This window comes from Oncorhynchus masou, chromosome 18 (assembly GCF_036934945.1).
Source record: "Oncorhynchus masou masou isolate Uvic2021 chromosome 18, UVic_Omas_1.1, whole genome shotgun sequence".
NCBI lineage: Eukaryota > Metazoa > Chordata > Actinopteri > Salmoniformes > Salmonidae > Oncorhynchus > Oncorhynchus masou.
In genome coordinates this window covers 30,160,416-30,434,929 of record NC_088229.1, presented here as the reverse complement: position 1 = coordinate 30,434,929, position 274,514 = coordinate 30,160,416, and the positions used below count along the sequence as shown (strand labels likewise).

Here is a 274,514-nt window from a genome sequence, read left to right as displayed (position 1 = left end):
ATTCTGTGTAGTAATCTTTCTGTTCCAGATTTTTTCTGTATTGCAAATGACAGCTTGATCAAAATGTGTAACGCAACACCAAGCACAACAGACAGGGGACACCAGTATTCATTGTTTTTTTTTATTCTAGAAACAGAATGCAGTCTAAATACAACCTGTGTGGTTGTGAGTTCACTTCTGTAGGTCATTCGCAGTAGTTAATGGGGAAAATGCCTCTATGCTGCCCGTGTTTCCATTACCATGCTAGAGGTTACTGTGTTGAATTCTGATTCCCAACCGAGGAGACCTTAATCCTTCATTCTGTTTACCCCACGGTCCCAGAGAGCCAGCAGTAGTAGGCTGTTTTGTAGGTTCTGATCAGCTGGTAAATGCCATTGCTCTGTGTTGACTCCCTCCATGACAGACAGTAGAATCTCTGTATGTTTCAGTGGTGGTAGAGCGGCTTACTGTACACACCCCTATGTTCCCTCTCCATACTTCTCTACTAGGAGGGAATGCAGTCTGGTGGTCTTATACCTCAATATTATTTGAGTGCATTTACATGTGGTTCTGAGTTCGGCCCTATCCAATGATGAAGTATTTATTGTTTTGTCTTTATTTATTTCATATTTATTTACATTTTACACAAGAATGTGAACTCTTGTTTTGTACAGTTTTAGTGACTGTACACCTGAACACAGTTGGTGTGCTCTGTACTGTACTATAGGCCGAGTCTGCAACACTGCTGGAGGAGTCTTTTTGATGCCAATTCCCGCACAGGGCCGGGTTAATTTAGGATACATCATAGATTCAGTAAATAACAGAGTTCCTTCACATCCATAACTGAAAAGTAAATCTTTGGTCGCCACATCAAGTGTTTGGTGACAACAGTGAGGAATGCAGACTGACCAAAGGAGGCACAGAGAACAGTCAGATGATCACGCTCTTGTCTTTGGGTTGAATAATGCCGTAAGGCTTGACCCACATATTACAATATATGTTAACCATAGATTACACCACGTTTAACAATTCAGCTACAAACATACCTTTAAAATATTTTTAGTTTAATAGGATAAAGCCTCAAATTCCAATGTTCCCCATAACTAATGTTAGACAAATATGTATTTGTACTACTAAAGCCAGAGGTTTGTGGTAATCCTGGTTCCTGAATATAAATATTTCAGTATAACTAACAGTTATTTTATCCATTAATTCCTCGAAGATGAAATACAATTTATTGTTAATAAATGAAACCAATACTTTGGTCTATCAGTGTACAGGTGTTAGTCCTCTAGACGCTGGCTGTGTGTTGTTTTTCATAGGGACCTTTAACACGGTTATGCTCTGTTTAGATCTAACCGAAATGGATCTGAAACAAACTCATTACTGTAGACTAATTAGGCTTGCTTATCAGCCCAGGAACAAAAGAGCCATTATTATATATTTTCATAACCCTGCACACATTTCATTAAATCCACACCAAGTGAGAGAGAGAGAGAGACCCATTTTTCTACATGGAAGATGCACATTGTAGATAACCACCAAATCAATTTAGAATTTGGTCTTGGAACTCTGAGGGAAATACATTTTCAAATAAAACTGGAGCTCATTAGCATGTTAAGAGCTGCAGGAGGATAATTAAGGAGAATGGGTTTCAACATCCTGGTGTTATTTTGGGGCAGAGAAATTGGGTCAGTGTATCTGGATCTAGCTCTGGGGGGGATATCACCTTCCACCATATGTGAAAATGACTCAGTCAGAAATGACGGCCTGGTTGCCAGAGCTGCCCTGTCAGCATTGCAGGTGTATTACAGAAAGCTCTGCTTGAGCCACTTTACAAAATTAAAGTTTATCATAAATCTGGAAGAGAACGTCTTGAATTTTGACTTGGTACCTCTGGTTAACGCCATCTCATAGGGTTTGAATCTGGTTTCAATCTACCCACATAAGTAAACAATTCAAATAGTAACTGCAATAAGGTATCCATTTTTGGGGGTGAAATCTGTAATCATATCCAAATTAGTTTGGCTGCCTGCCATATGTAACCGGTGTGAAATGGCTCGCGAGTTAGCGGCGTGCGCGAGTAGCGTTTCAATCGGTGACGTCACTGGCTCTGAGACCTTGACGTGGCTCTTCTGGAGCGATAGGTAACAATATTTTTGGGAGGCAGTTGCCAATGTGTTAGGGACTGAAGCAACACTGTTACACATACATCATATGTAAACTAGTGAAGGGCCAGGTAAATGGGCTGTAGAACTCAGAGCCGCGGCCGTACGTCTGGTTTTGTGATGTTGTATAAACAGCAACATAAAAAAAAGCACCTGTAACATGTAAGGAAGAAAAGAGGGAGTGCAAACTTGTGATGTTTCTAAGTAGATACTGTAGAAGCTATGTCAGTTTTAGATCCATAATTACATTTCAGTCAGTGTTCTAGTAAAAAAGTTAAACTTTTGTCACAGATAAATTAATTATAATTTATTTGTTGATTTTGTCTGTTTATCCCAAATGTTTTAATCGATTTAACGTAACAAATTTCTTTACTGCTTCAAAGATATATGGAATTTATTAACTTTGTCTGGAGAGAAGGTAGCTTTGTGACTGACTGACGAATGGATGATTGCTCTGCCTAGTCCTTAATTCTATATAAATATATAAATATATTTTGTATAATTATTTGTTTAAAATGTTTCCTTTTAAATTATTGTTATTTCTTTTTATATTTTATTTTGTTAGTTTGAAGGAGTTGTAGTAATGAGTCCTTTAAACGCTGGCTGCAATGAAGTGTTTTGTATATATTTGCACTTTTTTTTACTCAGTCAGAGGTTTTTAAAAGATTGGATTCTAACTTAATGTTGAAATGACAAGCATGGTGTTTTTGTTTTGCTAATTAAAATATGTGGATGATGCTGTATGTTCTTGAATGTTTTATTCGTGTATGATCCTCAATGATTATTTTCTCTGAACAATGTTTGAATTCAAATAAAGGCAAGTGTTTTAGTAAAAATTCCACAAAGATTATCCAAAGTGGACCACGTATATGAAATTCAGTGTCCTTACTTTGCTCCTTCAGTACACAAAATACTGTTACAAAACTAACAGAGATCAATTCACAGTCTAAGAAGTATACACTTGAAATGACCAGTGGTGCTGTGAGCATGTTCATAATAAAAACAGAATATGTATCACATCTTTTTAAAAGATTGCAAATCTATCCCACCTTTCAGATATCATCTCTTTATCATGAAAGGGGGAGATTGTGCTTTCTTCTCTGCCTTCCTGGATTAAAAGCAGGGCAGAGGATTTGGTATACAGATCAGAGAGAAAAATGGGATTGCAGACCGTTTTATGTACAGGGATTTCCATATTCACATTTCATCAAAAACATGAATTAATCTGGGCCTGACACATGAAGATGGGCACTTGTGGTACAGGTATGCATGGAAACAGTATCTAGGTGTGGAATATTAAGAAAAAATAGTACCAGAATCCTCAACTTCATTAATTAGGACAGCAGATCAAAGATGTAGAACATCAAGCAGGATTGTAAACAAAGCTGAAAAACAGATCATTACAACCATATTCCCCCTAGAAGATGAATCAAAACAGTCAAGGTGGGATGTTATTCATATTAGTGGTTGTGAATTGATACACGTTTTCTATTTTTGTTATAACAACCTTTAACAGTCTTTATTAGGGATTTGTATACGGACGATGTTTGATGGCATTGACTATCTCGGATTGACGGACCAATCGTAGCATATTTCCTAGAACAATCTACAGTTTATACGGAAGTTTCATATTTTTTTCTCCAAATCGTGGCATGCACAGTCAGTTATATATATGCACATTCCTCTACAAATCAATGGTGACTCGCCCTTTCACTGGCTGATATTTTTGAGAAAGGAAGTAACACAGTCATGAATATTGATGTGTGTGAAGGTGCAACTTCTGAGGAGGGATAAATCGAGTGAGAGCGGAAGAGCTGCTCCTCCAGACAAAAGGGAAGGATTACAGAGAAAGAGGAAAACAGACGGCAAAAGGCAGGCTGCCTCTGGGGGTGTGGGGTTTATAAATAAGTAATGCATGCTGGGGGGTGCTCATTAGCAGAGCACTCTCAATACTAAGGGGAACAGAAATGTGTGGCTGCAAAAAAACACAAAATAACTGCACACACAAGCAGAGCTTCTACCACCGTCTCCACAACATTCACCTAAAGCGCTGCTGCTACCCCATCACAATCACACTCCTAGCTGGGTGACTCCAGCACACTCTTCACCTCTTCTATAGTCTTTCAAGCCACTGTGTAACTTATTCAGTTAAAAGGAGACCCCAGCAGAGTGAGGAGGATATTGTTGTCTTATGCCACAGGCCACAAGCCCCGCCGCACAGAAGGGTGATGTGTTTTAGCAGGTCTGTGTACACACTTTATAAATGTCAATTGTGTTTTCATCTTGAAATCAACCGAGAGGGAACATCGCCACATTCTTGACCTTTAGATATCATAATATGATCCAGATGTTGTATCCACAAAAATTACTTTTCTTAGGTATATTAAAGTCATTGTGAGACACTATTGTTAAATGGGGAGAGAGCTATCTCCAGGGGTCCACAGTAGGATGAGAAAAGACAAGGTACCACTCTCCCAGTAGGCAGTGTATGGACAGAAATATGCCTTGGATATCCAGGGATTACAAAATCCAAAACACACAGCCCCTCATAGGTACTATTAAAGGTAATTACTCTTACTATAGCAATAGATTCCCCTAGGACAGGCCCAAACCCTGCAGATACAGTCCTGACCAGGAAGAGCAGGCATGACAGTTTAGCCAAGCCCAGACAAAAGCTGTTTTCCAAAACACTGACTTATAAAGACAGTGGGAGAAAATAACGGAGGTGCAGTTTATAAAATAAAATAAAATCTGTGAATAAAGTAAATGTGGAAGAACATGAAAGGCACGAAATAACTGTGCTGAAAATGAAGTAGAATGGAAAAAAGAGGTATTGAAGTAGTCTTGTATGCAGAATTCAGACCTCACTTTCAGCCTCTTACTGTCAGACAGCAGTCACATTCAAAAATCATAAACCTGGGTGTTTTATGAATAATTCAGAGGAATGGCTCTGCACAATTACAGAGGCCAAATCATTTATATCTCCTGTATAATCTCTGGATAGGTAAGAATATTTTCTATCTATCCATCCAACTCAATTCATTCTCTGTGGAGAAGAGCTACTTTATCCATGCAACCCATGGGGTTCTCAGGGGTTAGTTTTCTGGGAGCACATTTTTCTAAATGGCCCTATGCTCTTGTGTCCGTTCCATTTATCCAGGAGCGAGTCTGAAGCCCCAGTTAGCTGTCAGGATGGATGGAGCCAGGGATTCTGGGTGCATCTTTCTGTCATTGCGGGCCTAATTTAATCCCAATCCACAGGCGTGAGACTGCTTTAGAACCACTCTGGAAAATTAAAAAGTTGCCTTCTGCCTCCAATTACATTGTTTGACAGTCAGCCCGCAACATACCCACATACACTCAGAATATGTTTCACTTTTTCCCTCTGCATTCCCCTCTATTGATTGTCTGATTAATGAGCATGGAGTCGTATGAGTGACATAAAAAACAAGGGAAAAGACTTAAAACGGCAATGAGACTGGGTGTCTTATTTACTTAAAGTAGAGAAGAGACGTGTAAACAGCTTTCCCGAATCATGTTGCTGTTATGAACAAGGTTGCATCCAATTAGGTAATGGCCTTTTAGAAGACACATTAGTATCTTCAATCAATTTGGATAAAGGATGAGAATTGAATCGAATACTTTTACAATTTCTTCGAAAGCAGGTCTTCCATTTTACTTTATGATACACCACTCTGCCATATATCACAAAATGGTGTTGGGTGTAGAAGTGCAATATCATGCCAGCTGACTACCTCTTCCATAATTTACTGATATAGGGGTATAAACACAGCAAAAGCAAGGCCCTGCCAGAATATGAACTCAGGAGTACAGGTGTAGGATCTTAATTTGATCAGCCTGTTGCAGGAGAGCTATCCTACAATGCAGGAAATGTTCAACTTGTAGTGTATTTGAGGTTTATTGGCTTATGAAGTTTGTAATTTCCACAAAAATGTATCAACCCCTACAACAATTGCCAATAATTATAATCCATATAATAATTGACATTTCCTGTATTTTCCTGCTGTATCAAACTGGCACACATGAAGATCATACACCTGTAAGATAGACAGAATGGCCCAACCTCAAAACATTGGCAGAGAGAGTCTCCATAGGGAGAGCTTTCTATGGTTGGACTGAGATGAAGGAACACTTTTTTCAGGCATGTGCTTTAAGGAATTCTGCTTCCTTTGGGAATCCTTATCATTCTCAAAGTTCTGGTTGGTGGAATCAATGAACAAGAGCTTGAAGGAGCAAATTGGCAAATTCATCACCGTAGGGCTTTTGAACTGAGTATCAATGCAAATACAGGTGCTGCTCAACTCAAGGTCCAGGAGAATCCCTACAGCTGGCTCTCAGCCACTAACTTAATGATTTCACTAACCAGAGAGTTTAGGAAATCTGGACCAATCCAGACTTGGGCCCATAGACCTACACTTTAATTGCTTTCACTCTCTAAGGACTGACAGAAGTTAGGAGATATGTGTGTTTGGAGATAAAAATAAATAAAAAAGTCAGTTAAGAACAAACTCTTATTTTCAATGACTGCCGAGGAACAGTGGGTTAACTGCCTGTTCAGGGGCAGAACGACAGATTTGCATCTTGTCAGCTCGGGGATTTGAACTTGCAACCTTTCGGTTACTAGTCCAACGCTCGAATGTGTGTGTGTTCACCGTGTGATGTGATCTGGTGCGACATCCAGGGATGAGCAGGAAGGATGGGTTGCAGAGGGATTATATGCCCATATTTTGTTATCACACAAAGCATTGATTTGACCCAGCCTGAAAGCCCATGTTATGTCTAGACTCAGAGAAGGTATACAAGGAGAATGGTACACAGGCCCCATTGTTGTGTCTGTATGAGGTGGGATAAAGAGGAGGTCATGACCAATCATCTGCTCAAGATCCTGATTGTGTCGTGATCATCAGCTCCAGATCACTACATTGTGTCAACACATGGGAGGTGAGAGGACACAATAAGTCATATAATCTCTTATAGATACAGAAGCTGGTGAAACGTCCTTCAAGGCTTTGCTGAAGAGGGTTTTAGAGCAGTTTCATGTGCTCATTTTTTTTATTTTTTTTTCACCTTTATTTAACCAGGTAGGCTAGTTGAGAACAAGTTCTCATTTACAACTGCGACCTGGCCAAGATAAAGCATAGCAGTGTGAAAAGACAACACAGAGTTACACATGGAGTAAACAATTAACAAGTCAATAACACAGTAGAAAAAAAGGGGAGTCTATATACAATGTGTGCAAAAGGCATGAGGAGGTAGGCGAATAATTACAATATTGCAGATTAACACTGGATTGATAAATGATCATGTACAGGGAGAGATATTGGTGTGCAAAAGAGCAGAAAAGTAAATAACTAAAAACTGTGGGGATGAGGTAGGTGAAAATGGGTGGGCTATTTACCAATAGATTATGTACAGCTGCAGCGATCGGTTAGCTGCTCAGATAGCTGATGTTTGAAGTTGGTGAGGGAGATAAAAGTCTCCAACTTCAGCGATTTTTGCAATTCGTTCCAGTCACAGGCAGCAGAGTTCTGGAACGAAAGGCGGCCGAATGAGGTGTTGGCTTTAGGGATGATCAGTGAGATACACCTGCTGGAGCGCGTGCTACGGATGGGTGTTGCCATCGTGACCAGTGAACTGAGATAAGGCGGAGCTTTACCTAGCATGGCCTTGTAGACGACCTGGAGCCAGTGGGTCTTGCAACGAATATGTAGCGAGGGCCAGCCGACTAGAGCATACAAGTCGCAGTGGTGGGTAGTATAAGGTGCTTTAGTGACAAAACGGATGGCACTGTGATAAACTGCATCCAGTTTGCTGAGAAGAGTGTTGGAAGCAATTTTGTAGATGACATCGCCGAAGTCGAGGATCGGTAGGATAGTCAGTTTTACTAGGGTAAGCTTGGCAGCGTGAGTGAAGGAGGCTTTGTTACGGAATAGAAAGCCGACTCTTGATTTGATTTTCGATTGGAGATGTTTGATATGGGTCTGGAAGGAGAGTTTGCAGTCTAGCCAGACACCTAGGTACTTATAGGTGTCCACATATTCAAGGTCGGAACCATCCAGTGTGGTGATGCTAGTCGGGCATGCGGGTGCAGGCAGCGATCGGTTGAAAAGCATGCATTTGGTTTTACTAGTGTTTAAGAGCATTTGGAGGCCACGGAAGGAGTGTTGTATGGCATTGAAGCTCGTTTGGAGGTTAGATAGCACAGTGTCCAATGACGGGCCGAAAGTATATAGAATGGTGTCGTCTGCGTAGAGGTGGATCAGGGAATCGCCCGCAGCAAGAGCAACATCATTGATATATACAGAGAAAAGAGTCGGCCCGAGAATTGAACCCTGTGGCACCCCCATAGATACTGCCAGAGGACCGGACAACATGCCCTCCGATTTGACACACTGAACTCTGTCTGCAAAGTAATTGGTGAACCAGGCAAGGCAGTCATCCGAAAAACCGAGGCTACTGAGTCTGCCGATAAGAATATGGTGATTGACAGAGTCGAAAGCCTTGGCAAGGTCGATGAAGACGGCTGCACAGTACTGTCTTTTATCGATGGCGGTTATGATGTCGTTTAGTACCTTACCTCATATTTACACAATGCCACTGTGGACCTGTGTGTGCACTGCCAAGGTTATTTCACTCCTCGGATAGCTACAACAATAAGGTGATATTTCACACAAGAGTGAACAAAAACACAGCAATCATGTATTACAGAATAATTCAACAATGACTACCAGGCAGCTATGTAATCATAACTGGTTTTACTCATTGTGGAAGTGATGATAAAATAAGTCTGAGTAAATTATATACATTTGATGAGCATTGATTACTGAGATTACTATATTGTTATCTTGTTAAAAAAAATGGACTGGCAACAAGTCATGACTCATATGCCATCACTCATATCATTTTCAAAAGGCACTCAAAGCTATATTTCTGGCCAATTATGTAGCCTACATATTCTACCATAAAAACTGCATGGCACCAGTGAAGAAAGTCTTTGAATCATTTATTGAAATGACTAGAAGTCACCAATTCTGCCCATATTTAATTCATAAATATATGACATCATATTTGTAAAAATGTGAAATGAGATACGAATAATGATTTGAAGGAAGCCATATTTGGTTTCCTCGTCAATATGCCAGACTAGCTGCCTTTTGTCCTCTACCTCCTTGTCTGACTGGACCAACCATTACAGCACATTACTCAAGGAAATGTCCACTTTCCTTATGTCCTTACTTTCACCCTTCACCAGATCCCACTCTGATAGATTCTATGCCAGAATAAACAACAAACCGAGCACATCCTCGGTCAAAGTACACTTATGCCCTTGATCCTCCAATACTTGTCAAACTGTAAACTCCAAGAAGCATTGTTCAAAATACAAGGAAATATGTGGCTCAATGATAAACTCTTTGGGATTTTAATGCTGAATGATAAATAACAGAGCCTTTTAATGCTCTGTTAACGTCTGCCTCAGAGCCACAGAATTGGTACTGAGATAACACTCATTCATCAATTAGGCTCTTTTCATAGAGCAGAGCAGAATAAATCATTAATCCCCTCCCCTGACTTCATATACATACCCACAAGGCCCATTATCTCACATTCTCCGCTATATTGACATGATTAGCAGCTCAATGCAGGTGACCTACAGCTAGTTCTAAAGCCTTTTATCAACAGGAGCAATAGAAAAATGCTGTCGATATTCCTCAACAACTTAACCAAATCCTCCAGAATGATGAACTAATCAGAGAACATGGGGATTGTGACACATCAACAGCCTCTCTCTCTCCTAGATTCCCCCACTGCGGTTTGTGCCAACTGCATTGCGTTGTTGAGTAAAATCCCAGCCAACCGTCCTCCATATGGAAGCTGCAGCAGAGCCAGACTACCTGACTTGGGGGAAGTGAGGGGAGAGGTGAGTCGGTGTTTGATGCTTGGTTTTACGGATACAAGTATCCTGTGTGTGTATCCTGTGTGTGTGTTTCTTTTCTCTCCTTCTCCCCTCACAGGTGAAAATCATCACTCCCCAATCAGTCAACAATCAATCATCAATCAGAAGACACACCTCCTCCTGTTTCCTACCCAATCACAGTTCCTTTCCCTTGGTTTAAAAACCCTGTAAGTTGTTTGCTCTAGAGCTCAATCTCTCTGTAAATGCCATGTCTGTAGGTCTCTGTGTTTCACGCTCTATTTGTGTATCAACCTCGCTTTTTTGAGCACCTCCATAGCACTTTGTCATCACCTGTGAGTATTGTTTTTGGTTATGGTATCTGTTTGTTTGCTGGTGGGAAAAGGGGGAACCAAGACAAGTCGCCCATGCGCATACACTACCCGTAGGTAAACTTAGTTAAATACACGAGTTAGAACCCACTGTATTTTTGGTTAGTTAATTAGCTGTAGTTAAAGTAGGCTAGTCTAGCTTAGGGGTGTTTTTGAATACTTATTGTTTCTTTCCTTGGGTCCAGCTCAGCCCCTTTTCCTGCTCCCCCCCCCCATTACCGTGTGTTTATTAATAAACCCGTAGATTTCAGTTGTAGTTATTTCGTTCTCACTTTTACTTTGTCACTATTAGAATTTGTATGAGTTATGTTACGGGTCTCATTACCACCCCCCCCCCTAGACTGTTGGGCCAAAAGGGATTTGTAACATAAGTGGGGGCTCGTCCGAGATCCGAGTCTTTACTGACACCCATGCCGCTCATGCAGATTGTTTTAGTGGTATAGTTCAGGGTTGAACGTTATAGCTGAGGTAGCAGTAGTGTTTGCTATTTTCGTTGGCTCTTGTGAGGTAGGTTAAGATGGCTACTTTTGAGTTGAAGTCCTTTTTGGATAACCCTTCGTGGGAGGTTTTTGATAAATGTCGTAGAGTTGATTTAATGACCTTGGCTGATCATTATTCAATATCGATTCCGCAGAGTTTAGCTAAGGCGGAGGGTAAACAGCTAGTGTTAAATGTATTGTTGGAAGAGCAGGTGCTTGTGTTACCGATGCCTGAGCCTACTATTCCTGTAGGGGATGTTGCTGCTCCTGTAAGCCCATTGGTGTCTGATAATGAGGGTGAGGCTAAAACACCAGCCACATTGTCCCGTTTTGATCCACTCTCCCCACTGTCAAACGGTGATGCCAGGAGGGATGTCCGTTTAGCACACTTCCAACTGGAGGCGGAAGAGAGCCCAAATTAGGCGAGAGACTCTCCAGTTGGAGATGTGTAAAATTGAGGCAGAAAGAGAACAACGGCAGTTAGATTTGGAGATGTGTAAAATTGAGGCAGATAAAGAACAGCGGCAGATGACGTTTAAAATGCGCCAGATGGAACTGGAGACAGCGAGGCTAGCCTCCGGTCCTGCTGTCACTGTTAGTGAGTCGTCCTCACCTGCTGTGTCCTCAAACACGTTTGACATTAGTAGGCAGATTGCCTTAGTACCTTTGTTCAGAAAGTCGGAGGTTGACTCCAATTTTTGTGTATTTGAGCGTATAGCTGTTGCATTGAAATGGCCTGAAGGCATATGGTGCCTATTGCTTCAGTGTAAATTAACTGGTAAAGCCCAAGAGGTTTTGTCAGCACTACCTCTGGAGAACAGTTTGAATTATGAAGTGGTCAAAGCTACTGTTCTTCGTGCCTGAGCTTGTGCCTGAGGCATACCGACAGAGATTTAGGTCTCATAGAAAGTCTTCTAGTAAGACTTATGTAGAATTTGCTAGAGACAAGGGAAATCTGTTTGATAAATGGCATACTGCTAGTAAGGTAACTGATTTCAACTCTCTCCGGGAGTTAATATTGTTGGAAGAGTTTACCTAAACGCATTGTAGTTTACCTAAATGAACAGAAAGTATCCTCCCTGGCAGAAGCGTCTGTGTTGGCAGACGAGTTTGTGTTGACGCACGAGTGTATTTTCGGCTCATACTGAGAGTAGAGCCACTGAGTTTCCTACCTTTAGCCCTAGTCGGCCAGCAGTAGTATATCAAGCACGCCAGAAAAATGAGCGTCCCTGTTTCTATTGTCATAAAGTGGGACATATGATTAATGATTGCTTCATGCTTAAACGCAAACAAGGGATGCCTCTTCGTGCCAAGCCGCCAACAGGTGTTGGTCTAATTCGTACGGTTGTAAGGTCTGCAACAAAACAGGTGCCTCAGGGTAACTGTAGTTTGAAAGTCTCAGTCCCCGACCTCAGTTATGAACCATTTATTTTCGAGGGGTTTGTGTCCCTAACGAATGACGAAGCGTCTCAGCGTCCGGTTAAAATCCTTAGAGATACTGGTGTGGCGCAGTCATTTATATTGTCTGATGTGTTGCCCTTATCTGATGATACATACTGTGGTTCCAGTGTGTTGGTGCAGGGTATTGAAATGGGTTTTGTCCCAGTGCCATTGCACTTTGTGAAAGTACACTCTGAGTTAATCAGTGGAATATGCAGAGTGGGGGTATGTCCTATGTTGCCAGTGAAAGTTGTGACCTTAATAATGGGTAACGATATTGCCGGAGGAAAGGTAGTTCCCGTATTGGAAGTATTGGATAAAAGTGACCACCCACTCTCGAATGAGCTGGCACAGAGTTATCCACATGTGTTCCCCGCTTGTGCTGTCACTCGTGCTCAGGCACAACAAGAGGGTGACGTGATAGATTTGTTGAACACTGTTCTGTTCAAAGAGGTTGATCAAGAGGATGGATTGTGTGATACCTCGAAGTTGATCACCTCTGACAAACAGCCCAGGAAAGAATCAAAGAACGTTGAACTTATTGCTGATGCAATACAGTTACCAGTCACTCGTGAGCAGCTGATTGCTAACCAAAAGGTTGACAACAAGCTTGCTAAATGTTTTTCTAGTGTTGTCTCATTGGAAGGTGTAAAGAAGAAGAACGTGGCTTACTTCATTGATGGTAATCTCCTCATGTGTAAATGGAAATCCCATGTTGACGCGTGTGGAGATCGGAATGCTGTTTACCAAATAGTGATTCCTACAGCCTTTCGACAAAATGTATTATCCCTTGCTCATGATCACCAGTGGTCTGGTCATTTAGGAATCACAAAGACTTATGATCGGATCCTTCAACATTTCTTTTGGCCGGGTTTAAAACAAGATGTGGCTCAGTTCTGTCGGACATGCCACACATGTCAGATAACAGGGAAACCAAATCAGGTTATTCCTCCCGCTCCTCTTTGTCCCATACCTGTCATAGGTGAACCATTCGAGCATGTGGTGGTTGATCGTGTCGAACCGTTACCGAAGACAAAATCGGGTAACCAGTTTTTGTTAACGATTATGTGTATGGCTACAAGATACCCCAAGGCCATTCCTCTGCGAAGGATTACAGCCCCGGTAGTGAGTAAAGCCTTAATAAAATTCTTCACGACATTCGGGTTACCTAAGGTGGTACAAAGCGATCAAGGTACCAATTTCCTATCCAAGCTCTTCAAGCAAGTGTTAAAATCCTTGTCAATTACGCACCGTGTGTCAAGCGCCTATCACCCAGAGTCTCAGGGTGCGCTTGAAAGATGGCATCAGACACTGAAGTCTATGCTACGTAAATATTGTTTGGAATCTGAAAAAGATTGGGATGAGGGAGTTCCTCTAGTTTTGTTTGCTGCTCGTGAAACTGTGCAGGAGTCCCTAGGTTTCAGCCCGGCTGAACTAGTGTTTGGTCACACAGTGAGAGGACCAATGAAAGTCCTTAAAGAACAGTTCTTGTCCCAAGAGTTGTGTACAGTAGACGAGAATGTGTTGGACTACGTTAGTCGCTTTCGTGAGCGCCTACACCAAGCTTGTGCTCTCGCAAAGGAAGTTCTGTCTTCCTCACAGAGGAGCATGAAAAGACATTATGACAAAGAGGCTGTTTCTCGTCCACTACAGCCAGGTGACCAAGTACTGGTATTATTACCTGTTCCAGGATCTTCACTGTCAGCTCGTTTCTCTGGTCCTTATTTAATTGAAAAGAAAATGACTATGTGCTTCAAACTCCTGATAGACAACGCCAGTCTCGTGTGTGTCACATTAACATGTTGAAAGCTTACCACACCCGACCCATCACACAGTTAGATAGTTCAAAAACAGAGGAAGGTACTGCTGTCCCCTCTGCTGCTACTACTACGATCATAGTGGACTGTCATATTGATGATGTTGATGGATTGTAGTTGCGCAATACTCAACAGCAGTGTGTTAGATTGCCCAACTCAGAAATGCTGCTGTCTATCCAGTCAGGTCTGGTTCATTTAACGGACGGACAGGCCGATGATATTGTGAGGCTACTACAGTTTTCTATGTCTCTTTAATGACGTTCCTATTCGCACAAATGTGTTGGAACATGACATTAATGTTGGAAATGCTACACCTATCAAGCAACACCCATATCGTATCAACACTTCCAAGAGGAAGATAATGAGGGATGAGGTGAAATATTTGTTGGTGAATGACCTGGCTACGCCAAGTTCAAGCCCTTGGAGTTCTCCTTGCATTCTGGTTCCTAAACCTGATGGTACGTCCAGGTTATGTACGGATTATCGAAAGGTAAATTCTGTCACAATGCCAGATTCGTTCCCGTTACTCAGACTGGACGACTGTATCGATACTATTGGTGCTGCTAAGTATGTAACTAAGTTGGACCTCTTAAAAGGTTACTGGCAGGTTCCGTTAACTTCACGTGCTTCTGAGATTTCTGCCTTTGTGACCCCAGACAATTTCCTACAGTACTCAGTCATGGCTTTTGGGATGCGAAATGCACCAGCCACTTTCCAACGACTGGTTAACTCCGTATTAGCTGGCGTTCCTAATTGTAGTGCATACCTTGATGACCTAGTGATTTATTCATCTGAGTAGTCAGATCATGTTGACTCTCTAAGGGTAGTATGTGAACGGTTGGCAGCTGCTTCTCTAACCCTGAACTTGGCAAAGTGCGAGTTTGGGAAGGCTACTGTTCCCTATCTCGGTAAAGAGGTTGGCCATGGACAGGTGTGCCCTATTGATGCCAAGGTCTCGGCTATAACTGCATTCCCTGCACCTACCACCAGACGAGAGCTACGCTGCTTTTTAGGGATGGTTGGCTACTACCGTAGCTTCTGTAAAAAAAATGATGCGGTAGTTGCTCCATTGACCGATTTGCTCAGTCTGGCTAGATCATTTGTGTGGTCCCCTGATTGTAAGAGAGCTTTTGAATCTGCAAAAGCACTCTTATGTAGTATCCCTGTACTTGCTGCTCCGGATTTTGAACAACCATTCAAACTTGAGGTAGATGCTAGTGCCAGCGGTGCTGGTGCTGTTCTACTGCAGCAGGACAAGAGTGGAGTGGATCATCCCGTTTGTTATTTTTCCCGTAAATTTAATAAATGCCAAACAAACTATGCGACAATAGAACAAGAAGCTCTTGCTTTGTTGTTGGCTCTGCAATACTTTGAAGTATATATTGGTTCCAGTGCCCTACCAGTGATTGTATATACTGACCATAACCCCTTAGTTTTTCTCCACCGGATGTACAACCAGAACCAGCGCCTTATGCATTGGGCGCTGATTGTACAAAATTATAATTTGGAGATCTGCCACAAAAAGGGTTCTGATAATGTATTGGCAGATGCTTTGTCTCGTGTGTAATGATTGTTGTATGTTTTGTAAGGTTGACTTTGTTGTTGTTCTTGTGAGTATTCATTGTAATACTGTGGTCGCAATCCCTAGGGTTGCTCTTTTAAGGGTGGGAGTGTTACAGATACAAGTATCCTGTGTGTGTGTTTTCTCTCCTTCTCCCCTCACAGGTGAAAATCATCACTCCCCAATCAGTCAACAATGAATCATTAATCAGAAGACACACCTCCCCCTGTTTCCTACCCAATCACAGTTCCTTTCCCTTGGTTTAAAAACCCTGTCAGTTGTTTGCTCTAGAGCTCAATCTCTCTGTAAATGCCATGTCTGTAGGTCTCTCTGTTTCACTCTTTCTTTGTGTATTAACCTCTTTTGTTTGAGCACCTCCATAGCACTTTGTCATCACTTGTGAGTATTGTTTTTGGTTATAGTGTTTGTTTGCTGGTGGGAAAAGGGGGAACCAAGACGAGTCGCCCATGGGCATACACTACCCGAAGGTAAACTTAGTTAAATACACGAGTTAGAACTGGGTGGACCACCCACTGTATTTTTGGTTAGTTAATTAGCTGTGGGTAAGGTAGGCTAGTCTAGCTTAGGGGTGTTTTTGAATACTTATTGTTTCTTTCCTTGGGTCCAGCTCAGCCCCTTTTCCTGCTCCCCTCCATTGCCGTGTGTTTATTAATAAACCCTGAGTTTGACGGTAGATTTCAGTTGTCGTAGTTATTTCGTTCTCACTTTTACTTTGTCACTATTAGAATTTGTATGAGTTATGTTACGGGTCTCATTACCATCCCCCCCTAGACTGTCAGGCCAAAAGGGATTCGTAACACTTGGCCTCTGACTTCCCTTCCTAGAGGACAGGACTAAAGTTATCCAGGCTAATTAACCAACAGGCTCAGCCCTCACATGCCCAGATTGGGATTCAAGAGCCAACAAGATGTATGGTGTCACCTTTAAGATTAGCCTGCGCCTGCCTCAGAGTTAGCAGTGAGTTAATCGCCTGCACTCTTTGATGTCCCTCCCCTTTTCCTTCACAAACTTTCAGTAATAATTGAATCCATCAAAGGCTTCCCCTCATCTAATCCCTGGCTATGGCAAATCCCCTGTTCACTCCTCTGCCTCTTTTTTAAACTGCACAGAAAAATGAAGGGGTCTTAAATGAATGTGCTTAGCATTTCCATCAAGACATGACAGATCTTTGCAAATTATCCATTTGAATAGGTCATGGTTTCACATTTCTTCCAAGCAGGCTGCACGTTGCAGTTAGTAGCGCCCTCTTTCTCTCTTCTAATATTTTATGTGGTTAATTTGTCATCTACACACTGATTTGAAAATGCAATTCATTCTGGTTCTCTTGAAAGACCTAATACTCACTTAATTTGCCTGAATAGGGAAAATGTAAGTACAGTATGCATGACTATAGATTCTTGATGTGTGTTGTTGCTCAGGCAGGATAAACTGGTTCTGTGAAGGGAGTAGTACACAGCGTTGTATGAGATCTTCAGTTTCCTGGCATTTTCTCGCATGGAATAGCCTTAATTTCTTAAAACAAGAATAGACGCACGAGTTTCAGAAGAAAGTTCTTTGTCTCTGGCCATTTTGAGCCTGTAATTGAACCCTCAAATACTGATGCTCCAGATACTTAACTAGTCTAAAGAAGGACAGTTGTATTGCTTCTTGAATCAGAACAACAGTTTTCAGCTTTGCTAACATAATTACAAAAGGATGATAAAATGATAAACTTGGATTAGCTAACACAACATTCCATTGGAACACAGGAGTGATAGTTGCTGATAATGGGCCTCTGTACGCCTATGTAGATATTCCATTAAAAAAATCAGCCATTATCAGCTACAATTGTCACGGTTTTCTGTAGGTGAAAGAGAGTCGGACCAAAATGCGGCGTGTCTATTACGATCCATGTTTAATAAAACTGAAGTAAACACAAATCAATATGAAAAAAACAATAAACAATACACGAAAACCAAAACAGCCTAATACTGGTGCAAACTAGCACACGACAGACCTAAGGACCCACAAACCCACAAAACCCAACACCAAACAGGCGACCTAAATATGGTTCAAAATCAGAGTCAATGACTAACACCTGCCTCTGAGAACCATATCAGGCCAAACACAGAAACAGACAAACTAGACACAAAACATAGAATGCCCACTCAGATCACACCCTGACCATACAAAGCAAACTATGGTCAGGGTGTGACTGGCGAATCTGGAAGAGACTGGCGGATCTGGAAGAGTCTGGCTGACTGGCGGATCCTGGCAGACTGACGGCTCTGGCTGCTCCATGCTGACTGGCGGCTCTGGCTGCCCCATGCTGACTGGCGGCTCTGGCTGCCCCATGCTGACTGGCGGCTCTGGCTGCTCCATGCTGACTGGCGGCTCTGGCTGCTCCATGCTGACTGGCGGCTCTGGCTGCTCCATGCTGACTGGCGGCTCTGGCTGCTCCATGCTGACTGGCGGCTCTGGCTGCTCCATGCTGACTGGCGGCTCTGGCTGCTCCATGCTGACTGGCAGCTCTGGCGGCTTCTTGCAGACTGGCAGCTCTGGCGGCTTCTTGAGGACTGGCAGCTCTGGCGGCTTCTTGCAGACCGGCAGCTCCTTGCAGACTGGCAGCTCTGGCTGCTCCTTGCAGACTGGCAGCTCTGGCTGCTCCATGCAGACTGGCAGCTCTGGCTGCTCCATGCAGACTGGCAGCTCTGGCTGCTCCATGCAGACTGGCAGCTCTGGCTGCGCTGAACAGGCAGGAGACTCCAGCAGCGCAGGAGAGGAGAGGCGCACTGTAGGCCTGATGCGTGGTGCTGGCACTGGTGGTACTGGGCCGAGGACATGCACAGGAAGCCTGGTGCGGGGAGCTGCCACCGGAGGGCTGGTGCGTGGAGGTGGTACTGGGTAGACCGGACCGTGCAGGCGCACTGGAGCTCTTGAGCACCGAGCCTGCCCAACCTTACCTGGTTGAATACTCACGGTCGCTCTGCCAGTGCGGCGAGGTGGAATAGCCCGCACTGGGCTATGCAGGCGAACCGGGGACACCGTACGCAAGGCTGGTGCCATGTAAGCCGGCTCAAGGAGACGCACTGGAGACCAGATTTGTAGAGCCGGCTTCATGGCATTTGGCTCGACGCTCACTCTAGCCCAGCCGATACGCGGAGCTGGAATGTACCGCACCGGGCTATGCACCTGCACTGGGGACACCGTGCGCACCACAGCATAACACGGTGCCTGCCCGGTCTCTCTAGCCCCCCGGTAACCACAGGAAGTTGGCGTAGGTCTCTTACCTAGCGTCGCCCTACTCCCTGTGAGCCACCCCCAAGAAAGTTTTGGGGCTGACTCTTGGGCTTCCATCCGCGTTGCCGTGCTGCCTCCTCATACCAGCGCCTCTCCGCTTTTCTCCGCCTCCAGCTCTTCCTTGGGGCGGCGATATTCTCCTGGCTGTGCCCAGGGTCCTTTCCCGTCCAGTTCGTCCTCCCATGTCCAATCCTCTTTGAGCTGCACCTTGGGGCGGCTACACTCCCCTGGTTTAGCCCAGGGTCCTCTCCTGTCGAGGATTTCTTCCCAAGTACACAAGTCCTTATTACGCTGCTCCTGCTGCTGCCCGTTACCACGCCGCTTGGTCCTGTTGTGGTGGATGATTCTGTCACGGTTTTCTGTAGGTGAAAGAGAGTCGGACCAAAATGCGGAGTGTCTATTACGATCCATGTTTAATAAACCTGAAGTAAACACGAATCAATATGAAAAAACAATAAAGAAGACACGAAAACCAAAACAGCCTAATACTGGTGCAAACTAGCACACGACAGACCTAAGGACAATCACCCACAAAACCCAACACCAAACAGGCGACCGAAATATGGTTCAAAATCAGAGACAATGACTAACACCTGCCTCTGATTGAGAACCATATCAGGCCAAACACAGAAACAGACAAACTAGACACACAACATAGAATGCCCACTCAAATCACACCCTGACCATACAAAACATATAAACATACAAAGCAAACTATGGTCAGGGTGTGACAACAATAGTAATTTTCAACACGAACAATGTCTACACTATATTTCTAAACAGTTTTATATTTTAATGGCCCAAAAAATTGCTTTTCTTTCAAGAATAAGGACATTTTTAAGTGACCCCAAACTTTTGAACGATAGCGTATGTGATCACAAATAGCTACTGTTCTATGAACTCTTGTAATGGTGACCTTGGGGAACACACAAAGAGCACACAGACAGTAATATCTGTAGTGTGGGGAACAAAACATCATTCAAAGTGCAAATTTAGGCAAACTGTTACACCTTGGTCAACTTATACATTATAGCTCAACGATGTCTAACATGGTCATAGAACTACATTTTAAATCCAAATAAAAACCCAAAATAGCACATCACATAATATGTCCCTATGAATAACTTGAAAAATGACCCAATGCAACCATGCCTTAACAGAGAGAACTATCCACCAAGTTTAAATCTACAAACGTATAAACCGATCAGAAATAGCCATGCTTAAATCTGTAAAACAGTTTATGAGATGTATTGCATTTCGCATAGCCCATGATGGAAGCTTTAAACATATGGCATAACTACAATTATGAAATATAAGTGGCATTACTGGCATAGCTTTGACATAATAATGGCATCAGTTGTTAAAACTGCTTATAAGTGCTTATAACCTCACTTTAAATCCTTATTACACTTATGAGAGTGAAATAAACGCCCCGAACAGTACCTTAGGGTAATGTCTCTATAATAAGTCCAGAGGGCATTCATACAGCACACCACCCACCAGAGTCCTATTTATCTCCTCACTACACCAGTGTCATGCCCAGACACACTGGCTTGCTCTCTGAAATTACATTCCTAATCTCTCCCACTGCCATGCCATGGCCCAAAACCCTGACTAATTGGGATAAAATTGAATTCATCATCACCCTTGCCTGTCCGAAATCTGAGTCTGAAATATTAGATAATGATGTAGATTGCTCATGAATACCGGTTTAGCTAAATCAAACTTAATTCTAATACACTTTATCAATAATGGTCGTCGTTCCTGAGACAATGATTAACCACCTGTCTTTATCAGAGGCTTATTCTGTCTAATGTCCGGGGACTTGAGGGAACCTGGCCAAAATGTTGGCCAAAATGTTATGTACCCTGGTTCATCAAGAACAATCTTTTTGCTGATGAACGTGAAATCCAGACAAGGTGACAGATCAATATCAATACTGGCAGACTGTCTGTCTACAAAAAGACTTGTATCATTATGGAACAGCCCAGCGTTTCCAATAAAATACTCCACACTCCCCAGCCCCTTCCTTCTCTCTTGACTCAATGTCAACTGCCTTCCCTGGTCCCTGAAAGCTGATTTTTACACCACGGCAGGATTTCCATAATCGCTTTATCCATGTGATGTGATCGGCCTCTCACACAAAGAGGAAGACATTAGCCCCAATTTGAACTGCCACGGATTTGCCAAACAGAGGGTTCTGTTTGCCACTGATAAGGGAGGAAAGGTTTGGCAGGACTCTGACTGAAGGGTAGGGAAGAGTGGTGAAATGCCAAGCAAGACAACCAACTTGCGTTTTCTATTGGCAATCAATAGTTCTTCTGAAGGATCAGTCTGTTTTGATAAATTCTTTTGAGAGTTTGGATATTTCCTCATGGAAAAATCTGTCTATGAAATTCAGTAATTGGATCTAGCATTCCAACAGGATCCAATAGGTTGTGTGTGCAATAAACACACACAGACAAGTTTAGACGACCTAATGAGATACATGTGTGAGTGCAAGCAGACATATTGGATGTGAAATCAAACACATGTTCTAAAACACTGAGCTTCTGTAAATAACCAATTTGTCCTTCCAGTAGACTGAGAAAGAAACAGATCCTGTCGACTCACTGTTACTGTACCAGAACTCATAGGAGACCACCTGGACGAGAGATTTGTAGAAAAACGACATGGTGTCAGTCTAGATTTTTTGTGGGACAATTACACACATACAGAGTACTGTTTTCACATGGTAAAAAGCAATAATGGATGCTTCTGCTGTCTCTGTAACGTCCCAAACATCTGGCCACAGAAGTGGGCAGTGAAGCGCTGGAGAGAATGAGGAGGGGCTGCATGTCTGAAAAGGCTGCCTGGCTGTCGGCTACAGCAGTGTGGAGAGGAGAGGAGGCTGGGAAGTGGAACCAGCCCGGGAGACGGATGTCTGACAGGTGTTTGGGCTCTTACCTGACCCAAGCCGCATTGGGCATTGTCATCAAACGTCAAGAACAAACAAAAACGTGGATATTTTAATGATTAGGCCTCTGCATTTTGGGGGAGGGAATTACCCGTCTTAATTAAAATGAGTTATACCAGATGGGAGGCAGATTGCATTATGGAAATGAGCCACATTAGCTGTAAACACAGTTCTAGTAACAGTGTGGAACTTACAATAACTAACATGTATCCATGTGTGTGTGCCAGAGAGGACATCTCCATCCCGAGGTATCTGTGACACCATTAGGGTCATTTGCATATTTTAAAATGATTACACAGTAGGCTTTTGAACACTATGCTCTCTATTAAAAAACACAAATGGGTGTTAGTATGTTAGTAGGAACATAGACTTGTGTTGGGTCTCAAATAGAGCAGCCTACACGCACGCACGCACACACACACACAGGCATGACCTCACACCTATTCCATGCAGGCTGGATAATGTGTTAAGGTGCTACCCGTCTGGCTTCTCCCTTGTTAGCAGCACTATCCAGGTCACCCTGTGTTCCCAAGGACCTGCCATCCCAGATCTCCATCATTCCAATGTCAGTTGATTAAAAACCTCCTCCATGAGTTATTTATTCACTGCATTAGCCATGGCTCTCATACAGAAGTGTGTGCACATTTAAAATAATCTTTCCGACAGTTACTCTGTTATTGGTCAGCGAGACATCAGCGGTACCCAATCAGGGTTCTACCTCAATTTCTCTGCCTTGGAACATCTTGACAACACAGTAAAGTGCCCTTTACAGCCCATTTAAAATGGTTTAATATATAATTGCTTTGGTGCACACTAAATAGCTTCCACATGAGTGCTCCTAACCAGGATTTCATAGGGTGATGGAAAGGCAAGAGCTGCTTTATTGCTTTATGCCCATTGATGTTTTATATGGGCAACACCAGACAGACCAGAGAGGAGTGAGCGTTACACAGCCTTATATTTGTCCCTTTAAAGTGGAATTTCACCCTGGGGGAATCTGGGCTTGTTGTCATCATATCTGAGGCATTTCTAGGACAGTGAGCTGTGTTTCACACATAATTGCCCAGGAGGAAGGCAGGTCAGGGCTTCGTGTGCTGAATGATACACCCTATGACGTCTTCCGGTGTATTGATGGGGGTTGGGGGAAGGGGGTATTGATATATCCCTGCTTTGTGGCATTTTGCGAAGGCTCAATGTTATACTGATCACTCTATACGCTTTTGTGGGTGTAGATGTTTGTCCTTGTTTGATAGAGCCATTAGGCGTTCTTTTGAAAAGGAGGCAGACACTAACAATCCTTTGGGCAAAACTGAAAGAACTGACCAGATACAATGGCTTCAAGTGATTTCTCTCATCAGCACAAATTCAACGATGGAGCATCTATTAGCTACATGGAGACATTCAACCATACATATTTCAACCGGAATAGAGAGAAGAGAATTCGAACAAAGAGTTGGATTCAGCTAACATTAGAAGCTCAGCTACAGCCGATGCCAGCATCAAGAGGGCAGATGACAAATACGGTGCCTAGCTGACTTATTTTTCCTGGATGCTACCAGGCTAGTTAGCTAACTTAAATTATCTACTGAAACCCATATTGTGTATTGCTGGCTAACATACACTATATGACCATAAGTATTTAGACACCTGCTCATCACATCTCATTCCAAAATCATTACATTTACATTTACCATTTAAGTCATTTAGCAGACGCTCTTATCCAGAGCGACTTACAAATTGGTGAATTCACCTTCTGACATCCAGTGGAACAGCCACTTTACAATAGTGCATCTAAATCATTAAGGGGGGGTGAGAAGGATTACTTATCCTATCCTAGGTATTCCTTGAAGAGGTGGGGTTTCAGGTGTCTCCGGAAGGTGGTGATTGACTCCGCTGTCCTGGCGTCGTGAGGGAGTTTGTTCCACCATTGGGGGGCCAGAGCAGCAAACAGTTTTGACTGGGCTGAGCGGGAACTGTACTTCCTCAGTGGTAGGGAGGCGAGCAGGCCAGAGGTGGATGAACGCAGTGCCCTTGTTTGGGTGTAGGGCCTGATCAGAGCCTGGAGGTACTGCGGTGCCGTTCCCCTCACAGCTCCGTAGGCAAGCACCATGGTCTTGTAGCGGATGCGAGCTTCAACTGGAAGCCAGTGGAGAGAGCGGAGGAGCGGGGTGACGTGAGAGAACTTGGGAAGGTTGAACACCAGACGGGCTGCGGCGTTCTGGATGAGTTGTAGGGGTTTAATGGCACAGGCAGGGAGCCCAGCCAACAGCGAGTTGCAGTAATCCAGACGGGAGATGACAAGTGCCTGGATTAGGACCTGCGCCGCTTCCTGTGTGAGGCAGGGTCGTACTCTGCGGATGTTGTAGAGCATGAACCTACAGGAACGGGCCACCGCCAATCAATCATGGGCATTAATATGGATTTGGTCCTCTTTTGCTGCTATAACAGCCTCCACTCTTCTGTGAAGGCTTTACACTAGATGTTGGAACATTGCTGCGGGGACTTGCTTCCATTCAGCCACGAGCATTAGTAAGGTCGGCACTGGATGTTGGGTGATTAGGCCTGGCTCGCAGTTGGCGTTCCAATTCATCTCAAATGTGTTCGATGGGGTTGAGGTCAGGGCTCTGTGCAGGCCAGTCAAGTTCTTTTACACAGATCTCGACAAACCACTTTTGTATAGACCTCGCTTTGTGCACTGGGGCATTGTCATGTTGTAACAAGAAAGGGCCTTCCCCAAACTGTTGAGACAAAGTTGGAAGCACAGAATCATCTAGAAGGTTCATTGCATACTGTAGCGTTAAGATTTCCCTTCACTGGAACTAAGGGGCCAAGCCTGAACCATGAAAAACAGCCCCAGACCAATATTCCTCCTCCACCAAACTTTACAGTTGACACTATGCAATTGCGCAGGTAGCATTCTCCTGGCATCCGCCAAACTCGGGTTAATCCGTTGGACTGCCAGATGGTGAAGCATGATTCATCACTCCAGAGAACGCGTTTCCACTGCTCCAGAGTCCAATGGCGGCGAGTTTTACACCACTCCAGCCAACTCTTGGCATTGCGCATGTTGATCTTAGGCTTGTTTGTGGCTGCTCGGCCATGGTAACCATTGATGAAGCTCCCAACAAACAGTTATTGTGCTGATGCTTTGTGTTGCAACTGATTTTTGCACGATACACGCTTCACCACTTGGCGCTCCTGTTCTGTGAGCTTCTGTGTCCTACCACGTTGTGGCTGAGCCGTTCTTCCTCATAGATGTTTCCACTTCACAATAACAGCACTTACAGTTGACCGGGGCAGCTCTAACAGGGCAGAAATGTGATGAACTGACTTGTTGGAAAGGTGGCATCCTATGACGGTGCCACGTGAAAGTCTCTGAGCTCTTTAGTAAGGCCATTCTACTGTCAATGTTTGTCTATGGAGATTGCATGGCTGTGTGCTCAATTTTATACACCTGTCAACAACAGGTGTGGCAGAAATATTTGAAGGGGTGTCCACATTGTTTTGTATATAGTGTAATACTGTGTTACAGTGGGACGGAAATAAAATAAAATGTTTGCTAATTTAGCTAGCAATGTAGCTAGCTAGGTAGATAAACAACAACCGGTAGCCATATCTATGACAAAAAAATAGAAGAGGTTTTACAATCTGAGATCTTTTGTATCTCGATTGTAAAATATGTCGATATGGCTAACTACTTAACAGCGAGCTACAACGCTACAACCAGCCACCTAGTATTACCAGCAAACGATAGCACATGACTGGAGCTGACTAGCCTGGAGCTGGTTAGCTAGTTCGCCTGGCGCCTAATAACTTGTTATGTGCCACGCCTCGCATTTGTAAGCTGTTAACAAACATCAGCAACTGTAAATAATAAGCTTGCTATGTAACATCATTGGCAAGGGTTGACATTGGTTATGATTATGACATTGGATTCATTTCGTTCTCACAAAAGTATAGGCATGATGCAAGATAGGATTCCCAACAGAATACAAGTATTACATATTCAGCAAGCTAATTAGCTACATTTACTAGCAGAAAGTGAGGAGAAACAATAATATTTACTGTTGTAAATCTCTAAAACTGAAGCTGGTTTTATTATAAAAAGATATTGTCTGCCTACCTACCTAGGCTCATTTGTACGGTTTGGTGACTGTGCAAAGGTTGAGGGTTACACAATATTTCTTTCTATTAGGCTAGATATTGTTGTAAATCCAATATCTGTGCCTGTGCACATGTATGCATGTTCAACTAGTCTACCCTAACGTTGATGTCTTGCTGGCACGGTTCAACTGTTGTACAAACTGTACAATAGAGTATTATTTTATTTGTTTTTAGTCTTACATACAATATCGTGTGGCGCCTGGTCGTCTTCCTGGAGTGGATTCTAGACACAGGAACAGAATTCCTTTGCCTGCGCGTATCAAATCAAACTTTATTTGTCACATGCGCCGAATACAACAAGTGTAGACCTTACCGTGAAATGCTTACTTACAAGCTCTTAGCCAACAGTGCAGTTCAAGAAAATTGTGTTAAGAAAATATTTACCAAATAAACTAAAGTTTTTTTTTTTAAAGTAACACAATAAAATAACAATATACAGGGGGTGCTGGTACAGAGTCAGTGTGCGGGGGTACAGGTTAGTTGAGGTAATTTGTACATATAGGTAGGGGTGAAGTGACTATGCATAGATAATAAACAGCGAGTAGCAGCAGTATACAAAACAAATGGGGGGGACAACAACACTCCTCCCGCAGCTTTACAAGTATTCCCTGAACATACTGTATGTTTCTTTGTGAATAGCAATTTCATCATGAAGATCTCTCCCATCACCTGCTGATCACCAGGTCTCTTAGCTACAGATTGTTACACCAGATAATGTGATTTAACCAAAGATTTTTGATATACATTACTGGGCATTACAAGATAGGTACTGCTTGGTGAAGCACAAAGAATATTGGACCAACAACATGATGTCAGCGGTGCTGTCTTCGTCCTTGATTTGGGGAAACAGGAGTCTCATAAAATGTCTGTTACCAGTTGCAGGGGGTCAGTTTGAATTTAGAAAATGCTCCGTTATTAAAATAAATACTTTTTTTGCTCCATAAAGTAATCCAACAATATGTGCACCGCCATCGTTTCAAGTCTTCTCACTCATTGATCGAGACAGGTCTCTGTCATCATGACATGCAGCACTTTGGGGTGGACACCCACCTGTCTCAATCAGTGAGAGAAGATTTGAAATAGACAAGATGACGGCAAAAATCTTTGGGCAAATCACATTATCTGGTGTAACAATCTGCAACTACAGTTCTCTGCACTTGTTTGTCTCTACACCTGAGACACACTTGGACATACTGAACTGCACTACACTGTTTTTGGTATGTTACTTTTACCATATAGCATTGTTGAATACCCAGTTTTCTTGAGTTAGCATTAAACAGTGTACACTCTCCTTTATTTCAGATTTTGATAAATAAACAAACCTTCTTTGGATATCTGAATGTCTAGCGTCTGTTTGATGCTACAGAGCCCTGTACAGCTTAAATAAATATCTTCTGTGAATCCATAAGATCAGACAAATTTCAAAGATTGATAGAAAATATCCATATTTATTTTATGATGGTTCTCCATCAGGGCTCTCCAACCCTGTTCCCGGAGAACTGCCTTCCTGTAGGTTTTCACTCCAACCCGAATCTAGCACACCTGATTCTAATAATTAGCTGGTTGATAAACAGAACCAGGTTAGTTACAACTGGGGCTGAAGTGAAAACTTACAGGAGGGTAGAACTCCAGGAACTATGTTTGGAGACCCCTGTTCTACATGGTCTTATGCTGAGCCACACTGGCTGTGTTTACAGCCCAATTCTGATATGTTTTTTCCATGAATTGGTCTTAAACACATCAAATCTTTTTCAGAACTGATCTGATTGGCCAAAAGACCAATTAGTGAAAAACATATCAGAATTGCGCTGCCTGTGTAAACGCAGTCATAAACCGGCTTCGGTACGCTGGCAATGGTGGGCTGGGGAAGCTGAGACTCTTTGTGCTTATGGCGATGCGCTTGTCCTGTCTTCAGTGAAGGGCCAGCTGGATAAGACTGCCCGAAAGTGCCGTAGGGCTTCTTAACCACCAACTGTTCGGTCCTCTTGCAGAAAATTTACTGGTACTGCACATCTCGACCAGCCAAAACCTCCCCTAACTCTGACGACGCTGGGCCAATTGTGCGTTGCCTCATGGGTCTCCCGTTCATGGCCGGCATGGGTCTCGAACCAGCATCTGTAGAAACGCAGTTTACACTGCGACTCAGTGTCTTAGACCGCTGTGCCACTTAGACCGCTGTGCCACTTGGGAAGCTCCAGCCACAAGTTTTTAATGCTTATCAATTGGCTTGCACAAAGTATCACAATACTAAAATACTACACAGGACTCCTAAAGAATTTCATATAAATGTTAATTATATTTTTTGATCACAGAAACAATGAGAAAATATGGAAAAATAAATAATGAAATGTTAATTATATAAAGCGTGTAATCATCTGCCAGAGAGTACCCCGAACCCAAAGAAATACATTTGGGCCAGATAACTCTCACCAGAATCGTCCCGAGCCCAAAGTAATATATACATTTGGGCCAGATAACTCTTGCCGGAATCGGCCCGAGCTCAATCCCCGCATCCTAGCAATAAGTAATACTGCCAAAGGTGGCCCAGACTCGGGCCACATGATGTCGGCCGAGTCTAACTCTCAGCCGAGTGCCCCGACTCTCGAGCCGGAATAGGCCTAGATCCACTGTGCTAGCTGGGGAAGGTTAGTCAATACGGAACATTTCAAGAACTTTGGAAGTTTCTTCAAGTGCACTTGCAAAAACCATCAAGCGCCATGAGGAAACTGGCTCTCATGAGGACTGCCACAGGAATGGAAGACCCAGAGTTACCTCTGCTGCCGAGGATAAGTTCATTAGAGTTACCAGCCTCAGAAATTGCAGCCCAAATAAATGCTTCACAGAGTTCAAGTCACAGACACAACTGAACATCAACTGTTCAGAGGAGACTGTGTGAATCAGGACTTCATGGTCGGAATTGCTGAAAAGAAACCACTACTAAAGGACACCAATAATAAGAAGAGACTTTCATGGGCCAAGGAACACGAGCAATGGCCATTAGACAGGTGGAAATCTGTCCTTTGGTCTGGAGTCCAAATTGGAGATTTTTGGTACCAATTTTGATATTTAATGTGGGGCCGACAGACAATATGCTTACTTTCTCCTCCTTCCTCTTGCCTCTTCCATTTTTGCAATATTGCTGCAATTAGTTGGTTGTAATTTTGGGTAGAGCAAACATTTCCATATATTTTTGTTAGCTGCATGTGTGGCAATTCCACCAGTCCTATTCATGATATCATTTACAAGGATTATACCTTTTTTTTTTATATAATGTTTTTTATTGTTTTTTTAATCAATTAGTATATTTGAGTTTAACCACAATTTTTGTTGTTGAAATATTTGTTCTGTCTTTTCTGGTGGAATTAACTGAAGTTGCAACCAACTTTCTATGGTTTGTTTTAAAAATAGCAATATTTTGGAGATTATTTCATTTTCAAAGAACCAAAAGTGAGAGGTAATCTGGACAAAGGGAAAAAGTCCATTCTTGAACATGGTGTGAGAAATTCTTACTAATCTGCGAGAGAACCAGTTCGGATTTAAGTACAACTTTTGTATGACTGATGCCTTTAGTGAGAGGTCTAATGCTTTAATTTTTCATTTCTGCCCTCCGAATTCAAATTCATTAATTTTGTCTGGCTTGCCTGAATAAAATGGAATATGTTTTGCTCATATAATGTTTTAAAACCGGTCTCTTGGTGTAGGCAAGACCATAAGCAAATAGGTAATCTGGGATATGACTAAAGTTAACGTCTTTGTATTGAGAATCTGAAGAGAGAATAACGAAGGGTGTTGTGTCATTACTGTTGTAGTCTTGATTTTAGACCATTCAGTGTCTCTTGCTGGTTTCTGTCCCACAATCTTGTTGTACTCCATAACTGAAAGGTGTGTCCGCTCCCTCATGCTTGTGTATCCAAAATACCCCCGCTTTGGGGTATTTTTCAGCAGGGCACTGTGGAATGACTCCAGATAACCTGAGTTTAACAAAAATAAAAGATAAAAAGGGAAGAGGGATAGTCTAAATTGATTACATGGTCTGGAAGGTACTCTGTGGTCCTCAGGCTACCTCTAACCACCTGTAACCCTATAACGCAAACACAAACCAAACAAACACTACCCAATTTATGTTTATACCATGCTTCCTTTCAATTGAGCTATCTTAGCTTGTAATATTTTGTCCAACTTACCTTCACCTTGTGCAGAGCGAGGGGTGGCAAGAGCATGTTGGTGGAATCAGATTCTGTATAAAGAAATACACAATTTAACCACCCAACTCATTTTTATTGATCTCTAGTAGACTGGCTAGCTAAGCATACCTTACATGGACATTTCAACATTGTCAGCTTGCTGTAAGCTAACTAGCATCACGAAATTGGCAGCAAGATTGCTAGCTGGCTGAGAACCAACTAACCAACCATAGACGACTTATACACATTCACAAACAGAGGGTTAGTTAGCTATATCGACAATTCTATTTTTACTAAGGGAGTGTTTTCTAGACAAGGGTGGAGTAGATGGCCACCAAATTGAGATACTCTTTATTTGGTAACATGTTCTATCTTTGACTGACGTTAGCTAACAAACTTGTTTACTCTGCTGAAGGTAGCTACCAGTCTAGCAGTGACTGCCATGGCATAGGCGAAACTGATTGACAGTGTGTATCCCAAACGATAGATACATGATTTAGCTGTACAGGGCTGTAATGTTAGCTAGCTAACTTACCCAACTAGGCTAGCAAGTTAACCTCTACAGGATCGGTGTCCCCCATCCCCCTCTACCACGGGATGGTGAATCTAACGTAAGCTAATGTGATTAGCATGAGGTTGTGAGTAACATGAACAATTCCCAGGACATAGACATATCTGATATGGGCAGAAAGATTAAATTCTTGTTAATCTAACTGTACTATCCAATTAACAGTAGCTATTACAGTGAAAGAATACCCTGCTATTGTTGGAGGAGAATACACAATCATATATTAATAAACCAATTATGCACTTTTGGGCAGTCTTGACACAACATTTTGAAAATATATGCAATGGTTCATTGGATCAGTCAAAGAGGCTAGCTAACGTTAGGTTACCTCTAATTGAGAAGCTTCTGTTTTGTTGTGAAGGGTAAAAAATAGATGGTATCACATCACTTCTCATCTGTCATCGAAATGGATTCCCAATTAGTTCAGCCTGAAATTCCCTCAGATTATCTTTGGTCACCGCATCATTCTTGAAAGTCGCAAGCCACTGACAGAATCGGGGGGAATCTCTGGTAGGTAAAATGGTGAAAGATTTTCACACTTATTTGTAATTAGCACAGCCAGGCACAGAGCACAACATGAGCATGATGACAAACACTGAAAAACAAATGTTTTCATAACAATCTTGCCTAGAAAAGTTCTGAGATTTCTGTGTGCTGGTTGTTCGAAGTAAACAACGTCATTATTCAAGTTTGTGGGCATGGCCCCTCTACCTAGCGAGCAGTTTCAGCATTCGCTTTGAATGCCAGACTTTGTGGTTCACTATGAGCAGATGAATACACAGGTATTTGCAACTTCACCATTCTAGCAGTGAAATGAAAATGTGCTAGTTTTAGCTTGTGGTTTGGATAATTGTGACGTTTATGATAAAAACATAATGTTAGTATAGTAATGACTATATTCTGTGGCAGAGCCAGGGTGAAATTCCCCTTTAAAACTTTTTCCAGGCATTGTTCTAATGAAAAGAGAACTGCTCCATGTTCAAGAGCACTCTGATGCATTGACCCAAATGTAAGATATTATGGGTTCTTAGGTCACTGGGACAAATATGGCTGCCTCTCTCTCACACACATACAGCGGAGTGCTTTCTATGAGCTGTCTCATTAGTTTTGGGTAAGCATGGTTTGTTTCTCCTGTCAAAGGCAATATGTATTCTGCCTCTATCCCACATTGTTGCTTTAAAGGCCCAGTGCAGTCAAAAAAACATTTTATATACAATTCCACACTATGAGGTTAGAATAATACTGTGAATTTGTGAAAAGTATGATAATTCCCTTTTAGTGTAAGAGCTGTTTGAAAAGACCCCCTGAAATTTCAGTGGGATGGAGTTTTGGCCTGCCTGGTGATATCACCAGGTGGTAAATTTGTTAATAGACCAATAAGAGCTAGAATTCCAAACTTCTCTGCCATAGCTAGTTTTCAGTTTTCCCCTCCCCACTTAGACCACTCCCAGACATTCCTAGCAAAATTCCTGCTTGAGAAATTGTTCTTTGCTAAGACTTAATTGGTAATCGGAAATTATTTGCTATTGAGATAAAAAAAAACAGCTGCATTGAACCTTTAATTTGGAGTTCGTCATTTTCAATGCTGCAGATTTAGTCAATTTCATTTGGTCTTATTCTTCCCAAGACAATCAAGAATGCTAATGACTGTGTCAAACTCAAGAGGATGATCATAGATCAAACTAGGAGTAAAAAATACAGTATTTTCTAACATTTTTATTGTTGAAGAATACAAGGGTCTATAGAGACTTAATAACGTTCAAGAAAACATTTTACATCCATGCATGGTCAACAGATACTAAGCCTATATGGATTTATCAACAAAATGACACTTGATGAGTCAAATGAGTCTTATTGCTGAAGTGTATGGGGCCCAACCAGAGTCTGAGCAATGTTTAGATGACAGACAACAAAAAATAGAACTTAAGCTTGATTAAGAGTGCTCTCTGCTGGCAGAAAGAAAGTTTCACACTGTATTTGCTTTTTATCACATATAGAGACGCTTGAGAGCCGAAATGACCACTCTGACTGGTCTGTCACAGGATTCTTCTGGGCAAATTCTCTTCTACCCATGGACTAAAGGTCACAACCTAAACCAAGAGAAAAGAAACACAGGTTACTGTAGCTACTGTGACCATTGTCTGTTAGCTGCTGGATTGTGATACTGAGCCATTTATGCCAATCAAATTAGTCACATGTGCCGAATACAACAGGTGCAAACCTTACAGTGAAATGCTTACTGATAAGCCCTTAACCAACAATGCAGTTGAAATAAGTAATTAAACAAGTAATTAAAGAGCAGCAGTAAAATAACAATAGTGAGACTACAGTATATACAGGAGGGTACAGGTACAGAGTCAATATGCGAGGGCAATTGTTAATTGAGGTAATATGCACATGTGGGTAGAGTTATTAAAGTGACTATGCATAGATGATAACAACAGAAAGTAACAACAGTGTAAAAGAGGGGGAGGGGGGCAATCAAATAGTCTGGGTAGCCATTTGATTAGGTGTTCAGGAGTCTTATGGCTTGGGGGTAGAAGCTGTTTAGAAGCCTCCTGGACCTAGACTTGGCACTCCGGTACCGCTTGGCGTGCAGTAGCAGAGAGAACAGTCTATGACTAGGGTGTCTGGAGTCTTTGACAATTTTTAGGGTCTTCCTCTGACACCGCCTGGTATAGAGGTCCTGGATGGCAGGGAGCTTGGCCCCAGTGATGTACTTGACCGTTCGCACTACCCTCTGTAGTGCCTTGCGGTCGGAGGCCGAGCAGTTGTCATACCAGGCAGCGATGCAACCAGTCAGGATGCTCGCGATGGTGCAGCTGTAGAACCTTTTGAGGATCTGAAGACCCATGCCAAATCTGTTCAGTCTCCTGAGGGGGAATAGGTTTTGTCGTGCCCTCTTCACAACTGTCTTGGTGTGCTTGGACCATGTTAGTTTGATGGTGATGTGGACACCAAGGAACTTGAAACTCTCAACCTGCTCCACTGCAGCCTCGTCGATGAGAATGGAGGCGGCTCAGTCCACTTTTTCCTGTAGTCCACAATAATCTCCTTTGTCTTGATCACGTTGAGGGAGAGGTTGTTGTCCTGGCACCACACGGAAAGGTCTCTGACCTCCTCCCTATAGACTTCCTCATCATTGTTGGTGATCAGGCCTACTGTACCACTGTTGTGTCATCGGCAAATTTAATGATGGTGTTGGAGTCATGCCTGGCTGTGCAGTCATGAGTGAACATGGAGTACAGGAAGGGGCCGAGCACACACCCCTGAGGGGCCCCAGTGTTGAGTATCAGCGTGGCAGATGTGTTGTTACCTACCCTTACCACCTGGGGGCGGCCCATCAGGAAGTCCAGCATCCAGTTGCAGAGGGAGGTGTTTAGTCCCAGGGTCCTTAGTTTATTGATGAGCTTTGAGGGCACTTTGGTGTTGAACGCTGAGCTGTAGTCAATGAATAGCATTCTCACATAGGTGTTCCTTTTGTTCAGTTGGGAAAGGGCAGTGTGGAGTGCAATAGAGATTGCATCATCTGTGGATCTGTTGGGGCTGTATGCAAATTGGAGTGGGTCTAGGGTTTCTGGAATGGTGTTGATGTGAGCCATGACCAGCCTTTCAATGCACTTCATGGCTACAAACTAGTGTGCTGTGGGTTAGTCATTTAGGCAGATTTCCTTAGTGTTCTTGGGCACAGACACTATGGTGGTCTGCTTAAAACATGTTGGCATTACAGACTCGGACAGGGAGAGGTTGAAAATATCAGTGAAGACACTTGCCAGTTGGTCAGCGCATGCTCTCAGTACACGTCCTGGTAATCCATCTGGCCCTGTGGCCTTGTGAATGTTGACCTGTTTAAGCTCCGGAAAGCGTGATTACACAGTCTTCCGGGAACAGCTGGTGCTCTCATGCATGTTTTAGTGCCATTTGCCTCGAAGCGAGCATAGAAGTATTTTAGCTCGTCTGGTAGGCTCGTGTCACTGGGCAGCTCTCGGCTGTGCTTCCCTTTGTAGTCTGTAATGGTTTGCAAGCCCTGCCACATCCAACGAGCATCAGAGCCTGTGTAGTACGACTTAATCTTAGTCCTGTATTGACGCTTTACCTGTTTGATGGTTCGTCAGAGGGCATAGCGGGAGTTCTTATAAGCTTCCGGGTTAGAGTCTCGCTCCTTGAAAGCGGCAGCTCTAGCCTTTAGCTCAGTGCAGATGTTGCCTGTAATCCATGGCTTCTGGTTGGGGTATGTACGTACAGTCACTGTGGGGACGACGTCATCAATGCGCTTATTGATTAAGCCAATGATTGATGTGGTGTACTCCTCAATGCCATCGGAGGAATCCCTGAACATATTCCAGTCTGTGCTAGCAAAACAGTCCTGTAGCAGCATCTGCTTTATCTGACCACATTTGCATTGATCTAGTTACTGGTGCGTCCTGCTTTAATGTTTGCTTGTAAACAGGAATCAGGAGGATAGAATTATGGTCAGATTTGCCAAATGAAGGGCGAGGGAGAGCTTTGTATGTGTCTCTGTGTGTGGAGTAAAGGTGGTCCAGAGTTTTTTTTCCTCTGGTTGCACATTTAACATGCTGATAGAAATTTGGTAAAACGGATTTAAGTTTCCCTGCATTAAAGTCCCCGGCTACTAGGAGCGCTGCCTCTGGGTGAGCGTTTTCTTGATTGCTTATGGCGGGAAACAGCTCATTCAATGTTGTCTTAGTGCCAGACTCTGACTGTGGTGGTATGTAAACAGCTATGAAAAATACTGATGAAAACTGTCTAGGTAGATAGTGTGGTCTACAGCTTATCATGAGATACTCTACCTCAAGCGAGCAAAAGCTCGAGACTTCCTTAGATATCGTGAACCAACTGTCATACAAAAATACATAGTCCGCCGCCCCTTATCTTACCAGACACTGCTGTTCTGTCCTGCCGGTACATCGTATAACCAGCCAGCTGCGTGTTGATAGTGTCGTTGTTCAGCCACGACTCCGTGAAGCATAAGATATTACAGTTTTTAATGTCCCGTTGGTAGTTTAATCTTGCGCGTAGGTTATCTATTTTATTCTCCAAAGATTGCACGTTTTGCTAGCAAAATGGAAGGAAGTGGAGGTTTATTAAATAGCCTACGAATTATCAGAAGGCATCTCGACCTCTGGCCCCTTTTTCTCCACCTCCTCTTCATGCAAATCACAGGGATCTGGGCCTGTTCCCGAGGAAGCAATATATCGTTCTCATCAGGCACATCAGACTTTAAAGGAAAAAAAGGATTCTGCCAGTCCGTGGTGAGTAATCGCAGTCCTGTTTACCAGAAGTTATTTTCGGTCATAAGAGGCGGTAGCAGCAACATTATGTACAAAATAAGTAAAAACACAAGTTACAAAAAATGCAAATAAACCAACCAAAAAACACAATCGGTTGGGGACATGTAAAACGTTGGCCTTCTTCTCCGGTGCCATTACTTTTCATCCCTCACCTTACAGTGTAGCCTTGGTCTCTGCCTTATCCTTAGACTCCTCCTCTACTACTAGATTCTTCTTACTGAGGTGCCGCACCACCATTGTGGCATTGAACGCCCTCTGAAAACATATAGTCCACAGGTACAAAAGTGTGCTTTTAGAAAAGGTACATTTTGCCATTATACCGCAGTGTACCACAGTGACATAGTCATATGTTCCTAGTGATTGACAAAAACGTACCTCTACCATAGACTATTAAACTGGTACAACACTTCCACACAAAAAGAACTAACTGAAAGAACAGGCAGAGCCACGTATCCAATATAATTTCCCAGTGTGGCATGCTTTGTTGAGGAAATTGTAGCGTTATCAACCATGACTGTTTGTTAGTGAAATGGTTGTTGAATTTGTTCATTTTCAGTCCCGTGGCTTTCACCAAGTGAGTTCTTAGGTGTATGTTATCATTAAAATTAATCTCTTTATGACAATACGTTACATATCTCATTAGAAAACTCATGGTTGACAGGCCACACCAGGCCTGCAAGTAGGGTTGCAATATTCCGCTAACTAGAAATCCTGGTTGAATAATTTCTTGCTTATTCCCTCTGTTTTCCATGAATTTTCCAACTGTGATTTCTGGAAAACCTGCGAAATTTGGGAACGTTACCAGAATTTTGCAATCCTACCTACAGGTCACATTATGCTGGCTTGCAAAGTGATATATAATTCCTATTAGAATCCAGACAGATTTTGGATATCCAACAGCTGGAATCTTTATTCACCCGCAACATGCATTCTTTATGACTGCCAGAGTTAGGAACATTTTTCTCTTGTATTATTGGCTGTATGTTTGTTTATCCCATGTGTAACCCTGTGTTGTTGATTTTGTCACACTGCTTTGGTTTATCTTGGCCAGGTCGCAGTTGTCACACCCTGACCATAGTTTGCTTTGTATGTTTCTATGTTTTGTTTGGTCAGGGTGTGATCTGAGTGGGCATTCTATGTTACATGTCTAGTTTGTCTATTTCTATGTTTGGCCTGATATGGTTCTCAATCAGAGGCAGGTGTTAGTCATTGTCTCTGATTGGGAACCATATTTCGGTAGCCTGGTGTTGGGATTTGTGGGTGATTGTTCCTGTCTCTATGTTAGTTTGCACCAGTATAGGCTCAGTCACTTTGGATTTTCTTTTTTCCTTGTTTTGGAAGAAAAGAGAACGTGAGCCGGGTGTGACATTCTCCTTGCGGAGATGGTGCAAAATCCATCAACATGGTCGGTCCCTGGGATTGGGCTGGCCAACACGATTCGGTTTGCTTGGAAGGAAAAGGAGTTGGAGCCTTTAGGACAGGAAACTTTTGGAAGGACAATCTTGATGGGGAGCATACGACGTGGGAGCATACGACGTGGCACTAAATACAGAGGAGAAACATGATGATATCCTGAGAAGGGCAAGAGCAGTGGGAGGTGAGAGGCCGATGTGACACTATGAAATAACAAGCCTGGCGAGGAACAACTTTAGAGTTGTAACTGTCAACATTTACAACCCATACGTTAAGGACGAAGAGGTGAGGGCCTTTCTGGGGAGATACATGGATAACATCTCCTCAGCAAGGCACCTCAAAGACTCCCTTGGGTTTTGGAATGGGAGGAGAGGCTTCCAGGCCCTCCTCAGGGAGGACCCAAAGGGACATGGTGGCTACCTCCATCCTCCTGCTATGTTCTCCCTAGGGGCTGACAGGGGGACGTTGTTTTATGCACGTCAGCCCCCATTTTGCAGGCGCTGTATGGCCTACGGCCACATTGAAAGATTGTGACAAGCCTAAGGCGTACCACGGGTGTGGCTCGTCAGCACACCTGTGGCGGGGGTCATACGCGTCTGCGGCTGGGGGGGGGAGCAGGAGCGGGGGATGGGGGAAGAAGAGTAGGGGAAGGAAGCACGCCTCATGACCAGAGTACAGGTCCAGAGGGGAAGGCCGCAAGGAAGGAGGAGGAGCAGGAAGCGGAGGATGGAAGAGAGAAGGAAACGGAAGGCACGGGAGTAGGAGAACCAGGAAAAGCGGCGAAAGAAGGCAACCGAGTGGAGGAGCATGAGAGAGAAGAAAGCGAGGGAGGGGTGGTGGAGAAGGAGACGGTGGAAGAGCAAGTGGAGTGGGGGGAAAGTGCCCTGGTGGAAGAGATGAGGGGTATGGTGGAGGAGCTGGCGGGGGGGGTGGTATCTCTCCACTGCCGCCATCACCAAAGAAGAGAGTAAAGAGGAGGGTGCGATTGGCCGACAGTGAGAGAGAGGGGATGGCCAAGAGAGCGATGGGGGTGGGAGAAGCCTCTGGGTTGCTGCTGGTTTCCCCAGGCCCTCAACTTCTGTTGGGTGGGGACACACCTAACAAGACCCAGGACTGGGTACAGGAGGAGGTGGGGAGTTTTTTGTTTGGGGACTCAGCCTCTCCTATTTTTTTCCAAACCAGCTGCAGCTGGGAGGAGTGTGGGAGTAGACCCAGGGTGCAGGGCACCCCGGAGCCAAACACTATTCCTGCATCCTGGGTTGGCGAGATGGAGGAAGAGACGTCGGGAGTACGGATGGTGTTATCACCGGTAGATATGGAGCAGGGGAGCATCGGGTGAGTCTCCTGTTTTTGTTTTTTTTCTGTCTGGGTTTAGTATTTGTGTATTACATGTTTTTATTTTATTATTTCATGGGGTCTAATTTTACTTTTGTTAGTTTAAATGTAAGGGGTTTAAGGGATTTTGTTAAGAGGAGGGCGGTTTTTAGTTATTTGGAGGGTGTGGGGTTTGATTTTTGTTTTTTACAGGAGGTTCACCTGAGGGATGGAGGGGATGTTAGTAGGTTTAAGAGGGAGTGGGACAAGGGGGAGTCGGTTTGGGGTATTGGGGGGTGGTGCACTCATCAGGGGTAGGGATTTTGTGTGGACACAGGGAGGTAAAAGTGGAGGGTTCTTTTGTGGTGATGCAGGGGAGGGTTATAGGGGTGGATGTCACGATAAGGGATTGTAAATTTAGATTAGTGGTGGTGTATGGGCCACAGGTGGTGGCAGACAGGAGGGAGATGGTGGACTGTCTGGCACCCCTGTGTGTCACAAATAGGAAATTAGTGATAGGGGGGATTTTAATACAGATTTAGGAATAGGGGGGGATAGCAGTGCAGGCGCCATCACCGGGCTAATGGCTTGCTATGGTCTGGTTGATGGTGGCCTGTACACTACTCCGAAAATGGCCTCCGGTCCATGTGCGAGGGGGTATTAGAGTGGTGGGAATTAGTTAAGGTGAGGATTAGGACTTTTATAATAGGGTATTGCAAGAGGGAAAAAAGGGAGGAGAGGAGGGTAGTGGATCGTATCCAAAGGTTAATTGAACTCGAGTACGAGGCAGGCAACCTCGGCGGGTTGTTTGACTGGGAGAGATCCGCAACCCTAAAGGCGCAGCTCAGGGAGTTGCAGGAGCGGAAGGCTCGAGCTTTCCTGGAGCATGTGCATAGTGGCTTTCTAGAACACAATGAGACTTGTTCTGCTATGTTCTTTAAGTCGGTTAGGGCCAGACAGAGTAGGAATGTAATGCATGGCGTTAGGGAAGAAAATGGTAATATAGTTAGAAAACCAGAGGAAATGGTCAGGGTGACAACTGATCATTTCCAAGGTTTATTTAAGGAAAGGGAAAAAGATGTAGAGCAGGGAAATGTGTTTTTAGAACACTTGTCCAGGCGGTTGCCAGAGGACATTAGAGAAGTGATGAAGGCCCAGATCTCACTAGAAGAGGTTGAGAGTGCTCTTAGGAGGATGGGAAAAGGGAAGGTGCCTGGGATGGATGGGCTGCCGGTTGAGTTTTATCTCAAGTTTTGGGGTATACTTGGACCAGTTGTCCTCAAAGTCTTGAAGGCCATCCTTGAGACGGGGGTCCTGGGGGGGATCAATGGCTGTTGGTGTGCTGTCACTTTTATATAAGAAGGGGGAAGTAACAGACCTTGGCAACTGGCGGCCGTTGACCATGCTGTGCGTAGATTACAAGCTACTTGCAATCGTTTTAGCAGACCGGTTGCGTACAGCCCTTCCCTACGTCGTCCATGAGGATCAGACGTGCGGGGTAGAGGGCCGCTCTATTAGATGGAACCTACAGTTAATCAGGGACTCCATCGCTTGGGTTGAAGATAGAGGCCTGCCTTTAATGGTAGCAGCGCTAGATCAGGCGAAAGCTTTTGATCGCGTGAATAGATCTTTTCTATTCAAAGTGTTAGGTCGATTAGGATTTGGGAAGAAGTTCATAGGATGGATTCGTACATTATATGTCGGAGCGGGGTGCCGAGTTAGTGTAAATAGTCACTTGGGTGACGTTTTTGACCTCTTGTCTGGGGTCAGGCAGGGGTGCCCACTCTCGGCTCTCCTCTTCGTTCTGTACATGGAGCCTCTGGGGGCTGCCATTAGGGCAGACACAGGGGTGGAAGACTTGTTGATCCCTGGAAGTGGTGGGCTGCGTGTTAAGATGACGCAGTACGCCGACGACACTTCCTTGCTGCTGTGCAAGGACTCGTGCCTGACAAGGTCCCTTGCCATCATTGGGGATTTCACCTGAGCGTCGGGAGCGGTTCTGAACCATGCAAAGTCTTCCGTTAAGTTTTTCGGAAGATGGCGCGGTAGAACGGATGTGCCCGGGGGATTCTCTCTCTGTGAGGGGGCCCTGAGGATTCTCGGGGTCCATTTTGAGACCTCCGGCTCAGCGATGCTGAACTGGAACATGGGTATCGCAGTGGTACAAAGGAAGCTAGCGATGTGGAAGGCTAGGTATTTGTCTTTTATGGGCAAGGTCCTGGTCCTAAAGGTGGATGTGTTGCCGTCTCTTTTGTATTTGGCGTACATCTACCCATTGCCGGCTTGTCTGAGGAGGCCTCTAGTGAGGCTTATGTTTCAGTTCATGTGGAGTGGCAGGTACAGTGGGTCGCCAGGGCACGCATGCTCTGTCCCATCGGGGAGGGAGGTAGGGGGGTACCACATCTCCCTCTCAAGCTGGACGGAATTTTTGTTTCTTTCTTGTTAACGGAGCTTGCTCATTCAGTGATACACCCGTCCAGTTACCTCCTGCGGGTGTTCTTCTCGTATCAAACGAGAAGCGTAATGGTGTGGTCTAACACGGGTCCTTGGGCGGAACAGCTGCCATGGCACTTTGGCCATGCGGCCAAGTGGTTGGCAGGCAGGGAGTCCGGCGCCTGTAGTGGGCATCTCGGCAGTGGTCTGGGAGGGAGTGCAGGCGCAGGGCCTGGACAACAGGCTCAAGGACCTGAATTGGTTGAGCCTCAATAAGTGCTTGCCGGTACATTCCATCATGTACCAGCATAGTTTGGCGCAATCCCCCACCTGTCCATGCTGCCCGGGAGAGGTGGAAGGGGGGTTTAGGGCTGGGTGTCATTTAGATTTGTAAGGGGATAGATTAGGGACGGGGAGATAGGGAAAGGTAGTTTGTATGATGACGGGGAGGGAAGATGCTCCCCTGAGGTTTTGTTTGGGGTTTTTGTTTAGTTAAATTAAAATACCATTATTAAAGTATGAATGAAAATTATGAGTTGTAAAGAATGAATGGTATTGAATGTAATAAATGATTTTTTCTAAATAAAAAAAATGGGCTGTTTAGGTTGTCTCGTTACGTTTATTGTTTTTGTATTGATCGTGTTTCGTCTTCATTAAAGATGTATCTAAATAACCACGCCGCATTTTGGTCCGACTCTCCTTACCCTAAAGAAAACCGTTACAGAATCACCCACCACAACAGGACCAAGCGGCGTGGTGACAGGCAGCGGCAGCAGGAGCTACGAAGTCTGGATTATACGACTTGGGAGGAAATAGACAGGTGGGCGGTCGACCCAGGGAGAGTGCCGGAGCCCGCCTGGGATTCGCTGGAGCAGTGCAAAGAGGGTTACAGGAGAATGGAGTTGGAGAAACAAGCACGGCGGCGTGGATGGAAGCCCGAGAGTCAGCCCCAAAAATGTATTTGGGGGGGGGCTCACAGGAAGTATGGCGAAGCCAGGTAGGAGACCTGCGTCAACTTCCTGTGGTTACCGGGGGGCTAGAGAGACCGGGCAGGCACCGTGTTATGCTGTGAAGCGCACGGTGTCCCCAGTGCAGGTGCATAGCCCGGTGCGGTACATACCAGCTCCGCGTATCGGCCGGGCTAGAGTGGGCATCGAGCCAAGTACCATGAAGCCGGCTCTACGCATCTGGTCTCCAGTGCGTCTCCTTGGCCCGGCTTACATGGCACCAGCCTTGCGCATGTCACACCCTGACCATAGTTTGCTATATGTTTCTATGTTTTGTTTGGTCAGGGTGTGATCTGAGTGGGCATTCTATGTTACATGCCTAGTTTGTCTATTTCTATGTTTGGCCTGATATGGTTCTCAATCAGAGGCAGGTGTTAGTCATTGTCTCTAATTGGGAACCATATTTTTGGTGTTTGGTGTTGGGTTTTGTGGGTGATTGTTCCTTGTTCTGTGTTAGTTTGCACCAGTACAGGCTGTTTAGGTTTTCTCGTTACGTTTATTGTTTTTGTATTGATCGTGTTTCCTCTTCATTAAAGATGTATCTAAATAACTACGCCGCATTTTGGTCCGACTCTCCTTACCCTAAAGAAAACCGTTACAGCAGTTGTAAATGTAAATGTTAAATGAAGGTGAAATAAAATCAAAAACATTACGCCATTTAAACTGGAACAAACATTTCAATAACAGGTGCAAAAAATCTAACTAACTGATTAGATTTGTTTTGAAAAATGTATGTTAATTATCTTTATGTAGCATAAGATTAATCAATCAATGAATGTATACGCAATAAAAAAGATATTACAAACTATTCAAAAAGAATCTACCTGCAGTAGACTATGCTGGCAAATATGATAATGATTATGGTACAAATGTGGCCTTTTAGGGTACCAACCCAGTGACAAAGCTGTTAGTATCCTGGGAAACAGAAATGTATCTTCACATCGTACCCCTTTTTTGGAGAACGAGAGTATAATTAGTGTAGATTTATATTCAGAATATTGGGTACAAAAATGTACCACCAGGCTCTTTATCCACATAGGTACCCTAAAATGTACTAAGAGATCATTATGTGTACCTCTAAAGCACATTGTGTATTTTGATATTTTTGTGTAGTGCATTCCTGCACACAGAAGAATTGATTTCCATAGTCAATGTAACTGGGCATATATCTAGATTCTAGTTTTATGGGAGATATTGTATTGTGGAAGATGATTTGTACATTTTAAACAGTGCCCAGGCAGGACTAATCTTACCTTCCACTGGCTCTTAGCAAAGTTCTTCTGGATCTGCTTACTGACTGATCCATGAATGTTCTTCTCCAGAGCGGCTCCACCTGATATCCTGATTCAACAACACACACAGCACCAATCAACAAGCCATCAATACCATTATTGAATACCTAGGATAGGATAAAGCAATCCTTCTCAACCCCCCCCTTAAATGATTTAGATGCACTATTGTAAAGTGGCTGTTCCACTGATGTCAGAAGGTGAATTCACCAATTTGTAAGTCGCTCTGGATAAGAGCGTCTGCTAAATGACTTAAATGTAAATGTAAATGTAATTATCATATAACTTTGGAGTCATTAGCCCGCTATGCAAAAACTGGTTGAATCAAAGTTGTTTCCACATCATTTCAACAACCAAAATTCTGTGTTATGACATTGAACCAGCATGGAAAACTGATTGGATTTGAAAAAAGTAACCAATTTTTAACCTAAATCCAATGACATGGTGATGTTTTGTTGATTTCACGTTAGCTGACAACAACACCTCAACCAAATGTAAATCAAAACTAGACATTGAACTGACATCTGTACCCAGTGGGATGCTATGTGTACCGTATACTACATGTGATATAGTGACAGACCTACGGAGGTTTTTCATCGAAATTCTAGAGGGAACATAAAGTGATATGCAATCAATATAGATCAAGAAAAGTATTATATTTTGAGCAGAAAGAATCTATTGTATGTTTGGATTAAAGTGATCTATGTTTAAAGCTCACCTGCCATGGACATTACGATAGCTATAGAAGTATAGAAAAACTTGAAAATATCCCTAAATATCAAAGTACCCATTCATTGTGTTGTATAGAACATCTCATTCTTTACTTCAACTGACCAAATACATGCACACTGATAGTACTGAGAATGTTTACGAAACATGTTATAGAAAAGAAACCACACAAAGCTACTAAATATTTTTTTTAACTCACCAAAGATGCTTCAAGGCCTGCTCACAATTGTACCTCTCCTCTGGTTCTTTCTGCAACATGTGCGGAATGAAATCTTTTGCTGAACGGAAAAATGTGGAGAGAGAAGCAGCATTCAGGAGGACATACAATTTCAAGACAAAAGAAAGTTAAATTAAAAGCACATAACAAAGAAAGAAAAATAAGTCATTATTGCCGAGACAGTGATAACGTTGCGTGACAAATAGGTGTGAGATGTGATGAACTAATACAGGCTAGCTAAAAGGATCTCTCATAGACCAAGGTCATACTTTACCTGAATTAGAGATTTCATCCCAATACGGGGAGTCAAACTCATATTCAGCCTTCATGATCTGCCTGTACATATGTGACTCACTCTCGTCATAAAACGGAGGGTAGCCACAGAGTCTGGAACGTCAAAAATAAATCCTTTTAGCCCAACATAACTTTTCACTTGCCTGTATGAAGTCAACTGTGAGGAATGAACCATTACCATACACTCACAGTATATAGGTGATCACCCCCAGAGCCCATAGGTCCACTTCTTTGCCATACGATTTCTGCTGCAGAAGCTCTGGTGCTGCACGCAAAATGAAAGAGAAGGTTAGTGTATGAGGCTCAAACTGCTTTAATTCGACATGATGAGGGTTCAGAAGTGATGTATGTATTTGGGGATCCTCACCCACATACGCAGGGGTTCCACATGCTGTGGTGAGCATCCCCTGCTCCTCCATCTTGGACAGGCCAAAGTCACTGATGACAATCTTGGAATCTTCTGACGGAGTCTGATACAGTAGGTTCTCAGGCTGGAATGATAATAATAGAAGGCCTAAAATAATTGGCAATTAAGCTGTATCTATCAATCACTTGAACACTTGTACCAAACAATAAGAAAATCACATGAGAGTGTTGATCATTCAGCACATTGACCATCTACCTTAACCTGTGAACTCTCAGATACATTCTATTCTCTTTTATGTTGATATACCTGGGGGACATATAACAGTAATCCTACGATGCTGTTGATAGTGAGGTTAAGTGTTTTTCTAACAGCTAGTGGACAGTTGTACCTTCAGGTCCCTGTGCACGATGCCCAGCTGGTGGAGGTATTGGACTGCCTCCAGAAGCTGTTGTATGACACGGCTGGCATCCCTCTCAGTGTAACTCCCCTTCTCCAGAATACGGTCCAGCAACTCACCTCCTGTAACACTGTGGTAACAAGCCATCAATTGCATTGTAAAATATAAGCAACGAAATAATCAACAATTCATCTTGGATTAGATCATTTCAGGGTATCTAAATTAAAATCCCACCACCCACAGAGTCATAACCAGATAAAGCTTTGTAGATGTCTCGAAGGTCTCCTCCAATGCCACAATGTTGGGATGGTTGATTCTGAAGGGGAAACAATGGATACACTCTGAACCATTGATTTCTTGTCTATTTTGTATTAGCTAAAAGTGCAGATGTGACACTAACCTGCGTAGCACTGCTATCTCATTCTCCAACATGGCTTCTTTGCCCTTTAGCGCCCTCTTGCGGATACACTTGACTGCTACAAGTTTCAGGGTGCGGCGGTGCTGAGCCACGCGCACCTCAGAGAATGATCCCCTGAAACACACCCACATCATATTAGTAACCATTCATACAGGCTTTCGTTCTCATTGCTTTATTTTGGGATGATAATTATTCAGTCACCCGATGAATTGGGATGGCTTCCCCCTCGGACAACTCTGGGGGCCTCTGCTAGAGAATTGTAATATTTCATAATGGGAAGAATGTGCCAGGATTTCAGTAAGCATCAAGGCATCAAGGTAATGGCTCTCACAGAATTGTATGGCTCTCACACCAAGTAAAGAGCCTTAGATCTGTGTGGAAACGGCATGTAGATCTAATCCAATGTGGCAAAAATATAACAGACACTCACTCTCCTAGCTTCTCTCTCAGATCATACACTGCTGTGATGTCCTCTGCTTTCTTCCTGAATTCCTTCCCCAGAGGCATCTTCAATAGGCTTTATGCAATGGGAAAATAGAAAAACGTAATGTCGCCTTTATTTGAGCAGAAATAACTAACTCACCATTCAAAGGAAAAGAAATAAGGTTATTCACCCAATCCAATTACACTGGTTAGTTATTTGGCAAAAAATAACTCTAGGGTCTGCACATCTTTAGTATTAGGTTAAGAGTAGCCATTATTCATATTCTAATGTGTGTAACTTGCCAAATCTTACTTTTAAACGGTGTTCAAATTAAATAGCCATCATAAGATAGGTCTGGAAGTAATCTGAATAATCTTTATACTGCTTTGAAGGTTTCTGAAGTTTTCGTCACTTTCCATCGAATGGTCATGTTCCATGCCAAATATGTCTGTACAAGGACTTCACTATTATATTTTTCCAACAGTGTAACCAAAATGTTAAATGCAGAATTCAACTTTACAGCCTCAGGCGCATTTTAAATATATATTTTGATAGCGTTCAAGCCTATAACATACATGTGTTTATAACCTATTGTATTAACTCCAAATAGCACGGCAGAATGACTTGGTCAAATCTAACCTCCTAGTCTAAATAGGACATGACTATTCAAATCAACTTGAATCTACCTGTAAAGTATATATAACATAAAACAAGTGTGCTGTTTGGTTAAATGTGGCGAAAAATAATAGGATGCCAATTTACCTGTTGATTGCAGTGTCGGAGAATATTCCTGACTGTTAGCGTTCTTCACAGTTCTTCTTTCTGTACCTTCGTCACCACTGTCCTCTATGAGCATTCATTGAAAATCACACTTTTTTCCTGAAGCAACCTTGTCCACTCCACCCACACACTAACAGTACAAAGAGAAAAGCGGATAGAGAAAGCAAAGATGAAAACTGCCTCTCACAGTTACTCAACGCATCAGCTTCAAGAAAACAAGCCATGTGTAACAGCTTACTGTCAAGAGGAACTACTCAGTAGAACATACAGTGAATGGTACATTTCTCTGCATCTGGTACATTGCGTTTGGTAGCACTGTTTACAATTTGATCAAGGAGAAAGCCATGTGCACCGGTTGACTTGCAGGTTGTCTAAGCCTGTGAAAGGAACACCACAGGCCCCATATTTACATTATGTAACCTGGCTTTTGTCTCTGCAACACCAACCTGCACTATCCTTCTATGGGCACAGGGTTATCCAGTGAATCTCATCTATCCAATCCATCTGGCACAAAGAACTCAAACAATCCTCTCGGCCAGAAGAACAGTCTATCCCACATTCTGCATGCCTTTCATAGCAGAGCTGCAAAACAGAGGAAGATGCATTTTACCCTGAGGACAAAATCATGCTTCGGAACAAAAATACAAATAAATAATTGGGCTTAATTACTGTGCCTATTCCATCTGAAATCAAAATATATACTCATTACTAATATGAATATTATTACACTCTCTATTGTAATCTATATTCTGCTGTTAGACACAGTAATTTCAAACTTTTAACTGCAGTATAGAATTCAAACTGTCCTGAGTGATAACTGTACACATTTTAGGCATGTTGATATTGTTGTTATTGTGCCATCCAATACTGCCGATGTAAATGTGAATACTATTACAAAATCATCCTTCTGTGATGTTTGGACATTTTAGCCATTAGAGGGAAACATTGTCTGAATACACATGATGTCTTAATGTTTCCAGTTGGACTTTTGAGAAAGTGTCTGTAAACTCTTCACTGTAGCACAATCAGTTAAACTGGTACTAAAAGACACCTTGATTTGCAGACAGGTTCCCCCAAGATTCCATTCATAGATTTCTACTGCTCCTGTAGCCAAATTCCCTAGTATATAGGCCTTAACTTATTGCAAAAAACCCTCTCATTACACATGGGACTCAGGCCAAATTCCGCCAGAGGGCGCTATTGTTCCTGATGACGTTTGTCCTCTGACGTCCAAGCATAATCTGCCCAGCTGCTGATACACTCCATGAATTTGAATTGAATTTGAATTGGCCACACCCAACAGAAAGCAGAATTTGAATTGAATTTGAATTAAAGTTAGTATAATTTAATTAAATGAAATTCAAATGGTGTATTTATTCTACACTTCACTATACAAATGTTTATTTTGATATCATGTATGGCTACCAATGCCATGTACTATATGGTTGAAACATGTCATTTTTAAAACTCATTCTCCTAAAACAATTTTAAATAATTACATGTGTGTTGTCTATAATAATTGATCCTTCCTTTAATGTTTTAAATATCAGAAACATAAATACATTTCTCAGAATGCATTAGCTCAAAAGCTGCAGTATGAAACGGAACAATCCAATGCAATGTCAATATTAATGAGACTTTAATGTCTCAGTTGAATTGGTTTGAATTGCTTTTAATTCAATTCTACTTCCTTACATTAAAATGATGTTTCCTTTGAGGTGTAGCCAATTCAAATTCAATTCATGGATTAATTTCAGAAATTCCGAATTGACGCCACCCCTAATAAATTTGTGTCCCCCCACACCACTTCGTAAATCCTTCATTCAGGATGCAAAGGTATCGGTTTCCTCTTTAGATTTAATGGTGTGCCGACCCTTAAGAGAGTCCACTGTCCCACTGTTGCTCCACAGCCTCCTGGCCGATACTCCCTGCTCAGGGAACATGCCTTCTCCCTTGGCCTGGGAGTCCAGGTTACTTCCACCTGACCTCCACTTTTCCTCCACAGCCCAAGTCCAGACCTCCACACCGTGCCACGCCATCACGCCTCTCCCTGGGCATCACCCACCACCCCGTCCATAGGTATCCCTGTTACATGCAATCCGTTACTACCCAACCCGGGGTGTGAGTCTGAAATGGGGAATTGTACATTTGGGTACACCTTCTTTCCATGGTTATACTAATGTTCTCCTGTGTCCTTATTTCTCTTGGTTAGTCACCTGTCTGCAAATGCTGTTACATTGTAAATACATAGCAATTAAAAAGACATGTTTCACTTTGCATCAAATTGCTTGATCCTGGGTAGATACATTATAATGTATCACTAGCCTGTTACGACAAATGAGTGAGGAGGTGTGGAGTCAGGCGCAGAGAGCAAAAGATGTGGGAAAAAACACGCTTTAATGTCCAGGAAAAATAACATGAACAAAAGTAGGAAAAGAAATGATCAGAAATAATAACGGACAGCGCGAAAACGCAAAATAAGAGACGAACAAGCCCGCACGAAACAGAAGAGGGCTGAACAAACTATATATAACCCCACCCTAACAACCAAACAAGAAACAGGTGATACCAATCAGACAAAACCAAAGGAACACAGAACAATGGATCGGTGATAGCTAGTAGACCGGCGACGACGACCGCCGAGGGCCACCCGAACAAGAAGGGGAGTCGCCTTCGGTAATATTCGTGACATAGCCACTTTAAATAATGCCACGTTTATATGTTTACATACCCTACATTACTCATCTCATATGTATATACTGTACTCTATACCATCTACTGCATCTTGCCTATGGCGTTGTGTACCATCACTCATCATATATTTTTATGTACATATTCTTCATCCCTTTACACTTGTGTGTGTATAAGGTAGTGGTTTTGGAATAGTTAGGTTACTCGTTGGTTATTACTGCATTGTTGGAACTACAAGCACAAGCATTTCGCTACACTCGCATTAACATCTGCTAACCATGTGTATGTGACAAATAAAATTTGATTTGACATTATAATTACAAGTGTATCCTTTGCAACAGCATCGTAGTAACATAACATTTGATTCAATGTATCCTTTGGGACAGGTTATAACATGGCAAGGTGTGCCTTGTTTAAGGGTTGTTACCCTCGTCTATTAGGATACACATATCAACAACATAGCTAGCTGGGTTTTTTGTTATACTTTCCCTTGTAGTTACAATGTCACACTTTGTTTGGAGTTATTAACATGGTAATTCACAGGTGACTTTGAAATGTGTAATTACAAAACATAAGTTTGCAAAAACATGAAGTAGATCATGAGTAATTACACATGTGGAATACCCTTCAGCAAGTGGACTTGTAATCACACTAGTTAACTTCCATAGCTCTTCGGAGACTAAGTCATTGGTACATTTTTATTTATAAGGCCATACTGAGACAGCTCTCATTCGCGTACTTATATTGTCCAGCAGACTAACGCCAATGATCAACTACAGTGTCTTCAGATAGTATTCATACCCCTTGACTTCCTCCACATGTTGTTATGTTAAAGCCTGAATTCAAAATCAATTAAATATATTATCTTGTCACCCATCTACGCACAATACCCCATAATGACAGTGAAAACATGTTTTTTGAATGTTTAGCAAATTTATCGAAGTAGTATTCACAACCCTGAGTCAATACATGTTAGAATCACATTTGGCAGCGATTACAGCTGTCAGCTTTTCTGGGTAAATATCTAAGAGCTTTGCACACCTGGATTGTACATTATTCTTTGAAAAAGTCTTCCAGCTCTGTCAAATTGGTTGGTGATCATTGTTAGACAGCCATTTTCAAATCTTACCATAGATTGTCAAGTAGATATTAGTCAAAACTGTAGCTCAGCCACTCAGTAACATTCACTGACTTCTTGGAAAGCAACTATTGTAGATTTGGCCTTGTGTTTTAGGATCCTCTAGGATTTTGCCTGTGGTTAGCTCCATTCCATTTCTTTTTTATCCTGAAAAACTCCAGTCCTTTAACGATTACAAGTATAACCATAACACGATGCAGCAACCACTATGCTTGAAAATATGGACAGCGGTACTCAGTAATGTGCTGTATTGGATTTGCCCCAAACATAACACTTTGTATTCAGGACCAAAAATGAATCGCTTTGCCAATTTTTTTGCAGTATTACTTTAGTGCCCTGTTGCAAACAGGATGCATGTTTAGGAATATTTTTATTTTGTACAGGCTTCCTTTTCATTCTGTCAATTAAGTTAGTATTGTGGAGTAACTACAATGTTGATTCAGCCTCATTTCTCTATCACAGCCATTATTGTTTTAAAATCACCATTGGCCTCATTGTGAAATCCCTGAGCGGTTTCCTTCCTCTCTGGCAACTGTATTTATGTAGTGACTTGTATTGTTACACCATCCAAAGTGTAATTTAGAACTTCACCATGGGCCTCCCGAGTGGCGCAGCGGTTTAAGGCAGGGTTTGGCCGGCCAGAATGTCCTCGTCCCATCGTGCTCTAGCGATTCCTTTTGGCGGGCCAGGTGCCTGCATGCTGACTTTGGTCGCCAGCTGTACTGTTTCCTCCGACACATTGGTGCGGCTGGCTTCCGGGTTAAGCAAACAGTGTGTCAAGAAGCAGTGCGGCTTGGGGGAGGGATGTGTTTCGGAGGATACGCGGCTCTTGACTTTTACCTCTTCCGAGTCCGTACAGTTGCAGCGATGGGACAAGACTAACTACCAAAGGGATGTTCAATGTCTGCTTTTTATTTCTATTTTTTTAACGTATCTACCAATAGGTATTGGAAAACATCCCTGGTCTTTGTGGTTGAATCGGCTTTTGATATTCACTGCTCGACTGACCAATCTTACAGATAACTGTATGTGTGGGGTACAGAGATGAGGCAGTCATTCAAAAATCATGTTAAACACTATTATTGCACACAGAGTGAGTCCATGCAACTTATTATGTGACTCGTTAAGCAAATGTTTACTCCTGAACTTATTTAGGCTTGCCATAACAAAGGGGTTGAATGCTTATTGACTCAAGACATTGTCTTTTAATTTTTTATTAATTAGTAAAAATTCAGAAAAACATAATTCCACTTTGACATTATGAGGTATTGTACTGTATGTAGGCCAGTGACAAAACAAATCTCTATTCAATCCATTCTAAATTCAGGCTGTAACACAACAAAATAAGGAAAAAGTCAAGGGGTGTGACTACTTTATGAAAGCACTGTATGCTCACGGGACTACATCTCTTTGATGGTGTCTAAGGCCGGCACAGACCAAGGTAAAAAAGTGTTACAGTACCCTGCCCTCTACTTTGAACGAGCAACAAAAGGACTTGAAATGACAGGAGCTCCTTAACTGATATTAGGGGAAAATCTACGGTGGAAAATGGTTTAGGGGGCTGTCAATGTTTTACCCCTAGATGAACCACTTCTGCCAAAACTAATGTGCGTGTTCAATGTGTAAACTGATGTTTTTAAACTGTAGTGCTTGTGTTTTATGTTGTAAATGTTTGAAACTTTGCTTGCTGATTTTTTTGTCCAGGTCTCTCTTGCAAAATAGGTTTGTAATCTCAATGAGACTAACCTACCAGGAATTCAATGGGAAAATGTATTTAAACTATGAAATATGTTCCCAAGTATCCCCACAAATGAAGAGACATATGTAATCGTGTCTCAATGTAATGAAGGTATAAAATTATTGTTATTTTCAAATACAAATGGGCTTACTTGTTGTCAATTTGAATTCGTCAAATTATTATAAATTACGTTTCGGCCCCCTGACCATCCATTCTGACAAAAATGGATTTGCAGCGGAATCTAGTTGCTTACCCCTGGTGTAAAGTAAAAAGGATAACCCACGCTGACTGGTTAAGGCATTCCGGATTAATTCTAGATATGCATTCAGTGATAGGATTTTTTTCCCGTAAACATGTAAATCATAGAGCTGGTAAATATTTTGCGGGGTACCAGGATATAGTGTTCAGTGATGGGAGATCAATATGTATTGGTCGTCCGAGCGAAGAGGCTATGCTGGTACGTGCTGTCTCTGTCCATTTCAACGGTTACCACCAACGCAGATGTGACAAAATTAACCTGTTGCATGGAAAGTGTAGTAAAAATCACTTGGGCACTGAAAGAATCTGATTGGAGTGTCCAGATACAGGTCACATGGCTAGGTATTGGATATACAGTGCCTTGCGAAAGTATTCGGCCCCCTTGAACTTTGTGACCTTTTGCCACATTTCAGGCTTCAAACATAAAGATATAAAACTGTATTTTTTTGTGAAGAATCAACAACAAGTGGGACACAATCATGAAGTGGAACGACATTTATTGGATATTTCAAACTTTTTAACAAATCAAAAACTGAAAAACTGGGCGTGCAAAATTATTCAGCCCCTTTACTTTCAGTGCAGCAAACTCTCTCCAGAAGTTCAGTGAGGATCTCTGAATGATCCAATGTTGACCTAAATGACTAATGATGATAAATACAATCCACCTGTGTGTAATCAAGTCTCCGTATAAATGCACCTGCACTGTGATAGTCTCAGAGGTCCGTTAAAAGCGCAGAGAGCATCATGGAGAACAAGGAACATACCAGGCAGGTCCGAGATACTGTTATGAAGAAGTTTAAAGCCGGATTTGGATACAAAAAGATTTCCCAAACTTTAAACACCCCAAGGAGCACTGTGCACGTCATAATATTGAAATGGAAGGAGTATCAGACCACTGCAAATCTACCAAGACCTGGCCGTCCCTCTAAACTTTCAGCTCATACAAGGAGAAGACTGATCAGAGATGCAGCCAAGAGGCCCATGATCACTCTGGATGAACTGCAGAGATCTACAGCTGAGGTGGGAGACTCTGTCCATAGGACAACCTTCAGTCGTATATTGCGCAAATCTGGCCTTTATGGAAGAGTGGCAAGAAGAAAGCCATTTCTTAAAGATATCCATAAAAAGTGTTGTTTAAAGTATGCCACAAGCCACCTGGGAGACACACCAAACATGTGGAAGAAGGTGCTCTGGTCAGATGAAACCAAAATTGAACTTTTTGGCAACAATACAAAACGTTATGTTTGGCGTAAAAGCAACACAGCTCATCACCCTGAAAACACCATCCCCACTGTCAAACATGGTGGTGGCAGCATCATGGTTTGAGCCTGCTTTTCTTCAGCAGGGACAGGGAAGATGGTTAAAATTGATGGGAAGATGGATGGAGCCAAATACAGGACCATTCTGGAAGAAAACCTGATGGAGTCTGCAAAAGACCTGAGACTGGGACGGAGATTTGTCTTCCAACAAGACAATGATCCAAAACATAAAGCAAAATCTACAATGGAATGGTTCAAAAATAAACATATCCAGGTGTTAGAATGGCCAAGTCAAAGTCCAGACCTGAATCCAATCGAGAATCTGTTGAAAGAACTGAAAACTGCTGTTCACAAATGCTCTCCATCCAACCTCACTGAGCTCGAGCTGTTTTGCAAGGAGGAATGGGAAAAAATGTCAGTCTCTCGATGTGCAAAACTGATAGAGACATACCCCAAGCGACTTACAGCTGTAATCGCAGCAAAAGGTGGCCGCTACAAAGTATTAACTTAACTTTTGCACGCCCAATTTTTCAGTTTTTGATTTGTTAAAAAAGTTTGAAATATCCAATAAATGTCGTTCCACTTCATGATTGTGTCCCACTTGTTGTTGATTCTTCACCAAAAAATACAGTTTTATATCTTTATGTTTGAAGCCTGAAATGTGGCAAAAGGTCGCAAAGTTCAAGGGGGCCGAATACTTTTCGCAAGGCACTGTAGTAGCACATATGAGTGTGGTCCAAATCAGAACGGAAAAGATGTGATTCCATGTGGTTTTTAGCTGTTTACACCATTCGAAAGAAGATTGAACTGTGTCACAGGAGAATTATTTTGTTGTTGAATTGGGTCCATTTTAGCTGCACTGTAAAGACAGCTTTAGTGTTGTATTGTAAGCAACAAAGGCAAATAATTCACAACAGAGGTTTGTATCATCAACTGTGCTTTAATGTAAAAAGAACAAGAAACAATAGTATTAACTTTTCTATGTACTACCAGTTAAACAGTGTATTTATTTTGTTAGTAGCTAAATATTTTCAATTTATATCATGAGTAATATTTGAACTAAAAACTGCTTGGTAGCATAGTTTAAATGCTTGACTGATCTTCTCTTGAAGATAAACTCTTTATTTCCTTTTATAAATTAATCTCTACCAGTTACATGTGTTCCACCTGGCAAGCATGGCTAGTTCCGAGGACCAGAGTCAGAGTCCAAATGATTTTAGAACATCCGACAAGTAGAAACCATAAAGTAAGTGCATTATCCAGAGGCACATTGCCACAGTGAAATGTGTACTCTGTGTCAGTCTTATCTGAACAAGTGCTGTAAACAGTGACTTCGGAAAGTATTCAGACCCCTTGACTTTTCCACATTTTGTTACAACCTTATTCTAAAATATATCCAATTGTTTTTTTCCCCCTCATCAATCTACACACAATACCCCATAATGACACGGCAAAAACTTGTTTGAAAAACTGAAATATCACATTTACATAAGTATTCAGACCCTTTACTCAGTCCTTTGTTGAAGCACGTTTGGCAGTGATTGGCACACCTGTATTTGGGGAGTTTCTCCTATTCTTCTCTGCAGATCCTCTCAAGCTCTGTCAGGTTGGATGGGGAGTGTCCCTGCACAGCTATTTTGAGGTCTCTCCAGAGATGTTAAATCTGGTTCAAGTCCGGGCTCTGGCTAGGCCACTAAAGGACATTGAGACTTTTCCCAAACCCACTCCTGCGTTGTCTTGGCTGTGTGCTTAGGGTCATTGTCCTGTTGGAAGGTGAACCTTCGCCCCAGTCTGAGGTTCTGTGTGCTCTGGAGCAGGTTTTCATCAAGGATCTCTCTGTACATTGCTTCGTTCATCTTTGCCTAAATCCTGACTAGTCTCCCAGTCCATGCCGCTGATAAACATCCCACAGCATGATGCTGCCAACACCATGCTTCACAGTAGGGATGGTGCCAGATTTCCTCCAAACGTGACGCTTGGCTTTCAGGCCAAATAGTTCAATCTTGGTTTCATCAGACCAGTGAATCTTGCTTCTCTTGGTCTGAGAGTCTTTAGGTGCCTTTTGGCAAACTCCAAGTGGGCTGTCATGCGTCTTTACTCAGGAGTAGCTTCCGTCTGACCACTCTACCATAAAGGCCTGCTTGGTAGAGTGCCACAGAGAGGAACTCCGGAGCTCTATCAGAGTGACAATTGGGTTCTTGGACACCTCCCTGACCAAGGCCCTTCTCCCACGGTTTCTCAGTTTGGCCGGGAGGCCAGCTCAAATTGATAAAAAACTGTTTTTGCTTTGTCATTATGGGGCATTGAGTGCAGATTTGTGTCCATTTTAGAATAAGGCTGTAATGTAACAAAATGTGGAAAAAGTCAAGGTGTCTGAATACTTTTGAAGGCACTGTATATAATAAAGTGCATTTGCATTTGAAAACATGCACTCCAATACTAATAGGTGTGCTCTGTTAAAATAAATGTGTATGAATGAATAATAAACATGGCTTCCACCACAGTCACAGATAACCATGACGTGTTTCTCTATTAGCTGAGTGCTCCAATAACATGTTATTCATATATACCAGATCTGTCTTTTTCTGAACACTACTGCTGCCTCTCAGGTCTGATGAAGGTTTTTACCTTATGGCCAAATTATTAATTGGAACTTATGAGAGCAACCAGTAAATGCTCCTTGTTGAATGAGCTCAAATAAAGTGCACCATGCTATGCTCACACTCCTTGGGCACAGTCAGCTTGTAGCTATGGCAGACCAACTTATAGTTTTGCCCCTCGTTGTTGTCCCAGTGCTCTTTCCCGGACACTTTGTATCGGACAGCAAATTCCAAAGCAGCTCCAGGTAGCAGGAAGGGAGGAACAGGCAGGTGGAAACGAAAGGTGTCACAATTGAGCTGCTCCTGTGTTCCATCCCAGGACTTGCAGGTGGTGGATACCCAGGAGGCCTTGGTTTCTGAGCTGCACCTCCATCCTGTGAAAGAATAGCGCACGCTCACCTCTTTCTCAAAATGGAGGTTGAGGACCTGAGTGATCCCGATGATGCCCAGGTCAAAGCACAAAACCCTCTCCAGACAGACTCTCTGCTGGCGCAGGCGGCTGAAGAATTCAGGTCGATCACCGGGTTGCTGAGGGAACACCGGCTTCAGATACGGCAGCGAGATTTCCAAGTTCTTCCCCCCAGCCAGCTCTGCACCCATCAAAAGCCTGAAGGAGACATGTTGTGGCACAAAGGGATCCTCTCCGGTTTTGAAAACCTTAACGTCCTCTAGGTCCAGGCCCAGACAGTCTACAAAACGCACCCCAACATTAGGAGTGTGCCTCTTCCACTCTGTGGAGGAGGACAGAGATCGTGCACGTCTTCGGATAATGGGTTTGGGCATGGGCTCACACGAAAGGCCTCGACTAAACTCCAGTTCCCTGGGTGCAGGGGCTCTTGGGTTGGGTGGGCGGATTGGAACACGCTTCCTTTCCACGTCAGCTTTTGATCTGAGCATTTCATTCAGATTGATAGTGAGGTTGGTTCCGGAGGCATTCTTTGAGGCCTTAGGCAGTTCACTATTACATGAGGGAATTCTCTCCTTCCCAATAGTCCAATCCATGATGTTAAATTAAAGAGGTCCTTCCCACCTTTTAAAAAAAGTGAAGGAAAAAGTTATGGGTGCATAATCTCAAATCTGGTGAGTTTTGTAATGTAAAAACACATTTAATTTAATAAAGATTTTTTTTATAAATAAAAATGTATCCTGTTTTATCTACATTCTTCACCATATGCTTTTGAACAGTGAAACTTCACATTTTGGCTCTATATGTCAGTATTGTACTGGATAGTACCGTGGGAATTTGGTATCACATTAACGTTCTAGTCAGAAATAGGAAACTCGGAAATATCCAACTTGCTAACTGGTTGAATGCGACACGTGTATAACCAGTTATCAAGTCGTAAATGTCTGATTTTCTTATTCCGACGAGCACGTGAACGCGGCACAAATATCACACACTTTGCTAGCTTTTTATTTTTCATATTGGCAGGCATTATGCATTCTCAATCATGAAAATGACAAAGCAATATATACCCATTTAGCTAAAGAAATTGCAAACATGATATTGATTTATCATTTGCCCATCTGCACATTTTCTCCTACATTTAATCTCAACACAGTTCTGTTTCCAAAACTAAAACCTGTAATAAACAGAGTGGACTATGTTTTGTAGACTTTACCATTTGCCAAAGTTTGGAAAAATGTTGTTTAGGAGTGCAAGGGCGAATTGAGTTATTGCACACGGGCACTTCACAGAATAGGTGTTCCCTAACAAAAATACGCAATTATATTCTAGAAAGGTTAGTTAAAAACATCTTTGGCTATATGCTTCCAGAGACTTCTAGTCATTGCGCTAACGCTAGTTAGCAATGGCTCGCAAAACTACCTTCAACTTCCCTCAAACTGCATGCAGACATTAAAATGGTAGACCTATCCATGAGTTCATATGACTATAGGTAAGTAGAAAAAGGGCTTATTTGCCAACATTTCACACTATCCCTTTAACTATTAAAATGGGTGGACTCGATGGGCCTACCTCAAGTGCTTTTATTTCTAAATGGCAAAACAGATGCTTGAAAATACGCTGAAAGAGAAGGTGACATTATGCACTGCCGCCTCATTTTCATCATTTGATCTCAAATCCAAAATGGTAGCATCGACCCATTGAGACAAAATATTAGCTTCACTTTCCAAATACATATTGTATAACATGCACAAAAAAGAGCCAGTGTAAAACAAACAATTCATGGTGTGACTAGTCTGGGCTACAAAACATGTGACTTTATATAGCATACATACAGTCCCCCAAATTCCTGTGTGGGGGAGGGTGATTCAGCACTGAAATAGAATGAACAGAATGGACTTCCCCACTCAAGTCAATGTTGTCATAATGGGTGGACTGGCAGCCATAGAGTGTGGAGGAGGAGGAAAGCAACTTCCCTATTCATTTTCTGTATTCAGGGTTCACTCAAAGTTTTAAGCTTTGTTTTACTATTGGCAATTACAGCTGTTTAGGTGATTGTATATCGATTCACTCTCCTTAAATGTAAGTCATCTGATTTATTAGCTTCAGTCTCTGAATTGTTTAATCAAACGTTTCACTGCCAGCTCCTGATATCAGAGCATAAAAACTACAATCTGTCCCCTGAATTAGCCTAGTGCACCCAGTTGGGCACACATGCGCACTAGGCCCGAGTAGTTTTGACAGTTTTCCCCGGCTAAACTACACTGAACAAAAATATAAAATGCAACAATCAGAATGAGTTTCCACACAAAAAAGGGCTTTCTATCAGACAGAAATACTCCTCAGCACCCCTCCCCTCCCCTCCAACCTGCTCAGGCAATCCCGCAGGTGAAGAAGCTGGATGTGGAGGTCCTGGGCTGGTGAGTTTACACGTGGTCTACGGTCGTGAGGCCGTTTGGACGTACTGCCAAATTCTCTAAATGATGTTGGAGGTGGCATATCATAGAGAAAGTATGATTCAGTTATCTAGCAACAGCTCTCGTGGACATTCCTGCAGTCAGCATGCCAATTGCAAGCTTCCTCAAAATTTGAGAAATGTGGCATATTGTCCCCGGCACAAGGTGCACCTGTGTAATGATTATACTGTTTAATCAGCTTCTTGATACACCACACCTGTCAGGTGGATGGATGATCTATTGTTTAGTTGAATAGTCATGGCCAATGGTCTTGTGCAATGATGTCATAATCTCCTCAAAGTTTGTACAGCAAATGTAGCCAATTGAATAGTCCACCATTTAAGAATATGCATAAAATGCATCCTCCAAATGCAAAATCTGCCTATGTCCACACATATTGTCTCAATAAATGTTTCTATTTTAATACCCTCAAACACCAAGTTAGGCATAGGCTACCAAATTTCAAAATAGGCCATCATCACTCTTACTCATGAATTATAATTCTTCACTTTTAAAGGTGGAATGTCCTAACTGCATCTCCATGCCATTAATTTGATTGATCTCAATCAGTTTAAATGGGAATATGCATTGAGATCCTCTTCCATTACTGTTTCGTGAGCGAATTAGAGCAGATGGTGTTAACAAACTATTAGCCTTTCTTGTATTTTGTATTAATCAAAGCATATATACTGCCTAATAGTGCATGTACAGTGCATTCAGAAAGTATTCAGAAAGTATTCAGACCCCTTCATTTTTTCCACGTTACAGCCTTATTCTAAAATGGATTCAATCTACACACAATATCATATAATGACAAAATAAACCGTTTACATTTTTTATTTATTTTTTTAAAACATTTTTCCACATTTATTAAAAATAAAAGTCTGAAATATCACATTTACATAAGAATTCAGACCCTTTACTCGCTCCTTTGGCAGCGATTACAGCCTCAAGTCTTCTTTGGTATGACGCAACAAGCTTGACACACCTGTATTTGGGGATTGTATTTGGAGATTTTCTTCTCTGCAGATCCTCTCAAGTTCTGTCAGGTTGGATGGTGAGCATCACTGCACAGCTATTTCCAGATCTCTCCAGAGATGCTCGACTGGGTTTAAGCCGGGGCTCTGGCTGGGCCACTCAAGGACATTCAGAGACTTGTCCCAAAGCCACTCCTGCGTTGTTTTGGCTGTGTGCTTAGGGTTGTTTCCCTGTTGGAAGGTGAACCTTCGCCCAAGTCTGAGGTCCTGATGCTGCCATCACACTTCACTGTAGGGATGGTGCCAGGTGACCTCCAGACGTGATGCTTGGCATTCAGACCAAAGAGTTCAATCTTGGTTTTATTAGACCAAATAATCTTGTTTTGGCAAACTCCAAGTGGGCTGTCATGTGACTTTTACTGAAGAGGGGATTCCGTCTGGCCCCTCTACCATAAAGGCCTGATTGGCGGAGTGCTGCAGAGATGGTTGTCCTTCTGGAAGCTTCTCCCATCTCCATAGAGGAACTCTGGAGCTTTGTCAGAATGACCATCGAGTTCTTGGTCATCTCCCTGACCAACGCCCTCGACACAATCCTGTCTCAGCACTCTACGGACAATTCCTTCAACCTCATGGTTTGGTTTTTGCTCTGACATGCACTTTCAACTGTGGGACCTTATATAGACAGGTGTGTGCCTTTCCAAATCATGTCCAATCAATTGAATTTACAACAGGTGGACTCCAATCAAGTTGTTGAAACATCTCAAGGAGGATCAATGAATAGAGGATGCACCTGAGCTCAATTTCGAGTCTCATAGCAAAGGGTCTGAATACTTATGTAAACAACGTATTTATTTTGAATACATTTGCACACAAAATAATTATCCTGTTTTTGCTTTGTCATTATGGGGTATTATTGTGTGTAGATTGATGAGGATAAAACATAAAAGTAATCCATTTTAAAATCAATTTTAGGATGTAATGTAACAAAATGTGGAAGAAGTCAAGGGGGGTTTAAATACTTTCCGAATGCACTGTATGGTCAACTTCAGCTAACCATCCTAAAATAGAATTTGAAATTATTTTTGGGGTGTAACTGTGCTATTATGCTATTATATTCGGGTCTGTTATGTAAAATGCAAATTAATCATTGTGATCTTGCAAGAGACTGATTCAGCTTTGATCTAACTTTACAAAACAAGCACCATTGTGAGAAGTGATACTTTTCTATTTGTAATAAGAAGAAGTGATGAGTATGACTATTGAGTAGGTAACAGATCTTGATGAGATGGAATTTTAAGCGATTGGAGCGCCCTTTGTGGTCCTGAAAGGACAGCGCCAGAATCGCGCAATGACGTTAAAGAAGTTGAACCAACTTGTGGTGCTGAAGGATAGCTCTGCCATTCGCCCAGTTCAGGAACAAACAACAATCATTTGCAGTAGGCTTATAGCCTAATAGTCCTATGACTACATGGTACAGCTATTTGTAGGCTATAGCCTAATGTAAATACAAATAGCTTACTATCATGGCACTGTTTATGAGGATAGCTTTATTGCGAGTAAGCATTTTGTGTAGCTTATACACGGTATCATAATCAATTGACCAAGTAGTAAATCAATTGACCAAGTAGTAAACATCAAATCAATTGACCAAGTAGTAAACATAAATCCTTACTACAGGGGCCTCCCAAGTAGCGCAGCGGTCTTAGGCAAGGCGTCACTACAGATCCCAGTTCGATCCCAGACTGTGTCACAACCCGCCATGACCGTGAGTCCCATGGGGTAGCTCACAATTGGCCCAGTGTTGTCCGGCAGCACTACACCCCTGGTCATGACTGGATCTAAATATCTGTTGTAAGTCGACAGTGGCGAAGGATATGAATATTACTTAATGCGGATCAAAGTTCAGTTTTAAGATTAATTGGCGTAAAGTTAACTGGACGCTTGTGACTGATCTTGGAACTGTGACAACGGGCAGCCTCTCCCCGCTTGGTTAATCTGAGACAAAATATCCACAGGAAAGCCTTATCAACCCAACCTTCAGTATGCTATCCTGTATATCGTTTTTTCGCATGAGACAAACACTTACTACAATATGGCCGAGCCTAACCAATCCACAGACTGAACATTGTCCCATGCAATCAGCTGGCAAATTTGACAAACACTTCCAGCTTATTGCAAGGAAACGTGCTTCGGTTGACTACATTCGGTAACATTAGGCTATTGTTTACATATTGTTCATCACTGCATTGCATCGGGAGATTGAAAATACAAGTGACAGAACCTACCACCGCAGCAAAAAGTCAGGTAAACAACACTTTCTCCTTCTCCTACTATCAAAAGAACCAACAGCACTGACAACGGTAAATATAATTTTATCCTACATTCTGTAACATTCTGGCTTGTAGAGTCTTGCATATTTTTTAGGCAGACTTCTTTCAGACTGCATATCCCTGGGTTAACAATGGTAAGAGTCTGATGTTTTGGAAATGTACCCTTTACCTTTTTCAAACTGACTATTGTCATAGATAGAACAATGAGAAAGATATTTCACCGGATGCGCTTGGAATTTCCACTCACTACCAAATATGGAAGTGAGAGGAAGCCTAGTCGCCAGCAGTGGGAGAAGATGGAAGGAGATTGATTTCTCATCGATGAAACAATACAGCTTTCAGTTCCCAAAACTAGAATATGTTTTAAACAGAGTGGATTAAGTATTTTAGATTTTAACATTTGCAAAAAATGTTTTAAATCGCGTTGCTTAGTGGGTGTGAAAAGGCGAATTGCGTTATTGCACACGCGCGCTTCACAGATTGTGCGTTCCCTAACGGAAATATGCAGACGTCTGCTAGAACAGGCAAATAGGATCTCGCTGACTCTGCCCACCTCTTTGCTTGTTCTGCCCATTCTGACTCATTTGTTTCTATTTGACACGAGAGGCTGTGGTCTGTCTTGGTTTCGTTATAAAAATCTTTGCTATCGCATTTGTTTATTAAATCAGACTTAATTAACATAATCTACAAATCACCTTACACCATAACGACGCATTATTATTTGTGGATCAGTCAGTCAGGAACACTCTACCCATGATACATCACGGTTTTGTTGCTCTCGAACACAGCCTCGGTCTTTGTAGTGCGACTTCACTTTCAGACAGAAAGGAAGACTTGGCGTATCCTCTCGAGTCAGGAAATAAACATTATATTCTTATGTTGATCCCTTGAAATGGTTGGCTTATTCAATAAAAACGAATGAACAAATCACAACAGCTCACCATTTGTACGAAGTATGTAGTGATTGTCAAGTAGGCTATATTTTGTAGGTTGAACCCGAAGACTGATCCTCCATTTACGAGCAGCCTACATATTTCGTAGTTGGCCATTCGTGTGCGTGTGATTACGCGGACTGATTCGCACAACATGTGGGTAAATACTCATGTAGCCAACACACAGTAGGCCTATCCCGGATGCGAAACGTACAATGTGTAGATCATCGAAGATGCGCCCTCATACTTCAATTTTGCCATGCCAACGATATACCTGATTTTATCAGGTTGTCATATGGGAAATGCAGTGGTTGAGCTCATGATAGTAATATTTGTCAGCGTTTTAGTGTGAATTTAGGTTAACATAAATGTACCTACTGAACCTGAAACATATTTAAACGTCTGTATGGTTAAGGATTAAATAGAGAATACAATACAGCATGTGTGTCCTTAAAGCGTCAGTTGTAATGACATCAATTCCCATAATGCTCTTCTATGCTAACAGAACAGGGCCGCATTCAGCAGAACTAAGCGTTGTGTTAGAAACAGTCCTGTTCTGAACGACCAGTTGAATGTTGTGAGTAGGCTATGGTGGCATAGGGGACGATTGTGTGCTGCACGAATTTTGCGATTTGAAATAGGCAGACACATATTGATCACACCTGTCAAACGGGAGCAAACACACTTCAAATTATGTTGAAGAACGATGCGCACCGTTTTAGGGAAATGTGTACGTCATGCAACGTAGCAAATCGTTTAACGAACTGAACGCATCCCAGCAGTGGGCTACGGAACTGTGCCAGACAGGGACCGCAGCAAGTAAACAAGCCCATTCGACACAGTGATAGCGGAAACGAATTTAGGATACAGTTGTTTTATTGATCGGGGGCTCACGTTAGCTGCCGTACACAACACGGCAGTAAACCCTTGAGAAAACTGGAATATTATTACAGTATTTGTTTTCGCACGGGAATAGACTCCTGATATGCGCATTATGCACTGCATCACTTTCGATAATATGGACGATTTTACCCTCAACATGGAGTACCTCATATGGGATTTAGGTTGGCATCTATAGCTACAGTAGGACGTTATTCCGTTGCATTGGACTGAAAGCAGCTGTCCTTGAGCTCCAGGATCATGGGCCCCATTATGCAGGAACGCACTGCCTCCACGGCATTGAAACGCGTTGTTTCCAAAGAGAAGATACGTACGAAGAATTCTGAAAATAACGAACCGATTACGAGGTAATCAATCAAATGTATTATAAAGCCCTTTTTACACCAGTAGTTGTCACAAAGTGTTTATACAGAAACCCATCCTACAACCCCAAAGAGCAAGCAATGCAGATGTAGAAGCACTGGCTAGGAAGAAACCTAGAGAGGAACCAGGCTCTGAGAGCAATTCCTCTTCTGGCTGTACGGGTTAATATTATAAGGGTACATGGCCATTAAGGCCAGATCGTTCAAGATATTCAAACGTCCATAGATGACCAGCAGGGTCGAATAATAATCACAGTGGTTATATAGAGCAGTGGTTTCCAAAACTGTAGTAATGTTCGAGCCACTCAACTTTCATATGAATATACATTAGGTCTGGTAAAATGTATAGAATTGCAAGAAAATTGGGTTTAAAAGTATTTTTTTATCTGCACTTCAGGACAAAATGTGTAGAATTGCAGAACATAAACTTTAAACCTCCAAAGTTCGCTATGCCAACAAGAGGGGTGTGAACAGTTTGTGTCATGAACAGTGCTTGTGCCCATAGAAATAGAAATAGGGGGGTGTATAGAGGGTGCAACAGGTCAGCACCTTAGGAGTAAAAGAGCTAGCTAGCACTTCTTGGGTTGATAATTCATGCATTCCACACAATTTCCCAATTGTGTGTGATTGCGGCCTGCAATTGTTTCTGCATGTGGGCATTCCTGCATCTGTAGGCATGCCCCCTCCCAAAGAGCAAGATATCTTCATGCTTGTGTGACACTTTTGATATTCTGGATTTCCCCTGATTATCTACGTTATTATCTGGGTCAAATGGGAAATAAAAGTATTATTTGAGTTTTTCCGGGGCAAAGGACACTGTCTACTGGTGTTCTAGCTAGCTACCTATCCTGCCTGCTGTGTACCGCCAGAGTCCTAGCTAGCACCACTTGTCCTTCGGGTAAATCCATATGAATTCAATCACTTTTTGACAGCTTCGCTTTTGATTTAAACAAAACTTTGTATACATGTTTGCCCACGGAAGAAATGGTCAGTAAGTTACTTTTTGGACCTCAGTGCCAAATCATTCAGGAGATAGAGGTGCTCGAAGTTGACCCATTTTCCATACCCCACCATACCAAGAGACATCCATGTCTTCATCACTGGAAAATATACAGTAAATGGTTGATATCATTTAAGAGCTTACAAACAGGATGATCATAATGTTATAATTTCCTAAATAAATTCAATAAACATTCCCCAAAAAATGGTACCTTTAAATGTAAAAGATAGAAGAGGAGTAGGTGGCCAGCACATTGCAATAAACTTTATTGAACTTTAAACAGAATGTATGTACAAAATAGTACATAAGGGTGCAGTCAGCATAGTACATCAGGATGCACAACTGCAAAGCATTAACGCGTTGAACACACCGACAACATCATTGCATTTTGGTACACCATAATTACATTCATTTCCAATGAAACGTTGCGTTTGCAGCATTGCAGAGGCAGTTGCAGTGCGTTCGGTGTGGTGCATATGTTGGATTTATCGAACGTATGCGTCAAACTGTATGTGTAGACGGCTTGACAGAAATGGTAGCATAAGGTGAATGTTGAACTTTTGTTGCATACATATCCAGATGATGCTGCGTACTATTTTGCGAAATCGAAGCGTCAGAGTTGAGTGCGGGACGCCTTGATCACACAGATACTGTTGTTGCGCAAAATAGTATGCAGCATAATGTGGAAGTGTGCAACAAAAGTTAAACATTCACCTTCTGCTCCCATATCTGTCAAGCCAGCTACGAACACTGTTTGGCGCATTCACCACACAGAACGCACTGCAACGTAACGCTGCAAGGAAAACACATCGTTCCATTGGAAATAAATGCACTTCAGGTGTACCAAAATGCAGACACTGTTGGTGTGATCGAGGCATAAAAAGATAGATTATGCACTGGTGCGTAAAATACAGTGTAAAAAACACAGGAAGTACACCGTGGCAGTAATCAGCAATTCAGCAGAGCAAGGAATTACACTGTTTGTATTCACTGAATCTCCATCAAAGGACCTTAACCTTTTAACATCAATTATCTAAAAACTTGTAAATGCCAAGTTTTTCAGAACTGCATATGTTGTTGCTTAGAGTCTTCCTCTTAGATTTTTCTGTTGTGTCCCCAATCGGTTGAGACACAACATGCTCTTGAATACAGGGTGGGTGTCATTTAAATCATAGAAATATAATTCATATAATGGACCTGTTCCTTTCAGACCACTGCAATTTAGCTGGTACACCATTTAAATGTAATTGAAATGGTAACTTCTAACTACTACCACAAGGATCCAGCGGTCATGTATTTTCTATTATCTTTATTTCTATGATTTCAATAGTTTCTTATGGAGGATTGAGTATAATTTAAAACAAGATATGCCCATTCAAATCAACATTCTTCTATGTGTGGACCTATAGCTTTCTTTGTCATACTATTTGAAAGTCGAAATTTCAATTTGATTCTATTTTACTACATTTATCAGCCAAAACACGACATCCAACCTTTATTCAAGAGCATGTTGTACCTTAATCGATGGCAGGCACAACCGAAAACCTCAGATTAAGTAAAATTGGGTCTAGTTTCAACATATACGAATATGAAAAAAAAATCTGAGTTTTAGATCATTGACGATGAAGGAAAAAAAACTCTTTTTTTTAATCAAAAATAATTATAAAACAGTTCGGCAGCCCTGTTTTGTAAGTTTTTAAATGATATCAATCTCAACTGTTTATCTTTATCAGTGATGGTATGGTATGTAAAATAGGTCAACTTTGAGCACCTTTTATGTCTTGAATGTTTTAGCATTCAGGCCAAAAAAGTCACTTTCTGAGCACTTCTACAATGGACAAATATGTATGGAAGGTTTTGTTCAAATCAAAAGGGGGGGGGTGTCAAAAAGTGATTGAATTCAAATGGATTAACTCCTTCTCTAACGCCTGCTGAACACCTGCCCTCACCGTGGTTAATAGAACTGTGGAAAACAGTGTCCTAGCTACCTACATATCCCGCATCCTGCTTCCTATGTACCGCCTGTGTCCTAGTTAGCTACACCCAGTTTCCTTCGCTAACATTTGTCGAACACCTGCCCTAGCCATTGTTAACATAACTGCAGGTTGCAATGGCCAACAGGCACTTCTTCTTCTGTGGGGTTTATTGGCAGTTGGCATCCAACGTTATGGTGCATTACTGCCACCTACTGTACTGGCGCGCCACCGCCTCCTGCCTGTATACCGGAGGGGGTTTCTGCAAATTCAGGAATGCCCACATGCAGGAACACTCCAAATTGCGTATAGTGCAAAGAGATAATTACAAGCTCTCTCATGTCTCCTCACTCCACTCTCTTGTTTCAACAGTTCAAAGAAAGCTAACAAGGTGAAGAAGGCAGGAGCTCAGCTCAAGAAGGCCCTTCCAGGTCAGGATAAGGACACTGTGTCGACAATCCAGAGGGTGAGTGACTGGTGGTGAAATCATCTTGCAGATCATGAGGTCTTGTTATGTGGACAATTACCATTAATAACCAGACTAGTATTTGGCAAATAACGTATATGGTACATTTTCTCCTCAGGGCATTCATTCAAAGGGAAGCAGAGTCAAATCTGGCACTACTCGAAACACTAGCAAACTGGCAAGGTAAGTTTATAGGGGAACCCTTTCTTAAAATGACTCAGTCCAGTCAAATCCTTAATAACACTAACTCTCCACAGCCCTCAAGAAGGAGGCTTGAAGTCTAAACCACTCACACACTCCTCCACACAGAGGCAAGAGAAGCGAGAGGTTCAGCGAACGTCCCCATGTTGCGGTGAGTTAGATCAGAACAATGGGGTACTGGGCCGAAGTCGGAAAGCTCTCTCTCTGCCCCTTTCCCCTATACCTGGGCTGCGCCAGGGGCCAATGCGGCTTCACACACACACTCAAGTCCCCACCCTGGAGTCCCTCAGGCAGTTTGAGCAGAAGGAAGTCGACTCGGACAGCGCCAGTGACCTGTCAGACTCAGAGAGACTGCCTGTACTCCCCTCCCCCTGTACCCCCTGCACCCCACCCCATCTCAACCTCCGCGCTGAAGTGATTAACTCCAGCGACTTCCCCCCAGCCTTCCCAGGACCACACGGGGCCACGAGCGACAACGACAGCGTCAGCTACAACTACCCTGACTTCCTGCCTCCTCCCTTCAACACCTGGAGCCTACGCCAGCTGGCTGTGTTCCTCCACACGGAGGGCCGAGGCGCACCTCGCCCCAAACCTGTGGGGCCCCTGGAGAAGTACCTGGAGAGGCTGCTGCAGTTGGAGTGGCTCCAGATCCAGACTGTGCAGGCGGAAGCCTGCCGACCTGCCGGGGTCCGTCCTAGGGCCCTGGGCTTCCCCTCTGCCACCACCACGAACGCACCTCGGCCCCACACGGCGCCACCCAGCCGCCTCAGCTCCCCCAAAGGCCTGAGGCAGTGTCAGCGCGCCTTCCCGCTTGCCCCTCACAACCCCCCCTCGCTGGCAGCACAGCAGCTCTCCTGCCTCCCAGTCTGCCCCCATTGTCACATCCGCTACCCTCTGTGCAACGGGAGCTGCTCCTCCTATGCCTACCAGCGCCACTCGCGCCTCAGTCCCCTGCTGGAGCGCCGAGCCAGGCCCGGGGTTCCCCCGAAGAGGAGCAGCAGTGAGAGCCGGGTCACTTCCTCTGAGAGTAGGGCTACTGGCTGCAGTGGAGGAGGACAGACTCCAGGTAGCCCCTCGGCAGGAAGAAGCCACGTCAGACACATGCAGGCGGTTGGCAACATCCGTAAACCCGCCCAGGAGCCAGGCACTAACGGTAAAGGTCAGGCCAGTGTGAAGAAAGGCCGCGCCAGAGCCAATTCGGAAGCCGAGGTGAGGAAGGAGTCCAGTACGGCTAAGGCGGGTGTGGAGAAACACACACACTCTGGAAGTAAACGAGAGGCTAACACGATCAAGAGGGTCGAGAAAGGCTGTCAGAGGACAGAAACAGGAAGTCAGGCATCTAAAAGTGGGGTTAAAAGAACAGTAAAAGAGCCACTCTCTCTCTTCAAGGCACCGTTGTCTGCCAAAGCGAATGGAAAAGCAAAGAATGTTCACTTTATTGCAAAGTAACCACATTTCCTGGCTCAGTACAGGAGCTTAAAGTTATGCTTGATAAAGTTCTATATAATATACAGTGCCTTCAGAAAGTATTCATATCCTTTTACTTTTTGTCGTGTTACAGCCTGAATTCAAAATGGATTAAATATATTTTCTCTCAACCATCTACATAAAATGCCCCATAATGACAAAGTGGAAACGTGTTTTTCGAAATGTTTGCAAATGTATTGAAAGTTAAATACAGAAACATCTCATTTATGTAAGTATTCACACTCTTGAGTCAATGGGGCTCCCAAGTGGCGCAGCGGTCTAAGGCACTGCATCTCAGTGCAAGGGGCGTCACTGGAGTCCCCCATCATTGTAAATAAGAATTTGTTCTTAACTGACTTGCCTAGTTAAATAAATAAAAATACATGTTAGAATCACCTTTGGCAGCAATTTACAGCTTTGAGTCTTTCTGGGTAAGTCTCTAAGAGCTTTGCACATCTGGACTGTACAATATTTGCGCATGATTATTATATATATATTTTTAAAATCCCTGTGAAGTTCGTTGTTGATCAGTGCTAGACAGCCATTTTCAAGTCTTGCCCTAGATTTTCAAGCCGATTATAAGTAAAAACTGTAACTAGGCCACTTGGGATCATTCAATGTCGTCTTGGTAAACAACTTTTAGGTTATTGTCATGCTGAAAAGTGAACTTGTCTCTCGGTGTTTGTTGGAAAGTAGACTGAACAAGGTTTTCCTTTTGGATTTTGCCTGTGCTTATCTATATTCTGTTTCTTTTTATCCTAAAAATAACTCCATCATCCTTGTCGATGACAAGCATACCCATAACATGATGAAACCACCACCATCATGCTTGAAAATATAGAGTGGTATTCAGTGATGTGTTGGATTTGCCCCAAACATAACGTTTTGTATTAAGGATATAAAGTTAATTTCTTTGCCACATTTTTTTTTTTTTTGCAATAGTACTTTAGTGCCTTGTTGCAAACAGGATGCATGTTTTGCAATATTTGTATTCTGTTCAGGTTTCCATCTTTTCACTCTGTCATTTAGGTTAGTATTGTGGAATAACTACAATGTTGTTGATCCATCCTCAGTTTTCTCCTATCACAGCCATTAAACTCTAACTGTTTTAAAGTCACCATTGGCCCCATTGTGAAATCCCTGAGCGGTTCCCTTCCTCTCTGGCAACTGAGTTAGGAAGGACGCCTGTATCTTTGAAGTGACTACATTGTGACTACACTGTATTGATACACCATCCAAATTGTAATTAATAACTTCACCATGCTCAAAAGGATATTCAATGTCTGTATCTACCAATAGGTGCCCTTAGCAAGGCATTGGAAAACATCCCTGGTCTTTGTGGTTGAATCTTTGTTTGAGATTCCTGAACTTATTTAGGCTTGCCATAACAAAAGGGTTGAATACTTATTAACTCAAGCTTTTCATCCGTAATTAATTAGTAAAAATGTTCTAAAAACATAATTCCACAGTGAAACAGGCTCTGCCAGTGATACAAAATCTTAATTTAATCCATTTGAAATTCAGGCTCTAACACAACAAAATATGGAAAATGTCAAGGGGTGTGAATACTTTCTGAAGGCGCTGTAACTGTTTTACTGCTGTTTAAATCACTATGCTAGCTGTTTGCAACTTTCAAAAGGTCAAATAACAAATATATAATCATCTATTTCATGTAGACTTGATTTTAAGTGATAGTTTAATAGGTCAAAGAATAAAAACATTGCCAACATGTTGTACTGTAACAATCTTGCACTGTAACAATTTTGGTTTGGCCAATACACGCAAGCCTTTACATGGAGCTTGGACCATGATATCTGATATTATGATCTAATGTGTGAAGTAAATATTTTTTCCCAGACATGTTTATTTCAGACTGTAATCAATTCAGGCTTTTAGGCAAACTGAAGACTTTGGGCTCAAGGCACTTTGCACTGTACAGCCAGTTTTGTCAGTACAGGTTATTGATGTTGAAAAGTAGACAACATATAGGCCTATTATTAGTCAACCATTAATTATTTAGTCAGCAAGTAGGCTGATCCACAGAGCCTGAGGTTCACTCAAAATAGCCATCATCACCGGTCTAGTGGAGCTGTTTCTGGTGTTGGAATGTATTTGTTCCTTTATTCTCTCACTCTATGTTTTTCCTTTGTTGTTTGACCATCGTGTATCTTTCTTTGGTGCCTCATTTGTTTCTGTGTCTAAGAGTTTAATGGTTGAATACAGGGAGAGACAAACTTTGAGATATTGTTGGAATGATGGTTTATTGGTTCAATATGAATGATATACTCTATTCAAGGTATACTTGTGTAAGGGCTTTCTCTTGTTTGAATAGACTTTAATTGACATTGTCTATTACAAGTATAATTTGCATAGGGCTAAGCTCTTTTTTTGTGTTCAAGAGAGACAGTCTAATGTTTGCTACGAATGTAAATGCGTATTTTTCCAAATTTTGTACACCATAGTTCTATTTATGATAGATATTGTGTTAATCACATTTTGATTCGCATTTGTCATTGACATTTATGTTTACAGTTTTGGGTAGGAAAAAATGTTAAGCAAAAAAGCTGAATGTATAGTGTTTTGCATAATTTAACAGTTATTCCATTTGTTTACATTAGAACGTCTATCAATGTATTGTACTTTATGTGGAATTTATACATGTAATAGTCGTATTGTGTTAAATCGCACTTTATTTATTCAATATTAATGTAAAGTATCTAAGCCATAGATCAGGGAGTAGAGTTGTCGTAAACATTCACACGCACACAGAAAGTGGTGCATATTTTCTCAATGTTGAATGCAGTTGTTTGTAAGGCATAGAAATAAATATGCTTTGCACTGAATCATCGAGTGATGTCATTGTGTGAGTGTGACCTCACCATCTATGAGTGAGGTTGTAAGAAAATACATATTTATGAAATATTGATGGAAACTGTGGTGATATGTAGGCTTGCTGATTTCAATTCGAAAATCTTTTTGGGTAGTGTGTCATATCCTCTTCTTGCTTGGAAATGGTTTTAGAAGCTGACGGAGTTGCTTCTTTCTGTCATTTACACAGCCTGTTGTGGAGAAAACAGTTGTCAAAACACAACCTGATATTATGCTCTCTCTAAGGTGAGAAGCAAATGTATTGAAGTGTAAAAATTCATGTTTAAGAGACAATCATTTTCTATGAGGCTTTTTTGTTTGACTGACATGAGATGAACTTGAACCCAAGTGTGGTGACTGAGAGTAACAGTTTAAGCCAGACTTACCGAGGTGTGTGTTTGCAGTGAAACAGGCACTGCCCAGTGTCTCTAGGTTGACATCTTCTCTGTAGACGGGTCCATCGTTCCACATAAGGTCATAGCCACCAACCCTCTTCTCTCTGCCAGTCAATCTAAGGAGAACAACCAATGAGAGAATATAGATGATAGGAAAAATAACACCAAATCACTTTCCCCTATTAAGTAGTCTCGGGAAGTGCTGTTACCTTAGGTCTGGGAACAATAGGGGATTTTCTTGGCAACTTCGAAAGGGGAGAAGAAAATCTTTCAGGGAGGATGCTCTTCAGACAGACAACTCTCCCAACAAATCATACATTTGGGTAGGCTCAGCTTAAAATGCAGGCAGGAATTGTGCCCTTGATATACTGTCACCCCGGAAACATGAAAGAGGTGGACCCAACGTGAACGCAGATAGCTAGGCTAATTATAGCCACAGCCAGTCAGTGGTGGAAAGCTTGTAACACTAACGTTCGCTGTCATGGCTCATGCAAACTACTAACTTGGAAAATACACATTGAAAATATTCTCTGCCAGCTCCATCTAGCTAGCTGTCTGGTGGGGATATTTATACCAGTGTACAATCGGAAAAGGCGGTGAAGTAAGAAAGCTGGATTTCCTGCTTTCCTGTCCATTTCCGACTATACCAACTGAACGTTTGTATCGGTGCAGACATGTATGTTGGAACATTGTTCATGCGGGAGGTAATCCATCTGCACAGGGAGACTACCAATCAAGTCTTCTCATCAGTGGAAAGTAACGAAGATAGGAAAGGAGCAAGCCAATATTTGGATCCAATTCCATCACTCAAGGCAACCACACTGCGGGTCACTCAGAATGTTGATACTGAATATTTTGAGGCTAGGTCAATATCTAGTGACAATTGCAGTCTGCACTGGAGCTTATAGGGTATGTGAGGTGTAACGCGGTTTATGTTAATACAGAGTAAACATTCTGAGTTGAACCTGTAGTGTGGTTTCCCTTTTAAAAGGGAAAACTCAAATTCATGCCTACTGGTTTCCCAAATGACGTCTACCCTAATCCAGAGATATTCAGCTCTATCACTAGGGGGCCATTTTGTCTGTGGATTTTTCAGTAGTTGTCCAGTATTTTAGCTGTCCAGATCTTCTAGGAAATATGACCTATACAAAATGAGTGAAATAGATTCTCCCTTCTGTGAACCCCTGTCTGAACAGTTGATTTGCCAGTTCATCCAATGAGACATATCGGCCAAAGTGTGAGAGGTCAACTTTTTGAAACAGTCTGTTTCAGATATAGGTTTGAGAAGGGGTATTACAGTGGTTATTCTCTAATTTATGCTTTGGCCACAAATACAAATAAAGGACTTGTGACTCAACAACATTATTTGGCTATGAGTTCACAGAAAGAGCTTTTAAAAACTATATTTTCCCTGGAGAGTTACTTTAAAACCAAAATAATGTCACCAATTGGCCTGAGAATCTTGATTTCCGAGGTCTAAATCAGTGGCTAAATCAAAAGCAAAGAAGGAAACCAGTAGGTATATTGGCCCTGGGATGAGTATCCTTTCCCCACTCCCTACCTGCCCTCCATATCCACAATGTGTAAGGTGTCCTCCAGCAGACAACACTTCATCTCATAGTCCTCTTGGCTGCTGGCGGTGAGAGAGGGAGAGGCGTTCACCTCTATCAGCCACCTGTGGAGAGACACAAATTAGGAATTGCAATCCGACTTGAATGTTTGCACCAGTCTCCCATTGACATCAATGAAAGATTAAGTGAAGAGTTGCGTCCGCTTATAATTCTGAATTGGCCTAAAAGAGATTAAGGATGACGGCAATGATCTAACATTAAGATGATCCAAGAATTGTGACAGACCTCGCTACCACTTTACATTGTGGACACACCAACAGATCCACGGATGACGCAATCGCCATTGTACGGCAGACTGCCCCTAAATACCTATGTCAGAATGCTGTTCATTGACTACAGCTCAGCCTTCAACACCATAGTGCCCTCCAAGCGCATCACTAAGCTCAGTGCCCTGGGTCTGAACCCCTCCCTGTGCAACTGGGTCCTGAACTTCCTGATGGGTCGACCTCAAGTGGTGAAGGTAGGTAAGTTAGGCAACACCTCCCCACAGAAGTGCGTGCTCAGCCCCCTCCTGTACTCCCTGTTCATCCATGACTGCTTGGCCATGCAGGTCTCCAACTGAATCATCAAGTTTGCTGACGACAACAGTGGTAGACCTGATTACCAACAATGACGAGTCGGCCTACAGGGAGGACGTTGGAGCTCTGGCGGAGTGGTGCCAAGAAAATAACCTCTCCCTCAACAAAACGAAGGAGCTGATCGTGGACTACAGGAGAAAGCAGAGAGAGCACGCTATCCACATCGACGGGACCACAGTGGAGAGGGTCAAAAGCTTCAAGTTCCTCAGCGTGCACATCACTGATGACCTGAAATGGTCCCTTCACACAGACAGCATGGTAAAGAAGGCACAACAGTGCTTCCTCAACCTCAGGAGGCTGAAGAAATGTGGCTTGGCCCCTAAGACCCTTACAAACTTCTACAGATGCACCATTGAGAGCATCCTGTCAGGCTGTATCACCACCTAGTATGGCAATTGCACTGTCCGCAACCGCAGGGCTCTCCAAAGGGTGGTGTGGTCAGCCCAACGCATCATCGGGGGCACACTGTCTGCCCTCCAGGACATCTACAACACCGGTGTCATTGGAAGGCCAAGAAGACCATCAAGGACCTCAGTCACACGAGCCACGGCTTGTTCACCCCGCTACCATCTAGAAGGTGGAGACAGTACAGGTGCATTGAAGCTGGGACCAAGAGACTGATAAACAGCTTCTATTGTATCTCCAGGCCATCAGACTGTTAAACAGTCGCCACTAGCTGGCTTCCGCCCAGTACCTTGCCCTGAACCTTATACACCTTTCAAACCATGACATTTTCCTGCCAACTTTAGCATCCCGCCAACTTTTCTTTATATATGAAAAGGTATTGTCGGTGACAAAGCCTATACTTATATTTCTTCCAACCGACCTAGTCATGATTGCAGTAAAGCTCTGCCTACGCTCTTAAACTCTTGATGGTTGCTAGGCAGCGCCCGTTACTACTATCATCCCGGCAGTTCTTAACTTTGCGAGGCATGTCTCACCCATCTCTTCGCATAGCTCACCACATGCACTGCTTTCTTAACCACAACTGGATGGATCCATAAAGAATTACTGTGGGACTAAATGTACCTGAACGACAAAAATATTGGAATAAAGTAGGCTAATACAATTGATGGCATCAAATTGTTGCTTGCTAAAACTAAAAGTCATCCAATTGATTGAAGCAATAGCCTACCCGCGTGTGGTGAACTATTTCAGCACTGTTTTGTGCTGTTTTGAGACAAGCGTGGGGTCTTGATAAATCAACCAATATCTCCATTTGGATATTGTTTAGGCTACAATTAGGCTATGGAAATGTTAGCTAAGTTGAGGTGAGTGCTGCGCATGATCATCTTTTCTAGTTGACTGATTTATTAGCACTGATCAGAACATTTTGCCAGCATGTTGGTCCTCCCGAGTGGCGTGGAGTGGCGCAGCGGTCTAAGGCACTGCATCTCAGTGCTTAAGGAGTCACTAGAGACACCCTGGTTCAAATCCAGGCTGTATCACAACCGGCGGTGCACAATTGGACCAGCATCGTCCGGGTTTGGTCGGTGTAGGCCGTCATTGTAAATAAGAATTTGTTCTTAACTGACTTGCCAGGTTAAATTGAAAAATTAACAAGTGGGTTATTTTGCTCTTCACTCTATGTCAATTAGTAGCCTAGGCCTACTCCCCACCAAAAGACTGTGGCAAGTCTTAACAAATCAATGTGATTCGTTTCACTGAATCTCCATCTGTATATTTGGTTAATTCTCTGGATGGGCAAATAAGTGGAGGGGGTATCACTCATCTATTTGTTTGCTCATCTACAGTGCCTTCAGAAATAATTCACACCCCTGGACTTTTTCCACATTACAGTCGTATTCTAAAATGTATTAAATATTTGTTTTCTCTCATCATTCTACACACACCATTCTATTATGACAAAGGGAAAACAGATTTCTATAAAATGTTGCACATTTTTAAATTAAATAACAGATATGCCTTATTTACATAGGTAGTCAGACCCTTTGCTATGAGACTCGAAATTGAGCTCATATGCAAACAATTTCCATTGATCATCCTTGAGATGTTTCTACAACTGGATTGGAGTCCACCTATGGTAAATTCAATTGATTGGACATGATTTGGAAAGGCACACACCTGTCTATTTAAGGTCCCACAGTTGAAAGTGCATGTCAGAACAAAAACTAAGCCACGAGGTCAAAGGAATTGTCTGTAGAGCTCCGAGACAGGATTGTGTCGAGGTACAGATCTGGGGAAGGGTACCAAAAAATGTCTGCAGCATTGAAGGTCCCCAAGAACACCATCATTATTAAACTGAAAAAGTGTGGAACCACCAGGACTCGACCGAGAGCTGGCCGCCCGGCCAAACTGAGCAATCGGGGGAGAAGGGACTTGGTCAGAGTGGTGACCAAGAACCCAATGGTTACTGTGACAGAGCTCCAGAGTTCCTCTGTAGAGATGGGAGAATCTTCCAGAAGGACAACCATCTCTTCAGCAGTCCACTAATCAGGCCTTTATGGTAGGATGGCCAAACGAAAGCCACTCATCAATAAAAGGCACATGACAGCCCGCTTGAAGTTCCGTCAAAAGGCACCTACAGGATTCTCTGATCTGATGATACAAAGATTGAACTCTTTGGCCTGAATGTCAAGCGTCACGTCTTGGAGGAAACCTGGTACCTATGGAAAAGCATGGTGGTAGCAGCATCATGCTCTGAGGATGTTTTTCAGTGGCAGGGACTGGGAGACTAGTCAGGACTGAGGGAAAGATGAATGGAGCAAAGTACAGAGAGATCCCTGATGAAAACCTGCTCCAGAGCGCTCAGGACCTCAGACTGGGGTGAAGGTTCACCTTCCAACAGGACATCGACCCTAAGCACACAGCCAAGACAACGCAGGAGTGGCTTTGGAACAAGTCTCAATGTCCTTGAGTGGCCCAGTCAGAGCCCGGACTTGAACCCAATCGAACATCTCTGGAGAGACCTGAAAATAACTATGCTGCGACGCTCCCCATCCAACCTGACAGAGCTTGAGGATCTCCAGAGAACAATGGGAAAAACTGAAATACAGATGTGCCAAGCTTATAGCGTCATACATACCCAAGAAGACTCAAGGCTGTAATCGCTGCTGAGTACTGAGTAAAGGGTCTGAATACTTATGTAAATGTTACATCAGTTTTTATTTTTAATACATCTGCAAATGTTTTTGTTTTGTCATTATGGATTCTTGTGTGTAGATTGATAAGAAAAACAAACAATTTAATCCATTTTAGAATAAGGCTGTAACATAACAAAATGTGGAAAAAGTTAAGGGGCCTGAAAACTTTCCAAATGCACTGTATATATACTGTGTATATATACAGTACCAATCAAAAGTTTGGATACATCTACTCAAAACATGGATGTTGATTAAGGCAGCCCAACGTACCTCTCTGATTCAGAGGGGTTGGGTTAAATGCGGAGACATATTTCAGTTGAAGTGATTTAGTTGTACAACTGACTAGGTATCCCCCTCTCCGTTTCATTCAAGGGGTTCTTTATTTTTACTATGTTCTACATTGTACAATAATAGTGAAGACATCAAAACTGTGAAATAACACATATGGAATCATGTAGTAACCAAAAAAAGTGTTGAACAAATGAAAATATATTTATATTTGAGATTCTTCAATGGAGCCACCCTTTGCCTTGATGACAGCTTTGCACACTCTTTGCATTCCCTCAACCAGCTTCATGAGGTTCCTTCCTACATAAACGTCAGATTTATAAAGCAATTCAGTGGTTACATACTGGGCTCAGACTGGCTAAGGTTTTGCATTAGAAATGCAGTCAGTTGGTGGAGAATGAGGAGGGAGGTGTGCGTGTGTCTCACGGTTTGAGGTCCTGATCCAGTAGGATGTCATAGCCATAGAGCTCAAAGCAGTGTTTGTCGTTGATGATTACTTTCTGCACACTCTGCAGGCTACGGACAAATATGTTGTCAACGTCCTTAAACAGAGTCTCTATGGTCTCTGTGCCATGCCTCGCAGTCAGGTATCGCCGAAGCTGCTGCATCTGCCACTTACAGCCCTACACACACGGAAGGGAGAATAGAGGGAGAGATTCATAGCAAAGTCATTTATTCTTAAATTGTGTTTAGCAGTGGTCTTACTAAACATTCGGATTAGATTACCCCACAACATTGTGACTTTTGAAGGAATTCTACACACCTTTTCAGGATCATAATCTGGTGCTGTTTTTTGCACTGCCACATTGGTGAGATGGACATCTTAGAAGAAGCATTAAGGAGACGTTCTATTTGCCTAGTCCCAGATCTGCTTGTACTCCATTTGCTGTCATTGCCAAGCCAAACAATTTCTTAAAAAACAGTTTTTGCTTTGTCATTATGGGGTATTGTGTGTAGATTAATGAGGGGGGAAAATTATTTAATCCATTTTAGAATAAGGCTGTAACGTAACAAAATGTGGAAAAGGTCAAGAGGTCTGAATACTTTTGGAATGTGCTATATGACAGGATAACGAGTGACAAGGAGTTGGCATGATGGCACAAACAGACTGGCACTGGAGAAAGAGATGATGGAGAAATAGTAGAACAGAATTTGGGTCAAATGTATTTAAATTCCAGGCAATTCAAAAGACTCAAATTGTTACAGACAATTTATTATTAGGATTCCGGATTTAATCCTGAATTGAGTCAAGATGAAAGAGCCGACCGTTGGGAGTTTGTTTCTAAGGAAAAGACAATTATTATTATTTGGCTGCAGAACAGTCGACTACTGTGTGCAGATAACTGTTCTTAAACAATAACTCAGCTCACATACAAGGCTGTAATGAGGTAAGGAGAAGGATACACTGGTCATCAATGCTGGTGAGAGAGAATCGGGTGCTGGAGAATCGGGCAAAACCATCTCGATATAACCATGCCTTCAGTGGGATATACTAAGATGCACACAAATGAATTATAGTTAACAGTGTTAGATTGACATATTTTACAGCATGTTGCTTACTTCATCAGTTGACGTGTGTCAAGCCCATATGAGTGAAGTGCTTAAATCCAATGATCTACCAAAATGGTTTTTAGATTTGATTACTTTGATTTTGATTCATTTAGTGATTGAGAAGACCGAAACTTACTGATGTAACCAATACATAAACCCTCAAGTCAAATTTTCTCCCTATTTAAGGAAAGGTCATAAAAAGAGAACATTAGAGAAGAGCAATGCAGAAATATCAAAATAATCCATTGTGTAATAATTTATTCCAAACTTAGACCTATTATCAAACTTAAGTTTAATGCACCACTGATAAGGTAGGGATTTTCTATGTAGCGCTGTGCAACGTAGCTCTCCACTTGAGTCTCATCTCTCTGCTCCTCTGAGCGACTCCCATCCTGTACAAACACAAACATACAGTGTCAGTGTGTGTTTCTTTGTCTGTCTGTCTTTAAAAAAAAATGTTTTATTTATTTTTAACAAACATGAACATAAACCATGTAAAAGTTAAGGGAAACAAACTATAAGACATCTACATTGCACAACAATCATATAATGTCATGTTTCCATTTATTATATTACCGCATGGTGTTACCTTTTTCCAGTCCATGATGTCTTTCAGTTTTTGAAATAGGAAAATGCCCTTCCCCTGAGATCTTGCAACCTGAACAAAGATTGATAGAGGGAGTTGAACTTCATAACTATAGTATAAAGATACAAATGTATTATGTTAGTGCATAATGTAAAAGCAATAGTTTTGTTTTGTCTACTCTTCTTATTACTGATGGCAACCTAATGCACCTAAGCTTGTGTGAATTGTCACGTTCACTGTTGAAAATAATGTATTTGTAGATTTATAGATTTAGTGCACAGGTATGTTCTGGTTGTATGATTGTTCTGTGTTTTTTTTTATACTGGAGCTGCCTTGTTTGCCACATTTCCCTTGGAAAATATATGTTTTTGCATCTCTGATGGGAATGGATAAAATAAAGGTTTGACAGGCCTATATTAAACAACAAAAAAATCTGCAGGTCCTTTCACCGGTTTCATGATCCAGGTGCTGCCCGGACTCCGTTTGAACTCTTCCACAAAGAGGTGGTATTCACTGGGTAGTTCAAAGGTTCGGGGGAAAAAGTCACATTTGGACGCTTCAATGCGGCCAGCTTCCCTCTCAAGGGTTTTGCGGTACCTCTTCAGGTTTTTCACCATTAGGTTCTTGCGTGTCAGCTGCATGATAAAACAAATTAAGACTATGATACAGTACAAACATAAGTGATACATTATGAGGGCCAATCTGTGATTGGTACATCCATTTTTTGACTCTTAAATTAATGATAGCCTATATACACATTGACTCTTTAAGAAATGCCTTATGATCTTACTTAAACTAATAATATTTTTGATCTCAGAGATGGATGGTCAGTCCCTTCATCCAGAAGTCTATCTCACTATGAATTTGAGAGTGGTTGCCTTTCTCCAGCCCCATTCCTCAGCTGTTTACCAAAACAGTGTGGGGTGAACTCCTTTGTTTGAACTGCAGATTGCCCTTATAATACATGACTATAAATAAGAGTGCCACATGGGAAAATATGTTCAAATCACACCTGCTGTCCATATATGCTAACAGCTATTTTTACAATACATGGTAACACTACTGTATGATCCTTGTGCATCTTAAAAGCTTTCAAAACAGCTTAGACATAATGTCCCCCATAGGCAGTGATAAACATGAACCTTATGGACACCGGCAAAATATTATATGAGGCTAGTTAATGAGGCTAGTCAGGCACAACTTCTGCACATGACAAAATATTTGCCTGTCATCTAACAAGCATACATATGACGGCTGTTATAGCCTAATGTCTTTTGTAGGCTAGTGTTGTAAAGGCTTTATGAATACATAGATAAGGGGGCCCCACATTAAGTGTTACTGACTAATCTATAATGGTACTGACTGACCTCATAATGATTGCGGAAATGGCATATCCTCACGTGTTCTTCCATGTAGGAGTGGTCGAAATTCTCCCTCAGCCACCCAACATCACACCAGTTAAAATCCCATTCTCCATCACTGCGCTCACAGATATATACACACAAAAAAACATGGGCATTTGACATCTTGTAATGTAGGCTAAGTCACTCAGGATACAATACGCTATTTAAAATGCTCACACACACAGGATACAATATGCTACAAAGACTAATCACAATTCAATGTAGTGGATGCACGCACACACACACATTGTGGCTACATCATTAAGTCTAGCCTACACAACTCACTCTTTGACCTCCATCCAGCCTGGTCTTTGTCGCAAGACATCCTGAATGGTGTTTGTTAGGCCACATTTGTAACGTACACAACTTCTTCCATCCCTATGGAGTCAACAAGTGGTTTGTTAGTATCTTCCATTGCCAGGCTATGTCACAAACATCAGCCATCCAACATCACACCAGATAAAATCACATTTGCCATTACTGTGATCACATATCACAAATCATATGCATTTTACTTCTTGTCATGTAAGTAAGTCCGTCTACACTAAGAAAAAAAAGTTATATCTAGAACATAAATGGGTTATTCGGCTGTCCCCATAGGAGAACACTTTGAAGAACCCTCTTTTGGTTCCATGTAAAACACTTTCTTCTTAAAGTGTGTACACACAATATAGCTAGTAAAATGCAAATAAACAAAACACACACACACAGCTAATAGCATTAGCCTACAGTGGCTATCATGAATTAACTAGCTGGGTGTCAAAATGAATGTAAAATTGTCTATGTACTGTCAGATGTTTCCAATCATGCTAGTGAGTAACGTTAAGTAGCTAACGTTAGCTGGTTAATAACAACCATATTTGTAGAACAACTCACCCCTCTCTTCTTTTTTGATAACCATAAGGACCCTTGTATCCAGCAGTCTGGTAAAACAATGAATGATTTAAGATAGCTAGCCATTCACAATTGCCTGAACAAGCTAATAAATTAGCTAGCTAGACATTGAACGTTAGTTGATTATCTTCGCTAAAGTTCACAACAGAGACTAAGCTAAATATATCTGCCTCTGAGTCGGACACAATGAGGTCGTGACCAGACCAGCCTAGGCAGCTGATAATCGGCGCTAGATCTGCTCTAGAGCCCACTATCGGCTGCCTAGAAGAACCAGAGCCTTCAGCTTCACCAGTATCAGAACCACAGGTCAAAATGCGCTAACAGTAACGTTAACGTTGCTAAAGTTGGCTGCACAGAGCAATCATACATTTTCACCACCTTATTCTGGGCTTTCCCACCTTATTCTTTGACATGTTTTCGTGGTAGCATTCGCCACATCTGTTTACCGGGGTCAGCTAAAAGGTTAATTAGCTAAATGTTTAGCTAGAAGCATTAACGTTAGCTAGCTGTCGAGTAGTTTGACCAGAGATACTAGAAAGGAGTAGCTAGTTCGTATCTACCTGGTTTGACAACACATGTTGTCATGGCAACCTCATGAATGAAAAAACTGTATTTATAATCATGAATTCCAATGAATTAAGAACATTGAACATTTATTTACATATTTCCCAAATCATAGGAAGAGAGAAAAGGCGTACAGCACTGGTAGACTCCCTTTTAAGTCAGTACAAGACACACTAACGTCACGCACAGACGCGCTTTTGGATGCGCTACTAATGCAGCCTTCAAACCAACTGGAAGCTCGGAAACCTCCATATTCAGTGCGTTCAAGACAATTGGGAACTAGGAGAAAACAAGCTCCAACTGGGAAAATTAGTTTTCAACGGTCCTCTAACTCGGGAATCCAAGTCGGGAACTTAGGCCTCTTTCTAGAGCTCCGATTTTACGACTTTAAGATTACTGACGTCAGTTTCTCGTTTTTCCCCAAGTTCTCAGTTGTCGTGAACGCACCATAAGAAAGCCATCATCATCATTATCATCATCATCTGCGCCCATTCCACATAGCCTATATTTACGTTTTTATTACTTATAAACAAACACACTTAAGGTTCTCATACGCATTTAATTACGTTTTGATTACTGCTTTAATAACAGTCGCAAAGACGATATTTGGTTGTGATCTTTGCTTATATAACTATTTTGGATGCAGCATTTGTTAGCTAGAATGCTAACGCTCATTGACATAGGCTGTAGCAAAAGCTAGCCAAAGAGCCAATTTACTACAGCTGGAACAACGAGACAGATATTTCACCTGATGTATAAATGTGAAGCATCCGCTTGGCGTTTCCACTCAGTACCATATATGGTGATGAGAGAAAGCCCAGGGGCCGGCTGTGAGAGATCGATTTTGGGCGACATTCTGCTCATTTTCTCATCTATGAAACATTTGATATCCATACAGTTTTCTGTTTCCAAAACTACAACCTGTAACAAACAGAGTGGACGGAGTTTCTTTTTTTTTTTTTTTGCGTTGTCTAACGAATATTTTAAAATAATGCTATAACGAGCCAATAGGATCTCACTAGCTCGTGCTTGGCTCTGCCCACCGAGTTTTCTGCACACGTATGATTCATTTGCTTCCATTGGAAACGACGTGTTCTGGTCTATCTTGGTTTATTAATATAAAAAAAATATTAGATTGCACTGGTTGACATTGAAGTGTTTAAAAAAAAAGTATAATTACAGAAAATACAAGCAGGTAGAAAAACTCTGTCATAAAAAACAAATACATTCATCAGTATAATGTCCTCAATTCGATTTCTGAATAGCACTACAGGAACCAAAACATCACATTTAAGAAAATTTTTAAGATTGTTCCACAAATAAGTTGCAAGAAAAGTTAAACCTGATTTACCTAACACGGTAAAGACCAAAGGAATTTTCAGAGATAGCCATCCCCGAGACCGAGTGTGGTCACTCATAAGACTAATGTTTAGTAATGATGCTAGGTAAAGTGGGAGTATTTGTAAAAGAGCTTTATACATGAAAACATAGCACTGTATCACCCTATGTGACATCAAAGAGGGCCAACTAACTTTCTGGTTGAGAATGCAGGGATGAGTACTAAAACTGTCGCCAGTAATAAAGTGCTATGTTAAAATGCATCTAACGGCTTTAATGAAGTGGCAGGTGCATTCATATAGCCTGGTCTAAGCCAATTGAGGAAAGCTTCTGAATTAGCAGTGAGTGATCAACAGTTTTGAAGGCCTTTGACAGGTTAATGAAGAGGACAGCACAATGTTGCATTTTATCCACATAACTTATAACTAGGGATGCAGCAGAAATACTGATATGACCTGGTCTAAAACCTGACTGATGTACATTTAGAATACATTTCAAAGATAACAAAGATTTTAGCTGAGAATTTAATCAAGGATTCAAATATTTTAGCTAGTCAAGAAAGTTTAGAAATAGGGTGATAATTAATTAGGTCACAGCGGTAACCACCTTTGTGAAGGAGGAGTACGTGTCAGGTTTAAAAAATATGGTTTAATGATTCAGCAATCAAGGGGCAGAGAGCTGTAGCAAAAATGGATCCAGCATATCAACCCCAGTGGATTTATTTTCTCTGAATTGTTTAAAAGAGGCATGTTTATCTGCCAGAGGAATACATATGGATGATACATTGATACATTTTCTAGAGCCAACTCAGGGTCAGGAATACAGGAGACTAGATGTATGGCTAAATCAGAGTAGAACATGTCACGTGAAAACCCTTGAGGAGAAAACTTTCACAAATGTGTCTTCTTAATTAAACAAGGATTAGAATTTAGCTGTTTGGTATCTCTAACACATACTACATGACAATGATCACTTAGATCATATGCAAATACTTCACTAGACAAATATTTATGGGGGTTATTAGTAAGAATTCAATTAATCAAGAGTTAACAGCGTTTTTCCCATTTAGCTGTGGGGGTTTTGAGATCAATTAAGTCAGACTAAAATCAATGCATTTACTCTTAAATTGATTGAGGTTGGGGATAGCCAATCCAGATTTCAAATCCTGAAAAATGACCAACTCAGAGGAAAGAAAATGTGTTCAACACTTAGATGTAGCACCAACAGCATCTGCCTTGGCAGTATTCTGGTTTATGGACACATCTACAACCAGGAGCTCAAATGACCTGGGAACAGAAATATTTAAAGAACAGGGCGCCATGAAATTTTACATTTTAAAATATTGACTTGACATATATGGCCACAACTCCCCCTTTCTGTAATATGTCAAATCTAAATACATTACAATCATTTACGTCAATGTCTTTATCAAAGACAGAACCATTTAACCGTGTGTCTGAGCGAACCAGAATGTCAGGACACAAGTCCTGTACCCAAATGTAATTTGTGTCCATTTTTTTAATCATACTTTGCACATTTAGGTGCATTAGGCCAAGCCTCCTACGTGACTTAAAGTCAGAGGGGGTATTCAGCTCATTCCCATAAGAGCTAACAGGCATAGAGTCATCTGTAGCTATTTGTTGAGTGAGAGCAGAGGCCTTTGCCAAGTTCCCTGACCAACCACGTAAGAGCAGAGCAGACTGAGCTGACAGACCTCCCTAAAGTCGCTAGATGCAGGGGCTGGTGCGGGAACTGGGTGAGCAGTGTTGGCAGAGATCAGTCCGGCCAGATGAAGCTCCCACCAAAGGAGTGAAGCTGTTGCAGGAGACCGGAGTGGCTGCCAATGCTCCATTCTGAGTGTGCACATGAGGCCTTGGTGTTGCTCTTGTTGCAGGGTTGGGGCCGCCATGGGGGGCAGTAATGTCCCAGACCTGTCCTGGGGATGGGAGTAGGGAGGGTAACCAAAACTAGCCTGGGAGGGAGGTTGTGGGGGAATTGAGGAGGGTGGTGCGGAGGGCAGTGTAGCTGGCAAAGCTCCTAATTCTCAGCATATGAGGGCTGATGATGTGAATGATACATGGTGTGGACTGCATCATGTGGTGCACCACCCTCACCGGTGTTTTGCCAAACCCTAGGGATTTGTTCGGTCTTGTGTAGAGCTGGACTGAGTTTTGATGCCTGCCTGGTTTGGTAACATGAGGAGGCAAGTTGTTGGATGAATTGAAGAGGGTTGTGTGGAAGGCAGTGTCGCTGGCGATGTTCCAAACTGCGTGGGGCCACTGTGACTGGCTTGAGCATAGCTCAGTGTATCTGCATGCAGTTCCTGGGAGAGAAGTGATGACTGGTGATGTGGGGGGCAGTGTTGCTGGCTGTTCTCCAGTCTCTGTGAGGCGTCATCAGATGCAGGTCTAAAGGAGCCTCTGATTTGTCTCAGAGAGTTGGTGGCTGGTCTGCTGCTCCTGTAGGGTGAGGTGGACTGGCCACCCAGAGAAACACAATGACGAAGGTGGGTACACCCTCTTTGAACACATGTACATTATCACACAGACAGTCCAGACTAAGGGTGGGATGGTGGGTCAATTTCACATTTGGCCAGTTAGCACAGTCCCAAGGGAGGCTGGCATTTATTCCCTCGATAGTGGCAGGTGAAACTCTCTCCTCCGGAGCAGGGTGTACAATACAATCCTGGCATCTGGGGAGGTGGTAGAGGCCCTCTCCACCATCCTCCCAAGTGATGTGGCCACCTTTTCCTGTCTGCAATGCACTAAATTAACTAAGCTGTTCACATATAATAAAATAATTTAACAAAAAATTTAAGGAGGCAATTTAATGAGGAACCCTTCTTAAGTCTTGCTGCACATGGAATTGGTTGCCAGGAGATGATCACCATTCGCGGCGGTGGATGAAAGCGGTGTTGCCGGTTTCAGGGATACAATATTTTCAACCTAACATCCATTTCCCCTGCTACATTAAGTTAGTTCATGGTTTACACAGCTTGTTGGCCATTACCCAATCAGTGTTTCTCAACAAGTTCAAAACACGTGAATGCATCCAATTTGTATTTACAACTTCAGAAATCGTAAATTTCCACTTTCCTCTTGCGAATGCAGCATTAGCTTCCGAGATCAGACGAGAATAATATGGTCGAAAGAGTGAAAAAAGGCCTTATGACTTTCTTCAAGCCACTTCAAATGTATTATTGTCCAGTTTTTTTGTCTGTCAGGGACTTCGTCACAATTAAAACATACATCTCAGAGGAAATTTGACACAACAGAGAGAAAAAGCTTACAGTGTATAATGTAGTTTATGAAAGTTCAATCAGTAAGGCTGGTCTGAATGATCATCTCTTTTCATTCATCTAGTAAACTCATATAACTTATCAGCATATCAGGTAGTGGTTATAATACCTCATCAGCATAGCAGTTATTTATAAGGTAGTGTCTATAACGTCACCTCATCAGCAGAGCAGTTATTTATAAGGTAGTGTCTATAACGTCACCTCATCAGCAGAGCAGTTATTTATAAGGTAGTGTCTATAACGTCACCTCATCAGCAGAGCTATAACGTTATTTATATAAGGTAGTGTCTATAACGTCACCTCATCAGCAGAGCAGTTATTTATAAGGTAGTGTCTATAACGTCACCTCATCAGCAGAGCAGTTATTTATAAGGTAGTGTCTATAACGTCACCTCATCAGCATAGCAGTTATTTATAAGGTAGTCATAACGACTTCATCAGCATAGCAGTTATTTATAAGGTTGGCTCTCCTCATCAGCATAGCTTATTTATAAGGTAGTGTCGACTTCCGCCGAGGTTGGCTCTCCTGCCTGTGCTGCTCGGCGGTCGTCGTCACCGTCCTACTAGCCACTACCGATCCCTTTTCGTGTATCTGTTGGTTTTGTCTGATTGGTTTCACCTGTGTGTTGTTTAGTTAAATAGTGTCTGTATATGTAGTAGGTTGTCCCGCCCTTGTTTTGTGCGGGATTGTATTTTGTGTACTCATGTCAGTCGGTGTATCTTGTGTTATATTCTCCGGTCTGTATTTATCCTCTGTTGGATTGTTCACCCTGTGTGTGTCGGGTTAACCGTGTTTCTTGTTCACCGGAGAATAAAACTGTCATATCGCTATCTGCTCTCTGCGCCTGATTCCACCCACCTTGTTTAGACGTGACAGAATCCCGCACCACCATGGAATCAGCAGGAGCAGCCGCGTCTCCTCTCCCATCGATGGAAGAGAGGGTCCTCCATCATACCAGCGTGCTTCACCGGATTGGTTCTGCCATGGACCAAATGATGGAGAGAATGGATCGATGGGAGAGGAGTGGCCTCCCCACCTCATCTCTAGCACCCCCTTCTCCAGCACCTCCTGTTTCTGCGACCACATCTGGCTCCGGGGCTCTTCGGCTGACACTCCCACGGGAGTATGACGTATCGGCGGCTGGGTGCCAGGGTTTCCTCCTTCAACTGGAACTATACCTGGCTACCATGCGTCCTGCTCCCTCTGGAGAGGAGAGCGTGTGCGCCCTCGTCTCCTGCTTGACTGGGCGAGCCCTCGAGTGGGCCAACGCAGTGTGGAATGGTCCGGACTCGGCGAAGGATAATTACCCAGAGTTCACCCGCCGATTCCGAGCTGTTTTTGACCATCCACCCGAGGGTCGGGCGGCGGGTGAACGGCTGTTCCACCTGCGTCAGGAGACGAGGAGCGTACAGGAATTTGCCTTAGAGTTCAGGACTTTGGCAGCAGGAGCAGGATGGATCGACAGGGCCTTGATTGATCATTTCAGATGTAGTCTCAGGGAGGACGTCTGCAAGGAGCTGGCATGTCGGGACACCACATTCACACTGGATGGACTTATCGATCTGGCTATCCGTCTCGACAACCTGCTGGCTGCTCGCGGGTGTTCGGATCAGGTCCTGTCGTTTCCAATCCCCAGCCCCCCTGCCCCTATCCCTATGGAATTAGGAGGTACGGCTTCGAGGGGGCCCGGAGGAGGAGTGTCCTCCTGCACCAGTTGTGGTCGACGAGGGCACACGTCCGACTGGTGCTGGAGGAACTCGTCTAGGAGTCGGGAGGACAGGCGGAACACTGCTCGATCACCCCACAGGTGAGTAAGCACCAAACTCATTCAGAGCTTCCTGTCGGTCATGTGTATGTATTGACTTCTTTCCCTGGGTTTTTTCCCTCTCTACAGCATAAGGCGCTAGTCAATTCAGGCGCAGCTGGGAATTTTATGGATCGTGGGCTTGCGTTAAGGCTATGGATTCCCCTGGTGTCGTTAGATCGACCTTTCCCCGTGCACTCCTTAGATAGCCGACCATTAGGGTCAGGAGTAATTAGGGAGGCTACGGTGCCGCTGGACATGGTAACGCAGGGTGATCATAAGGAACAGATTAGTCTGTTCCGTATAGATCCACCTGCGTTTCCAGTGGTGTTGGGGGTTCCCTGGTTAGCTCAACACAACCCAGTGATTTCCTGGCAACAGGGTCTCTTAAGGGGTGGTTAGAGGAGTGTTCAGGTAGGTGTATAGGAGTTGCCGTTGGTGCAACTACGGTGGAGAGTCCAGACCAAGTTTCCACCGTGCGCATTCCCTCTGAATATGCCAATTTGGCTATCGCCTTCAGTAAAGGGAAGGCGACCCAATTACCACCTCATCGTCGAGAGGACTGTGCGATAAACCTTCTGGAGAACGCTACACTTCCTAGGAGTCACGTGTATTATGAGTACTGCGTCATGCCATACGGGTTGAAGAATGCTCCAGCTGTTTTCCAATCCTTCGTAGATGAGATTCTCCGAGACCTGCTCGGGCAGGGAGTGGTAGTGTACATTGATGACATCTTGATCTATTCTGCCACACGCGCGGAGCATGTGTCTCTGGTGCGTAAGGTACTTGGTCGACTACTGGAGCATGACCTTTATTGCAAGGCGGAGAAATGTGAGATTTTCAAACAGTCCGTTTCCTTCCTGGGGTATCGTATTTTCACCTCCGGGGTGGTGATGGAGGATGATCGTGTTACAGCCGTGCATAATTGGCCGACTCCGACCACGGTGAAAGAAGTGCAGAGGTTTTTAGGGTTTGCCAATTACTACCGGAGGTTTATCCGGGGTTTTGGTCAGGTGGCTGCTCCCATCACCTCACTGCTGAAGGGAGGACCGGTGTGCTTGCGCTGGTCAGCAGAGGCGGGCAGAGCTTTCAGTCGTCTGAAGGAGCTGTTCACCAATGCGCCCGTGTTGGCGCATCCGGACCCCTCTTTAGCGTTCATAGTGGAGGTGGATGCGTCCGAGGCTGCGGTTGGAGCCGTGCTGTCCCAATGCTCGGGCGTGCCATCCAAGCTCTGCCCGTGTGCTTTCTTTTCGAGCAAGCTCAGCCCAGCGGAGCGAAACTATGATGTGGGGGACCGGGAGTTGTTAGCTGTAGTCAAGGCTCTGAAGGTGTGGAGACATTGGCTTAAGGGGGCTAAATACCCTTTTCTCATCTGGACTGACCATCGTAATCTCGAGTACATCCGGGCAGCGAAGAGACTAAATCCACGTCAGGCTAGATGGGCCATGTTTTTTACCAAGTTCCAGTTTACCCTCACATATCGGCCAGGCTCCCAAAACACCAAAGCCGACGCACTGTCTCGCCTCTATGATACCGAGGAACGGTCAGTTGAGCCAACTCCCATCATTCCACCGTCATGTCTCGTGGCACCGGTGGTATGGGAGGTGGACGCTGAGACAGAGAGGGCCTCACGGTCAGAGCCGGCTCCTCCTAACTGTCCAGTGGGGTCTAAGTACGTGCCGAGGGTGGTCCGGGACAAGCTGATTCGGTGGGCTCATACTCTTCCCTCCTCGTCCTCATCCTGGTATCGAGAGGACAGTGCGGAGTCTGAGAGGGAGATACTGGTGGCCCACACTGGCTAAAGACGTGAGATTTTATGTCTCCTCCTGCTCAGTGTGTGCTCAGAGCAAGGCTCCTCGGCACCTGCCTAGAGGGAAATTACAACCCCTCCCCGTTCCACAACGGCCGTGGACACACTTATCGGTGGACTTTCTTACAGACCTTCCCCCGTCCCAGGGAAGTACTACGATCCTGGTCGTTGTGGATCGGTTTTCTAAGTCCTGTCGTCTCATTCCGTTGCCCGGTCTCCCTACGGCCCTGCAGACTGCTGAGGCTTTGTTTACCCATGTCTTCCGGCACTATGGGGTGCCTGATGACATCGTCTCTGATCGGGGTCCCCAATTCACGTCCAGAGTTTGGAGGGCGTTTATGGAGAGACTGGGGGTCTCGGTTAGCTTAACCTCAGGTTTTCACCCCGAGAGTAATGGGCAGGTGGAGCGCGTAAACCAGGATGTGGGCAGGTTTCTGCGGTCCTATTGCCGGGACCGGCCTGGTGAGTGGGCAAGGTATGTTCCATGGGCAAACTAGCCCAGAACTCCTTACGCCACTCCTCTACTAACTTGTCTCCTTTTGAGTGTGTGATAGGTTACCAGCCGGTTCTGGCTCCATGGCATCAGAGTCCGACTGAGGCTCCTGCGGTGGAGGAATGGGTACAGCGCTCCAAGGACACCTGGAAAGCCGTTCAGGACTCATTACGGTTAGCGGGAGAACGGCAGAAGAGGAGCGCTGACCAGCACCGCAGTGAGGCCCCCGTGTTTGCACCAGGGGACAGGGTCTGGCTCTTGACCCGAAACCTGTCCCTCCGCCTGCCCTGTCGGAAGCTGGGGCCGCAGTGTGTGGGGCCGTTCAAAGTCCTGAGGAGAATAAACGAGGTGTGTTACAGGTTACAACTTCCTAGGTATTACCCTATTAACCCCTCGTTTCATGTGTCTCTCCTCAGGTCGGTGGTGGCTGGTCCCCGGCGTACACAGTTCGAGGCATTCTGGATTCTAGACGCCGGGTGGGGGGCCTACAGTACCTCGTGGACTGGGAGGGGTACGGTCCGTAGGAGAGATGCTGGGTTCCGGGTGGGGACATTTTGGACCCTTCTCTCCTGATAGATTTCCACCGCCTCCACCCGGATCGCCCAGCACCTCGTCCTCCGGGTCGTCCTCGAGGACGGTGGCGGCGCACTGCGGGAGCCGCGCGTCAGGGGGGGGGTACTGTCATGACTTCCGCCGAGGTTGGCTCTCCTGCCTGTTCGGGCGGTGCTCGACGGTCGTCGTCACCGTCCTACTAGCCACTACCGATCCCTTTTCGTGTATCTGTTGGTTTTGTCTGATTGGTTTCACCTGTGTGTTGTTTAGTTAATTAGTGTCTGTATATGTAGTAGGTTGTCCCGCCCTTGTTTTGTGCGGGATTGTATTTTGTGTACTCATGTCAGTCGGTGTATCTTGTGTTATATTCTCCGGTCTGTATTTATCCTGTGTTGGATTGTTCACCCTGTGTGTGTCGGGTTGACCGTGGTTCTTGTTCACCGGAGAATAAAACTGTCATATCGCTATCTGCTCTCTGCGCCTGATTCCACCCACCTTGTTTAGACGTGACAATAAGGTAGTGTCTATAACGTCACCTCATCAGCAGAGCAGTTATTTATAAGGTAGTGTCTATAACGTCACCTCATCAGCATAGCAGTTATAAATATGGTAGTGTCTATAACATCACCTCATCAGTATAGCCAGTATTTATAGTTTAGTGTTTATAATGTTACCTAATTAGCATTAAATCTATTTATATGGTAGCGTTTATAATGTTACCTCATTAGCATTAAATATATTTATATGGTAGCGTTTATAATGTTAACACATCAGCATAACAGGTATCTATATTAGTGTCAATAGTGCTACCTTATCAGCGAGGGTTGGCCGGTCGAGCCAAGGAGAGTGCCAAAGCCTGCCTGGGAGTCGATGGAACAATGTGAGGAAGGATACCAGAGAGAGGGGTTAGCACAGGCAGGGTTAGCGCAGGCGGGCTGAAGAGCAGGTCATCAGGCCGGTGCCATCTGTGCCGGCTCCACGCAACAGATCTCCAGTGCGTCTCCCCAGCCCGGTATGTCCTGTGCCGGTTTCTTGCACTCGCCATGAATACGTGTTGTCATTCCGCTGCCAAAGAAACCCCAAGATTATTTTGGGGGGGTGGCACATGGAGCTGGCGGCTGAGCCGTGGGAAGAGCCAGAGACCGTCAGGGAGGCAATGGAGAAGTTGGGAGAGAGAGAGATGAGAGAAATGTAGGTGTGTTCTGCACGACATCCGACTTGAAGAGCCTGTCAGCAGTCTGGTGAGTCCTGTGCCAGCTCTCCGTACCCTTCCTGAAGTGCATGTCCCCAGTCCGGTGCCACCTGTGCCAGCTCCACGCACCAGGCCTCCAGTGCGCCTCCCCAGTCCAGTACGTCCTGTGCCAGCTCCACGCACTCGCCCTGAAGTGTGTGTCACCAGTCCGGTGCCACCTGGGGAGAGAGAGAGATGAGAGAAATGTAGGTGTGTTCTGCACGACATCCGACCTGAAGAGCCTGTCAGCAGTCTGGTGAGTCCTGTGCCAGCTCTCCGTACCCTTCCTGAAGTGCATGTCACCAGTCCGGTGCCACCTGTGCCAGCTCCACACACCAGGCCTCCAGTGCGCCTCCCCAGTCCGGTACGTCCTGTGCCAGCTCCACGCACCAGGCCTCCAGTGTGCCTCCCCAGTCCGGTACGTCCTGTGCCAGCTCCCCGCACTCTCCTTGAAGTGCGTGTCACCAGTCCGGTGCCACCTATGCCGGCTCCACGCACCAGGTCTCAAGTGCGCCTCTCCAGTCCGGTACGTCCTGTGCCAGCTCCCTGCACTCTCCTTGAAGTGCGTGTCACCAGTCCGGTGCCACCTGTGCCGGCTCCACGCACCAGGTCTCAAGTGCGCCTCTCCAGTCCGGTACGTCCTGTGCCAGCTCCCTGCACTCACCTTGAAGTGTATCACCAGTCCGGTGCCACCTGTGCCGGCTCCACGCTCTAGGCCTCCAGTGCGTCTCCCCAGTCCGGTACCTCCTATGCCAGCTGCCCACACTCGCCCTGAAGTGTGTGTCACCAGTCCGGTGCCACCTGTGCCGGCTCCACGCACCAGGTCTCAAGTGCGCCTCCCCAGTCCGGTACGTCCTGTGCCAGCTCCCCGCACTCTCCTTGAAGTGCGTGTCACCAGTCCGCTGCCACCTGTGCCGGCTCCATGCACCAGGTCTCCAGTGCGCATTCACAGTCCAGAGCTTCCGGCGACAGTCCCCGGTCCGGAACCTCCGGCGACGGTCAACGGTCCGGAGCTTCCAGGCAAGGTGTCCTGCTCCAGGGCAGGAGCCTTCCTCTGCGCTGGTGGCCAGTCCAGGCACGGCGTCCAGTCCAGCTCCATGGCCGGAGCCTTCCTCTGCGCCGATGTCCAGGCACGGCGTCCAGTCCCGCTCCAGGGCAGGAGCCTTCCTCTGCGCCGATGCCCAGTCCAGGCACGGTGTCCAGTCCTGCTCCATGGCCGGAGCCCTCCTTTGCGCCGGTGCCCAATCCAGGCACAGTGTCCAACCCAGCTTCATGACCAGAGCCCTCCTTTGCACCGATGCCCAGTCCAGACACGGTGTCCAAACCAGCTCCATGGCCAGAGCCCTCCTTTGCGCCGATGCCCAGTCCAGGCACGGCGTTCAGCCCGACGCCATGGCCAGATCCGGGGTTTGGGCGGGGGCTACGACTTGCACCGGAGCAGCCACCGACACTAATCACCCCCCCCCTACCCTCCCCATTTGGTTTTAGGTTTTGCGACCGGAATCCACACCTTTTGGGGGGGTACTGTCACGCCCTAACCATAGAGAGCCCTTGTTTCTCTATGGTGCAGTAGGTCAGAAGTTGACTAAGGCGTGTTCTATTATGTCTATTTCTTTGTTGGTGCTAATATGGTTCCCAATTAGAGGCAGCTGTTTATTGTTGCCTCTGATTGGGGATCATATTTAGGTAGCCATTTCCCCACCTGTCTTTTGTGGGATATTGTTTGTGTTTAGTTGCCTGTGTGCACGTCAAGACTTCACGTTTCGTCGTTTCTTTATTGTTTCGTTTGTTTCACGGATATTAAAAATATGTGGAACTATACTTACGCTGCGCCTTGGTCCGCTCATTACTACGATCATAACAGTGCAAAGTATTAATGTTTTCAATAAACTTTGGAGACGAAATATAGCTTGCATGTTATCAACAATCTAAGCCAACCCTGTCTGTTTTTCCCAATAGTTGCGCATGCATCGATTTTGTTGCCTAATAACTAAACCGTCTATGAGCAGAGTTACTGTCTTACCTCAATTAGACACAAAATCCCGAGTTTGAAAGCAACCGTTTTTCTGGAAGCTGTGCTGAGGCATTCTCCCTACATTTTCCCCAATGTGGGCCAGCCCCATAGCAATTTGAGTTTAACGAATGAGCTTCTGTCCCACGCCATATGAGTGACAGCTAGCAAGTTGCACATGATGCACCCACAGCAGAGTGATAGAGAGCAAAGATGTGTTGCACGTCTGCACATACGTAGCATAGTACGCAATTTTCGAGGACCATTTTTGGCTCGTGGGCGCTACTTTCAGCACTACTGGTGAAAAAGTATACAAAAGTACAGGAAAATCCCTTTAACTGTGACTCTTAGTATCTAATTTAAGGAAATGTATCAACAACAAATATGAAGGTGACTTCCTTATTTCGCTGTCTTGATCCAACCACTGTACTGTACGTGACCTTATGCACTTGATCTAGCATATCATAGGCTAGCAATCTGCCTACACCCTTTACAATTCACAGGTCAATGATAGTCTTTGGTTTGACTCTGCAGCCTGACCTGGTAGTGAGACCTTAGGGCTGCCACATCATTGGAACTCCCTACAACTCACTCCCATCTCTGGAGAGCAAACGGGATGAAGCCACAGTCAAGACCTTCAAAGTGCTCCTGCATGACAATAAGACCTCTGCACAAGTTTACCCAACAGGCAATACTCTATTGCAACAAGCTGCACTACAAGGCACCAGACATCTTTCTTGGCAAGAGCTCTCAAACTATGTTTAACATGAGAAGTAAGCCTTAATAAATGCAATGTTCAGGTAACTGCCAAAATAAGGAAACATAAATCATCTTAATGGGGTGTTGGGCCATCAAGAGCTAGAACCAACTTGGCAAGTATCTGGAACTCTATCGCAGGGATACGACACCAATCTTCCATGTTGTTGATGGTGGTGGAAAACACTGTCTCAGGCACCGCTCGAGAGTCTCCCATAAGTGTTGATTTGGGTTGAAATCTGGTGACTGAGACGGCCATGGCATATAGTTTACATTGTTTTCATGCTCATCAAACCATTCAGTGACTACTCATGCCCTATGGATGGGGGAATTGTCATCATATAGGGGCCATGGTAGCCAAAATAATAACAAAAATAATGGCCTGCCCAGCATTTTTACACATGACCCTAAGCATAATGGGATGTTAATTTCTTAATTAGCTCAGGAACCACACCTGTGTGGAAGCACCTGCTTTTAATATACTTCATTTACTCAAGTGTTTCCATTAGTTTGGCAGTTTACCCATATCTGTGAGTCCACAGAAATACTTCGCAGATACAGTGCATTCGGAACGTATTCAGTATTAAACATTTTGTTACATTACAGCCCTATTCTAAAATTGATTAGATGCCAAAGCGAAAACAGGTTTTTAGAAATGTTTGCAAATGTACTACAAATAAAAAATAGAAATACCTTATTTACATACGTATTCAGACCCTTTGCTATGAGACTTGAAATTGAGTTCAGGTGCATCCTGTTCCTATTGATCATCCTTGAGATGTTTCTACAACCTGTGGTAAATTCAATTGGTTGGACATGATTTGGAAATACACACCTGTCATTCTTAAATGGAAGAAGTTTGGAACCACCAAGACCCTTCCTAGAGCTGGCCGCCCGGCCAAACTGAACAATCAGGGGAGAAGGGCCTTGGTCAGGGAGGTGACCAAGACCTCAATGGTCACTCTGACCAAGCTCCAAAGTTCCTCTGTGGAGATGGGAGTACCTTTCAGAAGGACAACCATCTCTTCAGCACTCCACCAAACAGGCCTTTATGGTAGAGTGGCCAGACAAAATCCACTCCTCAGTAAAAGGCACATGACACCAGCTTGGAGTTTGCCAAAAGGTACCTAAGAGTCTCTCAGAGCATGAGAAACAAGATTTTCTGGTCTGATGAAACTAAGATTGAACACTTTGAACTGAATGCCAAGCGTCACATTTGGAAGAAATCAGGCACCATCCCTACGGTGAAGGATGGTGGTGGCAGCATCATGCTGTGGGGGTGTTTTTCAGCAGCAGGGACTGGGAAACTAGTCAGGATCGAGGGGAACATGAACGGAGCAAAGTACAGAGAGATCATTGATGAAAACCTGCTCCAGAGAGATCAGGACCTCAGACTGGGGCGAAGGTTCACCTTCCAACAGGACAATGACCCTAAGCACACAGCCAAGACAACTCAGGAGTGACTTCGGGACAAGTCTCTGGATGTCCTTGAGTGGCCCAGCAAGAGCCTGGACTTGAGATCGATGGAACATCTCTGGAGAGACCTGAAAATAGCTGTGCAGCAATGCTCCCCATCCAACCTGATAGAGCTTGAGAGGGTCTGCAGAGAATAATGGCAGAAACTCCCCAAATAAAGGGTGTGCCAAGCTTGAAATGTCATACCCAAGAAGACTCGAAGCTGGAATTTCTGCCAAAGGTGCTTCAACAAAGTACTGAATACAGTGTCTGAATACTTATGTAAATGTATTTTTCAGTTTTTATTTGAATACATTTGCAAACATTTCTAAAGAACAGTTTTTGCTTTGTCATTATGGGGTATTGTGTGTAGATTGATGAATACGGCTGTAACGTAACAAAATATGGAAAAAGTCAAGGGGTTTGAATACTTTCCGAATGCACTGTATCAATAATGCCTAAACAAATAACATTTTGACAAAGGCAAAAACATTTACTGATCAACACCAATGTAGCGGGTGCGTAATTGGCGGCAGAGAAGTCAGGCGCAAGAGAGCAGAACTGGGTGATAACCGGAGATTTGTTATGACAAACCAACAGCATCCAGAACAACAAGATAAATATGCACAAAAATAACCCGTTGTGCGCTCACGGGGAACATACATAAGTACTACAATAAACAATCCCACACAAAGACATGGGGGGAACAGAGGGTTAAATATACAACAAGTAACTGAGGGAATTGAAACCAGGTGTGAGGAAAAACAAGACAAAACACATGGAAAATGAAAAGTGGATCGATGATGGCTAGAAGACCGGTGACGCCGAGCGACGCCCGAACAAGGAGAGGACCCGACTTCGGCGGAGCGGAAGTCGTGACAACCAAAAGTTATGGATGGCTTTATCCAACAAACATCCACTAAAGGGGACAGGGATTGATAATTCTTGACCCAAGATCACCTTTATACATTAGATCCTGCTAATTCTTGCAGCAAAACATTTGAGCTTCACCTTGTATGGGCGATAATCTTGGTTGATTGATTGATTTGAATTCATCTGATAATTAAAAGTAGTAGGCTGCTTCAGCCGGAGACGACATTAAATACATAAAAAATTATCAAGGTTAAAAAACGGAATAATTTCCATTGAGGTCCTCATATTATCTTGATATAACCAATATGGTTTATCAAGATTATAAATCTCTGTGACTGTATGAACAAGGAAAACGTTTGAAACCTTCAAACTTTAAATTGTGATTGGACCAGTGTGAATAGGAATGCATGAACGTGAAAAGAACACTGTGGTAGATACTGCCCCCATGTGGATCCAGGCTCAAACATAACTTTATTTCATTATCTATTATCTTTAAGATAGAACGTGAGTCACAATGTTTGTAAAAGCTTCTCCTTGATTTCTTCTCTTTGATATGCCCTCCACTATATTGCTCTCCTCCAACCAGCCTTTTCAGATCACTGGACATAGAGGAAGCCAAGAAAAGGGGGAATTTACAAGTATGACTTTTTTTTCCAAGCGGCAACTGTCGACGGCTGCCTCTGACAATGTGTGAGGTCAAACTGATTAGGCTACTTCCTAGCTCCAACTCAAAATAATTCTCAACAAAAATATCACGCCTACGTCAAACCAAGGCACAGCCAAGTTGTGTTAATGTTCCGAAGGAGAACCATTGAGCCTGATTGGCATTGATTTTCCATAGGTCTATGCATATTACATATATTTGTCCATAAACACTCCGCACAAAACCCAAGAAGGGCACCCATTACACAAGCTTACTATGCTCACATCCAGTGCAATACATCACCTACTTAGGTTTCAATAACTGAATGCATTTGACTATGCAGCATATGCCTATTGCTGTTTATATGAACTCATGTGTGGAGAAATACTGTACAAATCATATTAATGCTAAATGCTTGAAAACCAAGGTCATTTTAAAGGAATACATGGTGCAGAGGTGAGGTTAACCTCAGAACACAAGTTAAATGAACCACAGACTATGAACAGAAAACATAACAATTCAACTGAATGGAGCTTACTAGAATCGACCTCAGCTCTGGCTATGTGCCCATTATTTATTTTCTCCGAATAACTTTGCAAGAGAAAGAACGCTTACAAGCCTGTAATGGTAAATCTAGCCATATATCCCACTGAATGGTAATAGGATTAGCCATTAGTTTTGTGCAGAGTGAGGAGCAATGATTTGTCCTGAGTGACACTCTTAGGAAAAGAAAGTGCTATCTAGAACCTAAAAGGGTTCTTCGGTTGTCCCCATAGGAGAACCCTTTGAAAAGCACTTTGCGACCACAAAGTAGAACCCTTTTGGGTTCCATGCAGAACCCTTTCGACAGAGGGTTTTACACTGAACCCAAAAGTGTTCTACCTGGAACCAAAAAATGGTTCTCCTATGAGGACAGCCAAAGAATCCTTTTGGAACCCTTTTGTCTGAGAGTGTAGTGTCCATACATCAAAAATGCATGTGGATTTTCAGTAACTGACAGCTACAGATGACGTCTGCAGGAACATTGGCAAGCACAGACCACAGTATTGTTATTTATTGCCTTGCTCACACATCTGAGCTAGTTGGAGTAAATTACCAGGAGTAGACCCCCAGACCCCATAGCTCAGCACATTGGAGAATATCCTGGGTCATTTGTTAGAGGGGAGGAGTGACTGTTGATGTAGCAGACTGGATTTTGTTTTAGTGTTCATACTAAAGCCTATAGGAGGATAAAGAAAAATATGTATTAGCTTTATAGGGAAGATTTATTAGTTAATACGATTTTAATAGGCCCAATGGTCAGTTTGTTTTTCTCTCAAAACCTTTATTCTATCACAAATCGCAAGTCAGCAGGATTGTTACACAACTTCACCTTCATTCAGTTGTAGCATATAGCCTATATTTTGGGAGATTTGACTAAATATGATAGCCTGTAGGCTTGACTACAATTCCTCAAGTGGTGTCCAAGCAGGGCTGGCAGTTTTAAAGGCCCAGTGTAGTCAAAAACGTGATTTTTCTATGTTTTATATATATTTATACATTTCCACACTATGAGTTTGGAATAATACTGTGAAATTGTGAACATGATGATAATGCTCTTATAGTGTAAGAGCTGTTTGAAAAGACCACCTGACATTTCAGCCTGTTTTGGTGGGATGGAGATTTGGCCTTCCATGATGACATTGTCATGCTGTAAATTAAGTGAGTTAATTAAGTGATAATGCCCTCGAAGCTGGTGTTTGGAGGATATATTGGCATGGTTCGTCTAGGGCTGGCAAACCGTGCCAATATATCCTCCAAACACTGGCTTTGAGGGCATTAACACTTTTATACAACGGGTTACAAACATATTCAAATAATGATTTCAATATTTTTATTAAAAACATTATCTTCATTAATTTATTAACACTATTTCATCCTTCCACAAGATATAGTCCTGAAACAAATCTCAAATCAAATCAAATCTAGGGTTGCTACCCAAGCCGGCTGGTCGTTCGTTCTATCGGTTCGGTTGCCAGAGATCCGACCCAGTCGTTACAGTCTTTTTGTTCTGTATCTATGGCCATGACCCAGTCATTCATTCTAAATGTTCTATTGCCATACTGGCTGGCGATGTTCTTATGCCTTGCTTTCTAGCTTGCCAACTACGGCTAATTTACAGTCACCACTTTGCAGCCAGAATAGCAGCAAAATAGCTGCATTTACATTTGTTTAAGCTGTTTTCTAGAGACATGTATTTGGATACATCCATAACAATGAGCAAATGAGGCGCGAATTTGCCTGGCATAGAAAATGTGCAACACTCGTCAGGATACTGTTGTTCAGAGGTGCTAGCCAATAACACAGCTAACACAATCACTTTAAACTGAAGCTGGAAAGACTGCAAACTAGCTGCACTTCGTTTCCTTTTACCTTTTTCAATTGACATTTATTTATATTGTAATGAAACAAGCAGGTCCCGAACCCTCGACCTTCTAGCCCAAAGTCCAGCGCGCTATCGACTGTGCCGCAAAAGCATGCTCGTGCGGCAGAGTCGATTTCCGCGCTTATAAACCCAGGGTCGTTACAATATACAGTTGAAGTGGGAAGTCTACATACACCTTAGCCAAATACATTTAAACTCAGTTTTTCACAATTCATGACATTTAATCCTAGTAATAATTCCCTGTTTTAGGTCAGTTAGGATCACCACTGTCACGACTTCCGCCGAAGTTGGTCCCTCTCCTTGTTCGGGCTGCGTTCGGTGGTCGATGTCACAGGCTTTCTAGTCACCACTGATCCATGTTTCCTTTTCGTTTTGTTTTGTCTTCATTATACACACCTGGTTTCCGTTCCATAATCAATGTTCCTTATTTAACCCTCTGGCTTCCCTTTCTGTTTTGTGCGTGATTGTCATTGTCATGTGGTTTTGTAATTTTGTGCTCTGGATATTTGTGTTTTTCCTTGTTTGGAACATTGCTTAATTTTTGAATATATTCTCTGATTATTACTCATACATGTGTCCTGCGCCTGACTCTGCCTTATCCGTTCACCTAATCGCTGACAACCTCTTTATTTTAAGAAAGTGAAATGTCAGAATAATAGTAAAGAGAATGATTTATTTCAGCTTTTATTTCTTTCATCACATTCCCAGTGGGTCAGAAGTTTACATACACTCAATTAGTATTTGGTAGCATCGTCTTTGCATTGATTAACTTGGGTCAAACCTTTCGGGTAGCCTTCCACAAGCTTCCCACAATACGTTGGGTGAATTTTGGCCCATTGCTCCTGACAGAGATGGTGTAACTGAGTCAGGTTTGTAGGCCTCCTTGCTCACACGCTTTTTCAGTTCCGCCCACAAATTTCCTATGGGATTGAGATCAGGGCTTTGTGATGGCCACTCCAATACCATGACTTTGTTGTCCTTAAGCCATTTTGCCACAACTTTGGAAGTATGCTTCGGGTCATTGTCCATTTGGAAGACCCATTTGTGACCAAGCTTTAACTTCCTGACTGATGTCTTGAGATGTCGCTTCAATATATCCACATAATTTTCCTTCCTCATGACTCATGATGCCATCTATTTTGTGAAGTGCACCAGTCCCTCCTGCAGCAAAGCACCCCCACAACATGATGCTGCCACCTCGTGCTTCACAGTTGGGATGTGTTCTTCGGCTTGCAAGCCTCCCCCTTTTTCCTCCAAACATAATATTGGTCATTATGGCCAAATACTTCTATTTTTGTTTCAACAGACCAGAGGACATTTCTCCAAAAAGTACAATCTATGTCCCCATGTGCAAACTGTAGTCTGGGTTTTTTTTATGGCGGTTTTGGAGCACTGCTGAGCAGCCTTTCAGGTTATTTTTTACCTTTTATTTAACTAGACAAGTCTGTTAAGAACAAATTCTTATTTTCAATGATGGCCTAGGAACAGTGGGTTAACTGCCTGTTCAGGGGCAGAATGACAGATTTGCACCTCGTTGGCTCTGGGATTTGATCTTGCAACCTTCTGGTTACTAGTCCAACGCGCTAACCACTAGGCTACGCTGCTGCCCCATTATGTCAACATAAGACCCGTTTTACTGTGGATATATATACTTTTGTATCTGTTTCCTCCAGCATCTTCACAAGCTCCTTTTGCTGTTGTTCTGGGATATATTTGCACTTTTTGCACCAAAGTACATTCATCTCTAGGAGACAGAACGCATCTCCTTCCTGAGCGATTTGATGGCTGCGTGGTCCCATGGTGTTTATACTTGTGTACTATTGTTTGTACAGATGAATGTGGTACCTTCAGGCGTTTGGAAATTGCTCCCAAGGATGAACCAGACTTGTGGAGGTCTACACTTTTTCTTCTGAGGTCTTGGCTAATTTCATTTGATTTTCCCATGATGTCAAGCAAAGATGCACTGAGTTTGAAGGTAGGCCTTGACATGCATCCACAGGTACACCTCCAATTGACTCAAATTATGTCAATTAGCCTATCAGAAGCTTGACATCATGACATCATTTTCTGAAACGTTCCAAGCTGTTTAAAGGCACAGTCAACTTAGTGTATGTAAACGTCTGACCCACTGGAATTGTGATACAGTGAGTTGTAAGTGAAATAATATTTCTTAAAACAATTGTTGGAAAAATTGTGTCATGCACAAAGTAGATGTCCTAACCGACATACCAAAACTATAGTATGTTAACAAGAAACTTTTGGAGTGGTTGAAAAACGAGTTTTAATGACTCCAACCTAAGGGTATGTAAACTTCTGACTTCACCTGTAGGTAAAACAATTGACCCAAATGTTTTTCGGTTGTAGAGTTAGTTGTGTTTAGTTTTTAAGGTTCCAAACACTCAATGTCATTTTCTTAACGCATCTAGTGACTAAATGAGAGCATAGGTTTCAAGGATTATGCTAGCTAGTCTGTTAGCCTAGGAAAGGTTACAGGAGATACAGATGGGATGAAAGTAACACAATGTTAACTGATAACCTGGAATAAAATAAAATAAATGTTTAGGGCTAGGGGGTAGTATTCGGAAGTTCGGATGACTGATGTTCCCAAAGTAAACTGCCTGTTACTCAGGCCCAGAAGCTAGGATATACATATAATTGGTAGCATTGGATAGGAGTTTCTAAAACTGTTAAAATAAAATAAAAGTTTCTAAAACTGTTAAAATAATGTCTGTGAGTATAACAGAACTGATATGGCTGGCAAAAACCCGGGAGAATCTATGCTGATTTTTGCTTTGAGGTCACAGGCCATTTCAATGCTAATCTAAAGGATATTCAAAATAATTCCTCCCAGATTGCAGTTCCTATGGCTTCCATTAGATGTCAACAGTCTTTAGAAAGGGTTTCAGGCTTGTTTTTGGAAAAATGAGCAAGTAGTTGTAGTTTTTCAAGGTGTCCCTCATTAGGACTCTAGTCTTGTGGCCCGCGTGAATGAGTTTGCGCACTTCATTTTTTTAACTCCGGTATTGAACATACTACATTCCGTCTTAAATTTGTTTCATTTATTTACATATTAGGGTACCTGAGTCAAACGCGCCAACTTTATAGATTTTTTGGGATACAAAGAAGGACTTTATCGAACAAAACAACCATTTGTTGTGTAGCTGGGAACCTTGGGATTGCAAACAGAGGAAGATCTTCAAAGGTATCGCTATTTCTGATTTTTGTGACGACCTCTGCTGGTTTGAAAAACATTTTTAATGCTGGTGTATGCGGGGCCTTTTTGAAATCTGACAAGAAGTTAAGCTTTTAAACAATGTAAGACACTTGTATTTTCATGAATGTTTAATATTACGATTTTTGTATTTTGAATTTCACGCTCTGCAATTTCACCGGATGTTGTCGTAGTGGGACACCTAGCCCAAAGAGGTTTTAAGCACAAGCCATTGTCTCCTCTAGGGCTGTTGCAGTGACCATATTACCACCACACCGGCAGTCAAGAGTCATGACCATAGTAAAATTCCATGTGACCGTTGAGTCATGGCAATCTCCTATTATGCACTCAGGACATTCGTTGGTAGTATTCTACTCGCGAATGGCCTGGTCTCAGGGCTCTATTGTCCTTCTAACCACTCTGACATCAATGCAATCAAAAAACACATCAAAAAGGTATCATCAAAACAGTATTGTGCTTTTAAAACATACCTCACTGTGATTGATCAAGAAGAAAGAAGTTCAGCAACAGGTTGAAACTGAGTGGAAAACATGGTCATGGTGGATGTTATTTCAAAACCTAACAATGAAATGGACAGTGCTTTCTAAGGTAATGATTAATTAAAAACACCCATAAACAGTCTGAGGCAAGGAACAGAGAGCAAGCTTTTTTGTGACTTTCTCAATAGCCTATAGTTGTATCATGCAGCCCATATATGTTTGGATTTCTATGACATTCTAAGGTTTGTATCATTAACAACTAAATTTCCCAAATAACTAAATCTAGCGACCTGTTTCAAATGTTCCCTTTTACGCTTGTCGTGTCTTTGGCATCATTACATTGAAGACTGTTATTTTATCAAATCAATTCTCTGTAATTATTATTACGTGATTAAACTAATCATGTAAATGTAATTAACTAGGAAGTCGGGGCACCAAGGACATTTTTCAGATTACAAAGTTATAATTTTCCTAATATAACACTTCAGATATTTTATTATCTGATCAATTAGTCTTCTAATTAATTATTCTTTACCTCATGTTAGTCTCATTCTGAACATCGTAAATTGTTGGCTATCTGCACGAACTCAGCCTTCACTATGAATCATCAATACATCAATTGTCTTAATCATTTATTTACGAAATAACTAAATAATTGCATAATTGCATAACAAACAAACAGTAAATATGGTTACAAGGAAATGATAGGGGAGGTTCCCTAGTGGGCTAAGCCGATATGATGGCTTGGTAGACAAAGGGAAGTGGGTGTGGACTGAGAAGGGAGCGAAAGACAAAAGTCACTACACAGTTGATAATTATATTGATTGAAATGCATTGCAATCAATGTATATTTACGCTCAGTATGTCGTCGTGATCTCTGTTGGAATCGACTGTCTTTCTGTTGGAAAATTCACCCGCCTGTCTCTCTCCCATGAAGTATTTCGTGGTTAGAATGGATACTTCAGATATTTAATTTTCATGAAATCACAAGTGCAATATAGCGTGTTGTTAATCCACCTGGCGTGTCAGATTTCAAAAAAGCTTTTCGGCGAAAGCTATCCAGGTGTTTATGTAAGGACATCTATCTCAGCAGACAAAACATTACAAAGAGCTTGCAGCAAAGTAGATTGGTCACGAAAGTCAGAAAATCAATAAAATGAATCGCTTACCTTTGATGATCTTCGGATGTTTGCACTCACGAGACTCCCAGTTACACAAAAAATGTTCCTTTTGTTCCATAAAGATTATTTTTATATCCAAAATACCTCGCGTTATGTTCAGAAATCCACAGGCTCGAGAGGTCACGACGGGGCAGACAAAAATTCCAAATAGTATCCGTAAAGTTCGTAGAAACATGTCAAACGTTATTTAGAATCAATCCTCAGGTTGTTTTTACAATAAATAATCGATAATATTTAAACCGGACCGTAGCTTTTTCAATAGAAGTGAGAGATAAAATGTCTGCTTCAAGCTGCTTGCGCATGCAAAACACTGCTGGCACCCAGCCATCCACTGACGTAATGTGATCTTTCTCGCTCATTTTTCAGAATAAAAGCCCGAATCTAAGTCTAAAGACTGTTCACACCATGTGGAAGCCATGGTTGATATCCCTTTAAATGGAGGGAAGGCATGCAATGGAACAAAGAGGTTTCAGGAAAAACAGCACTTTCTGGTTGGATTTTCCTCAGTTTTTCACCTGCAATATCAGTTCTGTTATACTCACAGACAATATTTTGACAGTTTTTGAAACTTTAGAGTGTTTTCTATCCTAATCTGAGAATTATATGCATATTCTAGATTCTGGGCCTGAGAAATAGGCAGTTTCATTTAGGTACGTTTTTCATCCAAACATCAAAATACTACCCCCTACACTCAAGAGGTTAAGACAACGGACGTAGTTAATATAACTATTTGTTCAGCACTTTTGAAATGTACAGCGACAGAATTCAGAACATGGGCCGTTTTTACAGTGTACTCCCTGTACAACAAGTCAGAACTGTAGGTTAAAAAAATAGGGGGCATATAAACAGACAATGAAAGCGCTTACAATATTTGATGATTACATTTCTCTAAAACAGGTTATAGGCTACATATGCACTGCCCAAGTTAGAACAGTAGGCGAAATTAAGAGGAGCAAATATCAGTAGCACTGTCAAAGCTGTACAAAAAGGTTTGCAAACAAGCACACACCGGCCACAAACGATGTGTTTACAATACTGCGTTGCTGAAAATAGACCAAATTATTAGGGTGAGGCACATGGGCTTCTAACAGCTTACTACACAACATATACACTTAGTATCACTCTCTTAGCTACAGTATTGTGAGGGATTTCCTCCTCTTCTTCCGAAGAGGAGAGGCGAAAAGGATCAGAGGACCAATATGCGGCGTGGTAAGTGTCCATGGTTCTTTTTAATACGTAAATGTACACATGAACACCTGACTACAAAAACAAGAAATGTGAAAAACCCCAAACAGTCCTATCTGGTGCAGACACAGAGACAGGAACAATCACCCACAACCACACAGTGAAACCCAGGCTACCTAAGTATGATTCTCAATCAGAGACAACTAATGACACCTGCCTCTGATTGAGAACCATACTAGGCCGAAACATAGAAATACCCAAAATATAGAACAAACAAACATAGACTGCCCACCCAACTCACGCCCTGACCATACTAAATAAAGACAAAACAAAGGAAATAAAGGTCAGAACGTGACAAGTATAAATATCTCCCTTGCATAATACATATTTTATGCAGCAGCATACAATACTTTTTTGCACTCACCTTGTGAAGGTGGCGTGTCCTTTGTGGACAAATTTTGTCATCAAACTTTGTCATAAAAGTCTGGCATTCTCTAGATTTACAGTGGCAAGAAAAAATATGTGAACCCTTTGGAATTACCTGGATTTCTGCATAAATTGGTCATACATTTTGATCTGACCTCTAAGTTACAACAATAGACAAACACAGTGTGCTTCAACAAATAACACACAAATGATTGTATTTTTCTCGTCTATATTGAATATATAATTTAAAATTTCACAGTGAATGTTGGAAAAAGTATGTAAACCCCTAGGCTAATGACTGCTCCAAAAGCTAATTGGAGTCAGGAGTCAGCTAACCTGGACTCCAATCAATGAGATGAGATTGGAGATTTTGGTTAGAGTTGACCTGCCCTATACAAAACATTCACAAAATTTGAGTTTGCAATTCACAAGAAGCATTGCCCGATGTGAACCATGCCTCGAACAAAAGAGATTTCAGAAGACCTAAGATCAAGACTTGTTGACTTGCATAAAGCTGGAAATGTATACAAAAGCATCTCTAAAGGCCTTGGTGTTCATCAGTCCATGGTAAGACAAATTGTCTATAAATGGAGAAAGTGTTGCTACTCTCCCTAGGACTGGCTGTCCTGCAAAGATGACTGCAAGAGCATGGCACATAATGCTCAATGAGGATAATAAGAATCCTACAGTGTCAGCTAAAGACTTACAGAAATCTTTGGAACATGCTAACATCTCTGTTGACATGTCTACGATACGTAAAACACTAAACAAGAATGGTGTGCATGGGAGGACACCACAGAAGAAGCCTCTGCTGTCCAAAAAGAAAATTGCTGCACATCCGAAGTTTGCAAAAGAGCACCTGAATTTTCCAAAGCGCTACTGGCAAAATATTCTGTGGACAGATTAAATTAAAGTTGAGTTGTTTGGAAGGAACACACAACACTATGTGTGGAGAAAAAAAGGCACAGAACACCAACATCAAAACCTCATCCCAACTGTAAAGTATAGTGGAGGGAGCATCATGGTTTGGGTCTGGTTTGCTGCCTCAGGACCTGGACAGCTTGCTATCATCGACAGCAATGAATTACCAAGTTTATCAATCATTTTTTGCAGAAGAATGTAAGACTATCTGTCTGCCAATTGAAGGTCAACAGAAGTTGGGTGATGCAACAGGACATTGAGCCAAAACACAGAAGTAAATCAACAACTGAATGGCTTCAACAGAAGAAAATACACCTGGAGTGTCCTGACCTCAACACGATTGAGATGCAGTAGTATGACCTCAAGAGAACGGTTCACACCAGACATCACAAGAATATTGCTGAACAGCCTCCCGGGTGGCGCAGTGGTTAAGGGTGCTGTACTGCAGCGCCAGCTGCGCCACCAGAGACTCTGGGTTTGCGCCCAGGCTCTGTTGTAACCGGCCGTGACCGGGAGGTCTGTGGGGCGACGCACAATTGGCCTAGCGTCATCCGGGTTAGAGAGGGTTTGGCCGGTAGGGAAATCCCTGTCTCATCGCGCACCAGTGACTCCTGTGGTGGGCCGGGTGCAGTGCGCGCTAACCAAGGTTGCCAGATGCACAGTGTTTCCACCGACACATTGGTGCAGCTGGCTTCCCAGTTGGAGGGCACTGTGTTAAGAAGCAGTGTGGCTTGGTTGGGTTGTGTATCGGAGGACGCATGACTTCCAACCTTTGTCTCTCCCAAGCCCATACGGGAGTTATAGTGATGTTACAAGATAGTAGCCACTAAATTGGAAACCATGAATTTGGGGAGAAAAAGGGGTAAAAAAATAAAAAGAATATTGCTGTACTGAACCAGTTTTGTAAAGAGTTGAAAATTCCTCCTGACCGTTGTGCAGTTCTGATCCTCAACTACAGAAAATGTTTGGCTGAGGTTATTGCTTCCAACCAGTTATTACATCCACTTTTCCACCCTGCACCCTGTGCATGTTTACACAGTGTGCTCAATACATGAAAACGTATAATTGTTTATTAGTTTAAACAGACTGTGTTTGTCTATTGTTGTGACTTAGATGAAGATCACAAAGGGTTCACATACTTTTTCTTGCCACTGTATGGTGGGAATTCATGTTAATTCATGCTAATGTTAGTGGTTGCTTTGCAATGCTTGCAGTTAGCCACTGATTCCTTACAAACCACTCATTGTTGAATTTGCGATTTCCAACTTGTTGTGTTATTTTTATGTCCAATGGCTGATGAGCCCGGAAAAGTTTTATCTATAATTTATCTTCATTATTTCTCTTCATATGACAAGGATTGAAAATAATTTGCCAGTAGATTGTCGACTTGATTAATGATGATGGCTGCTAGCTAAGACCTTGAAAGTAAGATGTTGACATGATCAAACCAATCAAAGCTACTGTACATATACTGTGTTTTGATGTAATTTTATCTGTGGCCAATGACCTTGAGCCTTCTTGGAAGGGCACTTGTAATGGCAGGACCCAAAGGGCTTAAATTTTGGATGTCTACCCTTACTAAGGACTTAAACTTGGCGATGACGTAGTGTCCCCATGAGTGACAGAACACTGAGCCAATCACGGTGCAACGCTCCTATTTTCTGATGGCTCGCCCCACCACCACCGAAAGCACTGAGCTAGGCTGAATTCACCTGTATTTTGGAGCTGCCTCACTCAAGGAAGCAAAAAAGAGACCATGTTTGAATGTGGCTTTATAAACTCATTAAACTCTTTATAAACTCAATGTTACATTGTTTGTAAACTGTTATTTGACACATATTAATGGCAAAATAACATGCAAAACAGGCAAGGCAAGCCCCCCCCCCAATTTAATGTATTTTATTTTATATCAAAACAGGTGCGGCTCTGCCCTGAATGACGGATCGCCACTGGCTGGCATGGCTAATTGAGTGACTGTCAGCGACTGACATAATAAGAGAAAAACTGCTGATGCACAACCACATTTCGGAATTGCACCTGGTCTATTCTGCTATTCTTACTTTCATTAGTAAATTGAGACCCGACTGAGTAAAAAATAGTTGTGTTGTTGTTTTTTATGTCTGCATCGGCCCTGTGTCCAAGATATGGTAGCTGGAGCAGTCGACACATCACGCGCGTCGCTGGGAGTTCCCTTGTCCCCTATAGCACGCCCCTCCGTCTTTCCTCCGCGCCTTCCCGGTCGTGCCTCCCATCTATTCTCTCGCGCCATCTCCCGGGGAAAAGAAGCTGAGGGGCGGTGGCGGCGTCGGTGTAACGTTGCTTCACTGGCCTGTAACCTCAATGGTCCACATCTAGACTGAAGACTTGACAGTTGGACCCGACAGGACAGGTAGCCTTTATTTAATTGTTCTGCATTCTCTGGCAGTTATCTTGCAGTGTATGGGAGGCACAGGTGTAGCCTGTGTATCATGTGAGCATGACATTGTAGCCGACACCCGGAACGTTTTGTTATTCGTATAGTAGTGGAAAATAATGCCTGCACAAAACCGTGTGTTGACACCTTCCCATATAGTCTACCGGTGTTAAAGCCACCGACGGTTTCGTGGAATGATTGCAAGGGTGTTGCTAAAGGTTTAATCTGTGCAGTATGATCGGTCCGGTGTTCAATCATATGCCAAGACCAACATCCTTCTTCATGTATGATATGCTGGGTTATAATGCAGTGTAGCCTACGATAGCTAGTGTCAGTGTTGCTTATAGTAATGTATATTAGGCTACGCGCGTAACAATGCGTTAGGACCCTGCGAGTCAGATGCAAGTGTGTCAAATCTGTTGTCCGAAATATTCTAATATCCAGTATTGAAATAGGCAATTGACCCATGCAGTATATTTGGCTGTCATGCCTTCGGCTTTACTTGTGTGCGTTTTAAATGATTCAAATAGCCATTGTCTCACCTCTAGACAAGAGAATGAAGCAGGAGTATTGGTGCGGGTGTGGCAAAGGGGACAAGCAGCATGCGTGCCAATCTGTAAATGAATGTGCATGCTCTGGGTAGGCAACAACTGTGTAGGCAAAACGCTAAATAAATAGTTTAACTGAAATCGTTCAAAATCAAGAAAAGAAGGTAGAATTTAGAATCCTTGAGATGCACATGCTACAGAATACGTATATTTGAAAGCATGGCTAGGCTAGCCTAGTTTTGAGTTCACATCCACAGCTGTAATCTGCTGTAGCCTATTCAATGGTCATTTAAATTAGGTAATGACATAGCCTATTACAAATATACCAATACCCCCCCCCCTACCCCCCCCTACCTACCTGCTGCTGCTCCACCCCCTTCCAACAAGGGAACCTTTTTGTCCAGTTCTTATTTTGGATGTGAGTAAAAAAAAACATCATTCATTGTTAACACATCATATTCACCACCAACTTGTAACTCAAATACAATTTCTGAATGGGGTTTGAGTAGCTAGGCCAACAATAAAAAAGCAGACCCCTCATAGGTAGATGCTTCCATTTTTCAGTGTAGGCTATATTTGCACTCACTGAAAGTTTGTTTTTCCCCAACCAGACAATTAAGTGAGTTTTAATATCAAAGTTGCAAGATGTGAGGCTTTCACATGAAGACATTTACAGTAATGTTGTCAGGTATTTATTTAATTTACATCAGGGATGATAAAATATCACACATGAAACAACACTTAGAAAACAATGGCTGTGCAAACGACAATTGTTCTTCCGAGACACCGCCACAATCTAACTGTTCAACAAACAGAATTATAAGACTGATGTTTGAGCAGGCAGTGGTTGTGGGATTGATTAAATATTGTAGAGACAAGCCAAATCTAGGTGAAAATGTATATTTTTGCATGACGGCTGTTAGAGAACATTATACACTACATGACCAAACGTATGTGGACACCTGCTCGTCGAACATCTTATTCCAAAATCATGGGCATTAATATGGAGTTGGTCTCCCCTTTGCTACTATAACAGCCTCCACTCTTCTGGAAAGGCTTTCTACTAGATGTTGGAACATTGCTGCGGGGACTTGCTTCCATTCAGCCACAAGAGCATTAGTGAGGTCAGGCACTGATGTTGGGCGATTAGGCCAGACTCTCAGTCGGCGTTCCAATTCATCCCAAAGGTGTTCGATGGGGTTGAGGTCAGGGCTCTGTGCAGGCCAGTCAAGTTCTTCCACACCGATCTCGACAAACCATTTCTGTATGGACTCGCTTTGTGCATGAGGGCATTGTCATACTGAAACAGGAAAGGGCCTTCAACATTGAGATCTGTGTATTACAGAAGCTAGCTCTTATTGGTGAGCTGGTCTATACATACTTTCATTGCATCAGACTGAGTTTACAGTACCAGCTACTGACTCATGCCTCCTCTAGTCTCACAACACAGTCCTATTTCTTACTGTCTGGATTCAATCTGATCTTCTTTTGGATCCTCTCATTCTTTCTCTCCTAGCTAATCTACTGTCTACTCTACAGTATTCGACTGAGCATCTGTGTGGGTGTCAGTGATCAGTCTAGTGTGCGTGTTCACTCACTGTGCTTCTCCACTGATCGCGCACAGCAACTGAAGCAGGATTTCACATAATTTCTCTATCCCCCTATTTGGGGCCTGTTCAGAGGGAGGCAAGCCTGCCACTCCTCCATCCCTCTGTCTTACCTCTCCTTGATTACTGCCTGTTTCTGCTTCTCCAGAGTGCATTCTAGTCTTTGTGCCAACCAATGTCATTGTTCTGTGCCCCTTGTGTTATTATGTCTCCCTGCGAAAGAGGGTTGCTTATGAATACTATTGGTTTGGAGATAAGGGTTATGATCAACACATAACACGTCCAGATACATACTATATGAGGAATTGCTGTACAGGAAAATTCCTACAGGAATATTCCTTAAAGCCTATGGTTCAGTTAGTTTCCTTGTGAAAATTGCATTTTATGTTCATGTCACATGGAACACATTTCCCAGAAATAGAAGCCAATTGTCCATAGAAGATCATTTGGAACAGTTCGTGCATATATTATGACGACATTTTCTGACGTTATTGTTAGTTTTCGACTTCGGCAAGTGTTTCTTCGGCTGTTTCGGGCACACAAACATCTTTCGCGAAGGCAAGCCGAAGTCGTCAGCCGAAGTCTACACCCCCTCGTTGGCGATTGGTTAACTGAAGGAATTCTTCAATGATGTGCCTGTTGTCATTCAACAAGAGACGACTTGTCGTCATGCAATTGTTTTCCGGTTTGCCTATAGGCACCAGCCAAACTGTAGCATGCTAACGCCTTTACAGTCATGCATGACACACTCAGACACACTGCCTCCCATGTGTCAGCTCTATGTCATTACATGATTGATTTTCAATTCATGATATTTAATTGAATCTGCTGGAACAGTTATTTGTTCACAGCCATATTGAATTCACCACTAGATAAACTTACAGTCTCAGAGTCATAAGATTGATTGTAATAAACAGTCATTACACATTACAATTGACAGATGTTTATATCTTTCAAATGACGACATTGTGTTGTCTTTACGCCACTGAGAGGTAGCTAGATGACTGAATTACATCAATTTACCTCAGGAAGACAATGCATGTCCAAGATCATTCCCTGTGTCAAGCAATATTGTCTCAAAAGACCAACCAAGGATTTTGCTGCGACCTGGCACATTCCTCTTGCAATGGCTGTTTGCTTTTGCAGACACTGTTTTGAACGTTTGATTACACTAACTCACAGTCTGAACAGCTATTGGTTCACAAGTGTTATGCTCATTGCTCACTATATAGGTCAACAAATTAATATGAAACAAACTGCCTCAGTCATGATGTAGCATGTGTATTTGTCACGCCCTGATCCTGAGATATCTCTGTTTTCTTTATATTTTGTTTAGGTCAGGGTGTGACTAGGGTGGGTACGCTAGTTTTGTATTGTCTAGGGTTTTTGGATTGTCTAGGGTTTTTGTATGTCTAGGGTTTTGTAGGTCTAGGGGTTTTTGTATATCTATGTTGGCCTGATATGTTTATCGTTGCTGTTTACCATTGTCTCTGATTGGGGATCATATTTAGGTAGCCATTTCCGTTTGGTGTTTGTGGGATCTTGTTCTATGTTTAGTTGCCTGTCTACACTATTCGTATAGCTTCACGTTTAGTTTGCGCTTGTTTGTTTTGTTTTGCTGAGTTTCGGTTTTATTAAAAACACGTGGAACTCTACTCACGCTGCGCCTTGGTCTCATCTTTATAACAAACGTGACCGTATTACATCTTCCAATTAGAGGAACTAATAAACTATGAGCCTATCCTGCATTTGTCTATGACATCCTCTGCTAAACTAGCTGCTCACTATTTTGGTAGTGTGGCTGCATGAACCTATAGAAGGATAATTCATATTTTTATGACTGCACACATCTATACATAAGCTAACACCAATATAGCCTACAGAAAGAGGTACTGTTCCATGTCCTGTGAAGGTTCTCCACCTTGACTGCACATGTGCGCCCACCTCTACTACAGTAGGTAGCTCGAGCCAACTTCCTCTCAGCATAGATTGATGGACTGGCCACAAACTCCATTAGAATAAAATATCTGATTAATACAGCTCCGATAGTGTATGGACTGGCATACTAAACAGGCAAGGTTGTGTAAGGAAGGTCCCGTGATTGGCCAACATTGAGAATAAATAGGTTGGCTCTATAATCATGTGGATCAAGGTCTTTCACTTTATGTGAACTTGATATTTCTTTTATTTATCCTTTATTTAACTAGGCAAGTCAGTTAAGAATAGGGTTGAAAAGGGTCGAAAAACTTTCCAGTAAGTTGCCGGAATTTTCCATGGAAAGTTAAGCCCTGGAATTTGGAGAATTTTGCTTAACTTCTCAGGGCTGAAATCCCGTTAACGGGATCGATATGACAACAGCCAGTGAAAGTGCAGGGCGCCAAATTCAAAACAACAGAAATCTCATAATTAAAATTCCTCAACCATACATGTATTTTATACCATTTTAAATGTAATCTTGTTGTTAATCTCACCACAGTGTCCGATTTCAAATAGGCTTTACAGCGAAAGCACCACAAATGATTATGTTAGGTCAGAGCCAAGTCACAAAAACACACACAGCCATTTTTCCAGCCAAAGAGTGGAGTCACAAGAAGCAGAAATAGAGAGAGAATTAATCACTAACCTTTGATGATCTTCATCAGATGACACTCATAGGACTTCATGTTACATAATATATGTTGGTTTTGTTTGGTAAAGTTCATATTTATATAAAAAAATCCCAGTATACATTGGGCGTGTTACGTTCAGTAGTTCCAAAAACATCCGGTGATATTGCAGAGAGCCACATCAATTTACAGAAACACTCATCATAAATGTTGATGAAAATACAAGTGTTATACTTGGAATTAAAGATATACTCTGTAATGCAACCCCTGTGTCAGATTTCAAAAAGGATTTGAGTCCCTGGCGGCGTAGTGTGTTACTGATGGTAGGCTTTGTTACTTGGGTCCCAGGTCTCTGCAGGTCATTCACTAGGTCCCCCGTGTGGTTCTGGGATTTTTGCTCACCATTCTTGTGATAATTTTGATCCCACGGGGTGAGATCTTGCGTGGAGCCCCAGATCGTGGGAGATTATCAGTGGTCTTGTATATCTTCCATTTCCTAATAATTGCTCCCACAGTTGATTTTTTCAAACCAAGCTGATTACCTATTGCAGATTCAGGATATATGTATTTGTATATATCCAACATGGCGGATATATGTATTTGTTCTCTGAGCGCCGTTCTCAGATTATTACATGGTTTGCTTTTTCCGCAGGAAAACCTTGTGAAGACTTACAGAAAATGTTGACCATCTGTCATTGCCAACAAAGGGTATATAACAAAGTATTGAGATAAACTTTTGTTATTGACCAAATACTTATTTTCCACCATAATTTGCAAATAAATTCATTAAAAATCCTACAATGTGATTTTCTGGATTTTTTTTTTCATTTTGTCTGTCATAATTGAAGTGTACCTATGATGAAAATTACAGGCCTCTCTCACCTTTTTAAGTGGGAGAACTTGCACAATTGGTGACTGACTTAAACCCCCCCCTGTAAATATTCACTTACCATTGATGATCTTCATCAGAATGCACTCCCAGGAATCCCAGTTCCACAATAAATGTTTGATTTGTTCAATAATGTCCATTATTTATGTCCAAATAGCTACTTTTGTTAGCACGTTTGGTAAACAAATCAAAACTCACGAAGCGTGTTCACTAGTTAAAATTCCGTTACAGACCGTAGAAACTTGTCAAACGATGTATGGAATCAATCTTTAGGATGTTTTTAACATAAATCTTCAATAATATTCCAACCAGAGAATTCCTTTGTCTTCAGAAAAGCAAAGGAACGGGAGATACCTCTCATGTGAAATGCGCATGACCAGCGCGTTACTGCTGCCAGACCTCTGACTCATTCAGCTCTCATTCGGCCCCACTTCACAATGGAAGCATCAAACAAGTTTCTAAAGACGAGTGACATCTAGTGGAAGCCTTAGGAAGTACAAGATGACCAATATCCCACTGTAACTTTAATAGGGGCTGAGTCGACCAACCTGAAATCGAACAACCTCAGATTTCCCACTTCCTGTTTGGATTTTTTCTCAGGTTTTTGTCTGCCATATCAGTTCTGTTATACTCACAGACATCATTCAAACAGTTTTAGAAACTTCAGAGTGTTTTCTATCCAAATCTAATAATAATATGCATATATTACCAACTGGGACAGGTAGTTTACTCTGGGCACCTTATTTATCCAAGCTACTCAATACTGCCATAAGAAGTTAAATTCATCAAAGAGTTAGCTTATAAAAGTTAACCTTTTTTGTGGGATACACATAAGGCAATTATAGGTCTTGTGGCATATTTTGGTTTAACTTTCCCCAATTCAATTGAATCTCAACCCTCTGCATGCACAGTGCATTCTTCCATCACATGTCCAGTGCACTTTTCCATCACATGTACAGCTGATTCTGAAGATCTTGCACACTAATGAGATGCTATTGAGCCCACACCACTAGACTGTCTGAGCCAAGGACTACATGCTTTCTGGTAAGTTTGATTACAATACTGGGTGAGGTGAATATATTTGATATGACATACATAACTAGTAATTAGTAACTAGTAGCCAACAGCAAAGTGTCTTTAAATAACTTCTAACTTGTTAACAATTTCTGCTAAGTAGTTTTTGCTATCATGTGGGTTTTTAGCTTGCTTGAGCCTGCTAACTGAGCAGTGTTAATTCACCTGTTTCTATACATGTTTCATTTAAAAAGTATTTATCTAACAAATTAGTTGTTTAATCTAACTGCTTAACTATTTATCTGTACATGGAAATGTATTTGTTTTACTCATTTTTTTCTAATCTTTACAGGAAAATGCCACAGGCTGATGTGTGGAGAAATTTCATTCCAGATAATGTAGAAGGAAAAGCTGTGTACATTTGCAAATACTGTGCCAAATCATATGTGAAGAATGCAACAACGATGCAGAATCATCTGGCCAAGGGCATGAAGCTCCCTAAGCGCTCACAACAAGCAACCTCTGACAAAAGGTCCACTACTTATATTCGAGGTGAAAATGATGAATCAGACACCTTATTGATAGCAACAGCTCCTGGTCCTACTGGAATCAGAAGTTTTATTTGACTCAATGGAGGAACGTAGTATGCAACTGGATCACCCCTGATGCTCACAGGCAATGTGTAATGAAAGAGATTTCTGAATGTTCTTCGTCCAGCATACACCCCTCAGACATGCTTTATCTACTAACTTGCTGGATGCAGAGCTCAACAGAGTTCAAGTGAAGGTCAGGAATATCATAGAGAAAGCTGACTGTATTGCAATCATCTCTGATGGTTGGTCAAATGTTTGTGGGCAAGGAATAATTAACTACATCTCCACCTGTCAACCAGTATTCTACAAGAGCACAGACACAAGGGACAACAGACACACTGGTCTCTACATTGCAGATGAGCTGAAGGCAGTCATCAATGACCTTGGACCACAGAAGGTATTTGCACTGGTGACAGACAATGCTGCAAACATGAAGGCTGCTTGGTCTAAAGTGGAGGAGTCCTACTCACACATCACACCCATTGGCTGTGCTGCCCATGCATTGAATCTGCTCCTCAAGGACATCATGGCACTGAAAACATTGGATACACTCTACAAGAGAGCCAAGGAAATAGTTAGGTGTGTGAATGGTCATCAAGTTATAGCAGCAATCTACCTCACCAAGCAAAGTGAGAAGAATAAGAGCACCACATTGAAGCTGCCCAGTAACACCCGTTGGGGTGGTGTTGTCATCATGTTTGATAGTCTCCTGGAGGGGAAGGAGTCTCTCCAAGAAATGGCCATATCACAGTCTGACGATATGGACAGCCCCATCAAGAGGATCCTCCTGGATTATATATTTTGGAAGAGAGTGGTAAGCAGCCTGAAACTCCTGAAACCTATTGCAGTAGCCATTGCAAGGATTTAGGGAGACAATGCCATCCTGTCTGATGTTCAGACTCTGCTTGCAGATGTAAGAGAAGAAATCTGTACTGCCCTGCCCACTTCACTGTTGCTCCAAGCAGAGGAAACTGCAGTTCTGAAATACATCAAAAAGCGTGAAGACTTCTGCTTGAAGCCCATACATGCCGCAGCGTACATGTTGGACCCAAAGTATGCTGGCAAGAGCATCCTGTCTGGTGCAGAGATCAATAAGGCCTGTGGTGTTATCACTACCGTCTCTCACCACCTTGGCCTGGATGAGGGCAAGGTTCTTGGCAGTCTGGCGAAGTACACTTCTAAGCAAGGGCTTTGGGATGGAGATGCAATAAGGCAATCGTGCCAACATATCTCATCAGCCACCTGGTGGAAGGGACTTTGTGAATCTGAGGTTGTTTCCCCTGTTGCCTCCATCATCCTCCAAATCCCACCAACATCAGCCACCTCAGAGAGCAACTCGTCCTTGTTTGGGAACACACACACCAAAGCACGCAACAGACTGACCAATACAAGGGTTGAAAAATTGGTGGCCATCTGGGCAAATTTGAGGTTTTTGAGCCTGCCAACGAGCCATCATCAACAAGGTTGGAAAGTCACAGTGAAGATGAGACCTCAGAGTCTGATGTTCAAGAGGTAGACATTGAGGAGGTCCAGGGAGAAGACATGGAAGCCTGAGAGGAAGACAAACAAAGCTTTAGTTTCTAGACTATCATTTAACAGATGTATGTTGAAAACGTTTTTTGGGGGATGCGATGGATCATTGGGAATCATTCAGTATTCCCTTTCTTTTGTTGTTCAGTGAAATCATCGCATGTGAAGAGTCAACTCATTTAATTAAAGTTCAATTCATAACTAAAATATATATTTTTTTTTATTAGAAGGATTTAATCATTTGTAATTTTGTCTACTTATGATAAGGTATAATGTTTATGTTTCGGTCTCCATATGATATATCCAATGTAAAAAACATCTACATTTAAATGGTAAAAATATTCATTTGCACATGTTTCCGTTAATTCCAATATATTCCCGTTAATTCCCATATATTCCTGTTAATTCCCACAGAAAGTTTCCACCTCTGGATATTCCTCAAAATGTGCAACCCTAGCTAAGAACAAATTCTTATTTACAATGACGGCCTCCTCGGGTCAAACCTGGACGATGTTGGGCCAATTGTGCGTTGATCTATGGGACTCCCAATCACTGCCAAATGTGATGCAGCCTGGATTCAAACCAGGTACTGCAGTGATGCTTCTTGCACTGAGATGCAGGATCTTAGACCACTGCGCCACTTGGGAGCCCTTGATTCTATACTGTCACATTATATACTGTCACCTCATATATATATACTGTTACCTCATATAAAACATTTGATCTCCCCCAAAAAATGCTGGAGTATTGAGGCCCACTGTCCAAATAGATACGGAGGTGAGTGTAAATAAAACCAACATCTATTTGCACCTCGATCTGTCTGCCTGAATCTTTGCCCTTACAACTGCTACAATGTATTTTACAAACAATGAATGTGTCCTAATTGGAGGGAGATAGACAATACATTTGTGGAGACAGATGACCCTATCACAGTCCTCGCCTTCTTGTCTTTCGTATTCTGGACTGGTTCTTAATCACTTATGTTTAGGGCTGTTGTTGTTTGACCTAACAGTTGTATATTTCTGTAAATTGAACCATGTATTTTGCATTAATATTATTAGGCTATTGCAAGTGTCAGAGGGGAGAGACCAGAGACAGAGTATGATTCTCAGCAATGGCGTGTATTCATTCAAGATATGGACTTGATGGAAAGACGATTGTCTTATATATTCTGGACTGGTTGTCATTCAGTTATGTTTAGGGCTATTGGTAACAGTTAATTATTTCTGTACATTGAACCGTGTATTTTGCAATAAATAATGTTATTTCTTGCATTTATTATTAGGCCTTTGTAGAATATTTATTATAAATGACATTGAACTGTTCCATAAGAAAAGGTTGCCGACCCCTGTATTATAGCTTTATGATATCTGGACAATCTTTCATATGCCAAGTCTTTTTGTCTCGTGCTTTAGACCCATCAGCTGAAATGTTATGGCAAACTGTGTTTGACAACCATAGTCTTCACTCTGTCTTCCATGTGCCTTCCCTCTCTGCTGTGACATGACACTGAGCCACCATGTTTGATAGATTCCTCCTGCCACCTGCCGAGCAGATGAAGGATTGGCCCCAGGGCTACAGCGACCTGCCCGAGCTCGCATCACATTTTTGGGGCCGCAAATTGTCAGGGTCTCTGTAAGGAAGAGGGCATGATGACAGATAGGCACCATCAGGTCATGACGGATGGCACCTCATGGCACATCATTCTGCAGAAAATGACCCCCCCGCATTATTTCCATTACAATCTGGGCATTTATCTTAACGCTAGCTACAATCGACGAGCCTTTGTTGTGCTACCATACTATATCTATACTCAACCTCCATTGTTTGAAAGTGACATTCTGCAGTATGAGTTAGGAGTCTTTCTACTACAGCAGATATATGGTTTCAACATGTCAATGATACTGATGTTTCATTTCAACGGAGCTGACGCAAAGTGGGGATTGTTATCTGGGCTCTGTCTCAGGATTTGAGAGCAGAACAGAGGTCATCTCACAGACATAACGGAGTCTCTGATTGACATTCCAGACTCACAAAATTCCAAATCCCTCACTATCCCTTCCCCTAACACTCCATTGTTTGCAGATCTGTAATGTGTAAGCAAAAGGGCGGAAGCTCCACCACACACACACACACACACACACACACACACACACACACACACACACACACACACACACACACACACACACACACACACACACACACACACACACACACACCACAGGGGGTGTATGTACAGGGCAGATATTAATAAGCTCCCAGTCATTACTTGAAATGTCAAAATGTACAATAGATTAATTGGCCGACAACACAATGCCAAGTTGGCATCAAGAGGCAATTTCAATCCATTGCCTAGCCCGTTAAACTCTATTGTATTAAATGCCGGTATTGATGCATGGACTGAGTTGGATTTTTACCTTGCCTTAAATAACGGTATTTTAATGTTTAGTTTCAAATCAAATCAAGTTGTATTAGTCACATGTGCCGAATACAACAGCTAATGTGCGATCCAGAACACAGCCTGTAGCCCCAGAGTCTATGAAAGCAGGAACTGCCCATTGCCCAGAAACACTGGAAACAACTCGGAACCCCTCCGTCCTCTCACGACGACGTTCCCAAAGCCGGTTGTCAAATCGGATGGCCAAAATGATAAGTTCATCCAGAGTGTCAGGGTTGTCCTGGGAAGCCAGTTCATCCTTCAGAACCTCACGGAGTCTGTTCAGAAAGGCTGAGTGAAGGGCTTCTGTATTCCAACCGCTCTCAGCAGCGAGCATCCGAAAGTCAATGGCGTAATCAGCTACTCTCTGGCTGCCCTGCCGAAGTGCAATGAGTCTTTGAGCAGCATTCCTGCCACTGATGGGTTGATCAAAAACCCTCTTCATCTCCTGGGTGAAGCTTTGCCAATTAAAACAAATGTCTGATTGCTTCTCCCATATGGCCGTGGCCCAGGCCAGACCCCGTCCTGAGAGCAAGGAGATGACGTATGCCACTCTGGAACGCTTGCTGGGAAACGTTGATGCCTGCAGCTCGAAAGCCAGCAAGCATTGGAGCAGGAACCCACGACACCTCCCAGGAGGCCCCTCATAGCACTCCGGTGCCGGGAGATGAGGCTCCTGAATGGAGGAAGACGCTTGGGCTGGTAGGGAGTGGAGGATTAGGAACAGCCACAGGTGCAGCAGCCGTTGCTCCCGCCTGTCCTGTCCACAGAGTGAACACAAGAGTTCTTAAATCATCCGACAATGTCTGCAGCTACGCCTGCAGCCATGGCAACCAATCACAGTTCCATGGTGGGTGAGAGCCGACTAGCAAGCGCTTTGGGTGTGCACATGTACATTTTTTACCATGAATAGTGCCCGTTAGGCAGCACTGGAGCCAAAAGCATCCTAGAAATCAGGACAATGCCCCTTGTGGCAAAAGTAAGAACTGCCATTGAATCCATTGAAAATGCATGGTCAGAAGCTAGGTTTCCATTCAATTAGCGACATATTTTCATGCGAATATTCTAAAATCTGTTTAAAGAAATTACATGCATTTTCTCACCAGTCGTGAGTTTCCACACGTAATGCACACAAAAAGTGCTTTTATGCTTAATCTTTCATGTACCAAATAAAATTCATTGTATTTCCATCACATTTTCAACTCTACTGATAGTTTTGTCACAGAAAGCCCAATATGCTCATTAAGCATATTTAGAACTTTATTATTCAAAAACATAAAATATATACCATAAAATATATAATAACACCGTAAAAATAAATTTAAAATATTGTGATATAATACAGTATTTTGGCCATATCGCTCAGCCCTAGCCCAGCCTCTAGTGTTCTGCAACATACTTCTGGCAATGATCTATGAACAGTAAGCTTAGCTGCTTTGCAGGCCACAACAACCACCTAACTGCTTCATTGTCTTTTTAATCAAGGGGATTTTCTTATGTAATCTGCTGTCATTTACGTCACTCAGAAAACAGGGTTCCAAAAGGGTTCTTTGGCTGTCCCCATAGGAGAAACCTTTTTGGTTCCAGGTAAAATCCTTTTTGGTTCCAAGTCGAACTATTTTGGGTTCCATGGGGTTCATGACTTAATGACAAGGAGCTTCTTTGAAGAGATAAACAGTCAAAAGAGTTGTGCACCTGCCATCCCATTCCCTATTATCTCCTCTAGCCTGAGATTACGTGTGCAGTGACCATAACAGATGTGGAGCTTTCAGTAATTGAGTTGCATTGCGGCCTAAATGAAATAATTGATTGGCCCCCACGTCTTGACATGTGAAATGAGCACCCACATTTCTGTCACTGATCAACTTCTAAGACCATTTCTCTTCTCACACACACACACACACACACACACACACACACACACACACACACACACACACACAGACACACACACACACAGACATATTACATACACTCTTAGAAAAAAGGGTTCCAAAAGGGTCTCCGGCTGTCCCCATAGGAGAACACTTTTTGGTTCCAAGTAGAACTCTTTTTTGTTCCAGGTGAAACTCTTTTGGGTTCCATGTAGAACCCTCTGTGTAAATGGTTCTACATAGAACCAAAAAGGGTTATTCAAAGGTTTCTCCTATGGGGACAGCCAAAGAACCCTTTTAGGTTCTAGATATGTCACAGACCCCCCCCTCTACGTCATCGGCTTTCTAGGCTTCACTGAATGGGATTCATTATCATCAACTCCAGACTGTCTTGTCTGATTACACACACCTGGTTCCCATTTCCCCTGATTAGTATGTTATATATGTCTTATATATGCCTATATATGTCTCTCTCTGTCTTTGTCGGTTATTGTTCCCATGTCCGTTGGTTGTGTGAATACCTATGTGTTGGTGCAGCTGTTATGTTGCTTGCTTTATATATTGTGTACTATGGGTATCGTCCAAATCTTTATACCAGATTTTTTTTCTAAGAGTGTAGGCTACGCATTGCATAAAAATGACCTTTCTGATGTAAAACTGCACAGTCCTGACATATAGCTCACTCACACTCAACACAGTTTCAGTTTGCAATTTACAGCCATTGTTGAGGAAATAAAGTAATTATACCCTATTTCTTCTTGTTAGGTGCTGGTCATGAAGTCACTTCATAAAGGGTTAAAGACACTCCATGTATTACTTTCTTTGTCCACACTGAGCTTTGAAATTGAGGGACTTATCACTAGACTTGGGCGCTATCCAGATTGTCATACGTTCCTACTGACCTTGTGCCATATTCAGTAATACTGGCACTGAACACAAGGGAAGCTATTTTCAAACCCCACTGAGCCTTTGTAATCCGAAGGTTAGCAATGCTTACAAGTACATGTAAAATCCCATAGAGAATTATAACGAAATGCTCACGAGCACTACATGTTATACAGTCTCTATCCTGAAGTACTTGCAGGACAGACATTCCATATCAAAGTTATACAAGTAACAAAAAAGGCTACTTACAGTTTGCTGCATGCACAAAACAAATATTAGACAGCAAGGTTCTTGATCCAGGAGAAGATTCTCTGCTGTTACCAAGCGCAACTTGATTTTGTAAGAAGCTAACCACTTAGCTAGATAACTAAAGAGCTAATAAATTAGCTAAATTATCTGACAGGTAAAATGTAGAACACGATCTTCGGTATTTCCTAATGTATTGCACAAGTTGACTACAGGTATTTACTTAAAGGGATACTTTGGTATATTGCCAATGAGGCCCTTTATCTACTTCCCCAGAGTCAGATGAACTCGTGGATGCCATTTTTATGTCTCTGTGTCCAGAATGAAGAAAGTAATGACCATTTTTTTTGTGTTTCATTATTATTATTTTTTAGCCCTATTTCTCACCAATTTCATGATATCCAATTGGTAGTTAGTCTTGTACTATCGCTGCAACTCCCATACAGACTTGGGAGAGCTGTGCGTCCTCCAAAACACGACCCCGCCAAGCCGCACTGCTTTTTGACACCCTCCCCTAACCCGGACGACTTTGGGCAAATTATGTGCCACCTCATGGGTCTCCCAGTCGCAGACGGCTGCGACACAGCCTGGGATCTACATTTACATTACATTTAAGTCATTTAGCAGACGCTCTTATCCAGAGCGACTTACAAATTGGTGAATTCACCTTCTGATCTAATCAGATCTAATCAGTATGAAGTTAGTTTCTCAAGCAAATTCTAACTAGCCTTAGCTGGAAGTCTATGGGTATCTGCTAATCCTGAAGTAGCCTTTAAAAAGTAGCTACAAATATTACAATTAATAAAAAACAACTTCAAAGAAATATTATCAACGGTATTGACGGTAATGAAAAACCATCCAGTGGCTATTTCCAAATACCCTGGTATAGGTATACACGGTATACCACCCAAGCCTACTTATCATGCTGCGTATCACATTAGTCCTCTCAAGAGCCTGTTTATATAATTTTTGGATTGCCTCTGCTTATGCACAGATAGGTTTGCCTGTCGCTAAAGTTGAGAGAAGTCTTCCGTCTGAGCCTTTCAAGAGTTAAATTCAGAGACCCGCTAGCAGACAGACAGCTGGCTGAGGGAAATGTTCATCTAAGCTTCCTTGATGCTTTGGTGACTAATACCACATTATCCATCAGCTGTTTACAAGTGTGGAGCAATTAAAAGACTGAATTAAAACCCTATTTTGTTACTTCTTAATTAAGGTTTTCCTGGATGTGTTAAACTTTAATCTTAGCCTGCCTTGTGCCATTTCTCTAATCCCACCATCTCATTAGCTTTATCCCTTGTTTTTTAATCACACTTCCATTCTGGCTAGAGAAATGGTACTCAAAATCTGGATCAAAGTACTGAAAGATTTAGAGATGTTTGTAATCTTGTCTAATGTCCATTGGTGGCACTCATGGTTTCCTGTCTTTATGCTATAGCGTAGCCGATGTGGAATAACTACTCAGTTAGTGATGCGCTAATCTTGTGCAAGTGATGTCATCCGCCCTGAGACCGAGAAGTATTGTTTCACCAGACCTAGAAATGCTTTTTTTTTAGGTCAGTGGTATTGATGGTGCTTCTTTGGGTTGCGAATGTTGCGTGTTCGTGCCCAGCTTGAGGCAGACAGGGATGGAAGCTATACTGTTACACTAACATCATGATAAACGTGTGGTTTGACTGACAGAAATAGAAGGAGTAATATTTGTTTACATGATTAACTTAAGTATTCCACAACATAGTAGGGCTGACCACATTTAATTGATGGGTCGATTGTTTAGTCGACAGCCTGTTGGTCGACCAACATTCCTTTAGCCGAACAGTAGCAGAAAAATATACAGTATCAGTCAAAAGTTTGGACACACCTACTCATTCAAGGGTATTTCTTTATTTATTTTTTTTTACAATTTTCTACATTGCAGAATAATAGTTAAGACATCAAAACTATGAAATAACACACAGGGAATCATGTAGTAACCAAAAAAGTGTTAAATAAATCAAAATATATTTTATATTTGAGATTCTCCAAAGTAGCCACCCTTTGCCTTGATGATAGCGTTGCACACTCTTGGCATTCTCTCAACCAGCTTCATGAGGAATGCTTTTCCAACAGTCTTGAAGGAGTTCCCGTTGGCAGCTTTTCCTTCACTCTGCAGTCCAACTCATCCCAAACCATCTCAATTGGGTTGAGGTCGGGTGATTGTGGAGGCCAAGTCATCTGATGCCTCACTCCATCATACTCCTTCTTGGTCAAATAGCCCTTACACAGGAGGTGTATTTTGGGTCATTGTCCTGTTGAAAAACAAATGATAGCCCCACTACAGCTAAACCAGAAGTGTGCCTTGAATTCTAAATAAATCACTCACAGGAGGTCATCCGTTCACCTACTTTGCATCTCACAAAGACACGGCAGTTGGAACCAAAAATCTCAGATTTGGACTCGTCGGACCAAAGGACAGATTTCCACCGGCCTATTGTCCATTGCTCGTGTTTCTTGCTTTTTCATTTAAATTTCCATGAATGCAATCTGTATCCAATTGTTGTAGTTTTTTTTTACCCTTTTTCTCCCCAATATCTATCTTGTCTCATCTTGTCTCATCAAACTCCCGTACAGGCTCAGGAGAAACGAAGGTTGAAAGTCATGCGTCCTCTGATACACAACACAACCAGCCGCACTGCTTCTTAATACAGCACACATCCAACCCGGAAGTCAACCACACCAATGTGCTGGAGGAAACACCGTGTACCTGGCAACCTTGGTTAGCGCGCACTGTGCCCGTCCCACAAGGACATCCCTTCCGACCAAGCCCTCCCTAACCCGGACGACGCTAGGCCAATTGTGCGTCGCCCCACGGACCTCCCGGTCGCGGCCGGTTACGACAGAGCCTGGGCGCGAACCACAGCACAGCTGGCCGTACAACGCCCTTAACCACTGCGCCACCCGGGAGGCCCTCTGCAGCATAGTTAACTCTGGGTCTTCCTGTCCTCATGAGAGCCAGTTTCATCATAGCGCTTGATGGTTTTTGAGTCTGCACTTGAAGAAACTTTCATAGTTCGTGAAGTTTTCTGGATTGACTGACCTTCATGTTTTAAAGTAATGATGGACTGTATTTTTTGGCTTATTTGAGCTGTTCTTGCCATAATATTGCCTTAGCCCTATTTGGTAAAAGGCTATCTTCTGTATACCACCCCTATCTTGTCACAGCACAACTGATTGGCTCAAACCCATTAAGAAGGAAAGAAATTCCACAAATTAACTTTTAACAAGGCATACCTGTGGTTCTGAACCACATCAGTGCACAGTTGAATTGGCACCTTTTCCTAGACCATGTTGCTATGTGCATAAAAGCAAAGTTAACCAGCATATTGAGAACAATGCGGCGGAGGCTGCAGCAGAATGAGGAGACGAGAACACAGCCCTTACATTATTGGCTAAGAAAAGTGAGAGAGAGGAATCCCCAATTTAATTAGGTCTATAATCAATAGCCTAACTGTTAAATGTGCTTGGCTTTATGAATCATCCATATATATCTATAGAAATAAGACAGATACTGCTTCTGTTGCCTGTTGATTTGTCAAGTAAACAATTTCTAGTAAACATGTCAATTAAACAATTTGACACATTTTTTAAATCTTTTCTTTGCTTTAATAAAGGCTTTACACTTTTTTTCCCCCATTAGAACAGCTTCTGGTATTATTTATAATTTATTTAGTGTTGTTTACACTGTTCCAAATTGTCCGAAAAATTATATTTATAATAATAATAACACTCCCTTTCTTTTTCTCCTTCTTCTTATTTTTTAACTATGATGATCATCAGTATCATACTAAGTAATGTCATTATCATTATTAGGCTTAATATAGCAGCCTTGTGTAACCACCATGTATTTTATTTTTTTAACCTTTATTTAACTAGGCAAGTCAGTTAAGAACATATTCTTATTTTCAATGACGGCCTAGGAACAGTGGGTTAACTGCCTGTTCAGGCATTGAGCTGTAGGCCTAAGTGCATCCTCTTTAGTTTTACAACTCTAATTTAGGCATATATTAAGCCTATATTTCAACACTTATATAGGGTACTGGATCAATCAATCATTCATTCGTTCATGTCATCACACAGCATATGAGTCATTCATAATTGGAAATGCAGTAAAGCTTTTTCATTTTAAAATAAAATAAAGCGACCTTTGAATAATTTGCTTAAACATTAAATAAACCGTTCCATTCCGGAAATTGCATTCAGGAATGATTGTGACTGTTTAGTCTTTGCTGTAATAAAGACTTGACAAAAAAAACATTACAACAGACTCTCTGGTAGGCTTGCAATTTATTTTGTGTTGTTTACATTTTTCCAAATGGTCAGAAAAATTATATTGTGATCTAACAGCACCTGTTTGGCACACATAATATACACGTAGCCCTTGCTCCTTACCTTACTTTTCTTGATCTCCAGTATTTTCCACAACTAGTAAGATTTATTCCACACATCTGACTTCCCCTTTACCTCCTGAGCAACCAGTAGCCTAAACATTCCCCCTTTTCGGGTTTATTTGTCACGTCCTCTGCATCCATTTTGCTGTTACGGTGTTTGGAGTTTGTTATAACCAATTTATTAATGTGTTTATGATATGCTATAGGTCAGGCCATATTGGTCACATGATGCATTCTTTATGTTATGGAAAGAGATCAAGATCTGAGGGAATATGGAATGTTTTTCCAAACCAATGATGTATTTTGGGAAACAGATCTTTGCCGTCAGAAATGACTGTGATAAACACTGTGGTGGTCGGACTCCCTCTAGTCATATGTGTGTCTTAATGATTTAATCAAATAATGTGCTTAAAGCATCAGACAAGCTCAGTGGATATAGTTGATTTGATTAAAACTAGGGTTGCACGTTTTGGGGAATATTCAGAGGTGGAAATTTTCTGTGGGAATATATGGGAATTAACGGAAATATATGCAAATTAATATGAATACCATTTAAATGTAGATGTTTTTTGCATTGGATATTTGCATTACCATATCATATGGAGACATAAACATAAACCATTTACCTTATCATAAATAGACATAATTGCAAATGATTAAATCCTTCCAATAGAACTAAAAAAACAATTTAGTTACAAATTGAACTTTAATTAAATGAGTTGACTCTTCACATGGGATGATTTCAACATCAGACTCTGAGGTCTCATCTTCACTGTCACTTTACAACCTTGTTGATGATGGCTCGTTGGCAGGCTCAAAAACCTCAAATTTGCCCAGATGGTCACCAATTTTTCAACCCTTGTATTGGTCAGTCTGTTGCCTGCTTTGGTGTGTGTGTTCCCAAACAAGGACGAGTTGCTCTCTGAGGTGGCTGATGTTGGTGGGATTTGGAGGATGATGGAGGCAACAGGGGAAACAACCTCAGATCCACAAAGTCCCTTCCACCAGGTGGCTGATGAGATATGTTGGCACGATTGCCTTATTGCATCTCCATCCCAAAGCCCTTGCTCAGAAGTGTACTTCGCCAGACTGCCAAGAACCTTGCCCTCATCCAGGCCAAGGTGGTGAGAGACAGTAGTGATAACACCATAGGCCTTGTTGATCTCTGCACCAGACAGGATGCTCTTGCCAGCATACTTTGGGTGCAACATGTACGCTGTGGTGTGTATGGGCTTCAGGCAGAAGTCTTCAAGCTTTTTGATATATTTCAGAACTGCAGTTCTCTGCTTGGAGCAACAGTGAAGAGGGCAGGGCAGTACAGATTTCTTCTCTTACATCTGCAAGCAGAGTCTGAACATCAGACAGGATGGCATTGTCTCCCTAAATCCTTGCAATGGCTACTGCAATAGGTTTCAGGAGTTTCAGGCTGCTTACCACTCTCTTCCAAAATACATAATCCAGGAGGATCCTCTTGATGGGGCTGTCCATATCGGCAGACTGTGATATCGCAATTTCTTGGAGAGACTCCTTCCCCTCCAGGAGACTATCAAACATGATGACAACACCACCACAACGGGTGTTACTGGGCAGCTTCAATGTGGTGCTCTTATTCTTCTCACTTTGCTTGGTGAGGTAGATTGCTGCTATAACTTGATGACCATTCACACACCTATTTCCTTGGCTCTCTTGTAGAGTGTATCCATTGTTTTCAGTGCCATGATGTCATTGAGGAGCAGATTCAATGCATGGGCAGCACAGCCAATGGGTGTGATGTGTGAGTAGGACTCCTCCACTTTAGACCAAGCAGCCTACATGTTTGCAGCATTGTCTGTCACCAGTGCAAATACCTTCTGTTGTCCAAGGTCATTGATGACTGCCTTCAGCTCATCTGCAATGTAGAGACCAGTGTGTCTGTTGTCCCTTGTGTCTGTGCTCTTGTAGAATACTGGTTGACAAGTGGAGATGATGTGGTTAATTATTCCTTGCCCACAAACATTTGACCACCCATCAGAGATGATTGCAATACAGTCAGCTTTCTCTATGATTTGCTTGACTTTCACTTGAACTCTGTTGAACTCTGCATCCAGCAAATGAGTAGATAAAGCATGTCTGGTTGTAGGGGTTTATGCTGGACGAAGAACATTCAGATCCCTTCCAATACACATTGCCTGTGTGTAACGGGTTTCTTCTACCTCCTTCTCTGACGAAGAGGTGGAATAAGGATCGGACCAAAATGCAACGTGATTCGTTCGATAAATCTTTAATGATGAAAAAACACGAACAATACAAAACAACAAACGTCGAAAACCGAAACAGCCCTGACTGGTGCAGCAAACACAGAGACAGGAACAATCACCCACAAACACACAGTGAAACCCAGGCTACCTAAATATGATTCCCAATCAGAGACAACGATAATCACCTGACTGATTGAGAACCGCCTCAGGCAGCCATAGACTAATCTGTACACCCCACACAACCCCAAGGTGAAACACACTACAAACAAACCCATGTCACACCCTGGCCTGACCCAATAAATGAAGAAAACATAATAAATATAGACCAGGGCGTGACAGAACCCCCCCCCCTAAGGTGCGGACTCCCGGACGCACAACAAAAACAATAGGGAGGGTCCGGGTGGGCGTCTGTCCATGGTGGCGGCTCCGGCTCGGGACGTGGAACCCACTCTATGAATGTCTTAGTCCCCCTTCCTCGCGTCCTAGGATTGTCCACCCTCTCCGCCGACCATGGCCTAGTAGTCCTCACCCAGAACCCCACTGGACTGAGGGGCAGCTCGGGACAGAGGGGCAGCTCGGGACAGAGGAGCAGCTCGGGACAGAGGGGCAGCTCGGGACAGAGGGGCAGCTCGGGACAGAGGGGCAGCTCGGGACAGAGGGGCAGCTCGGGACAGAGGGGCAGCTCGGGACAGAGGAGCAGCTCGGGACAGAGGAGCAGCTCGGGACAGAGGAAGCCCAGCACTGAGAGGAAGCCCAGCACTGAGAGGAAGCCCAGCACTGAGAGGAAGCCCAGCCAGGTAGTTGAATCCGGCAGATCCTGGATTGGTTGGCAGTTCTGGCAGATCCTGGCTGACTGGCGGATCTGGAAGAGTCTGGTTGACTAGCAGATCTGGAAGAGTCTGGTTGACTAGCAGATCTGGAAGAGTCTGGTTGACTTGCAGATCTGGAAGAGTCTGGTTGACTGGTAGATCTGGAAGAGTCTGGCTGACTGGCAGATCTGGAAGAGTCTGGCCGACTGGCAGATCTGGAAGAGTCTGGCCGACTGGCAGATCTGGAAGGGACTGGCAGATCTGGAAGGGACTGGCAGATCTGGAAGGGTCTGGCCGACTGGCAGATCTGGAAGGGTCTGGCCGACTGGCAGATCTGGAAGGGTCTGGCCGACTGGCAGATCTGGAAGGGTCTGGCCGACTGGCAGATCTGGAAGGGTCTGGCAGATCTGGAAGAGTCTGGCCGACTGGCAGATCTGGAAGGGTCTGGCCGACTGGCAGATCTGGAAGGGTCTGGCCGACTGGCAGATCTGGAAGGGTCTGGCCGACTGGCAGATCTGGAAGGGTCTGGCCGACTGGCAGATCTGGAAGGGTCTGGCCGACTGGCAGATCTGGAAGGGTCTGGCCGACTGGCAGATCTGGAAGGGTCTGGCAGATCTGGAAGGGTCTGGCCGACTGGAAGATCTGGAAGGGTCTGGCCGACTGGCAGATCTGGAAGGGTCTGGCCGACTGGCAGAGTCTGGCTGACTGGCAGATCTGGAAGAGTCTGGCTGACTGGCAGATCTGGAAGGGTCTGGCCGACTGGCAGAGTCTGGCTGACTGGCAGATCTGGAAGGGTCTGGCTGACTGGCAGATCTGGAAGAGTCTGGCTGACTGGCAGATCTGGAAGGGTCTGGCTGACTGGCAGATCTGGAAGAGTCTGGCTGACTGGCAGATCTGGAAGAGTCTGGCTGACTGGCAGATCTGGAAGAGTCTGGCTGACTGGCAGATCTGGAAGAGTCTGGCTGACTGGCAGATCCTGGCAGACTGACGGCTCTGGCTGCTTCATGCTGACTGACGGCTCTGGCTGCTCCATGCAGACTAGCAGCTCTGGCTGCTCCATGCAGATTGACAGCTCTGGCTGCTCCATGCAGACTGGCAGCTCTGGCTGCTCCATGCAGACTGACAGCTGTGGCTGCTCCATGTAGACTAACAGCTCTGGCAGCTCCTTGCAGACTGGCAGCTCCTTACAGACTGGCAGCTCCATGCAGACTGGCAGCTCTGGCTGCTCCATGCAGACTGGCAGCTCTGGCTGCTCCATGCAGACTGGCAGCTCTGGCTGCTCCATGCAGACTGGCAGCTCTGGCTGCGTCTAAACGGGCAGGAGACTCCGGCAACGCTGTAGAGGCGGAAGGCTCTGGCAGCACTAAACAGGCGGGAGACTCCGGCAGCGCAGGAGAGGAGGAAGGCTCCAACAGCGCTGAACAGGCGGGAGGCTCTGGCAGCGCAGGAGAGGCGAGGCGCACTGTAGGCCTGATGCGTGGTGCTGGCACTGATGGTACTGGGCCGAGGACACGCACAGGAAGCCTGGTGCGGGGAGCTGCCACGGGAGGGCTGGTGTGTGGAGGTGGCACAGGATGGGCTAGACCGTGAAGGCGTACTGGAGATCTTGAGAGCAGTGTTGGCACAGGACGTGCAAGGCTAGGGATGTGTACAGGAGGCCTTGTGCGTGAGGCTGGCACCAACTTCACCAGCCGACTAACACGCACCTCAGGACGAGTATGGAGCGCTGACCCAGGTGCCATCAAATCCCCGACACGTTCCGTCGGGCGAATTCCATGCAAAAAGCACCAACACAGCAACTCCCTCATTTCTCTCTCCTCCAATTTCCCCATTAACTCCTTCACAGTCTCTGCTTCGCTCACCTCCAACACCGGTTCTGGTCTCCTCCTTGGCTCCTCACGATAAACAGGGAGAGTGGGTTCAGGTCTGACTCCTGACTCTGCCACACTCTCCCTGAGCCCCCCCCCCCCAAGAAATTTTTGGGGCTGACTCTCGGGCTTCCATCCGCATTTCCGCGCTGCCTCCTCATACCAGCGCCTCTCAGCTCTCACCGCCTCCAGTTCTTCTTTGGGGCGGCGATATTCTCCAGGCTGATCCCAGGATCCTTCTCCGAACAATTTCTCCTCCCAAGTCCAGAAGTCCTGTGATTGCTGTTGCTGCCTTTGTTGCTTCTCCTGTGGCTCCTGCCCGTTGACACGTTGCTTGGTCCGTTTGTGGTGGGTGATTCTGTAACGGGTTTCTTCTACCTCCTTCTCTGACGAAGAGGTGGAATAAGGATCGGACCAAAATGCAACGTGATTCGTTCGATACATCTTTAATGATGAAAAAACACGAACAATACAAAACAACAAACGTCGAAAACCGAAACAGCCCTGACTGGTGCAACAAACACAGAGACAGGAACAATCACCCACAAACACACAGTGAAACCCAGGCTACCTAAATATGATTCCCAATCAGAGACAACGATAATCACCTGACTGATTGAGAACCGCCTCAGGCAGCCATAGACTAATCTGTACACCCCACACAATCCCAAGACGAAACACACTACAAACAAACCCATGTCACACCCTGGCCAGACCCAATAAATGAAGAAAACATAATAAATATAGACCAGGGCGTGACACTGTGAGCATCAGAGGTGATCCAGTTGCACACACAGCTCTAGCAAGACATTTATCAGCATTTCTCTGACATTCCTCTATTGAGTAAAAAAAACAACTTCTGATTCCAGGAGGACCATGAGCTGTTGCTGTCGATAAGGTGTCTGATTCATCATTTTCACCTCAAATAGAAGTAGAGGGACTTCTGTCAGAGGTTGCTTGTTGTGAGCGCTTAGGGAGCTTTATACACTTTGCCAGATGATTCTGCATCTTTGTTGCATTCTTCACATATAATTTGGCACAGTATTTGCAAATGTACACAGCTTTTCCTTCTACATTAGCTGCAGTGAAATGTCTCCACACATCAGATAGTGCCAGTGGTATTTTCCCATAAAGATTAGAGAACAAAGGAGATAAAAAAACAAACAAATACAATTCCATGTACAGATAAATAGTTACCCAGTTAGATTAAGCAATTCCTTTGTAAGATAAATGTTTTTAAATTAAACCTGTATGGAAACAGGTGAATTGACACTCCTCAGTTAGCAGGCTCAAGCAAGCTAAAACCCACATGGTAGCAGGAATTGTTAACAAGTTAGAAATTATTTAAACACACTGCTGTAGGCTGCTATTTACTAGTTAACAAAAAAATATGTCATTTAAAATATACCCTTACCCAGTATTGTAATCAAAACTTACCAGAAAGCATATAGTCCTTGGCTCAGACAGTGCTGGCTCAATAGCATCTCATTAGTGTGCATGATCCTGAGAATCAGCTGTACATGAGATGGAAGAGTGCACTGCACATGTGATGGAAGAATGCACTGTGCATGCAGAGGGTTGAGATTCCATTGAATTGGGGAAAAGTTTAATCAAAATATGCCACAAGACCTATAAATGCCTTGTGTATCCCACAAAAAAAGGTTCATTGTTATTAACTAACTTTTTTGATGAATTGAAGTAAATTCCCCAAATTCCTGGACTTGATTTCCCATGGAAAATTCCAGAAATTTTCTGGAACGTTTCCGACCCTTTGCAACCCTAATTAAAACATGTAGGATGTTTGGAAAAATACACATTTTAAAACAGACGACTCTTGATCGACCATTATGTTTTGGAGTCGTGGATGGCCCTACACCATAGATTATTGTAACGATGTGTGCTGAGTGTCGGGAAGCAACTTCAGGGAGTGAGTGTTTTAATAAATAAATGAAACAAACACGTAACACAAACAATGAACCGACATGACCCAGGAACAGATACAGTAACGCCTGGGGAAGGAACCAAAGGGAGTTTTATTTTTTATTTAACCTTTATTTAACCAAGTAGGCCATTTGAGAACAAGTTCTCATTTACAACTGTGACCTGGCCAAGATAAAACAAAGGAGTGCAACAAAAACAACATAGAGTTACACATGGGATAAACAAACATACAGTGAATAACAAGAGAAATCTATGTACAGTGTGTGCAAATGTAGTAAGAGTAGGGAGGCAAGGCAATAAATAAGATTACGGAGGTAAGGCAATATTGGCGAAATAATTACAATTTCGCATTAACACTGGAGTGATAGATGTGCAGATGATGATGTGCAAGTAGAGTTACTGGGGTGCAAAAGAGCAAGAAAAATAAATAACAATATGGGGATGAGGTAGTTGGGTGGGCTATTTACAGATGGGCTGTGTACAGGTGCGGTGATCGGTAAGCTGCTCTGACAGTGATGCTTAAAGTTAGTGAGTGAGATATAAGTCTCCAAATTCAGTGATTTTTGCAATTTGTTCCAGTTATTGGCAGCAGAGAACTGGAAGGAAAGGCAGCCAAAGGAGGTGTTGGCTTTGAGGATGATTTTAGAACGAGAGGGTTCAGATTGTCCAGCCCAGCTGATTTGTAGGAGTCCAGATTTTGCAGCTCTTTCTGAACATCAGCTAACTGGATTTGGGTGAAGGAGAAGCGTGGAGGGGTTCGGGCAAGTTGCTGCGGGGGGTGCAGAGCTGTTGGCCGGGGTAGGGGTAGCCAGGTGGAAAGCATGGTCAGCTGTAGAAGATGCTTATTGAAATTCTCTATCGTCAATTTATCGGCGGTGACAGTGTTTCCTAGCCTCAGTGCAGTGGGCAGCTGGGAGGAGTGCTCTTATTCTCCATGGACTTTACAGTGTCCCAAACCGATTGGAATTAGTGCTACAGGATGCCAATTTCTGTTTGAGTGACATATATAGGGAAGGTAATCAGGGAAGTGATTGAGTCCAGGGGAGTCTGATGACGAGCAGGTGCTCGTAACGATGGTGACAGGTGTGCACCATAAAGAGCAGGCTGGTGGCCTAGAGACCGGCGAGGGAGTACACGTGTTAGTACCCCCTCCCAGACATGCGGCTCCTGCCGCAGGACACCGACCAAAATGAAGATCTCGGGGATCAGGAGTGGACCGGTCAACTATGCTGAGGCGCGGGAAACCTGTTTGTCCAGCTGAGACGCAGGAGCATGGCGACCTAGAACGCCAGAGTGAGAGCATATGTGACGGTACCCCCTCCCCGGTGCGTTCGGCTCCATCCGCAGGACACCAACTAAAGGGACGATCTCGGTGATCAGAAGCGGACCGGTCACCCCTGCTGATGCGCGGGAACCTGTCGCCGGCTGGGGCACAGGAACCTGACAGACCGGTTGAGACAGAGTAGCCTGGCGATCCAGCTGAGGCATGAGACCCTGACGAGCCGATGGAAGCAGGGGAGCCTGGCAACCCGGCGAAGGCAGGAAAGCCAGACGAGCCGGCTGAGGCAGGGGAGCCTGGCGATCTGGCTGAGGCATGAGAGCCTGACGAACCGGCGGAGGCAGGGGAGCCTGGCGATCTGTCTGAGGCATGAGAGCCTGTAGCGGCTCCCGGACCCGACATCATTCCTAACAAAACAAAAAATAAATATTAAAAAAACACTCCCTGATGCTTCCCTTTGCTGAGATGCTATTCTGTTACGATGTGCACTGAGAGTTAGGAAGCAAGTTCAGGGAGTGAGTGTCTTAATTAATTCATAAATAAATGAATGAATGAATGAATGAATGAAACAGACATGACCCAGGAACAGAAACAATAACCCCTGGGGAAGGAACCAAAGGGAGTGACATATATAGGGAAGGTAATAAGGGAAGTGATGGAGTCCAGGTGAGGCTGATGACGCACAGGTGCGCATAACGATAGTGACAGGTGTGTGCCATAACGAGCAGGCTGGTGACCTTGAGACCGGAGAGGGGGCACACGTGACAATTATCCTCAATGAGACTATGAGATTATAAACTGTGCCGCTGGCTACTTCAGTTCTGTAAGAGAATGAGCTCTGCACACCTCCCAATCCCAAATTGAATATCATGGTTGCATGATTCACTTTTGTATCTGAGTCTTTTATGTGCACATTCTCCTTCTATGGATAGATAGGCCTACCTGGAAATACTTTTGAAGTAGGATAACCAGACCGGCAAATGTAGCCTATTCTAAGACAACAAAAGGCTTAAATTCAGATGTTAGTAGGAAGTCAGTATATTGTTATCAAGTTGGCTACAATGGCCAGACATCGTAGTTGTCTGTTGTTTAGTAAAGTATTATTACTGTATACTATATGCTTTACTTGTTTCACTTTTTTGAACTGTGTGACCAACCTAAATATTCTAGAATTTTCTACTGTTTTACACTATATATACAAAAGTATGTGGACACCCCTTCAAGTTAGTGGATTCTGCTATTTCAGGAACACCCATTGCTGATAGGTGTTTAAGATTGAGCACCCAGAGATGCAATCTCCATAGACAAACATTGGCAGGAGAATGGCCTTACTGAAGAGCTTAGTGACTTTCAACGTGACACCACCTTTCCAACAAGTCCGTTCGTCACATTTCTGCCCTGCTAGAGCTGCCCCAGTCAACTGGAAGTGCTGTTATTGTGAAGTGGAAACTTCCAGGAGAAACAACGGCTCATCCGCGAAATGGTAGGCCACACAAGAGCTGAAGCATGTAGCGTGTAAAAATCGGCTGTCCTCGGTTGCAACACTCACTACCGAGTTCCAAACTGTCTCTGGAAGCAACGTCAGCACAATAACTATTTGTCGGGAGCTTCATGAAATGAGTTTCCATGGACGAGCAGCCGCACACAAGCCTAAGATCAACATGCACAATGCCAAGGGTCGGCTGGAGTGGTGTACAGCTCGCCGCCATTGGACTCAGTGGAGCAGTGGAAACATGTTCTCTGGAGTGATTAATCACGCTTCACCATCTGGCAGTCCGACAGATGAATTTGGGTTTGGCAGATGCCAGGAGAACGCTACCTGCCCGAATGCAGAGTGCCAACTGTAATGTTTGGTGGTGGAGGAATAATGGTCTGGGGCTGTTTTTCATGGTTCGGGCTAGGCCCTTTAGTTCCATTGAAGGGAAATCTTAACGCTACAACATACAATGACATTCTAGTCGATTCGATTCTGTGCTTCTGACTTTGTGGCAATAGTTTTGGCAAGGCCCTTTCCTGTTCCAGCATGACAATGCCCCTGTGCACAAAGCGAGGTCCATACAGAAATGGTTTGTCGAGATTGGTGCGGAAGAACTGGCCTGCACAGAGCCCTGACCTCAGCCCCATCGGACACCTTTGGGATGAATTGGAACGCTGACTGCGAGCCAGGCCTAATCGCCCAACATCAGTGCTCGACCTCACTAATTAATGCTCTTGTGGCTGAATGGAAGCAAGTCCCCGCAGCAATGTTCCAACATCTTGTGGAAAGCCTTCCCATATTAATGCCCATGATTTTGGCATAAGATGTTCAACGAGCAGGTGTCCACATATATTTGGTTATCTAGTGTAGCTCCTGTCTGGCTCAGTTGGAAGAGCATGGCATGGATTTGATTCGGGGGACAGATTCTGTAAGTTTCTCTGGATAAGAGCATCTGCTACATTACGTAAATGTAAGATAACAACAACTAACCATTTGGGAAACACTGTCATAAAATAACTAAATTACATAAAGGGTTGTAATAAGTACTGCATTACCATCACTGGGGTAGAAGTATTTGTCAAAGTCATATTCCCCATATCTTCAAAGACAACAGCTGAAGCAGAAGAAAACTTGGAGCGGACACCCTTTGCCCCCTGATAATAGAGCTACATTATGTGGCTGTTATCTGAAAGATAATTGAGCTCTCTAAGAATGTCAGCTATTTTTAATCGTGAGGGGCGGAACTTCTGTTTAAGAGTACAAATCAGATTATTCTCAGAGAGCGAGTGGTCACCTTCACATGACAAAGCTCATCTGTCTCGCTCTCTCTCTCTCTTTCTCTACCCCTCTAATGAAATTGTTGTCACGTTCCCTATACTCTCTCTCTCCCTTTCTCTCTCTCTCTGCTGTCTTCCGCTATGCCGCAGGGCTCTCTTGCTGATGTAATTTATTCTATGTCTTTGCTAGCATCAGGGAGAGCCTCCTAAAGTGAACGCTCTTCATGCAGACAGCTCCTGAGAGATGCTCTGCTCAACTCTGCTATTACATTGAGGACACATCGCTTTTGACGTAAAAAGCACTTAGTGATTGCAGCCAGAGCCTAATTGAGGCAACCACAATAGCCGTCAGTTAAGAAGAAAATTAGATGTGACATTGTTGGATATTCGTTTTGTGGCCAGTAATTGCCACTGTGTCGCAGGATGGTGACTTCAACAACATTGGGGAGGTTTTGGATTTTGCAAGGGGTAGGGAAGAGTGTGATGGGTAGGGTATATGTGTGAGTGTGTAATAGGCAGGCTGGGTTCACCCACTATAGGTAATATGTCATACTGGTCTTGGGATGTGGACATCAGAAGACTGCTGACTTTATGTTTCTGTTAATTTATTGTTTCAGGATTGCATTCCATTACCATGACCACAGAAAAGGGATTGCCCATGGAGATGAAGAGTACCATGGAGGGTGATGTCAGGAGGACCAATCAGGTTGGAGAGCTGCAAGACTCACAGTCGTGTATCATTTTGCACTTCATATTGCATTAAACCTACAAAACACAGTATATCATAAAATGGAGCAAATCTTTGAATATTATGCAGTTTGCATTGTATCGTATGCCTTTTGTGGTTATTACATGAATGTCCACATCATATAGCCTACTGTTTTGAGATTTCATACATTGGCTTGGTTACTAAGTCAATAATTTGTGGTTTATGACGCCTTATTTGAAAATTTTCACTTATCCTAAGGATCATGACAGTAAGACATCAGATGACCATCATGGGGACATGGATGACAGCTCAGAGAAGACCCCCAGCAAAGCATCAAAATCCCCCCAGAAATCTTCCAAACGCCCCAAAACCGTTCCTGTCAAAATCTCCCTACTTGACGGCTCAGAGTATGAAACTGGAGTAGAGGTATTTACTATATGGGATTTCAAATTTTTTTGTTGTTGTTTTGGTCCCCTTTTTTTGTAACAAAGTTGAAATCAGACAGGGAGATAGAGAGTTTAGGGGCAAAGACGGTACTAGACCAGATTTAAATTCTGTGAATTAAATTATTTTAGGCAGCATCATAGCATGTTTGGTAACGCTTGAAGAATAAGGATAGTGCCAGTTACAAAGCAATCTGTCCCTTGTAGTGTTAAAATGCTAAGTCCAACATGCTGAATTGTAGAGATTAACAAGTTATATCCAAGTTGCTGCAAGCACACCTCTATCTATGTGCACTGCCTGGAGCTCATTAGCTTCTAGCAAAGGTTGTAGTTATATTTTGAACCTTTATTTAACTAGACAAGTCAGTTAAGAACAAATTCTTATTTTAATGACAGTCTTGGAACAGTGGGTAAACTGCCTGTTCAAGGGCAGAACGACAGTTTTGTACCTTGTCAGCTTGGGGGTTTGAACTTGCAACCTTCTGGTTGCTAGTCCACCACTCTTAACCACTAGGCTACTCTATTAGGGAAGATGGGTGACACCTTGGAGGGGGTGGAGACAATCACAAAGACTTTTTCTTAATTAGTGATATTCATGTATAGGATGAGTAAGATTTTACTTGAACACAAGGTTCACTAAGACAGGATGTGTTTTCTGAGGCTGCTACTTACAGCCCTCCCATATCAATGGACCTCTTGATTCAGTGTTCTATTCCTCTCTCTCTCTCTCTCTCTCTTACACACACACACACACACACACACTAGGGTTGAATATTTTACAAATGTTCCATCCCAAGAATAAGTCAGAATAAGTCACCTTTCCTCTGGGTAACCTGGTATTTCCCACCAAAACCGGAAGTGTCATTCAATAGCATAAAAAATATATATACTTATGTCTGGATTTGATTAGAGCCCGATGACCCATATATTAAATACATTTTATGATCTCTACATTAACAACATTTAATGAGCCCAAGACAGAAAAAGCCCAAATGATTGTGCCATTATCCAATACATTCTGTAGATGATAAATCTACTGCACATTACGCAAAACAAAAAAACATAAAAGCCCATAGATGGAGCTAGCTATATGCTCTCTTGGGTAAATAAATTAAACAAGCTGGCTAATGTTTGAGAGGCTAATAATTTTAAGTGTGAATTGTATTACTGTACTGTATTCTATTATACTCTAATACAGTGCATTCGGAAAGTATTCAGACCCCTTGACTTTTCCCCCCAAAAATTCTACGTTACTCTTTACGTTACTTAAAAAAAATGTTTTTTAGAATGGTTTTGCAAATAAATCTAAATATATATACAGTACCATTACTTTGGGCTCCCAAGTGGTGCAGTGGTCTAAGACACTGCATCTCAGTGCTAGAAGTGTTGCTACAGACCAACCTGGTTTGAATCCAGACAGTATCACAAACGGCTGTGATTGGATGTTCCATAGGGCGGTGCACAATTGGTCCAGTGTTGTCTGAGTTTGGCTGTTGTAGGTTGTTATTGTAAATAAGAATTTGTTTTTAACTGACTTGCCTAGTTAAATATATAAAAGAGTATACAATTTGACACACCTTCTCATTCCAGGGTTTTTCTTAATTTTTTACTATTTTCTACAAAGTATAATAATAGTGAAGACATCAAAAATATGAAATAACACATATGGAATCATGTAGTAACCAAAAAAGCGTTAAACAAATCAATATATTTTCACTTTGCCTTAATGACAGCTTTGCACACTCTTGGCATTCTTTTTAATTTATGGAATTTCTTTCCTTTTTAATGCATTTGAGCCCATCAGTTGTGTTGTAACAAGGTAGAGAGAGTATACAGAAGATAGCCCTATTTGGTAAAAGACCAAGTCCATATTATGGCAAGAACAGCTCAAATAAGCCAAGAGTAACAACAGCCCATCATTATTTATTTTATTTTACTTTTATTTAACTATGCAAGTCAGTTAAGAACAAATTCTTATTTTCAATGACAGCCTAGGAACAGTGGGTTAACTGCCTGTTCAGGGGCTTGGGGTTATGAACTTACAACCTTTCGGTTACTAGTCCAACGCTCTAACACCTAGGCTACCCTGCCGCCCCAAAAATAAGAAATGTAGGTCAGTCAAGAACTTTGAAAGTTTCTTCAAGTGCAGTTGCAAAAACCAACAATAGCTATGAGGAAACTGGCTCTCATAAGGTCCGCCACAGGAAAAGAATACCCAAAGTTACCTCTGCTGCAGAGGATAAGTTCATTAGAGTTAACTGCACCTCAGATTGCAACCCAAATAAATGCTTTAAAGAGTTCAAGTAACAGACATATCTCAACATCAACTGTTCAGAGAGACTGCGTGAGTCAGGCCTTCATGGTTGAATTGCTGCAAAGAAACCACTACTAAAGGACACCAATAATAAGAAGAGACTTTCTTACATTTACATTTAAGGGCCAAGAAACACGAGCAGTGAACATTAGACCGGTGGAAATCTGTCCTTTGGTCTGATGAGTCCAAATTTGACATCTTTGGTTCAAACTGCCGTCTCTTTGTGAGATGCAGAGCAGGTGAACGGATGACCTCAGGATGCGTGGTTTCCACTGTGAAGCATGGAGGAGGAGGTGTGAGGGTGTTGGGGTGCTTTGCTGGTGACACTGTCAATGATTTATTTAGGCTTCAAGATACACTTAACCATCATGGAGACCACAGCATTCTGCTGCGATACGCCATCCCATCTGGTTTGAGATTATTGGGACTATGATTTGTTTTTCAACAGGAAAAGGACCCAAAACACACTTCCAGGCTATGTAAGGGCTATTTGACCAAAAAGGAGAGTGATGGAGTGCTGCATCAGATGACCTGGTCTCCACAATCACCTGACCTCAACCCAATTGAGATGGCTTGGGATCAGTTGGACCTCAGAGTGAAGGAAAAGAAGCCAACAAGGGCTCAGCATATGTGGGAACTCCTTCAAGACTGTTGGAAAATCATTCCTCATTAAGCTGGTTGAGAGAATGCCAAGAGTGTGCAAAGCTGTCAGCAAGGCAAAGGGTGGCTACTTTGAAGAATATAAAATATAAAATGTATTTTGATTTGTTTAACACTTTTTTTGGTTACTACATGATTCCATATGTGTTATTTCATAGTTTTGATGTCTTCACTGTTATTCTACAATGTAGAAAATATTAAAAATAAAGAAAATCCTTGAATGAGTAGGTATGTCCAAACTTTTGACTGATACTGTATATACTGAAATATTACATTTACATAAGTATTCAGACCCTCTACTTTAAGGGGGGAGGGGGCAAAGTACGGCCCGCGGGCACTTCAATCCGGCCCGCGAGACATCTTTTTTTTTTTTTTTTTCCCCAATCGAGCCAAAAAGTTTGCCCACCCCTGATCTACTAGTACTTTGTTGAAGCACCTTTGGCAGTGATTACATCCTCTAGTCGTCTTGGATATGACACTACAAGCTTAGCACACCTGTATTTGGGGAGTTTCTCCCATTCTTCTCTACAGATCCTCTCAAGTTCTGTCAGGTTGGATGGGGAGCGTTGCTGCACAGATAATTTCAAGTCTCTCCAGAGATGGTCGATCGGGTTCTTTCTCTACTTTGCACCGCTCATCTTTCCCTCGATGCTGACTAGTCTCCCAGTACCTGCTACTTAAAAACATCCCCACAGCATGATGCTGCCACCACCATGCTTCACCGTAGGGATGGTGCCAGGTTTCCTCCAGACGTGACACTTGGCATTCAGGCCAAATAGTTCAATCTTGGTTTCATCAGACCAGAGAATCTTGTTTCTCATGATCTGAGAGTCCTTTAGGTGCCTTTTGGGAAACTCCAAGTGGGCTGTCATGTGCCATGTACTGAGCAGTGGCTTCCATCTGGCCACTCTACCATAAAGGCCTGATTGGTGCTACAGAGATGGTTGGATCTCCCATCTCCACAGAGGAACTCTGGAGTTCTGTCAAAGTGACCATCGGGTTCTTAGTCACTTCCCTGGAGACTGAATACTTTCCGAATGCACTGTATATGGACTGGAATTACGCACATCTTTCAAATCATTATAAAGACAGGTGATTCTGTTGCAGCACATTCGGCACAAGTATAGGCTAGTAATTTTGATTTTAATTTAGAAATATAATGAGGCCTATTTGTATAGGGGGGGGGGGGATATGTTGGTGGATGTACTAGAGGTTTCCCATATCCACCCCCAACCTCCCCCATCTCTCATCTTCTGCAGTGACATCAGAAGCATTCAGTTAAAGGATAGGAAATCTATACAGTTGACGTTTTAGTAGGTTTGTACGACCAAGGAGAAAATAGATTGGGAGATTTCAAGAGGGAGAAAGAGGGAAGAGAAGAGAGAGAGTTAGAGAGAGAGAGAGAGTGTGTGTGTGTGTGAAGTTGGACAGGGATGGTTTGGTGTGGGTGAAGCATATGAATATTGTACAAATCTCCAGGCACATTAATGTACACTCTTAGAAAAAAGGTGCTATCTAGAACCAAAAAGGCTTCTTCGGCTGTTCCCATAGGAGAACCCATTGAACAACCCTTTTTGGTTCCAGGTAGAACTCTTTTGGGCTCTATGCAGAAACCTCATGGAACCCAAAAGGTTCATCCTGGAACCAAAAAGGGTTCTCCTATAGGGACATCCTCAAAACTCATTTGGAAACCTTTATTTAACTAGGCAAGTCAGTTAAGAACACATTCTTATTTACAATGACGGCCTAGGAACTGTGAACTGCCTTGTCCAGGGGCAGAACGACAGATTTGTGCCTTGTCAACTTGCAACCTTTCGGTTACTAGCCCAATGCTCTAACCACTAGGCTACCCTGCCGCTCCAGGGTGTAATGTGTAATGATGTACGATGAAGAACTGTGCCTTAAAGGTATACACCAACAAGAAATCCACACCACTTTCTTATTGATCTTTGGTGCTTAACATTGCTGATATTGATTAAGTACAGTGCATTTACCTTGTTAAATCTCTAACCTCAAGCCATACAATTGATACAATAATTATTTGACCGGCCTGCCTGCCTTTTCTCATTCCAACCAGTTTCTCTTCTTAACAGACACAGACCACACATCACAGACAGCTGAAGCAACTGTTGATCAGGTCAGTTCAAGGAATTGGGCCGTTCCACAACTAGAGTACATTTTGCGTTCCTTTGATATTTTAGAAATTGTGCACCAATATTAGATTTTAAAAGCCTGTTATATTAAATGAACTGCACTTTAATATGAACCACAAGTAAAATGAAATAAATAAGATTTTTAATATGAATTAATACTTGCTAATGTGCCAAAAATGTGCATTTTGATATGTCACTCGTCATGTTATTCCGACTTCTAGGATTTAAACCCACTTTACACCAACATTTCACCATCACTAACCAAGTTTCTGTTACAATTTCTAACAATGGTGAGTGGAGGAGTCAAGCGCAGAGAGCAGGTAATTCAGTTCGTGGATATTTTATTCCATAGACTGTGGAGCCACGACATGCAAAACACCAGGGCGCATGAAACAACCCGTCCAAAATACAACGGACTAAACTGTCCGGAAAAAAATACTAATTACACTCATACACCAGATAACAGAAAACAAGCCCGCACAAATACCCAGCGAGCCTAGTGCCCTTAAATAGCCTACAAACAAACACTAACTCAAAACAGGTGTACCCAATTACCCAATAAACAGAAACAAACGGAAAGGGAATCGATGGCAGCAAATAGGCCGGCGACGACGACCGCCGAGCGCCGCCCGAACAGGAAGAGGCACCATCTTCGGCGAGATTCGTGACAGTTTCCATCCAACCATTTAATGCGGATGAATTACCTGACGCATAAAACCGACTGGGGCGATGGAAACAGGAAATGTCGGTGCAATTTCCTAAATGTCAACAGACAATTTGTTAGTTCACATGGTGAGATCTTTTTTGTGTCGGTAAAATGTATTGTTTGAGAAATGTTGGTGGAAACGGCATTATGCGCAAATATTGGTAGAACAATCATCATATCGAAGTAAACTTGGAGTCACGCGATGATACTGTATGTTGTGTTGACCTCCCACCACGATTTGGGAAAGAATGCAGTTTATTAGGCTACAGATGAAATAAGTTATAAATAACTTCACAGGGTGGTGAAAGTGATTGATGCTCCTATCCAATAAATATTGAGGGTCTTATTCAGGTGACATGATAATTGATACTCAGCTGCCGTTTGACAGGTAAAAATGACCTCACTCTTATCCAAAATAATCTCATCATATAGGCTAGCCTACCCGCACTGTAGCCCATCTGGAAGCTATAGGCTGGAGATCACATGCCAAGACCAGAGCTGGCACATTCGTTATTTAACTAGTGATGGGGGAAATAATTGATAGTTACATATCACAATAATAATATTATTATTTTTGGTGAGTAAAATGAGAGTTCAGTTCAGGTTACACTTTGACCTTAAACTAGATATGTTTGGAACATTGAATCGCAATAAAATCACAGTATCGAATCGCAATACATACCATATCGGCACCAAAGTATCGTGATAATATCGTATCGGGAGGTCTCTGGCAATTCTCAGCCCTATATTTAACGCACCATTTTTTTGTTACAAAAACATCAGTAAAACTGAAAATGCTTTTGATTTTTATTCTGTACATGAAAACATAAAGGAAAAGTGCCTTTTATGTACACTACATCATCACGCACAGTGTTTTATCCGCAACATGTCGGTTTGATGAAAACACAAAATGTACATCTTTTCTTTATCAGGATTTTTGAAGATGATTATTTATTTCATGTGATTAGTGATTAACTGATTAGTGATTAACCCTGTTATGTGAACAGAACTCTCGATTTATTATGTTGAAATTCCTTTTTAAAATATTTTTTTCAAAAGAAACATTGAAGTAACAGTCAAATCTTAGTGTAAAGGCAGGTGGTTCTATTCTTTGGACATTTTCTGGGGTTTTGTGGTGGAACACTGAGCGTGTCGAGCATAACACACCAACCCCATTACCTAAAGATACACTAGATAGGCGAGGTGGTTTTTTTACATTTTAATTTTTTTTGTAAAGCTTGCATTCATTTGCACACAACGAGCTTCCATTCACCCTGTCACAACGGGATTCATGGCTGATTTAAGATGACAACATCAACCCTGTTATGGTCAACTCTGTTACTTTCATTGGCATCTACTTGGCATTTACTACAACATGTTTCTTATGAAGTTGAACATGTGCTCTTTATGACAATCTTAAAATTAGGTGAAATAATTGTATTAATTTGTTAAACCCAAATGACAGTCCCCAAAAGGCACTCCACTAGTGGAACAACGCAGGTACAGTAGGAAGGCTATGATACCTTGGGCCGTAGCCAATCAAAACTGGTTACCATCACCACACACTACTCCTTTTGCTCTCGAAGAATACAAGATAACCCCATTTTTTATTATAGTAATTTAATTAATAAGACAAAATGTGAAAAAATATATGCTTAACTGGATATTAATTTCCCACCACATTTCTTGAATTAATGAATGTTTTGCCTAAACTTGAAAAGGCCTGTTTTTAATATTCTATTCTATACTGTTGTCCAGTATAGCCTTTCTTACTTGATCAATCTTATCACTACTTAACTCAACACTCTCTCTGAGACTAGCTATTAGCCCATACCGAGATACGGTCTCCCTTCATTGTGTTTGCATGGGTCATACAGTCTCTAAAATGGATTTCCAGGATTACGCCAAATGGCTTCTAATGCAATCAGCCCATAGAACTAGTGTGGCAGAAATGTGATTGGAGGCAATTGGGACGGGAGCGAAATCTCATCAACAGCTTAGTTGCAATGCTTGGGGGGACCACCTAAAATGTTTGTTGCAATTTAATTTAGTTAGAAAATCCAATACGCTCCAAAGTTTCTCAGCAGCCACTACGTTAATCGCTCCCTCACTCGCTCGTGGTTGCTGTATTTCACCAGACTGGTACCACAGCATTTCTTTGATTAAAGGCCAGGTTATGTTTAATGTTTCATTAATATTTAATTTATGTTTCATTAATAATTTTGCAAGGTAATGGCTACTGTACCAGTTTTCTTTAAAGGAGTGGAACAAAGCCATGTGCCCCACCATTCACAAGACAGAACACAGACAAAAAGAAAAGGAACCTATTACTTCTGTTTCCATGGTAACAGCTGCTTGGTTGCACTGTCGCCGTAGGAGCCAGGTTTCCCGGGAGACGAGTGTGTTGTGTGTGTGTGTGTGTGTGTGTGTGTGTGTGTGTAGACAGCATCTGCCAAGGCTGCCTCTGAAACACTGAAACATGCAGTGTGTCGGCTCTGAGCCCTAAAGGGGTGAAAACTAGGTGTGGCCCTGTGAAATACTAGCGGTTCCTTCCTTTTGTAGCCATTGCCTAGCCTTTCCTATCCCACAGGGCTGAGGAGGTACTGGACCATGAAAATGTCTGTCAGCCAACAGAAGGGCTGGATTTTCTTGCTGATGGTATTTTCATTGTGTGATGAATGAGATGTTTCATTAAGTCAGTTAATCTAATAGATATATATATTATTTAACCAGGCAAGTTGTTTGAGAACAAATTCTTATTTACAATGACGGCCTACCCCAGCCAAACCCTAACAACGTTAGGCCAATTGTGCGCCGCCCTATGGGACTCCCAATCACGGCCGATTGTGATACAGCCTGGAATCAAACCAGGGTCTGTAGTGATGCCTCAAGCACTGAGATGCAGGGCCTTAGATCACTGGGCCAATCGGGAGCCACGATAATAGTTCCATGATGCATTTCCTAAACCATCGGACAAGTTTTTTTTAAATTCATAAATAGCTCCTGTATTTAAAGATGCACTGTTTCTGTAACAAAAATGGGCTATGCAGTATTTTGGCAGTGAGATTCATTCTGATAGGGTAGAAGAGATATCAAGCATATGTACAAGGTTATTATGATATCACTTGACTCACTGGTATCCTTCTGAATATGGCTAATCCCCACAACACCAAACCATTCCTGTGTGTGTGTGTGTGTGTGTGTGTGTGTGTGTGGGGGGTGTGTGGGGGGGGGTTGTGCGCATGTGTGCGTTTTTAAAATCATGTGTGTTTTTGACAGAAATTTGCCAGGGGGCAGTCCGTGCTGGACATGGTGTGTGGCCATCTGAACCTGCTGGAGAGGGACTACTTTGGCCTGACGTTCTATGACACAGACAACACCAAGGTCAGAATCTTTGTTCTTACTCCCACCTAGAACCCTCCCCCCGCTCCCACCTACTGGCACCTATAGTGCCTTCAGAAAGTATTCACACCCTTTGACTTTTTCCACATTTTGTCATGTTACCAATGAATAAAAAATGAAAATGAGTCATTAAGTATTCAACCCCTTTGTTATGGCAAACCTAAATAAGTTCAGAAGTAAAAATGTGCTTAACAAGTCATAAGTTGCATGGACTCATTCAGTGTGTAATAATAGTGTTTAACATGATTTTTGAATGAATACCTCAGTCGAGCAGGGATTTTCAAACACAAATTCAACCACAAAGACCAGGGAGGTTTTGCAATACCTCGTTACCTATTGGTAGATGGGTAAAAAATAAAAAAGCAGACACTGAAAATACCTTTGAACATGGTGGAGTTATTAATTACACTTTGGATAGTGTACTGTATCAACCATGTTTAAAAAATATATTTTTATTATTTTTATTTAACCTTTATTTAACTAGGCAAGTCAGTTAAGAACAAATTCTTATTTACAGTGACGACCTTTAACAAACCTTTTTTTATTGTTTTACTTATGTATTGAAAATTGTTTTTGTTGTTGTGTGGTTTTCATATAAGGCCTTGGTCTTCCAACCACACCTGCACACTGTTTTTATTTAATTAAATGTTTTCTCTGTATTGTTGTCTATCACTTGTTTTCTTTGGTGTAAATACATTTAACTAAACTAAATACACACAGTCACTATAAAGATACAGGCATCCTTCCTAACTCAGTTGCCAAAGAGGGAGGAAACTGCTCAGGTTTTCACCATGAGGCCAATGGTGACATTAAAATAGTAGTATAGAGTTATAGAGTTTAATGGCTGTGATAGGAGAAAACTGAGGATGGATCAACAACATTGTAAGTACTCCACAATATGAACCTAATTGACAGAATGAAAATAAGGAAGCCAGTACAAAATACAAATATTTCAAAACATGCATCCTGTTTACAATAAGGCGCTAAAGTAGAACTGCAAAACATTTGGCAAATAAATTAACTTTATGTCCTGAATACAATGTGTTATGTTTGGTGCAAATCCAACACAACACATCACTGAACACCACTCTTCATATTTCCAAGTATGGTGGTGTTATGGTTTTGCTTGTCATCAGCAAGGACTAGAGTTTTTTTAATGATCAAAATAAACGGAATAGAACTAAGCACAAGCAAAATCCTAGAGGAAAACCTGGTTCAGTCTGCCTTCCAACAGACACTGGGAGACAAATTCACCTTTCAGCAGGACAGTAACCTAAAACACAAGGCCAAATATATGCTGTAGTTGCTTACCTAGACAAGATTGAATGTTCATGACTAGTTACAGTTTTGAATTAAATCGTCTTGAAAATCTATGGAAAGACTTGAAAATGACTGTCTAGCAATGATCAACAACCAACTTGACAAAGCTTGCATATTGTTTTTTTATAATAATGTGCAAATATTGCACAATCCAGGTGTGCAAAGCTCTTACAGACTTACCCAGAAAGATTCACAGCTGTAATCACTGCCAGCAATGATTATAAAATGTATTGACTCAGAGTGTTGAATACGGTAAATAAAGATAAAAGTGACATTTTAGAACTTAAAACATTTCTAGCATATCTATCTATGGGTAACAGGGTTGACATGGTATGCTCGACACGCTCAGTTTCCAACCACAAAACACCAGAAAATGGCCTAAAAGTGTAAAACCAACTCACCTGTTTTTACACTATGATTTGACTATTACAGGTTCAATGTTTTATTAGATTTTTTTTTTTCAAAATAATAGTTTTACCATGTTAAAATGAGAGTTCTGTTCATGTTACACTGTTGACCTTGAGTGACAAAAGTAAATGAATTTCTAATGACATTACTTAATCACATATCTTCAGAAATTACTTTCCCAAAGCAGCTAAATAACTAGGGCTTTACAATGATGGAGAAAACATGGGAAAATCTTGGGGTTAAGTGGGTTAAAACCTTGCCTGGCTACCCATCCACATCGCTCCGGCCAAACGCCATGCACACTTATGTTTCTTCTCCAAGTCTGTGTTTTCTTTCCTCCTTGACTCTTTGAGTAACAGATTCTGACCTCTTTGATTGGTCTCAGAAACCGATGGGTTGGGCCAGAAACGGCCTTCATGAATCAAGAATCACGTCAGTTTGACATCAGCACAAATTACTTCTTAGATGGCATGTTCAGACTGATGTATGGAGCAATCGACAGAGCAACAGAATTTGATTCACGATGAGTCGTCAGGGAAGTTAATATTCTAGAAGAACAAACATGAATTGGGACATGCCAAAATTGTGATTTTCAGAGAAAATGAATACACAGCTATTTGACATTTGAAAGATTAGTTATTGATTTTGGATTTTTAGATGATTCCCGAAGACTTCCAGTCATTGTCTCATGAAACTACCTTTGACTTCCTTACTACTAGACGCAGAGACCTAAAAATGGTACCCTTCATTGCCAAAATATCGAACTATCCCTTTAACATGGTTTAGTTTAGTTAGAGCAGCGTTTCCCAAACTCTGTCCTGGGGACTTTTTGTTTTTTGCCTTTGCACTACACAGCAGATTTAAATAATAAACTCATCATCAAACTTGTATTAAAATCAGCTGTGTAGTGCTAAGGCAACAAATGAAATGTGTAACCCTTGGAGTCCACAGGACTGAGATTGGGAAACACTGAGTTAGAGCATAGATGTACAGTGTGTGATTCAACTGTTACATTGAGTGTTTTATTACAATTCACACACATAATGTCTGAGGGCACCCTATTCATGGAACAACCCATGTGCAGGTGACATTGTCCTTATCAGGTAATGTATTAACCTTTTACATCCCAATATTACACTTTATATACATCACACAAGACTGAAATATAACAAAACCCGTTTAACATAGAAACAACAGAAGAAACGGGAGAAACGTTTATTAATTATGAAAACTATTTATAACATTCCACCCATGAGGCCACTAGGTTATTTGACTGCAGGAAAGGGCTATGCGGTGGTTGCCCGTCCTCAAAGTGGACCAGTCAGGGTGAAAGAAGGAAAGAGACCATTGCCCTTTGAAATGTGATTAGAAGTGATTGCCCTTTTAAAGGTGGCGCATGGGGTCCACAGTGTATAGAGAAAGTATCTCTCAGAAGACTCCGGTGACATTAAGCTAAGCGGACAGGGCTTAACTGGCATTTATATTCCTGTGCCCTGAGAATATTAAAGAGACAATCCAGGATTGGTACATACATTTTTGGACTTTGATTCTTGAGCCATTGATTGTTGAAGAATATCACTTTGAAATGCTTCATGAGCTTAGTTCAACTGTCCTTCCCCACAGAACCCAAAATACACTACATGACCAAAACTATGTGGACACCTGCTCATCAAACATCTCATTCCAAAATCATGAGAATGAATATGGAGTTGGTCCTCCCTTTGCTGCTATAACAGCCTCCACTCTCCTGGAAGGCTTTCCACTAGAAGTTGGAATATTTCTGCGGGGAAATATTCTTTATTCAGACACGGGCATTAGTGAGGTCGGGCACTGATGTTGGGCGATTAGGCCTGGCTCGTAGTTGGCATTCCAATTCATCCCAAAGGTGTTTGATGGGGTTGAGGTCAGGGCTCTGTGCAGGCCAGTTAAGTTCTTCCACACCAAACTCGACAATCCATTTCTGTATGGACCTCGCTTCGTGCACGGGGGCATTGTCATGCTGAAACAGCAAGGGGCCTTCCCCAATCTATTGCCACAAAGTTGGAAGCACAGAATCGTCTAGAATGTCATTGAATGCTGTTGCGTTAAGATTTCCTTTCAATGGAACTAAAGGTCCTAGCTCTTTATTCCTCCTCTCCCAAACTTTACAGTTGGTACTATGCATTTGGGCAAGTAGTGTTTTCCTGGCATCCACCAAACCCAGATTTGTCCGTCTTACTGCCAGATGGTGGAGCGTGGTTTATTACTCCAGAGAATGCGTTTCCACTGATCCAGAGTCCAATGGCGTCAAACTTTACATCACTCCAGCCGACGCTTGGCATTATGTATGGTGATCATAGGCTTGTGTGCAGCTGCTTGGCCATGGAAAGCCATCTCATGAAGCTCCCGACAAACAGTTATTGTTCTAACATTGCATCAAGAGGCAGTTTGGTAGTGAGTGTTGCAACCGAGGACAGACGATTTTTACTTGCTACATACTTCAGCACTTGGCAGTCCCGTGAGCTTGTGTGATCACTCCACAATAACAGCACTTTTAGTTGACCGGGGCAGTGCTAGCAGGGTAGAAATTTGACTAACTGACTTGAAGGAAGGTGACATCCTATGACAGTGCTACGTTGAATGTCACTGAGCTCTCCAGTAAGTCTAATCTACTGACAATGTTTGTCTATGGAGATTGCATGGCTGTGTGCTTGTTTTTATAAACATGTCAGCGACTGGTGTGGCTGAAATAGCAGAATCCACTAATTTGAGGTGGTGTCCACATACTTTTGTAGATATCATGTTTCAGCTTGTTTTACTCTATCGTTTGAAGACAATTCAATTGTTAAAAAACGTGGTATAGCTTCAAAACATGGTTAAAACTATAATTTTGATCTCATGGATGGTCAGTTATTGCAACCATAGCTTGATCAATGAATTGGAGAGTGGTAACATTTCTCCACCCTCAGCTGTTTACCAAAGCATGGGAAGTTGTTGGCTATGCTGACGTTGCCTCTCTGCCAAAGCACGTATGGCGCCGTACTGAGATGAGATGGACAAATGCCAACACTTCTACCTCCCGAGGGAGTTTTCAGTTGTTATCGTGACTGTTGCATAAATTCCACCTCAGGGCAAGAAAAATAACAAGCTGGCATTTCTATAAACAAGCAGGAAAACCTACGTCCGGAGACTGCTTTTCTTGTTGCTGGCGATTTAAATTCTGCGTCATTAAGACACTTCCATCAACACATCTCCTTCGCCACGAAGGGTGATAAAGTCCTAGACCACTGTTATTCAACCCACAAGCAAGCATACAAGGCCCTTCCTCGTCCGACATTTGGCAAATCAGATCATAACTCCGTACTCCTGCTTCCAGAAGCTCAAACAAGAAGTACCTGTGACTCTCTCCATTGAGAAATGGTCAGCAGTATCAGAGATTATATTATAGGACTGCTTTACTAGCGCTGATTGGAAAATGTTTTGAGACTCCGCTGATAACATTGACGAGCTAACCACCTCCATCACCGGCTTCATTAGGAAATGCTTTGGCGAAGTCAAGGTTTGCTGCGTTCCCCAATCAAAAGGCCTGGATTGACACAGAGGTTGGCTCTAAACTAAAAGACAGGGCTACCACAGACAGGGCTATCGCAGACAACCCAGAGGCTACGGCTGAGGACAAGAACAAGTGCTATGATCTCCGCAGAGTCATCAAACGTGCCAAAGGACAATATACTGTGGCAATAAGGTAGAATCATATTACTGAGGCTCCGTCGCAAGGGCTACAGTCCATTACAGATTACAAATGAAGACTCAGCTGTGATCTGCCCAACGATGACTCTCTTCCAGACGAACTCAATGCATTTTATGCACTCTCCGACTATAACAACATCGTGCCGGGTGCAAAGGAGCCACCGACCCAGAGGACTGGTTAATCTCACTCTCCGATGCCGATTTGAGTAAGGTCTTTAATCAGATCAACACTCGCAAGTCCAGAGGGCCTGACAGTATTCCAGTGCGTGTTCTCAGGCATATTCACAGCAATTTTCAACCTCTCCTTGTCCCAGTCAGTAATTCCCGCATCTTTTAAGATGACCACCATCATTCCTGTTCCCAAGAACTCTTAAGGCATATTGCCACAATGACTGTAAACATGAAGTGCTTTGAGAGGCTGGTTATGGCTCACATCAACTCCGTCATCCCAGACACCCTAGACCCACTCCAATTTGTACACCACCCCAACAGGCCCATAAACAACACAATCTCAATTGCACTCCACATTGCTCTTACCCACCTGGATAACAGGAATACATATGTGAGAATAAAGTTCACTGACTACAGCTCAGCGTTCAACACCACTGTCCCTTCCAAGCTCATCACCAAGTTTAGGACCCTGGGACTGAACACTTCCCTCTGTAACTAGATCCTAGACTTCCTGACGGGCTGACCCCAGGTGGTGAGTGTAGGCAACATCACCTCAGCCATGCTAATCCTCAACACGGGGGCCCAACAGGGGTGTGTGCTTAGTCCCCTCCTGTACTCCCTGTTCACCCACGACTGTGTGGCCATGCACAACTCGCACAACTGTGTGGCCACGCACCGGCGATGATGAGAAACTACACAGAGGAGTTCAGTGACCTGGCAGTGTGGTGCCGGATCAAATCCTTCCGCTCAACGTTAGTAAGACCAAGTAGCTGATCGTGGACTGCAGGAAACGGGGCGAAGATGCCTCCATCCACATCGGCGGAGCTGCAGTGGAGCGGGTCGAGAGCTTCAAGTTCCTCAGTGTCTAAATCACTAATACTTAAAATTGTCCACACACACGCACAGTCATGAACAAGGCTGCACCTCTTTCCCCTCTTGCCGACTCTATTCTTTGTACATATCAATGATGTCGCTCTTATTGCTGGTGATTCTCTGATCCACCTCGACGCAGACTACACCAATCTGTGTACATCAGGCCCATCTTTAGACACTGTGTTAACAAACCTCCAAACAAGCTTCAATGCCATACAACACTCCTTCCGTGGCCTCCAACTGCTTTTAAATGCTTGTAAAACTAAATGCATGCTCTTCAACCGATTGTTGCCCGCACCCACACGCCCGACTAGCATCACAACTCTGGACGGTTCTGACTTAGAATATGTGGACAACTACAAATACCTGTCACGTCTGCACCCGCTTTTTCCCCCTGGCGCTCGATGGCGCCAGACTGCCCTGCATTACGCACTCCTGCCACCATCATTTACGCACACCTGCCTTCCCTCGTCACGCGCTTCAGCGATATTGGACTCACCTGGACTCACTCATTCGTCTGTTTATTTCCTCCCCTATATTTGTCAGTTCCCTGCTCTGTTCCCCGCTGCTGCATTGTTTGTCATATGCCCGTGTTACCCGTGTGCTTACGCTGTTCCTGTCTTGTTCTATGTCTGTTCCAGATTAAATGTTTGACTCCCCGTACCTGCTTCTCATCTCCAGCGTCATTCCTTACAATACCTAGGTGTCTGGTTAGACTGTAAACTCTTCTTCCAGACTCACATTAAGTATCTCCAATCCAAAATTAAATCTAGTATCGGCTTCCTATTTTGCAACAAAGCCTCCTTCACTCATGCTGCCAAACATACCCTCGTAAAACTGAATATCCTACCGATCCTTGACTTCAGCGATTTCATTTACAAAATAGCCTCCAACACACTACTCAGCAAACTGGATGTAGTCTATCACAGTGCCATCTGTTTTGTCACCAATGCCCCATATACTGCCCATCACTGCCACCTGTATGCTCTCGTTGGCTGGCCCTCACTACATTTTTGTCGCCAAACCCACTGGCTCCAGGTCATCTATAAGTCTTTGCTGGGTAAAGCCCCGCCTTATCTCAGCTCACTGGTCACCATAGCAACACCCACCCGTACAGGCGCTCCAGCAGGTATATTTCACTGGTCATCCCCAAAGCCAACACTTCCTTCGGCCGCCTTTCCTTCCAGTTCTCTGCTGCCAATGACTGGAACAAATTGCAAAAATCACTGAAGCTGGAGACTCAGATCTCCATCTCTAACTTAAAGCATCAGCTGTCAGAGCACTGTACCTGTACACAGCCAATCTGTAATTACACACCAAACCACCTCATCCCCATATTGTTATTTATCCTTTGCACCCCAGTATCTCTACTTGTACATCATCTGCACATCTATCACTCCAGTGTTAATGCTACATTGTAATTATTTTGCCTCGATGGCTTATTTATTGCCTTACCTCCCTACTCTTCTACATTTGCACACACTGTACATAGATTTTTCTATTGTGATATTGACTGTACATTTGTTTATGTGTAACTCTGTGTTGTTGTTTTTGACACACTGCTTTGGTTAAATAAAGGTGAAATAAAAAATGAAATAGAAAAAAGTCATACAGCTGTACCATTGAGAGCATGTTGACTGGCTGCATCACTGCTCGGTATGGCAATAGCACCTTGGTCGCATGGCACTACAGACGGTGGTGCGGACAGCCCAGTACATCACTGGGGTTGAGCTCCCTGCTATCCAGGACCTCTATATTAGGCGGTGTACCAGTACATCACACTGCACAATGCACTATCCCATCTTGACAAGAAGAATACCTATATAAGAATTCTGTTCATTGACTACTGCTCAGCATTCAACCACTTAGTACCCTTCAAGCTCATCATTAAATTTGAGGCCCTGGGTCTCAACCCCACCCAGGTGGTGAAGGTAGGAAACAACATCTCCACTCCGCTGACCCTCAACACTGGGGCCCCACAAGGGTGCGTGCTCACGCCCCTCCTGTACTCCCTGTTCACCCATGACTGCGTGGCCATGCATGCCTCCAACTCGATCATCAAGTTTGCAGACGACACAATAGTAGTGAGCTTGATTACCAACAATGACGAGACAGCCTACAGGGAGGAGGTGAGGGCACTCGGAGTGTGGTGTCAGGAAAACAACCTCTCACTCAACATCAACAAAACAAAGGAGATGATTGTGGACTTCAGGAAACAACAGAGGGAGCACCTCCCTATCCACATCGAAGAGACAGCAGTGGAGAAGGTGGACATTTTTTAGTTTCTCTGCCTACACATCACGGACAAACTGAAATTGTCCACCCACACGGACAGTGTTGTGAAGAAGGCACAACAGCGCCTCTTCAACCTCAGGAGGCTGAAGATATTTGGCTTGTCACCTAAAACCCTTACAAACGTTTACAGATGCAGAATTGAGAGCATCCTGTCGGGCTGTGTCACCGCCTGGTACGGCAACTGTACCGCCCTCAACCACAAGGCTCTCCAGAGGGTGGTGTGGTCTGCACAACGCATCACTGGGGGAAAACTACCTACAACAGCACCCGATGTCACAGGAAGGCCAAAAAGATCATCAAGGACAACAACCACCCGAGCCACTGCCTGTTCACCCCGCTACCATCCAGAAGGCGAGGTCAGTACAGGTGCTTCAAATCTGGAACCGAGAGACTGAAAAACAGCTTCTATCTCAAGGCCATCAGACTGTTAAACAGCCATCACTAACACAGAGAGGCCTACATACAGACTCAAATCTTTGGCCACTTTAATAAATGTATCACTAGTCACTTTAAATAATGCCACGTTAATAATGTTTACATATCTTACATTACTCATCTCATATGTATATACTGTATTTTATACCATCTATTGCATCTTGCCTATGCCGCTCAGTCATCGCTCATCCATATATTTATATATTATTCCATCTCTTTAGATTTTGTGTATTAGGTACAGTAGTTGTTGTGGAATTGTTAGATTACTTGTTAGATATTACTGCACTGTCGGAATTATAAGCACAAGCATTTCGCTACACTCGCATTAACATCTGCTAACGGCAGGTAGACTAGTGGTTAGAGTGTTGGGCCAGTAACTGAAAGGTTGGTGGATCAAATCCCTGAGCTGATATGTTGTTCTTCCCCTGAACAAGGCAGTTAACCCACTGTTCCTAGGCTGTCATTGTAAATAAGAATTTGTTCTTAACTGACTTGCTTGGTTAAATAAAAACAATAACTATGTGTATATAGCCAATAAAAGTTGATTTGATTTGACACTGCATCATTTGCTCACTCACAAATAATATGCACATACATTTATACTGACTCTACACACGCACATACAATCATATATACATTATTGCTACACTGTTTATCATATATCCTGATGTCTAGTCACCTTACCCCTATACGTATCTACCTCTAGCACTCCAGTATCTACCTCTATCACTCCAGAGAGATCCTTGATGAAAACCTACTCCAGACCGCTCAGGACCTCAAACTGGGGCGAAGGTTCACCATTCAATAGGACAACAACCCTAAGCACACAGCCAAGAGAACTCAGGAGTGGCTTCAGTACAAGTCTCTGAATGTCCTTGAGTGGCCCAGCCAGAGCCCAGACTTGAACCCGATCTAACATCTCTGGAGATACCTGAAAATAGCTGTGCAGAGGCGATCCCCATCCAACCTGACAGTTTGAGAGGATCTGCAGAGAAGTTTTGGAGGTTCTCCCCCAATACAGGTTTGCCAAGCTTGAAGCGTCATATACAGGAAGACTCAAGGCTGTAATCGCTGCCAAAGGTGCTTCCGCAAAGTAATGAGTAAAGGGTCTGAATACTTATGTAAATGTATTATTTCCGTTTTTTTTTTTAATAAATTTGCAAAAATGTATAAAAACCTGTTTTTGCTTTGTCATTGTGGGGTATTGTGTGTAGATACTGTAGATGAAGAGAAAATATACACTACCATTCAAAAGTTTGGGGTCACTTAGAAATGGCCTTGTTTTTGAAAGAAAAGCTATTTTTTTGTCCATTAAAATAAGATCAAATTGATCAGAAATACAGTGTAGGAATTGTTAATGTAGTAAATAACTATTGTAGCTGGAAAAGTCTACTTTTTTATGGAATATCTACATATGCGTACAGAGGCCCATTATCAGCAACCATCACTCCTGCGTTCCAATGGCACGTTGTGTTAGTGAATCCAAGTTTATAATTTTAAAAGACTAATTGATCATTAGGAAGCACTTTTGTACTAAAGAAGAAATAAAACTGGCATTCTTTAGACTATTTGAGTATCTGGAGCATCAGCATTTGTGGGTTCGATTACAGGCTCAAAATCACCAGAAACAAAGAACTTTCTTCTGAAACTTGTCAGTCTATTCTTGTTCTGAGAAATGAAGGCTATTCCATGTGAGAAATTGCCAAAAAACTGAAGATCTCGTACAATGCTGTGTACTACTCCCTTCACAGAACAGCACAAACTGGCTCTAACCAGAATAGAAAGAGGAGTGGGAGGCCCCGGTGCACAACTGAGCAAGAGGACAAGTACATTAGAGTGTCTCGTTTGAGAAACAGACCCCTCACAAGTCTTCAACCGGCAACTTCATTAAATAGTACCCACAAAACACCAGTCTCAATGTCAACAGTGAAGAGTCAACTCCGGGATGCTGACCTTCTAGGCAGAGTTCCTCTGTCCAGTGTCTGTGTTCGATTGCCCATCTTAATCTTTTCTTTTTATTGGCCAGTCTGAGATGTGGCTTTTTCTTTGCAACTCTGCCTAGAAGGCCAGCATTCCGGAGTCGCCTCTTCACTGTTGACGTTGAGACTGGTGTGTTGTGGGTACTATTTATTGAAACTGCCAGTTGAGGTCTTGTGAAGCTCCTTTCTTTCATTGCTTTTCTTTCAAAAACAAGGACATTTTTAAGTGCCCCAAAACTTTTGAACAGTAGTGTATTCAATTAATTTTAAAATAAGGCTGTAACATAACAAAATGTGGAAAAAGTGAAGGGGTCTGAATAGTTCCTGAATGCACTGTATGTGATCCAACTGTTAAATTAAATGTTTTATCAAAATGTACACACATCATTTCACAAGGACATAAAGGCACTATTTTTATGGAATGACCCAGTTAGCTGTTGTTGACTGACGTAGGTTGCAGCAGTAAGCTTATTTATTTAATTTTTATTTCACCTTTATTTAACCAGGTAGGCCAGTTGAGAACAAGTTCTCATTTACAACTGCGATCTGGCCAAGATAAAGCAAAGCCAAACAAAAAGAACAACACAGAGTTACACATAAACAAACGTACAGTCAATAACACAATAGAAAAATATATGTACAGTGTGTGCAAATGTAGAAGAGTAGGGAGGTAGGCAATAAATAGGTCATAGAGGCGTATAATTACAATTTAGCATTAACACTGGAATGATAGATGTGCAGATGATGATATGCAAGTAGAGATACTGGGGTGCAAAAGAGCAAGAGGGTAAGTAATAATATGGGGATGAGGTAGTTGGGTGTGCTATTTATAAATCCTCTCATTCCAAGATGGCGTAGCAGTGAAGACGTGTTTGTTTGTCCTCTCGTGTACTTTTGTATTTTTTCATATATTTTTTGTATATATATTTCAATTTATTTTCAATCTCTTTTCGATTTTTAATTTGATTATACCTTCCGGTAACCTCCAGAAGCTATCCAGCTTATTAGCTACAAGCTATTTAGTCATTGTTAGCCACTGCTAGCGGCTTTTACCTTCTGCACAGATACCAGCCCTGTTTTTAGCCTGGATAATACTCGCTAGTCTACCAGTATCGGACTGTCTCTCCACAACAACGCCGGATTCCTGACGTAATCCCTGGACCACTACTTCTGATCTTCACAGCTGGCTTGCATTCACCGTGGCACCAAAGCTATCCCTGAGGCCCACCTCCCGGCCTACTCAGCTGTTCACCCGAACCCCACTCATACACGGCTAGAGCCCAATACTCCACCGGATCCTTGCTGTAAACACTGGACCTTGGCACCGGATCACCGCTGCTACCGATTGGCTATAGTGGCTAATGCCACTGCCACGAAGCTAGCACCAGTTAGCCGTTTAGCCGTGAGCCAGGCGCATCTCCCGGCAAGCAAACTAAATTCTACAATACCTCTTTCGCCATCTGGCTTGGATTCTCTGTCGACACGGCGCCCCGCCGCACCTCCACGACTGGTCTACCGAATGAATACTCCATCCGCTGTGCCTTCAACCGGCCTCCGTCGGAGCAGATGCTCCTACTAGCCCCGGGCTACTAACTTTAAACGCTGTGTCGCCTGCGTGCTAACGTAGTGGCGGCTTCCCTGCTCCATCTACTGCTGCCCCCTGGACACTATGATCACTTGGCTACATAGCTGATGCCTGCTGGACTGTCCATTAATAACGGTACTCCATTCTGTATTTATTTTTATCTGTCGGCCCCAGCCGCAAACTCAGGCTCTGTGTGTAGTTAATCCGACTCTCTCTGCCTAGTCATCACCATTTCACCTGCTGTTGTTGTGTTAGCTGATGAGCTGTTGTTGTCTCATCTGTTGTTTTAGCTAGCTCTCCCAAACAACACCTGCAATTAATTTATGCCTTGCTGTATGTCTCTGTCAAATGTCAATATGCCTTGTATACTGTTGTTCAGGTTAGGTTATAATTGTTTTAGTTTACAATGGAGCCCCTAGTTCCACTCTTCATACCTCTGATACCTCCTTTGTCCCACCTCCCACACACGCGGTGACCTCACTCATTACAACTAGCATGTCCAGAGATACTACCTCTCTTATCATCACCCAGTGCCTGGGCTTACCTCCGCTGTACCCGCACCCCACCATACCCCTGTCTGCGCATTATGCCCTGAATATATTCTACCACGCCCAGAAATCTGCTCCTCCTTTTTTCTCCCAACGCTCTAAGCGACCAGTTGTGATAGCCTTTAGCCGCACCCTCATCCTACTCCTCCTCTGTTCCACGGGTAATGTGGAGGTAAACCCAGGCCCTGCATGTCCCCAGGCACCCTCATTGGTTGACTTCTGTGATCGAAAAAGCCTTGGTTTCATGCATGTCAACATCAGAAGCCTCCTCCCTAAGTTTATTTTACTCACTGCTTTAGCACACTCTGCCAACCCTGATGTCCTTGCCGTGTCTGAATCCTGGCTTAGGAAGGCCACCAAAAATTCTGAGATTTCCATACCCAACTATAACATTTTCCGTCAAGATAGAACTGCCAAAGGAGGAGGAGTTGCAGTCTACTGCAGAGATAGCCTGCAAAGTAATGTCATACTTTCCAGGTCCATACCCAAACAGTTTGAACTTCTAATTTTAAAAAGTTAATCTCTCCAGAAATAAGTCTCTCACTATTGCCGCCTGCTACCGATCCCCCTCAGCTCCCAGCTGTGCCCTGGACACCATTTGTGAATTGATCGCCCCCCATCTAGCTTCAGAGTTTTTTCTGTTAGGTGAACTAAACTGGGATATGCTTAACACCCCGGCAGTCCTACACTCCAAGCTAGATGCCCTCAATCTCACACAAATCATCAAGGAACCCACCAGGTACAACCCTAAATCTGTAAACAAGGGCACCCTCATAGACGTTATCCTGACCAACTGGCCCTCCAAATACACCTCCGCTGTCTTCAATCAGGATCTCAGCGATCCCTGCCTCATTGCCTGTATCCGCTACGGGTCCGCAGTCAAACGACCACCCCTCATCACCATCAAACGCTCCCTAAAACACTTCTGCGAGCAGGCCTGGCCCAGGTATCCTGGAAGGATATTGACCTCATCCCGTCAGTTGAGGATGCCTGGTCATTCTTTAAAAGTAACTTCCTCACCATCTTAGATAAGCATGCTCCGTTCAAAAAATGCAGAACTAAGAACAGATATAGCCCTTGGTTCACTCCAGACCTGACTGCCCTCGACCAGCACAAAAACATCCTGTGGCGGACTGCAATAGCATCGAATAGTCCCGCGATATGCAACTGTTCAGGGAAGTCAGCAACCAATATACACAGTCAGTCAGGAAAGCAAAGGCCAGCTTTTTCAAGCAGAAATTTGCATCCTGTAGCTCTAACTCCAAGAAGTTCTGGGACACTGTAAAGACCATGGAGAACAAGAGCACCTCCTCCCAGCTTCCCACTGCACTGAGGCTAGGTAACACGGTCACCACCGATAAATCCATGATAATCGAAAACTTCAACAAGCATTTCTCAACGGCTGGCCATGCCTTCCTCCTGGCTACTCCAACCTCGGCCAACAGCTCGCCCAAGCCTCCCCAGCTTCTCCTTTACCCAAATCCAGATAGCAGATGTTCTGAAAGAGCTGAAAAACATGGACCCGAACAAATCAGCTGGGCTTGACAATCTGGACCCTCTATTTCTGAAACTATCCGCCGCCATTGTCACAACCCCTATTACCAGCCTGTTCAACCTCTCTTTCGTATTGTCTGAGATCCCCAAGGATTGGAAAGCTGCCGCAGTCATCCCCCTCTTCAAAGGGGAAGACACCCTGGATCCAAACTGTTACAGACCTATATCCATCCTGCCCTGCCTATCTAAGTTCTTCGAAAGCCAAGTCAAAAAACAGATCACTGACCATCTCGAATCCCACCGTACCTTCTCCGCTGTGCAATCTGGTTTCCGAGCCGGTCACGGGTGCACCTCAGCCACGCTCAAGGTAAAGCTCCACCTTATCTCAGTTCACTGGTCACGATGGCAACACCCACCCGAAGCACGCGCTCCAGCAGGTGTATCTCACTGATCATCCCTAAAGCCAACACCTCATTTGGCTGCCTTTCCTTCCAGTTCTCTGCTGCCTGTGACTGGAACGAATTGCAAAAATTGCTGAAGTTGGAGACTTTTATCTTCCTCACCAACTTTAAACATCTGCTATCTGAGCAGCTAACCGATCGTTGCAGCTGTACATAGTCCATCGGTAAATAGCCCATCCAATTTACCTACCTCGTCCCCATACTTTTATTTATTTATTTACTCTTCTGCTCTTATGCACACCAGTATCTCTACCTGCACATGACCATCTGATCATCTATCACTCCAGTGTTAATCTGCTAATTGTAATTATTCACCTACCTCCTCATGCCTTTTGCACACAATGTATATATAGACTTTTTTTTCTACTGTGTTATTGACTTGTTAATTGTTTACTCCATGTGTAACTCTGTGTTGTTGTCTGTTCACACGGCTATGCTTTATCTTGGCCAGGTCGTAGTTGTAAATGAGAACTTGTTCTCAACTAGCCTACCTGGTTAAATAAAGGTGAAATATATATATATATTTTTTTGAATTGGCTGTGTACAGGTACAGTAAGCTGCTCTGACAGCTGATGCTTAAAGTTAGAGAGGGAGATATGAGACTCCAGCTTCAGTGATTTTTGCTGCAGCTTGTAAACCAATTCCAGTCATTGGCAGGAGAGAACTGGAAGGAAAGGCGGCCAAAAGAAGTGTTGGCTTTGGAGATGACCAGTGAAATATACCTGCTGGAGTGCCTGCTATGGGTGGGTGTTGCAATTGTGTTGCAATTGTGTCTAGCTAGCTAACTAACAACAACAATTTCCGCAATGGTGATAAAGCAATGGAAAGAAACAACTCATGTTTGTGAAATGATCAATCTGCATTTATTGTTGCTGTAGTTAAATATTCCTAGTAGTTCCATTATGTTAGTAGTTCCAAAATCTGGTAGTTCCAAAATCTGAACCCATCCATACTAGCTATTTAATTAAATTGGTTTACAAGCTACAGCCTTCGGCATGGGTAAAAATGACAAGTGCATGTGCAGCTGGGCAGCCTTCCACAGGTGGGACTCGGACTTGGTAGCTAATTTTAAATATCCAACTGCATGCGTGTCTGGTTGGCTGAGCTGGCAAATCAGCTGTTTTTGGCTGGTATATGCCCATGTTCTTTTTGTTCCTAACAGCGCAAGGAGGGGCACAGAGAGTAACTGCTTTTTAACACCTTTAATTGGAATTTTAGGAAGGACATTTATTAATTCATATTGTAATTATTTATAGATCATATTTCATAGAATTCTGGAACACTGGGAAGTTACTTTAAGGCATTTATGGTTTACCGAGACATTTATTTCCTTTTGCTTTGTGGATACATTTTGCCCCGAATAGAGGAGATGGCTTTGGAAGAGAGGAGTCAGTGCAGAAGTTAGCTCTCTGACAGGGTTTTCAAAGAGAGGGGCAGCAGGGTAGGGGCGGCAGGGTAGCCTAGTGGTTAGAGCGTTGGACTAGTAACGAGAAGGTTGCGAGTTCAAACCCCCGAGCTGACAAGGTACAAATCTGTCGTTCTGCCCCTGAACAGGCAGTTAACCCACTGTTCCCAGGCCGTCATTGAAAATAAGAATTTGTTCTTAACTGACTTGCCTGGTTAAATAAAGGTAAAAAAAAAAAAAAAAAAATTGGCTGTTTTTTTTTGCTGTGTGTTGTTCTCAAGGGGATTTCTCCTTTCTTTCAGAATTGGCTGGACCCGTCAAAGGAGATCAAGAAGCAAATCCGAAGTTAGTGTGACCACGCATGTACACACACACACACACACACACACACCGAGTGCTGACTGTGTGTCGTTTATCCACAGTTGGCTCATGGCATTTCGGCTTTGCTGTCAAGTTTTATCCCCCTGACCCATCTCAGCTCACTGAAGACATCACCAGGTGGGTTTGAATCATAATCAACAGCAACAACATCTACTAAATATGCTATGGAAGTCAGATTTGATGTCTAACTGCCTTTATTGATAATAACCAGTCCCTCCAGGATTCTGCGATTTATGCTAGGGCTTGGAAATTTGACCACTATTACTGCATAAAACTGCAATTATTACTTCATAAAATTATGTGATCACTGCACTACAAAAACAGGGCTCGCAATTTGAACCAATCACCGCACTTAACTGCATAAATTTGTTAAATCAAGCCAGAAGTCGTTGCAAATTGCAATACAAAACTTCAGAACTGCCGCAGCAAAATCAAGCATTTTTGCCGACAAATCCCACATGAAAAAATACAATAGCATACTATGGTATAAATACTGTAGTATTATTATAGTTGAAGTCGGAGGTTTACATACACCTTAGCCGAATACCTTTAAACTCAGTTTTTCACAATTCCTGACATTTAATACGATTAAAAATTCCCTGTCTTAGGTCAGTTAGGATCACCACTTTATTTTAAGAATGTGATATGTCAGAATAATAGTAGAGAAAATGATTTATTGCAGCTTTTATTTCTTTCATCACATTCCTAGTCGGTCAGAAGTTTACATACACTCAATTAGTATTTGGTAGCATTGCCTTTAAATGGTTTAACTTGGGTCAAACGTTTTGGGTAGCCTTCCACAATAAGTTGGGTGAATTTTGGCCAATTCCTCCTGACAGAGCTGGTGTAACTGAGTCAGGTTTGTAGGCCTCCTTGCTTGCACATGCTCTTTTAGTTCTGCCCACACATTTTCTATGGGCTTTGGGTCAGGGCTTTGTGATGGCCACTCCAATACCTTGACTTTGTTGTCCTTAAGCCATTGCGCCACAACTTTGAAAGTATGCTGTGGGTCATTGTCCATTTGGAAGACCCATTTCCTACCAAGCTTTAACTTCCTGACTGATGTCTTGAGATGTTGCTTCAATACATCCACATAATTTTCCTCCCCATGATGCCATCTTTTTCATGAAGTGCACCAGTCCTCCTACAGCAAAGCACCCCCACAACATGATGCTGCCACCCCCGTGCTTCACGGTTGGGATGGTGTTCTTCTGCTTGCAAGTGTCCCCCTTTTTTCTCCAAACATAACAATGGTCATTATGGCCAAACAGTTCTATTTTTGTTTCATCAGACCAGAGGACATTTCTCCAAATAGTACAATCTTTGTCCCATGTGTAGTTGCAAAACGTAGTCTGGCTTTTTATGGCGGTTTTGGAGCAGTGGCTTCTTCCTTGCTGAGCGGCCTTTCAGGTTATGTCCATATAGGACTTGTTTTACTGTGGATATAGATACTTTGGTACCTGTTTCCTCCAGCATCTTCACAAGGTCCTTTGCTGCTGTTCTAGGATTGATTTGCACTTGTCACACCAAAGTAAGTTCATCTCGAGGAGACAGAACGCATCTCCTTCCTGAGCGGTATGATGGCGGGGTGGTCCCATGGTGTTTATACTTGGGTACTATTGTTTGTACAGGTGAACGTGGTACCTTCAGGCAGTTGGAAATTGCTCCCAAGGATGAACCAGACTTGTGGAAGTCTACAATTTATCTTCTGAGGTCTTGGCTGATTTCTCTTGATTTTCCAATGATATCAAGTAAAGATGCAAAGATGAGTTTGATGGTAGGCCTTGAAATACATCCACAGGTACACTTCCAATTGACTCAAATGATGTCAATTAGCCTATCAGAAGCTTCTAAAGCCATGACATAATTTCCTGGAATTTTCCAAGCTGTTTAAAGGCACAGTCAACTTCGTGTATGTAAACTTCTGACCCACTAGAATTGCGATACAGTGAATTATACTTCCGATAGAGTTAGCCGCTCGCTTCGCGTTCCTAGGAAACTATGCAGTTTTTTGTTTTTTTTACGTGTTATTTCTTACATTAGTACCCCAGGTCATCTTAGGTTTCATTACATACAGTCAAGAATAACTACTGAATATAAGAGCAGCGTCAACTCACCATCAGTACGACCAAGAATATGACTTTCGCGAAGCGGATCCTGTGTTCTGCCTTTCACCCAGGACAACGGAATGGATCCCAGCCGGCGACCCAAAAAAACGACTTCGTAAAAGAGGGAAACGAAGCGGTCTTCTGGTCAGACTCCAGAGATGGGCACATCGTGCACCACTCTCTAGTATACTTCTCGCCAATGTCCAGTCTCTTGACAACAAGGTTGATGAAATCCAAGCAAGGGTAGCATTCCAGAGGGACATCAGAGACTGTAACGTTCTTTGCTTCATGGAAACATGGCTCACTGGAGAGACGCTATTGGAGTCAGTGCAGCCAGCTGGTTTCTCCACGCATCGCGCCAACAGAAACAAACATCTTTCTGGTAAGAAGAGGGGCGGGGGAGCCTGCCTTATGGCTAACGAGACGTGGTGTGATCACAAAAACATACAGGAACTCAAGTCCTTCTGTTTACCTGATTTTAGAATTCCTCACAATCAAATGTCGACCGCATTATCTACCAAGGGAATTCTGTTCGATTATAATCACAGCCGTATATATTCCCCCCCCAAGCAGACACATCGATGGCTCTGAACAAACTTTATTTGACTCTTTGCAAACTGGAATCCATACATCCTGAGGCTGCACTCATTGTAGCTGGGGATTTTAACAAGGCTAATCTGAAAACAAGACTCCCTAAATTGTATCAGCATATCGATTGCGCAACCAGGGCTGGCAAAACCTTGGATCATTGCTATTCTAACTTCCGCGACGCATATAAGGCCCTGCCCCGCCCTCCTTTCGGAAAAGCTGACCACGACTCCATTTTGTTGATCCCTGCCTACAGACAGAAACTAAAACAAGAAGCTCCCACGCTGAGGTCTGTCCAATGCTGGTCCGACCAATCTGATTCCACACTCCAAGACTGCTTCCATCACGTGGACTGGGATATGTTTCTTATTGCGTCAGATAGCTAACAACTAAGTCTTCAATAAAACTCCCAAGGCTTGACTTTTCTTGAATGAATATATTGAAAACGTTTATGTTGTGAAACTGCAAAATACAGAAAAGAATATACTTTAGTATTCAATTCACACCGACATACTGTAGCTGTACATTAAACATTTGAAGTTGCATAAATACAAAGCACGCGCTAAGGTACCATGCATCTGGCATGATGCCAAACCATATAGCTAATTGTTAACCATATGGTAATTGGCTCCTTTCATTACTCTAATAATGTACAACCATCTATGTAGAATAACAAAGCATATTACACTAGAAATAGTAACAAAACTACAGTATTGTATATGTTACAATTCGTTTGCATGACGCATGAGCGAAGTAATACAGCTAACGACATACATTAAAGGCATTGCAATTTGTGAGTAAATGCAACCAACATTGATATGTAAGCAACTCTATCAATAACAAGATTATCATCATTAGCTAAATGCTTGAATCGAACTTACAAACAAATATTTTCCCAAGGCTGAAGCGTGACAAGAAATAACTACATTGAAAGACCTGCACCGTAGCGTTGTTTGTAGCTGCTTCTATGCGTGCAGAACAAATTCTGTACTTCCTGTTTGCGTACCAGAAAGCGCCACTAGGGGGCAAATAACATCATTGAACACAATGAAAATCCAATTTAACCATTGTAATAAAATAATCTGTTACCTTCTAACAGGATGGCAGCACACTCCCCGCCTGGTATAATGAAATTGTGCCACTATGAAATAAAACATATCAAGAAACAAATAATGTCCTCTCTATTTTTATCTTTTGTCTCTAGGATGCTTCAGAAAGAAGAACAACAATCTCTGAGATTGGTCTCAGAAACACCTTAGCAGCTCCTTGCTTGACAATTTTTAGTTCTACTTTCCTAACCTTTTTGTCAGTACTGGGAAAGGTTTTTACCACAAGCCCGACTGGCCAGTCATTCCTGTGTGCCTGACTGTCTTTCAATAAGACAACATCTCCCACTTTTACATTTGGCTTTTCTGCTGTCCATTTTTTGCGTCTCTGCAGCGTTGTCAGGTACTCCTGTCTCCATCTTTTCCAAAAGGTGTCAGCAAGACACTGGACTTGCTTCCACTGTTTTCCATGAAGGTCATTCATGCTGAAGTATCCAGAAGGGGCTGAGGTAGCGCTGGTCTTTTGTGTAAGTAACATTGAGAGGGTGTGAGAATGGTAGGCATGTCAGGGTTGGTTGACACTGACACTAAGGGTCTCACATTGATTATTGTCATAACTTCAGACATAAGAGTGCTCAAGACCTCATGTGTGAGACGAGTGGAGCCCGTCTGAAACAGCATAGCATCAAGAATACGTCTGGCAACCCCAATGAGTCTCTCCCAAGAACCACCCATATGAGACGAGTGTGGAGGATTAAATATCCAAGTACATCCCTTATCTGAGAGGAATTTAGTCAGTTCTGAGTCATTTGTGTCGATACCCAGTTCCCTGCAGGCACCTATAAAGTTTGTACCTCGATCAGACCGTAGCACTTTTGCTGGACCACGGATAGCAAAAAAACACCTCAGCGCGTTGAGGAAGCTGGATGTGGACATGGATTCTATAAGCTCGATATGGACTGCTCTAGCAGACATACATGTAAAGAGCACCGCCCAGTGCTTGGAGTCTGCACTACCACCTCTAGTGCGACGAGTTATGACATTCCATGGTCCAAACACATCAAGTCCAACGCTGGTGAATGGTGGTTCAGATGTGAGTCTGTCTGCAGGCAAGTCAGCCATTTTTTGGTCAACTAACCTCCCTCTAACCTTGCGGCAGGTGACACACTTGTGAATGATACCAGAGACCAGACGTTTGCTCCCAATAATCCAGAAGCCTGCTGCTCGAATAGCTCCATCTGAAAAATGACGGCCTTGGTGAGCCACTTGCTCGTGATAATGTCTTACCAGCAGAGTGGCAACATGTGTCCGTGGGATGATGAGAGGATGTTTTTCATCTTGTAACATGTCGGCGGAGGATAAGCGGCCTCCCACCCTCAGCAACCCATCCTCATCAATCACTGGGTTCAGCTTTTTCAGTGTACTTTGCTTTGGGAACTCTTTTCCCTTTTCAATGCATTTGAATTCCTCTCTGAAGGCTTCATGTTGCACACAGTGAATGATTGCTGTTTTGGCTTGTGACAACTCACTTGTACCGCATGGTTTATTACAGTCATGCCAGCCTCTGCAGCTGGTGTTGTCTGCACCTTCATGGAAGGATCTTGCAACATGAATGAGTCGTGCTGTGGCTCGATTGAGAGCTTTCCAGCTTGAGAACCTCTCAAAGCGATGAGAGCCGAGTTGAGCTCCAGAAACTTTCGAGGCAAAGACAGTGACGTCTGGTCGAATCACTGCATCGGTGTGAGGCTCTACAAGGTCAAAATTGATATTCTCAGGCTTACTCGAGTTTGTTTGGGTCAGGAACGGTGGACCTGAGAACCAACTAGTGTGTTTTAAGAGCGCAGCAAGTATGGGCCTGGTTGCATGGTCTGCTGGATTGCTGTCAGTGTTTACATAGCACCACTGATCTGGATGGGTAGACTTCCTGATGCGAGTTATCCTATTGGCAACATAAACATAGAATCTTTTGGTGACATTGTGGATGTAACCGAGAACTATCTTACTGTCTGTGTAGAACTTGGCTGCATGTATATCAATGTCAATTTCGTCTTTGATCAGTTCATACATCTCAAAAGCTAGCAAAGCCGCACACAGTTCTAGGCATGGGATAGTGTGGGCTGGACGAGGGCCCAATTTTGATTTCCCCATGACAAATCCAACATGGCATTGACCTTCCGAGTCAATAACTCTCAGGTAGGCTACCGCTCCTATGGCTACTGTAGAGGCATCCGAGAAGATGTGTAGCTCTCTTCTTTGAGTGGTAGACAAGGAGACTGGGATGTAGGTCCGCTGAATATACATATGTTCCAACTCCATCAAAGATTCCTTCCACATTTTCCATTCCTCTTCTTTTTCTGTGGGAAGAGGGGCATCCCACTCACTCTGATCAGAAGAGAGTTCTCTGATTAAGGCTTTACCTTGCATTGTTATTGGAGCCACGAACCCAAAGGGGTCATAAGGACTATTCACTGTGGACAGGATGCCTCTCCGCGTAAAAGGCTTCTCATTGTGGGACACCTGGAATGAGAAGCTGTCTGTTTCCAGGTTCCAGGAAAGTCCCAGACTCCGTTGAAAGGGGAGAGGATCCACTCCGACGTCCAGATCTTTTAAGTCTTTCGCACGGTCCTCCATAGGGAAGGCTTCCATAACTGTTTTGCTATTGGATGCAATCTTGTGTAGTTTCATGTTGGACTCCTCCAACATTGCTTGTGTTTTTCTTAGAATGTTGACAGCTTCTTCTGTAGTAGCTACTGATGTCAGACCATCATCGACGTAGAAGTTCCTCACTACATATTGCTTGGGTTCTGACCCGTGTTCCTTCTCACCCTGTAGCGCTGCTCGTCTCATGCAGTATATGGCTACGGCTGGTGAAGGGCTGTTCCCAAATACATGGACTTTCATCCTGTACTCAGTTATGTTTCAATCTGGGTTGTTGTCTTCATACCAGAGAAACCTTAAGTAATCTCTGTGATCCTCACGTACACCAAAACAGTAAAACATTTGTTGCACATCTGCTGTTAGTGCAATGCAATCCTTGCGGAAACGCAATAGGACACCCAAGAGTGTGTTGTTTAAGTCTGGACCACTGAGCAGAACATTGTTAAGTTACACACCTTGACACTTAGCACTGGAGTCAAATACTACTCGTATTTGTTCAGGCTTTTGTGGATGGTAAACACCAAATATGGGCAGATACCAACGTTCTTCGTCTCCCTCTAGTGGCTGTGAAGGTTCGGCTTGGTCGTTATCCAGCATCTTTTGCATGAAATCAATAAAATGATGCTTCATGTCAGGATTTTTGTCTAAAGTCCTGCGAAGTGATGTGAGATGGTTCATGGCCTGATCCCTGTTATTAGGAAGGCGACGTCTAGTGGGGCGAAAGGGTAGTGGAGCCACCCAGTTGTTTCCATCATCCTGGAAAACCTGTTTGTCCATAATGTCCAAGAAGGCTTTGTCCTCCACTGATGGTGCTGGTTTATCATCGTCTTGTGTTTTGTCGAACATGGAACATCCCAGGCTGTCTGTGTTCATAGTTGTGCTTGGATCTCTCTAGTGCACTGTAGAGGGAGAGATGTGTTTCTGAGCTACGCTGTTGTAGTTCTCTTTTACCTGGATGATGTCAGGGCAAGGGCTCAGATAGGATGTGCGACCATTTTGAACTATGTTTGTCCTGAACACGTTAACATTGGCTGGTCGGTGAGCCGTTCCCAGACAGACCTCACCCACAATGACCCACCCGAGGTCGAGTCGCTGTGCATAAGGAGTGTCGTGGGGCCCATTGATTTGCTTTCGTACCTTGTGTACCCTTAAGATGTCTCGTCCTAAGAGCAGGAGGATGGGAGCGTCTGGGTCCACAGCTGGAATTCTGTCCATAACTGGTTGCAGATGGGGATGATGATACGCAATGTCGGTGGAGGGAATCTCCATCCTATCGTCTGGCATCATATCACACTCTATCAGAGTAGGGAGAGTGAGCTGCATGTGTCCATCTATAGACTCCACCATGAAGTTGACGGCTCTCCTGCCTGAAGTCTCTGTTACCCCAGAACACGTCTTCATGGTGTATGGAGCAGAGTTGTCATTGATGTTGAAGAGACTGAAAAACTCTGCCTTGGCCAGAGATTTGTTACTCTGTTCATCAAGCACTACATACATTTTGACAGCTTTCTCTCTTTTCCCAGCCGGATAAGCTTTGACTAGGCATATTTTTGAACATGATCTTGGATTGACTGCCTCACCACAGATCTCTGTACACTTTGAGGTGACAGATAGAAGAGCATCGTCACCTTGCTCCCCGCCATGCTCTGTCTCTGCTGTAGCGGTGTCTGTATTTGTAGGGGCTGGGCCTGGATGCAGAGCAGCAAGATGCCTGTCACTGTCGCACTCAGAGCACTTGATTGAAACCTTACAGTCTTTAGCTCTGTGCTGAGTTGACCCACAACATCGGAAACAAATGCCATTGTCTTTGAGATATGATTTGCGCTCATCTAGAGTTTTGTATCTAAACCCACAACACCTTTTAAGAGGATGAGGCTTGTTATGTATTGGGCAGTGACGGTCAGGGTTTTCAACCTTTGTCATACTGGGTTTGGTTTGGTGGTCTGAGGCCTCAGATGACACATCTGTCTTGTATACAGTCACAGGTGTCTTGCTGCTGTACCTGGCAGGTTTCTCACTTTTCATGGACACCTGGTTAGTTGAGGTGTAGAGGGTGAAGCTGGGGTCACATCTAATTTTCGCCTGGTTCCTGATGAATCTTGAGAAGAACGAGAATGGTGGGAATGCTACCCGATAGTCCTCCTTATATGTGGATCCCTGTGCTATCCATTTTTCTTGTAAACTGAATGGAAAACTCACCATCTCACATCGTAGGAGGTACTTGATGAGGTCTGGTGCCACTTGAGACTCAGGGAAGTTTTGTGTGTGTGACTGGAAGTGGGCTTGCTTTCCATTTCCACCATGCTGCTGTTCATTTCTTTTGAGCAGAGAGTCTCTGCTCATGTTCTGTTGTTTGCTACTTTCTGGATTATGGCATGTAGCTGGGTCAACACTAAGCTCTTGTTTCTCCACTTCAAATGGAAGTTCAGCAAAGTAGGGCCTAGCATGTTGTTGCACATACTCACATATACTTTGGACTGGACTTAAGGGCTGTGTCCCTGTGTCTAGTTCTTTGCGAAGCTCTCTGCGTTCTGATTCCTACAACGTCTTCAAAGGCTGCAGCCTCAGCCAACGCAGCAGCAGCTGCTCTCTCAACTTGGAGAACATATAAACTTGCCTCGAGGTCAGCTTTTTGCTTCAACAAGCTGGCCTCTATTTCTGCCTTTTGTTTCATCACAGAAGCTTCCTTCTCAGCATAAAGACTTGTGCACGTGCTGCGTCCGCCTTGGCGCGTGCTTTGATGGCTGCAGAACTCGCCGTTGAGGATCTGCTTGACTGTTTTGATGACCTTGATCTTGTAGATTGAGACTTGGTCCCAATGTACTGAAGAGGCTCTTCCATCTCTCTCTGTTGAACACCTGGCTCTGGTTGTTGCATCGTAGACTGCTGGTCTTCCCTATGATGATAGGCTTTGTTGGCTGATGAACGTAGAAACAAAACCACCGTGTGTGGTTATTCTTGAGCTTGAGCCCGATGTGATGATGTTTTTTCACTATTCTGCCCTTGAGTTACGTTCCCATGCAAAACTAGACAGATAGCTAACAACTAAATCTTCAATAAAACTCCCAAGGCATGACTTTTCTTGAATGAATATTTTAAAAATGTTTATGTTGTGAAACTGCAAAATACAGAAAGGAATATACTTTAGTATTCAATTCACACCGACATACTGTAGCTGTACATTAAACATTTGAAGTTGCATAAATACAAAGCAGGCGCTAAGGTACCATGCATCTGGCATGATGCCAAACCATATAGCTAATTGTTAACCATATGGTAATTGGCTCCTTTCATTACTCTAATAATGTACAACCATCTATGTAGAATAACAAAGCATATTACACTACAGTAACAAAACTACAGTATTGTATATTTTACAATTTGTTTGCATGACGCATGAGCAAAGTAATACAGCTAACGACATACATAAAAGGCATTGCAATTTGTGAGTAAATGCAACCAACATTGATATGTAAGCAACTCTATCAATAACAAGATTATCATCATTAGCTAAATGCTTGAATCGAACTTAAACAAATATTTTCCCAAGGCTGAAGCGTGAAAAGAAATAACTACATTGAAAGACCTGCACCGTAGCGTTGTTTGTAGCTGCTTCTATGCGTGCAGAACAAATTCTGTACTTCCTGTTTGCGTCGTCTTTCTAAGTACCAGAAAGCGCCACTAGGGGGCAAATAACATCATTGAACACAATGAAAATCCAATTTAACCATTGTAATAAAATAATCTGTTACCTTCTAACAGGATGGCAGCACAATGCCACTTTGTTTACATACTCATCTCATATGTATATACTGTACTTTCAGATGTAGCTTTTATTTCCAGACTAGAGCACCTGACTGGTAACTCTGCAGGTTAGATTACTTGTTGGTTATTACTGCATTGCCAACGAAGTTTCTCAGATAAAACATAGGGTTGAACAAATCAAATTTGATTTGATTTTATAAGCGAAATAAACAGGTGTAGACCTTACAGGGAAATGCTTACTTACAAGCCCTTAACCAACAATGCAGTTTTAAGAAAAAAAAAGAAAAAGGTAAAGAGATAAGAATAACAAATAATTAAAGAGCAGCAGTAAAATAACAATAGTGGGGCTATATACAGGGGTTACCGGTACAGAGTCATTGTGCAGGGGCACCGTTGTCAAGGTAATTGAGGTAATATGTACATCTAGGTAGAGTTATTAAAGTGACTATGCATAGATAATGAAAAGAGTAGCAGCAGCATAGAGGGGAGTGGGGGGTCTTATGGCTTGGGGGTAGAAGCTGTTTAGAAGCCTCTTGGACCTAGACTTGGATCCAAAGCTTAGTTTAATCACTTGCTTTTTCAAAATGTGCGGTATGCAGAGATTACAGTTTATGACTAGGGACTGGCACCTGGAGTCTTTGACAATTTTTCTCAGATAAAACATAGCAAATCAAATTCCCTGACACCGCCTGGTATAGAGGTCCTGGATGGCAGAAATCTTGGCCCCAGTAAAATAACAATAGTGATATACTGGGGTTACCATACGAGTCATTGTGCACCCTAGTAGTGCCTTGCAGTCAGAGGCCGAGCAGTTGCCATACCAGGCAGTGATGCAGCCCATCAGGATGCTCTCGATGGTGCAGCTGTAAAACTTTTTGAGGATCTGAGGACCCATGCCAAATCTTTTCAGTCTCCTGAGGGGGAGATGATTTGAAACCACACTATCTGCATATTGTTGTTCTTAGAATTTGTTTAATTTAGTATGATAAGCTTTTGTCACATCCTAAATAATGACATGGATATACAGTTTTTAAAACAAACTTGGAGGCAAATAAAAGGATGAAGGATGTAAGATGCTAACCTCATGTTATAACTGTTTAGGTGTTCAAAACCCATGACTAACCGCTGTACCACAGAGTTTTGATAAATGCCTTGGTCAAAACTTATATCTGAACATCAAATGCTTCTGTTAGTTGCTGACCAGCACGTGTCACTAATGTGCATTGTGTTAAAAGCTCATAGTAATGAACCGTTTTTTGACACAATTTGGTGAGAGCCACCAAAGGCTTCAGAAAGCCTTGTTTTCCCATCACTAGTCTTTGACATAGAAGTAGGGGCTTTCTCCTTGAGGAAACCTACTGGACAAATACTAAAAGAGCATAATTTCCATAACCTATAGGTAGGTGGTATGTAGGTAGCTTGGTAGGACTGGCGTCTAAACAGATAGTTCTATAACATGTTACATATTACACAATATATGGTCTATACTTTGTATGTAGGTTTCTCACTCATGGGTGGCACAAATTGGGATATGGGAGATGGGAATGGGTTCTGTATATGCAAATGAGTAATGTGGTATTAATGTTCTACAGTATACAAAAAATGTGTATACTAAGTACTACACTATCAAGTAATACTACAGTGTGTAGTATAGTAGGTCACATTTTATTTGAAGAGACTGGATTTTTTAAAATATTTATTTTACTCCGTGTGCATGAGAGTTATTTTAGATACTCTTCAAAGAGGTAGGGTTCATAGGTTTTCGGAAGATGGGCAGGGACTCCGCTGTCTGAGTTTAGGGTGAAGCTTGTTTCACCATTGGGGTGCCAGGACAGTGAAGAGCTTTGGTTAGGCTGAGTGGGAGCTGCCCTCCCGTAGGGGTAGGAGGGCCAAGAGACCAGTGGTGTTGGAATGGAGTGGTCGGGTTGGGATTTGAGCATAGCCTGACGGTAAGCAGTGGCAGTTCCCCTTACAACTCCATAGGCAAGCACCAGGGTCTTGAAGATGTGAGCTTAGACTGGAAGCCAGTGGAGTGTGTGGAGGAGCGGGGTGCATGGATTTGGTGGCACAAGCGGGGAGCCCAGCTAGCAGAGAGTTGCAGTAATCTAGATGGGAGTTGACAACTGCCTGGATTTGGACCTGCGGCTATTCCTGTCTGAGGAAAGGCCCTATTCTACGGATGTATTCTGCTTTGATGTTTGCAGAGGAGGACAGAGTGTTGTTGTCCAGGGTCATGCCAAGGTTCTTCGCACTCTGGGAGATTAGGGGGGGGGGGGGGCAATTTAGCCTATGTTTTTTTGTCCCCCCACTTTGGTTCTGCAATCACCATTTCCCACAAATTAATTTGTCATTTTGTCAGATTACGTGTTTGAACTAGTAATGTATCAATATTTATCATTTACAAATTAGCTATGACATAGCCAATAAAGATATAGCACAACTTTGGATTTCATCCCCTTCTGATTTTGACTGTTTTTATGGAGTGATCTTCTCTTGTCCTCTTGCTTCGGGCATGCAGTGCGCCTCGTAAAACGGATTGCTTTCCTCGTTATGAAATTATCAACTTTGCCCTGTCTATCAAAACATTACCATATACACTGATTGTTTAACGCAAAACTACCAAAATTATTGCTGATGAACCTGAACAATTAAAATACAATCTATTGTAAACCCCTTTCAGCAGGTATAGCCAGATGAGAGTTGTATCTCCGGTAGCTTACTTTTATTCCGGTAAAACACCATTTTCAACAGCGCATAGATAATAACCTAGCAAATTACATAGGTTGTCACGCAACTAATAAAGCCTAATATCAGGCAAGCCATTTTAGCATTTTAATGCTGAAGGTGCCATGCAGATGTGCAAGGTCAGGAACAGGCCGCCTACCTCGCACTGTGCGCATGTAACGATGTACGCTGGATGTCGGGAAGCAGGTTCAGGGAGTGAATACATTTAATTAATAAATGAACACAACAAGAAACACAAACAGCGCACCGACATGAAACAGGAACAATGACGACTGGGGAAGAAACCAAAGGGAGTGACATATAAAGGGCAGGTAATCAAGGAGGTGATGGAGTCCAGGTGATTGTCATTATGTGCATAACTCTGGTGACAGGTTTTTTTTTTTTTTTTTTAACAACAAATCAATACAGAAAGTACATGATAGAACACAAGTATATATAGATTATATACAATGGACAATTGAGCTAAAGACCTTAAGGGACATACATACACTTATAATTCTAACAGCTTTTTTGTTAGTAGAGTATTTAATTGTCTTAAAATACAGTTCAATTTCTTTTGTAGGGTAAGAAAATGTGTTTTTTGTTTGTAAATTTACATTTGTGTATATGAAATTTGGCCAAAAGATTAATGAAATTAATTACAAAAATGTTTCAGCTTATTTCTATTGTATGTAAAGAATCCAAGCAGTACATTTCTCCACAATAGTGTAAAATCTTCATAAAGATGTCTTGCCACAGTTTTCTTACATGAATACATTGCCAAAAAAGACACTGTTTCTGGGTGGTCATTACAAAAGGAGCAATTTGAATTGATGTTTTCCTTAAACTTCTTCATATAGTGGTTGGCAGGATAATATTTATGAATAATTTTAAAGGAAACTTCCTTAATTTTTGTTAACAAGTAGGTATGTGTGTGGCAACATCCAAACTTCCCAACAGATATTATCAATAAATCCATTCCAATAAGGCATGGCATACTGTAAGGTATCAATACAACATCCTGCTGAAACAAGGCTCGTATCGCTCTGTTGTTGAATGGACCAAAAGAGAAACAAATATTTTTTTACTGATGAGTCAACGGAAGGTAGGCTCTGAGGGTCAGGTCTTGACATGTTCCTGAATAACATAGCAACACCTGAGGGAATGGCATCTAAAACAATTGCAAAATATTTAGGTGTTAAAGGGACCTTGTAAAGTGATAAGAATTCCTTATAACTGAGTAAAAGACCCTCTGCATTTACCAGTTGGCTCACCAATAGGATATTATTTCGGAACCAATATTCTATAAACAAAGAATAATTTTTATACAATATATCCCGATTATTCCATATATAATATCTGTGTGGAGAAAATGTGTATTTATAAATGAAGGACTATGACAAGAAAACCTGCCGATGAAAAGCAGAAAGTTTCACTGGAACTTTGTCAATATTATAATTGCAAAACAACATGAAGTTAAGGCCACCAAAAGTAGAGAAGACATGATGAGGAATACAATTCCAGATTGAAGTGGGTCTTCTTAGGAATTGTTTTATCCAATTGATCTTAAAAGTATTATTTAAAGTAGTAAAGTCCCGAAAATTCAGCCCACCATTCTCATACGTGTTCATTACAACAGTTTTCCTAATGTAATGGGTAAGGTTTCTCCAAAGACAGTTGAAAAGCATCAGGTCTATCTCCTTGCTTATTTTACTGTCAAGAAATAAAGATAGCGTGCCATATGTTAGTCTAGAGATACCTACAGCCTTGGTTATTAGGACTCTTAACTTCAAAAGATAAGTCCCTCTGTAGACATAGATTTAGCTTCTTCTGGGGTTTTTTAATAAGAGGGTTAAAATTTAGTAAGCCTCTAGACTTCTGATCCTTTGTAATGGTTATGCCTAAATATGTAAGTTCTTCTTTTACTGGAATACCATAATATGAAGGTGTCACATTTATCGAAATGGGAATTTGGTTAGAGTCTTTCAGGAAAAAGTGTAGTATCGTCAGCCAGCTGGCTTATAATAATTTCTGTACCAGCTATGGAAATACCTTGTATAGGACTATTATTTAAATAATTTGCAAGGAGTTGGGTGATTAATAAAAATAAGTACGGAGAGATAGGACAACCTTGCCTAATTCCTCTCTTTAACTCAAATCTAGGTGAGGTGCCATATTTCAATTTGATAGAGCTGTTACCGTTTGCATAGAGAGTCTTAATAGCCTTACAGAAAAAATCCCCAAAGCCACGGCTCTCAAGGGTGTGGAAGAGAAATGGATGCTCTACTGTGTCAAATGTTTTGTAAAAATCTTTGAAAAAATATGAAGCTATCCTCGGTTATTAGGTCTGAGTAGTCAAGTATGTCTACTACTAGTCTGACATTGTTAGAAATATGTCTGTTCCAGGGCCTCCCGGGTGCCACCAGAGACTCTGGGTTCGCCCAGGCTCTGTCGTAACTGGCTGTGCCCGGGAGGTCCGTGGGGCGACGCACAATTGGCATAGCGTCGTCCGGGTTAGGGAGGGATTGGCCGGTAGGGATATCCTTGTCTCCTCGCGCACCAGTGACTCCTGTGGCGGGCCGGGCACAGTGAAAGCTAACCAAGGTTGCCAGGTGCACGGTGTTTCCTCCAACACATTGGTGCGGCTGGCTTCCGGGTTGGAGGTGCACTGTGTTAAGAAGCAGTGCGGCTTGGTTGGGTTGTGTATCGGAGGATGCATGACTTTCAACCTTCGTCTCTCCCGAGTCCGTACGGGAGTTGTAGCGATGAGACAAGATAGTAGCTACTAACAATTGGATACCACGAAATTGGGGAGAAAAAAAGGGGGTAAAATATATGTCTGTTCCTCATAAAGCCAGACTGTGTTTCATCAAGGATTGCATCCAGGACTTCTTTAATTATTTTTGCAACTAGTAAGGCTAATATCTTATAGTCATTATTAAGAAGACAAATTGGACCCCAGTTATCGATGAGCAGCACTTCTTTTTTAGGCTTAGTGTTATTAACCCCTGACTCATTATAGGAGGGAGAACATTGTTTTTTAATACTCTCTAAAAAAGACTTCAAATAGGAAGGGAGCTACTTCAGAAAATAATTTGTAAAATTCTGATGTAATTCCATCAACACCTGGTGATTTATTGTTCTTTTGATGTTTGATAGACTCTATAATCTCTTCAACTTTGATGGGTTCATCACACTGTTTAGATTCTATATCACTGATAGAGTGAACATTATTCTGTGAGTTAAAAAACATATCTGTGAATTCCTGACAGTACGTAGAGCTATACAATTTTCTGTAAAAATTGCTAGAATGTTTAGTGATTCATTTTTTGTGTTATTTTTAGAGTGGAATTTCTCAAGTCTAAAAAAATAGGATGAATTCTGTTCTCCCTCCTCAATCAATTTTTTCTGAGATATAATAAAGGCTCCTTCTGCTTTTAATTTATGTATATTATCCAGTTTATTTTGTAACTAAATTAGTTCCATCTTCTCCTCCCCCGAGAGGCCGGCTGGGGACCTTTGAGAAAGTGAAGTTATCTTAATGATCACCTTTTCCTCTTCAGCTCTTCTGGACTTAGCAAGATTACTTGCTTACAAATACTTATGTATTTGGACACCTCAAATTTAAAGAGCTCCCAGTTCTTGCAATAAGATTTTTCTTCACTTTCCCAAAAGTGTGAGAGCAGATCTTTAACCTCAAATTGAACTATATCATTATTTAATAATGAGCTATTTAGCTTCCAGTATGATGCTCTACCAAGGTTAGTATCAGGGGTAAATATTTTGATATTAATGTAAATGGCCCTATGGTCTGTGAGGGGAGTAGTACAAATATTTGTAGTAACACACTCACTACCAATACATTTGGATATAAGCCACAAATCTATTCTGGATTGTCTGGAGCCTGTTTTGTTACTCCAAGTGAATGATCTGTCAGCCGGAAACCTCTCTCCCCGTATATCAGTAAGATCAAACATTTCCATAAAAATTATTAAACACAAATTCTGATTGGTTGGCCTACCTGGGGGTCATCTATCAGTTGAATTATCTATAGTAATGTTAAAGTCCTATCAATAATAACAAATTGGGAAATTTAGATAATCAATGAAGTATATGTTTCTCTATAGATTCAAGCAACTCATCATTCTCATGTTTGGTGTTGTACCCGTGGACGTTTACAGTAATGAGCGTAATGTCATTGTAACAGATCACAAGACAAATAAAGTGACCAAAGGGGTCAGTCACATTCTGAGTGTAGAATATTACCACCAAAGCTATTTTTCATTGTAGTGGCACAAGCGGAGCGTTCAGATTCATGGGAAAGCCAAATATCGTTGCCCCACTGTGACCTCCAGAAGTTGGTATCAGCCGAAATTGAGTGAGACTCTTGAAAAAAGAAAAAATATGTTCGATATTGTTTAGCAAATAAAAACAAGGCCTTGCGCTTCACATTGTTTCGTAACCCCCTAGCATTAAGAGAAACTATAGACAAAGACAAAACAACAAAGATGATATAAAAGTATAAACTGTTGTAGGATGAGTCAAAGACGTAGGAGCAGTGAACGTAAATGATAAGGAACCGAGATCTGTACCATTTAAGTCAATTTAAAGTGAAAATAGCTTATTCCATAAACTTTGAGCTAGACGTTATTCGGCTTTGAAAATCAACTCAACTGAAAATTATGTTCAAGACCAAACCAAGGGTTCTTGTAGTAAGAGAGACTTAAAACCCTCTTTAGTGTAACCAGGAACTATTCTGAGACATAAAATGCTAAATAATAATTTAAATAAAAGTTTACCTACTATTTTAAATGCATATGAAAACTGATCATAAAAAAATTGAATATAATAGGTTTTACATATACACGTTCCTAAGACCTTTTTCACTTGGAAATAAGTATTAATAACTAAATAGAACAATAACTGTGTAAAGTCAGAGCAGACCTGTATGCCCTTTAAAATAGTATCTTAGTTACTGTATACATGCAAAATAAATACAACTTTCAGTCGTCTTCGTAAGTTTGTAAACAAAATAGGCCTTCTGGTCATACAAGAACAAACTAATCTAAGTACCCGAGTATTCCGAAAAATAGTCACCTGATGCTTGTTAGGTAAACAATATAAGGAACATGAGCATGCCATGGCTTAAACCATCAATCTGTTCCTTCTGGTCAGATTTTATGGAGGAATATGGATTTCTGAACCGTTGATGAAGCCTCGTCCTCCGACAAAGTAAGCAGCCTTTCCCTCATTTCGTGCTATCTTGATCGTTGGCCACAACTTGTTCCTTCGTTCTATGTCCTCCGGGCTGAAATGCTCGGCGAAACGCATACCATGGCTCTGAAGGAAGGCGTTCTTCCTAGCAGCTTTCCAGACAGCATCCCTGTAGAATGTCAGTGAAGAGGATGATGATACCCATTGGTCTTGAATCGTTTTGCTGTTGCTTCTTGCCGAGGCGATGCACAACGTCGACGGTATCACCAACTTTGTTCTTCTCTCCAGGCAAAACTTCTTGGCAGATGCGGATAGCCACCACTCACACATCTTCATTCTCCACCTCTGGCAAGCCGTAGAGTCTCAGGTTCCATCTTCTTGTGTATTGTTCCAGATCACTGAGACGTCTATGGTAGACATTGTTATTCTTTTCCACACTTTTTCAACTTTTTCCACTCTCGTTTTCACATCCTTGATTTCACCACATGCAAATTCTACAGTCTTTTTCAAGCCTTTGATAACCATGGTGTTTACGCCTACCATTTTCTCAATGGTGTCAGACCTGGAGTTGATGATTAAGGAGAGGGTAGCCACGATGTCAGAGTTCATGTTGGGTTTTTTGGAGGGTGGAGGTTTGCACGGAGTAACTGGTAAAGAGGGGAATTCTTCATCTTCAACAGCATTCGAAAGCATGATATTATCCATAGGCCAAGCGTAGTTATGGCAGTTGTCTATAAGCACGTTTCTCTCTTGTTGATTAGCAATAGAACAGCTATCTTCTTCCTTTCTTTTTTTGTCATGACTTTGCATGGACATGCCGAAATAAATTATCAAATTAATATTCCAGTCACAGGAAAGGTCTTATATCTTAAACAAATAAAAATAGTAATGACTGTAAACTTGTTTTTTCACAATCTTTCTGAAGTTTGGTACGGAGCTCGGTAAAAAAGCATCTGTTCAAGCCGCCATCTTGGCACCCCTCTGGTGACAGGTGTGCACCTAATGATCAGCCTGGTGACCTAGAGGCCGGAGAGGGAGCGCACAGTGACAGCGCAGTTTGACTAGGCTACTAATATCGCCTATGGTTGTTCGCCATGCAAAATAACTTGTAGATCAATATCTGTCAACACAGTTACATGCAGTTCGACACTGAAGGAGAGGAAGCATCAGTTGTCACAAAAGATGAGAGATATTTTCAGAAGGTAGAAAGAATGTAATATAAGCTAATACATTTAGTGAACCAGCGATTTGTAACATTTTATATATTTTCTGACCGATGCATTTGGATCGGTTTGGGGTCTGTGGACCGATGCACTTGTGTCTTAAACATTTGAATCAGGGACTGATGCGCATCGGTGAATCGTTACTTCCCTAGTATGAAGTATAGTATTCTACAGTATACTACACAATTATACTAAGTACTACACGATCGAGGGATACTACAGTGTGTAGTAAAGTATTCTACAGTATACTACAAAATTCTCTATTAAGTACTACACATGATCAAAGGATACTACAGCATGGAGTATAGTATTCTACGGTATACTACAGTTTACTACATAATTCTATAGTAAGTACTATACTATTCTATAGTAAACAGGGGCATTGTTTCATGTGGGAGGGACTAACGAGCTGTGGGAAGTTGCCTTATAAATCCTGCATTCCCTCTATGCTGTTTGCCTCTTGTCTATCCATGATCATGTTCATCAGGGCATGAAACAGAATACATATTTTTTGTTTATGCAACATTAAACAGAAAGCATTTATTATTGGACCAGGTAGACCTCTCCCTGTTTGAATACATTGTCCTTTGTTTGGTGCCTAATGAACATGACTCATCGATGCATGCAGGTACTACCTGTGTCTACAGCTGAGGGACGACATGCTGTCCTGGCGTCTGCCCTGCTCCTTCGGGACCTACGCCCTGCTAGGTTCTTACACGGTGCAGGCGGAGCTGGGTGATTATGAGCCAGAGGAACACGGGCCCGACTACATCAGTGACTTCCGTTTCGCCCCCAACCAGACGAGGGAGCTAGAGGAGAGGGTGATGGAGCTTCACCGCAACTACAGGTCAGGGCCTGACCGGCCACGTGCCAGCTCATCATTGTAAATAAAAAGCCTCCTGCACAGGTCTACGCTGTCGGCATAGATTCAAATACAATTAAAATGGTAATTACCTAACGATTGCATAGTAGACACGTTGGTTTCATTGACACAAGCATCAGTATGTTCCAGGGACGGACTGGGACTGGAATTAGCTAAATTATTATGGTTTTGAGCAAATCCCACAATTTCCACAGGCCCACTGGGCTAAAAATGGACAAGCCCATCTGGCATTTACCCAAACCCCCCTATGGCCAGTCCGCCCCTGATATGTACCATTTGGTACTAGGTCGTTACCAATTGTGTTGAATTCTCAATACATGAACGTATATGAATAGTAGATAGACAATTAAATTAGTTACACACAATTGACTCATGCAAACATTCAAAACATGCAGAAGTCTAACATTAATCAGAGCCTGAGCAGACCTCAACATTTTTGTGCCACAACCATACATCAACCACTAATTCCAATGACAAACCTGCGTACTATAACCCAAACAGACCCATTGTTCTCTTTATTCAAAGTGCTGTAAGTTGGGGTGTCGGAATAGTCCAATGACAGCCTCTGTGTTCTCCCTTAGGGGAATGAGTCCAGCGGAGGCAGAGGTGAACTTTCTAGAAAATGCCAAGAAGCTTTCCATGTATGGTGTAGACCTGCATCACGCCAAGGTACAGTATGGAAAGATTTACAAATTGTGTTTGTTTGTGGTGTGGTGTTGTTGTGTGTGTGTGCATACTGCTACATTATAGACAACAATGTAACTAAGAATGTAAGGCTGCAAATATGGTTTAGACTAATCAGAAGGAAAACATTTTAAAAGAATAGTCACAAGATGTCAACTTGATAGCCTGTTCGCATCTAGCGTTACTTCATGTTACTTCATCTTATCTATCTGGATTGGATCCGTATGATAGTGACACACACACTTCTTCGCCATCCCTGACCTTCCCTCCATCCCGTTGCACCCTTTGTCTCTGACAGGATTCAGAGGGCATTGACATCATGCTTGGCGTCAGTGCCAATGGATTACTCATCTACCGTGACCGTCTGAGGATCAACCGCTTCGCCTGGCCGAAGATCCTCAAAATCTCCTATAAGAGGAGCAACTTCTACATCAAAATACGCCCCGGGGAGGTAGACAGACCATATTATGTTATCTTGTAGCCTACATTATGCATCTTGTTTGACATGACTTCACTTCACTCGAAGTCTACACTAACTCTGCAAAACAGTTCATTGCAGCCAACTGTATAACTGTGACAACTCAGTTAAGTGCCACAAAGCATGACATGGTTAAAAAGGTCAACCATTATATCAATCTTTACAGTTGTTTCATGCTTTCACAATAGTTAGGATTTCGAGCATGGCTGCTGTGACCTGATGTGTTGTCCTATGCTAGCTTAATGCTACAGTAGGTGTTATTTAACAGATTCTATTGAAGTGTCACTTTTGAATCTTATCTGGGGACTCAGTGAGCCATGGAATAATTGGGCATGATTTGTTTCAATGTGGGCTATTTATAGCGGTCAAGTTACTATTCTTAAAGATTAGGGAGATGTGGGATGTTTTGTGGTCTTGGAAGTGGGAACGGTCCTCTTCTTCTGTTGCCGAGCACTGGGACTTCAAAGCATGGTGGGCTGCGTGTAAGGATATGCCTTCATCAGGGATTTTGCTCTCTGGAAGTGTTAGTGTCTCATTTTGCTTGCTCTGGTTTTCTCCTCCTAAAGTGATTATCTACCGATGGTTTTCCTCTCTGTTCTGCTTTCTGCGGGCCTATGTATCTACAGAATGTTAGGACTCTATTCAATCTGTATCGCATTTTTTTTAAATGTAAAGGTAAATTCCGATTGAGCCTACATATGCAGCGTTTCTGTGTATTCTCAGTTAACAAGGGAACATTGGCCTTAAATTTAAATTACGCTGTAACGCTGTAACTTCCGTGATACGAGTTGAATAGAGACCCTAATCTGACACTGATATCTTCATTCAGGGATTGTGTAAGATCTTTTCTTCCAACTATCTACTTCAAAAGCACTAAAACCCACAGTGTAATTACTGTATGGGCCCAGTTTTCAGTACTGCTGTGTAGTGTTTGAATGACACACTCTTACTGCTTAGAGAATAGAGTACAATATACAGGGTGCAATTTCCTTGTTTTTTTTATCAAGGGTTGTGAGATGGTTACACACACACACACACACACACACACACACACACACACACACACACACACACACACACACACACACACACACACACACACACACACACACACACACGTGCTCCTTCACTCCCTCGGTTCACTCCTCCTTTTATCCCCCACTCCTCCCCCATCTCTCACTCCTCCCCTCCATCCTCAGTATGAACAGTTTGAGAGCACCATCGGCTTCAAGCTGCCCAACCACCGGGCTTCCAAACGCCTGTGGAAGGTCTGCATTGAACACCACACCTTCTTCAGGTAGGCAACTGCCCCTCACTGGTGACAAATGCACGTACCCGCACCCACACAAACATACTCAGCTTAAGACACTAAGCATCACACAGCTCATGCTACATTGCACAGCAACAAGCAAATCAAATCAAATTGTATTTGTCACATGCGCCAAATACAACAGGTGTAGTAGACCTTACTGTGAAATGCTTACTTACAAGCCCTTAACCAACAATGCAGTTAAATAAATAGAGTTAAGAAAATATTTATTAAATCAACTAAAGTAAAAAATGTAATAAAAAATAACACAATAAAATAGCAATAATGAGGCTATATTCAGGGTCTATGTGCGGGTGTACAGGTTAATCAAGGTCATTTATGAATTGTTCAGCAGTCTTATGGTTTGGGGTAGAAGCTGTAAAGGAGCCTTTTGGACCTAGACTTGGCGCTCTGGTACCACTTGCCGTGCGGTAGCAGACTGAACAGTTTATGACTTGGGTGACAGGAGTCTTTGACAGTTTTTTGGGCCTTCCGTACACAGTTTGGTTGAGCTTTTAGAAATGGCAAAGAAAAAGACTGCAACGTTAAGTGTAATTTCTTAATTACCAGCCACTTTTACCTCTGTCAAATTTATGCTCCAGACAGTATGACACTCTCTTTCACACTAGAAATGCCGGGCCTCGATACTCTAAGCCAATGACGCTTTTTTCTTGACATCAACATTCTAACAGTCTGATAAATACATGTAATATATACTATTGCAAAAATAATCATTTGGTTGTGTTCATGAAGGTCTTAGGTAACATTAGAATATGAAAGAAAATGTACTTCAAAGAACACAATATCATTTTTATTAGATATGTAAAATATAGGCTATGTGTACAAACGGAAAACCACTAAAACACCACAATTAATTCAAGTGTTAAAATCCATTAACTCTCTAGAGTCCTACATTTACACGTTTCAAGATTGTTTTGATTGCGCGGACTAGGATATGTTCCGGTCAGCCTCAGAGAACAACATTGATCTATACACTGACTCAGTGAGTGAGTTTATCAGGAAGTGTATAGGAGATGTTGTACCCACTGTGCCTATTTAAAGCTACCCTAACCAGAAACCGTGGATGAATGACGGCATTTGCGCCCCCCCCCCTCTCCTTCTCCATGGCCGACATGAGTAAAACATTAAACGGGTTAACCCTCGCAGGGCTGCTGGCCCAGACGGTATCCCTAGCCGCGTCCTCAGAGCATGCGCAGACCAGCTAGCTGGTGTGTTTACGGATATTCAATCGCTCCCTATCCCAGTCTGCTGTCCCCACATGCTTCAAGATGGCCACCATTGTTCCTTTACTAGAGGTCGACCGATTATGATTTTTCAACGGCGATACCGATGCCGATTATTGGAGGACCAAAAAAAGCCGATACCGATTAATCGGCCAATTCTTATACATTTATTTGTAATAATGACAATTACAACACTACTGAAGGAACACTTATTTTAACTTAATATAATACATCAATAAAATCAATTTAGCCTCAAATAAAAAATTAAAAGTGTTCAATTGGTTTAAATAATGCAAAAACAATGTGTTGGAGAAGTAAAAGTGCAATATGTGCCATGTAAAAAAGTTAACGTTTGAGTTCCTTGCTCAGAACATGAGAACATATGAAAGGTGGTGGTTCCTTTTAACATGAGACTTAATATTCCAAGGTAAGAGGTTTTAGGTTGTAGTTAATACAGTATTTATAGGACTATTTCTCTATACCATTTGTATTTCATATACCTTTGACTATTGGATGTTCTTTTAGGCACTATAGTATTGCCAGTGGAACAGTATAGCTTCCGTCCCTCTCCTCACCCCTATCTGGGCTCGAACCAGGAACACATCGACAACAGCCACACTCAAAGCATTTACCCATCGCTCCACAAAAGCCGCGGCCCTTGCAGAGCAAATGGAATAACCACCCCAAGTCTCAGAGCGAGTGACGTTTGAAACGCTATTAGCGCGCACCGCGCTAACTAGCTAGCCATTTCACATCGGTTACACCAGCCATTAGGCTGATAGGCTTGAAGTCATAAAGAGCTCTGTGCTTGCGAAGAGCTGCTGGCAAAACGCACGAAAGTGCTGTTTGAACGAATGCTCATGAGCCTGCTGCTGCCTACCATCGCTCAGTCAAACTGCTCTATCAAATCATAGACTTAATTATAACATAACACACAGAAATACAAGCCTTTGGTCATTAATATGGTCGAATCCGGAAACTATAATTTCGAAAACAAAACGTTTATTATTTCAGTGAAATACGTAACCGTTCGGTATTTTATCTAACGGGTGGCATCCCTAAATCTAAATATTCTTGTTACATTGCACAACCTTCAATGTTATGTCATAGATACATAAAATTCTGGCAAATTAGTTCGCAATGAGCCAGGCTGCCCAAACAGTTGCATATACCCTGAATCTGCGTGCAGTGAACGCATGAGAAGTGACACAATTTCACCTGGTTAATATTGCCTGCTAAGCTGGATTTCTTTTAGCTAAATATGCAGGTTTAAAAATATATACTTCTGTGTATTGATTTTAAGAAAGGCATTGGTGTTTATGGTTAGGTACAATCATCCAGCGATTGTGCTTTTTTCGCAAATGCGCTTTTGTTAAATCATCCCCCAGCGTTGCATCGATTATATGCAACGCAGGACACGCTAGATAAACTAGTAATATCATCAACCATGTGTAGTTATAACTTGTGATTATGATTGATTGATTGTTTTTTATAAGATAAGTTTAATGCTAGCTAGCAACTTACAACTTAGAAACTTGCTTCTACTGCATTCATGTAACAGGCAGTCTCCTTGTGCAACGAGAGGCAGGTGGTTATAGAGTTGGACTAGTTATAGAGTTGGACTACTAACTGTAAGGTTGCAAGACTGGATCCCCCGAGCTGACAAGGTGAAAATCTGTCGTTCTGCCACTGAACAAGTCAGTTAACCCACCGTTCCTAGGCCGTCATTGAAAATAAGAATGTGTTCTTAACTGACTTGCCTAGTTAAAAAAAAGGTATAAAGAAAAGAAATCGGCAAAATTGGCACCCAAAAATACCGATTTCCGATTGTTATGAAAACTTGAAACCGGCCCTAATTAACCGGCCCATTCCGATTAATTGGTCGACCTCTATCCTGTACCCAAGAAGGCAAAGATGACTGAACTAAATGACTACCGCCCCGTAGCACTCACTTCTGTCATCATGAAATGCTTTGAGAGACAAGACGAGGATATCACCTCCATCTTACCGGCCACCCTAGACCCACTTCAGTTTGCATACCGCCCCAACAGGTCCACAGACGATACAATCGCCATCACACTGCACACTGCCCTATCCCATCTGGACAAGAGGAATACCTATGTAAGAATGCTATTCATTGACTACAGCTCAGCATTCAACACCATAGTTCCCTCCAAGCTCATCACCAAGCTGGAGGCCCTGGGTCTCAACCCCGCCCTGTGCAATTGGGTCCTGGACTTTCTGATGGGCCGCCCCCAGGTGGTGAAGGTAGGAAACAACATCTCCACTTCGCTGACCCTCAACACTGGGGCCCCACAAGGGTGCATGCTCAGCCCCCTCCTGTACTCTCTCTATACCCACGACTGCGGGGCTATGCACGCCTCCAACACTATCATCAAGTTTGCAGACAACACGACAGTAGTGGGTTTGATACCAACAACGACGAGACAGCCTACAGGGAGGAGGTGAGGGCACTCGGAGTGTGGTGTCAGAAAAACAATCTCTCACTCAACGTTCCTTTGCGTGAACATCACAGACAAACTGAAATGGTCCACCCACACAAACAGTGTGGTGAAGAAGACGCAGCAGCGCCTCTTCAACTTCAGGAGGCGGAAGAAATTTGGCTTGTCACCTAAAACCCTGACAAACTTTTACAGATGCACAATCGAGAGCATCCTGTACAGAGGGGTACAGAGATGAGGTAGTCATCATGTTAAACACTATTATTGAGTCCAAGCAACTTATTATGTGACTTTTTAAGCACTTTTTCTCCCCTGAACTTATTTAGGCTTGCCATAACAAGGGATGGAATACTTATTAACTCAAAAGATTTCAGCTTTTAATTTTTTTTATAAATTTGTAAACATTTCTCAAAACATAATTCCACTTTGACATTATGGGGTACTGTATGTAGCCCAGTGACAAACAATCTCAATTTAATCCATTCTAAGTTCAGGCTGTAACACAACAAACTGTGGAAAAAGTCAAAGAGTGTGAATACTTTCTAAAGGCAATGTTTCATGAGCTGAAATAAAATATCTCAGAAATGTTCCTTGTGCAGAAAAATAGTATTTCTCTACAATTTTGTACACAAATTAGTTTATATCCCTGTTAGTGAAGATTTCTCTTTTGGCAAGATAATCCATCCACCTGACAGGTGTGGCATATCAAGATGCTGATTAAACAGCATGATCATTACATAGGTGCACCTTCTGCTTGGGACAATGAAAGGCCACTCTAAAATATGTAGTTTGTCACACAACACAATGCCACAGATGTTTCAAGTTTTGAGGGAGCGTGTAATTGGCATGTTGACTGCAGGTATGTCCACCAGAGCTGTTGCCAGAGAATTGAATATTCATTTCTCTACCATAAGCCGCCGCCAACATCGTTTTAGAGAATTTGGCAGTATTTCCAACCAGCCTCACAACCTCAGACCATGTGTACCCACACCAGCCCAGGACCTGCAGAATCATCTGAGACCAGCCACCCAGACAGCTGATGAAACTGGGGGTTTGTACACCCAAAACATTTCTGCACAAACTGTCAGAAACCGTCTCAGGGAAGCTCATCTGTGTGCTCGTCATCCTCACCAGGGTCTTGACCTGACTGCAGTTTGGCATCGTAACCGACTTCAGTGTGCAAATGCAGACCTTCGATGGCCATTGGAATGCTGGAGAAGTGTCTTCACAAATTAATTGCGGTTTCAACTGTACTTGGCAGATGGCAGCGGTTTGCTGATGTCAATGTTGTGAACAGAGTGCCCCATGGCTGCGGTGGGGTTATGGTATGGGCAGGCATAAGATACAGACTTCAAACACAATTGCATTTTACCGATGGCAATTTGAATGCACAGGGATACCGTGATGAGATTATAAGGCCCTTGGCCTACATTCTCACCAAACATGTCACCCATTGAGCACGTTTGTGATGCTCTGGATTGATGTGTACGACAGCGTGTTCCAGTTCCCGCCAATATCCAGCAACTTCACACAACTGTTGATGAGGAGTGGGACACCATTCCAGAGGACACAATCAACAGCCTGATCAACTCTATGTTCATTATTCTTGTATATTTAACCTTCATTTAACTAGGCAAGTCAGTTAAGAACACATTCTTATTTACAATGACAGCCTAGGAAGTGTGGGTTAACTGCCTTGTCAGTGTAACGGTTTTCTTCTGGGGAAAGAGAGGCGGACCAAAATGCAGCGTGGTTAGTTTTGTCCATCTTTAATAAAGATGAAAATACAACAATCTACAAAGCAAGAAACGTGGAAAAAAAGGAAACAGTCCTATCTGGTGCCACAAACACAAAGACAGGAACAATCACCCACAAAACCCAACACAAAACAGGCTACCTAAATATGGTTCCCAATCAGAGACAATGACTAACACCTGCCTCTGATTGAGAACCATATCAGGCAAAAACATAGAAATAGACAGACCAGACACACAACATAGAATGCCCACCCAGCTCACGTCCTGACCAACACTAAAACAAGGAAAACACACACGAACGATGGTCAGAACGTGACAGTCAGGGGCAGAATGATTTTTACGTTGTCAGCTTGGGGATTTTATCCACCAACCTTTCGGGTACTAGCCCAACTAGCCCTAACCACTGGGCTACCTGCCACCCCAAGGAAATGTGTCACACTGCATGATGCAAAAGGTGGTTACACCAAATATTGATTGGTTTTCTGATCCACGCCCCTACCTTTAAAAAAAGGTATCTGACCGACAGATGCATATTTTATCTGTTCCCAGTCATGTGAAATCCATATATTAGGACCTAATTTATTTATTTAAATGACCTGATTTCCTTATATGAACTGTAACTCAGTAACATTTTAGAAATTGTTGCATGTTGCATTTATATTTTTCTTCAGTGTATATACATACAATATTCAGTGGGGCAAAAAAAGTATTTAGTCAGCCACCAATTGTGCAAGTTCTCCCACTTAAAAAGATGAGAGGCCTGTAATTTTCATCATAGGTACACTTCAACTATGACAGACAAAATGGAGAGAAAAAATCCAGAAAATCACATTGTAGGATTTTTAATTAATTTATTTGCAAATTATGGTGGAAAATAAGTATTTGGTCACCTACAAACAAGCAAGATTTCTGGCTCTCACAGACCTGTAACTTCTTCTTTAAGAGGCTCCTCTGTCCTCCACTCATTACCTGTATTAATGGCACCTGTTTGAACTTGTTATCAGTATAAAAGACACCTGTCCACAACCTCAAACAGTCACACTCCAAACTCCACTATGGCCAAGACCAAAGAGCTGTCAAAGGACACCAGAAACAAAATTGTAGACCTGCACCATGCTGGGAAGACTGAATCTGCAATAGGTAAGTAAGCATCTTGGTTTGAGGAATTCAACTGTGGGAGCAATTATTAGGAATTGGAAGACATACAAGACCACTGATAATCTCCCTCGATCTGGGACTCCGCGCAAGATCTCACCCCGTGGGGTCAAAATGATCACAAGAAAGGTGAGCAAAAACCGCAGAACCACACGGGGGGACATAGTGAATGACCTGCAGAGATCTGGGACCAAAGTAACAAAGCCTACCATCAGTAACACACTACGCCGCCAGGGACTCAAATCCTGCAGTGCCTGACGTGTCCCCCTGCTTAAGCCAGTACATGTCCAGGCCCGTCTGAAGTTTGCTAGAGAGCATTTAGATGATCCAGAAGAAGATTGGGAGAATGTCATATGGTCAGATGAAACCAAAATATAACTTTTTGGTAAAAACTCAACTTGTTGTGTTTGGAGGACAAATAATGTTGAGTTGCATCCAAAGAACACCATACCTACTGTGAAGCATGGGGGTGGAAACATCATGCTTGGGGCTGTTTTTTTGTGTAAAGGAAAGAATGAATGGGGCCATGCATCGTGTGATTTTGAGTGATAACCTCCTTCTATCAGCAAGGGCACTGAAGATGAAACGTGGCTGGGTCTTTCAGCATGACAATGATCCCAAACACACCGCCCGGGCAACGAAGAAGTGGCTTCGTAAGAAGCATTTCAAGGTCCTGGAGTGGCCTAGCCAGTCTCCAGATCTCAACCCCATAGAAAATCTTTGGAGGGAGTTGAAAGTCCGTGTTGCCCAGCAACAGTCCCAAATCATCACTACTCTAGAGGAGATCTGCATGGAGGAATGGGCCAAAATACCAGCAACAGTGTGTGAAAACCTTGTGAAGACTTACAGAAAACGTTTGACCTCTGTCATTGCCAACAAAGGGTATATAACAAAGTATTGAGAAACATTTGTCATTGGCCAAATACTTATTTTCCACCATAATTTGCAAATAAATTCATTAAAAATCCTACAATGTGATTTTCTGGATTTTTTTTCTAATTTTGTTTGTAATAGTTGAAGTGAATCCTTTGATGAAAATTACAGGCCTCACTCATATTTTTAAGTGGGAGAACTTGCACAATTGGTGGCTGACTAAATACTTTTTTGCCCCACTGTATACTGTATATATGTGTATATATAACTAAAGACAGACTGGTACATAAATAAAACTGCTTTAAACACAAATTCTGTTTGCGATATTAAGATTCTAACAGTGACAGTGTGTTATATAGACTTATTTTGAAAAGTCAAGGACGGAAGGAATATGACTTAAAAAATGGCAGAGTAATTAAACATGTAAATTCAAAATGACGATCTCGTGTTAATGTTTAATATAAAATATAAACATTATAGTGTCCATCTCTTTAAACCTTCATACTAAAACTGAGTCTCTCTATAGGTTGGTGTCTCCAGAGCCCCCTCCCAAGGGCTTCCTGGTGATTGGCTCCAAATTCCGCTACAGTGGGCGGACCCAGGCCCAGTCGCGTCAGGCCAGTGTGCTGATCGACCGGCCAGCTCCACAGTTTGACCGTTCGGTTAGCAAGAGGTACCTGCTGCCCCGCAGTGTGGACGGAGGTAAGGACCGGACTATTACTGTACTATAACATCATGAATTTGTACAACATACTCACCACTTAGAATATGGACCCACTCAGTAATTTTTTTCTTTATGCCTCTTTGTCAAGTAGGTTCTTGTTTATTCATTGTTATTTCAAATTTGCATCAGTACACTCTTAGACAAAAGGATCCAAAAGGGTTCTTCGGAACTCTCTACATGGAACCCAAAGAGTTCTACCTGGAACAAAAAATGGTTCTTTAAAGAGTTCTCCTATGGGGACAGCTGAAAAAGCACCTTTTTTCTAAGAGTGTATATTGCAGTGGTAGGCAGATATAATAGATAGCATCTGATTGTACTGTGAATTATTTTGAACTTTAAACAGACTTTGTACTATTTGAGAACAACTGTTGTATTATTGAATGTCCATAGGACATTGTTATACATAGGCCGGGAATCAAGCCTAGGCGCGTTATTGAAAAGAACATTGCACTTTACTTCTAGGTGATTTACAATTGAGCCGACATCTGAAGGGTTTAACATAAATGCATTCTCCGCGAACGTCTGTGAAATGACCTTTAAAAGGTTCATTGTCTGCAGCTCAGTGTGGAGAGCTGCAGCACACCCATAGCCGTGGGAAGTATACAGTCGTGGCCAAAAGTTTTGAGAATGACACAAATGTTAATTTCCACAAAGTTTGCTGCTTCAGTGTCTTTAGATATTTTTTGGCAGATGTTACTATGGAATACTGAAGTATAATTACAAGAATTTCATATGTCTCAAAGGCTTTTATTGACAATTACATGAAGTTGATGCAAAGAGTCAATATTTGCAGTGTTGACCCTTCTTTTTCAAGAACTCTACAATCCGCCCTGGCATGCTGTCAATTAACTTATGGGCCACATCCTGACTGATGGCAGCCCATTTTGCATAATCAATGCTTGGAGTTTGGCAGAATTTCTGACTTAGAATATGTGGACAACTACAAATACCTAGGTGTCTGGTTAGACTGTAAACTCTCTTTCAAAACTCACTTTAAGCATCTCCAATCCAAAATTAAATTAGAATCGGCTTCCTATTTAGCAATAAATCCTGCTTCACTTATGATGCTAAACATACCCTCGTAAAACTGATTATCCTACCGATCCTTGACTTCAGCGATGTCATTTACAAAATGGCCTCCAACACTCTACTCAGCAAATTGGATGTAGTCTATCACAGTGCCATCCGTTTTGTCACCAAAGCCCCAAATATTACCCACCACTGCGACCTATATGCTATCGTTGGCTGGCCCTCGCTTCATATTTGTCGCCAAACTCACTGGCTCCAGGTCATCTATAAGTCTTTGCTAGGTAAAGCCCTGCCTTATCTCAGCTCACTGGTCACAATAGCAGCACCCACCTGTAGCACGCCCTCCAGCAGGTATATTTCACTGGTCATCCTCAAAGCCAACTCCTCCTTTGGCAGCCTTTCCTTCCAGTTCTCTGCTGCCAATGACTGGAACGAATTGCGAAAATCACTGAAGCTGGAGACAAATCTCCCTCACTAATTGTATGCATCAGCTGTCAGAGCAGCTTACCGATCATTGCATCTGTACATAGCCCATCTGTAAATAGTACACCCAACTACCTCATCCCCATATTGTTATTTATACATTTCTTTTGCTATTTTGCACCCCAGTATCCCTACATGCACATCATCATCTGCACAACTATCACTCCAGTGTTAATGCTACATTGTAATTATTTAGCCTCTATGGCCTATTTATTGCCTTACCTCCCTAATCTTACTACATTTGCACACACTGTACATATATTTTTCTATCGTGTTATTGACTGTACATTTGTTTATCCCATGTGTAACTCTGTGTTGTTGTTTTTGTCGCACTGCTTTTCTTTATCTTGGCCAGGTCACTGTTGTAAATGAGAACTTGTTCTCAAATGGCCTACCGTGTTAAATATTTATATATTTTTTTAAAGTAGGGGTGCTGAGGTTGCTGCAGCACCCCCTGAAAAATCAGGAAAAATATATATATATATATATATATTCACAAACGTAGTGCACTGGGCCTTTACTGGTCCTGTATTAGCGAATCAATGTAGTGCATGCATCCTCCGCCAAACATCTTCCCATGGCCATGAACGCACCTTTGAATGACTCCTGGCCATAATCTATGTTCTGACTCCTGAATCAGTTTACCCTGCCTCAACTGTAAGGAGATAAATACTTACCTTTAAATTGGATGTCAATTCTAAACAAATTGTAATCTCGTTCAATCATAATTTACTGTACAGACAATGTTGACCTTTCTCTTGCTTTCTGTGAGCCAGGGCTGACTAGCTTTTCTCTCTTTTCTCCGCCATCCTTTGTGTGCCCCACCCCCATCCCCTGCCCAGCCTCAGCCCTGGGAGACAGCATGGACCAGCTGTCCCAGCGCAGCTCCAGTGATCACACCCAGTTCCTGTCCAGAGAAGACCTGGAACAAGAGGGCAGTCTGGACCTAGACCAGGATCAGGATTACCAGGAACAAGACCAGGAGTACCAGGATCAGGACGAGGAGACAGATGGTTTTGCCACGTCCGCCAAGACCATGGAGCTGAAGGTACAAGGCGAGACAAGGGTGGCGGACCCTATATTCATAGTAGATGATGGCTCCCTTTTTCCTTGAGTCCTCTCCATCATAAAGGATCACTGGTGAAAGACAGGTGAAAGGATAAAGGATCATTTACTGCCATTTTGTAAATAATTATTTAGACAAATTCACAGTGTATTAAAGTGGTCAAACGTTTCGTACTATTTGGTCCCATATTCCTTGCACTCAATGACTACATCAAGGTCGTGACTCAACAAACTTGTTGGACGTATTTGCAGTTTGTTTTGGTTGTGTTTCAGATTATATTTTGCCCAATAGGAACTGAATGGTGAATAATATATTGTGTAACTTTGGAGTCACTTGTATTGTAAGTAAAAATAGAAGATGTTTCTGAACACTTCTTTGTTAATGTGGACGTTACCATGATAATGGATGAACCGTGAATGATTGAGAAAGTTACAGAGGCACAAAGATCATATACCCCCCAAAATGCTAACCTTCTCTGTTATTGGTAATGGTGAGAGATTAGCATGTTTTGTTGTAGCCTCTGTAACCTTCTCACTCACTCCTCATGATTCATTCATAACCCAAAGCACAACCAAAACAAACTGCAAATGTAGTTGTAGTCATTGCATGCTAGGAATATTCAACCAAATACTACACGTTTGACGTATTTAATACAGTATACGTGAATTTGTCAAAATACTTAAGACTTCTTCAAATGGGGGGACTAGATACATAGGCTGTGTCCGAATACCCTTGAGTTCTAAATGGTAGGCTTTTTGAGGATGCAAAAATAGTTTTATACTTTATACGTTTTATAGAATGTGAAAATTCAGCATTTCATCTAGTATAAATCACTACACAAAGGAAGATAATTGTATTTTCATACCCACTAGTGTTTGACAACAGCTGATAATCATAATAGGGAACTCACTCTACAAAAATGAACAAATTGCGGGGAACAAGTGTGATTGCGCATTAGATGACATCTTCTCAGTATGGATGAGCAATAGGTTGATATTTATTGCTTACTGCTTACGTTTTTACTAAACAGTATGTTCTAAGTAGTATACAGTACTATTAGTATGTAGTTGAAGTAAGTAGAAGGCAAGACAGATTTCAGACACGGCCATTAGGTGCTTTCATTTCTAAATGGTAAAACAGATAATGAAAATACCCTCAAGTACTGTCGCCTCTTATGAAATATTCAATCTCAAATCGGGATTTTGAAATTCAACGGAGGGCCTCACACATTTTGTTATTACCGATTTGTTCGTCAACAACACAGGACGTAGTTTGCCCACCCCTGGTTTAGAGCCAATGTGGTTCACTGTCCAAATTCACATGACAGTGAGTGAAAGTCTATCTTTCTACCTAAAGTGGATGTATTGTTAGATCCCCCTTTTTATTATGGCTGAATTGGACGCCTCTTCTCCAGAGCTAAACAACCGAATCACATTCTGTGCATGTGTTACAGACGCTGTGTAACGGCGTTCTTCGTTTGTCGAAAGAGAGTCGGACCGAAATGCAGCGTGTTGGTTACTCATGTCTTTAATGAAACAAATAACGGAACTATACATGAAATAACTAATAAATACAAAACAACAAAACGGAACGTGAAACCTATTACAGCCTGACTGGTGAACACTAACACAGAGACAGGAACAATCACCCATGAAATACAAAGTGAAACCCAGGCTACCTAAATACGGTTCCCAATCAGAGACAACGAGAATCACCTGACTCTGATTGAGAACCGCCTCAGGCAGCCAAACCTATGCAACACACACCCCTAATCAGCCACAATCCCAATAACTAAAAAACCCCACTAAGAAATACAACAAACATAAACCCATGTCACACCCTGGCCTGACCAACTAATTAACTAAAACACAAAATACTAAGACCAAGGCGTGACACGCTGTGAGATATGCGAGCTGAGATCGGAGACGTTATCGCCAGTGGTAGTGTCGTGCCCAAATGTTTTCTTCCAGGTAGAATAGCAGACTTCATGAGAAATATTATAGTGTTGGTAACCATATGGATGTTACCGGGATATATTCTATTCAGTGGGGAGAGCATGCAACACCAGGATACAATGTGAGGCAGTTTTGTTTATGCTTTAGTGAATTATTAGCCAATTTCACAAGTTGATTGCTTGGTTGTATTGATTTTTCCACATAAAATATATGGCATTAACATGTATCCAAAAATGATAAAAACTAAATGAATCCTGAACACTAACTCCCTATTTCACACACACACGCACGCACGCGCGCACACACACACACACACACAGGAGGGGGAAGCAGCAATGGAGGGAGCAGCAGATGCATAAAACAAATATTAAAGTAGAGGATCGCGCACATGCTCAGAAGTTTCGATTGTTAAGCTGTCGGGAAGAGGTGTCCGATGTTTTTGGCCACACAGCCACTCCGTTTTATTATTTTAACTCTATTAATATGATTTAAAACAAAATAACCTGGTAAAACAAGACCCGTGGTTAGTAAGTTAAATTCAGGTTTGTTAGAATTGTGGTTATTTATCAAATGTACGTACCTAACTAGTTTTTCTAAATTATATGCATAAGATACAGAGAAGAACGATTCATTTTAATTATATTCCTCCCCTTGTTGTTCCAGTTCCATCAATGTCTAAATATGTGCTTTTTGAAATATCAGAATACCTAACCTGCAGCGCAGTGAGAAAATCCATCATGTGAGCCCCTGACTTACACTCATCCCTCTCTCCTGCATTCACTTTAGTCTAATCCATATTCCCTCTGTCCTCGGCTCCTCTTCTCTTCCCTCCCTTCTGCTCCTCTGCGTGGAACTCATGCCCTTCTCTGTGCTCTGTTTCCTTAATCTCCTCTTCAAATCTAACATGCTGTCTTTCCCCCTCGCCCTGTTGCACCCTTCACTCTCCTAAAATTCCTTTTCTCCTCTTCCTGCTGTGGCTTCCTGCGCCCCACTGAACAACCGCTTCTCTCTTCCCACCTTCTCGCTTGCAGGGTGAGGAGGCAGGCTCGCCAGTAGACTCAAAGCTTGAGGTACTTCGTTTGTGATGACTAGTGTCTGTCTGTATGTCTGTTTGTTCTGGGTTTTTGTGTTGTTTATTTCTTTATTCAGCCTGCTCCGACTTGTAGCTAGGTTATTACTCCATGTGTTATTCCACATGGACAGTACAGTCATGGATTTCTTAGATCCCTTGGCTCTGTGCACAGCCTAAATCACATCACTTGACTGGATCACCGTCGTAGTAGTCCAGGGTAGGCTAATGGCATTATGAAGTCTGGGTACTATCAAGGTATTTAGACTGTGTTTGGTCAGTGTTTGTGCATCTGAGTGTCCAGCTGTGCTCAATAATGGGTACATTGTCATTAGAAGGATTAGCTGAGCTTGAACTACCGTATGTTTGATTTACATTCATCTCCATAATACAAAAGGAAACACCATTTAAAACTTCACTTTGAACTATCAATGACAACATCCAGGTCCTTGAATGCTGACCTTTCATACTTTGCCATTGAAATGTTTGGAGTGAGAAATAGCACGAGACTCTGAGTCCTTCCTCCAAATATCTCAATTACATCATTTATGTAATTCACCAGTGTTCATCTCTCTGTACATCTGTCTCCAAATACTAGATGTTTCCATCACCGAACGAACTCACTGTCTCAGTGAGATGCTTGGATGCTACCAACACAACCTCTGTGTGGGTGTGTGTGTGTGTGTGTGTGTGTGTGCCTGCCTTCTTGACTCACCTGCGGTACTCTGCCTCTTTGTCTCTGCACGTGCCCCACCCCCACCCCACCTCCTCCCCTGTGCCTATGCTCCACCCACCCCGTCCCCCTCCCCCAGTCGGACCAGGATCTGGCCACCCCACGCCCCCAACAGGAGGTACTGCTTCTCCTTGCTCTGTGCCTGTGCTCTCTCTCTGTGACCCCTCACCAGGTGTGCTGTCATGTGCTGTGCTGTGTAGCTCATCTTGACGGTGTCGATCAGTAAGGACAGCAATATATGTTGTTCAGTACAGCTTCAGTCCACCCCTCAGTTTGTTTGCTTTTATTAAGGACAACTTTATTGTAAAAGTTCAGTTGCAGGTTTGGACATTGTTAACATAGACAAAGCCAGTAGCAGACAGAGTATTCTGCATTTTTGTTCTATTGCCTTTATAGCCACAGTCTCTATTAAGCTGCATTATAATAATACAGTATTGCAATAAAGTGACTTGACACAGAGTGTCATAACATGTTTTGACACGGTCATAACCATGTCATAATATGTCATAACAGCTAACATAACTTGGCATAACCTGTCATAATATGCTCATTACACTGTCATGACCCATATATTTACATCTGTTGTGACATTCAGTTCCAGTCAAAAGTTTGGACACACCTACTCATTCAAGGGTTTTCTTTATTTTTACTATGTTCTACATTGTAAAATAATAGTGAAGACATCCAAACTATGAAATTACACATATGGAATCATGTAGTAACCAAAAAAGTGTTGAACAAATTAAAAAATATTAAAAGTAACCACCATTTGCCTTGATGACAGCTTTGCACACTCTTGGCATTCTCTCAACCAGCTTCATGAGGAATGATTTTCCAACAGTCTTAATAAAGGAGTTCCCACATATGCTGAGCACTTGTTGGCTGCTTTTCCTTCACTCTGCAGTCCAACTCATCCAAAACCATTTCAATTGGGTTGAGGTCGGGTGATTGTGGATGCCTGGTCATCTGAAGTGACTCCATCACGCTCCTTCTTGGTCAAATAGCCTTTACACAGCCTGGAGGTGTGTTTTAGGTCATTGTCCTATTGAAAAACAAATGATAGTCCCACTAAGCGCAAACCAGATATGATGGCGTATCGCTGCAGAATGCTGTGGTAGCCATGCTGGTTAAGTGTGCACTGAATTCTAAATAAATCACTGACCGTGACACCAGCAAAGCACCACCACACCGTCACACCTCCTCCTCCATGCTTCACGGTGGGAACCACACATGCGGAGATCATTTATTCACCTACTCCGCGTCTCACAAAGACACCACGGTTGGAACGAAAAATCTAAAATTTAGACTCTTTAGGCCAATGGACAGATTTCCACCGGTCTAATGTCCATTGCATGTGTTTCTTGGCCCAAGGAAGTGTCTTCTTCTTATTGGTGTCCTTTAGTAGTGGTTTCTTTGCAGCAAATCGATCACGCAGTCTCCTCTGAACAGTTGATGTTGAGATGTGTCTGTTACTTGAACTCTGTGAAGCATTTATTTGGGCTGCAATCTGAGGTGCAATTAACGCTAATGAACTTATCCTCTGCAGCAGAGGTATGTAACGGTTTTCATGCGGTGAAAGAGAATCGGACCAAAATGCAGCGTGTAGATTGCGATCCATGTTTAATGAACAAAATGTAACAAGAATCTAAATACAAACACTACAAAACAAAGAACGTAACGAAAACCGAAACAGCCTATACTAGTGTAAACTAACACAGATACAGGAACAAGGACACTAAGGACAATCACCCACGAAACACACAAAGAATATGGCTGCCTAAATATGGTTCCCAATCAGAGACAACGATAATCACCTGACTCTGATTGAGAACCGCCTCAGGCAGCCATAGACTAACGCTAGACATCCCACAAAACCCCAAGACAAAAACACACCACAATAACCCATGTCACACCCTGGCCTGACCGAATAAATAAAGAATAAACATAATATATTTCGACCAGGGTGTGACAAGGTAACTCTGGGTCTTCCTTTCCTGTGTCAGTCCTCATGAGAGTCAGTTTCAGTCAGCGCTTGATGGTTTTTGCAACTTCACTTTAAGAAACTTTGAAAGTTCTTGGAATTTTCCAGATTGACTGACCTTCATTTCTTCAAGTATTGATGGTCTGTTGTTTCTCTTTGCTTATTTGAGCTGTTCTTGTCATAAAATGGACTTAGTCTTTTATTAAATAAGGCTATCTTCTGTATACCACCCCTACCTTGTCACAACACACCTGATTGGCTCAAACGCATTAATTGAAATGCATTCCAGTTGACTACCTCAATGAAGCTGGTTGAGAATGCCAAGAGTGTGCAAAGCTGTCATCAAGGTAAAGGGTGGCTCCATTGAAGAACTCAAATATAAATATATTTTCATTTATTCAACACTTCTTTGGTTACTACATGATTCCATATGTGTTATTTCATAGTTTGGATGTCTTCACTGTTATTCTACAATGTAGAAAATAGTAAAAATAAATAGGTTTTAGAAAATACACTTCATGATACATACATGCCCATATATCAGTCAAAAAGAGGATGTCAAGTGTAGACCGTACCGTAAAATGCTTATTTACAAGCCCTTAACCACCAACAATGCAAATCAAGTCAAACTTTATTTGTCACATGCGCCAGATACAACAGGTGTAGACTTTACCGTGAAATGCTTACTTACAAGCCCTTACAGTGCAGTTCAAGAGGATTTAAGAAAATATTTACCAAATAGACTAAAATAAAAAGTAATAATAAAAAGTAACACATTAAGAATAACGAGGCTATATACAGGGGGCACCGGTACCGAGTCAGTGTGCGGGGGTACAAGTTAGTTGAGGTAATTTGTACATGTAGGTGGGGGTGAAGTGATAATTAACAGCGAGTAGCAGCAGCGTACAAAAAGGAGGGGGGGGTCAATGTAAATGTTGTCCGGTGGCGATTTTATTTATTGTTCAGTAGTTTTATGGCTTGGGGTAGAAGCTGTTGAGGAGCCTTTTAGTCCTAGACTTGCAGTTCAACTACATTTTAGTTTAGGTAATTTGTACATGTATGTAGGTGTAAATTGACTATGCATAGATAATAAATGCAAATAGTCAGGGTGGCCATTTGATTAATTGTCCAGCAGTCTTATGGCTTGGGGGTAGAAGCTGTTAAGGAGCCTTTTGGACCTCGACTTAGCGCTCCGGTACCGCTTGCCATGCGGTAGCAGAGAGAACAGTCTATGACTTAGGTGAATGGAGTCTTTAACAACAACAAAAGTACCCTCTGTAGCGCCTTCCGGTCGGATGCCAAGCAGTTGCCATACCAGGCGGTGATGCAACCGGTCAGGAGGCTCTCGATGGTGCTGCTCTAGAACTTTTTGAGGATCTGGGGAGCCATGCCAAATCTTTTCAGTCTCCTGACGGGGAAAAGGTGTTGTTGTGTCCTCTTCACGACTGTCTTGGTGTGTTTGGTCCATGATAGTTTGTTGATGATGTGGACACCAAGGAACTTGAAACTCTTGACCCGCTCCACTATAGCCCTGTTGTTATTAATGGGGGTCTGTTTGGCCCACCTTTTCCTCTAGTCAAATATCATCCTCTTTGTCTTGCTCACATTGAGGGAGAGGTTGTTGTTCTGGAACACTATCAAGTTTCTGACCTCCTCCCTATAGGCTGTCTCATCATTGTCGGTGATCAGGCCTACCACTGTTGTGTCGTCAGCAAACTTAATGATGGTGTTGGAGTCGTGCTTGGCCACACAGTTGTGGGTGAACAGGGAGTATAGGAGGGGACTAAGCACGCCCCCCTGAGGGTCCCCATTGTTGAAGATCAGCGTGGCAGATGTATTGTTCCATACCCTCACCATCTGGGGGCAGCCCGTCAGGACGTCCAGGATCCAGTTGCAGAGGGAGGTGTTTAGTCCCAGGGTCCTTAGCTTAGTGATGAGCTTTGTGGGCATTATGGTGTTGACCGCTGAGCTGTAGTCAATGAACAGCATCCTCACATAGGTGTTCCTTTTGTCAAGGTGGGGAAGGGCATTGTGGAGTGAGATTGCGTCATCTGTGGGTCTGTTGAGTGTGTTTGACATCAATGTGTGCTCAATTACAATGATAATTTAATATGGTAAATTAAAAAATAACATTCTGTTGACACTTAGGCTATGGTGTAATGGAATGTTTTGCCTTGTGTGGTAGGTTTTGTGGGTTTTGACAGTCTTACAGGATGTAGACGTCATAACCAGCCATAATGTAAAATAGCCACCGTGGTAGGTGTAGGTGTCAGAACCAGCCATAAAATAACGCAGTATATGTCACAACAAATATAAATGTGTCATGACAGTGTTATGACCATATTATCACAGGTTATGTCAGCTGTTATGTCAGCTGTTATGACATATTATGACATAGTTATTACCATGTCATAACTTATTATGATGCTGGGTGTCAAGTAAAGTGTTACCCAATAAAGTATTGCAAGCCTTGAAGGAAAACGTAAAAATGTCATTAACATGATGTCATCGAAAGATATTAATCAGATAACATTACCGCTGAGGATGACATAACATCAGTTGATTTTAAAATCTTTCATAGTGTGTGATTTGGTCATCTGGAAAATTCAAGATATCGCCTGCCAGAAATGTGTAATTTCAGGGCAGATAAATAACAATGTACTCATTACTCAAGAGGAGTGTAATGGGGTCCGTGTCTATACTCTTCATCCATGCATAGCAGCGTTAGTCTCATTATTTATTTGTTGAAACATCCATGTTGTCAGCTCCGAGCAGAATTGAAATGGAGGTGGAATTTGAGATGAAGAATTGCAAACACATAATTGACCATTAACACGGCCCTTTTCATTCAAATGTCCATGTCTGGTTCAATCCCTGAGATGTCTGAAATGGAAGTAGGAAGAATACTAACTCCAGTCTGTGACCTATCTCCCTCTCTCTATCTAGCAGCAGTTCCTGGACAAGCCCGAGGATGTCCTGCAGAAGCACCAGGCCAGCATCAACGAACTAAAGAGAGCTCTCAGGGAGCCCAACAGCAAGCTGTCACAGAGGGAGAAACGCTTGTCCACAGCCACGCCGCCTGGAGGCACCCCAGAGAGGAAACAGGTAAGGGGGGGCGCAATGTTACTTTCCAAAGCTTTAATTTGGAACCTTACTGTATACTCATTCTCACCAGCCCAGCAAACATGGCCCCCTGTGAGTATTCTGTTGGCAATGTTGGCACGGTCTAGCCCACACCAAGCCAACACCAAGCCAACACCAGCCCCTCACGGGCTAGCCCAGCTCGGCCTAGCCAACACCAAGCCAGCTACTTCATAATGTAGATGCTGCGCTCATTAGAATATTTGGGGCCGTGGATTGCAGTTATTTTTGTGCAACTGTTACTGTGAGGGCTGTTCTAGTTTGTTCTGTTGTTCAAGTGTTCTGTTGTGTGATGCCCCAAAAATATTTATCTTGTGCACTGCCAATGATGAAGTCTTTAACCTGTTAGATGTAATGGCAAAATGTTGATTCAAATAGACATACCAAAAAGTAATTATTTATCATGAGAGGGATGTAAACAATAACTAGTAATGCTTATACTGCCAGAAAGATGAAAATCTCACCAGTGACATACTGAGCCACAGAAAATAAATGGTATATGTAGCTCTGAAGGTCGTACTGCCTCAGTCAGTGACCAGAATAACACATACGCCTATTTGTCTCTAAACCCAACACAGACACATCTATCAAACACATTCAGTACCAGCCAAAAATCCACATAAGATTTCGGGGAGTTTACATCAAAGAAGTTGATTTAAATAAGTACATGTGAAATTAAACGGTTTCTCTTGTAAAAAAATATATGGATGATAGGATTTGTTATCTTTCTGAAACAATAAATACATACATTGAAGGCTAGACAATTTGTTAAATTGAATTAAATACATTATGAATAAATACATCTCCATTAAATAATAGATAAAACTGGTAAATTGGCATAAGGTCAGCAATACACAGGGCCAATACTATAAGCTCATATTGGGGCCCATATTGAGGCCACCTGCCTCAAATGCTGACCACACCGCTCGCGTCCGGTGTGCGAGCGTTGCAAAATAAATTTAAACATACATGTTATGAAATTATTGCACCCACACTGCTTGCATGTGCCAATGAGCGTCTGCGTTGCCAAGAGCTAAAATAGAAGTCAGTTCTATTTGTGACGCTGAACGCTGTGCAAGTCCTGCTTCTCCCATCTCGTCATAGGTTTATAGAAGCAGATACCCACGTGCCATCTCCTCATTGGTTATACCCACGTAGGGGGATTGAAAGATGAACTGAAAAAAAATAATAATAATAACATCTCAAAGTTTATATCCTAGGACAAATTAGCTAGCAACAGCAAACTAGCTAAATAGGGCAAATTTAGCGAGCAACTGCAAGCTAGCTCGCTAGCTCGCTAAATCGCCATAAATGTTTAATGCTTTAATGCTCTTTTTTAAACATTTTTATTGACCTGTCCCCAAATTAATATAATTGGTTAAAGAGTTTGTTTTGATATTTTAACCTATGTGTGGTTATCACGTTTGGTGTGGGGGGACAAAGTCAATTTGCACACGATGGTGCATGAGCGTAGCCGGTTTGGGTACAGTGTTAGGGCCAACCTGGAGCCGACGAGCAAAGGTGCTTTGCCCAAATGTGGGCAGCCTACCCTGAGCCAATATTTTAGGCTGCATTGGGCCCACATCATGCCAATGTTGGCATGTTTGCTGGGAGGGTTTCACTTACCACTTAATTGGAAGGACAGACACCCTCATACTCCGTTTGTCCCCCTCCACTGCCCATGACTAAAGTAGTTGGTTTCCTTTGCAAAATGCTGATAAAAAAGCTACAGGGAACACGGCTCTCTAATAGATAGGTGGAAAAATATTGCGAAAACTCCAACCTGTATAAAAATAGTCTTCCACCATATATAGCTTTCACTCATCCAGTCCTTTCAAATGACATACTACCTTAAGTCCATGGGGTGATATGGTGTAACAAACTCCATAGTAATGCATCAGAATGGATACATGCAGCTTAATGAATCTGTGTTTTTACCAATATATAGGCCTCTGTGGATTCCATATTGAGTGAAAAGCAAGATGGTGCGTGCAGAAGCTCAAAAGAAGAACAGAATCAGTCCTCTCCCTATACACTGCACTTAGCTTTTGATCCCAAGGACACAAGTATTGGTATGGTGTCTGAGGATGTGCAAGTTGGAAAAGCAACAGAGATGAAGCCTATAACTTCACCTCAGGAATCTGGAAAAACTAAAGTAGGTGGCACTGGATTGAGATCCCAAAGACAAGAAACAGTTTCGACTGCAATTGGGCATAAGGATATGCACTCCGTGGATGACGCAACCTTTGGAAGTAATACATATTCACATGACACCTTTTTCTCAAGGAACAGTGTTCAAGAGAATGGATTTGATTCACCTCCAGTGGATAATCTCTATTCCAAAGAGAGGATTGAAATGAAAAGCAAACAGTTGAAGCAGGGTCTGTATCAGTATGAATCGTTCCCAGAGAGAAAAAACAATAGCAATGAACAGGTCGCTATGAAATCTGTAAATAACAGCAACCAAGGTGGAAGTGAGTCTGAAAGAAAGAGGGAGATGAGAGAACCTGAAGCTCTGGAAACAAAAGAACTAAAGCCCGAGAGAGGAAACTATTCCAACAAAACTGGGAGTGCATCACACTCCAAAGTAACCCGAATAGTTCCTCTCAAGCCACAGAGATCAAAGAAGTCTTTGAATAAAGGGGGGAACAAAGGGGTCATCAATCCTCAAACGCAAAACCAAGCTGAAGGAGGCGTGGCCGGAAGAGTAGATGACACTCGGGTGATGCAATCAACAGAGGAACCCTCTGAAACCAGGAAGAGAATAGGTTTGCCTCCAGCATGTCCTGATGCAAATGACAGCAAGCAAGGGATGACAACCACAAACCAGCACACAGAGGTCACAAAGCATTGGCTACCAGAGAATGAGCTACAAGGGACTGGTGAACACAAGGATCAGAGGGACATTATTGGATCGAGTTTCTGGACTGACGGTGGAAGACTAATCTATGAAGGTCATCCCGAGGCTTACCCAGATTTTACAGACACCTTTTCCTTTGGCTCAAAGGCTTTGTCCTCCCATGCAGCTCCCCCTTCAACCCTTCCTCTGAAAACACAGTGGTCCAGGGAGACAAGAGTTCGCAACAGGCAGAATGTCACCAACGACTCTAGCAACGGCCATTACAGGAACTCTAGCCAGGAAGCAACCAAGAGGAAACAAGTGGTAACGCCGTCTGCCTAACCTGCCTGTCTATCACTGGAAACTAAAGCATTGCATGTGCTTAAGTCGATCACAACCTTGTTTTTATCCACTTGAATATACACATGTAGAACTCATGCGGCTGTATATGAAAAAGCAGGTCAAAGCCTGTGGCCCTTCACATCTAATCATTGGCCAAAGGCATTTTGAGACTTAACACGTTCGTGGCCCGGGAGCTCCTGGCTCTCATTTCCCTCTGCAAAGCTTAACATCTGCTTGTCCATTTTAAAATCCGATGGGCCTTTAAGCAATGTATCCATTGCTTAAGCTTCTGGCGTCTGTTCTTCACCACGTTAACACTTGTCTCTCCTTCCAACATCATCCTCTAACCTCCCTGACTAAAGGTAGTTGCTGTTGCAAGGAGTCAAAGGCTTTCGCACCATCCCCTTCCTTTGAAGCCACTAATGTTTGATAATGTTCTTGTTTGCAAACAGTGCGATTTGGACATTTGGCCAAAATGTTCAGCGTTGGCATCTCTGCAGCAATAGCCAATACATAGCCAATACAACATTTATTATGAGATGTTATGCACTAATTCTTGGCTGCAGCGCTGCCAGCCACATTGTTCAGGGCTGAGGTACTTGTACACTGGACTTAAGTATACAAATACCTGATTCCTGGAAGGTATTGTTATCTAACCTCAACAGTGCATGGCATTACCATCGCACTTGCAGTAATTTGATTTTGTGATAATGTTGACTTTAAAGACATCCTATGTGCATGTGCGAAACTTGTTGAACAATTACCTCAAGTTATTAGAGCTAGAACAAATGTAGGCTTACTATTCATATATGAACTGTAAGCTTTCAATGGGATAAGCATGACATTATGAAGCCTACTCAGCCTTGGCATGTGCAAAATATCTTGGAACCACTGGCTAGAACAATGTCTTCAACAAAAGGATGGTGGAAACCGCTATTATGTGTGATGACGTCAACATATGTTGCTCATAACTTGTCACACAGTTGGTTTCACCATCACTCCATTGTTTGGGAATATTTTTTGCCAGCGTTGTACTGAAGTAAAGAGTAAACCCCAAGGTGATGTCACTGCATTCATTGACAATGCAGACCCTTGAATTCTCTCTGGGAATGTTCTTGTTCTATGACAGTCAGAAGGATGATGCCAATGTTCACGTGTGTACAGTTCATGGCTGTTCTTTACAGTTTGTTTAGGTTAATTCAAATTGGCTTTGCAATCGTTCAAACCTAAAAAATTTTTTTTACTACAGGAGACCCCTCCTACACCTGCCATTCATGAGGAGCCTTTTGACGAAGCCATGGTGAGTCAGTTTTTTTCAATGTGCGAAAAACTTTTAAGCATGTTCAACTCCTTCAAAGCTAAAATATGAGCCTGTTCATTTGACCTAAAATCTCATGTTTGAATGATTATTTGATATACTTAAAAGGTAAAACAGAAATATCTTTTTTTGCACAGGCGAAAAAAGCTTTATATCAAGTCCCTTGTATTGAGCCGACAATGTTTTTTTCATTCTCTTGTCCGTCTTCCTCAATCTAACCTGCAGAGGGAGCCGTGGGAGCGGCGGTTGGGCTCAGTGTCAGAGGACGACCAAGACCACGAGACCCTGTACCTGAAGGAAACCCACCTGGGCATTGAGCGCAAGTGCTCCAGCATCACGGTCAGCTCTACGTCCAGCCTGGAGGCCGAGGTGGACTTCACTGTCCTCATGGACCTCCATACGGGCATGGAGGAGTTCTCCAGGGGCATGATGGAGCTGGGCGAGAGGCCCATGTCACCTGACGTGGGCCTCAGCCTGGGTATCGACCTGCAGGGAACCCCGCCACCTCTCGTCTTGGCTCCTCTCACCGGGGCAAGCAGCAGCCCTCCTACCAAGCAGCTACACACCGAAGAGGTCCGACATCATGAGGTAAAGTACACAAGCAAATGGACAGTTTGGGTCCAGGTTGGTCTTTGAAGTGATAGTTCACTAAAGGTTTACATTTATAGGATCATATTTTATTCTTAGAATAAGTAACGAGTCTACAGGTCAAAACAGCTGAAGTAAGCCTTAGTAGACAAATCGCTACATCATTAACAGTAATTGACTAAGTTTAACATTGACAACGTAATGTGAGTACCATTACAGCTCATTAATGTCTTCTTGAAGTTTATGCTGGATTTCACTGATCTTTCATATGACAAAATGATGGGAAAGTGCTGGCCCATATGCATTCAGTAAATGTAAAGACACTTTCTCTACAATATTTTACATACAGATGGCTTGTAATGAGTGCTGAATCTCAAATAAAATTCGAGCAATGGAAGTTATTATTCTGTATTTTTCCCCAAAGCCTGTTGTGCCCAGAAAACCAAAGAGGTCGGTTCCCATCGACAGAGACCAGTCACAGAAAGAGACCACTTACTCATCCCCCATGACGGCGCTGAGCAGAGAGGCTAGTGACGTCGTCGCCTCCCATGCACTAAGGAAGACTGAGGTCAAGATCGACAGAGACCAGACAGTCAGAGAGACCACTTACGTGTCCCCCATGACAGCGCTGAGCAGAGAGGCTAGTGACGTCGTCGCCTCCCATGCACTAAGGAAGACTGAGGTCAAGATCGACAGAGACCAGTCACAAAAAGAGACCACTTACGTGTCCCCCATGACAGCGCTGAGCAGGGAGGCTAGTGATGTTGTCGCCTCCCATGCACTGAGGAAGACTGAGGTCAAGGTCGACAGAGACCAGACAGTGAGAGAGACCACTTACGTGTCCCCCATGACAGCACTGAGCAGAGAGGCTAGTGACGTCGTCGCCTCCCATGCACTGAGGAAGACTGAGGTCAAGGTCGACAGAGACCAGACAGTCAGGGAGACCACTTACGTGTCCCCCATGACAGCTCTGAGCAGAGAGGCTAGTTGCGTTGTTGCCAGCCACGCATTGAGGAAGACCGATGTCAAGGTCGAGACACAGCCCAATGGGTCAGAGGTCACTACAACCATCGTGGAGTTTACAGATCAGGTAGACAAGCATTTTCGATGGAGATCTGGTATAGTTGATCAGGTAGTGGCCATTGCTCTTTAGGTATAAAGATAGAGAAAAGGTAAATAGATGCTACAGTAGAACCTCAAATATACAGACCTCAGATTTATGGACTGACCAGTCAACCAACTAGGCAATATCAAACTTGGACATTATAATTGCAAACAACAAACTTCTGTAGGCTACAGACAAATGCAAATGTTGCTTTCATGTGATAAAAACACATCAGCCATATAGTCAGCCATTTATAGTATCTGACTAAATTGTAGAAAATGCATGTTAATATATCATTAGTCTTCTCTATCAAGGTTTTATGTTTTTTTAAAGTAATTTCAAAGTTAACAACATTTCAGTATTCGGTACGACCCCAAATCTCTGCGGTCCTACCATCATGGTAACACTCTCAGAAGAAAGTTCTTTGTTTCTGGCCATTTTGAGCCTGTAATCGAACCCACAAATGCTGATTTTCCAGATACTCAACTAGTCTAAAGAATGCCAGATGTATTGCTTCTTTAACCAGAACAACAGTTTTCAGCTGTGCTAACATAACTGCAAAAGGGTTTTCTAATGATAAACTTGGATAGGCTAAGATAACGTGCCATTGGAACACAGGAGTAATGGTTGCTGATAATGGGCCTCTGTACGCCTATGTAGATATTCCATAAAAAATTTGCTGTTTCCAGCTACAATAGTAATTTACAACATTAGCGATGTCTACACTGTATTTCTGATCAATTTGATGTTATTTTAATGGACAAAAAATTTGATTTTCATTCAAGAACAAAGACATTTCTAAGTGACCCCAAACTTTTGAATGGTAGTGTGTATATATAATGCCTAATAAGTTCATTTATAATGCCTTATAACACTTCCTATAACATCATAAAAGCTCATAAGTAGTTACAGCATCCTTATAATACATTCCTATAATGATTTGAAAGCACAGAGAGTATAATGCATTATAGCTCGACTGATCGTAAAATGGTCTGTCTGACATATTTGAAAGTCTGACATTCAAACCATGAGCGGGCATCACATCGGGTTTTCTGTCTTTTTCAGGATCATGGTGTGACTGTAAGAAGTATAGGCGAGACTTCTTATTCAACAACAGAAGGTGTTTCCCCTGTGAGTACATTATTACCTGACCTGTCCAATTTTAACTCCAGCACACAGATTGTAAACCTACTTCTCCCTCTGTGTTTGAATGAGATTGTTAGAATTAGATGTGTTAGAGTGAATCAAATCATTTGAATGTGTATGTCTGACTGTGTATCTATGTATAAGTATGTTTGCATTGTTCTGTTCAATATGTATATACAGTGCATTCGGAAATTATTCAGACCCCTTGACTTTTTCCACATTTTGTTACATTACAGCCTTATTCTAAAATTGATTAAATAGTTTTCCCCCCTCATCAATCTACACACAATCCCCATAATAACAAAGCAAAAACAGATTGATACATTTGTGCAGATGTATAAAATAAAAATGAAATATCACATTTACATAAGTATTTAGACCCTTTACTCAGTACTTTGTTGAAGCACATTTGGCATCGATTACAGCCTTGAGTCTTCCTCTGTATGACGCTACAAGCTTGGCACACCTGGATTTGGCGAGTTTCTCCCATTCTTCTCTGCAGATTCTCTCAAGCTCTGTCAGGTTGGATGGGGAGCATCGCTGCACAGCTATTTTCAGGTCTCTCCAGAGATGATTGATGGGGTTCAAGTCCGGGCTCTGGCTGGGCCACTCAAGGACATTCAGAGACCTGTCCCAAATCCCTCCTGCATTGTCTTGGCTGTGAGCTTAAGGTCGTCATCCTATTGGAAGGTGAACCTTTGCCCCAGTCTGAGGTACTGAGCACTCGGGAGCAGATTTTCATCTAGGATCTCTCTGTACTTTGCTCCATTCATCTTTCCCTTGATCCTGACAAGTCTCCCAGTTCCTGCCGCAGAAAAACATCCCCACAGAATGATGCTGCCACCACTATGCTTCACCGTAGGGATGGTGCCAGGTTTCCTCCAGACGTGATGCTTGGCATTCAGCCCAAAAAGTTAAATCTTGGTTTAATCAGACCAGAGAATCTTGTTTCTCATGGTGTGAGAGTTCTTTATGTGCCTTCTGGCAAACTTTTAATGGGCTGTCATGTGCCTTTAACTGAGGAGTGGCTTTCATCTGTCCACTCTACTATAAAGGCCTAATTTACCAATAGATTGGACAATCAAGTTGTAGAAACATCTCAAGGATGATCAATGGAAACAGGATGCACCTGAGCTCAATTTTGAGTCTCATAGCAAACGGTCTGAATACTTATGTAAATAAGGTATTTCTGTTTTTGCAAACCTTTCTAAAAAACCATTATATGAAAAAACAAAAGTCATTATGGGGTATTGTGTGTCGAATGATAAGGAAAATGTTGTATTTAATCAATTTTAGAATAAGGTTGTAACATAACAAAATGTGGAAAAACTTAAGGGGTCTGAATACTTTCCGAATGCACTGTATGTATTTAATTTATATAATGTATAGGCGTGGTCTGTTTGTGTGTATCTGCATGCGTGTGTGCATGTGTGTCCATTAGACCTGGGTTTCAAATATCTCAATTACTTTCACATACATTCAATGTAAGTATTAAGCTGGTGGTGGAATGAATATTGGAATGAATATTTGAATTTATTTGGAAATACACTAGGAAAGTACTTGAAAAATTCAAATACAACAATTTAAATACACTCCCATCAATTTAACCCAGGTATTTGAAAATAGTATTTGAAATACATGTAAGTATTTGAAAATCCTGTCAAACACAATTTGGCAGACTATTATTATTATAACAACCATTCAAATACTCAAATAAAATAACAAATATTTTAAATACCAGGTTCTCAAATTCACATGTATTTGAACTGACTGTGTCCATGTATGATCATGATGTCATTAATGCCCTTTTCCCCCATGTGTCCTGACATCCTGACAGGTGCACATGTGTACGTTGGGAAGAGAGGCCTCTGGATCTCCAATACTTGTTACTGAGAATGTTACCTCTGCAACCACGCATGTCACCAAGGTATCAACAATTGTCAAATGGTCTGACGTATTCAGTACCTTCAGTATTATTGGTTTCCATTGATCTTATAATGTTTGCCAAATTGCACACACCTTTTTTCTAGCTGTAGAGGCATAAGCAACAGCAAAGGTGTGTTCAATTTGGCAAATGTTCCAAAGAAATGTGTTGTGTGTTCCAGACGGTGAAAGGGGGCTATTCAGAGACCAGAATTGAGAAGAGGATCATAATCACGGGAGATGATGATGTTGACCAGGAGCAGGTGAGCAGACTGCAGCTTAAGGACAACATGACCTCTGTAACGCAGTAACCTATAAGCCATAGATACAGCAGGGGATGTGCGTCTTAAAAGTGCTCATAGAGTATTCATTACTTGACATAAACCAGACTCTACATAGTAAGCAGTTGACATTAATGTCATATAATTTGTTCCTTCACAGGCCCTCGCTATTGCGATACAGGAAGCCAAGCAACAGCATCCGGACATGTTGGTCACCAAAGCAGTAGTTGTCAAGGAAACAGAATCGTCCACTGAGGATCCACATGGGACATCTTAGGTACAGGGGTCTTCAAAACATTAAACAATGACAGGTTTCTATTGTGAATTGAATCTCCATAACCTCTCTGCATGAAAGGTTGGTAGTTCCTTTCATCTGTTGTCATAGTTTAAACTAGGGATGGGCAACTGGCGGCCACCCCATTTGAAGGCCCTGGGATCATTTCGCGGGGGGTAAGGAACTCAGTCGGGGTCTCAACTGTTACTGTTGCAAGGTAGAATAATAGAATACACAAGGTGCAATTTCGAAATGTGGTTGTTGTGCATCAACAGTTTTCATCTTGTTATGTCAGTCACTGACCGTCACTCAATTAGCCCATGTCAGCTAACATGTTTTAGATTGGTAAGTTAGTCTAGCGGCCAGCTATCTAGGCTTGTAGTAATCAAGGTAGAATTAGAGCCTGGGGGGGGGGGCAGGGGGGGAGGGCAACTGTGGCCCCTCATTATGAGTTCAGATTTTGTGTGGCCCCATCCCCATCAAAGTTGCCCATCCCTGTTTTAAACAATGAACTGTCTCATCTCTCCTATAGTCCTGATTCCTGGGACATGAGCGCCCCCTCAGGAGCAGACCTGTTGGTGCCTGAGCTACCTGAGACAACCACACTGCTGTACCACCCTGACCACTGCTAGTGGGGCTCCGACACACACAGCCACACATGTTTCAATCCCTCACCCTTACTACTCTTGCCCATTGGGCCAACCCATATACTTCCCTGTTGTCTACCATAGTAACAGGGCTCCTTTAAATCCAACCATTTATTTATGAACCTTTGCTCTGGCGGTGATATGGTGAAATATAGCCTCTTAGAATCTAAGAGTGAAATACTTACATACTCGTCTCTCGCATGTTGGCTCAGCATTCCCGAACAGTCACATTACAAGTCAAAATGTTGAAACCACTTCAACTTACTTTACCTGTTGTCCAATTATTATTTTTACTATGTTGGAGGTAATCTGAAACAACATATCCATAGGGGAACGTTATCAACCCGACCTTCAGTACGCTGGTCTGTATATTTCCGGTTTGTATTTTCAATACTGACTCAATTTGCACGAGACAAACACTTAAACAATTAGTCTGAACCTAACCACAGACCGAACGGCAAACACTTCAGCTGATTACGAGGAAATGTGCTTTGGTTGACAACGTTTGGTTACATTCGGCTATTGTTTACATATTGTGCATCACGTGAAATGCATCACATGATTGAAAATACTCACAGGAATTACAAGCCGACATAGCCATATACCTACCGGCGCCCCAGAAAGTTGGGCTAATAGTACTTTCCTGTGGCCATTTTATCTCCACTTCCAACCGCCAAAAAGACACCCGGTAAAGTATGTTTAAATATACTTTTATTCAACATTCTGTCTGGTAGAGATTGCGTCTTTTTTACAGCGACTTATTTCAGACTGATAGCCATGGAGTAACCATGGTAACAGCCTGATATTTAGACAAGGTGAAATACAGACATGGATGGCTAGATATGGAAATGTCATAAATGATGGCAGTCTTGGTACTAAGAAATAACAGGTTGAATGACAAAATAATGCCAAAATTCCTTGTTTCACTGCTGGAAAGTTTCAGTCTACACCTTGTCTGCACCTGGTCTCAACACTCAAGCCAAACAACTGGGTTTTGACTAGATAGGTTAGGATAATTCATGTAGCAGGTTAGGAGAATTAGGCTAAGGTTAGGTTAAGGGTTAGGGTTAGCTAAAATGCACATAATAAAACTTGCCCCCAGGCTCGAATTTTTGGAACATAGAGCCTGGCAACAGTGTGGGTCTGTGAAGGGGTGTAGATTTACTGAGTGACATGATAATCCATTCAAATTCTGAGCAAATCACACGACTATGAGATGTGGTTCCAAATCGAGGGGGAAAAGTATTTGTTATGGTGCACCATGGAAATAACTCCCCATAACCCAGGTAGTAGGAACATATCGACGTTCATGCTAACAGCTAGCCATAGCTTTGTTACACACAAACAATACTGGCCCCCAAATGCAGCACACTTACGGGGAGGTTCTAAGGGTTGCACTAAATGGTGATGGACTGAGAGATCAGCCAATTAAAACCAGTGGTTGTTTCTCCGCTCCTGCCATAGGCTTCCAGTCAAGTCCTTTTCTGAGGTGCTTGGAAACCAGACGGTTCGACAGAGAGAGAGCCAGCTGGTGGGCGAGATTAATTTGATATAAGCTGTATCCTATCTAGACCACCAAACTGTTCTCAGTTTGCCTCTGCATAGTATCCTCTAAGGAAATTAAATGGGAAGGTTTTTGCCTGAATGTCAAGTGGATCCAAATCTTAGGAGCTGTTGTCTCTTTGATGTGCTCATCCCATCATATCACTTTAGAGTCTCACTGCCGTCACAACCCACACCAATGCCACACTTGAAGTGCAGGACATTTTTATTACAGGGGTACTTAGTATGAGATAATCTGGCAGACTATAGGACTACAATGTGGTCCAAAGTCCTACTAAGTAAATTCCACCCACCATTCTAGACCTCAGATCCAACTCTAATGCCTGAGGCCTAGATTAAATCTGGACAGCAGAAAATCGACGCTAAAGCACAATTGAAATTTAAAGGCAATGTTCCCGGATTCGCTGAGACTACATTATCTGTAAACGCTGCAAACAGTATGTCGGCTCAATTGTAAATTACCTTTATATTTTAATTGCGCTATAATGCGGATCTTGATTAAATCTAGAGTGTGCTTACATATCTACGTAGTTTGTCATGAGAAAAAAAACATACATGTATCCATTAGTTGTAGGTCCAGTACTGTTGACGTGCATGCAGTAAAGCAGGTTTTCATGAACAGGAAAACCTTCCCTTAGTTTTATATACTCGCTAAACCAGCAAAGTCCATAACTGTGCTTTGGCCCATTTCTGTAACGGTGAGAATGGTTATGGGAATGCCAGAGGATACACAGGTTGCAGGAGATTTGAGAACAGTAGGCTACTCTGCACCAGCGAGGTCCGTAAATCGCGGCGCTGGTTTGGTGGCACTAACTCGATGATGCCAAATGTGCCAGAGTAGAAAAAGGGGCACCACAGCTAACACAGAAAGGTCAAAGTTGAACTTTTCTTCCTGCAATGGCGCATCCTCACCATCATACAACAGAGGAGAAGAGCTGTCGAAACTCTCTCGGATAAATAGGCTTTCAAGATATCTTGCTTTTTCTTTAACCCACAAGTCGGGCATTTGGCTGACATCTTGGCAGACCCTACCTTGAACTCTTGCAAATGGGCATTTTTGTTTTAAGAACACAATTGACGTTACTGTATTATGATGATGGTTTACTTGTTATTGAAGTTGATCTGTGTAGACATTTGGATGTATATGAATGGAGTGCTTATGAACCTCTGATCAATAGAATGTGCCTGTTGGGTATTTATAAAAATTGTGAAAGTATAAATTCTGAGCATGTTGCTGTTCTAAAATGATCCAAGGTCAGGTCCCCTTCCAACCGTTAGAGATACGGTCACTTTCTGCTGTTATACTGTGGCTATCTACAGTAGGAAATATTAAGAGATTCACATTAGAACCTTATTAAGTATGCCAAATGAGCTACCTTTTAAATGAAACAAGTATTTTAGATAATGTTTGCATGATAAAGACATTCATTATGAAATTAAATTAAACCACTAGAATACCTACTGTATAGATACAATGTTATAGTATTATGCAAAGTAGAAGAGACCTTAAGGCAGTATGAAATATCACAGTAGCTAGCTACAGTTGAAGTCGGAAGTTTACATAATGACACTTAGGAGTCATTAAAACTTGTTTTTCAACCACTCAACAAATGTATTGTTAACAAACTATAGATTTGGCAAGTCAGTTAGGACATCTACTTTGTGCATGACACAAGTAATTTTTCCAACAATTGTTTACTGACAGATTATTTCACTGTATCACAATTTCAGTGGGTCAGAAGATTACATACACTATGTTGACTGTGCCTTTAAACAGCTTGAAAAATTCCAGAAAATTGTCATGGCTTTAGAAGCTTCTGATAAGTTAATTGACATAATTTGAGTCAATTGGAGGTGTACCTGTGGATGTATTTCAAGGCCAACCATCAAACTCAGTGCCTCTTTGCAAGACATCATGGGGAAATCAAAATAAAACAGCCACGACCTCAAAAAAGAAATTGTAGACCTCCACAAGTCTGGTTCATCCTTGGGAGCAATTTCCAAACGCCTGAAGGTACCACGTTCATCTGTACAAACAATAGTTCGCAAGTATAAACACCATGGGACCACGCAGCCGTCATAACGCTCAGGAAGGAGACGCGTTCTGTCTCCTAGAGATGAACGTACTTTGGTGTGACAAGTGCAAATCAACAGCAAAGGACCTTGTGAAGATGCTGGAGGAAACAGGTACAAAAGTATCTATATCCACAGTAAAACAAGTCCTATATCGACAAAACCTGAAAGGCTGCTCAGCAAGGAAGAAACCACTGCACCAAACCCGCCATAAAAAAGCCAGACTACGGTTTGCAACTGCACATGGGGACAAAGATCGTACTTTTTGAGAAGTGTCCTCTGGTCTGATGAAACAAAAATATAACTGTTTGGCTATAATGACCATCGTTCTGTTTGGAGGAAAAAGGGGGGTGGCTGGCAAGATGAAGAACACTGTCCCAACCGTGAAGCACGGGGGTGGCAGCACTTCACAAAATGGTGCACTTCACAAAATTGATGGCAACATGAGGAAGGACAATTATGTGGATACATTGAAGCAACATCTCAAGACATCAGTCAGGAAGTTAAAGCTTGGACTTTCCAAATGGACAATGACCCCAAGCATACTTCCAAAGTTGTGGCAAAATGGTTTAAGGACAATAAAGTCAAGGTATTGGAGTGGCCATCACAAAGCCCTGACCTCTATCCCATAAAAAGATTGTGGGCAGAACTGAAAAAGCATGTGCGAGCAAGGAGGCCTACAAACCTGACTCAGTTACACCAGCTCTGTCAGGAGGAATTGGCCAAAATTCACCCAACTTATTTTGGGAAGTTTGTGGAAGGCTACCTGACACCTTTGATCCAAGTTAAACAATTTAAAGGCAATGCTGCCAAATACTAATTGAGTGTATGTAAACTTCTGACCCTCTGGGAATGTGATGAAAGAAATAAACGCTGAAATAGTGATTTATGCTATTATTCTGACATTTCACATTCTTAAAATAAAGTGGTGGTCCTAACTGACCTAAGACAGGCATTTTTACTAGGATTAAATGTCAGGAATTGTGAAAAACTGAGTTAAAATGTATTTGGCTAAGGTGTATGTAAACTTCTGACTTCAACTGTACATCAGTAAATGTCCAACATAGGTTATGGATGGGATTCAATCCGAGGCACGTTTTAGAGCGATGTTGACAATGTACCCATTAAAACTAAAATTCTTAATGGTGAAACTGCCACAACAAATAAGTTACTGCAAACAACAGACACTGTTTTTTCCCATGACGTCATTGCACACACGATAGAACAGTGGCAAACTATATGTACTGCATTTGTTTTTCTTGATTCATGACGCTCCCCCAGTGCTCCCCACCTCTGCTTCGTCGACAAAACAAAAACAATAACAACAGCCGTGGAGCAGACAGTGGCGCCTTTTCCCCTATTGTGTATTCGATCTTTAAAGGCAATGTTCCCGAGGAGACTGTAGCTGCTGAAAATGTCTGCTCAATTGGAAATTACCTTGAAATGTCATGAGTTCCACAATGCGCCTCAGATTGAATCCCGGCCTAGATGTCAGTGAAATGTAAAAGTCTGCATTATGTCTGTTCTAACTGTAGACTCCATCTAGAGGAAATGAAACTCTGTAACAGGAAAAAGGAAATGGAAGGTATTATTAGCATAGTGTTTTCAATTCAGAATGGGGGGAAAAAGATAACTCAACAAATTCAGTCATGATAACAGAGGGTTTGCCAATCCCGAGGTCCCACAACATGTTCACATTTGGTTGACTCCATTAAATAATAAGAGTGCTGTAAAGTGCTATCACTGCACTTGAAGGGGCATACATAAGATTCTCCATCCATCTACATACACATTTAACAACAACTATCATGACATTAGTAATTGCTAATGATTTTTATCCTGGTGGCGTTTATGCCATTTTCAGGGATGACTTACTGTGTGTTACATGGATTCAAGTTTTATATGGACATTTACCAGGCCTCTTGCAGTGGCTATATGGCATTATAAATAGAAGCCCTTATTTATCCTCCTTCGAGCAAAGTGTTCCAGTGATACCTGGTATCTCAATCCCTCATTTGCTTTTAGTGTGTTTTGGTCTGGTTATATTTTGAGTGTGTGAGGGATACCATGGCCTATGTTTCCTACTGTATGAAAAGTGCTGTGATAATGTTTGGTAGTAGTGACACTTCTGTATTTGTATGAAGGAACTACTTCCAACAGTTTTGTAATCGAGGATATACTTTAGATGAACTATGTGCCAGAAAGCCAACAAAAATGTCACAAACGTGATATGGTAAGACTAATGTATATATCCTGTCAGAGTATTACTTGTCAGGTACCCTCTTACAACCCTCTAAGCTACTCCGAGTTAATGCATTTAGACGAAAAATCATAGGTTGAGCTGAAGGTGCCATGTTAGGATTATGACAAGTTAAAGTTGGCTTTGGGACACATAACTCAACTGTTACCAGGTGTGTGGTGTGTAACTGTTGAATTAGACAGCCGAGTTTTTGCATATATGTTTGATATCTTTTACAAATCAGTGGCAAAATCAATGTGGGGGTTAGGAGTGGCGAAACCAATGTGGGGGTTAGGAGTAGCGAAACCAATGTGGGGGTTAGGAGTGGCGAAACCAATGTGGGGGTTAGGAGTGGCGAAACCAATGTCAACAGCCATGCATTCCTTTGTACAGTATTCTGAGGATTAAATTGGTTTCAGATAAGTGGCAATGTTACTACTGCACACTAGAGAGTTTCAATGAGCTCTAGATAGCTTGCCGGGCAGTCTGCATTGGGTGCATCTAGCATCAGTTTACCCTACCCAAGTCCTAACCTTAATCATGACCTTAGATCAGTATCTAAGGGCAACTTCATCCTACATGTTGAAGTAACCTGGCAACTTGGACAAGTAATCAAACCAGCCATGATTAATCAGAGGCGTTGGCGAGTCCATCGCCCTGTGCCGAGTCCATCGCCCTGTGCCGAACCCTGATTGGATGACTTCTGGCTGACCTCGGAACCCTCCCAGACCCCTCAGCTCACCAATATCTGTATAGCCCTCCTCTACTCAATTCACATCATGTTTGCTCTGTGCTGCTCCCCATTGCTTGGTGCTGTGTCTTTGCTGTACAGTGAACTTGCATTCCATACATTAATAAACTAAATGAAAAGAGCACGACGAGAGTGAGATCCTCTGTTCTCTGTCCATGAATCACCATTTTCTTGTGGATGTTTGTCTGAGTTGTGGCATCCGTATTCCACCTTATGATCAGGATCATTTGTTACTGTTTGTTTGATTATTTACATCTTGTCTTCAACGTCATATTTATATAATGTGGCACTGTATTTCACATAACCTCCCTAATGCCAAGACTTGTCTTTTCATGGCAAATATATAGCAAACATATCTTCTGAAGAGTATGTATTGTAACTTTTCAAAATGGCAGTGCCATACATCCAACATTTACATTTACGTCATTTGGCAGACGCTCTCATCCAGAGCGACTTACAAATTGGGACATTCGAACACATTGTTTGAACTTGTCCATCTGTTTTCTCACTATTGCTTTGTAAATAATAATACATTAGATCGGATCATATTTCCCCTCAGAAAAGAAGCAAACAAAATGTCATTATGTTTATTAAAAGCAGGTTGATCCATTAAAATATTCCAAGCCACTTACATTGACCACTTTCATGCCAAACAGCAGTTGACTGTAGGAATATGCACAATGTTTGAAAAACTCAATAAACACTGCCACTTCTTTTACAATGCAAATCATGAAAGACATAAGAAAAAAGGCAGATCTGAGCACTAATGATCAAACATAAAACATAAAATGGTCCAAAGGAACCATGTTCTCATTTAATAAAATTGGGATAATTTCTAATAAACAATATCTGGATACACACATGTGATTCATAAATAATAGTAACACGGTAATAATAATAACAATAAAAACAACAATGATAATAGACATAAGGCTCATTTTGGGACCTGAGGATTTCATACATACAGTGTACAAGAAATTGGCTCACACAGCTTAGCGTGGCTATTTATGCACTTGTAATGGAGGGAAAGGTGAGGAGAGGAAAGACATCCATCTATCAGCTTTCCACCACACTGTAGTTCCTACCAGAAGCCATTTTGGTGCTGACTGTACTGCAGCTGCCAGTATTATGAGGCTGGGTGGATGGGAACCATGTTGGCTCAAAATGTTATAATTTATACTGTATATAACAGTCCATATATAACGATATATGTGGTCCTCTGTCGCTCAGTTGGTAGAGCATTGCGCTTGCAACGGCAGGATTGTGGGTTTGATTCCTGGGACCATCCATCCGTAAAATGTACACACGCATGACTATAAATCGCTTTGGACTAAAGCGTCTGCTAAATGGCACATAATATTATATTTTATGTTATGTAAGAGTAAGTGCAGTTTCCAGGAAAATGAACATAGGTCCCGAACCAGGTTTGTCAAGATGCCCTGGTAGTTGCAGTGGTCACCAGTGAAACGTGGTTTTCTCTTCCTAACCTTTTCAGTACAGTAGGTGTCCTAGATACAGTCTTTGAGGATTCAGGGAATGACAATCATCACTGCAGGTATGGGTCTCTTGAACGTAGCTTCATTTCATGTGTGTGAGTTAATTCCCTTCACACTGTCCAGGGTCAGCGGCATCTTAACTCGCCAGTTGTACCCTTATCCAAATTATGTTACAAAGTAGCAGTCTCCTTTTTTGGAGGGGGGGGGGGCAAGCTCTCACAGGGGTTCCTGAAACGGACACAGCTTCTTGTGCATCGTATCTCCTTGTCTTCATAAAGAAACGCTTTTGAGATTATCCATTTACGGAAAACATTTTAAAAAGACAGAAAGCGGTAACAACGTAATTTCAGCGTTTATCAACGCTGCTTATGTAACAACAGTTTCCAAGCTGGACTTTCAATATCTCCCATGAAAGGTTTGAAGGAAATATATTGTCAACAAAGGGGGTATCTGTTAGAGGAAGAAGATACATGGCCTCTTTGTCCAGTGTCCTCATGGAAAGCAGTGTGGTCCAGGAGCTGTTTGTCATAGGAACGTCCTGGCTGTGAAATAGAGTGCAAGCATATTGACCATGGATACCGCTGATAACTCCGGGGCTGCACCAATGGCCATTGAACCTGCAATAAAACCAGTCAAATCTAACGAGTTTCTTACAGTATATGCTGTTCAGAATGCAGTTCAATTTATTCTAGACACTGAATAAGGGTTGGGGTAAATTCCATTTAAATTCAGGAGGTAAACTGAAATTCCAATTCCCCAAATGTCTCCAGCACTTTGCATTACAGCACGGTAATAGTATGGTAACAATTTACGGTTACGCACCATGAAAGCAATATGTAACTAGTGCTGGAATTAAAGGGTTTAAGGTTAGAGGAGTTTGGAAAAACAGATCCCTGTTACCATACTGTTGGTGAATTGTTAGCCCTCTATTACATATTTGGAGTATTACCTTAAAACGAGATTATAATTACACAGATATTAACGACTAACTGGGAAAAAGAAGGTCTGTTATTAACACTTTGTCCCGTGAGGTAATGTAATGTAATTTCTCGTAGAGATGCATTTTGGAAAATGTGAATTTGAATTTCAGTTTACTTTCTGAACTGACTGACGTGGGATTGACCTCAACCCTGCACTGAATGAAGAATACCCTCACAAACACATAATGAGTGATAGGTTGTCATGATGAGTGAGGTTGTCACGATGCACATCTCGTTTTCCACCATGTTGTTATTGCTCAAATGTATCAGGAGGTGGCGCCGCTATACTGTATTTTGGATCATAATGGTGAGACAGAAGGGCCCATTATACTGCACTTGTTTGCATTGAATCCAATTAAATATTTACATGTATAATGAATGATATGATGTTGCTCTTGTGTTAAAAAAATATCAATTCTGTTCTGTTCCTAATGTTATTTCAGTCATTTCAATTGAAATTATTACATGATCTCATGCAAAAAGTTAAATCAGTTGGCCCTCATATTAATTGTATAATTTGGTGGGTGCTTATATTTGTCCTATTTCACACATGTACAAGTGTGTATTGATACACATAGTATGAATTGGAAATGTGTTTTTTTGCATATCCCAACTCCCCGTGAGACACCCTCAGAGAGAGGGGACACGGCCAGGGTCAGACATTATCAACGCCGACTTTAGATCAATTGGGGTTAAGTGCTTTGCTCAAGAGCACATCGGCAGATTTTTCAACTTGTCAGCATGGGGATTTGAACTAGCAATCTTTCAGTTACTGGCCCAATGCTCTGACCGTGTCAGGCAAAATGTCCCACCTGCTATCCTGGGAATAGTGATTTGTCTGCTGCTCCTCCCCTCTCCTCCCTCGCTGAAGGGTTTGATCTGAATGACATAGTCCTCGTTGACCGGTAGCGCCAGCTCCAGAGACGTGGTGTTGGTTTCGACCACGTTGGGACGACTGTGTCTGTCCTGTGTGTACATCACCTGGAGAGATGTGACAACACAAATCATACACAGTGTGGATCTGCACAACCTAGCCTAGAATGCACATACTGTATAAGAATCACTACGAGAATCAACCTTGTCGTGGTCAGAAACACTGTTATGCTTATTATATACTTTGCTTATAAGAATCAGTCTGTTCAGTCATTCAAGTGCTGAACAACTCAACATAGGTGAATAACACTAGCACATACTGGATCATTTAATAAATAATAAGAAAAAAAGTTGAAATACGTGTTTACTCCCGTACTTTGTAACCAGTGACCTCGGACTCGTTCTCCAGAGCTCTAACATGATCCCATTTGAGGATGACCTTCGACTTTGAGGTGTTCCATATGATCTTCACCGGTGCCTGGCTTGGGGCTGGAAGAAAAGAAAACGTGAACACTTCATTTGGACAGTCCATCTATAGATGCTGATGGTCTATTGATAGTTTGTTGGGTATTTATAGATGGCCTATCCAAATAAAATGTCTCCAGTCCAAAGAGTATTCAAACACAGCGAATCAGGGTCAATATTTCTTTTTTCAAGTGAGGGGGGTGGGGGGGTGAGGCTCTATGGAGTGGATGCAGGCAGGTATCCTTGAATGTAGGTTTTGTACTTACGGGGTTTCTTGGTGGTGACATTGACTGTGGCACAGTGAGGGCCCACCCCGGCACTGTTGTACGCTCGGAGGGAGATAAAGTAGGTTCTGCTGCCCTCCAGGCCTCTGATCACCACAGACGTCCGGTTACCTATGGTCCTGATCACACTGGCTGTCTCCTGTCTCTCCCTCTCACCCCAGTACCTCAGCTACAGTTCAAAACACACCGGTCAACATCCCTGATATCTTTAAACATTTTTTCCTCATCAATGAAATCAATCAACTCTATTTTTAAAGCACAGCCACACTGGCCATAAACTCCCCAGTAGGATGAACCCTAGAGAAGAACCCATCTTCCTCGGGCTGTACCGGGTAGAAGTTAAGAGTAGGCTGGATAGTTTGTCACGTCAGAGTATTCATATGCTTGTCTAAGGCCGTGGTCACATTATGATTTTGTGTTAGAATATTTCGGAGTGAGCCAATACTTTTTCAATGGGAATCATCCGTTGCCCGATGAATGACAACAGAGCTGATTGTCTGACAACAACAAAAAACGCACAAAGGCGTTTGCCTGAAATGGACAGATTTCTGGATGTCAATTTTCTGTTCATTTTCAAAGATACTGGAGAGACCTACAAAAATTTCTGCCTTTATTTCATTATTCGGAGTGGCACCACAGGAGGCCCCTCTGTTGCTATGGGCAACATGCTGGCCTTTACCACTCTTCTAGCTAGACGTCTTCTACTATTGAAGTGGAAAGATCGGTTTCCTTCTACTTTAAGCCATTGGATAAAGGAAGTTACGCAACATCTCAAGCTAGGGAAAATGTGCTACTCCGTTTGGGGATCTGCAATTACAGATCTTGCAAACCTTTCCTATGTAGAAGACATGGACCCAGATAATTTCATAACTACATAAACCAACCCAAATTTGAATTTGTATCCCTATTTTTACTCTTCTTTACTTTTTTGTTTGATTATATTTTTGTTTTGTTTGTTTTTTGGTCAAATTCTATATCATGCAAGCTGTGGGTTAGATTTGGTACGGGATCCTTTTTTGTCCTGTTGGAGCATGGGGGAGTTGAAGTAGGTTTGATCTGGTAGGGGATCCGTTTATGTTTTGCCCTCTACCTGTTCTGTCTGTATTATCTGTATAATCCTTCAAAATGCCAAATAGAAAAACATTTGATAAAAATAAAAAACAACTAAAAAAACTTGACGGATAAAACTCGTCTAAAAACAGTTGATTCGAGTACTAATGACGGAAAAACACGAACAATCATATACGATTTCATCCATGTTCATGCGTCTCAGTGTGGCTGTACGCTAACTGATAGTTGTTCAGACAGGATAGGGTGTTGATTTAATCTACATAAATGTAACAATTCAATGAGGGATAATACTGGATAGTCCATTGATCATGTACGAAGAGAAATACTGAAGCAGTGTCAGATCTATCCATTTTATGTCTATGATGTCCAGTGTGTTTGGGCTCTGACCTCGTAGCCCAGGATGCGCCTCCTATTGTTGCTCCAGGGCAGGGCCTTCCAGGTGGCCTCTACCTCCGATGCCGACACACTCCTGGCCCGCACCCTACCCGGGGCTCTGCTGGGCTCTATGGTCACACACACACACACACACACACACACACACACACACACGCACACGCACACGCACACACACACAGTGAATGTGTAACTATTGATAGCTGACAATAAGAAATGAAGAAGTGCCTATAGAAAGTCTACATCGCCCTTTAACTTCGTCATTGATCTACACAAAACACTTCATAATGTCAAAGTGAAGTAAAATGTTTATAGTCGTTCATCTTTCTGTTGAGGCAAGCCTAAATTCGTTCAGAGGTCAAATTTGGCTTAACAAATCACATAACAAGTTATATGGACTCTATCTGTGTGAAATAATAGGGGTGACATGATTTTTTAATGACTACCCTTTCCTCTGTCCCCCATACATACATCATCTGTAAAGTCCTTCAGTCAAGCATTGAATTTCAAGCACAGATTCAACTATAAAGATCAGAGAGCTTTTCAAAAGCCTCACAAAGAAGGGCAGTGATTGGTAGATGGTTAACAATAACAAATTAAACATCAAATATATCTTTACGTATGCTCAAGTTTCTAATTATGCTGTGGATGATGTATTAAACCACCCAGACACATCAAAGATGCAGTCGTCCTTCTGAACTGAGCTGCAGGACAGGAAGGAAACTGCTTAGGGATTTCACCATGAGGCCATTGGTGATTTTAAAACAGTCACAGAGTTTAATGGCTGCGATAGGAGAAAACTGAGGATGGATCAAAATAAAAAATAAAAAATATTCAGAATAAAAAATATTCCAAAACATGCATATGTATGCAACAAGGCACTGAAGTAAAAAAACAAGGTAAAGGAATACACTTTATGGCCTAAATGCAAAATCGTATGTTTGGGGCAAATCCAACAACACATCACTGAGTAACTGCCTCCTTATTTTCAAACATGGTTGTGGCTGCATCATGGTATGGGTATGTTTGACATCGGCAAAGACTGTAGACTTTTTCAGGATGAAAATTAAACAGGACAGGCAAAATGAAAATACATTTTAAAATCCTAGAGGATAACCTGCTTCAGTCTGCTTACACCAGACACCAGGAGAGGAATTCACCTTTCAGCAGCACAATAACACAGCTAAATCTACACTGGAGTTGCTTACCAAGACGTGAATGTTCCTGAGTGGCCGAGTCACAGGTATATTAGTGTTTCATTTTCATTCATCTTAAAAAATCATTCTAATTTGTATTCCACTTTGACATTACAGAGTATTTTGCTAGATCGCTGACAAGAAAAGTAAAAGTAAAACTAAATCAATGTTAACCTCACTTTGTAACACATTAAAATGTGAAGAAATCCAAGGGAGGTGTAGACTTATTATACGCACTATACATATAGCATCTGAAATGAAAAGAAATGATGGAATAGGTATGTTGTGTACCCAGCTGGGTCTGGCATCACTTAAACTTTGCAAAAAATACTCTACAGTGTTGAACCCTGTAGAGGTATTGATGGATTTCAGAATTCTAGAGTTATATAGAACATCTCAATAACGTTAGAAAAAATATCATTTTCACGTTATTCATTCCCTAAATAAATAACAGGGCCTGGCAGTGTACTGTACCTTCCTCTGCAGAGTAGATGGTGGCCACCGGCCCAAAGGGGCCCTCCCCTTTGTTATTGTACACGCCCACTTTCACATGAAACAGAGAGAAGGGAGCAATGCTCTCGTTCTTGAAGATGTATCTGGAGGCGTCGGGGGAGGTGACTGCTGCCTGCATCCAGCCTTGAGCCCCCTGAGGTCGGAAAGCTACCACATAGCCAAATCCTGGGCCACTCTGGAGCTCTTCAGGGACAGGCTGCAGAAAGAGGTGAAAACACAAATGTACATGGGTTCATTCGCATAATACACATCTACCTTCTAATACTGCCATGCAGACCGGAACTACTTTTCTGGCTCGTATAAAACATTTTCACATTGTCCTCTTCAGCGTGGTTCTAGCAACATTTGGTGAATGCGTAACCAGGCCAGCTCAATACAGCTTGGTTGGGCCAAGTAGTGTAAAAATACCTATTGGCACAACCTGCATGCTCTGAAACATAGTTGCAGTCAGAGAATGGGTTATGTTTGATTCATAATTTATTTCAACATGTCATTTGGTGCACTTTGCTGAATCTGTATGACTTTACCAATCACGCTGATCATCTTTATTAGTAGTGTTCACTTTACCTCCCAAGTGATGACAAGCTCCGAGCGACCACCACCACCTCCGTTCACTCTGGATGGCGTTATCTTGGGAGCTGCAAAATCAAGGGTGTTTGTTTTCATAGAGAAACTTCAATGTCTGCATGCCTCCTACTATTATCATGGAAAAACATCTGTCAATTAATGCTGTTAATTGTTGGGATCACTGTGCAGTTTTTAAACAAAGATCCTCCTCATCATCCCAGTGGAAATAGGCTTGTACTGTACCTCTTGCACTTTCCTATAATAATGCATTAACAATATTGCATCACAACTTGAATGTAAACAAAGAATTCATTGGGTAAAATTGCGCATATTATATTACAGTATTCAGCATTCATCGTTGTGTTGGGAGCTATGTGGGGCAGATACAGTACATACGCATGTCTTTGGTCCGGGCTTTTTTGGAAGGTTTGCTGGGCTCTCCTGTTCCGATGGCGTTGGTTGCCAGCACTCTGAACTCATACTCCACCCACGGACTGAGGTCAATGACAGTGGCTGTCAGCTGTTTGCCCCCAAGAAGTTCAGGAACTAACCCGGACAACAAATAGCCTTTAATTAGCATGCTGCAGGATCTTCTAGTGCTATATAAATACAGTCTATAACTTTGTGTGCTAATTGTGATGATGTACCTTGAACCTTGATTATGTTGTGAGTGCATTATTCAATTTAATATACAGTGTGTGTGATAGATAAAGATGCACGTGCACACACACACGCACCTGTGATGACTCCCTGCCAGCCCAGTGAAAACGTTGTGCGGGCCTGGATGTTGTGGGTGAGGACTGGGCTGTGGTTGTCAGGACCCGGTCCCCAGGAGAGAGACGCTGTGCTGTCTGTCATCTCTGTCACCTGGAATTCCACCGGTGGGCCTGGAGCACCTGGAAAAATCGTTATCACAGCATCATCTTAGTTGATCAACATGAGATATAAAGTACAGTGTATTCTACACATACATTTTAATAATATATTTATTAATTCAAATGTACTGTAGCAGTCATGATTCAAACACAAGCTTACGAAGAGGTCTAAACATTATGGGCTGATTATTGGAGAGTAGGAGAACCCAAGGTTCCAGGTTTAATTCTAAACCTTCCATTTGCTACATTAGTGGCAAAAGTGGGATTTCACAATTCAAATTGTATTTTTTTTTTTACTGGATCCTACAACAGATCAATGTGACATTTTGTGCTACTGGTGCTCCAGCATAGCCATACCTCTGACTACCACATCGGTGGCGATGGAAACACTGTCCACCTTGGTCTGGACAGCACATGTATACTTCCCAGCATGCCTCAGCTGAATGTTACGGATCATGATGTCACCTGCTGAGCGCTGTCCATAAGGAATGTCAAACCAGAGCAGTAAGGAAAATGTTAGAATTCTAGAAAAGATATCAAATAAAAGGCCCTTCTTCAAATACGAACAGGATGAGAGAGTACACTTGATTGGTTATGTGTTCAATATATGGTGGTGAAAGTCATGATAAAAGTCAAAGACCTTCAGTAGAAACGGCTGAATATTTCAGACCGTTTAATGATGACAGTTTCTATCTGAGAGAATGAAAAGGCTCTTTTCAGTCCCATTCCTTTTACTCCTTTCTGTTTCTAATTGTCAGCTATAATACATGCTGACCTTTGAAGCTGCTCTACTGTACTTGTTAGTATGACTTTTGTCACATAGATAAGATTGAGGTCAAGACGACCAATGCTTTCAGACCGTAGAAGACCAACATTTGTGAGGAGATCATTTTTGCAGAGCATTAGCTCACACTCACTATACTCTGTGATGGTTTCTTGTTGTTGGGCCTCAAAATACCAAAGTTACAATGTAGTTGTAAGTAACTCATGTGGTGGGCGGCACTTAGCGTTTTAGCTTGAACATTGTAAGGAAACTGGGATCCATGTGAGCGAAACTGGGATCCACATGGCCAAAACAATAATGATAAACACTTTTTTTGCATAACAGTATACAATCACAAAACACTTTTTACAAAACAGTAGACACAACTCTCTACTTAGGACACAAACATCTATTGTGTAAAGTATGTCAATCAAAACTAAATAATTGTTTCACAGCCAATAACAATTACTTCCATAATGTATATCTTTACCACCAACATGTAAATCCCTTTGCATAATTGTTAACCTCCTAATGAGTCCATAAATACACATTAAATAGTTCACCTGTCAATTGTTTGGTTTTCCATGGGTTATAAAGTAGATCACATTGATACTTTTTTATATTGGCAGCTGTTTTATAGGGAAAATATTCAATGTGTTGCACAGTATATAAAAACATATGGCCTTATATAAAAAGGAAATTTAATTGAACAGTCCTTACTTTTTTACAGTTATTGTGTTTAATGTACTTCAGTCATGTTTGGGGGGAATTACTTTCAATATTACTCTATTCTATGTTGCTTTTCAGAGGCCTCATGTTTTACATTGGAGGGCTTTGTCAGCCATGTCTAGTCACAGCATATATGGTAGGCCTAACTACCTCACAGTATTTGGTTTGTAGCACCATAACTACCTGCTTGGTTTGGAGTACTTTTGCAGGATTAGATTTGATTTATGTTTACTGAATTGTAAGCATTTACAAAATTACATACAGCACAGAACACATATGCAATCCAAACAGTATCATATATTTTTGTACACCTTTCTGTGAAATTCTTCCTACTTTACAGTTTCTCAATCACATACAAGCATTTTTTATTTTATTTTTTACTGTGGCCAAACATATCCAAATACATTTTCTAAATTCTGATAATTTTTTTGCCTTTGTATCTGGATTGCATATCTTAGACACCCTTTTGCAAAAGTATGAATACAAATGGAATCAGTGGATACAAAATTCACTGTTAAGTGTTCTTAGAATATTAACACATTTTCCTCAGAAGAGTTGTGTTCACTGTTTTCAGCAATCAGTTAATACTAGTGATGAAAAATCTTAATCACTCCATCAGTGCTATTTCATGTACAACATAGTAAAATATTTAGGTAATTGGGACTGTGTCATTTTAGGATTTTTTACAACATTGCAAATATGCAGAAAATTAAGTTGAGTTACTCTAATGCAACTTTAGGTTAGTCCTATTTCGTAACATTGTGACCATCCATTCGAGCTTTGCTTTGGTGTGGCCTATACATTCATATATCAGTTGTGTTCCTCCATCCTGATTTAGTGACCGCAAAGAAAATATATTGCTATAATAGGATTTTTTTTAGACAGTCGTGTTGGGAGAAGATATACGGACACTACTGGTGGACAAATCAATGACGTATAGAGCCGAGTGAAGCAAATCATACGGACCAACTTTTGGCCAAAGACAGAACGGACTGTCATGCATTAATATTAGCAAATAAACCATACGACTTAGCTATTTAATATACAATTTTAAAAAATCACCACTTAAACTCGACACTTAATTTACCTGTCAAAGAAGACGCAGGGATTAAGTCATTCCTGCATGACAGTCAATTCGGTATTTGGCCAAAGAAAGTTGGTCAGTGTGATTTGGTACACTCAGCTGCGCTATATACGCCATCAATTTGTCCACCCGTAGTGTCCGTATAGGTTCTCCAGTAGTGTTCTTTTGTTGCAGTTAATTGCATTTTTGAACATATCTTATCGTTTTTATGAATGTTTTTAGAAGGAAACTACAGTACATAAAAACATGTATTTACTGTTTTGCAAAAGGCCACAGAGTTCTGTGTCGTACGTACACTGTTTTGAAAATCGACATTGTTCCAAAAAATGCTTGAACACCATTGAGATAAACTGCATTATTTGATCCTAATTCAGAGAATGCAGCTCACGTCTATAAAATGTTTGAATATCATCTTGTACCATTGACTCTTTTTCAAAGAAAAAGTGTATCTATTAATGGTTATAGTTAGTATTTGTTGAGCCATTATTTAATAAATGGTGAGATAACCTCATTTGATGATTAATAATACTTTTGGTGTACTTTAAGTTGTGACGGTTAATTTTGATATAGAAATATTCTCACCAGATGACAAATTATACTTTTTGATATTATGACATTTTGTTGACAGGTATTTTAAGTTTTGATAGTGCATTAAGAGAAATGTATTGTTTTGGAAAACACACTTGCACTTTAGTGGGCTAAGTTATATACAGTGCCTTCAGAAAGTATTCATATCCCTTTACTTTTTCACATTGTGTTGTGTTACAGACCAAATTTAAAATTTATAAAATTGAAATTTGGTCACTGATCTACACATAATACCCTATAATGTCTAAGTGTAATTTTGTTTGTAAAACATTAAACAAATTAATAAAAATGTTAAGCTGAAATGTCTTGAGTCAATAAGTATTCAACTCCCTTGTCATGGCAAGCCTATATATGTCCAGGAGTAGAAATGTGCTTAACAAATTGCATTATAAGTTGTATGGACTCATTCTGTGTACAATAATAGTGGTTATCAACGGAGACTAACGGAGAATAAACTATAAACTATCAAAATAAAGAAAGTTGCACTCTCCATGTTTAATCTCCCAGCAATTTAATGGGTATTTACCAATGTTTCGTCATCACTGTGCCTTCCTGGATGGGTATTTACCAACGTTTCGTCATCACTGTGCCTTCCAGGATGGGTATTTACCAACGTTTCGTCATCACTGTGCCTTCCTGGATGGGTATTTACCAACGTTTCGTCATCACTGTGCCTTCCAGGATGGGTATTTACCAACGTTTCGTCATCACTGTGCCTTCCAGGATGGGTATTTACCAACGTTTCGTCATCACTGTGCCTTCCAGGATGGGTATTTACCAACGTTTCGTCATCACTGTGCCTTCCTGGATGGGTATTTACCAACGTTTCGTCATCATTGTGCCTTCCTGGATGGGTATTTACCAACGTTTCGTCATCATTGTGCCTTCCTGGATGGGTATTTACCAACGTTTCGTCATCACTGTGCCTTCCTGGATGGGTATTTACCAACGTTTCGTCATCACTGTGCCTTCCTGGATGGGTATTTACCAACGTTTCGTCATCACTGTGCCTTCCTGGATGGGTATTTACCAACGTTTCGTCATCATTGTGCCTTCCTGGATGGGTATTTACCAACGTTTCGTCATCACTGTGCCTTCCTGCCGAAACGTTGGTAAATACCCATTAAATTGCTGGGAGATTATACATGAAGAGTGCGACTTTCTTTATTTTGATAGGTTATAGTTTATTCTCCATTAGTCAGCACCTCCACACAAACTATTATTCTGGGTGTGCGCCAGCTCATGTTTTTTTTATCTACAATAATAGTGGTTAACATGATTTTTGAACGACTACCCCATCTCTGTACCCCCACACATACAATTATCTGTAAGGTCCCTAAGTCGGCACAAAATTTCAAACACAGATTCAACCACATAGACCAGGGAGGTTGAACATCCCTTTGAGCATGGTGAAGTTATTAATTAGGCTTTGGATGTGTATCAATACACCCAGTCACTACAAAGATACAGACGTCCTTCCTAACTCAGTTGCCGGTGACGAAGGAAACTGCACAGGGATTTCACCATGAGGCCAATGGTTATTTTAAAATAAATAACTAAAATACTTTAATGGTTGTGATATGACGTTGTAAACGTTGTAGTTACTCCACAATACTAACCTAAATGACAGAGTGAAAAGAAGGAAGCCTGTGCAGAAAAGAAGGAAGCCTGTGCAGAAAAGAAGGAAGCCTGTGCAGAAAAAAAAGTATTCCAAAGCATGCATCCTGTTTGCAACAAGGCACTAATAATAATACTGCTAAAAATGAGGGGGGAAAAATGTTCTGAATACAAAGCTGTATGTTTGGAGCAAATCCAACACATTACATCACTGAGTAGTACTCAATCATGTTGATGGCTGCATCATGTTATGGATATACTTGTCATTGGCAAGGACTAGGGAATTTTTTAAAGATAAAAATAAATGGAATACAGCAATAAGCACGTCCAAATTCCTTGAGGAAAACCTGGTTCAGTCTGCTTTCCAACAGACACAAATTCACCTTTCAGCCGTACAATATGTCAGGATTTGGCCAGGATTGTTCTGGTTTTGGCCACTAGATGCTCCCATTGTGCTTTTTGACCCTTTTGTTTTCCCTGGTTTCCAGTTATTATTTGCACCTGTGCCTCGTTTCCCTTGAATGTATTTAAACCCTTAGTTTTCCTCAGTTCTTTGCTCTCTGTTTGAAGGTTAGCACCCAACCCCAGTGATGCTGTGAACATTTGTTGCTCCAGTTGGACTCTCTTGCGGTGCTCTGTTTTTGTTCTCGTTTATTTATTTTTGATTATCTTTTGAGGCTTTTTTCTGCTGTACCTACCACCTTGTGGATTTACCTTTTTGACTTGGAAGATGACCTTTTTCTCTTGGAATTACTTTATGATTTATATTTTTGCCTGAAGAACTTTCCTTTTTATTTTATTAAAACACTGTCTCAAGTACTGCTGTGTCTGCCTCCTCTTCTGGGTTCTGCCGACTATTAGTGGCTCAGTTTGTTAAGTGACTGTTTCTCACACCGGAGACCCGAGTTCATAACTGGGTCTTGACACAATAGCCAAAAGAAGAAGACCAAATCTACACTGGCTTGAAAATCTATGGCATAATCTTGAGAATGTCTGTCAAGCAACAATCAACCATCAAATATTGTACAATCCAGGTGTGCAAAGCTCTTAGAGACTTACCCAAAAAAGACACACAGATGTAATCGCCGCCAAATGTGTTTCCACAAAGTATTGACTCATGGGAGTGAAGACTTATGTAAATTAGATATTTCTGTGTTTACATTTCCAACATGTGTTTTCAATGTCATTATGGGATATTGTGTGTAGATGGGTGAGAAAATATGTTTAATCCTTTTGTAATTCAGGCTGTAACACAACAACATTTGGAATACGTCAAGGGGTATGAATACTTTCTGAAGGCACTGTACCTCCATCAAATATAATGTTTGATGAACAGAACCATTTAACCTTTATGAAATTACTCATTGCATTTAAGACACACTTTTCTGCAACATGTCAGCTTTGTGTCAAGTGATTAGTGCAGGGAGTCAAGCGCTCAAATGAAGCCATGAGGCAAACACAATTACACAACTAATGGCATTGCTGATGAGCCGGAGGAATATAGAACAAACTGTGGGTAGTAAGCAGCCAAGATATTATAATTGCTTTTCTAATTAAAGAGAAATACATTCAACTGTAGATGACCAAATGTAATGTTTGACTGAGCATTGAATCGACAATTCCTTAGGCAGCAGTTTTTTCAAAGGAGTAGTTGTTATCAACAAGCGGAACAGGCAAACAGGCAGACCCCTCTTGTTAATTGCAAAAACAAATTTGATATGATTCATGAATGAAAATGATTCAATACACTTCCTCTCGTCCATTCACTATATATCAGCAGTAAAGTATTCATTGTTGTACTGTATATGTTATTGTGCTCATAACATAATGCTGTAAAAAGGTCTACTCTGCCCTTGGTCATTTTACATCATATAAACATACACAGTAAAAATAAATTAATATGATCAACTGTATGTAATTGGATTGCAAATCACAAGTGACAACCACATAAATAAGTCAAGTAATTATAAAAGGTCATCATAGTAGACTTAATTCAAACACATGAGTGTAAGGCAGACTCAAAAGCACTTACTCCGCCAACTTTCTCAAAGTAGCCCCCGTGGTTTCCAAAGTGGATGAGCTGTTCATTGAAGAACCAGGTGAATTTCAAATCGAGCGTGGGGTCATGGGAGACTTGGCAGGGGAGGACGATGCTCTCGCCCACTGTCACGTCCAAATGCCCAGCTGGGCTGGTGATAATGGTTGTCTCTGCAAGACACAAAAACAAGTTTAGCTACCTGGGCCAGACAGAAACAGCGAGGCGCTTCTCTTATCACTATCAACTTTGTTCTGCCTATTTACATTGACAAAATGTATATACGTGTTTTATAGCACTATTGGGTTTCGTTTGAGTCCATTCTACTGGTTTTTCTTTGGAGTCATGGGGCTATTCTGGTGTCTTGTTAACTCCGGGACTGTTATACTCCGGGACTGTTATACCTCTGAGATTGTGATTATTGTGCTTGTTCCTGTAAAATAAATGGGCATTATCGTGTCCGGTAACACTTTATTTGGATTGTCCATCTGTAGATGCTCTACAGACTATCAGTAACATTTCAACCTTCTGTCTACTAACCCTAACCATAGCCATAACCCTAACCTCAACCGTTATCCTAACCCTAAACTTAACCCTAACTCTTATTCTAAACCTAACCTTAGCAAGTAGTTGCTTATCAACAGATCGTTTATTGATAGTATGACCATCTGTAGAGCATCTACAGATGGACTATCCAAATAAAGTCTGACCTCTCCAAACCACTTAGTATTTCATCCAAACGACTTAGTATCTTGTCCAACTGACTTTGTATCTCGCCCAAATGACTTACCTTAAGTTGTTATGCCAGTTGTGCTTCTGTTGTGCTTTCAGACCGTGTAATGATGGCTGTAATGGTCACGGATTCCATCCATTAATATGATTATGCATTGACAGTTTTTTGATAGCCTACAGCGGGGCTGCTTGTGATTGCCAACTTGTAACAGATGCCCATATAGCTATCTGATGATTAATTTTCATCATGGACCTGTCTAATAAAGGCTCTAGGAGCCCATGTGAATGCCAAACGTTCTTGACTGAAGTGGATGGAGTCATTAACACTAGGGCCGCTTGGCTTCTCAGTATACAAGTACCCGCTAGAGAACGTGCCTCTAGCTTAGGCATACTGTATCGTTATCAACCAAAAATAAATACCACAGTAACAAAATATTAGTTGACTATGTTAAAAATCCAAATCTTGGAATAAAAAACTATTTGTTCAATTTGATTTATAGATTTGATTTAGCTGAAATATCACAAGGAACTCGAAAGTAGTAGAGCCCAGTAACAGCTTCTTTATATAAAGAAAATAGAAAAATATCATCTCAACTTGTGGCTGTAATGTTCACTGAATGGACAGCGCCTGTCTAGACAGCTATGGAAATCTCCTGTTCAGGCGTTGGCTCATATTGTCATCCTTTCTCATACGCTGAATGAGAATGAACAGAGTAAGTGGCTTTAGCTGTCACAGTTTGTTCAAACTATAACCACAAGTCACTTACAAAGTAATGCATCACTGAAGAAACTAAGAAACCACACAAACCCATTCCTCTGCACGCCTCCATTTCCACAGGTCGGTCCGGAGTCTATAATTTGGTTCCATTTGGCTAGACAAAAAGCCCTCCTATTTCAACCACAGCATGGTGGTATGCTGCATAACAACCTAATCTTTGCTCTGGCTCTTTTGAGTGTCTTTTCCACTTCGGCAGTGCAGTGGGATACGCAGGGCTGAGTTTCCATACAGCAAGCCCCAGCTGAATTATGCATGGGTGTCATAAGCGTCTAATGGACAGAGAATCAGACACTGCATGTCAGATGGTGTTTAAGGTCTCTATATGTTACGCTGTCAAAACAGCCCAGTGGGTCATCTCACACCCCCTAGGGTGCATTCCAGGTGAGGCTATGAATGCATGCCCTATGAATGAATGTCTCAAGACAAAAAAATGAGGAGACTTCATAACACATTCACAATGCCTACGTGCTGCATTGATAAGCCGTGCTTATGTCAACAACCGCAAGTCAATATTTTTGATATGTCACAGTACTGTCCTTTACACTGCAACTATGAACATGCGGCTCTTGAAATAATGTATGTACTCCTTATGTACTGCTTATGAATGTGTAATGGTTATGAATGTGTTATGACGTTCTTATGTAGGTACCCTTCAAATAAGCTGTTATCTAAATGAGAATGAAGATTTTCAACTGCTACCTATTGAGTTCGGAAATATGGAATCATTTGAACACATTTTGACATGCGTGTTTCAATGTCATCCAGCTTACATTTTGCTAGTGCATTACTTTACTTGACAATGAAAAGGGTATCATGGTTTCCCTCTTCATTGTCATCTCATTGATTTCTTATTGCTAACATGGTATGGACGAACCACTATCAATCCAGGATAATTATACAGGATATCAGGGCTGTGCACAGACCATTCGGAGGTCAAATTTCCTCGGAATAAACATCACGGAGAAACTGAAATGGTCCACCCACACAGACAGTGTGATGAAGAAGGCAGCTGGAGAAATTGTTCTTGGCACCTAAACCATCACCAACTGTTACAGATGCACAATTGAGAGCATCCTGTCGGGCTGTATCCCCGCCTGGTACTGCAACTGCAGGGCTGGTGCGGTCTGCTCAATGCATCACTGGGGGCAAACTACCTGCCCTCCAGGACACCTACAGCACCCGATGTCACAGGAAGGCCAAAAAGATCATCAAGGACAACAACCACCCGAGCCACTGCCTGTTCACCCCGAAGGCGAGTTCAGTACAAGTGCATCAACACTGGGACCGAGAAACTGAAAAACAGCTTCTATCTCAAGGCCATCAGACTGTTAAATAGCCATCACTAGCACATTAGAGGCTGGTGCCTATATACATAGACTTGAAATCACTGGCCACTTTAATAAATGGAACACTAGTCACTTTAATAATGTTTACATATTTTGCATCTCAAATGTATATTGTATTGTATGCTATTCTACTGTATCTTAGTCTATGCCACTCTCTTGTCTATGCCACTCTCTTGTCCATATATTTATATTGTTAATTCCATTCCTTTACTTAGATTTGTGTGTATTTGGTATATGTTGTGAAATTGTTAGATATTATTGCACTGTCGGAGCTAGAAACAGAAGCATTTCGCTACACCCGCAATAACATCTGCTAAACAAGTGTATGTGACCAATACAATTTAACTTAAATGAATTGACTACAATCATAATTATCTACTGTGTCTGCATCTGATCATTGCGAATGTAGCTAGAATATGATGTAAATCAGCTATCTAGTTAGCTAGCTAGTTATAGCTATACTGTCGAAACAATCTAATTAGTCTTTACTTGGTTTTAGTTTGTTGGTGACAGCCTTTTTGTTTTGTCCCCTGGCGACAGAAGGGCAGGGGGATTTGTGAGATTAGCTAGTTTTATGGTCAATTCAGATACATTAAAAAAAAAAGCTTTTTCCTCATAGGGCAAAAGGACAGGTTCTCGAGCACCACTAGGGGCCCAACTGTGCACATTCCTGCAGGGTATGTCTCTCCATAAAATAACAGTCTATGACATTTGTTGTAGCTTTCATTGCTATCATTACAGCCAGACACTTATAGTAGATTATATAAGTAGTTGATTGTAGCATGGTGCTAGCAATGGTAAAATTAGGAGTTTTGATTCTTGTATGGCACCATGTCGACAGATCACTCACTCTGCTAATAGTGGGATCCGAACTTGAGAAACACACACATAACTTAAACTTGAATGTGAGACTTGCATTGATGTTACATTGTATATCTGAAACTCAGTTTGAGTTAAGGGCAAATATGGAGATATGGGTACGTGCCCATATCTCAAGCCCTGAATGTGAATGTACTATTACAGGGAAAATCCACTCAAAAACTATGTATTGAATTTTGAATCATCATGATTTAAAAAAATCTATTTTAGTCCTCATTTGGACTAATGATGTGGCTGGTGACACTTTGCTTCTTGAAAGTCCAACATCTTGAAAACTTGCCTGCTGACATGTAAAACATTTGCGTCTGTATCAACAGTGGACTAAGGCTGGCTGGATTTCATGAATATAGCCGACAAAAACCACCTGTAAAATATACAGTATGTAAGATACTGCCATTCTTAGAGGCAAAAGGGCTGAAAAAAAGGAAATGAAAGCAGTTTCTATACCAAACAATTTGCAATTCATAAATTGTGAGGAATCACCAAAAGGCATTTTAATAGAGCACTGTTGTTGACTCTGCTCTTTAGAAGGGCTTGGAAATCCATTGCCTTGCAGAAGCGGGTGATTTAAATAGATTTAACTCTTAAACAAACAAACAGAGCATGGCTATTAGCTACCCCAGGAAGGTATGAATTAAACATTAAGCCATAGCAATGCAAAGAATCTTAAATCCAATGCTAACTCTGAACATGCCCAATCAACTAATTGTATGTTTGTGTGGTACATGGAAACTATCTGTTATTGTATCATCAATCCTTACATGGCTCTGTAGTCTGGTTCCTCTAATGAGACACTTGTTCATGGATAGTGCAGATAGTTATCTTCTATTGCCAAGGAAAACATTGGTCCCTTTCTTCATGCTCTGGTGATGTAAAAAGTCATACAATTAATTTTGTCCTGTTCCAAAATACCTCCTCTTCTCCAATAGTGCAGGGTCATTATATTAACCGAATTAAAAACTCTCTAAGGGTCCTACTCTCAACTAATAACAAACAACCAAACCTACTCGTGAAGCCTGCAGTACAATCTGCTGCTGCAAGCATCCAGTCAGCATTTTTTTTAAATGTACATCTTAATGCAAGGATTAGAGAAATGGAGAGCCATCTCAAGGAGTGGAAGTAGAGATACCTTTAACCAAAAGACTCCCAGCACTGCTTGCCACTCCAAACTGGTTCCTTGCCACGCAGGTGTAGAGGCCGACATCCATTTTGGTAACGTTTGCTATTCGAAGACTTCCATTGTCCAACACTGAGACTCTAGAAATGAATAAAAAAAATGAATGTCAATATCTTAAGTCATACTACACTGATAGTTGTCACAGAAACTGTAATCCAACTAAGGCCTGTTTCTGAAGATCTGAGAATGCTATTATTGATGAGTGGGTGAAATATATACAGAGATTGAACAAATAAAATAAAGTAAAATTTGTGACTATTTAAACATTTGTGACTACTAAACTATTATTTTAAACATTGTTCTAAATTTTCAGTGAGGAGTGAAACCATTCTGTTCTCTTCACAGATCCAGATCTCAAGGGCTGCAGTTTCTGCTGATTATATCACCCTTGCCATTGAATCATCAGTTTCAATAGATCTAACCAGTTGTGTGTCTATTAGTCAGAACAGTGAGATGTTTTATTGATCAATGAAAACAGAGAACCAGTGGTATTGCTGCTGTGGCTCAGACTGGAGCTGTGCACCCCTGCCCTTGACCATCAGGTACCATGACAACAGTCCATAGTTAAAGGTAGAGTCTGCCATACACCAAGAAAACAGCAAAATCAGGCCTACTTACACAATAACTATGAATGTGAATTGCAAGGCCAAAAGTCTCTGCCGTTTTGGTCCAGCAGCTAACACGTTGTGTGAAGCACACCCATGCACATCTTTCTTTTGTGTGAGTGCAAGAGCTTGCAACGTGCTCATCTGCAATATCTGCAGTTCATCTTGCTGCTTGTGGCAATGTCATATCACTATGTTTAAAGCTGTTGTATAAACACCGGTGCCACAGATCTAAAGCCACACATCTGCTGGTCAGAGTGATATGTAATGAAAGGCTTATGAAAATGTAGTTTGTTAAAAGCCAACTGAACTCATCTTAGGTAGCAACCATATTGATGATGAAAAAATGAACCAATAACCTAATGCAGAAGACAAATGATTCAAACAAATAACTAAATGGTAAGGCAGATTATGTGCGATCTATAATGTGTAAATTGCAGAAGATTGCCTGTGCAAACACTAAATACACAGGATATTAAGTATATTCATGTGAACGGAAGTAAGTTGCTTAGGTGAATTAAGTGATGTGTTCCGACATAATCTGAACTAGTACTAGCGTTTCGTTGTCATATTCTGATAATACCTTCCACTATTAATCAATATGTACGATCCCTGCACATCCCTGCTCTAAGCAGCTCTCTCAGCATCAAAACTGCTCAAGAGGGTGTGATGAGTCTCACCAATACCCTATGCACATTAAAAAGTCTTTCAGAGGAAGTGAAGCTACACATTCTTAAAAAGACACAGCTCCCAAAAGATATCCCTTAGCATACAAGATAGCTATCCTTTCCCAAACAATCAAATATGACCTGCTAAGCTCACCAGAATCAAATGGCATTAGTCAATGTCTATAACTAGGCCGCCGGGATAGGGAAGCACTCCCTCTAACTTTTTCAGAGGGTTTCCAATGAAATGGACCAGAATAAAGAGTTATGGATATGAGATTTCACTTGGAGAAGACTTGACATTATACTGCAAACTACACAGTGCAGACTTCCTCATCTTTCAAAGTGGAATAGAATATAAAGATGCAGCCCATATTTAAGGAGAGTTTCCGCTCTATGAAATTACTTTTCTTTGCCCTCCCTTTCTTCAAGGGCACAACAGCGATTAAGGTATACGGGGACTGTTGTGAATTTCGTACAAAATCGCAGTTTGGGATAAATATATGTTTTTCTCTCTGTTACTGGATGGTGTTAAAGTTAAATCCTGGACATATTATTTATCACTACTAAACTCGCATTTATTTTCTGCAAACTTAACATGTGTAAATATTTGTATGAACATAACAAAATTCAACCACTGAGACATAAACTGAACAAGTTCCACAGGCATGTGACTAACAGAAATTGAATAATGTGTCCCTGAACAAAGGGGGGACCCTTTGTTCCCCATTGTCCTTGTCAGTTATTGTTACCATGTCCGTTGGTCCTGTGAGTACCTGTGCTGTTGTATTGGCTTCCATGCTACGTCTTATCGTGCACTTGTTTTACGGGACTCGTCCCGTGTATTATTTAGAGGTTTACACCTCGCTCATTTCTTTGGGTCGAGTAAATAAAAAACCCTATTACGTATTCCTGCGCCTTTCTCCAATCCTTAGACAACGTGATACATTAAAAATTAAAACATGTAAAACTATTTTTTACATCCCAGCTGGGATGGCGTATCACTGCAGAATGCTGTGGTAGCCATGCTGGTTAAGTGTGCCTTGAATTCTCAATAAATCACTGACAGTGTCACCAACAAAGCACCCCCACACCATTCTCACCTCCTCCTCCATACATCACGGTGGAAACCACACATGCGGAGATCATCCGCTCACCTACTCTGCGTCTCACAAAGACACGGAGGTTGGAACCAAAAATCTAATATTTGGACTCATCAGACCAAAGGACAGATTTCCACCCCCAGTCTAATGTCCATTGCTTGTGTATCTTTGCCCAAGCAAGTCTCTTCTTATTGGTGTCCTTTAGTAGTGGTTTCTTTGCAGCAATTCAACCATGATTGATGCAGTCTCATCTGAATAGTTGATGTTGAGATGTGTCTGTTACTTGTACTCCATGAAATATTAATTTGGGATGCAATCTGAGGTGCAGTTAACTCTAATGAACTTATCCCCTGCAGCAGAGGTAATGCTGTGTCATCCTTTCCTGTGGCGGTCCTCATGAGAGCCAGTTTCCTCAAAGCCCTTGATGGTTTTTTGCGACTGCACTTGAAGAAAATGTCAAAGTTCTTGACAATTTCTGGATTGACTGACCTTCATGTCTTAAAGTAATGATGGACTGTCATTTCTCTTTGTTATTTGAGCTGTTCTTACCATAATATGGACTTGGTCGTTTATCAAATATGGCTATCTTCGGTATACCACCCCTACCTTGTCACAACACAACCGAGTTGCTCAAACGCATTAAGAAGGAAAGCTATCCCACAAAGTAACTTTTAACAAGGCACACTTGTTCATTGAAATGCATTTCAGGTGACTACCTCATGATGCTGATAGAGAAAATGCCAGAGTGTGCAAAGCTGTCATCAAGTCAAAGGGTGGCGACTTTGAAGAATGTCAAATATAAAATATATTTTAATTTGTTTAACACTTTTCTGGTTACTGCATGATTCCATATGTGTTATTTCATAGTTTTGAAGTCTTCACTTTAATTTTACAATGTAGAAAATAGTAAATATAAAGAAAAATCCTGGAATGAGTAGTTGTGTCCCAACTTTGACTGGTACTGTATACCCAGATGACTGATGGAGGGCGCGCTGTTTTGAAGCCTCTGCGCTGCCATTGTTGTACTCCTCCACCATCGTAAAATAATATTTTGGAAGATATAGATATGCATTTATTAATGTCTACATTCATTTTTGCCAAGTATATTCTATTACATACACCTTAATGCATTCTTTAAAATGAATTATGGGAATTGAACATAATTTTTTTAAATAAAAAAAACACTATGTCCCTTAAAGTAGAATTTTGTGAGAGTACTAACATTACAGTCCCTACTACAACAAATAAATACTCAAATATATCTAATTTTGTATTCAAACATTTAATTGAATTACTGTACAATTTCATTAATTCTTATGGAGGACTGCTCCTTCTGAGTACCACCAATATGGCGGAGGTGGCTTCAAAGCCTCTCATTGGCAAATACATACTGTAGCATCAGCCATCCAGGGTTTATATTCATAATTGGCTGAAACTAAAGGTGATACCACACTCCAGAGCACTATGTAGGACCTAGGCTATCAGCTACATGAAATAAATCAAATAATCAAATAATGTGAATACACAAAGCTCAATAAGCATTGGAAAGAGAAAACCATTCATTGTAGGTTTTGTACAATACTTTTGTTGTGCTGATATGGTGGTATGTATGAAACATCAACATTGTAGGGTTTTCATCTCCTCAATTGAGATACAAACATTACACTCTCTTCCTCATTTTTAGAGACTCTTTAGGAACTTATTGTGGTCTGTTTGGTTGAGAGGCTTACAGATGGATCATCTTTTTTTTAAGCAACAATGTGTGCTGTTTAACATAACAAAGAGGTCTAATTCCAATGGCAATTTTATAAAGCTATTTTGTGAGTTGTCCTTTCCGTTTGGTCAGCATTGAAATTAAATGACTTGTAAGCCATTACGGTTAATGTCATAGCCCCAGCATAAGTACACACACAAATCCTGTTTAAGACGTGCCTGTGATGCGCAGTGCCAACGCTGCATGACTTGATTAAACAATCACAGCCCAAACTTGTTCTTGGTACCTTTGCTCTCCTCTGGCCCAGAGCATCTACACATAATAATACCACAAAGATTAGAAAGAAGTATACGTGTTATTAGGACAGTGAGATAGATTAGTAGTGTAGCACTCCTGCAATAACAGCGGTGCAGTCCTATCTCGATAAAGTGGAGAAGAATCCTTAAGAGACAAACAGGGGGAATTGGTTTGTGAAAGATGCAGCCATAACCCTAGCCAACTACTTTTTCTATACGCATCTCGACTCTAGGATATTTCCTTGCTAAATCAAATATTTCTTAGGTGTCGTTGATTTGATCCGTGAGCAGATTAAAATTGCTCACACCAGGAATACACCTGTACAGAAATAAATACTGACCAAATTCATTTTTCGGAGCATTGCTGAAGCATTACCATAGCAAAATACGAGTGTAATTTTGACACACCTCACACTCAATCTTTGGAATGATATTACTGCTAGAAGCCAGTTCAAACCACAGCAACTCATTCTTGTTCCTGAGCGAGATGTATCAACCCAGCTATTTCTTCAAAGTTGCCTGGTTCCACCTGGTACATCACCTCTGGTGCTTCCCAATAATGTTGGCAGAGGGAGGTGAGACTTCCAGGCCTGAGGATGGATATCCAGGAGATGCAGCACAAAAGCTGCTGAGGCAGTTAATACAATTAATCCCAGATCAAATAAGAAATGCAGACCCCTGCTGATTCTTCACATGCACTGGCAGATGTGCCCATGTTGTAATGTCTCCCGTTTGGCATTACTCTGTGAAAACGAAGATGATATTGCAGGGAATGTGAAGATTATAATAACAATAGCAATAATTTGTGTAATTTCTATAGCGGTTTTCATAACAGAAAAATAAATGAATTGCCTAAAAAGCTAAATGTATGAGTATTGGCTACAACAATTAAAGCTATACAGTAGGTCAACCAGAGGTGAAGATCATAGCACAAGGTAATGTTGACGTTAGCATTGTAAAAAATGGATTATGTGCTTTAGCCAAATCCTCGGTTATTTGTTGTCATGCCATATCTTCTTTTCTTGGTATGACAACGAGCATGACAGATGAGCTGTCTACAGAACAAACTGATCTGCTACCAGGCTACATTGAAGTCAATCTATAGCAGACTTAGAGAATTATGTCTGGTGGATAGAATTATATATATACTGCTAGGGAGGATAGATTGTTACTGTGTGATTCTTTTCAATGTTCTCTCATCTCATGCCGGAGGTCACGACCACATACGACCCCTGGGGATTTGATTCCCAGATAAACCTCTTCTGACCGTTCATTCCTCTCTCGCCTGTCCCTGTCGCTCTCTATTCTAATCGGTGTATCTGAATAAACAGTCAAATTTGAAAGGTGAACAGTATTCCGTTCTCATCCCGGCGCACACATAATTAGTGGCCAGATTTCATATATTGTAGGAATTCTGCCCAAGGCCAATGTTGTACTTACTGAATTACGGTGTGTACATGTGGGTGCATGTGTGAATCACAGGAGGTTGGTGGCACCTTAATTGGGGAGAACAGGCTTGTGGTAATGACTGGAGCGGAATCAGTGGAATGGTATCAAATACGTCATAAACACATTTTTCCAGGTGTTTGATGCCATTCCATTAGAGCTGTTCCGGGACATTATTATGAGCCGTCCTCCCCTCAGCAGCCCCCTGTGGTGTGAGTGAGTCCTCATATTAGAAAATGTTTGGGCATGACCACGCTGGACCACATGTATAGCACCTATCAATGAAAAAGGCCAAAGATCAATAAAAACTAAGACATTACCACTACATTGAATTTATTAATACATATGATTCAGATCATTTATGCAAAATTCATACAACATTACTTTGACCAATTGGCACTGCCTTTTCCCTTGTTGCTCATGCCAGAAGTATTACACCCAGATCTACAGTAATGGAATTAGGTTGTTAGCCAGTTCCATTATAACACAAAGGGGATGTCTAGCTAAAGTTGTAGGTCCACCGATGATTGATCATTGTTCCTTGAGATTTCATCCACTACCCCGGTGTCTCAATTCCTGGCTCATACATTCAGATTTAACAATCCTCTCACTTGACCAACCCAGTGGTAATGAGCTGATGGATCAGAGGATCGATTTGTCTGCCAAAGACTAGAAAGTCCCAATTACCTTAAGTAAACACTTGAACACAGTTCCACAAAAAGCCCAAGACAGCGTAGTAGAGTAGTGGAGAAGGGGAAATGGAAGAAGATGAGAAAATATATCAGTAATTCTACAGGACCCCAATCTCACGTTAAATCATTGAAAGTAATTCAACATTGGTAACTGTGTGGCAACAAATGGCTTTGTACTTAGAAGTGTTTGTATGCATCCCTAAGAGCTACTACGTCCGTGTTTCTCAATCTCCAGTCTGTGGACCTGTGTCGGTCTGTGGGATGTTGCTTACTGGTCCCTGGTCCCAGATGGTTAACTGGCACTAATTGAGTAACCGCTCAATTGGTAGTTGTTTTGCAAGTGGTCCATCAAGGAGGAAAAATCAATGCTTGCCCTGACACAAGATGAGGGACCATAGTTTGCCACTAGGGAATCATTATGACAATTTATTTAATTTACCTGATACAAAGCATCCTGTAAAATAACGACAAAGTGTCAACATCTCCTTTATATATCACACTGCATTTCTCACAAAGTACGGGCATCAGACATGGGTTCAAATAGTATTTTAAACCTTTAAAATACTTTAGCATGCTTGACTGATTCTGTTTAGTGGGATGGATCCAATGAAATAGTCCTAAAATCGCAAACAACACCCATCTGGCACTCCAGACAGGCTAAAGTAAATGCTAAAAAATATTAGTATTAAGTACAATTTGAATCCAGGTTTGTGAATGTCCCAGCTTTCCACCATACCTGTGGCTCTCTCGGAGTGCTTCTTTCCCCTTCCTCCAGGAGATCATCCCATGTGGAGACATCTTAGGCCTGCACTCAATCAGCACATCACCCCCCTGCCTGGCCAGGGTCTGAGGCTTCAGCATGTTCTGGGAGAAATCTGGGGCTACAGCTACGAGAGAGATATTAAGAGATGGAGAGACAGATATCAATTGGCTAAAATAGAGGGATTGAAAGAAGAGAGAGAGTGAAATCAAGAGAGAGGATCCCTCAGAACATATAGGTCACCATATCTATTAGGTAGGTCAGCTAATCACACGTCCTCCATAGACACCACACATGCACACGCGCGCACAAACACACACACACACACACACACACACACACACTTGGAGAGGGCTTTCATTTAAGAAAGATGCTTCATAGTTTTAGAACGCCTTGCAGTTTTCCTTGCTGGGGTGTAATACATCAAGCATTCAGCCGTGGGGCTTTGACAAAAAAGAAAAGATGTAAAACGAGGGGAGGCTTTGTAGCCACTCCTTTAGGCTTTAATTACTAACACTCCGACGTCTGGATCTGTTTTGTATGCATATCGACTCAGCAGAGCGCTCTTCAAAGCCAACACGCTGCCGCGCGACGATGACAGCGCTGAGAACCTGTGCAATGCGCTTTGCAATTATTTCCTGCCACAGTGTTTAAGATAAAAATACAAAAAAATGTCACTTCCTCCCTTTAACCCTTCGCCTATATGGCTAAACTGAAATGTTTCTTACAGAAGAAATATGAAAAGCATATGCATAAGCATGGTAGTAATTGAAAGGGAACAGTTTGGAGGTTATGGGAAACTTATTCAACCAAAGTTGAGGACACAACAGTTTACCTGAGACAAGACAGAATCCAAACATTACACGGTTGATTTTATGTGAATTTAAAATGTACTGTACTTTTTGCCACATTTGTTGCTAGCGAAATCTGAAAATAGTCTGGATTACATTCAGAACATGATAAGAATAACCCTGGAAAATATGTGGTAGGTCCTCAATGTCTCATCTTTCAAAATACATAACGTCCTCTTAATTTCCCTCACTCAGTCAACAAAACATTTGCCCAATTAATGGGAAGGATGGGGGAAACTTATTCTCACATGCGGATTCTCACATGCGGTGTTCAGAACGCCTGTCAGTCAAAACCCATAAAGTGCAGTGAAGCGGACAGCCTGAGCTCTGATGTCATTTATAGCATGTTACTGTACAGCCAATGTGTTTCAATTTAAGCGCTCATCGGTGCCCAAATCTGCTATTTTCAGAGTGTAAAGGGTTAATATCTACAGACCAACAGATATTGTCATTCAATTTGTCCAAGGTCTTTTAGCTTTCGGAATAATTATGCTCTCATTCTCTACACCACCATGACATTAGTTGCTCTAATGAGGAACAAGTCATTTCACTCTCATGCCTTAAAATAGGGGTTCTGAAACTTCTTCAGCCTGGGATCCAAATGAGAAATGTGTGAGAAAAAAATGTGTGCCTGGTTGGTATTCGGCCATGATTACTACAAGATTACAAGGGGGCCCCTGTCTTGATGGCAGAGAGAATTAAAAAACAAATACATTTCCTACAATTCTGCACATTTTGCCATGTGGTGGAGAGAAATCTTTGCCATTTTAAAGCTAATTTCCTGCAATTCTACACATTTTGCCATGACTCATGCCATGTTATATATGATATCTTAGTGACAGTGACTATGATTACTTCAAGATTACATAGCTGGCTAGACTAATTTACCAGTCTAAACATTGTTAGCTGACATGGCTAATTGAGTGACAGTCAGTGACTGACATAACAAGAGAAAAACTGCTGAAGTACAACATTTCATAATTGCACCTTGTGTTTTCTATTATCCTAACTATCAACAAACAGTAAGCTGAGATCCAAAAACTGTCCGCAAGCCACTTTGGGTCGAGACCCATATTTAAGAAAGGCTGCCTTAAAAGTCTTGGGGCTTGATTCAATCCATAACGCGGAATATCTGAGTTGTAACGCAATTAACATTTAAAGGCAATGTTACCGCGTTTGCGTAGATTGCATCCCACAGTAAACGCTGCATATGTCGGCTTAATCGGAAATTACCTTTAAGGCCTAGATTCAATCAGTTCCAGCTCTAACCTGCTATAACCAACAACTGTATAGCAGTTTCATTGTTTTTGTTTAGACAAAGTCAGAGGTGTATAGTAACGGCGTTGGAGCAGTCGAATTGCTGAGCAGCTGCTCTTGTCATCATTGTCATGAAACCACACCAGTCCTTAAATCACACCCGTGTTAAATGTTCAGAACGAGAAAGTGTAGGTTACATTAAAATAATGACACTCAAAATGAAAACCAGTCAACAAAATAATAAGGATATACAGTATATCAGCCTAATCGAGGTATAGATTACAACACACATTCCAGTGTTCAAACTTGTAAACAAGGCTGCATGGGATTATTACGAATGCGACTCGGCGCATCTGCCAATGTTCACGATAGGTATAACACCGGGAGCCGCTTGCGAATTTGACAGCTCCAACGCAGTTACACCTCCAACATCGCCTAAATAAAAAACAATGAAACTTCTATGCAATTGTTGGTTATTGCAGGTTAAGGCAGAACTGGTTGACTCCAGCCCTGAATGTCAACCACACTACGACACAGATCTTCCACGTTACGGATTGAATCGACCCTGTGGTTTCCTCCAAGATTTAGACTATGGGAGGATACATGTTGTTGGATTCGACATTTTGAACATTGAGATATTTAAATAATTGATAGGAAAGAAGTATAGAATCAAATGAAAAAGAGACTGGGCCTCTGTAGAAAGACAGATAGCTGTGGAATGTGTTGGAATGTGTTGGGGGACGGGAGCAGAGCAACGGTTGAGATAGGGGAGACAGATGGGCATCGATGGACTAAGGGAATGAGGGGTTGAGGTCAGGAGGTGAGGTCAGTTCCCCTTACGGGAGTAATCAGGGTTTAGTATCTGGTTACCTTCTTTCTGTTGAACAATAAGATGTAAGAATTGGAGAGAGAAGGAGGAGTGTCCTAAAGTGGGATGTATATAACTGTGATGGTGAGAAATGTTTTACTGTCTGTACAGCTGTACAGAACCTTTGGGAAATATTAAACTTGGTTAAAGCTTCTCTAGTGTCCGTGAGCTATTTACTCTGAAAAATAAGAACCTAACACTGTATAGCGTGCAGTATGGCCTTAAGTGGCTTCAACACTAATAAATTGCAAACCTTGCTAGTGACCATAGCTACTGAAGAGAGCTAGTTATGCAGCTGAATGACGATGACAATGACAACAATGATGATGATGATAATGGCATGCTGAATCTTACCTATAACTCGGAGTTCAGTGTTGGTGAAGACCCGACCATGTTTATTCTCTGCAACACACTGGTACATCCCAATGTCGGCCAGCTTCAAGCTGCTGATGGTCAGGACTCCATTGTTCACTTGCACTCTGTCCTGAAAAAGAGACACCCGGTTTTCCATCTGAAAGTTAGAGAGAGAAAGCTATTGTACTCATAGTATGACAGTATGCCTTCAACAGATTCAAACTACTGAGAGAAAAACAATGTAGGGCAGGATACTAACACACAGACACCTATGTATACACGACAAGACATGCCACCAAAGGTCTCTTCACAAACTCCAAGTCCAGAACAGACTATGGGAGGCACACAGTACTACATAGATTCATGACTACATGGAACTCTATTCCACATCAGATAACAGTAGAATCAGAATTTAAAAAACAGATAGAAATACACCTTATGGAACAGCGTGATGGGACACACACACAGGTACAGACACACACACACACACACGCACACAACCGCTAGCACACGCACTCTAAACACATATACCGTACATACACATGGAGTTTGTAATGTAGATATGTGATAGTAGAGTATTGGCCTGAGGGCACACACTTAATGTGTTGTGAATAAAAATGTATGAAATGTAATGTAATATTTTACATTGTATATAACTGCCTTAATGTTGCTGGACACCAGGAAGAGCAACTGCTGTTGGGGATCATTAATAAATACAAATACTTGGTGACATTTTAAGGTTTGGTGTTCAAATGAAAGATGCTCACACACACTGTGCTTGCAAAGTATAATTCATATTTATTGCTTCTCTATACTGTATACTTTAGGTTTGGTAACATTTGGTTTGAGGCCCTTTGACGAAGGGCTGAACCAAATTAAGGGTTACCTCACGACTTTAAAAATGGCAAATAAGGAACTGATGATTTATGAAACAGCAAATTATAAGCAGATGTGGGCTGTGTGTGGACATTTGAAATAATATTCCATGGAAACGGGTGTATTCCGTTAGAAGACCTGATCTAATTTCAGCTGTAGCCACCATTTCTCCTCGTCAGGGGGGTGGTAATTAAAATACTGCTCATTTTCTGGGGTCCTAATAGGCCCATAGGGGATTATTCTAACCCCCTCTGCTAAAAATGTTCCTGAAACCTCATCAAATGATAGTTTAAATGAACAGTCCCTGTGGAATTAATCAGGAACATAATAGACTTGCTAAATCTGGGATGACCGTCTTATTCAGAAGAGCTGTTTGTTATGCAGGATCAAAAATAATATTGAGTTGATAAGACGCACGAGTGAATGCAAGTATAGAAACACACACACGCACACACACACGCACACACGCACAAACACACACACGCACAAACACACGCACGCACAAACACACACGCACGCACGCACAAACACACACACGCACACACACACACGCACGCACGCACAAACACACACACGCACAAACACACGCACGCACAAACACACACGCACACACGCACAAACACACGCACGCACACACACACACGCACGCACGCACAAACACACACACGCACAAACACAAACAGAATGTGGATGACATCCGCTTCTTTCCTCCTCTATTCTCTCTTTGACCTTTATGAGAATTGCCACTGCTTCCTACGCCCCTTTTATAGACGTGTCAATTTAGTCGAGCTACACTCATTGTTCTTGCCCTTGATCTTCTCCATTGAGTGCAGCCAGTCTTTTAATGTCATTGAGAGAGCAGTTCCGGAGGGACCATCCTGCACTCTGTCTGTTGTCTGAAAGCATTACTGCTCTGCCTCTTGAAAATACACGGCTGTCCCTTACCATCAGTGAGTGACCCTGCTGAGGGGCCCTTATGAGTCTCAGTCATGCGATGGGGAGTGGCTGACTCAGTGTTAGAGGCTGCGAGAGGGGGCTGTGCATGCAGCACTTGGGATGGCACAAAGTGTATCTCTACCAGTGTGTGTGTGTGTGTGTGTAGGGGTTGAGCCTCACTGTTCCATTCGGTGCCCAGCATTGTCCACTTGAACAATGTTAGATGAGTTTCTGCCTGGATTCTAGCTCTTACCAGAGAAAATAAATGGAGGCATACGTCTGCTTTATGGGCATCATTAATTAAGCTTGACGATTCTCTGATTTTAGCAGTATTTTACGATGATAGTTGAAAGGCCATTTGAGCACATCATGTCGTATGAAATGGATTTAACGATCCCATCACTGACACTGCTAGGTGAGCAGACACAAAAAACAGCAATGATTCCAAAGTCATGTTTGTGACTTGAGGGCATTTGTAAAAATCAGAACACCTCGAGATGCACTCATTAATTTGTCCAGGGCTAGGTGTTGAGTGGGGAAATATGTGTATGAGAAGGTCCTCGTTTCACGAGGTGACATTTTAAGTTACAGCCCTACTCAACACCATCTACTTCCCTTCCCTCAACATTAGGAACAGTCGGAGCAAAAAGACTGGGCCGGACAGATCCATTGTAATGAGGAATAACAAATGGTACCTTTCCCATTCCTTTCCTCCAGAAGAGGCTATAAGGACACTCCTGACCTGTAAAATGACTAACCAAAGTCTGAAACTGAGCCTTACCTTAACCCTAACCCTAACCTTAACCAAACCCTTAACCCTAACCTTAACCAAACCCTTAACCCTAACCTTAACCAAACCCTTAACCCTAACCTTAACCAAACCCTTAACCCTAACCTTAACCAAACCCTTAACCCCTTAACATTAACCAAACCCTTAACCCTAACCTTAACCAAACCCTTAACCTTAACCAAACCCTTAACCCTAACCTTAACCAAACCCTTAACCTTAACCAAACCCTTAATCCTAACCTTAACCAAACCCTTAACCCTAACCTTAACCAAACCCTTAATCCTAACCTTAACCAAACCCTTAACCCTAATCTTAACCAAACCCTTAACCCTAACCTTAACCAAACCCTTAATCCTAACCTTAACCAAACCCTTAACCCTAACCTTAACCAAACCAAAACCCTTAACCCTAACCTTAACCAAACCCTTAACCCTAACCTTAACCAAACCCTTAACCCTAACCTTAACCAAACCCTTAACCCTAACCTTAACCAAACCCTTAACCCTAACCTTAACCAAACCCTTAACCCTAACCTTAACCAAACCCTTAACCTTAACCAAACCCTTAACCAAACCCTTAATCCTAACCTTAACCAAACCCTTAATCCTAACCTTAACCAAACCCTTAACCCTAACCTTAACCAAACCCTTAATCCTAACCTTAACCAAACCCTTAACCCTAACCTTAACCAAACCCTTAACCTTAACCCTAACCAAACCCTTAACCCCAAACCCTTAACCAAACCCTTAATCCTAACCTTAACCAAACCCTTATCAAACCCTTAACCAACCCCTTAACCCTAACCTTAACCCTAACCTTAACCAAACCCTTAACCTTAACCCTAACCTTAACCAAACCCTTAACCCTAACCTTAACCAAACCCTTAACCTTAACCAAACCCTTAACCCTAACCTTAACCAAACCCTTAATCCTAACCTTAACCAAACCCTTATCAAACCCTTAACCAACCCCTTAACCTAACCTTAACCAAACCCTTAACCCTAACCTTAACCAACCCCTTAACCCTAACCTTAACCAAACCCTTAACCCTAACCTTAACCAAACCCTTAACCCTAACCTTAACCAAAAACCCTTAACCCTAACCTAATTTGAACTAACTCTGAAATGAAACATCATTTTGCAGATCACGAGTGTCCGTGTAGCCTATTCCCTTTCCTCTCCTCTCCCACTACACCACTGACCTTTGAGTTTGGGAAATTGATAAAATGCTGCCACGGTTGACGGTGGCATTTAGAAAATGGTAACACCCCAGCTCATTAACACAGTCACATGTATGAAAAGTGTGTTACCTTTCCTCCGCCGACCGATATTTGGAATAGAATATGTGACTTGAAAGTCAATAAAACGCTGAGGTACACTAGTATACTAACAAGTGTTTTATGTGGTCCGGGATATGTGGTGACCAACACTTGACCTTCGAATGACCCTCTCAATTGCACCCAACAATTGCACATTTGAGACTGCTGACCACCTTTGAGATACCAAACTAAGTCTACTTTAACATCAACGTAACTTGATTCTTAAATCAACTGAATGGACACCTGTTCACTTGTAAAAAAAGAATTTAACACATTTCCTGTTTAACACAGTGGAAAGTTCATTACGCAATTCCAACACTGACATTATACGTGTCTGTGATTCACAGGATTTATCACAATAACAAACTAAGCCAAATGCATGAATGTGAAATCTACTCAGTGTGATAAGGCTTCTCGTTTCCTTTCCCTGGTGAGAAGTGGCTTAATGGTAAAAACTCGAAAGAGCAGATAGGAGAGATTGAAAAACAGATTACTGCGGGGCTCAGTGTTTGACGCAAGCAGAAAATTGCATCACTTTGGCTCATTCGCAAAACAAACTCACCCTGCTACACAGACATGTGGGCCTTTTTCAATTGTATGCTAAGAAGCTCTTCCAAATAGAATGACTATGCTATGTTCTTCCACCCACCCAGTCATGTCATTGCTCACTATAATAGCAATGTCCTTTCTCACAAAGCAACAATGTGGTCAAGAATTTGGATGAAACATTTTGCATTATGTTTGAGTAAACAGTTTGATTTACATTGGTCATGTCCCAGGTTCTTATACTATAGTATTACAATTAATAAGTCTGATATGCTTTGTCCGTTCTAGTCATTTCAGTAATTGGGTAACACCTCTTATGAATAACCTCTTCATAATGCATTAAAAGCACATTTATAATGCCTTATGAGGTATGCACAATGCTCTATAATGCACACCATATGTGCAACTAGCTGCTCACATTCTAATTCAACGTAAAAAAAAAAAGAAAGTTAGGTCACATTGTGGTATTGCAGTATCACCTAGTGATAGTTTATCACAAAAACCTGTACTGCAATAAAACAATTTTGTTAAAGAAGTGAGACTGGCTTCCCTCCAACTCTCACATGAAAACACTCACCTCCATTGTGTCCAGAGGCTCGCCGTTTTTCAGCCATCGGTACGAGGACTTCGGCTTGGCACTAGCCTTGCACTCCCACACCAGGGTGTCATCGATTGGCTTCTGAGCATCCCGAGGCTCCTCGATCAGGTGAGGGGGAGCTGCAAGGTCCACAGTATACTCAATGAATTAACATTGCCGGGATTCTGGATGGTGGTTTAATATTGAAAATGGGTTACAGTTGTGAACATAAATCAATTAATCAACCAAGCAGGCAATTAGTTAATTAATAAAGCAACCAACCAAGCAATTCATTAATCAACTTCCCATTAACCCAAATCTGACCCCAAAAGAAGCAAAAAAACAAAAACAGCAATAAGAGGTTCTATAGCAGAGCCCATATACAGCTCTCTTGTCGCAACAATTTTTTATGAAAAGCTTACAGATTGGTGATTGGCTTAGGTTAGTTCATATTGACTCGACACATTATTGTGAATTACTGCTAAGTGAAGTGGATGTGAGTCTAAGGCAGCAGCATTAATGACACTATAGGATGCCCCCATTTTCTAATTTGAAATGAAAATCTATTGGAAAATGGTGGTGCATTTAAAATGGTGGTTCTTGTGTCACATAAATTACTACTCCCTTATCTTCCAGCCTGGCCTCAAAGCCATACGAAGCATACTATACATATTGTTGTGCACCTCCAAGACATATGATATGTACTAATGGTCTCTAGACTTTAGTTACTTTAGACATAAATGTACTGTAAGTAGTGAGGTTTGTCGGGGAGGATGGGTGGGCCTACACCGCAACCGTCTAGCAATTCAAAGGTTGCGTGTTTGAGTCATGTCAGTGACAACTGCAGCATTTTAGCTAACCCTTCCCCAAACTCTTTTCCTAACCTTAACTTAATTCTCCTAACCTTTCAACTACATTTTTCTAACCTTTTTCGTTTTAGTTTCCTAAACGGTTAATGTAAATGATCCTAACCTTTGTCTTTATTTCACCTTACCATAAATTCTCCCTGTAAAAGTCCTTTGTAATTGTCCTTTGTTGTTATGACGCAACAAGCAACCTTGTCTCAGAAAAAGATGTATAATACTATATGTCCTCCAAAAAGTAATATGTGTTACTTCATACAATTCATATGCTATTTTACGACCGGGAAAGACATATGATAATATACGTTTTTTAAATCATATGATATTGTATGACCGCTATTCCATTCATAATGTGACCTAACGTAATGTAACATATCATACTAAATGAAGAGAATAAATCATACGTACCAAATGATACAAAGCCCTGAGACCAGGTTGTATCTTCCACAAGGATAGGGGCAGACTCATGGCCTTTGAGTTAACACATAAATACTGTATGCTGGCCAAGGGGTCAAGGACACCTATTCGGTGTGTGTTTTTGTGTGTTTGTGTTTGCATGCAAGCAAGTTTGTAAACTAAGTTTCTGTTGTGTTATTTAGTAGCTAATATACTGTTAGTATCCTGTGATAAACCTGAGAAAACAGACAACGACAAGAGTACTGTACCATGTCTACACGGGTTAAATTTGTATGAGCTACTAAGTTTAATCTATTATTGGGAGACTGTTCTGTACATAGTCCTGAGTGATTGATATACAGTATATTGTGTTGAGTCATGATAGCTGTCATATTGTCATGTTGTACTCATCTTTCTTGCACTAACACTTGCATTTGTATTTTATTACTAGCACTGACTTTGCTGATACTGTAGAAGTTTTATTGAAGAACGTTTTTACTCGCAATGCCTATGTGGTTGTCTTACCTACCTTAGTTGATTGCACTGACTGTAAGTCACTCTGGATAAGAGCATTTGCTAAATGACCAAAATGTAAATGAAAATGGCATAAGGAATACCTCCAACACTTTTACACCTGTCCAACATGCTTATTGTAGTGAGACATTTTGAAGCACTTCTCTGGAGGAGACTATACTCTTCAGAGACATGTCCAAAAACTTACAATAGCACTCAATCAATCACTTAGATCTGGACTTAGTTGCCAAGAAGGACTTGGGGTGTTTTATGTTGATGATTTATCTTTGTATTTCTTATCTCCTCTAACATAGGTTTGCTGAATTCATGGTTCAAAGTGAATGTTTCTTGACAACCCTATAAGGATGAAGAACTGTTTTGCATCTTTTTGAAAGAAATAGGGCTTTAATTCCATTATTTAAAAACAACCTTTCCTCAACTGAATTTATTTTACAAAAGTCTACGGTATGATGAATGTACTGGGAAGAATCCAAGTCCCAACCATTGGTGAATTGAAAATGAATTATTGTATGAAGAAAATACAAAATGACAACCTCCCCAAGAATTACAAATGAGACCACCAAAGAGTAGGTAATGGAAAGGAGACACAACTTTGAGGGTACTTTTTAAGTCAATTATATCCAAAAGCAGGCCTATTCATGTCATCCAACCTGTGAAACAGGATCTTATTTAATACACTTAATGGAACTTTGAAGGGCAATTAAGAGCGAAATTGAAAGAGAGGGCCCCATATTGTTCCTGTGCCAGCAGCAGAGGATGTTGTGCTTCAAGTCCAGATCCCCCATATTGATTATCTTATTCCTCTATACAGCTGATGGATGCCCCACAAGCTCCTGTCTATGGGAGTTCAAAAGGAGATTTTTATCACCTGGCAAGAGGCCAGTCAGTGTAGCTGGGAGAAGAAAACAGACTAAAAGCTTACAAGGACAAACAAGCCTCCACAATGCACCACTCAGAGACGGAGAAAGTATCAAGACCACGTCAGGTTTTTGTCAAAGTACAATATGTTTCTATCTAACCACTAGTACTGGAAAATGTATTATCATATTAAAGACATCTCCTTTTGAATACAAATTGGAAATTCATGATTTTATAGCCCACCCCTCTGTAAAGCCTTGTGGGGATCTTCCACTAATGCATAAACAATAAAATAATAGGCAGAAATACTGTAAAACCTTCAGAGTGGCCATTAAAAGCTTTCTCAGTAAATGGGCCATAAGTCCAGTCTGAGTACTGAAAAATCACCTGGCCCTGAAGGGATACATAAATCTCTAAGGACTCACTACAGCCTCTGTTTAGCCCCTGGCACAGCTTGTCAAGAATGAAATATGATAAAACCTTAATTTACAACCCCATTCCACTATATGATGCAGTTATACAGCCAGTAAAGAAAAAAGTGTTGAACATTTGTAACATGCAGGATATGCACCCAGGTCTCCCACAGAAGCAACCAACATCTTAGACCATTAGACCAAGAGGAAAATCCCTCTCAGGCCAAGGGCAGACACTGGTTTTGAAGTTTGCAGGTGGGGCTACCTGCCTGCTACAGATTCACAACAAATATAATAGGGGAAGACATTTTACCAAAAACTATTTGCAAACTTTTTTCATCAAGCTATTTTACATAACACTGATAATTAATTACTTTTTCAGTGAATTCTTTACAGATATGACTGGAACAATTGTGCAACATCATCACACTGTGGATGCTATTTGCTACCTCATGATCTACAACAGTAGGAGGTAAGAGGATCGGAGTCTAATATTTTAGAAATCTCTGAGAAAGTGGGAACTCAACCTTGCTGCATCAGAATTTTCATAAAAATACCTCTTATGAAAAGATGGTTTCTGAAAGAGAAGGGAAATTAAGTTGTGTAATATGACTCCATAGTTTTTTTCCCCCAGTTAATTTTCTTCATAACTCTACACAAAACCCAGAGTAACTCTTACCCACCATAGAAAGAGAGCTTTCCTTTCACCGAGTTCCTCCCTTTGGAGTTTTCAGCAACACATTCGTACAGGCCTGCATCTTCCTGCTGGAAGTAGGGGATCTCGAGCACTCCGCTGACCTTGTTCACGTCCACCTTTCGTCCAACTGCTACCCCATCCACTCTTCTCCAGCTAATGGTTGGAACTGGGCTAGTTACACACAATAATAGAGAATACAGTGTAAAAACCTGAATAGCCCTTTTCAAGTGAATGTATCTGTTTTTGTACATGTGTTTATTTAACCGGCCAGTCGGCGTTGGGACTTAAAATAGTTCATTGGCTGGAAGGATCATTTGGAATGTGATTTGATGATATTACAGCAGATTGAGGAAGAAGGGGCCGGTCTTTGAGAGGAGAAACCAGCCAGCAATGAACTCGTCCCTGTCCAATGCTGTCTTGTTAATTAAATAAACACTGCTCTATAAATCATATCACACAGTATGCTCAAGGCTTAACATCTGGTTGATTTTGTTTTGTGACTAGTGTGATGGAGCCCAGCATGTCTGCTTAGCAGTATAGCTTCCTCCCCATCTGGGTGCACTGTCCGTACAATGGCTCAAACCAGTGACCTCCACTCACAACTGCCCACTTGACAACATACTAGCAAGTTGTGCCAACAAAAACCTAGCAATTCCGCAGCACAAGTGGAGACATTTAAAGCTTTGGAATAGAGCAGGGCGATATGGACAAAAAGTAATATCATGATAAATTGGCCCATTAATTCAATAAAAATAAATGTGTTTTTTTATGCACAGTTACTTTTCATTAGTGGCAGTGCTCTAGACTAACTTTTTCCAGTGTCATTAAGAAGTAAGGCAAGAAGTTAGATTTCATCTAACATGTGCAGGGAATCCATGATCGATATTTTTATGTGCAACATTCCAAAATAGTATCCAGAATAATCATTTGGGCTATTTAGAGATGAATTTGACTAGATCTTCTATAACCTATGGCCTATAGCCTATATGTTATATAATTCACCACCTAAGGAAGTGGGAACTAAAAACACATTAGCTAAATTGCTAACTCTAAATATGATATTCTTGCTAGATAGCCATGTAATGGATCCAATGGTAAATGTAATTTCCTACAAAAAAACCCGTCATTGGTTGGCTTATAGGCAGAGGTGTGGACTCGAGCCACATAACATAGACTACTCAAGTCGCAAATTTGTTGACTTGAGACTCATCTTGATAGAAAAGATAATAACTTAAGACTTGACTTAGAGCCTCAAGACTCAACTTGAGACTGATGACTTGAAAAACTGTCAAGTGAGGTAGCAGATTTCTGAACAGTATGCAGCGCAATCGTCAAATTGTAGAGAGAGGATTTCCATTAATAAATATGCAGCTCCAAAAATGGTCGACCGATCAAGAATATAAACTCTTTACTTTGCAAGCTAACCAGTAATAGGGCATCAAGCCACAATTGCTAGCATAGACCTTCTGGTCTTTTGGTAGGCTATGTCAAAAAGGTTAATGAACACTACTGTTCAGAAACCAAACAATCTGCAGAAACACCGTGTAGCCTAATCTCTGAAAATAACCGATGTAAGATAAATTGTTTTGATAAGAGGAAGTCTGTAATTTTCAGTTAATCGACCCAGCCCTACTGTGGAATGAGTTTACATTATGATCTTAACTCTGTTATTCTAGTGTGATACAGATTAGGACCTACTTTCCCAGTGCAAAACACTCCAGTTTGACAGTAGAACTCTTGGCCACAGGTATGACGTCGGGAAGCTGGATTTCAATCTTTGGCTCATATTCACCCATTACACCTAAAGGAGTAGTAATAAACAGGTAACATACATAATACACATTTAATTAACATATCATTAAAAAAAAATAGGCATTCCAGTTCAGGTGGGTGAGCTGCAATATTGAATAGTGTGTTTGTTTGTTTGCGGTTTGTTCGCTTATGTTATTTATTTACAAACCTCTTCACTGAAGAACACAGTAATGTAAAAAAGTATGATGTTACTGTTTGGAAATCGTTTGATGATACAGCATGTGTAATGTTCACCAGTGGTACACTTTGAGAGCCCTACCATCAACACGTAGCACTAAAGGGGTGGGGGGGCCTTGAATGCTACTTTTGGTGACTGTGTTGGTCACCACACAGGTGTAATTGCCCACGTCTGATGGCTCCACCATGGCAATGTACAGGTTACCCGTCTTTTGAGATACAAAGCGACGAGTGTCTTGCATCACAAAGGATGGGTACTCATTAAAGATCCAGGTGAAGGTGAGCTCTGTGGAAAGAAGGGGGAGTATAAATATATGAAGTGTTTCATTCCAAAACGCTATGTAACCATTTTCAGATACGTTGGTAAATTAGCTATTGTTGTTTTTTCACTATCTAATCATGGCATGGTGTTGAATTTGTTTAAAATCAATCACTTGATGATTTTGTTTTGCTGCAAAATGCTATACATCTGCCTCACTCTCAGATATATAAGTAGTACTGCTAGGTTTTGCACAGTCAAATGTACCACATCTAAAAAATGTATAAAGACATATACAAATGATACATTTGTGACATAAATATTAAATAACACATTTAAATAATAACTCAATAGAGTAATATGAGATCTGTATGTAAAACATTTACATTTTACATTTTAGTCATTTAGCAGATGCTCTTATCCAGAGAGAATTACAACAAGTGCATTCATCTTAAGATAGCTAGGTGAAACAACCACATATCACAGTCATATACTGTATACAGGATACAAACTTTCCATTACAGCTAAACCAGTGGCGGTCAGTGCCGTTTAAGATTAGGGAGGACGTTTTTTTATTTTTTTTATGAACATGGCCTTATTTCTATTAAAGCATTTTGGATGACTGGCTGTCATTCATATTGCACTCACCCAGCTCAATGTACAGTAGCATCAATAGCTTTTCGAATTTCCCTATATCCATCATGTGGATGCTACAACCTAGCCTATAAATTAAAGTTTATAACGTAGGTGCACAGGTAGAGAAACACATTGGAGTAATCAAGGTGACAGACAATTACATATTCAATACTGCTTTGAACACTCTTGCGTGCATCAAGCTGATCTACGGTGTAATCATTTGTCCAAACTGTTGCAAAACAAATTCGGGTAGATCCATCCCTGTTTAATTTCGTTTGCATCTGTTTAAGAAAAGTTTTGCAACAGAATTGGCGGAATGAATACACCCCTGATCATCCGCACACACAATTCACTTTCATAGCAGCCATACAAACAGCATCCTCACATCTACGCACTCTCCTTTTCTCACAGTTTCCCTTCACTTGAGGACTTCAGTGCACAACACAACAGCTGTCTGTGACCAGGCAATAAAACCTCTCCAAGCCAAACCTTCATACCATAACCGTTACACACAGCCTACAATGTTGTCACCATATTAGCTAACATTATAGTCAACATAGCTAATAAAACTAACGCCTTAGTAAACCCCAATCCAATCTATGTGTACAATCACACAGTAGTAGTACAGAAATCCATTTAGCAGTTATACCGTGAGAACCATGAGCTTCCTAGGTTTTGCATTGAAGGCACTGTACCCAGAGGAGTACAGAAAATAGCTGTCCTCTGGCTACACCATGGTGCTTCCCTACAGAGTGCTGTTGTCATTACAAAACATTGTGTTTTAATCAGTTATTTGGTGACATTAGAATATTTTTAGTACAGTTTTATCTAAAAAGGATAACTTTATTAATGTTTCACTATTTTTATTTGTATGAAATTCACTGAGTAGTATGGTCCTCGCCTTCCTCTGAGGATCCTCCACTGAGTCAATGTTCTTCATAGGAGGTCCTGAAGGGCTGCAGTTCCACATGCTGTTTGAGTCCTGTGTAGATCTAGCTAGCATCATAGTATACCCCTCAGGATAGTTTGCTCTGGACCAAGTTGTTTCCCTGTCCCAAAAGCAATCATTCCTGTTGGTAAAGCCTGTTTAATAGATGACTCTGCAGTGTAGTATTGGGAATAATTGTGAAATGAGTTGTGCTCTCATTAAATTAATGAGTGGAGGGTATCAAATACATCAAACACATAGTTTCCATGTGTTTGATGCCATTCCATTTTCTCCGTTCCAGACATTATTATGAGCCGTCCTCCCCTCAGCAGCCTCCTGTGATGTACAGGGATGAGTTCCATTGCAGTGATTGCTTGACTATTATTCTGAGAGTGGTATGTAAGTATGGCCAAAGTTAAAGTATGTAATTATTGCATTGACATTCATCAATAAACAATTGCATTGTTTATATTACACAACATGTATAACTGTACCTACAATTGTTGACATAAGCTCATTAGTATTGATAAACTTGTTATGTAATGCTTATGATTGCATCCCAATACTATTACAGTAGGCCTACGCATTTAATGTAGATATGTAGCTACTGTAGGTACATATTCGTAAATGTATATTACACTGCTTGTGGGGAATAGATAAATACACATTTGTAGTATAGGGCCCCCTTTGAGCATCACCTTGGTATACATGACTTGTAGCATCAAAAACTTATTGGTTTGATACATGTACATCTGCTGCGGAGACACAGGCGAAAGATCTTCTTCACCTATTAATAATACATTCAGTGTTCATCCTGACAAGTCTATGCATTTTTTATGTTTGTTTTTGAAACAACATCATCCAAACATGCGAGGGGGTGACAAACAGGAATAAGAGGAACAAAAAGGTTACTAATTGACTGTTTAAAGTTGAGTAATGATCCCGGAAACAGGACGCAGGAGCAGTATGCTGAGTCACTCCAGAACTTTTGTGGTTGGTCAATAATGTGCCGTTGACTGACATGGATTGACAGGCTTTCCTTTGTGGTTCCATTTAGCTGATATATTATGAAAAGCGGCTTCAATTTCCTTTAAATGGTTAGGTTGGTTGCAAGTTCAAACCCCCGAGCTGACAAGGTACAAATCTGTCGTTCTGCCCCTGAACAGGCAGTTCACCCACTGTTCCTAGGCCGTCATTGAAAATAAGAATTTGTTCTTAACTGACTTGCCTAGTTACATAAAGGTAAAATAAATAAAAATGTTGTATGATATATTACGAATTGCAATTTGTTGAAAAACGATGAATATGTTCCACATTTTCAAAACACACTATGTTACGTATTTGCGAAACGTATGATATGTTACAAATTCTAGCTAGGTTACTAGATGGCTAACGTTAGCTAGGCTAGGTGTAAGGGGTTAAGGTTAGGGTAACGTATATGAGTTAGGTTAAAGGCTTAAGGTTAGAGTTAGGAAAAGGTTTAGCTAAAAGGGTTAAGGTTAGCATTAGGGGAAGGGTTAAGGTTAGGG

At 42.1% G+C, this 274,514-nt stretch overlaps 6 protein-coding genes and 1 non-coding gene across 9 annotated transcripts; 2 read left to right on the top strand and 5 right to left on the bottom strand.

Annotated features, from left to right (window-relative positions):
- Positions 1-32,630: 32,630 nt before the first annotated feature.
- On the bottom strand, positions 32,631-64,191 carry LOC135504384 (calcium/calmodulin-dependent protein kinase type 1B-like). Of its 3 annotated transcripts, XM_064922935.1 has the most exons (14): positions 64,109-64,187; positions 47,761-47,896; positions 47,297-47,444; positions 46,541-46,627; positions 46,093-46,224; positions 45,934-46,008; positions 45,684-45,822; positions 45,296-45,419; positions 45,118-45,193; positions 44,909-45,021; positions 44,617-44,695; positions 43,653-43,740; positions 36,385-36,487; positions 32,631-33,010 (listed from the first exon to the last, which is right to left on the bottom strand). In XM_064922935.1, exons 4-13 carry the CDS (start codon positions 46,615-46,617, stop codon positions 36,386-36,388), a joined length of 1,005 nt encoding a protein of 334 aa, XP_064779007.1. In that variant the 5' UTR covers positions 46,618-46,627; positions 47,297-47,444; positions 47,761-47,896; positions 64,109-64,187; the 3' UTR covers positions 32,631-33,010; position 36,385. The 3 variants fall into 3 exon arrangements, with proteins under 3 accessions (XP_064779007.1, XP_064779008.1, XP_064779009.1); XM_064922936.1 differs by lacking the exon at positions 47,761-47,896 and having other exon boundaries at positions 64,109-64,191; XM_064922937.1 differs by lacking the exon at positions 45,934-46,008.
- On the bottom strand, positions 55,205-64,194 carry ppp1r3da (protein phosphatase 1, regulatory subunit 3Da). Its single transcript, XM_064922938.1, has 2 exons — positions 64,109-64,194; positions 55,205-58,028 (listed from the first exon to the last, which is right to left on the bottom strand). Exon 2 carries the CDS (start codon positions 57,998-58,000, stop codon positions 57,092-57,094), a length of 909 nt encoding a protein of 302 aa, XP_064779010.1. The 5' UTR covers positions 58,001-58,028; positions 64,109-64,194; the 3' UTR covers positions 55,205-57,091.
- A 700-nt stretch (positions 64,195-64,894) lies between these two features.
- fam217ba (family with sequence similarity 217 member Ba) lies at positions 64,895-73,307 on the top strand. The gene is made up of 4 exons (XM_064922933.1): positions 64,895-65,346; positions 68,707-68,800; positions 68,919-68,983; positions 69,058-73,307. Exons 1-4 carry the CDS (start codon positions 65,240-65,242, stop codon positions 70,448-70,450), a joined length of 1,659 nt encoding a protein of 552 aa, XP_064779005.1. The 5' UTR covers positions 64,895-65,239; the 3' UTR covers positions 70,451-73,307.
- On the bottom strand, positions 72,147-84,312 carry ttll9 (tubulin tyrosine ligase-like family, member 9). Its single transcript, XM_064922934.1, has 14 exons — positions 84,165-84,312; positions 83,749-83,795; positions 83,158-83,250; positions 82,837-82,948; positions 81,919-82,104; positions 81,473-81,541; positions 81,185-81,275; positions 81,020-81,060; positions 80,737-80,824; positions 80,096-80,154; positions 79,759-79,955; positions 75,293-75,406; positions 73,723-73,847; positions 72,147-73,527 (listed from the first exon to the last, which is right to left on the bottom strand). Exons 1-14 carry the CDS (start codon positions 84,177-84,179, stop codon positions 73,457-73,459), a joined length of 1,308 nt encoding a protein of 435 aa, XP_064779006.1. The 5' UTR covers positions 84,180-84,312; the 3' UTR covers positions 72,147-73,456.
- Positions 84,313-112,725: 28,413 nt separating this feature from the next.
- Positions 112,726-229,435, top strand: LOC135559340 (band 4.1-like protein 1). The gene is made up of 25 exons (XM_064993512.1): positions 112,726-112,833; positions 143,022-143,110; positions 143,372-143,539; positions 152,669-152,773; positions 169,797-169,839; positions 169,917-169,992; positions 189,830-190,048; positions 190,666-190,753; positions 191,067-191,237; positions 192,446-192,543; positions 200,573-200,748; positions 203,125-203,330; positions 206,335-206,373; positions 207,185-207,223; positions 212,036-212,191; positions 214,176-214,293; positions 215,254-215,390; positions 216,658-216,708; positions 216,952-217,314; positions 217,739-218,404; positions 219,485-219,550; positions 221,403-221,492; positions 221,671-221,751; positions 221,930-222,046; positions 222,576-229,435. Exons 2-24 carry the CDS (start codon positions 143,039-143,041, stop codon positions 222,044-222,046), a joined length of 3,345 nt encoding a protein of 1,114 aa, XP_064849584.1. The 5' UTR covers positions 112,726-112,833; positions 143,022-143,038; the 3' UTR covers positions 222,576-229,435.
- Positions 181,373-181,429, bottom strand: LOC135505331 (U7 small nuclear RNA). The gene has a single exon (XR_010450265.1). It is a non-coding gene; the product is annotated as a U7 small nuclear RNA (small nuclear RNA).
- Positions 229,436-229,889: 454 nt separating the features above from the next.
- LOC135504381 (contactin-4-like) lies at positions 229,890-271,431 on the bottom strand. Its single transcript, XM_064922932.1, has 18 exons — positions 271,245-271,431; positions 270,872-270,974; positions 269,160-269,344; positions 265,413-265,552; positions 260,369-260,525; positions 257,015-257,165; positions 249,710-249,837; positions 244,843-245,018; positions 238,387-238,504; positions 237,892-238,050; positions 237,551-237,700; positions 237,155-237,225; positions 236,549-236,783; positions 234,873-234,988; positions 233,397-233,583; positions 233,042-233,154; positions 232,605-232,773; positions 229,890-231,429 (listed from the first exon to the last, which is right to left on the bottom strand). Exons 1-18 carry the CDS (start codon positions 271,402-271,404, stop codon positions 231,338-231,340), a joined length of 2,610 nt encoding a protein of 869 aa, XP_064779004.1. The 5' UTR covers positions 271,405-271,431; the 3' UTR covers positions 229,890-231,337.
- Between the last annotated feature and the right edge of the window lie 3,083 nt (positions 271,432-274,514).

Coding starts and splice junctions, on each gene's coding strand:
- LOC135504384 (XM_064922936.1), bottom strand. CDS start 46,617: ATGCCTCTGGGGAAGGAATTCAGGAAGAAAGCAGAGGACATCACAGCA. Junction 46,009..46,092: donor GAGATAGCAGTGCTACGCAG/GTTAGTGTCACA, acceptor TTTCCCCTTCAG/AATCAACCATCCCAACATTG. Junction 45,194..45,295: donor TGGAACCCCTGCGTATGTGG/GTGAGGATCCCC, acceptor TTTTGCGTGCAG/CACCAGAGCTTCTGCAGCAG.
- ppp1r3da (XM_064922938.1), bottom strand. CDS start 58,000: ATGGATTGGACTATTGGGAAGGAGAGAATTCCCTCATGTAATAGTGAA.
- fam217ba (XM_064922933.1), top strand. CDS start 65,240: ATGGGCCCCATTATGCAGGAACGCACTGCCTCCACGGCATTGAAACGC. Junction 65,347..68,706: donor AATAACGAACCGATTACGAG/GTAATCAATCAA, acceptor TTGTTTCAACAG/TTCAAAGAAAGCTAACAAGG. Junction 68,801..68,918: donor CTGTGTCGACAATCCAGAGG/GTGAGTGACTGG, acceptor TTTTCTCCTCAG/GGCATTCATTCAAAGGGAAG.
- ttll9 (XM_064922934.1), bottom strand. Junction 82,105..82,836: donor ATTTCCGCAATCATTATGAG/GTCAGTCAGTAC, acceptor TTTATCATGCAG/CTGACACGCAAGAACCTAAT. Junction 73,848..75,292: donor ATTGTGGATATGGAGGGCAG/GTAGGGAGTGGG, acceptor TGTTCTCCTTAG/ATTGACTGGCAGAGAGAAGA.
- LOC135559340 (XM_064993512.1), top strand. CDS start 143,039: ATGACCACAGAAAAGGGATTGCCCATGGAGATGAAGAGTACCATGGAG. Junction 152,774..169,796: donor ATGACACAGACAACACCAAG/GTCAGAATCTTT, acceptor CCTTTCTTTCAG/AATTGGCTGGACCCGTCAAA. Junction 214,294..215,253: donor TTTTGATCCCAAGGACACAA/GTATTGGTATGG, acceptor CCTCCCATGCAG/CTCCCCCTTCAACCCTTCCT.
- LOC135504381 (XM_064922932.1), bottom strand. CDS start 271,404: ATGCAAGACACTCGTCGCTTTGTATCTCAAAAGACGGGTAACCTGTAC. Junction 234,989..236,548: donor CATCTACTCTGCAGAGGAAG/GTACAGTACACT, acceptor GTGTGACCATAG/AGCCCAGCAGAGCCCCGGGT. Junction 231,430..232,604: donor CACTATTCCCAGGATAGCAG/GTGGGACATTTT, acceptor GTTTTATTGCAG/GTTCAATGGCCATTGGTGCA.